At 42.2% G+C, this 269,986-nt stretch overlaps 4 protein-coding genes across 8 annotated transcripts in view; 3 read left to right on the top strand and 1 right to left on the bottom strand.

Moving 5' to 3' along the window:
* Positions 1-26,592: 26,592 nt before the first annotated feature.
* Positions 26,593-153,091, top strand: ppm1ba (protein phosphatase, Mg2+/Mn2+ dependent, 1Ba). Of its 2 annotated transcripts, none has more exons than XM_060925617.1 (6): positions 26,593-26,969; positions 126,099-126,933; positions 129,586-129,703; positions 134,858-134,969; positions 135,337-135,394; positions 149,378-153,091. In XM_060925617.1, exons 2-6 carry the CDS (start codon positions 126,106-126,108, stop codon positions 149,405-149,407), a joined length of 1,146 nt encoding a protein of 381 aa, XP_060781600.1. In that variant the 5' UTR covers positions 26,593-26,969; positions 126,099-126,105; the 3' UTR covers positions 149,408-153,091. The 2 variants fall into 2 exon arrangements, with proteins under 2 accessions (XP_060781600.1, XP_060781601.1); XM_060925618.1 differs by having other exon boundaries at positions 135,337-135,398.
* Positions 153,092-180,599: 27,508 nt separating this feature from the next.
* On the top strand, positions 180,600-209,286 carry slc3a1 (solute carrier family 3 member 1). The gene is made up of 10 exons (XM_060925616.1): positions 180,600-180,984; positions 187,666-187,845; positions 187,970-188,112; positions 197,859-197,984; positions 198,703-198,822; positions 203,946-204,070; positions 204,180-204,381; positions 204,878-205,054; positions 205,137-205,262; positions 208,830-209,286. The coding sequence occupies exons 1-10, from the start codon at positions 180,600-180,602 to the stop codon at positions 209,253-209,255; spliced, it is 2,010 nt and encodes a 669-aa protein (XP_060781599.1). The 3' UTR covers positions 209,256-209,286.
* On the bottom strand, positions 208,314-251,860 carry prepl (prolyl endopeptidase like). Of its 3 annotated transcripts, XM_060925613.1 has the most exons (14): positions 251,619-251,860; positions 251,354-251,461; positions 251,205-251,271; positions 246,691-246,903; positions 242,553-242,679; positions 238,025-238,241; positions 228,394-228,585; positions 227,782-227,988; positions 226,129-226,304; positions 225,712-225,928; positions 222,573-222,722; positions 222,369-222,495; positions 211,832-211,914; positions 208,314-209,566 (listed from the first exon to the last, which is right to left on the bottom strand). In XM_060925613.1, exons 1-14 carry the CDS (start codon positions 251,733-251,735, stop codon positions 209,468-209,470), a joined length of 2,100 nt encoding a protein of 699 aa, XP_060781596.1. In that variant the 5' UTR covers positions 251,736-251,860; the 3' UTR covers positions 208,314-209,467. The 3 variants fall into 3 exon arrangements, 2 of the variants coding, with proteins under 2 accessions (XP_060781596.1, XP_060781597.1); XR_009655048.1 differs by lacking the exons at positions 208,314-209,566; positions 211,832-211,914; positions 222,369-222,495 and adding an exon at positions 222,876-223,154 and having other exon boundaries at positions 222,657-222,722; XM_060925614.1 differs by lacking the exons at positions 208,314-209,566; positions 211,832-211,914; positions 222,369-222,495; positions 222,573-222,722 and adding an exon at positions 223,062-223,977.
* A 154-nt stretch (positions 251,861-252,014) lies between these two features.
* The window catches only part of camkmt (calmodulin-lysine N-methyltransferase), a 246,140-nt gene continuing 228,168 nt past the window's right edge, over positions 252,015-269,986 (top strand). For both annotated transcript variants that reach the window (XR_009655047.1, XM_060925612.1), the window contains exons 1-3: positions 252,015-252,315; positions 258,461-258,639; positions 258,750-258,814. Coding sequence is in view for 1 of the 2 variants with exons in the window: in XM_060925612.1 (XP_060781595.1) it covers positions 252,172-252,315; positions 258,461-258,639; positions 258,750-258,814 (388 nt within the window). In the remaining variant the exon portion in view is untranslated. The remainder of the gene's footprint in view (positions 252,316-258,460; positions 258,640-258,749; positions 258,815-269,986) is intronic.

Here is a 269,986-nt window from a genome sequence, read left to right as displayed (position 1 = left end):
TGCAACATGACGATTTCTGACAGCCAGACCACGACCTCCAATTTCGTCCGGCATTTGAAGATCCATTCTGCCCAGTAAGTTTATTAATGTGTTGTTATTTGGTCATAGCAGCTAAACTCCTCGTTTGCCAATGTTAGCCACGAGAGTGAGCGGTAGGAGGATTTTAGCCGTTGCAGATGTAGCTAGGGATTCAGTTTATTATTGTGAAATTCTTATGTGAATGCTGGTAAGCAATGTAGTTACGTCAAGTTTAATGATATTGTATATCAGTAGTAGTAAGTTGATTGTGCACTTTGCAGTCGTGATGCTGAATAACATAAGCAGCTTCCTACCCTGTTGTTCTGTTTCAGGGTTAAGCTAATGGTCAGCTTGTGAACATGTACACGTTCATGAGCAGTACAAATTCGTGTAAGTGTGTTCGTGTACATTAGCCAGACTGTCCATAGGGCATAGAGGCAGGGGAGTTTATCATAGCCGTTTGAAATAGCAGTGCAGCAACCTGCACATTTTTTTCGTCACACTACCCGATCAAAAAAGAAAAGAAAACTCCGTCCCACTGCCTATCATGCACTATTGAAAAAAGCGCCACGATTTGGATTCACCGGCATGCCACTCGCTGTTTGAATAGAGTGCTTCGAGATCAGCACGAACCCGGCGGCGGCCATATTGGAAGTCAAACGTCGCTGTGTCAGTGCATTGTTGTTGCTCAGCGAAGCAAAATGCCGAATACGTGTGTCATTGTTGGCTGTAGTAGCCGGGGGGAAAAGGGTGGCAAAAGCTTCCACAGACTCCCTAAAGTCGTAACATACCCGGGAATTGCAGCACAGGAGAAAAGCGAGCGGAGGAGACGACAGTGGCTGGCTGCCATTAACCGATCAAATTTAGGACAACTTGACTGTATCCGGATTTGTTCTGATCACTTTGTGACGGGTAGGTTAAATTGTCTTGAATTTCATTGTTACTAAAATAAATGTGATACAAACTATTATCTTTTCTATGTACTTTCAGCAATGATTAATGGATATATTTGTCACTTTAGGTAGCTTATGTCTACTGCAGTGCATTGTTGGATCAAATGGCATTTAAGATCTAGGCCTAGTAATGTTTATGTACACATGCTGTTAGTACAAGTTACATACTTGGCCTACATTTTATTCACTGACTAAAATAATTGATAATTATGCGGCAACAAGCTGGGGTCAGCTTTCCATTCCTTCTCACTAACAGTGTATGGATCTACATTCCCAACGAAACGTACCTTCTCAGCATAACGCTCCCGTGCCTGCTTATCCAAACTTTCACAGTAGTGCTCCATCACTTCAGATGTCTAAATTCTTAAAAAATCCAAGCTTCTAAGCCCTTTAACGCGGAAACGAATCGGTGAATGTTTACTCTATGATGTGTACTCTATGAGCGCTCTGGAGCGAGTGACTTCCAAGATGGCCGCGCCGACCACATGGTTACTATTTGTAGCATCATCTCGGAGCACTCTATTGTTCCCGAAACATTGCACTTGTGGTAAGGAGGACAGTGCGTTAGCCACGACCGAAACGTTGTGAGCAAAGTTCCTGTGGAAAGGAATGCGCGGGATGCATATTTCATTTAACATTTATTTTCATAACAATCTATTATAGCGGGAACCAAGACTCCCGCGCCAAAGTCGTATGTCCCCGCTCCGCACAGGCTGAGGCAGCCTCGGAGAGGGAGAGCGCGAGAGAGCGCTTTTGCACACACCTCTGTAGCTTGTCATATGGGGTAAGATGATGTCACTTTTGCACGGGCGAACAGGTCTTCTTTTTGAGACCTAAATTATGTCTGACACATTTCTCTATCCTTTGGGGGTTTTTTTTTACTGGTGCAAACATACATCGAAGTCACTTCAGGTTTCTCCACATGTATCTTATTAATAATAATCATCTCATCTGACGTGATTAGAGATTGGAGGAGCTCATGCCCCTGTTAACCCAAGGTGTCGTCCTACCCTCTTTTAACTACGCACATAACAGAATGCCAATTCTCTGCATGAGTAGGCTACCATAATGGGGTGTTTTTTTCATTAATTTTTGCATTTACTATTTATATGTATTTATTTATATATTGTTTATTTTTATTTTATTGTGAAAAATGAGACAGACAGCTCCCTGAATTTTTCATCTTCCTTTGCTGTTCTTAAACTTCAGGGTGTACAATTACATTAAACATAGTGTGTACGGCATTAGACACGGTGTTCAACTTTGGCCCCAAAATTTCATTTCGGTGCATCCCTAATAATTAATTAGATGGCCTGTTACTGGATCAAGTAAAGGTGTTAGTAGCGGCTGCTGTTATTCCCATCACTGATCAGAAATAAATAAAATATAAAAATTAATGAATGAGGCAGTAGTGTGTAGACCTGCAATTTGTGATGCAAGGCATCATGGAATCTGTTGTGCAGGCGAGAGTGAACTATGAAACATAATACTTATAACAAGTTAAAGCAGTAAAAAAAAAGAAAAAAAAAACAGGAAGGTCAATCAACTAGGCTTAAGTTGTGAATAGGAATACATGGTAGAGTGTTTACACTATGGACCTGGCATCGATACCTCTGACTTTATCATAGCAAGCCAAGAAGTTCAAAATACATTACTCCTTCAAAATGACTCCTATTGTAATATGTTTTTATAACACTTTGTCTGTTTATTTTTCTTGTTGGCTGATGACAATGTGAGAAACTTAGTTGGCTTTCAATCTTGCAATCAATTTTGCCATCAATAAATAACTTTGTGACATTATTACTGTTTTGTTTTATTCCATGATGTATTTTACAGAACATGAGTATTTAAAATGCAAATATTTAACAGGTTGGGCACATGTGCCAGGGATGTTTACTGACATTTACTTATGAATTGCCTTTTCAATGTATTAAATTCATATTCTGCTGCTAAAATTACGCCAATACGCCTAAGGTGACTTGACTTGGACTTGACTTAACTTGACTTGACTTGCCCAAGACAAAAAAGACTTGGGACTTACTTGGGACTTGAAGGTTAAGACTTGAGACTTACTTGAGACTTGCACATGTGTGACTTGGTCCCATCTCTGCCTTGGGGGACAGAAATGGACTCCTACTATACCCCTATTTCTGACCGAGCAGAATATGGGTTTAAAGGGCATTTACTTGTACAATCACAAAGTTGGACCAAGATATGAATCATCAAAAAAGTTTTGTTTGATTTCCCAGAAGTGATGAACTAGTTTTTTGTATTTTTTCCCCCATATATTATTATTTCCAGATATAGTGTGGCGGCACGGTGGTGTAGTGGTTAGCGCTGTCGCCTCACAGCAAGAAGGTCCTGGGTTCGAGCCCCGGGGCTGGCAAGGGCCTTTCTGTGTGGAGTTTGCATGTTCTCCCCGTGTCCGCGTGGGTTTCCTCCGGGTGCTCCGGTTTCCCCCACAGTCCAAAGACATGCAGGTTAGGTTAACTGGTGACTCTAAATTGAGCGTAGGTGTGAATGTGAGTGTGAATGGTTGTCTGTGTCTATGTGTCAGCCCTGTGATGACCTGGCGACTTGTCCAGGGTGTACCCCGCCTTTCGCCCGTAGTCAGCTGGGATAGGCTCCGGCTTGCCTGCGACCCTGTAGAAGGATAAAGCGGCTAGAGAGTCACATCAGTGTCTATAACACAAAGGTACAGAAAGCTCTGAAACACCTACTGTATTTTGATTCAGGGCACATTTACCTTCATGCCATGTGTTCACCTTATAGGTTTAGACTTTTATTCAAGCGCACTGTGTTAATTGTTTACTGTTGTCTTGATTATTCTGGTCAGTTCTTAACACTGCTTTCCATCTGATACACCTACAACATGCTTGTACCATGTCAGTATTGCTACTGCTCTCCAGAGAATGATCAACCACTCAGATAACATCAGGTAACGTGTGGACAACAGACAGTAATTGTGGACCAAAAAAGTCTGGGTGCTAAACTGGCCTGCCTGCAGTCCAGACCTGTCTCCCATTTAAAACATTTGGTGCAATATGAAGTGCAAAATGCGACAAAGGAGACCCCGAACTGTTGAGCAACTGAAACTGTATATCAGGCAAGAATGTGACAACATTTTCTCTTTCAGGACTATAGCAATCGGTCTCCTCAGTTCCCACATGTTTAGTGTTGTTAAAAGTAGAGGTGATGGAACACTGTGGTAAACATGCCCCTGTTCCAACATTTTTGAAACGTGTTGCTGACATCAAATTCAAAATGAGCATATATTTTTCAAAAAACAATAAAATGTCTCATTTCAACACTTGATATGTTGTCTTTGTACTATTTTCAATGACATATAGGACTTCCATGATTTGCAAATCATCATATCCTGTTTTTTATTTACGTTTTACACAGTGTCCCAAATTTATGGAATTGGAGTTGTACAAAGTGTGTACCTATGTGGTAGGAGTGCATGATAAATGAGCCAATGAATGGTGTAATAAGCTAGTCTATGTATACCTAATAAAGTATCTGATGATCTATTATCAGTTTTTTTTTCATCAAGCTGTGCATGCACTACTGCTCCTTGATGTGATGTTGTTGCCTGATCAAAATACACTTCTACTGCTGTGACTCTTCTCCCCTTCTGGATCTGCCTGATTCATCCTGATGCTCTACTTGAGTTTAGAGATTTCTACAGTTGTGACTCACATCCTGCTGCTGTGGATGGTCCCACATGGATACCCTAAAGTTCTGCACTTTCTAAAATCAGTTTATGCCCAAGAGCCACCATTGTGTTGGTGGATTCTCTCACCTGGATACAGTAGACTTGTACCTACCTGCTGCAATCATAAAGACTGTCCTGTGTTTATCCCAATACTCCTATTCACAATACGCTCATCCTTTCAACACACTGAGTAGGGTAATGATTTATAATTTCACTATCTGGTGTCAACAAAATGGGGATGGGTTACCTTTTGAATTTGTTCTCATCTCAAGGTGTCTACTTCATGTCATCTCAGGAAGTGAGTCATGCTAATCTGCCTGCTGATCTATTTAATAGTTACTGGTTTAGTGGTTGTACCATGTTTTATGACTCATTGACTCACTGTTTTAAATTAACACAAAAATCACTTCTTTATTAGAGTCCCTGTAACTTCTGTAAACAGGAGAAGTTAGCATAAAAGGGCAGAGTTTGTGTCCATTTGGGCAAAAGTTGTTGATAGTTTTGGTGAGTGTGATATGTTCTTATATCAAGGCACTGGACCACTGGGAATGGATCATATAGAAGTAAGGTGAAATAAATGATAAGCTCATCTCATCTCATTATCTCTAGCCGCTTTATCCTGTTCTACAGGGTCACAGGCAAGCTGGAGCCTATCCCAGCTGACTACGGGCGAAAGGCGGGTACACCCTGGACAAGTCGCCAGGTCATCACAGGGCTGACACATAGACACAGACAACCATTCACACTCACATTCACACCTACGGTCAATTTAGAGTCACCAGTTAACCTAACCTGCATGTCTTTGGACTGTGGGGGAAACCGGAGCACCCGGAGGAAACCCACGCGGACACGGGGAGAACATGCAAACTCCACACAGAAAGGCCCTCACTGGCCACGGGGCTCGAACCTGGACCTTCTTGCTGTGAGGCGACAGCGCTAACCACTACACCACCGTGCCGCCCCTAAATGATAAGCTATTCAAATAATTTCATTATACATACGTGAGTATTATAAGCCGTATGATGTAGCAGTAGTACACAGACATGCACTAGCTCCTGGTATTAGTGAAGTCTCATTGGTGCAGTGAACAAAAAGTAAGTGACCAATGAATATTTAAGACAGAAAAATGGCTAATATTATTCTGATTATTAACTTGCCATTTATTTATTTACATACATATAATACAACACTGCTGTGTAACAATCACCAGTCAAATGTAGACCTAGTTGCGGAGTTTAATTTCAGAGTGTCCTCAAAAAACACAAGTCAATCCAAAATCAGGTCACACAGGGACAAGCACAATGTCATTGAAGGTCCAGGATGCAAAATCCGAAAGACAGCCAAAAAAAGAGAAAATGTTCCCAGGCAAAACAAACCTCGCCTGGCAGCACTTATTTTATACCTATATGTTGATAATGGGGGCGGCACGGTGGTGTAGTGGTTAGCGCTGTCGCCTCACAGCAAGAAGGTCCTGGGTTCGAGCCCCGTGGCCGGCGAGGGCCTTTCTGTGTGGAGTTTGCATGTTCTCCCCGTGTCCGCGTGGGTTTCCTCCGGGTGCTCCGGTTTCCCCCACAGTCCAAAGACATGCAGGTTAGGTTAACTGGTGACTCTAAATTGACCGTAGGTGTGAATGTGAGTGTGAATGGTTGTCTGTGTCTATGTGTCAGCCCTGTGATGACCTGGCGACTTGTCCAGGGTGTACCCCGCCTTTCGCCCGTAGTCAGCTGGGATAGGCTCCAGCTTGCCTGCGACCCTGTAGAAGGATAAAGCGGCTAGAGATAATGAGATGAGATGAGATGAGATGAGATGTTGATAATGGTAATATTTCTCAATCATCAGCTGTCAGGTTATAGTCCTATGAAAATCCATGATCTTGAGTTCGACATTTCAAAGTCAATCAAGGTCAAAGGTCATGGTGGCAACTGAAAGCCCATATGGGACTTCTTATATGTTGATAATGCTAAACATCTGGCTATCATTAACCATTTTAAAGTTATAGCCCTTTGAAAACCCATGACCTTGAGTCTGACCTTTCAAGGTCACTCAAGGTCAAATATCATGGTGCCAAATGAAAGGCCATATGGGAGTTCCTATATGCTCATAATAGTAAACATCTGTCTATCAGCAACCGTTTTTGAATTATAATGGAAAATATGTTATTTTGACCGATGACCTTGACCCCCCTGATTTTTTAACTCTCAACTGCTACAGAGACTGTCCAAGCTACCCCATCATGCAGCATATGGTTGGAAGCAGAATTGAAAGATGCACATTTTGGTTTTGGTTTGAAGTCAAAATGATGAATTTGAAGAAAGTCATCGAAAAAACCCCATGATTTTGACCTTGCCAGTGACCTTGACCCGATTACCTCCAAATTTTTAATCAGATAATCTACGGACCATTGCCCACCTACCCTGAAAATTTGAAGTCAATCGGTGCAACCGTCTAGATGCTAGATTTGTTAACAGACAGACACAAACATATAGACAAACAAACAAACCGCACTGATTACAATACCTTGCCCCGCTGACTCTGTCAAGGGTGAGGTAACCAGAATAGTCAAGGTTTATAAGAATGTTTAGTAATGCTTCCTTAGTTGAACACAAGACTTCTCACTGGCCAGGGAGAACACAGTGGTTTAAATACACAGTGCTAACAAGATAAGAAGAAACAATTGCGCAGGGACAAACCAGGAAGTAATGAGTGGGGCATGAACAGAGATGGAGACCGAGACAGGGAAACACACATGGCTATGTAAACAAATACACAAGTAGACAGTTTTTCAAAGTCCATTAGAATTCTGGGTGGCACGGTGGTGTAGTGGTTAGCGCTGTCGCCTCACAGCAAGAAGGTCCTGGGTTCGAGCCCCATGGCCGGCGAGGGCCTTTCTGTGCGGAGTTTGCATGTTCTCCCCGTGTCCGCGTGGGTTTCCTCCGGGTGCTCCGGTTTCCCCCACAGTCCAAAGACATGCAGGTTAGGTTAACTGGTGACTCTAAATTGACCGTAGGTGTGAATGTGAGTGTGAATGGTTGTCTGTGTCTATGTGTCAGCCCTGTGATGATCTGGCGACTTGTCCAGGGTGTACCCCGCCTTTCGCCCATAGTCAGCTGGGATAGGCTCCAGCTTGCCTGCGACCCTGTAGAAGGATAAAGCAGCTAGAGATAATGAGATGAGATGAGATTAGAATTCTGGGGAAGACAAGTGTCAGGTTGTGACAGAACCCCTCCCTCCAAGGGGAGCTCCTGAAGCCAAAACCACTTGTCTAGGGTGTGGACTGTTACAGGGACAAGAGCCAGGGCATTCTGGATAGCTGTGATGAAAGTCTGTTATGGGAGAAGTGTCCAGTCTGTCAAAAGCAGGGACTCACACCCTTTCATCAGGATCATCACCCTTACAGTCTACTAGGTACTAAGAGCCCAGGGCATAGGTTCAGTCACCTTTTTATATATACAGACACCTGACCTTTAAGTAAAATCATCACATACAGTATATCCATCTACATATCTCAGCCATTGTCTAGTGACTTCTTCAGTTTTGAAGTAAATGGTCTTGAGACTTTATGTTTCACCCCAAAGTAAGAACAAGACAGTTGGGGGGGATCCAGTCTTTGTGGAACTTTCTCTTTTTCTGCTTGCTGTTAAAAACAGGTTACAGTCTAGGGCAGAACAGGGTCATAGGTCATTGCATTCACCACTACCACTGCTGGCTTACCGGTGCTTGATTTGAATAGAGAAGTTCTCATCTCATTCTCATTATCTCTAGCCGCTTTATCCTTCTACAGGGTCGCAGGCAAGCTGGAGCCTATCCCAGCTGACTACGGGCGAAAGGTGGGGTACACCCTGGACAAGTCGCCAGGTCATCACAGGGCTGACACATAGACACAGACAACCATTCACACTCACATTCACACCTTCGGTCAATTTAGAGTTACCAGTTAACCTAACCTGCATGTCTTTGGACTGTGGGGGAAACCGGAGCACCCGGAGGAAACCCACGCGGACACGGGGAGAACATGCAAACTCCACACAGAAAGGCCCTTGCCGGCCACGGGGCTCGAACCCGGACCTTCTTGCTGTGAGGCGACAGCGCTAACCACTACACCACCGTGCCGCCCCTGAATAGAGAAGTTAACAAACAAAAAATGTAATATTGAAAGACATTTCCAGAGTAAGCACATTGCATTCGGCTTGGGATGAGAGAAAGCAAGTGATTTAGAAACTGCTGTGAAAAACAGAGCAGAGCAAAGGTAGTTTTAAGAAATGGATCAAATCTCCCCACACACACTCCACTACTGCTGCTATTTCCGTGGCAGCTCAGGAGCTAATAAGGAGCGGAAAGCCGTTCACAGGTGGTGAATACATGAAAGAATCATTTATAGGCTAATTTAGACTAAAAGTCTGTGGCACCTGCATTTGAAAGGCTCCAATATTGTTTGTGGCCCCAGACATATATTATTTTTTTCTTTCTGGCCAAAAATGGCTCTTTTACACTACCGTTCAAAAGTTTGGGGTCACCCAGACAATTTTGTGTTTTCCATGAAAAGTCACACTTTTATTTACCACCATAAGTTGTAAAATGAATAGAAAATATAGTCAAGACATTTTTCTGGCCATTTTGAGCATTTAATCGACCCCACAAATGTGATGCTCCAGAAACTCAATCTGCTCAAAGGAAGGTCAGTTTTATAGCTTCTCTAAAGAGCTCAACTGTTTTCAGCTGTGCTAACATGATTGTACAAGGGTTTTCTAATCATCCATTAGCCTTCTGAGGCAATGAGCAAACACATTGTACCATTAGAACACTGGAGTGAGAGTTGCTGGAAATGGGCCTCTATACACCTATGGAGATATTGCACCAAAAACCAGACATTTGCAGCTAGAATAGTCATTTACCACATTAGCAATGTATAGAGTGTATTTCTGATTAGTTTAAAGTGATCTTCATTGAAAAGAACAGTGCTTTTCTTTCAAAAATAAGGACATTTCAAAGTGACCCCAAACTTTTGAACAGTAGTGTAGATAGTAAAGGTTGCCGACCCCTGGCTTGGGTGGCATTATGGTATACTGGTATTATGGTATACTGGGGCATTTAGAACCCCAATGGTATGATTTTCAATATTTTCAAAAAGACAGACACTCCTCTTTCTATTAAACTGCTGATGCTGTACTGAGGTGATGTAGTGCACAGCACTACAAAAGGTCAGTCTACTGGTGAGAAATGGGGTGATTACATTATTTGTTCTGTGAGAACAAGGAAGTGGAGTGGTGTTGAGCTGTCTCCATGTTTCCCTAGTGCTCAACTTCCACACTGGTGACCTCTTTTTATTACTCTCAAACAATTCTGAAGTTTACAGCAGTGGTCTCCAACCACCAGGCCATGGCACATTCACTACCAAAATCAATGGAACATCTGCATTTAAGTGAACAAATGTTTTCTTCCACACAAATATGTTCAAAGTCAGTAACAGGAACAAACTTGTCTCACAGACGTTCCTTAACATTATCCATCCATCCATTATCTGTAGCCACTTATCCTGTCCTACAGGGTCTGAGGCAAGCTGGAGCCTATCCCAGCTGACTATGGGCGAGAGGCAGGATACACCCTGGACAAGTTGCCAGGTCATCACAGGGCTGATACATAGACACAGACAACCATTCATGTTCACATTCACACCTACGGTCAATTTAGAACCACCAATTAGCCTAACCTGCATGCCTTTGGACTGTGGAGAAAACTGGAGCACCCGGAGGAAACCCACGTGGAAAGCATGCAAACTCCACACAGAAAGGCCCTTGCTGGCCGCTGGGCTCGAACCCAGGACCTTCTTGCTGTGAGGCGACAGTGCTAACCACTACACCACCATGCCGCCCTCCTTAACATTATATGCAACTATAAATGGTTAAAAAAACCAATCCCTTTTGTGCTTTATTCCTTAACTTATCACATCTGGAATCATATTAAATCCTATTAGTATTAATAGATGTAACTGGGAAGTGACCCTTCAAAATAGAGCTACAAGGGGTAGGAGTTGAAATCTTTACCTAGGAAATGGGACATCACTTGTTACATCATCAGTAGCTGATACGTGGCACATATGTAATGCACCAGTGATGAGGCATTTCCATTCCGACCACAATGCCAGTTGTGCCAGGCGTGGTGTTATCATCATAATGGGCTGTAATCATCATGAATAGTACTGCTGTATACATTTTATATTAAAGCCTGTTTTTTGCTACACATCAAATTCCTCAGTGTTGAATTAACACTTTCAGAGTTAATTTGTGTCCAATTGGACCTATATAAACACAGTAGGGTGTTATATCAACACTCTGGGTGTTAATTCAACACTGGGGATTTTGCTGTGTACCATTATCAAATCTGACCAAATTTGCAGGACAGACCAAGGCACATTACAGACTGCCCAAGTGACCCACATCTGGCAGGTCAGACCCGGAAAATGATATTCAAACCAGCTGACCCACCAAGACATGAAAAAACCCACATCAGAAAAAATCTAAAGAGTAATGTTAATGATCTGTCAGGATGTGTAGTTTTGGGGGGGGGGGGGGGGGGGGGGTTACAGTTGTTTTCACACTTGTCTCAACACCATGTGCACTTTTTCAAAACTCTTCACACAGTGTGTTTTACAAACATGCACTTAAGCACATCAGTTAACTTTTGGTGCAAAATGCACTGAAACCACCAAAACACGTCATACTTAACCCAAAAGTGACTCATGCTGCATGAACTATAGTACATGCTATCTCCTATAAGACTACTTTGTCCCTCAAAATACATCCATCCATCCATTATCTGTAGCCGCTTTATCCTGTTCTACAGGGTCGCAGGCAAGCTGGAGCCTATCCCAGCTGACTACGGGCGAGAGGCGGGGTACACCCTGGACAAGTCGCCAGGTCATCGCAGGGCTGACACAGAGACAAACAACCATTCACACTCACATTCACACCTACGGTCAATTTAGAGCCACCAGTTAACCTAACCTGCATGTCTTTGGACTTTAGGGGAAACCGGAGCACCCGGAGGAAACCCACGCAGACACGGGGAGAACATGCAAACTCCGCACAGAAAGGCCCTTGCTGGCTGCTGGGCTCGAACCCGGACCTTCTTGCTGTGAGACGACAGCACTAACCACTACACCACTGTGCCGCCCCCTCAAAATATAATGAATGAAAAAACACAAATAACTTGAACCATTGCAAAATGCATATACAGTATAATGTGTTGCTGTATCCTATATTTTTACAGTGTTGCACTGCAAAATAAAAGTAAAAAGTATGACATCTCTTACAGTAAGTATTGTCACACCAAATACAGTAAATCTGAAATTCAGCTATATGTGCAATATACAGTGGTGCTTGAAAGTTTGTGAACCCTTTAGAATTTTCTATATTTCTGCATAAATATGACCGAAAACATCATCAGATTTCCACACAAGTCCTAAAAGTAGATAAAGAGAACCCACTTAAACAAATGAGACAAAAATATTATACTTGGTCATTTACTTATTGGGGCGGCACGGTGGTGTAGTGGTTAGCGCTGTCGCCTCACAGCAAGAAGGTCCTGGGTTCGAGCCCCGGGGCCGGCGAGGGCCCTTCTGTGTGGAGTTTGCATGTTCTCCCCGTGTCCGCGTGGGTTTCCTCCGGGTGCTCCGGTTTCCCCCACAGTCCAAAGACATGCAGGTTAGGTTAACTGGTGACTCTAAATTGACCGTAGGTGTGAATGTGAGTGTGAATGGTTGTCTGTGTCTATGTGTCAGCCCTGTGATGACCTGGTGACTTGTCCAGGGTGTACCCCGCCTTTCGCCCGTAGTCAGCTGGGATAGGCTCCAGCTTGCCTGCGACCCTGTAGAAGGATAAAGCGGCTAGAGATAATGAGATGAGATGAGATTTACTTATTGAGGAAAATGATCCAATATTACATATCTGTGAGTGGCAAAAGTATGTGAACCTCTAGGATTAGCAGTTAATTTGAAGGTGAAATTAGAGTCAGGTGTTTTTCAATCAGTGGGATGACAATCAGGTGTGAGTGGGCACCCTGTTTTATTTAAAGAACAGGGATCTATCAACATCTGATCTTCACAACATATGTTTGTGGAAGTGTATCATGCCACGAACAAAGGAGATTTCTGAGGACCTCAGAAAAAGTGTTGTTGATGCTCATCAGGCTGGAAAAGGTTACAAAACCATCTCTAAAGAGTTTGGACTCCACCCATCCACAGTCAGACACATTGTGAACAAATAGAGGAAATTCAAGACCTTTGTTACCCTCCCCAGGAGTGGTCGACCAACAAAGATCACTCCAAGAGCAAGGTGTGTAATAATCAGCAAGGTCACAAAGGACCCCAGGATAACTTCTAAGCCACTGAAGGCCTCTCTCACATTGGCTAATGTTAATGTTCATGAGTCCACCATCAGGAGAACACTGAAGAACAATGGTGTGCCTGGCAGGGTTGCAAGGAGAAAGTCACTGCTCTCCAAAAAGAACATTGCTGCTCGTCTGTAGTTTGCTAAAGATCACGTGGACAAGCCAGAAGGCTATTGAAAATGTTTTGTGGACAGATGAGACCAAAATAGAACTTTTTGGTTTAAATGAGAAGCGTTATGTTTGGAGAAAGGAAAAACACTGCATTCCAGCATAAGAACCTTATCCCATCTGTGAAACATGGTGGTGGTGGTATCATGGTTTGGGCCTGTTTTGCTGCATCTGGGCCAGGACAGCTTGCCATCATTGCTGGAACAATGAATTCTGAATTGTACCAGCGAATTCTAAAGGAAAATGTCAGGACATCTGTCCATATCAAGAGAAGGTGGGTCATGCAGCAAGACAACGACCCTAAGTACACAAGTCGTTCTACCAAAGAATGGTTAAAGAAGAATAAAGTTAATGTTTTGGAATGGCCAAGTCAAAGTCCTGACCTTAATCCAATCAAAATATTGTGGAAGGACCTGAAGCGAGCAGTTCATGTGAGGAAACCCACCAACATCCCAGAGTTGAAGCTGTTCTGTATGGAGGAATGGGCTAAAATTCCTCCAAGCCGGTGTGCAGGACTGATCAACAGTTACCGCAAACGTTTAGTTGCAGTTATTGCTGCACAAGGGGGTCACACCAGATACTGAAAGCAAAGGTTCACATACTTTTGCCACTCACAGATATGTAATATTGGATCATTTTCCTCAATAAATAAATGACCAAGTATAATATTTTTGCCTCATTTGTTTGACTGGGTTCTCTTTATCTACTTTTAGGACTTGTGTGAAAATCTGATGATGTTTAGGTCATATTTATGCAGAAATATAGAAAATTCTAAAGGGTTCACAAACTTTCAAGCACCACTGTATAATGTAAAAGAAAAATACATTACCATCAATTACTGAAAATATAGTAATTTTTTTGTACAGTGTACAGTAATTTGCACATATATTGTCCATCAGTGTCTCAGAGGTATACTGTTGGCCTGGCCTAATCCATCCTGCCCTCTGCATTTGGCCATAAATTTTCCTCAAAATCACACCGAATGCTTTCTCCTGCCACACAATGAGGAAAAAAAATCTCTTAGAGTGCCTTATCCAGCCCTGGATGTTCTCCACTGTTATGTCCATAAAACCAGCAGCCATTGCACTGAAAAGGGACAACTGGTCATGTGGGCAGTGGTCATAAACCTTCCATCTCTATACAGAAAAAAAATTCTTCAGTGGTGTTAAGGAAAGGAGAGTATGGTGGCAGAAATAATGACATCATCGTGGGATGAGCTGTAAACCACTCTGTGACTTGGCAGGAGTGATGAAAGGCCACATTGTCCCATACAATCACAAATACTGGTAAATTTTGTCTTTCTGCTGAAAGTCTTTTATATAGTTCATCAACTATTGCATCCTCCTGTTGAGGCGTAAATATTTTTATCTTCCCCCTGTGGTAGGTAACCACTGTGCCCTATAGTAGTGAGCCACAGACACTGTCAAATCACAGTACTACTACTGGGCATGTATATACACATCAATCAGATGCCTTCAATCAGAATACTGTATAGTTCCTGTTGGTTTGCCTGAAAAGCCTCACTATCAATATGTCTGTGAAGGTTCTCAGTCATCCAGGTCATAGTAAACCATAGGTGCTTAAAAAAAAGGCAACTGGACTTGCTTGAAATTCTTGAAGATCTTTCACCTCTCATCCGAAAGGCTTCTTCAGTTCTGTCTGACTAGTGGGGAGTTCCAGGTACTTATCCTCTAGTATTTATCCTCTAGTGTATTTATCCTCTAGTGGATCAAAAGCAACCCTAAGGAGAGTCATTGAGGTCACCTGGGTTGTTGAGTCATCCTGTAGGTGTAGGTCACTGGGGGTCAGATATGAACAGTGTTAGGCCAAGTTTACATTAGACCATATCTGTCTCGTTTTCTTCGCGGATGCACTGTCCGTTCACATTAAAACGCCGGGAAACGCCGGGAAACGGGAATCCGCCAGAGCCCACGTATTCAACCCAGTTCGTATTTGATCCGGTGCTGTGTAAACATTGAGATACGCTGTGCTGAGCTCTAGCTGACGTCGTCATTGGACAACGTCACTGTGACATCCACCTTCCTGATTCGCTGGCGTTGGTCATGTGACGCGACTGCTGAAAAACGGCGCGGACTTCCGCCTTGTATCACCTTTCATTAAAGAGTATAAAAGTATGAAAATACTGCAAATACTGATGCAAATACTGCCCATTGTGTAGTTATGATTGTCTTTAGGCTTGCCATCCTTCCACTTGCAAGTGGTGAGTGACTTGCGCATGCCTGATATGCACTGGGATCACACACACAGCGGCTCAGTCCCGAATCACTGCTCGTGCGCTTCACTCGGGTGCTCTGTGAGCTGCGCAGGGCCGGAGTGCGCACCCTCCAGAGGGCACTCGCTGTTCAGGGCGGAGTGATTTGGAGCGCAGCCGCTGAGGAGGAAGCGATGAGCCGCACTGACACATTTCAACTTACGTGCCGAATTAGTCATGTGATTAGCGTATCCGTGTATTGGCGTTGCTGTGTGCACGCGAATCGTGTATTGGCGTTGCTGTGTGCACGCTAATCGTTTTTAAAAACATTAATCTGATGATCCGCTGATACGGTCTAATGTAAACCCCACCTTAGCAGCCTAGAGAGTCGTTAGGGTGATCTGTGGGTCGTTGGCTCTCTCTGTCATCATGTGAATCATTGAAGTCAGATGAGTTTTGGTGTGGATGTGTATTCAGTTTTCTGGGAAGTGTGCCAAGGACTGCATTGTAGGTGGCTGATAAGTGGTGTCTCAGACCACCTCCTCTGTTCAGTGGCGGTCGTGCCAGGTTGATGAAAATGGCTTCTTTTACTCCTCTTTCAAACCACCGGTCTTCTCTGAAATGAGTGTCCTTTGTTATTGAGATGAAGATAGACTGCAGAGTCTTGACCTGAGGAACTGGCTCTCCTGTGTTGAGCCATGTGCCTGTGAAGCGGTTGTTTCATTTCCCCAATGTTTCCCCTTACATCACAGGGCTCAGAACATTCCACAACAGTAGACAGGAAAGAGAAGGAGCAAAAACACATCAAGGAAGCACTTTAGAAGTGCAAGTATCCCAACTGGGCTTTCGTCAAGACCAGACAAAGAAACATAACAGACAGGGAAGAAAACAGCAATAAACTCAAGAACAATGTCATTCCCTACATTTCTGGACTATCTAAGAAACTCAGGAGGATCTTCTCCAAACACAACATTCCTGTACATTTCAGACCCAGTAACATTTTGAGGCAGAAATTGGTCCACCCTAAGGACAGAATACCCAGATACAAACAGGACAACATCTCATCTCATCTCATTATCTTTAGCTGCTTTATCCTGTTCTACAGGGTCGCAGGCAAGCTGGAGCCTATCCCAACTGACTATGGGCGAGAGACGGGGTACACCCTGGACAAGTCGCCAGGTCATCACAGGGCTGACACATAGACACAGACAACCATTCACACTCACATTCACACCTACGGTCAATTTAGAGTCACCAGTTAACCTAACCTGCATGTCTTTGGACTGTGGGGGAAACCGGAGCACCCGGAGGAAACCTACGCGGACACGGGGAGAACATGCAAACTCCACACAGAAAGGCCCTCGCCAGCCACGAGGCTCAAACCCGGACCTTCTTGCTGTGAGGCAACAGCGCTAACCATTACACCACCGTGCCGCCCCACAGGACAATATAGTGTACGCAATTCAGTGCAGTGAGGAATGCACAGACCTGTACATTTGGAGAAATGAAACAACCACCCCACAGCTGCATGGCTCAACACAGGAGGGCCAGTTCCTCAGGCCAGTACTCTGCAGTCTGTCTTAATCTAAATAACAAAGGACACTCATTTCAGGAATGCAGTGTACGCATTTTAGCCAGAGAAGACTGGTGATTTGAAAGAGGCATAAAAGAAGCCATTTTCATCAACCTGGCACGACCGCCACTGAACAAAGGAGGTGGTCTGAGACGCTACTTATCAGCCACCTGCAATGCAGTCCTTGGCACACTTCCCAGAAAACTGAATACACATCCACACCAAAACTCAGCTGACTTCAATGATTCACATGATGGCAGAGAGAGCCTTCGACCCACAGATCACCCTAACGACTCTCTAGGCTGCTAACACCGTTCACACCCAGCCTCCTGACCTACATCTACAAGACGCCTCACTATTGATGCCACTGTCGATGAAGGTAAGTTTGGTTGAACTCTCAAACCTGCATCCCTCAAGGACAGACCATGATTTCCCACATGGCTGATAATTGTGGCTCTGATTTCTTCAGGAACAACTGTTCTAGCTCTTCTGTGTTGACATCTTTTTCCTCTGCCTCTTGCTACATCCATTTTACTCACATACACAACTACATAAAGAAAGCAGATGGTAATCCAAAGATGGCTCCTTTTGTATATGTGGTAATGGGGCGCAAAGAGAAATACCTGGTCATTAGCTGAAACAGCATATCCATCCACTGACTTTTGAGTAAAAATTTTATGAATTTCACATGTGCAAATATGAAATATACTGTAAACATCACCACTTTTGTACAGATAGTAACAAGGCTGCAAATACTGTAAACTGAATTAACTTTCAGCTAACATCAGACCAATCTGACAGTAATTCATGCTTTTACAGTAGTTTCATTTGTTGAAATGCAGAATATTTCCATCTAAAGTGATTTAAATTTTGTTAGCTATTGAAATGAAAGTTAACTGTTTTGAACAGGGTATCGAAATGTCTGCAAAAATTGTTGCAATTGTACAGATTTTTGTCAGTGATGAATATTGACTGAGAGAGGTATTTATGAATTTTGGAAGAAGTTGTCACCGAATGCATTTTGTATGAAAGCAATGCAAAAGTATTCTCAGTTTAGCTCATATAGTCAACAGATATGGTGAATATAAGTGTTTTGAAACAGTGAACATGGTATTGAGACAAGTGTAAAAATGATTGTAAAAAACTGGAAGAGAATATGGTAATGCATTGACTTGATTTTTTTAAGATGTGCCTGTGGCAGTTCGTATGGGTGGAGCACAGAAAGACGGCAGGCCAGGATTAAGTTCCACAAAGAAAACTTTATTTTACTTAATTTAGCTTTTCAGCTTTTACTCACTCACTCACACTATCTCACACTATCACACACCCTACACACACATATGCGTTGTGGTTGGGAGGGAGCTTCCTTCCTCTGCTCTCTCTCTCCTTATATAGGGTGCGGTCACTGGGGAAGACACACAAACCCAGATTAACCAACATCAGGTGCAGTGATTCTGCCACTTACCTTCCCTGACTCCACCCTCCGGTCACAGACCAACGCTTGACCACGCCCCCGCTGCCACATACCCCCACCGCCCGACTCAGGCTGGGCAGCCGTCCAGCCTGCAGCTGACCCCCCCCCCTTTGACGGGAGAGGAAGTCCGCCACGACCATCTGCGCCCCCGGCCTGTGGACCACCTTGAAATTAAAGGACTGGAGTGCCAGATACCAACAGGTGAGCCGTGTGTTGGCATCCTTCATGCGGTGGAGCCACTGGAGGGGCGCGTGGTCCGAACAGAGGGTGAAAGAGCGCCCCAGGAAGTAGTAGCGGAGGGCAAGGACCACCCACTTGATCGCCAGGCACTCCTTTTCGATGGTGCTGTAGCGCCCCTCACGCACCGACAGCTTCCTGCTTATGTACAGGTCCTCCCCCTCCACCTCCTGGGACAGAACGGCCCCCAGCCCTCTGTCTGACGCGTCCGTCTGCAATGCAAAGGGGAGAGAAAAGTCAGGGGAGTGTAACAGTGGCCCCCCGCACAGTGCAGCCTTCACCTCAGAGAAAGCCTGCTGGCATTGCTCCGTCCACTGGACCAGATCTGGTGCCCCCTTTTTAGTCAGATCAGTCAGCAGGCTGGTGACGTCCGAATAATTAGGTATAAACCTACGATAGTAGCCAGCCAGCCCCAGGAACTGTCTTACCCCCTTTTTGGTCTTGGGCCTCGGGCAGGCCGCAATTGCTGCTGTCTTGTTAATTTGGGGACGCACCTGCCCGTTGCCCAAGTGGAAGCCCAATCGCACGCTTCTTCGGGTTGGCTGTGAGACCCGCCCGCCTCAGCAACCTAAGGACGGCCTTCAGGTGTTGTAGGTGCCGCGGCCAGTCATTACTATAAATAATGATATTGTCTAGGTACGCAGCCGCATAGGTGGCGTGGGGGCGGAGGACCCTATCCATCAGTCACTGGAACGTAGCGGGCGCCCCAAACAGCCCAAAAGTAAGTGTGACAAACTGGCGTAAGCCGAACGGTGTGGAAAAGGCCGTTTTTTCTTGGGATAATGGAGTCAAGGGGATCTGCCAATAACCCTTTGTCAAATCGAGTGTTGAGTAAAAGAGAGCCGTGCCTAGTCGATCGAGCAACTCATCAATACGAGGCATTGGGTACACGTCGAATTTAGACACCGCATTGACTTTTCTACAGTCTACACACAACCGGACCAACCCGTCGGTCTTGGGTACCAAGACCACCGGGCTGCTCCAGTCACTGTGGGACTCCTCAATGATGCCCATTTCGAGCATGGCCTCGAGTTCTTCCCGAACCACTTTTTTCTTGTGTTCGGGTAGCCTGTAAGGGCGGCTGCGCACTACCACCCCCGGGTGCGTCTCAATGTAGTGCTCTATGAGGTCGGTGCAGCCGGGCAGGGGCGAGAACATGTCCGAAAACTCTGTCTGCAACTGGGCGACCTCTGTGAGTTGGGTCGGGGAGAGGTGGTCTCCACAGGGGACCGGAGAGGTACGCGATGCCAATGTTCCCTTTTGAACCTCCGGCCCCAGCTCCGCCTTCTCCGGAACCACCGACACCAATGCCACGGGGACCTCCTCATTCCAGAGTTTGAGCAGATTGAGGTGGTAAACCTGGAGCGCCCCACCCATGTCCGTTCGCCTCACCTCGTAGTCGACGTCCCCGATTCGCCATGTGAACTCAAAGGGTCCTTGCCACTTGGCGATTAATTTGGACCTCGATGTGAGCAACAGTACGAGAACTTTATCTCCCGGTACGAACTCCCTAAGGCGCGTACCCCTGTCGTACAGGCGTGTTTGCGGTTCTTGGGCCTGCCGCAAATTCTCCTGGGTTAGGTGTGTGAGTGTGTGGAGTTTTGCGCGCAGGTCCATAACGTATTGAATTTGATTTTTACTTGGTGAAGGTCCCTCCTCCCAATTTTCTCGCAGCACATCTAGAATGCCACGCGGCTTACGCCCATATAACAATTTGAACGGGGAGAACCCCGTGGAGGCTTGGGGGACCTCTTGCACTGCAATTAACAAGGGTTCGAGCCATTTATCCCAATTACGTGCGTCCTCACAAATTTTTTAATTATATTTTTGAGGGTGTGATTAAACTGTTCAACTAAACCGTCCGTTTGTGGGTGATAAACGCTGGTGCAGATCGGCTTAATACCTAATAACCCATACAGTTCGTTCAGTGTACGTGACATAAACGAGGTGCCTTGGTCAGTCAGAATCTCTTTTGGGATTCCAACTCGGGAGATGGCGCAGAAGAGCGCTTCTGCAATACTGTGTGCTGAGATAGTGCGAAGAGGCACTGCTTCCGAGTATCGCGTTGCATAGTCCACCAGAACTAAAATAAAGCGTTACCCTCGTGTTGACCGATCTAATGGCCCGATGAGATCCATCCCAATTCTTTCGAACGGGGTCTCGATTAATGGGAGAGGGCGCAAAGGCGCTTTTGGAATGACCGCTGGATTTACTAACTGGCATTCGCGGCACGCCGTACACCACCTACGGACATCGCCGTGAATCCCTGGCCAATAGAACCGGGCCATTAGTTGGCCGAGTGTCTTATCCTGCCCAAAGTGTCCAGCCATGGGATTAAAGTGAGCCGCCTGGAATACCAATTCCCGGCGGCTCTTTGGAATCAAAAGCTGTGTGACTTGCTCTTTAGTCTGAGTGTCCTGTGTCACTCAGTATAACCTATCCTTCATAATAGAAAAATAGGGGAAGGACGGGGTGGCGTTTGGCTGGAGCGTTTGACCATTGATTACTCTCACTTGGTCAAACACATGCCGCAGAGTCTCGTCTCGCGATTGCTCTAACGGGAAATCCCCAAGGGATTCCCCGAGAGAGGGAGGAGGAGCCTGCTGCTCCTCATTCTGACGCGGAGATGACGTAGACGGCTCTGTGACAGCTGCTCCCACCAAAGCGACACCGGGACCTCCCCCTGCTGAACTACGGCAGGCCCCACTCTTCACTAGATGGCTCATTAACTCCCCGAATCCCGGCCAATCAGTCCCCAAAATTATCGAGTGGGTGAGGCGAGGATTAACCGCCGCCTTTACTCTAAATTTTTCCCCTCTGAAAAGAATGTGGACTGACACTAAAGGGTAGCTGTGAACATCCCCATGCACACACAACACCTTCACCCCCTGTGCTCCCCCCAATGCCTCATCTTGCATCAGGCTTTGGTGAATTGAGGTCTGATTACAGCCAGAGTCCACCAAAGCCTGATATGTATCCCCTTGGATACTCACCGGTATGCGATATGCTCCGGCCCGATCGAGGGTGGCTCCTGGCGCGTCGGGGATCCGAACCACCGCGCCCACTTCCATCGCCGAGCACTGCTGTTGGAGGTGGCCCGGCTCCCCGCTGCGCCAGCAAACCGGCCCGGGCTTCCTCTCTGCACCGGCGCTCTGGGGCTCACTCACCTGGGGGGGGAGAGACAGACACAGAAGGGGAAAATGGGAGGGCACCGCGGGTGTGACGGGCCGGCTGGGGTGGGGCCGGCCCCCACCTCCGCGGTGGGGGAACGGGGCGAGGACGAGACACAGGAGGAGAGAGGGGGAGAGAGAGAAGAGGGAAGAAGAGGATGTCCACTGTCCTGCTGTTGGAACAGCCGCCAAATGGTCCTCCGCCAACTCGAAGGCCTGATCCAGCAACGCCGGGCGGTGGCACTGGACCCACTCCGCAGTTCCCTCTGGTAGGCGGGCGATGAACTGCTCCAGTACCACCTGATCAATGATTCCCTCGGCGTCGTGGTTGTCAGCCCTCAACCACCGCCAGCAGGCGTCCCAGAGCTGCTGGCCAAACGCGAATGGCCGGCCGACTTCCTCCAGACGCAGAGCGCAGAAGCGCTGTCACTGTTGTTCAGGGGTGCGCCCCACCTGCTGGAGGACGGCCCGGCGAAGGTCTGCGTAGACCAGCCGGCGATCAACGGGGAGCTGTAGCGCGGCCAGCTGCGCCTCGCCCGTTAGTAGGGGGAGGAGGCGCGCCGCGTGCTGTTCCACTGACCAGCCCGAGGCCTCTGCTGCCTGCTCAAAGAGCGTGAGGAAGGCCTCGGGGTCGTCATGCGGGCCCATCTCAGTGAGGGTGAGGGGAGAAGGGCCCGCGGCAGTGGAGGTGGTGGACCCCGCCGACGCGAGGAGGTGCCGGAACGCCTGTCGGTCTTCCTGCTGCGCCAGCACCAGGGCCTCGAACCGGTGCTCCTGCTCCTTTTGGAGGGTGACTAGCGCCTGGTGCTGGCTCTGCTGGGCTGTGGCGAGGGTGTGGACCAGGTCCGCGAAGGGGGAGGACTCCATGGGGCTGTTCTTCCTGTGCTCGAATTCCCGGGTTTCAGCACCACTGTGGCAGTTCGTATGGGTGGAGCACAGAAAGATGGCAGGCCAGGATTAAGTTCCACAAAGAAAACTTTTTATTTTACTTAATTTAGCTTTTCAGCTTTTACTCACTCACTGACACTATCTCACTATCGGACACCCTACACACACATATGCGTTGTGGTTGGGAGGGAGCGTCCTTCCTCTGCTCTCTCTCTCCTTATATAGGGCGCGGTCACTGGGGAAGACACACAAACCCAGATTAAGCAACATCAGGTGCAGTGATTCTGCCACTTACCTTCCCTGACTCCGCCCTCCGGTCACAGACCGATGCTTGACCACGCCCCCGCTGCCACAGTGCCATTTTGGAGATGCTCAGACCCAGTCATCTAGCCAACACAACTTGGTCAAAGTCACTCAGATCCTTACGCTTACCCATCTTTCCTGCTTCCAACACATTAACTTTGAGAACTGACTGTTCTCTTGCTGCCTAATATTTCCCACCCCTTGACAGGTGCCATTGTAACAATATAATCAATGTAAATCACTTTACCTGTCAGCATTTTTAATGTTATGGTTGATTGATGTATATTCTAAGCTTAAACTTGCTGATAAGTGTTTTTGGAAAGGTATGTTTTGAACCATATTTGAGGTCCTATGTATCCTTGAATATCATGTGTGTGCGTGTTAGTGACAGGTCTTGGTAAGATGATTACTTGAAACAACATCCGCAACACAGGCCAGATGAGCTTATATGATCACGCGTCGTCCGTCCGTCGTCTGTTGTCATCTGTCGTTGTTGCCCGTCTATGATTTACAAAAATCACTACTCCTCCTACAGGATTGATTGGCTTTCGATCAAACTCACATACAATGTTCCCCAGGTGGGTGTGCATAAAAGTTGTCAAGATGACAAGAAGATGAGCTAAAAATCACGACTCCTCCCACAGGATTGATCAAATTTCAAACTCACACAGAACAACAATGGCTGGTATGAGCTATAGCCTCATTGAGGCTATTTTTATTAATTTGGTATAAGATCATCCATCCATCCATCCATTATCTGTAACTGCTTATCCTGTGCAGGGTCGCAGGTAAGCTGGAGCCTATCTCAGCTGACTACGGGTGAAAGGCAGGGTACACCCTGGACAAGTCGCCAGGTCATCACAGGGCTGACACATACAGTGGTGCTTGAAAGTTTGTGAACCCTTTAGAATTTTCTATATTTCTGCATAAATATGACATAAAACATCATCAGATTTTCACACAAGTCCTAAAAGTAGATAAAGAGAACCCAGTTAAATAAATGAGACAAAAATATTATACTTGGTCATTTATTGAGGAAAATGATCCAATATTACATATCTGTGAGTGACAAAATTATGTGAACCTTTGCTTTCAGTATCTGGTGTGACCCCTTGTGCAGTAATGATTGCAACAAAACATTTCCGGTAACTGTTGATCAGTCCTGCACACAGCTTGCAGGAATTTTAACCCATTCATCCGTACAGAACAGCTTCAATTCTGGAATGTTGGTGGGTTTCCTCACATGAACTGCTCGCTTCAGGTCCTTCCACAACATTTCGAGTGGATTTAAGGTCAAGACTTTGACTTGGCCATTCCAAAACATTAACTTGATTCTTCTTTAACCATTCTTTGGTAGAACGACTTGTGTGCTTAGGGTCGTTGTCTTGCTGCATGACCCACCTGCTCTTGAGATTCAGTTCATGGACAGATATCCTGACATTTTCCTTTAGAATTCGCTGGTATAATTCAGAATTCATTGTTCCATCAATGATGGCAAGCCGTCCTGGCCCAGATGCAGCAAAATAGCCCCAAACCATGATACTACCACCACCATGTTTCACAGTTGGGATAAGGTTCTTATGCTGGAATGCAGTGTTTTTCTTTCTCTAAACATAACACTTCTCATTTGAACCAAAAAGTTCTATTTTGGTCTCATCCGTCCACAAAACATTTTTCCAATAACCTTCTGGCTTGTCCACGTGATCTTTAGCAAACTGCAGACAAGCAGCAATGTTCTTTTTGGAGAGCAGTGGCTTTCTCCTTGCAACCCTGCCATGCACATCGTTGTTCAGTGTTCTCCTGATGGTGGACTCATGAACATTAGCATTAGCCAATGTGAGAGAGGCCTTCAGTTGCTTAGAAGTTACCCTGGGGTCCTATGTGACCTCGCCGACTATTACACTCCTTGCTCTTAGAGCGATCTTTGTTGGTCGACCACTCCTGGGGAGGGTAACAAAGGTCTTGAATTTCCTCCATTTGTACACAATCTGTCTGACTGTGGATTGGTGGAGTCCAAACTCTTTAGAGATGGTTTTGTAACCTTTTCCAGCCTCATGAGCATCAACAACGCTTTTTCTGAGGTCCTCAGAAATCTCCTTTGTTCGTGCCATGATACACTTCCACAAACATGAGTTGTGAAGATCAGACTTTGATAGATCCCTGTTCTTTAAATAAAACAGGGTGCCCACTCACACCTGACTGTCATCCCATTGCTTGAAAACACCTGACTCTAATTTCACCTTCAAATTAACTGCTAATCCTCGAGGTTCACATACTTTTGCCACTCACAGATATTGTAATATTGGATCATTTTCCTCAATAAATAAATGACCAGGTATAAGATTTTTGTCTCATTTGTTTAACTGGGTTCTCTTTATCTACTTTTAGGACTTGTGTGAAAATCTGATGACGTTTTAGGTCATATTTATGCAGAAATATAGAAAATTCTCAAGGGTTCACAAACTTTCAAGCACCACTGTAGACACAACCATTCACACTCACGGTCAATTTAGAGTCACCAGTTAACCTAACCTGCATGCCTTTGGACTGTGGGGAAAACCGGAGCACCCGGAGGAAACCCACACGGGCAACATGCAAACTCCGCACAGAAAGGCCCTCGCCGGGCACAGGGCTCGAACCCGGACCTTCTTGCTGTGAGGTGCCAGCGCTAACCACTACACCACCCAGTTAAAGTCATAAGTTTCCAAAAAAATAATAATACTCAAGTAAAGTAGAGATACTCAAAAAGTGTACTTAAGTACAGTACTCAAGTTATTACTGTCCACCTCTGGTCTTTTCTTGCTGTACCCAGGAGGCTGGCGGCACGGTGGTGTAGTGGTTAGCGCTGTCGCCTCACAGCAAGAAGGTCCTGGGTTCGAGCCCCGGGGCCGGCGAGGGCCTTTCTGTGTGGAGTTTGCATGTTGTCCGCATGGGTTTCCTCCGGGTGCTCCGGTTTCCCCCACAGTCCAAAGACATGCAGGTTAGGTTAACTGGTGACTCTAAATTGACCGTAGGTGTGAATGTGAGTGTGAATGGTTGTCTGTGTCTATGTGTCAGCCCTGTGATGACCTGGAGACTTGTCCAGGGTGTACCCCGCCTTTCGCCCGTAGTCAGCTGGGATAGGCTCCAGCTCGCCTGCGACCCTGTAGAACAGGATAAAGCGGCTAGAGATAATGAGATGAGATGAGATGAGACCCAGGAGGCTTTCATATCCAGGGGCCCCTTGGTTTCATAATGTGTCCATGACCCTGACTAACATAAAGCACTTCCTGAAGATGAATGAATGTGGTCGCTGGGCCTAATGAAGCTCTGCAGTTGCTTCATGTGTCCGGTATTTTTGTTCACACATCATCTTCATTACATAAGACAGAGCTTTCTGGATCAGCATGCAGAACAGTCAACGAGACGTCATGCAGCCGTTAGCCAATGGCGGACAAGTGATAGGCCGAAGCCACGCCCCTCGCGCAGTTCAGTGCAGCCTGCTGGCCGTCAGCGATGCAGAGGACGTCATCTGCTTAGAACATGTAGCCTGGTTAGCCGGAACGCCGCTTTAGCGTCCAACTTTTCTTCACATTTGACCGACACTGCACACAAGTGCTGGTTGGTGTCAAATATGTATGAAAAACCTTATCACAGGAGGTACAGTTTGTTCAGGAAGCAGTTAAAATTTACCGTGTGAAAATAGCCGCATTAGCTAGCCTGCTAGCTCGTCTAGCTAACCATCAGCTAGCCCTAGCGGTTAGCGAGTGTGTCCCCTGTAAGCAGCCCAGTAATTAGATGTTCAGAGGACGGCTTTGCGGTGAGATAGACTAGTCATCGTCTGCTTGGTACGTGGCGCCTTGTGAAGGGATAATTACATCCTGAGATAAGGTAAGTCACTTTCTGGTATCCTGGCAAACTGAAAAGATTAGCTAGCTGTTGCTAATGGGTTAGCCAACTACGTTTTGTCACACCTGAGACTAACTACCTCGCCACATAACTCTTCGTCTAACTAGCTGGTTAATTTTACCTCAGCCCAGTTCGGTTTGTGCTCATTTATAGTGCCGTTTGAATCGTAACGTGAACGTTTCAGCTCGGACCGAGTCCTCTGTGGTCCAGGCCAACATTAGAAACTGGACTGTTTATCATAGAAACGACGCGAACACACTGACTCCGGCGCTGCACTACTCGACCTTTCGCTCTCTACAAGCTGGTGTTATATAAATAACTCCTGAATTTCACATCACTCAGGCCAGCTAAAGTCCACAATTTTACATAATCACTCTGACAGCTAGAACACAACTCAACGAGCAACTTGTATTATACATTTTAGAACCAGGTCGCTGGGAATTTCAATCAATGAAGGTCATTAAAATGTTTTTTTTCTCATCTCATTATCTCTAGCCGCTTTATCCTGTTCTACAGGGTCGCAGGCAAGCTGGAGCCTATCCCAGCTGACTACGGGTGAAAGGCGGGGTACACCCTGGACAAGTCGCCAGGTCATCACAGGGCTGACACATAGACACAGACAACCATTCACACTCACATTCACACCTACGCTCAATTAAGGCCAAGTTTACATTAGACCGTATCTGTCTCGTTTTCTTCGCGGATGCACTGTCCGTTTACATTAAAACGCCGGGAAACGGGAATCCGCCAGGGTCCACGTATTCAATCCAGATCGTGTCTGGTCCGGTGCTGTGTAAACATTGAGAATACGCGGATACGCTGTGCTGAGCTCTAGCCGGCGTCGTCATTGGACAACGTCACTGTGACATCCACCTTCCTGATTCGCTGGCGTTGGTCATGTGACGCGACTGCTGAAAAGCGGCGCGGACTTCCGCCTTGTATCACCTTTCATTAAAGAGTATAAAAGTATGAAAATACTGCAAATACTGCCCATTGTGTAGTTATGATTGTCTTTAGGCTTGCCATCCTTCCACTTGCAAGTGGTAAGTGACTTGCGCACAGCGGCTCAGTCCCGAATCACTGCTCGTGCGCTTCACTCGCGCGCTCTGTGAGCTGCGCAGGGCTGGAGTGCGCACCCTCCAGAGGGCACTCGCTGTTCAGGGCGGAGTGATTTGGAGCGCAGCCGCTGAGGAGGAAGCGATGAGCCGCACTGACACATTTCAACTTACGTGCCGAATTAGTCATGTGATTAGCGTATCTGTGTATTGGCATTGCTGTGTGCACGCTAATCGTTTTTAAAAACGTTAATCTGATGATCCGCTGATACGGTCTAATGTAAACCCCACCTTAGACTACGTTCAGACTGCACCCTGAAACGACCCATATGCGACCTGTATCCGATTTGTTATTGACAATCTGAACGACACAGATCCGATTTTTTTCACATGCGACCCAGGCCGCTTGGATATGTGGTCCTAATTCCGATGCATATCCGTTATTTTCACATGCGACTGCAGTCTGACAGGACAGGTCGCATTCATGCGACCTACACGTCGTCAACAAGAGACAAACGTCACTATTCTGCGTTGGCTAATCCCACCTCTTTGGTGGAAACTTGAAGAGTGAGCTTTTTTTTTTTTGTTTACGTATTACGTAGATGTGCTTATTACGTGTCAATTTGCGCATGCGGGACACTTTTGGGTCGTTTTCTGTTCATATTGGAGATCGCATACAAGTCTCATATAATTGGTAATGTGAACGGCCTAACAAAAAAATCGGATTTCACAACAAATCGGATATGGGTCGTTTCAGGTTGCTGTCTGAACGTAGTCTTAGAGGCTGTCCACACGGCAACGGATTCAGGTGAATCTGATAAAATTGTTTATCGTTTCGGCCTGGCGTCCACATGGCACCGGCGTTTTGGGTGCCCCAAAACGATATTTTTTGAGAACGGGTTCCAGAGTGGAAAAATCTGGCAACGGCGCCGTTGCGAAGTCGTCTGGATGAGTAGAACAGATTTGTTTACGATGATGTCACAACCACATGACAAGAACAAGCAGCGCACTCGCTGTTTTTTATGAACCACTGCATTGCATTCACTTTTGTATACAGCTTTTCTTTTAAATAAACAAGTAACTGAACCATTTCTTGAATTTTTTTTTTTATTGGATAAGACTGCTTTTCAAAATGTTCACACACAATATAAAAAGTTATATAAATTATACAAAAATGCTTTTCAAAATGTTCACACACAATAAGAAAATTAAGTTATATAAAACTATGCACACTAATAAAACTAATTTGTACACACAGAAGGCACGATTTCCTCGCGTAGTCGCAGCCATCTTCTTGTGTGTTTGTTCCTGTGAGTGCTTCACGCCGGGTAGAAGAAGGGGTTTATGCGCATGAGTCCTACTTCTTCTATTGTTCTGGTGTCTCCGATGGGACCGTCTTACAGCGCACGTAGAGGTGTGGCATGTGTATTGCATCGTTTTCAGCAAGCGTTGCATTGCCATATGTACCTGATATTTTACTGATCCGTTGCCCATGTGGATGCAATGTTTTTTTTTTTTAATAAAATCTCGTTGCCGTTGTCGTGTGGATGTAGCCTTAGTCACCAGTTAACCTAACCTGCATGTCTTTGGACTGTGGGGGAAACCGGAGCACCCGGAGGAAACCCACACGGACACGGGGAGAACATGCAAACTCTGCACAGAAAGGCCCTCGCCGGCCACGGGGCTCGAACCCGGACCTTCTTGCTGTGAGGCGACAGCGCTAACCACTACACCACCGTGCCGCCCCAACTACTGTTGTAGAATAATCAAGAATAATCAAAAATAGGTACCCTATGGGTACATGTGGCTACTGCTTATAAATAAAATTGTTTTCTGATCACAGTGTGTAATAAATAAATAAATACATAAATATATATAAAAAAAAAAAAAAAATATATATATATATAAATATATATAAAACAAACACACACAGTGGTCATGGCTGTAGCCAGCTATGAGGCCACCGAGGTCCGGGCCTTGGTCATTTTTAAGAGCTGAAGATACGTTTGTATGCTAAATATTCAACTGGATTTTAAAAAAAAAAAGGAATAACATTAAAACGTTTCCGTAAAAAGTGCATTGTTAATTATGTTAAACGTTGATTCTGTGTCTGTTTCGTGCACCTCTGAGACCACGAACACAAAAACAAATGAGCGCGCGACTCGGGGGAGGAACGCAGTGCAGTAGACACGTTTTTTTTTCATGGTCACCATCAGCGCACTTTCAGGAAGCTGTTAAATTTACATTTTCGAAACAGCACAGTTTTGTCCTCATTGCTTGGGCCAGATCAAACCATTAAACAAGCTTAAATTATTCTTACTCTTGCCACATACATGATTTTTTGTTTTCAAACCTGATGATATTCAGTTCAAGCAACATTAAAAGTAATTTCAGGAATGGATCTCTTGTGTGACGTGTAATTCACCCCCCTCATTTAAATATGTCAAATTTGGGGCGTCGTGGATAAGGTGCCATACCATAAATCCGGGGCCCCGGGTTCGATTCTGACCCGAGGTCATTTCCTGATCCCTCCCTGTCTCTATCTCCTGCTCATTTCCTGTCTCTACACTGTCCTATCTAATAAAGGTGAAAAAAGCCCCCCCCCCCCCCCCCCCAAAAAAAAAAAAAAATTTTGGCGCCCGTTTTGCGCACGCATCACAGACCTCTGTGATTTTAAAATGCTGGCTACGGCCCTGACAGTGGTGCTTGAGTTTGTGAACCCTTTAGAATTTTCTCTATTTCTGCAGAAATATGACCTAAAAGATTATCAGATTTTCACACAAGTCTTAAAAGTAGATAAAGAGAACCCAGTTAAAGACAAAAATATCATACTTGCTCACTTATTTATTGAGGAAAATGATCCAATATTACATATGTCAAATCAAATCAAGTTTATTTGTACAGCGCTTTTAACAATAAACATTGTTGCAAAGCAGCTTTACAGAATTTGAACGACTTAAAACGTGAGCTAATTTTATCCCTAATCTATCCCCAATGAGCAAGCCTGTGGCGACGGTGGCAAGGTATGTGAAAGAAAGAAAAAGCACGACTTTATTCATCACACACTTGTGAAATTTCCTCTCTGCATTTGCATCTGAAGCAGTGAACACACACATGCGCGCACACATACCCAGAGCAGTGGACAGCCATGTTAACAGCGCCCGGGGAGCAGTTGGGAGTTAGATGCCTCGCTCAAGGGCACCTCAGCTCAAGACCGTCCCATATTAACCTAACCGCGCGTCTTTAGACTGTGGGGGAAACCAGAGCAAACCCACACAGACACAAGGAGAACATGCAAACTCCACACAGAAAGGCCCTCGTCGGCCGCTGGGTTCGAACCCAGAACCTTCTTGTTGTGAGGCGACCATGCTAACCACTTACACCACCATGCCGCTCAATTTTTAAAATCTCTCTGGTTCTGTGTATTGCTGGGTTTCTGAGCACCAGGGAACAGGTTTCGTTCAGGCTTCTTTGAACCTTGGCACCCAGCTAGGGTTTCCACTGAACCTTTGCTTTCAGTATCTGGTGTGACACCCCCCCCCCCCCCCCCCCCCCCCGACTAAACATTTCGAGTAACTGTTGATCAGTCCTGCACACCGGCTTGGAGGAATTTTAGCCCATTCCTCCGTGCAGAACAGCTTCAACTCTGGGATGTTGGTGGGTTTCCTTGCATGAACTGCTCGCTTCAGATCCTTCCACAACATTTCGATTGGATTAAGGTCAGGACTTTGACTTGGCCATTCCAAAACATTAACTTTATTCTTCTTTAACCATTCTTTGGTAGAACGACTTGTGTGCTTAGGGTCATTGTCTTGCTGCATGACCCACCTTCTCTTGAGATTCAGTTCATGGACAGATGTCCTGACATTTTCCTTTAGAATTCGCTGGTAAAATTCAGAATTCATTGCTTCATCAATGATGGCAAGCCATCCTGGCCCAGATGCAGCAAAACAGGCCCAAACCATGATACTACCACCACCATGTTTCACAGATGGGATAAGGTTCTTATGCTGGAATGCAGTGTATACCTTTCTCCAAACACAACGCTTCTCATTTAAACCAAAAAGTTCTATTTTGGTCTCATTCGTCCACAAAACATTTTCCCAATAGCCTTCTGGCTTGTCCACGTGATCTTTAGCAAACTGCAGACGAGCGGCAATGTTCTTTTTGGAGAGCAGTGGCTTTCTCCTTGCAACCCTGCCATGCACACCATTGTTGTTCAGTGTTCTCCTGATGGTGGATTCATGAACATTAGCCAATGTAAGAGACGCCTTCAGCTGCTTAGAAGTTACCCTGGGGTCCTTTGTGACCTCGCCGACTATTACACTCCTTGCTCTTGGAGTGATCTTTTGGCCCTTTTCCACTACCCTTTTTCAGCTCACTTCAGCCCGACACGGCTCGCGTTTCGACTACCTTAGAGCAGCACGACTCAGCTCGCTTCAGCCCTGCTCAGCCCCCAAAACTCGCACGGTTTTGGAGTGAGGCTGAAGCGAGCCAAAGCGAGCCGAGTGGGGCTAAGGGCGTGAGGAGACACTCCCCTGTGCACTGATTGGTGAGGAGGAGTGTCCTTACATGCCCACACACGCCCCGCGAGCATGCTGGGATCTGTAAACCCGGAAGAAGAAGAATTACGAATTACGAGAATTTCTGAAGCCTTATGTGCCTCGCCTCATCTATACGCTCTTGCCAGTATCTGTTGGCGTTGTCGGTGACAACAAGCCACAGCACCAAGACCAGCAACACTAACGACTCCATGTTTATTGTTTACTCTCCGGGTCGTGAGACTACCGCTTAAAAGGTCACTGATGTCACTGTTTGCGCCGCCTAACGACATCACGTGATGTCCACCCACTTTCGCTAACTCCACCCAATGTGTCCACCCACTTCCAGCCAGCACGGTTCAGCGCGGTTGTAGTCGAAATGCAACTTCAACAGCCCCACTCAGCTCGACTCAGCCCAATTCAGCACGGCACGGCTCAGCCCAACTCAGCCACGTTGGTAGTGGAAAAGCGGCATTTGTTGGTCGACCACTCCTGGGGAGGGTAACAATGGTCTTGAATTTCCTCCATTTGTACACAATCTGTCTGACTGTGGATTGGTGGAGTCCAAACTCTTTAGAGATGGTTTTGTAACCTTTTCCAGCCTGATGAGCATCAACAACGCTTTTTCTGAGGCCCTCAGAAATCTCCTTTGTTCGTACCATGATACACTTCCACAAACATGTGTTGTGAAGATCAGACTTTGATAGATCCCTGTTCTTTAAATAAAACAGGGTGCCCACTCACACCTGATTGTCATCCCATTGATTGAAAACACCTGACTCTAATTTCACCTTCAAATTAACTGCTAATCCTAGAGGTTCACATACTTTTGCCACTCACAGATATGTAATATTGGATCATTTTCCTCAATAAATAAATGACCAGGTATAATATTTTTGTTTCGTTTGTTTAACTGGGTTCTTTTTAGGTCATATTTATACAGAAATATAGAAAATTAAAAAGAGTTCACAAACTTTCAAGCACCACTGTAGCATATATACATGTTGTCAATTACACTCACCTCATCTCTTCCAAGCAGCATCAGGGCTCGTAGTATTTTGGTTACCAATTTTATTTACCTTTTGTTCAAAATGCAGTGCTGTGAATTATATCCATTTTCAAAATAGTCAGAAAGCACTTGTTCATGAATTGTCTTAGAAGCATTATTTAGTACGAATGAGCACTTTTTTTTTTTTGCCCTCACAAGTGTAGTGTAAAGACTCTAAAATAAATAATCCCTCGAAGGGGCTCATTTATCCCCCGAATAAGCTGATTTATTCCCACATGCGACTTTTGTAATTGCAAACCAAGTGGATTGCTTAAAAGCTTCCAACATTGTCTTCACTGCCTTCTTGAGTTTTTGTTGAATGGCTGGAGTTCTTGGAGTAAATACCTGCCAAAAAGCTAAAAAAAAAAATAAAAATCCTTTCATTCGACCTTTCAGGAGGACCAAACAAAAGCTGTGATAATCAAAAGGTAAATTTTCTTAAAATAAACACCACTGATATCGACTCGGTAGCCTTGGTGAACCATGAGGTGAATGTAGTTTATCTTTTTATTTGCCGATTATCTTCTAATACTATGAAGTTATAACGAGGTTTCTCTTATTTTGTTTCTGGTTCTGATTGGTTCCAGAGTTTATCAAGAAGTAGAACGGGTAATCAAACTTGATCAGAATAAGTGCTGATTGGTTATGAAGTTTCACTCTTGTTACATTCTTACAACATGATGACATAGTGGCTTCGTCACTTGTTCTTGTGTACCCTTGATAATGCAAGATCAACTGTTCATATCGTGAGATCACGATTTGCCGTTCTGGTGATTGTAATGCGCATGCACAATGCGCTATTGTTACTCATTCTTACAACACGATGACATAGTGACGACTGCCTCGCTTTGCATCTATGAAGCAGTAGCCACAAAAACCTGAAACTGAATTTCGTGCTTAAACATGTGGAACAGCTTTAAGGTTTGCAATTTAAAGTGAAGTATACACTTATCTGTTTCTAAAACAAATCCAGTTTCTGTCTGTCTCTCTCCCTTCATTTACATTTTTAGATTTGCTTTTGAAATAACATCAGGGTAACTTGTAGGTAAATGATACAGCTTCTCGTTTGTGTACATCTTTCCAGCAGACTTGAAACTGCCCTGGACAGTTTTATTCAGTCAGAAATGGGATAGCTATTAGAGGACACGTTTGATATTTCTTCACCAAATCAGTATATAGACTACAGCGGCGGCTACAGTTATCGACACCTTAGCGATCTTTTGGCCGTTGCAAAAGTAGAAAAGACTTTTTTTCAATATGTAAATTGTGCATGAATCATTACTCAAACTTCCACTGGAAAAAAATGAGTTGATTCCCGATTACTTAGCGTATCAGATCACGTGACACTGTTCCACAGTTATCGACAGCTTTGTCCACAGTTATCGACACCGTTCCACAATTATCGACATCCAGATGATTATTTCTAATTAAAAAAAAATCGCTATGTGGTATTGAGTTAAACACAGTTTTTATTTAAAATTTGTTTTACATCGACTTACATTTAGTACAAAATATCTCATCTCATTATCTCTAGCCGCTTTATCCTTCTACAGGGTCGCAGGCAAGCTGGAGCCTATCCCAGCTGACTACGGGCGAAAGGCGGGGTACACCCTGGACAAGTCGCCAGGTCATCACAGGGCTGACACATAGACACAGACAACCATTCACACTCACATTCACACCTACGGTCAATTTAGAGTCACCAATTAACCTAACCTGCATGTCTTTGGACTGTGGGGGAAACCGGAGCACCCGGAGGAAACCCACGCGGACACGGGGAGAACATGCAAACTCCACACAGAAAGGCCCTCGCCGGCCCCGGGGCTCGAACCCAGGACCTTCTTGCTGTGAGGCGACAGCGCTAACCACTACACCACCGTGCCGCCCCTTAGTACAAAATATATTTTATATAAAATATAAATGTCGGTGCTTACGTGAATGAGGAAGTAATTCTAATGTTTGTAAACAAATGAACTGATAATGTTTAACCTGTGTCAGAAAATATTTTTGTTCCACTTGCTACCCACTTTCTAAGTATTTTCGTAGATCACATTTTGTTAATCATTTGTTGTTGTTTGTATTAATTTCTAGTTTTGTAGTTTACCAGTAAATGTCAACAGGCCATTGACATTGTAACCGCATGGAAATCCAGGTCAGAGGTCGCATGTCATTCCTCGAACCAAAATATAAAATGTCTACTGGTATTGTAATATGTGGTAGATATTTACAACAAACTGCAAAAACATTTTCTGAATAGAATAGAAAAATCTGAATATTTCAAGCATGTCATTTTTTTTTTTTATATGCTCGGAATTTAATTCTGGTCTAATTCTATTTATTGCAATAAGATTCCAAATACTCTATAAACATTCCATTCTGTAATGGATCAGAAAAAAAAATTATAAATCACAGCACTTTTTTTTTTTTTTTTTTAAAGTACTTAATCTACTTTAACAATGTTACACAGAGATCGATCCATAACAGTTGTAAATGTCCCTTAATTCCACAGGGTGTCGATAATGGTGGACACCGGTGAAAGTGATCACTATTATCGACACCTCACGTGACTTCTCAAACGCACGTTTAGAAACAAAATGGTGACTGTCAAATGAAAGAGTAAGAAACAAAGTAGTTTTCAACAAGATCATGAAATATCGGTGAATTTGAGAAGTAAAAACATGTCCATGATCTTTCCACCATGCTTACCTGCGATGATGATAACATCCAGGTTTTTCTCAGATTGCTGATCGTGCTGAAAAAAATTCCATCTCAGGTAACAAGTTGTGTCATCAGACGACAAGATCAAAGGGCGAGGGGAGTCTTCTGGTTGATTAATTAACCAACAATAACTGTTGTAACTGAAACTCACCTTTGTAAAATGTTTTTTATTGGTAAATCTGAAAAGGTCTCTTTAATCATAGCTGTCACTGTAGTACATGACATTTAATTCAGTTCTGAATTGAAGCTAAAGATTTTCAGATATTTTAGACTATATTCAAGTTTTGTAGAATTGGGTATTGTATGAATTTTATCAGTTTTGATTCAGCTGATCGATTCTGGTTTTTGCTGATTTCCTATTTCAATTCTGAAATGGTAAAAAAAAAAAAAGGGTCAAATGTTTAGATCACAAAAAAAATACTTTTGACTGTTTACTGTGGTTCATCTTTCACACTGTTGTGATGTTAGCCATACATGCTAACTTGTGTCTAAACAAATGGAACCAAATTGCACCAAATTTGGTGCAAATGGACCAAATTGCAACTCATTAGGTCAATTGGCAATAGGTCATTAACATGACTGGGTATAAAAAGAGCATCTTGGAGTGGCAACGGCTCTCAGAAGTAAAGATGGGAAGAGGATCACCAATCCCCCTAATTCTGCACCGACAAATAGTGGAGCAATATCAGAAAGGAGTTCGACTGTAAAATTACAAAGAGTTTGAACATATCATCATCTACAGTGCATAATATCATCAAAAGATTCAGAGAATCTGGAAGAATCTCTGTGCGTAAGGGTCAAGGCCGGAAAACCACACTGGGTGCCCGTGATCTTCGGGCCCTTAGACGGCACTGCATCACATACAGGCATGCTTCTGTATTGGAAATCACAAAATGGGCTCAGGAATATTTCCAGAGAACATTGTCTGTGAACACAATTCACCGTGCCATCCGCCGTTGCCAGCTAAAACTCTATAGTTCAAAGAAGAAGCCGTATCTAAACATGATCCAGAAGCGCAGACATCTTCTCTGGGCCAAGGCTCATTTAAAATGGACTGTGGCAAAGTGGAAAACTGTTCTGTGGTCAGACGAATCAAAATTTGAAGTTCTTTATGGAAATCAGGGACGCCGTGTCATTCGGACTAAAGAGGAGAAGGACGACCCAAGTTGTTATCAGCGCTCAGTTCAGAAGCCTGCATCTCTGATGGTATGGGGTTGCATTAGTGCCTGTGGCATGGGCAGCTTACACATCTGGAAAGACACCATCAATGCTGAAAGGTATATCCAGGTTCTAGAGCAACATATGCTCCCATCCAGACGACGTCTCTTTCAGGGAAGACCTTGCATTTTCCAACATGACAATGCCAAACCACATACTGCATCAATTACAGCATCATGGCTGCGTAGAAGAAGGGTCCGGGTACTGAACTGGCCAGCCTGCAGTCCAGATCTTTCACCCATAGAAAACATTTGGCGCATCATAAAACGGAAGATACGACAAAAAAGACCTAAGACAGTTGAACAACTAGAATCCTACATTAGACAAGAATGGGTTAACATTCCTATCCCTAAACTTGAGCAACTTGTCTCCTCAGTCCCCAGACGTTTACAGCCTGTTGTAAAGAGAAAAGGGGATGTCTCACAGTGGTAAACATGGCCTTGTCCCAAGTTTTTTGAGAGGTGTTGTTGTCATGAAGTTTAAAATCACCTAATTTTTCTCTTTAAATGATCCATTTTCTCAGTTTAAACATTTGATATGTCATCTATGTTCTATTCTGAATAAAATATGGAATTTTGAAACTTCCACATCATTGCATTCCGTTTTTATTTACAATTTGTACTTTGTCCCAACTTTTTTGGAATCGGGGTTGTAATTTGGAACTGAGTTTCGGTTCCCAGCCCTCGTCTTCAGCATTTTAGACTGATTTACTCATAAACTTGGCTTTGGGACAGGTATGTGACTAATATCCACTAATACCACAACAATATACTAATATAGTGTTTATTACTGAACGACATTGTTTTTTAATAGCTTTTAGTTGGAGTTGAATACACAAGAGTCTCTCTCCCTCTCTCTCTCTGTCATTAAAAACACAACCTGTCGTTTTACCGAGAAACCCAACCCAAAAGTATAAACGTCCCTGTCGAAAGACTTCCTGAGCAGAGAAAGTTGACTGTTACAAAGCATTTATAACCAAGACTCCTTCCGAAAATGGCAAATACATGTCACCTATAAAACATCACCACATCAATTATGCTTTTTTTTTTTTTTTTAAATCCATGTATTATTCGTTTTCAATTATACAGGCATCCCTGTGTATGAGCTGTTAGTATAGAAATAACATGTTAGACCAAGTACATTAATATAAACCTGTTGATGCCACAGCTAGAGTTACTATCAGCTAGCATAATTACGAATGCCTAGCAATGCCTCTGTGGCTGTAATAGGGCCTGGTCCTGTGAACTGCCTTCAGCTAAATAATTTACATAAATGCATTGTGATAAGTCTCTGCAGAGGATCTGCTACAATATATATATATTTTTTTTCAGTTTGGTTCATTGTCAGCTTTTTGGTGACCCCTGTTCTTGATGTTTCCTCGACATTTTATAACAAAATTATCCAGAAACTGAGTGGCGTGACAAATGAGTCCATTGCCATCAATTATCCTCTTTCCACAAGCTGTCATGTAGATTCGGGCTAATGAAGGAAAATGTAGCCGTCTAATGTGACCTGTAACCTATGTTATAATTACTATTTATGAAGAAAGCCCTAAACGTCTGTCTGGACCAGACATACAGTATGATATCAAAAAGTAACTAGGTTTTACGTTTTAGCTTTTACAGCCTACCTTTTGCTTTGCTGAATCATATTTTGAATTGAGGGAATACCAGTTGAACCCTTGCGTGGTTGGTCTTCACCTTGTTTGCTGTCTGACTCCAAACTGGCATACTGCCACAGGTAGAGATGATGGTGACTCTCAGAATAACCAACGATCAATGTATTCCTCTTTAGAGCTGGGTGGGATCAACTGATGTATCCCAGGCGTGCGGACGCCACTATTTCACTCAAACTATCCCCTTCACACGGTTTTAATGTGATATCAGTGATACAGCAGTCCTCAGATTGGTGGGGATCTTTTGAGCGAAATAGCTGAGAGAGGTCCATAGGGATGTTCACACGGCACATATTTGCATCGATGCTGCACCGATGTATTTTGTTGCGATATATCTTAGACCGGTGTAAATTTTGTGGAGCGTTCACACGTCACAAACCTGCTTACTAGAGAGAAGCGTGTTAGCACCGGTGCAGCCCCACTTGCGTTCACACGGCAGTTTTTGCGACCGTGCTATACGATAGTAATAATGCGGAAATGAAATATGCGCATGCGTGAAAATGTACTTCTTTTTCCTGGTTGTCATGGCATCACCAAGCACCGGGAAAACAACGTGGATGAAGACACCAGTGTTGCCAGATACTGCTGACGTTTTCCAGCCCAAAATATGTTCAAATCCGCCAAAATGCACTGAAAACCGCCCAATCTGGCAACACTGGAAGACACGCAGTTCTGTTGTTGTTGATGGTCGCCATTTTGAAAGCACAAAATACCAGGATGCAAGTTATGCAATGCCCGTATGTAATCAACTCTCCTCACGCGTAGCGAGTCTACCCCGTAGCGTTCAGACGTCCCATTTTATATCGGTGCTGCCCCGCAAACTAGCATTTACTCCGGAGTAAATTTCTTAAACCACCTCCCGAGCAGGGTTAGATTTGCACCGGTTTAAGCACCTTTCAGGGGCTACACCGGTATAACTTTGTACCGTGTGAACGCTCTACCGGGGCAGCCCCGGTGCTACACCAGAGTAAAAGTTGCTGTGTGAACACCCCTTATGTCGTCTGTCTCACATTTCTCGTTATTTCATCTGCTGCAGGCTTAATGGTCATTCCCATGATGAAACTGGACAGTTGTAATGGTGTGCACACATGCATCGCAGGCTAAGAGGTTATATTAGTTTGAAAATCAGAGAGAAGCAGAAACCCCTGCATGCTGGCTGCAGAATTCACTTTGTGTCCTTTCTTTGTGTCATGTCGTTTCTAAGGAAAATGCACGCAAGTGCTATCAGTGCAAAACTTTCTGGGTTGCTCAGTTTGTAATTTGCCATATGTAAATATTTGTGATGCTTGATTAAACCAAACTGTGAAAGTCTTGTAGTTTCCCCCCATCCCTTCGCTTGCACAGGTGATTGATGTGCATTTCATGCTTGATACTGCATAATATGGACAGAATGTCACATTTCCGTTATCATTCACATTTGATATTAAACTACTGGTGAATGTTGTAATATGGAATTAGCCTGCGTTAATTTGAACAGATGTATCCACTCTTGGTGGATCATATGATTACCATGATTCATGAGAATAACCACATAATTCTCATATTCTATAGGCAGGGCTCGACATTAACGGTCCGACTGTCCAGATACCAAATGTTTGGTCCGGACAAGTCAAATCCGCATCTGCCTGTCCGACAAGTGTTTGGATATTTGGATATACCAGATACAAGGGTAAGTCAAAAAGTTCTAAGACAGATGTTATAATTTTAAAAGGAATTAAAAAAAAGGAATGCAAAGAAGGAATTCTCCGATGGAAACACCGTTTGCAGAAGTGTTTAGACTTAAATGGAGGATGTGTAGAGAGAGAGCTTTGTTGTTTTCATAAATCAAGATTTTTTTTTTTCCAATTTGTCTTAGAACTTTTTGATTTACCCTCGTATTTGTTGAAAATCGCCATTTTTATTAGGGCTGCGACGATTCACTCAGACGCAGATTTGATATGACTCAGACCCTTCGATTCATTTCTGCAACTAAAATATAAAGGACAAACAAACCTCAGATTTTAAACTTGAACAAAATTCCATTGAAATTTGTCTGGAAAAATGAAAACTTTCCAAATGCTGACTAGGGAACAGGATATGTAAGTGTAAAATGCTTATAACAAAACAAAATATATAAAATAAGTTAAAATAAGGATATTTTGGCAACTTGAATTGATGAATTCCTGAGCAGCGAGTATCAGTCACACTCACAAACACCTTCCTCTTCAAGGAGAATTATTTAATAATAATGTTTTCACTTTTTAAATGATTTGCGAGGTTTGTAGTCGACCCTCCCTTATACTTCACATCAGCATAATGTGTGGCACGTTGCGATGTCCTTCGTGTCTTCTCGAAACCCAAAATGTAGCCAACCTTTCAATTTAAGATGAGACGAAGGATCTTTAAGCTTGGCTTCCACCATTTTGGTGTCCAGCAACGGTGTTGCCATGTAAAGTGTTGGCTACTCTGATTGGACAAGAGCAAGGACCCAAGCCAATCAAATTGCATGTTTTATTTAGAAGCAAAGCTGTGCCGATTCTGGCCGATCGCTTTCTTGCATCGATTTAACAATGTAAGTGTAATGGTTACACGGTAAAAGTGTGTTTATAAATCAGTAATAAAATTGAAATAAAAAATGCTGCCGAATCGAAACGAAAATATAGCTACATGGATTGATAATCGGTACAGCAGGTATGAACTCGATTTTCAGTGCGCCGTGGTGAATCATTGCAGCCTTCATTTTTATCGTAATTATTCTAGAGTTACATCAGTAAAGTTCCAATAAAACCAGTTCAATCCCCTCAGTGATCCGGCCGTGTTATTGTTTACGAAATTCCAGGGAAGCCGAATATAGCAGGTGTGTGTGCGTGTGCGCAAAAATAACCACATCGTAACATCTCATTATAGATTATTAGACTTTGAATTCATCGAAATTGGAGAAATGGCAATCAAATACCTCAATAAAATGAATATCTGTGGTGAATCTTCATTTCATTCAGACATTCATTCTGTTTTTCTTTTCTATGGTTCACATCACAAATGTCGTAAACTATTTCGTGGGAATTTTACAGTTTTTCGTTCACGAAATGCGATTGTCGCCCTTCTCACGAAATGTGATTGTCATCCAACTTGTTTTCTTTGAGTTTTTTTATATCTTTAAATTAATTTATACTTCAAATTTTACTGGATTAATCAAGATTTAACTTTGTTTCCTCCAGAAGCTTTGAATTTGGGTGAGTCTAACTCTTAAAACTGAATATCAGGTAATGGGTTATAAACACATGCACTATAATGGGGCTTTGGATAGTTTTTGTTTATTGTTACAGTTACGGCTTTAGTTTTATTGAAAAGTTATAAATCCTTAAAGCATAATGATCATCATAGCTCTACGTGCTTTTGGATAAACTTTGTTAACCACTTGTCTTTCACTGAACTAGTAAATGCATAATAATAAAAAGGTTCTGGTCAGGGCAAGCGAGAAATCCTGCTGCTTATCCGATTGGACAAGTGGATTACAAAGTTAAAGCTAGATGGCCTTTCAATTTCCTAAAATCGGTGAAATTTAGTTCCCTCTGAAATTTGTTCACTGTGATGTATGTTTATTTCTGTAATATCTCACAAAAAACCAGGCCATTCTGTGGCTGGGAAGTTATTTAATTTGAGAGGATTCCCGAGCAAATAATGCACATGAAATCGCTCACTTCGTGCAGTCAAGCAGACAGAGGAAGTCCATGTGCGCATGCGCAGGTTTACCTGCTTCTTCGTTTGGGTTTTACAGCAGCTGGCATCCACAGTGTTGCATTACTGCCATCTACAGGTTTACCTTGACCGTGCACTGACAGTTCCATCATTCTGTTGCTAAACGAACAGCTGATCACACCGAGGTGCTCGCTGACCGCCGATATTTATTCGTTTGGTCCTGCGTTTCCTTTCCTTTGCAACATAACGTCTTTTCTTCTCACTTTCCGTTACTGTAGTCGGTCTTTTACGTTTCATTCGCGCGCACTCATCATCTATTTTTCTCTCCCGTTTCAAATTTGTATCCCACAATGCCTCGTGTGAACGGCGAAAGCCCATTACGTGATGCATGACATAGTATCTGGTATTGGGTCATGGTGAAGCAAGAAAAAATGGCGGAGAATTTAGGGCCACGTGGCCCTAAATTCATTCATTGTTCTTTTAAAAAAAATGAATAAAATTGGAAGTCTGTGATTCGAATTCAGTAGCTTTCAGTCCACTAAACAAAAATAATTGGGCGTTATGGAGAATTCTTTTTATGACTTGAAAAACCTGAAATGCAGTCTATCTTTAATGTCGAACCCTGACTATAGAGCCAGCTTTTTTTTTTTTCCTTTCTCCTCCCCCTTCCTGGACACCTGACCATCTCACCATATGTGATTTCTTCACCAAACTGTTTCCCCAAAGTTGGAAGTGTACAATCGTATAAGATGTCTCTGTATGGTGTAGCATTACAGTTTCCATCCACTGGAATGAAGGGGCCCCAAACATGTTCCAGCATGACAGTGTCCCTGTACCCAAAATGAGGTACATGAAGACATAGTTTGCTAAGATTAGAGTGGAAGAACTCTGCACAGAGCCCTGACCTCAACCTCACGGAACACCTTTGGGATGATTTGAAATCAGATTGTTTTCAAAAATCCGCTGTGGCGACCCCTAATCGGGAGCAGCCAAAAGAAGAAGATTGTTTTCAAAACTGAGCAAAATGATCAATATCGTTTAAGTATTTTCTTCAAGCCATAACCAAACTTAGAGCTGAACTTCATGTGTAGTGTTTAACCTCCTAAGGCCCAAGCTGTTTTTTTTTACATGCATTTTTTATTTCTCTTTGCTATTTGGGCTTATTAGAACCTGATTAGAATAAAAACTAAGCATCATCTTTTGATAAGATGTACTTTTAGAGAAAAAGAATGTCCACATATGTGGATTCTTGTTCCGAATTTCCATAAAGTGCTGTCCACGCATGTGAGCGCTAAGCCCTAGGAGGTTAAGATTTTTAACTGTTCAACTTGGTCTGAATGTTTAAACACAAGGTGCTTGTATCGTTCAGCTGTAATTATATCAGCTTTATGTTCAGTGTGAGCTTTTCGTCTGCTTTTTCCTACAGAGCACTGGGTAGTTTATAATGAAGGCATCTTATGTTTAAAACACACTGTAGGCTGTATGGGTTTGCAAGATTAAATCAGAAGGTTGATTTTTGTTATTATAACCCCTAGTGATATTTAGTTTTATAGTGTGGTGGTTTCTGTCAGATTATTATGGTCACTGTCAGATTATTATTGTCTTGAGATTCCTCGATTAGGAGAAAGCCTCTGCTCGGAGGCACACAGGGCACGGATCTCCTGTGTGGTTTACAAAATTGAGTTATTTGTTAGTATCTGGAAACCTTCTGTACCTTGGTATGGTTTTGTTTTCTCTTTTTTTCCCCTCTCTGAGTGATGATGGCTGGAAGACCTTTAAAAACTTGTGATTATTATCTGTAGTAGACATGACCTCCTATCCGTCTAAAATTCCCCCCCTTCTTCAGAGCTCACACTGCAATCCACCAATACAAGGAGAACCTGTGAAGTAGAGGAGCAGTTTGATTTCAGAAATCTTTCATGATTATGGACTCTGGATAAGGGGCATGTAGACAGTGATGCACTGAAGACGGTGAGGACCTGGGCTGACTCATCAGCTCCATTTCCATGACTTAATTAGAAAATCTCTTGGGTTAAACTCGGTCCTGCGTTTAGAAAGACGAACCTTCCCGGTTTGATGGTCAGGTTTGGAAGATGTACCAGGCTTGTTTGGGGTAATCAAACCCAGAATAAAGAGAATATGAGAGTATTATTTGCGAGTTTCTACTGCGATAGAGCATGTTCCCCTTTGCAAACTCAGTGTATTGTGTTGGTCTGATGTCTATGGAGACTTTGTCTTATGTGCTGCTTGTCCGCCCACTGACCATCTGACACTTCGCACTGATTCTATTTTCTTACCTAAGGATTTCTACGAAGCTCATCCCACACTTGTGAGACACAAATCAGCAGTCCTGTGTATTGAATCAAATTCTCCTTCTACATTTCGAGCGCATGTTAATCACTGTTAACTACCTGCTCTTTCACAGTTGTGGAGCTTTTCTCTAGTATAATAGAGATCTTGCAGTCACGTGACCGGAAAGTTAACAGCCGCCATCTTGTCGGTAAAAAACACAGCTGAATACTGCTGCACTCGTGTACAGAATGGATCAATTTCAACCGACGGACTACACGGCTCATTTTTCTGATGAACAGATAACTAGATACATGTCTAAAATAAACGATCTACAGATTAGTGACCCTTATGGCTTACCGGACGTAGTTTTCACGACCGTGTCAGTGGATTTTGAACTGCCAGAGGTGGAATACCCAGATGTGTATAATTACCTCATTAACTTTCCCTCGCTGTTCAGTGGTGAAGCACTGCGTGCTTATAAATCTCTGGACAGTTATCTTTACAGAAATTCAGGATTTGTCAGCGACTCAGATGTGGCATCTTGTAAACAAGAAAATAACAATCCTCATTGGACGGGTAAATCACTTAAGTATTACTAGAACTGCATTGACCAGCCGATTATAGAATAGAATAAGGTAATTCCAGCTGTAATTCCAAATCGTCTGTCTTGTTTACCATGGATCTGGCGTTGGAGAGGTAGCGGCTTAGCAGTGGAGATTTGAGTGGCTGTTTTCTGAGCTTAGTCAACAGGCCGGCTCTGCAGCCTCGCTTTTGCTTCCGCTCCCGCCGCCGCCTCCTTCGCTTTGCTTCCGATAACAATCCACGGAGACCCCGCTGGTCTCGCTATCTTGTCCGGAATGTTGTGCATGCGATGGAAATCGCTACAAACCGTCACTTTCTGCTGGAAACCAATGTCCAGTAAGTCCATACGGTTGTAGTGGATATTGAAGTCCGGTATAGACGAACAACACGCAAAAATGCACACAAAAAACATAAACGTGCACAGGTAGGGAGAGCTTGTAGCCGCAGCCGTTGTAGTATAATTGTATATAGTAGGGTTTTCCAGAAGAAGAAGTAGTAGTAGAAGTAGAAGGCGGAAATATGGCGTTTGACCGACAAGATGGCGTCTGTCACAATCTGGATCGGCTGTGACGTCATATGCAAGTGCTCCATTGGAGTATAAATCACACATCAGGATCAGCGTTCAAGATAGCGACCCGATTTTGAAGAATTGCTAATCAATTTCCCCAGTATATCGCACAGAAATGCGATGCAAAAAGTTGGCCAACTGTGCGAGCTTCCCCGGGCGAGTTATGAATTTTTGAAGTCCGCCTGGAGCTGTGGCTCGCATTAAAGTGCATGGCGAAGAGCAAAGCTTGCACGGTGCCGAATAATGTCCCGAGGCGCGGTGCTAGCAGGCCGTGCCTGTGCTGGTTCGTAGGGGATCGTGTAGAGGGAGGTGCATGTAAAATTTGGCTTTGCTGGGACCTCCGGTGGCGGAGTTATGAATTTTTAAAGGCCGGCTGGATCAGTGAATCATATGGAAACTTAAGGCACAGAGACGAGCTTGCGCTGGGGCGAATAACGTCCTGAGGCACGGTCCTACCGGGCCATGCCCGTGCTGGTTCGCGAGGGCGCGGGGAGAGGGAGGTGCACGCAATTATTCATGAAATTTAGAAGTACACCAAAACCTTTTTTAACATTTACTCAGAACTCTTGATCACAAAATTAGCTTTAAAATGAGGGCTCAAATAGATGACATTCCTAGCTGGATTTGAGTAATGACCAAAAATGGGTCTGAAAGCTTGCTGTAGTAGTTGTTCCATTATATTTGCATATTAGCATAATGATATAAAGGCTCACTGCAATAAAACATTGTTGTAAACTTGTCATAAGACTCATGTCTTTATTTTCTGTCACTCGCACATTTATTAATTAATATATAGCAGGGTTTTTTTCTAGAAAAATAGTATGATGATGCTCACCATGGCGGGGGGTCCCCCCCCCCGCCGTGCGAAGCCTTTGAAAAATTGAGGCTGCAATGGGACATTCTGAGGCTATCTGAGAGGGAAATTGTAACAAATTGTTTTTGTCAACATTGAAAGAAAAAACTTTGTCACAAACAACACTTAATTGAAATTCTAATACCTCATAATTCAAATTACACATAATACTAATTCCTCATGATTTAAATTGAAATTTATAATTCAAATTCAAATGAATCAAACTTAAAGCCTCGGTCACAACCAGCCGTACGTGCTCCTACGGCCGGTCTACGTGCAAAAAAACGCAAGAAATGCATGGAGGGCGTGCGTGAAACGCACGGAGGGCGCGTGTGTGATGTGCTGATTTTCGAGCCGCAGACCGGCCGCAAAGGTTCTTTGTCATGTCAAACAAACTCTACGGGCACTTACGTTTTTTTCAGGTTGCAAGACAAACTTGCGGCCAACGTGCGTCTTTCTCCATGAGCAAAAAAAAAAACCCAGAGATTTGGGAAACGCCAAAAATCGCACGGCCAAAAAATCGTACGTCCGGTTGTGACCTAGGCTTAAAGTATTAAACATTCGCCAGAGAAATCTGTTGTTTTCTTATACTTGAATAAGGTAGAGTTAGTTGTTCAAAATGGAAAAAAAAAAAAATTCCAGAGCAAAATTATTTTCTTTAAAAGGAAACTAAAAAAGTAAACATGGTAAAGTTGGAATCCAACCCAAATCACAAAGTTTGAAACCATGCAAAAAATGTAAGCGCGCTTTAAAAGAAAAAACATACTTGAACTTTTCCTGGAATTCGGCCTTTTTCTCATTTTGCTTTTCCACTGAACACTCTGTGCCTTCATCAGAGCAAGACATCTGGTCTTCGTTCGTCACGGATTCCGCGACGCCGCTGTCACAGCGCTCGGGTGGCGCGTCCTTCAATGAGGGCACAGAATGATCCCTCGATTGTCGCGATCTCGCCATCGGAAACATCTTTATCCGCTTTGTGACAGAAAAAAGAAGTCATCATCTTCTGTCCTGGACAGTCTTTGGCTTTCTTCCATTTCGTGCCGCTGAATGACATCTTTAAATGCCCAAGTGTCAGCAAAAACAACTCGCGAACTACTTCTGTCAAAAACTCCCGTGCCGGTGGGTGTAAGGTCATTCAGTCTCGAGAAATCTCGCTCTACAAGTCAGCTGACCTTGTACCGTATGTAACCTATGTCAAATCTCGCGAGAGCAGCTGCGACAAGTAAACACCATGGCGCCTCGGTCTGGAAAACGCTAGTTCAGATCGTTTTTGCACCATCTGACGGTGTATCTACTATGATTGGAATACTTTTGGAGTAATTATAACGTATTTGATGATCAGACACATTGTCACGTGGTGTTGCTGGGATGTTTTCACGGAGAAAAGATCGTTTTGAGAAAGATTGCATGTTGTGCAGTAGCATATAAGTAAGTGCATGGCCTAAGTGTGACTTGGGGTTCAATCGGCATTTCGGTAAGGGGGCGCACGCCGAGAGTAAGAGGGCGCAGCGCCCCTGTTCCCCGGTTTAGATGAAAGCATGTATATTGAAACAAAAAATGCTGCACAAAATTACTGTTGTGTAGCATTTTTTGCTGCACACAAAAAAAAATGTTATCTTGAACGCTGATCAGGATTTAACCTCGATAAATAATAAAGGCAGCTGGAGAACTCCTCATTCAGCTGTCTTTTTTTTTTTTTTTTTAAACAGAACTGACTGATTTGGGATGGGGATGAAGTTTGAGGAGCTCTAGTCTGGCTAATCAAGTAAGAGGAGCGACAAAACAAGTTACTTGGCGACACTAGTTTGTTTATTTTTAGTGAGGCATCGTGTCCTATTACAAGCTTAGCATTTGGGGTTGTCTGCTTGGCAAGACCTATGGAATTTGTCAGTGAAGTTTGGTTTTGAAGCTTCTTAGCTTGACTTGACTAGTAAAAAAAAAAAAACCATGTATGTTATACGTTTTTGTTGGCACCTTATGCTAAAAAAAAAAAAAACCTTGTAGAGTTCTCACTGGAAATCACTTTGAATGTTCAGCTCTTCCTCGTGTACCCGTTTTTATATTGAATTGTATTTTTGCATACCTGTAGATACGTGTTTCCGTGCTACTTTTATAGTATTGGTATACTGTAAATATAGTTTAATAGTTTTTGACTAAGTACTTGTATTTTTTTTGGCCGTTCAGACTGTGAAACCATCAGACTGGAAACTGATTTCTTGCTTAAAATATGTTGGTCATATCTGTGAAGCTTTGATCGTTGGTTTGATATGTAGTGCTAGAGCTGTTTCTTCCTCTGGCTTTGGTCAAGGTTTATAATTGCGTGAGGTTAGAAAATGCACAGAACATCCCATAGAATTTTGAGAATAAAGGTAAATGGATTCAGTTCTATGACCTGGGTGGTGTTAAGACAGAAAACATTAGCCCACTGTATTTAGCTGTGGGTTTGTTTGGTTTTTTTTTGGGTGTGTTGGCACGGACTAATGGCAGGTTTCTTGAGCATGCAGTGGGTGTTGTCATGCCGCCTTTCTGGTTCTGTTTGTCGGTTTTCTGTTTCCGCATGCACTTGTACAGTTCTACTATGAACACGCATGGATTAAAGTTTTCCGTCGTGTGACGGATTTCCGTCAACTGACCTCTCCCAAGGCCAAATGTGAGGTCGGTGCTGATCCGAGGAGAATTAAAATGACGGGTGGTTGGGTAGAGATTGGGTTATAACACTGATGTGTTGCAACACCAACTATCAGCAGGGTTTATTTAACTTTTTTGTTTTTGAGCCATGCTTTGTGTCGTTCATTTCCTATGTTTGATCATGTTTAAACATTCGCTGTCTACGGTGCGGCATTAAAAAAACATGCGCTGTCAAAATTGGCAAAATACATTCCCATGTGCTTGGCGTGCTTGTGTCTGACCATTTCTGTTTTGTATTAAATTAAATCTTGCCAAAATGACTTAGTTCAAACTTGGACATATAGAAATAGAGCATGTTAAAAAAAAAAAAAAAAAAGAAAAAATAAACCCCGGAAAGCCCGCTCCTCTGCTTCAGCCAGACTTGAAGACCCGACGGTGCAGTGCTTGCAGACTGTCAGAAGTAATTAGACCTAAATTTATAGCTAACAAATCCGCAGACGCGCCAACAATTATTATTTTCGTTAGGCCAGTGTGTAAGGTATGTTAGAACCGTGCCTTATAGCCTACGTTATATCACAATTTAAAGGACGTTTGAGGAGTTGGAGGCTGCGAGCGCAATGATGTTCCGACATGCGCTAAACTTTATTCCCTGAAAATCATACACCAGCGTTCAATGCCCCAAACAGTCAAAATGTCTAGAAGACTACGGTTAAATAATAATCATAGCCTACTAAGTTAAATTACGTCAAAACGTCTGTTTCTGGCCTATGAAATGATGGAGGAAAATGAGAACGAACGCAAAGTAGATAGCAGCCAACTTCACGCGATCTTTTAGGGAACTTAACACTCGTGTTGGCCACAATATTTCTCTTAATAAAATCTTGAATTGTTTTTGAAGTCGTATTCAACACCAAAGTAAGGTCAAATTATAATTTTAATTTAAGTGAAGATCCAAACTTTTTTCTATATTGACGTCGAGCACAGAGGAGCATGTCATTCTGCTTTCAGTTTCGGCAGCATGGATGCACTTTACATGAAAGAAGGCACTGATGTGTCTGCCATCGATAAAGGTGTAAAAAACAAGTGGAGGTGGCTTGGCTGTACGAAATAGGTGAAAACGGAAAGCCATTTAGTTCATGGTGCAAAAAACTAAACATTCCAGGCGCTTGCATTTGTGTGGTTTGCCACAAAAAAATAATATACGGAAGCAATGGAAAAAAAGTGCAATAAATTGAATATATTAATCCATTAATTAATTGATAATAAAGTTATCAGTTCTAAGTTAACCATTCTCAGAATTTCATTATAATCCACCCATAACAGGGGTGGGTATTGCCAAGGACCTCATGATACGATACGCATCACGATACTTGAGTCACGATACGATATTGCGATATTCTACATAGTTCACTGAAAAATGTAAACTGCATTATGCATCTTAAAATCCGAGTTGTATGTACATCAGATGATAGTGATAATTCATGGGACAAACTGAGTCAAAACAATGTAATTCAAATTATCCATGCCATTTTATTGTAACTATACAAGCGCAAGTTACAACATATTTGCAGGAACAACACACTGTCTGAAATGCACTGAAAAGTGCAGTGGGCATCTTAGTCTCCCTGAGCACAATTATGAAACAAAGTGCAGTGTGGGTCAGTGTCCACACACTGAAACTGAACTGAAACCTCAGTGAATCACGTTTCTTCTGAACTTAGAGTAAATACTCAAAATAAAATGCAGTGTCTCACACACACTAAAATTGAAAATGCAAAATAAAGTGCAGCTTCTTGCCTTTGGCCTTAAATGACAAAATTAAGTTCACAGTTACAGTAAGTCACATCACTGAAGTAGACGGGAGGACTTTGGCGCTGTCTAGTGTAGTTTGCTTCGGGTCGGGTTTCGGTGGCTCCGGCTGAGCTAATATGTCGGGGTGGTGTCGTGCTAAGTAAGTTCGCAAGTTGGTTGTGTTACCTGAATATCTAATTGGAGCGAAACAGGTTTTGCAAAGTGCGTACTCTTTGTCCAGCTCACTGTTTTTTTTTCTCCTTTCCTTTGGAATCCAAAGTGCCTCCAAACATCTACCTTAAAGTTCGGCGGCGTCTCTAGGTTTACATTAACAGCCATGCTTGCTTGTTTCTTTTTCCTCACTGCAACCACCGGGAAAAAAAGAGAAGATGAAGAGTGCCTTGCAGTGAGGGAGCGGCACAGCGACACCTCGCGGAGCGGAGGTGTGGAAGTCGTACTGGATTTACAACCCGTCTGAAACATGATTTATTATTTGAAAAAAATATCGATATTCAAATTTTGAGTATCGATATTGAATCGGAAGACAAAGTATCGCGATATATCGCCGTATCGATATTTTTGCCCACCCCTAACCCATAACCCCCCCTTTAAATTTTCAGTCAAATAAATTTTTTTTGCTTTAATCCATGAACACGGCAAAAAAAAAAAAAGCCAGTGAGGACAGGTCAGTAAATGTCTACGCATTTTTGATGTCATGGGAAAAGTGAACTTAGACGCTGATATGAAGTCTGGCAAAAAGTTTTCTCCACTCAGTTTTCACGTCACATAGGGGATCTGTTACTAAGCTGTCTATTGACAGTTTAAAGGTGCAAAAAAGTTCATTTTCACCACATGTACAGTACCAGTCAAATATCTGGACAACCCTTCTAATTCAGTGGGTTTTCTTTATTCATGAAAAGACTCTTCATGTCTTAAAGTAATGATGGATGTCATTTCTGTTTACTTAGTTGAGCAGTTCTTGACATTTTAATATGGATTACTAGAGTTGTGGAATAGGGCCATTTACTGTATTTTTATTATTTACTGCTTAATCTCAAATGCATTAAGAAGGCAAGAAATTGCACTAATTAACTTTTGACGAGGCACAACTGTTAATTGAAAAGCGTTCCAGGTGACGACCTCATGATGCTGGTTAAGATAATGCCAATAGTGTGCAAAGCGTCTTCAAGGTAAATGCTGGCTACTTTGAATAATCTACAATATGAAACATTTTTTAAACCACTTTTTGTTTACCACATAATTCCATATATGTTGTTTAATAGTTTTGAGGTCTTCAGTTTTGTTCTACAATATAGAAAAGTCATATACAGAAAAACCCATGAATGAGTAGGGGTGTCCAAACTTTTGACTGGTACTGTATGTGTTCACACAGCTGCTACATGAGTGGCATTGTTTATATACTCAATTGCGCATCATCTGTTCATTGAGAAGATTAAAATCAGCATCCATTAGATGCACGTCGGAGCCAAAACATCCCTGTCTATCTGGTTTCCAAGTCATGTTGTAATGTTATTGATTTAAGTCGTTCAAATTCTGTAAAGCTGCTTTGCGACAATGTTTATTGTTAAAAGCGCTGTACAAATAAACTTGATTGATTGATTGATTGATTGATTGATTTCCTGCACAGCAACCTTAAAGGTCATAGGCAAGGGTCGGAGGTGGAATGTAGAATATCAACTTTATTTTCTAGAAGAACGACCCAAAAAGCGAATTCAATCTTCCTGGTGTCTAATTCGCACCCTAAAATTGAATAAAACGGTTAAAATATACTGGTTTGCGCAAGTTCTGAAGGTTTGTTTACAGCTCACTTATGCACACTTTCACCGCCAGGGGACCGTCGTCGCGACGTCATTTAAGGCAAACAGACTGGGAGCAGCTCTGTGTTTACTTGCAAACCGAGCACACGTGTACGGACTTTGGTCGTGAGAGGTTGTGTAAAATGTCTGAAAGCGATAGCGATTTTGAAGTAGGAACTCTCCAAATTTTATATCGAGAGGTGAAACTATACATGTATGAACCTATGGCTGCGGTGAATGTGGCTCACTGGTTTGACCGTGCGGCCTCGGAATCGGACAGCGACTCGGCCGACTCTGATCGCTGTGACGCCGGACCTCAACAAGACTCGCGCCCAAACGATTTATCCTGGTAGTTATGATAAATTCTTACTTTCGTTGTAATATTAAATAAGACAAAAACTGCCTCCTACACAACCGGCTGCAACCAGAAGGCGGAGGCCAGAAGAGTAAAACACCATCAGCCAGTCCAACCACAGGGCGAGCATGTATGTGATGTGTGCGGCCGAGTCCTTGCCGCCTGAATTGGACTGATCAGCCATCAAAGAACTCACCGAGAGAGACGGCATGGAGTGACATCATCCTCGATATCGATGGACAGCCTTAAGCAAAAGCAAGTAAGCAAATAAGAGCCCTTTTGAAGAATAATTAAACCACCCGGGCGCACACACAATCCCTATAATATAACGTGGATTCGTTTATATTGCTAATAGTAATACAAGCATTATACTATTTATAGCCGATTCTAAGCGAGGAAATATCTCTTTTGTCTCATTTCCACAATGATTGTACAGGATCCCTCAGGATTCTTGACTTGTCAATTGCAAGCAAAGGTAAAAATGTTTACCTCCAAGCTTCTCCTTTTTGCTTGAGCGTTGCTGCTCCGTTTCTTCTTTGACTGCTTGATTTTGTGTTCGAATTTTGTCGGAACAGCGTCAGGTTTGAGCCTTCTCTGTCCGACACTGACACTTAAACTCCCCAACAGATGGGGGTTCTTCAAAAAGTGATCGGAGCACAGAGTGGCGTATTTACCTGGCTGCCAACCCTCTCGCTTGACACGCACAATCCACTCTCTCTGCCTCTTCTCCTCTCTCGGAAAAAGGTAAAAACTTCTTCCTGAACCCGTCCCATTGTTACAGTTCACTGCACAACAATAAGGCATGGGTTTTTTTCTTTGGAAATTCCTGAACGCACGTCTGCACTCAAGCCAAACGGCAATGCAAATAAACGGAAGTGGACTCAACTCAAGCGATTTGTTTGCCATGAACGATGTCACGCGCCTAGTGGTCACGAAATTCACCGAGCAGAAATTCACCATGATCCGCGCTAACTTATTTTAACTTATTTTAATTATTACTTATTAATAATACTTCTTGGGACCAGAAGAAAAATACGTTTTTTTTTAAACATATAAAGTTTCAAATGTGCATAAATTGAAAACCTTTGCCTATGACCTTTAAACAGGATGACAAGCTCCATTTCTCTTTAAAATGTTGTTTGGCTGAGGGTTGGTTGGGTTCAGTATGGCATATGGCATGGTAGAACGGTAACAGTACTAGTTCGGTACCAATGAGATGAATTCACGCAAACTGATTGAATTAATAAATATCAAGCTGTATTGTTTAAATGCGTGAAAACAGTGACTTGTTGCTTCTGTCTGTGGGTGACTGGTTTAGAAAGAAGGATTTACAAGTAGGATAATTCTGCAAACATCTGACGAAGGTTATTTCTATAGCCTTGTTCTTTCATTCATGAATTCGTTAAGGAGTAAACTGCTAAGGAGACATATGGAAGCATTAGCGTTAACACAGTGGCTGGCTGCCACTGTAATGTAATGTTAGGTCAGCTAAACTTGTGTTACAAGCAAGATGGTCTGTTTCAGGACGGGAAATATTGTGAAGAAGCAACCATAGACACAGTTCAGTACCTATCATTTAGAGAATCTTGTTTACAGTTTGAGATCATGTGAACCTTCCTTCCATTGCTGGAACTCTTTGTACAAACTGATGTATGTGGGTCAGATGTTTCCTCAGGTTAGACGTATTGCCTCCTCCTGTCTCACCTGAGGTACCATTTGCACACGGGTGTAGAAGGAGACTCCACTTCTCTACTATCACTTGCCCTAAAGGCAAAATATCACCATAGCTCGCTCAGAGAGCCTCGTTTCTTGAACTTTCAGCAATCTAATGTCACTCATTCGTTCAACATTTTCCATATCCATAATGTCTTTCCAAACTCGGCTAGATAACTCAGCTGGTCGCTGGTCAGAGGGAAAGCTCTTCCACTGCCCACGAGCTGCCAGCTTAGTCTTAACACTCTCAGGTCGCCGACCCTCTACAGGGGACTTTTAGGACTGCTAGTAAACACACATCTAAAGCTCTGTGAGTTTTTGTGCTAGAAACATTAAAGTAACACCACTAGAAACCTTGAATCTTCTAGTTTTCAAATATATATATTTTTAAAACAAACTATCTTTAGCACTTTGTAAAGAGAATAAAAACAAATCTTATGAATTTCAGTACTTCAGCCAGCAGCAGCCTCTTAACGACACACCCATCAGCTATTCACATGTTAAGCGGATGGAACATCAGTGTCGTCATTCGCTCATTGTGTAGCAAGGGGAGGTGAGAACATGCCCCATTTTACTGGTATAAGCAAGTGCACATGTTCACTTGTTTCCATACCAACTGAGAAACTTTGAGGAAGTGCCTGGTCAAGACAGTCTGTTCTATGCCCCAAACCCGTGGTAGAGTACAAGTTCATGGGTGGTGTGGACTTGTCTGACCAGTTGACCCAGTACAATACAGCACAGCACAAAACTGTGAAGTGGTACAAGAAGCTTTTTCTTCACTTCCTGTACATTGCTGCAACAAATGCTTTCATCATCCACAAAGAACTCATGCAAAACATGCAGAAGAAAAGCCTGAGCCACAGAGATTTCATGGAGGAGCTCACTGCACAGCTGTGTGGTGTGCCACTACGTTTTGAGGCCCCAAAGGCTCCTCTGAAGAAAGTTGGCAAGGCTCACAAGCCAGTTTGTGGGATTGAGCTGAACACAAATGGGAATAGGGCCGGTGATGGTCGCAGAGCCTGTGAGTACTGCAGGTTGCAGGGAAGGAAAACAAAAACCCTGTGGAAGTGCAAAACGTGTGATGTTTTCCTTTGCCTTCAACCTGACAGGAACTGTTATGATGCTTGGCATCCAGATGAGGACTGACAGAGAGCCACAATCCAGGGATGATCATTAGCTATTGAACATTTTATTGAGTATCTTACAGTTGAAGAGGGCATATTTATTATAAGATTTAGAAGAAGCCACTATATTTCATCTGTGACTGTGATAGCTTTGGCTTTTAGGGCTTCTTTTCTTTGCAGTAACTTTCCAAGCAGAGAGGTGTGAGGGCAGGGAGGTACAGGGGCCAGGGTCTTTGAGAAATGGACTATGGAGCACTTGCATGTGACATCACAGCCGATCCAGATTGTGACAGACGCCACCTTGTCGGTCAAACGCCATATTTCCCCCTTCTACTTCTGCTTCTACTTCTACCTTTTCTTCTGGAAAACCCTACTATATACAATTCTACTACAACGGCTGCGGCTACAAGCTCTCCCTACCTGTGCACGTTTTTTGTTTTTTGTGTGTATTTTTGCTTGTTGTTCGTCTGTACCGGACTTCAATATCCACTACAACCGTATGGACTTACTGGACATTGGTTTCCAGCAGAAAATGACGGTTTGTAGCGATTTCCATCGCATGCACAACATTCCGGACGAGAAAAAAAAAAACATTCCGGACGAGATAGTGAGACCAGCCGGGTCTCCGTGGATTGTTATTGGAAGCAAAGCGAAGGAGGCAGCGCCGGGAGCCGAAGCAAAAGCGAGGCTGCAGGCAGAGCCGGCCTGTTGACTAAGCTCAGAAAACAGCCACTCAAACCTCCACTGCTAAGCCTCTACCTCTCCAACGCCAGGTAAACAAGACGGACGATTTGGAATTACAGCTGGAATTACCTTATTCTATTCTATAATCGGCTGGTCAGTGCTATACTCAATACTTAAGTGACTTACCCATCCAGTGAGGATCATTTTCTTGTTTACAAGATGCCACATCTGAGTCGCTGACAAATCCTGAATTTCTGTAAAGATAACTGTCCAGAGATTTATAAGCACGCAGTGCTTCACCACTGAACAGCGAGGGAAAGTTAATGAGGTAATTATACACGTCTGGGTATTCCGCTGGCAGTTCCATATCCACTGACACGGTCGTGAAAACTCCGTCCGGTAAGCCATAAGGGTCACTAATCTGTAGATCGTTTATTTTAGACATATATCTAGTTATCTGTTCATTAGAAAAATGAGCCGTGTAGTCCGTCGGTTGAAATTGATCCATTCTGTACACGAGTGCAGCAATATTCAGCTGTGCTGTTGACCAACAAGATGGCGGCTGTGTACTTTCCGGTCACGTGACTGCAAGATCTCTATAGACAGTGAGGGGGGATTTACAGGTGAATTACACCTACCTCATCAATATTCATTTGAAAGGGCAACTGGCTTTGGAGAAAACAAAGGTAGTCTGAAGTTTCTACAATTAGTATTGAAACTACATAACATTTCTGAATGCTGTTCTTACTTTTTATGTAGCCAACACCTATGTTTACAAGGTTCAGACTTCAAAAGTCTTGTGCAGATATATTTACAGGGCTCGACATTAACGCTTGTCCCGGACAAGTGATACTTTATGTCTGACAAGTTCATCGTCTCAGTTACTTGTCCGATCGGACAAGTGCCAAAATACGCCAATATTCGGGTTACATATCAGATTTATCAGTTTATTCACATGATTTCCGAAGCATCTCACTTGACATATCGTTTTGATGAATCGTCAAATGTTTCTATTCGGAAAGAGCGATGTGCGCATGCGCAATATTCCACTTGCGAAACTGGCCAATACCGCTTCGTGTATGAGCTGACAAGTAAACGTCGTTTATGATTGGTTTTAATTGTGTCATACACGTGGATTTATTGACATTTCTGTTGGCGGGATCATTATTCAACTGTATATTTACGTTGAGTATGTGGTCATTTCCAAATCTTTGAATTGTTGTTGATGGTGTTCATTATATAGCCGAGCGTGTGTGGCGGGGTGTGCTGGGCTTGGAATGTGCGCCTGCATGCACTGTAAAAAAATGTCTGTAGAATTAACAGTGAATTTATGTAAAATCATGACATAAAAAAACTGTAAATACAAAAACAATGAAGCAGTGTGTAATTTACATCAATATACTGTAAAACTCCTAACCAAATACCACTGTTAATTTAACAGTAAGAATATGTTGAATTGATCATATTTTTTTGTGGAATTTACAAATTGTTGTAGTTTAAACACAAACTGTAAGACTAAAACAGAATGTGATAGTTAAAATTACATCATTGCCCTGTTAAAAAAATTTTTAAAAAATGTCAGTAGAGGCTCTCCGGCACATTTCGTGAAACTCTAAAGGTGATGATACACGGGGCAACTTTTTGGGCAATGTTGCCGAGCAATGTTGCTGGGCAATTGCGTTTTGACTCTTTTCTATTGAGATTGGGCAACATTGTTTCTTTCTGAATGGTTTTGATAATCTCTGGCAACTTTTTAAGATAAGCCAATCAGAACGCGAGTATCGAGTCATGTGACCTCCGGTGAGGTTCGGATCAGAAATTTCAAACAAATATGGCGGCCGCTCAGTGTCAGTGGAGTGAAGAGATGGAGAGACTCCTCATCTGTTTTTACGCCGGTAAGTTATTTTAATATTCTATATGGAGGAATTTACCTCACCAAAGCTCTAAAAAAAAAACAACAGACAGCTTGATTAAATGGTCACAGCAAAAATTAAGACATCGATTTTCTTTTTTTTTTTTTAGCTAACTGTAAACTGCCGTTGCTAACTGTTGTTGCCCATTGTTAGTTGCCCTGAAAAGTTGCCCTGTGTCTCACCTAGTTGCCCGTTGCCAGCAACATTGCTTGGCAACATTGCCCAAAAAGTTGCCCCGTGTATCATCACCATAAGGCCATGTACACACGTAGCCGGGTATTTTTAAAACCGAACATTTCCCCCCTCCGTTTATAAAAATGTTTTATCCACACCACCTCGTCTTCGAAAAAAATCTCTTCCACACATAACCGAACATCTGCGTTTTCAATCACATCATAAGCATTCCAAACCTGTAGATGGCATTATTTCCCCAAATGCTACCCCCTAATCACATCAGAATAGCCCTCTGTTGGCGTAACTTCCGCCTAAACATAAAACATGGCGCCAAGCTCGTTCGTCTGGACAGACCCGGAGACAGAATTGCTTCTAAACACAATTTTGGAGTATAAACTTCAAAAGACGCAAGAAAACGTTGATTGGGAATCTTATCAGTCGTTGGGCTTCTAAAATTAAACATGTAAATAGCACCTGCACAATAATTAACGCTTTCAAGGCACTACTCCGATCCATTACTCTTTGTCCATGCTTAATCTGGCTTCTGCAGTAAACAAAGGTCGCACGTTTAACGTCAGGGCAGATTTGGTGTCATTTTTTTGGCGCAGATTGTGACGTTCTAAAACGCAAAACTCCGGTTATCTCTGTCTACACGAAAAGGCATACACGGAGTTTTCAAAAATCTTCACTTTGCCCGGAGTTTTTTTAAATATTCATTTTTGATGTGTTTTCATGTGGATGACAGGCCAAAACGTAGAAAAATATCTTCGATTTAGCAGATACCCGGCTACATGTGGACGGGGTCTGAATCAAAATATCTGTCGAGTAGATCATTGCTTGTAACCAACATGTTGGAGCCACAAAAACCAATAATCGAGAACACTCGCAATTCATTCCTAGATGCTTTTTTATTGTACAATGAATATCCGTAAAATTAAGTTATGTATTGATTATTGTACATTGAATACCTGTAAATTTTACATTTAGTTATCATTAATTGTACATGGAATCCCAGTGAAATGTACAAGTTATTCTGTAATATTGTTTACGTTTCACTGTATTTTTAACAGGATTATTCTGGCAACCACAGCTGCCAGTATTTTTCCGTAAAAACAACGGATTTTTTTTTTTTTTTACAGTGTGTGTGTGTGGATTGACAGGGAGTGAGGTAGGCGTGGGGAAAGTTATCTATGAAATACCAGAAAATACTAGAAAATGTCCCTCCTGAAGTTGGCTTCAGGGTGGGGTCAGAACACGCAGAACTCAAGGGTTGATAGATTAAGATGAATAGAAACTTTATTTATATCCATTCATCTGTGAGTCAATAGAGGTGTGGAGGTTTTCATAAGATATATCATCGTGTCATTTGATAACTAGATTTCAGTGTATAATAATCAGTGATTTATAGTATTAATCAGTCAATTTTGTTATCAGTTGTTTTTATTTGTAGCATTGTTATTTGTTTCTCTTGTCCAAACTAGTGATATCTCATCAAGTCATAAATTTTATGGTAATGTTACTTTTTGTGATATTTGTTACTGAACTGCAGAGTACTGATCTGTGTATATATAATGGTTAGTGTTTCTGGATCTCATAGTATAGTTATTTTGTTCTTAAAATTTTATGTTCATAATTTCTACTCTATTGGAATATATTGCTTCTGATCTTCAGCATAATAATTGGTGAATTATGGTATCAGTCAGGCGGCACGGTGGTGTAGTGGTTAGCGCTGTCACCGTCGCCTCACAGCAAGAAGGTCCGGGTTCGAGCCCCGTGGCCGGCGAGGGCCTTTCTGTGCGGAGTTTGCATGTTCTCCCCGTGTCCGCGTGGGTTTCCTCCGGGTGCTCCGGTTTCCCCCACAGTCCAAAGACATGCAGGTTAGGTTAACTGGTGACTCTAAATTGACCGTAGGTGTGAGTGTGAATGGTTGTCTGTGTCTATGTGTCAGCCCTGTGATGACCTGGTGACTTGTCCAGGGTGTACCCCGCCTTTCGCCCGTAGTCAGCTGGGATAGGCTCCAGCTTGCCTGCGACCCTGTAGAGCAGGATAAAGCGGCTAGAGATAATGAGATGAGATGGTATCAATCAGTCTGTTTTACTATATATTTTTTTGAACTTTTACCTCAGTATATCAAGTATTGATAACTTTTGATTCATAGATATTATTTATATGTTGTGAATTCGGAAACAAATGCAATAAAGATTGTTGGGTTACAAATAGTTTTGTTTTGTTTTTTTCTCAAATATTTCTTCGGACAAGTCAACTTCACATTCGGACAAGTAAGTTTCCTTTCAACTTGCCCGACAGGACAAGTGGTTTCAAAAGTTAATGTAGAGCCCTGATTTATAGTGGTTTTTTTTTTTTTTTTTTTTTTTTTTTACAAGGTTTGAAGACTCGGAAAATATTTTTTTTTGTAAGGTTGTGTTTGCACTTAATTTAAATAAAAACAAATTTCATTACATTCACTTTACTCTCATTATTATTGCTGAGGGTGTCCAGAATATAACCGTGTGTCACTTTTGCATGGATGTTTTTAGTTAGATGAAATACTTAAAAACGTCAAGGTTTGTCTGACAGGCCCAGGACCTCAGAGTAGGATGGGCGAAAGAGCGAACTCTTAAAGGCACGTTTCAGAGTATGGTGAGAAAAGCGGCGAACTGCAGTAACGTCAACTCCAGAAATCTGTGAAATGATGATACCGTAGTTTCAAATGTCAAATTTACCGGGAACTGGAGCAACCTTAGTTTGGCGTGATCAACATGGCAAATCAAAAGCCCTCCCTGACATTCAAAAATATTTATTAATCTAGAAAATTCAGAAGACTGGTACTCAAACAGAGCTTTTGGTTGGTGTAAAGAGGTTTTAAAATCCACTCGCTCACTGTAATCAGAAAACCAGTGCCCTAAAGGCAAAATACTCAATCATGGTCTAGAGTAGCACAGGACTATGCAATGTCAGATCCAGTGTTAATGTGTTTATGCTTTGGGGACATGGTGTCACATGGTGCTATACCGCCTCCACTATTTATGTGGGTAATGCAGTTAGTACTTCATCTGGACGTGTCCTGCTAATTTGAGCATGTGCGCAGGCAATGCGCCAGACGACCGCAGGATATGCACAACGGCTATATTGCATGTGTTCAAGTAGTTAACAGCATGGATTATGTCTCCTCTCATCTCATCATCTCTAGCCGCTTTATCCTGTTCTACAGGGTCGCAGGCAAGCTGGAGCCTATCCCAGCTGACTACGGGCGAAAGGCGGGGTACACCCTGGACAAGTCGCCAGGTCATCACAGGGCTGACACATAGACACAGACAACCATTCACACCTACGCTCAATTTAGAGTCACCAGTTAACCTAACCTGCATGTCTTTGGACTGTGGGGGAAACCGGAGCACCCGGAGGAAACCTACGCAGACACGGGGAGAACATGCAAACTCCACACAGAAAGGCCCTCGCCGGCCACGGGGCTCAAACCCGGACCTTCTTGCTGTGAGGCGACAGCGCTAACCACTACACCACCGTGCCACCCGCATGGATTATGTGGTGTTGTAAATTGTTTTAATGGGAAAAAGGAATAACAATAGCACCATATTATGTTATTTACACCAAGAGTTTATTTTATTGTTGTATTAGCAAGAGTATGAAATGCTTCGTGGTTACGTTAAAACAAATACTCTTGCGTTAAATACAGAAATGGAGTATTATATCAAAGAAATATTGAAATGAAATTGTGCTTAATGTTGTCCCAGTCGTTCAAAGAAACGTACTGCAAGACTGTTGCTTCTTTGTAAGTATTGGCCCTTTTCCACTACCCTTTTTCAGCTCACTTCAGCCCGACACGGCTCGCGTTTCGACTACCAAAAAACAGCACGACTTGGCTCGCTTCAGCCCTGCTTAGCCCCTAAAACTCGCACCGTTTTGGAGTGGGGCTGAAGCGAGCCAAAGCGAGCCGAGTGAGGCTGGGGGCGTGAGCAGACACTCCCCTGTGCACTGATTGGTGAGGAGGAGTGTCCTCACATGCCCACACACGCCCCGCGAGCACGCTGGGATCTGTAAACACCGTAAACCCGGAAGAAGAAGAATTACGAATTACGAGAATTTCTGAAGCCTTATGCGCCTCGCCTCATCTATACGCTCTTGCCAGTATCTGTTGGCGTTGGCGGTGACAACAAGCCACAGCACCAAGACCAGCAACACTAACGACTCCATGTCCTCCATGTTTGTTTACTATCCGGGTCGTGAGACTACTGCTTAAAAGGTCACTGATGTCACTGTTTGCGCTGCCTAACGACATCACATGACGTCCACCCACTTTCGCTAACTCCACCCAATGTGTCCACCCACTTCCAGCCAGCACGGTTCAGCGCGGTTGTAGTCGAAATGCAACTTCAACAGCCCCACTCAGCTCCACTCAGCTCGACTCAGCCCAACTCAGCACGGCACGCCTCAGCCCGACTCAGCCGCGTTTGTAGTGGAAAAGCGGCATAAGTGTTTGAATTACTGACTGTACATACCGAGGAGAAAGTTGTCTGTTTTTTCTTTAAAACCAATAGTTATAAAAGCGCAGAAAACAATGTATCAAAATCCATTTTGGTTGGTAGGTAAATTTTGCAGTCACAGCATGTACTATATATTATTGGAGATAGTAATATCCAGAATATAAGTAATGTATTAATAATATAAGTAATATCCAGAGAAGTGCAAAAATGCTGATATCATCTACAGAATATCAGGCTCCCATTTTTACTAACCTCTGGCAATAGCTTCGTATAAGCTACCCAGATGGTAACTTTGGGAGATGGGTTACTAAGTAGTAGTGATGTATTACTCTGGGGCATGGGGGCAGTCATCTTGAAGGTTAGAGATGCAGCTTTGGGCCCAAGGTTCGAATCGCTGGTTCGATTCCTGGGACTGGCAGGGAAAAATGTGAATGGGTTGAGTGAATGAACAGCACTTTCCCCTCCCTCTGTATCATGGCTCAAGTGCCCTTGAGCAAGGCCCTGACTGCTCCCTGGGTGCTGTATCATCGCTGCCCACTGCTCTGGGGATGTGTATGCTCATTGCTAACTTGTGTGTTCTATCTCATAATGTGTGTTTCCTTTACGTCTGTGTTGTATTCTATACAAACCTTCATAGTCTGTGATGTCTGACTTTGGAGCAGAGAAACTAAATATCTTTCCCTGATGCGTCTTGGCTTCTCTCATCCATGCTGCCAAACAGATAAATTCGTGAACAGCTTCACACTCAACATGAATGGGGCCTAAATTAAGAAAGTGTGGCGTTTATCAGGGTGACTTGACTGTACAACAGACCTGGGCATTCTATGGCCCGCAGGCCGCATCCGGCCCTTTGGTTCATTCTGACCGGCCCGCGTAAGGTTAATTAGAAATTACAAAATAAACGTATTTTCTAATTTTACCTCATGCATGGACTGAATGTGCAGTGCTTTTATTTTGAAGTTGTGTTCAACAAAAATGCAATGCACACGACATGAACATGACATGAAATCCCGGGATAACTACTTCCATAATTTGTCCAGACCAACCACAAACTTGTACGTCATCCTTCAAACGGTCCAGCCAATCACATAGTGTGACGTCACCAGCAGGCGCCGGAGCCCGAGCCGATCTGTAGATCTGATACCTACACCGGATCGACGTTGTTGGGAGCAGATCACAAGAAGACTTTAGCCCCCAACATGTCCGCAAAAAGAAGAAAGGTAGATGGCGAATGCAGGGCTTTCAACAAAACATGGACTGCTAAGTATTTATTTACTGAAGTCAGAGATAAAGCCGTGTGTTTAGTTTGTGGAGAGCAGATCGCCGTGTTCAAAGACTACAATTTGAGTCGGCTTTACCAGACGAAGCACGCTGAGAAATACCGAAACTTGACTGATGCTGAAATAGCGCGGACATCGGAAGCTTTGCTGGCTAAGCTAGAAAAGCAGCAAGGCTTTTTTACCAAGCGTCACACATCCAGGGATGCAGCAACCAAGACCAGCTTTGTGCTTTCCCACAAAATCGCTAAAAACAGTGAGCCATTCTCGGAGGGGGAATTAGTGAAAGAGTGCTTGGTGGACTTGGTGCTTGATATTTGGAGTAGAAAGACAATATTGTGATGTCTTCATTGTGTTTTGGGATGAATGTGACTGAAAAAAAAAAGGTACAAACGTTCACATTTTGTTAACCATTGTTTTGGGAAATTTGATTGAATAAATGACATTTTTTGTAAGGCAACCTCGTTTTTTCCATCGTCTTACCAGTCTTAGCAGCTTGTAAAAACAATGTTATTTACTGCTTTATATAAAGAAATACAATTAATATTATGCAGAATTTAGTTCAGCCTTTTGGTCCGGCCCTCCACTAAATTTTCTGTTTCTCATGTGGCCCCATGGAAAAAATAATTGCCCACCCCTGCTGTACAAGAATGAACCAAGTATCTCCACTGCTGTTCACCTCAGAGCACTTGCAATTTATATAGTTTTATTCAAGTTTTAGAATGAGCCGAGTTAGAACCTAGTAGCTCGTTACGTTTATTTACAGTCCGAACTTCAGTTTTGCAACATTTCTCACCTTGTTAACTTGTAAACAGCTTAAAGTGCATATCACGGGTAAATTCAGGAGCAAGATCAATGTAATTCTCCTATTTTATATTAAACTTTGGTCAAATATCTGTCACATTTTGTGCAGTTTTTTTTACCTTGCGCAATACCAGAAAAATTCAGTTGAAATCGAGCCATTTGAGGCGAATTGGTCCGCCTCTGAAAAAACTTGGCATTTGGATTTCCCGGGAAACATTGATTTTCGTGACGTCGCGTGCGGGACGCCTCCCTCTGAATCCTACGTCAGCACTGGTTTGTTTGAGAAAACGACCTGGTGGTTTTCTGCAAATTTCTTCAACGTTATCACGTAATTATTAAAATGGTTAACAGATGTATCGTAGGAGGGTGTAGCAACACCAATCTTGATGGGATTAGTACTCATCATGTTCCAAAAGACCGGACAATGAGAGAGAAATGGGAGCGCTTGGTCTACACAGGCTGTGCACTGAAACTGCAAAGCTCTTGCAGCCTGCTGGCGCTTCCGCAGGTGACGTCACGAATCTGGCTCCAGACTCCCTTGGGATTTTTCCAGATGCGTTTTATTTTATTTTTTTCTGCTGTAGACAGATGGCCTTGTGCAAAATTACCCTTCTGGATGCATGGATGCAAACGGCACGCCTTTTGGCGAATGCCGCCTTTTTCACGGCTGTCTGGGGGACTTGTGTGAATCGCGCAGATCCGATGAGGTTTTTTTTTTATTGGGGGGGGGGGGGGGGGGCGTTGGAGTGTCTGATTTATAATTTCATCAAAGTAAATTCTGTATTAAAATTAATAAATAAGCAAATGCCGTCACAGTCCATGAAACATAGGAAGTATAAGTATGAGAAGAAAACAGTAAATCAGAAAGCTGCGCATGTAAAGCCAATTACGTAACTTGCGTTGGACTGATGGAAATCCTTGTGCGTGCAGTGAAGTGCAGCCAGCAGCAGATAATGGCGCGCAGCCAATTGGCTTTACGTGCGCAGCTTTCTGATTTTCTGTTTTCTTCTCATATTTCCTGTTTCATGGACTGTGACGGCATTTGCTTATTTATTAATTTTAATACAGAATTTACTTTTGATGAAATTATAATCAGACACTCCAACGCCCCCCCCCCCCCCCCCCCCCCAAAAAAAAAAACCTCATCAGATGATCTGCGCAATTCACACAAGTGCCCCAGACAGCCGTGAAAAAGGCGGCATCCGCCAAAAGGCGCGCCGTTTGCATCCATGTGGATGTGTGTGTAAAGGGACATTCTTTCATATAAAAAAAAAAACTAAATTGGTCCAGAATATGCACTTTAAAAAAAACAAACAAACATTTTTTTTTTTTTTAATTTGGTAAAAAAAAATTACCTAATTAAATACTAATGCTAGCAACTGTAGATGCAGTTGATTTATAACCAGCTTCTGGTATTTTTCAGTTGTAACGTGGACACACTTGTTGCATAGATCTGGCCACACCTCCTCAAAACCACAGGTGATCCTATTGTTAAAGGAGAACTGAAGGCAATTTTAAAAAAAAAATTTTTATTATCAAAATTCTATTTATCTCATTTTATTAAATATAAGAGTGCATTTCTGACAGCTAGTCTGTCACTGCTATAGCAAGTTATGAGTGTTTGAAATATGCTCTGTAATACATCAGTCCATATGTCAAAGCAATGGCCGTAAATGAGATTCGTTGAGACCTGCGCGAGACATCGTAGGACGGAAGTAAAACCTGCAGCAGAAATCAAAGTGACCGACATCTGCCAATATTGTCAAAAGACGCGCGCGCCCTCTTTCGAATGCTGATGTAATCAGGCCGGAAATTTTGTTTGTTTTGATAGCAATCAGGAAAGTTTGAAAAAAGTAGGCAGTAATCGTCATTCAAACTCATTTTTGTGCAATATTTCGTTTGGAAAACAGTTTTCAAAATGGCGGCACTGACACCTGGCTGACACTTCACATTTCGAAGTCTTGCACAAGTCTCGTGAAGATCGCACGGATAAGCGACGCCTGCCGTGGACCAAATGAACTGAATTCAACATGGCTAAAAACCGAATAGGCCGATAAGTAGAATATTTAATTGCAATTAGTTGCCAATACGAGTCACGATATAAGGTTACTAAAACTGAAAACGTAATTGAATAACACGCTAATTAAGAAATAAAGCAAGTTTAAAAATGACTGCAGTTCACCTTTAATTGGCGATAGTACGTGGTGCAATAGAGATCTTGCAGTCACGTGACCGGAAACTTAACAGCCGCCATCTTGTCGGGCAACAACACAGCTGAATACTGCTGCACTCGTGTACAGAATGGATCAGTTTCAACCGATGGACTACACGGCTCATTTTTCTAATGAACAGATAACTAGATATATGTCTAAAATAAACGATCTACAGATTAGTGACCCTTATGGCTTACCGGACGGAGTTTTCACGACCGTGTCAGTGGATGTTGAACTGCCAGAGGTGGAATACCCAGACGTGTATAATTACCTCATTAACTTTCCCTCGCTGTTCAGTGGTGAAGCACTGCGTGCTTATAAATCTCTGGACAGTTATCTTTACAGAAATTCAGGATTTGTCAGCCGTGGCATCTTGTGAACAAGAAAATAATCCTCATTGGATGGGTAAGTCACTTAAGTATTGAGTACTAATACTCGTATATCAGTAGTACATCAGTAATATCAGTATATTACAGTATATCAATAATATCAGTAGTATGGACCCTTTTCAGTCACGTGACCTTCGTAAACGCGACCGCCATTTTGGACATGTAGTGGACTTCGGCTCAAATCGGTTTGAATGCGAGGAAGGCGACAAACATAAAAGAAAAAGGAGCGAGATGCAGAAAACTGTATTTACTAGTTTACTGTAATTATGATCTGGCAGCTATTTACACCGGATCCAGTGTAAATAGCTGCCGGAGCCAACGTCCGAGGTTCCGGAGCGCGCGCGCTGGCTCCGGCCGGAGCCGCGAGCGAGAGCGCTCCGGAACCTCGGACGTTGGCTCCGGCAACTATTTACACTGGATCCGGTGTAAATAGCTGCCAGATCATAATTACAGTAAACTAGAATGGAATGTTAACAGCAATGTAATGCCTTTTCTGGCTAATTTTATTCGTCTTACCCTCCAACAAAGTGGTCACTACACAAGCGTTGGTATGCCGCTATCCATCTTCTCCGTCGGTCAGCATCTACCGGGATCCGATAAAATGATTACCGTTGCCTTGTTTGTTGATGGTTACTACATCCAGGTGCACAACAATATAGTGGCATGATGGAAGTCTTGCTGAAAATAAACACTTTCTTTGCTGCTGTTCCTCAATGTTGGCTGTGGTAAACTACTAGTAGTACATGTCCAAAATGGCGGACGCATTTGTCGTGACGTCACGTGAAAAGGGTCCATAGTATAGCACTGACCAGCCGATTATAGAATAGAATAAGGTAATTCCAGCTGTAATTCCAAATCGTCCGTCTTGTTTACCATGGATCTGGCGTTGGAGAGGTAGCGGCTTAGCAGTGGAGATTTGAGTGGCTGTTTTCTGAGCTTAGTCAACAGGCCGGCTCTACAGCCTCGCTTTTGCTCCCGCTCCCGACGCCGCCTCCTTCGCTTTGCTTCCGTTAACAATCCACGGAGACCCCGCTGGTCTCGCTATCTTGTCCGGAATGTTGTGCATGCGATGGAAATCGCTACAAACCGTCATTTTCTGCTGGAAACCAATGTCCAGTAAGTCCATACGGTTGTAGTGGATATTGAAGTCCGATACAGACAAACAACACGCAAAAATACACACGAAACACATAAAAAACGTGCACAGGTAGGGAGAGCTTGTAGCCGCAGCCGTTGTAGTAGAATTGTATATAGTAGGGTTTTCCAGAAGAAAAGGTAGAAGCAGAAGGCGGAAATATGGCGTTTGTCCGACAAGGTGGCGTCCGTCACAATCTGGATCGGCTGTGACGTCACATGCAAGATCTCTATAGGACAATGGCATTTTGTGCATGATCTCTCAAGCCTGTTGATGGGAATGCACTCACTTCCAAAATTCGCCATTTCATGCTGTTTTATGCTGAAATCACCATCGTTCCACCACCCTGCTGTGATTGATTGCAGTGAGGAGCAATATGAATCCGGCTTCCTCTAGGAACCATGAGGGAATTTAGATGTCAAGAAAAAGGTGGCTATATTTCAGCGATTGAATCATTCAGTATTTCAACAGTGATCGCCTTTTTATTTATTTATTTATTTATTTATGCTGCTGGTTTGCACATGTGAAAGAAACACGGAATATTTCACTTGTGTGCAGATATTGACATCATTCTTATCCGTGGTGCATTATTGAGTGAAAACTAACCATAAGCTTTAATTATCCCTGTTTAACGGACTTGGCAAGAGAGGACTGAAAACATAAACAACTAAAACATCTCATCTCTGCTGTCATTGGTGTTGAAATCTGGGCCAATGTAGTGGGTTGGGTGTTTTTTTTTTTTTTTTCCTCCCCCTCCCTTTTTTCTTTTCCCCCCTTCTTCTTTCCCCTTTTTTGGCACTTGATCTCTCACTCCCAATTCCAGAGAAAGCACTGGTCACAGCACTGATGCACTGAAGGGCCCTGTTGAAGTGCTTTGTTGCTATAGAAACCACTCTTAGCTGCCACTCCAGGCACGGTAGGCATGGAAACGGACCATGTGACAGTGGTCCAGTGGTTACATCATTGCAGTGGCGTACATCTCGACACTATGTAGGCCTGCTCTGCTCACATCAGTGGAATGTAGGGGCTCTTACAAGAGCAGCAGATCACCTGGATGCGTAGCGGTTGAATGCATGCCTATATAAAGGCAGGTAAGTTCATTTTTAAAGCCGTAAAATGACTCACCATATTGGAAAGCTTTTGTTGGATACAATAAAGAGGCTATTTATAGAAGGACTGGAGTTAGCATCGGTTTGTTGTCTGGTTTGTACTTGATTTTCTGCCTTTGATGATAAACAGATCTTGCGTAAGGGCTGGTAGTGTTTCATAGGCTGTGCAGTATAAAACAGCGTTTGGTGAAACGTGAAAGCCAATCTTCATGTCCATGACACTGTCTGAACTTGCACATCTTAGTTTTCTTATTGCATTTAGTACCGTGGTTAACATGTAAATGCTGGATGAGAGTTTGTGAAAGAGGGATAATGAAGTGTATACATTTTGTTTCTTTATTAGATGCCATTATTGAAAAGGCTTTCAAAGGTTTTTGATTTCCTGTCCTGGCTGAATACATTTAATTTCTGTTTGTCTTCTGCTTCAACACAAGGAGCTCTCTGAGAGTCCACCTGCATTCATAACCAATGAGTTATTATTGTCCGCCCTTTTAGGCTACTGTGATGCTAATTATGCAGCCTGATCAAAGTGTGCTGAAGCCAGAGTCAGGGCACAGGTGTTCAGTACACTCTACCCTGTTTTAATACGGAACCGTAATATGTCACTTCAGAGGATAATGTGTTTGTCCACTGGAAGCCACTTTGGACATCAAGTCCCTTTCCTCCTGTACGTTTTTGGTTTAGTTGTTCGAGCTAGGCTCCGTTGCAAGGCTCTGGATGTTGTGCAGAGGAAATGCAGTTTCCTTTCTGAAAGGTGAGAGTTTGAAAACCGAGTATATGGCTAGAGGCCTCGGAGAACAGAATGGGGATGTGTAATCCTAGATGAGGTTATTTATAGTTCAGTGTGTGTGTGAGACGCAGATGCTCAGACAAGCTGCCTTATGACATCACATGCCAGATGACTGGTCTATAGTCCGTTAGAGCTGTAGCCATGTTAAAACCTGTGTTTGGCATTTCTGATTTACTGGGATTGGCTGTGGTATAGACTGTTTTGTTTCTTAATTGAAGAGTTTCGTAAAAAATTTCTATCGTTGACTTGAAGGACAATTTGCCGTCCATGATGGTGTTCTTTGTGTGAGTGTTTTTTTTTTTTTTTTAAATGTAAAAAGCCCACATCCTTGATTACATCCTTTTAGAGGGTTAGGCTTTGTCAGCAATTTGTACAGAAGCGACTCGGTGCCCTGACTGTTATGGGTTTTGCAGCGGAAAGCATGTGGACTTCTTGGTCACATTCCTTGTGAGTGAATGGGTATTTGCCCCCATCATATTTTGGTACTAGTATATGCTAGCGTCACTGAAAATGTTCACGGCTTGGTGTTCAGATTATATAAACGTTCAGTTTGGAAACACTCCTAATACAGTACGCTTGCCTGTAGCGGGTTAATTTTAACTCGGATGAGATCAGTTTACCCTCAAAGGTTTTATACAGAAATACTCGTTTATAAAGTTTAGAGCAATGTTCAAAACAAACACAAAACCAAAACCCTGGTAATTTAGACATATTTCATATAACTCATAGCAAGATGGTAGCATTCCAGAGTATGTCAGGCCATCCTTAAAAAAAAAAAATCCGTTTCCTGTCCACCGGGTGAGCAAAAAAATTTTCAGTCGGGAGGGAGGGATACATATATTTTTTTATGGATGGATAAGAAATCGCAATGCTGTTTGCTTTTTCTTTCAGTACTTTTTTATTACAAAAGCAGACACATTTAACAGGGATCCCAGACGTCCGCTATTTATTTAGCGGAATTCCGCTATTTTCTAGCGAAAGTGTTTTTTTTTTTTTTTTTTAAATCTCTTGTATATCCATTAAAAATATGTTTAAGTAAAATGACCAGCAGAATGCGTTCTGATTTGGTTTGCTTGTTTAGCGATGTTTTCGTCGGCTTCGTTTGTTCTCGTTGACATTCGGGAACACTCGGAAGTTAAACTGATGTAAATACCGCGAGCAGTGTTGCCAGATTGCGCGGTTCTCCACCCAGTTGGGGGGTTTCAAGTGCATTTTGGCAGGTTTTGAACATATTTTGGGCTGGAAAACGTCAGGAGTATCTGACAACACTGACTACGAGACTGTACGCGATAGAACAAGAAAACAATATGGCTGCGCCCATTTGCTAGAAAACATGTTTTAACTCCGTTCGTGCTTTTTTTTTCTAATGCATTGAACTTAATTCAGAGCACTGCAGGAACATCAGAAAAGCAGAAGGAAAGAGCAGAGAAACAAAAGCAGAGAAAACTGGAGGAAAGACAGAATGCACCCCAGAAAAGAGCATTAAATTCCTTTGCAGTGAAACCTTTCAAAAAGAGAGGTTTAAATCAAATATCTCCAGTATTTGCTGTACATATGTATATATCTAATATTACTGAATCATTGATTTCTGCTCATATTCATGATTTTTGAAAAATGAATGTGACTTATATTAGACTAGTTTTGACATTAACTTGAAACAAAAAAAATAAACAAATGAGATGAACTATGGATACTGTTGTTATAACAAAATCAGTGGAATATTTAGGCAAGTATATTCTTCAAAGCTACATTTTCATCTAATTTTTAGATGAATTTTTGCCACTTATGTCATTGATTACAAAATATGGCATCAAATAGATACACATTATGGTTAAATTCTGTTGCTTTTCTATGTTAAATCTATGTAAAAAATGTGTTCTATAGCATCTTTAAATGTTAAAATCTCAACAGCTTCAGGCAGCCCCCTTGACCCCTGCTGATAGTTTCTCATCTCATTATCTCTAGCCGCTTTATCCTTCTACAGGGTCGCAGGCAAGCTGGAGCCTATCCCAGCTGACTACAGGCGAAAGGCGGGGTACACCCTGGACAAGTCGCCAGGTCATCACAGGGCTGACACATAGACACAGACAACCATTCACACTCACATTCACACCTACGGTCAATTTAGAGTCACCAGTTAACCTAACCTGCATGTCTTTGGACTGTGGGGGAAACCGGAGCACCCGGAGGAAACCCACGCGGACACAGGGAGAACATGCAAACTCCACACAGAAAGGCCCTCGCCGGCCACGGGGCTCAAACCCGGACCTTCTTGCTGTGAGGCGACAGCGCTAACCACTAGCCTACACCACTGTGCTGCCCGGTGATAGTTTCTTACATTCCTCTATTTTTTTCAATTACTGCTGGGATCCCTGATTTAATGACAGTTTAATCAACTGAAACTTGTACAAAAACTTTAAGTTAGCATTTTAAATGCTGACTGTAACATTTGCAAAACTTTTACAAAGGTACTTAATGTCCGACACACGGACTTTTTGTAGTTCTAAATCGAGCGTTAGGCCTAGTTCGGATGAAATTGCACTATTAAAATGATCACTGAATTTGTTTTTCTGAATCTTTACTATTTTGTTGTTCGCTAGAATACCATTTTGCGATTTCACACTTAAGCAAATGTTTGAAAACTCCGGATCTCCTTCCTTCATGGTGGCTGCCATTTTTTTGTGCCGCACAGCGCATGCGCAGAGCTGATTCAGTTCAGAGTGCGCGCGCACTCGGCGGAGGCAGTAGTGTGTCGGAGGGAACAGAAGCAGAGATAACGCTTATTTTGTCTCCGGTAAACCAGTCTTCTCTCATTCAATTACGTGCTGGCATCAAAAGACCCCATTGGTTGTAAATGAAACCAAACTGAGTGGTTGGAGTGTGTTTTCTACACAAATGGAGAAATGTTCGCTGAGTGTTTAATTGTGTAGCCGCCACTGCAGACCATTGTCGTTGTTAATTCATAACATGCTCAGCTGCGTGAATGTGTCATGCACTGAAAATAAGAGATTTACAAGCCAGGAACGCCTCATGATGCAATACGCAAGAAAAGAAAGAAGATTTACTGCCGTTTTACTTTGTATTTGAGTAAAGTGAATAAATAAATGGTCTGTGGAAAATACATTTAATCCTGGGAACTGCGTGCACAGGAGTTTTTGTGTTCACTCCCCCCCCCGGCTGGCTACTTATTTGTCATGGCTGGCTAGTATGAGCCTTAGTGGAAAGCCCTGGGAATGGGTAAATGTCAAGTTCGAGTTTAGATTTACGAACTCGAAAAAAAAAATGTCGAAAAACCGGCGTTAAAAAAAAAAATTTCAGCCGCGCAAACGGCACTCACCCCGCCGGTGGACCGGAAACAGAACATTTTTTAATAATGGCCTCAGGTGATATTCTGCGCCAATCTAATATACAATTTAATACACATTTATTGTACCTAGCATAAATGAGATTATTCTAGAAACATGAATAGTTGAAAGATCTTGGCCCAATAATTTATCCCGGAGTCGGCTCACCAGCGAAGTAACCAATGAACAAATCAAATAAAAAGTTGTGGACTGTAGTGAGTGGAGCTGAAATTATTGTCCTCCAAGTTTTGAGTGCAATATTTGTCGCAGACTTGAACATATTGAGTTTGTGGCTTTTCTACACATGAAACAGGATCAACAGAGGCAGGTGGAAGTGCCAGAATATAACCTGAAAGTAAAGTGTGTTCCTTGTGTTTGTGGGCTGTTTAAACTGAGACCCGTTAACAGAGGAAGCCACGTGCGTATGCATAATTTTGTCTGTTTATAATAGTGGGTTAAATGGCACTTAATTGAATCAGCATTGTTTGGCAAGTCAGCAGTTGCGAATATTATAGAAAATAATGCACAGGAAAGTGATTTATGTAATTATGATTGTGATTAAAGCCCTGAATGGATGAGTACATGTTCACTTAAGAGGAGGTTTACTCTCTGTGATATTTGGATTATTGTCCTTTAACATGATACTGATTCAACAACACAGCAGTGTTTATTCCTTGGTATGTGTACTGTTCTTATTGAGACAGGTTGGCCAAAGCTGGTTAAAGTGCATATCACGGGTAAATTCAGGAGCAAGATCAATGTAATTCTATTTTATATTAAACTTTGGTCAAATATCTGTAACATTCTGCATTCTCTGCTATTTTTTTTACCTTGTGCAATACCAGAAAAAGTCAGTTGAAATCAAGCCATTTGAGGCGAATTGGTCCACCTCTGAAAAAACTTGGCATTTGGATTTCCCGGTACACACTGATTTTCGTGACGTCGCGTGCGGGACGCCTCCCTCTGAATCCTACATCAGCGCTGGTTTGTTCATGAGAAAACGACCTGGTGGTTTTCTGCAAATTTCTTCATTATCACGTAATTATTAAAATGGTTAACAGATGTATCGTAGGAGGGTGTAGCAACACCAATCTTGATGGGATGAGTACTCATCGTTTCCCAAAAGACCGGACAATGAGAGAGAAATGGGAGCGCTTGGTCTACACAGACTGTGCACTGAAACCGTACAAAGCTCGCGCAGCCTGCTGGCGCTTCCGCAGGTAACGTCACGAATCTGGCTCCAGACTCCCTTGGGATTTTTCCAGACGCGTTTTATTTTATTTTTTTCTGCTGTAGACAGATGGCCTTGTGCAAAATTTCCCTTCTGGATGAGTGTGTAAAGGGACATACTTTCATATAAAAAAAACAAAACACGAAATTGGTCCAGAATATGCTCTTTAAAGATGCTTTGTAGTAAGTAATCTTTAGTAGTGCTAGAGCTGATGGGAGTACATTTTGTGTATCTAATTTTCCTTTAAGGGTATCTTCTGGATTTTCTGGCACATACTTTGTACAAGGCTCATGTTCATTTGTATTGTAATGGTTTCAGATACCACTTTTTCTCCTTTTAGTCTCAAGTTCTGAAGCCTTAGCCCTATTTTATTCAGTTTTTCAGTAGTGAAAATACACTATCTTGCCAAAAATATGTGAACACCTGACCCTCATACCCATGTGTGGTTCTTCTGCCACATAGTTAGAAGCACACATTAGTTATATCATGACAATTTCCCTTCACTGGATCCAAGAGGCCCAGACCTGTTCCATCATGACAATGCCCCTGTGCACAAAGTGATCTCCATGACATGCTTTGCCAAGTTTGGCGTCGAAGAACTCGTGGGCTGCACTGAGCCCTGACCTCACTGAACACCTTCAGGATGAACTGAAACACTGATTGTGCCCCAGGCCTCTTCATCCAACGTCAGTGCTCAACTTCACGAATACTATTGTAGCTGAATGGGCAAATCCCCACAGCTACGTTCCAAAATCTACTGGAACTATCTGGAATCTATGTTCACTTTCACTACGCTTAAACCGCTCGTGCAGCTACAGGATTTTTACTGTTGCCTTAGCATGTTAGCTCATGTTTGTATATCTTCCGATAACCTTCCTATAATTGCTGTTTTGAAAATTAAAATATTACTGTTAGACTAATATTGCAGTGTATACAGAAGTGGTCTGTATAAATCTACATGACCTGCTAGAGGAAAAGTCAAAATGTTGTTGTTAAACTTTTTTTTTTTTACACCCTAATGTGGTGTCATGCAGCATATTCTACATAACACACAGCAAGATTCTCCTTTGTTCCATTGTATATCAACACATTAAGCCTGATCTTGGATAGTTTGTGTATGTAGAAGTTTGACAGCTCTGATGTCTTGTGGTTTGTTGTCAGAGGTGGTGTTTTCATCTCAGACCACATGTTCTTGGTGAAGTTTAAGTTGAGGCAGAAGTTGTGATTTTTCAAAATGTTGATTCAGTTTACAAATCAGCATTTTTGTTTGATTATGGTCGGCTATGCTGGACAGGCCCTCTGTGACCAAGACAGTTCCCGTTCTTGATCTTAATGAGATCCAGAAGTGGAAAAATCTCAGTTATAAACTGCTAGCAAGCGTATATATGCATCCTAAATTTGAGCAAAATGTTAGGTGTGTAATCAGTGTTGTTTAAACAATAGTTTATATGCTAGTTCAGGAGCTAGTAGTTGAGTATATTCTATTATTTAGGAAAGTCTGTTTACTGTACAGTCTGTACTTCTCACAGTAAGAATATGCATCACATCTGCAGTCATTTATTAGGATTTATGTCCTTGCATGCCAATGTAATGTGATAAACTGGCATTAAACTCCTTAACAATCCTTGTATATTGTTTTCTGTACATTTTCCATCTTGCATAAGAGAGAAAAATTAGGGTTTTCTACTGAGACGTGTATAAAATGAAAGCAGTGTGATAACACATAGTTGAAGAGAAGCTCTATACAATAAAAACCTTCTAAAGATGTTGATGTTGAAGTGGAAAAATGAGCTTTTGTGAGTTCAAATAAATAAATAAATAAATAAATATATATATATATATATATATATATATATATATATATATATATATATAAATTAATAAAAGTAGAGCCTTGTACAACCCTGATTCCAAAAAAGTTGGGACAAAGTACAAATTGTAAATAAAAATGGAATGCAATCATGTGGAAGTTTCAAAATTCCATATTTTATTCAGAATAGAACATAGATGACATATCAAATGTTTAAATTGAGAAAATGTATCATTTAAAGAGAAAAATTAGGTGATTTTAAATTTCATGACAACACCACATCTCAAAAAAGTTGGGACAAGGCCATGTTTACCACTGTGAGACATCCCCTTTTCTCTTTACAACAGTCTGTAAACGTCTGGGGACTGAGGAGACAAGTTGCTCAATTTTAGGGATAGGAATGTTAACCCATTCTTGTCTAATGTAGGATTCTAGTTGCTCAACTGTTTTAGGTCTTTTTTGTTGTATCTTCCGTTTTATGATGCGCCAAATGTTTTCTATGGGTGAAAGATCTGGACTGCAGGCTGGCCAGTTCAGTACCCGGACCCTTCTTCTACGCAGCCATGATGCTGTAATTGATGCAGTATGTGGTTTGGCATTGTCATGTTGGAAAATGCAAGGTCTTCCCTGAAAGAGACGTCGTCTGGATGGGAGCATATGTTGCCCTAGAACAGGGGTCACCAAACTTTTTTTCTCTGGGGACCACATTGTCGTTCCTGACTGTGATGGGGGGGCCGGGGTCAGGTCAGCTATATAACATAGAATTGTATGACCCAGACAAATATGAGCACCAGCAGGCCTCTTTGTGTAGTAGAGATTACTAGCCTGGCACGGCCATCCCCACTACTATATCCACACTACTATATCAACACTTGATTCCTGGCACATATTTGTTTATCTTTACTAGTGGTTTGCAAAAGTAGTAATCGAGTCTTCACACTTTGTTTTAATTTGAAATACCACAGATATTCCATTTATTTATTTTCTAATAAAAATAACATCAAAGCTGTCAAGGTAAGAAACATCTGCCTAGTTGAGGTGATTGACACTGGCAAAGGTGAGTGGAAAATGATAAATTGTAGGTAGGCCTGTTGATATTATTAATAATAATTGTGTGCAGCACTTAATAAAGGTAAAATAAATAGGCCTATAAAATAAATACATTTAAAAAAAACAGTGAAATTATAATATGAGCAATAGATCAATAGAGATCACAGCAGTTGTGCTGTGTCCTGCACGTCATTGCTCTCATCCATGGCCAAAGCAAAAAACTCGAATTCTGACGCTTTCTCATTCAGCTGGTCATACACGTTGTCCCCCAAATCTTCGGTTCGCCTGGTCATAGTAGGTGCGGAGAGACTCACTGCGTTGAGCGCATCCTTCTTGTCGGGACACACCTCCTCGGCCACAGCAAGCATGCATACTTTAACAAAGTCCCCATCAGTAAACGGCTTTCCATGGGTAGCTAGTAGGTGAGCTACCTTATAGCTAGCTCGGACAGCAGCCTGGTTGATCTGGGTTTGGCGAAGGAATACATTCTGTTGTGCAGCCAGTCCGCATTTCATCCTCTTAATCTTGTCTTCTCTTGTTTGCCCTCGCAAACTAGCATACTCTTTGTGGCGGGTTTCGTAGTGACGACGCAGATTATATTCTTTGAAAACCAGCACACTTTCTTTACACACAAGACAAACTGCACGGTCCTTACACTGAACGAAAAAATAAATCGGTGGTCCACTGTTCTTTAAAAACTCTGCACTCTTTGTCAGCTTTTCGCTGACCGCTAGCCATTTTGCTGTCCTGAATACTGACCGTTCTCTGCACATGCGCTGCCTGTCACTGCTTGATCGCGAGCATATGACGAAAATTCGGAAAATATGAATAGTTCAATTTATAACTAAATATCAATTTTAATTGATAAAATCAACAAAATACAAGATGCAGACATGTTGCTATTTGCCAAAAAGCAATTTAAAAAAATAGGCCATGACCACTTTTGGGGATTGCCTCATAGGGCCGGTTCAAGTGGTGGGGGGCAGAGGGGCTTGGGGGCCGGTCAAAGGGGGGTGGCGGACCGGCGTCGGCCCGCGGGCCGTAGTTTGATGATCCAAATTGATAGTGGGAAAGTTGGGACAAAAGTACAAATTGTAAATAAAAATGGAATGCAATAATTTACAAATCTCAAAAACTGATATTGTATTCACAATAGAACAAAGACAACATATCAAATGTCGAAAGTGAGACATTTTGAAATTTAATGCCAAATATTGGCTCATTTGAAATTTCATGACAGCAACACATCTCAAAAAAGTTGGGACGGGGCAATAAGAGGCTGGAAAAGTTAAAGGTACAAAAAAGGAACAGCTGGAGGACCAAATTGCAACTCATTAGGTCAATTGGCAATAGGTCATTAACATGACTGGGTATAAAAAGAGCATTTTGGAGTGGCAGCGGCTCTCAGAAGTAAAGATGGGAAGAGGATCACCAATCCCCCTAATTCTGCGCCGACAAATAGTGGAGCAATATCAGAAAGGAGTTCGACAGTGTAAAATTGCAAAGAGTTTGAACATATCATCATCTACAGCATATCATAATCAAAAGATTGAGAGAATCTGGAAGAATCTCTGTGCGTAAGGGTCAAGGCTGGAAAACCATACCGGGTGCCCGTGATCTTCGGGCCCTTAGACGGCACTGCATCACATACAGGCATGCTTCTGTATTGGAAATCACAAAATGGGCTCAGGAATATTTCCAGAGAACATTATCTGTGAACACAATTCACCATGCCATCCGCTGTTGCCAGCTAAAACTCTATAGTTCAAAGAAGAAGCCGTATCTAAACATGATCCAGAAGCGCAGACGCCTTCTCTGGGCCAAGGCTCATTTAAAATGGACTGTGGCAAAGTGGAAAACTGTTCTGTGGTCAGACGAATCAAAATTTGAAGTTCTTTATGGAAATCAGGGACGCCGTGTCATTCGGACTAAAGGGGAGAAGGACGACCCAAGTTGTTATCAGCGCTCAGTTCAGAAGCCTGCATCTCTGATGGTATGGGGTTGCATTAGTGCGTGTGGCATGGGCAGCTTACACATCTGGAAAGACGGCATCAATGCTGAAAGGTATATCCAGGTTCTAGAGCAACATATGCTCCCATCCAGATGACGTCTCTTTCAGGGAAGACCTTGCATTTTCCAACATGACAATGCCAAACCACATACTGCATCAATTACAGCATCATGGCTGCGTAGAAGAAGGGTCCGGGTACTGAACTGGCCAGCCTGCAGTCCAGATCTTTCACCCATAGAAAACATTTGGCGCATCATAAAACGGAAGATACGACAAAAAAGACCTAAGACAGTTGAGCAACTAGAATCCTACATTAGACAAGAATGGGTTAACATTCCTATCCCTAAACTTGAGCAACTTGTCTCCTCAGTCCCCAGACGTTTACAGACTGTTGTAAAGAGAAAAGGGGATGTCTCACAGTGGTAAACATGGCCTTGTCCCAACTTTTTTGAGATGTGTTGTTGTCATGAAATTTAAAATCACCTAATTTTTCTCTTTAAATGATACATTTTGTCTGTCAGTTTAAACATTTGATATGTCATCTATGTTCTATTCTGAATAAAATATGGAATTTTGAAACTTCCACATCATTGCATTCCGTTTTTATTTACAATTACTTTGTCCCAACTTTTTTGGAATCGGGGTTGTAGGTAGCGGTCTGAGTGAATGACCTTGACGTCTGTAACATCACAGCAGGAAGTCTATCGGTCTCGTCGCCATTTCCGCTACACTAAAACACAGAGCTGACTGCAACTCTGATCCTCCATTTTGAGCTAATTTATCACCATGCCACGTAGATGTGTTGCTGCACCCACCAGCAACATGACAGAAGGTGGATTTACGTTGCATTCATGTCCCAAGAATGTTCAAACTGCAAAGATTTGGACGCGTTTTGCGAGTAGTTCACGGGCACATTGGGCACCTATGAAGTGGTCTCTCCTCTGCTCTGCACATTTTACTGAAGACTCGTACGAGACCTTTGACCTGTTGAGGAGCGTTGGCTATGAGCCCGTATTGAAAGAGGGTGCAGTACCAACAATTAAAGAAAACTACAAGAAAAGGAAAGTATTTTATTTTATTTTTTAAAAAGCAAAGTTCAGTTGCACCAGTCCTCCCAGAGTGAGCCAAGGGTTGTTGCTAAAACCCGGAATGGAATGGGACGGGACATATCGCTGGGGCAGTGACCTCCCCGCAGTTGCTAAAACTGGTGACGTCCCGTTCTGTCCTGGGTTTTAATAATTGCCGGAGCTGAGCAGTAATGGTGGAGTACTCCGTATGGACAAAATAGAGAATGAGTGGACCAGTCGTTTTATTTCTGCGCTGGATATTGCTGCCGTCTCACCCTTACGTGGAAGAAGTGAATGAACGGAGAACTGAACGAACAACTGAAAGTCAGATTGTTTCAAAACAATCAGTCACAAGTTTGGTCTTCAAGAAGCAAGAACATAGACGGGTAAGCTCCGACTCTCATTTGGATAAAAAAACAAAAACACATTGTTTACCTGCATTTAGATTAATACATGTAACTTTAATTGTATATTTAAGTTACCGGTATAAGATTTAATTTGCTCCATAATGTGATTATTTAATTAGCCTTTTACATTTTATCAGTGAAAATGCACGCATGTACATGTGTGTTGCATAAGTTATAACACCTCTCCTGTTTTAATGAGAGTCAACCCACGATCAATGAGTCAAATCAGTCTTAGTTGAGCAAGTCGGTAACGGTGTTTCTTACTTTCACCATAAATTTTTATTTATATGACTTTGGTCTATAGCTGTAAAAGGCCTCGGCCTTAAAACCAGTTACCACTGTGATGTCACGCACTCGGGGCTGGCTGGCTCGCTCAGTGGGGCAGCTCGAACGCCAACTTTGCGGTTGATTTTAACTCTCAAAAATATATACTTTTTTAAATTCCCATTTATGCAGCATACAAGAGTCAAGGATGGAGATACTATCCACTCAGAAATTTATTTAAAAATAAAGGCTGTGCGCATCTCCTTTAAGAGCAGTATGGCCTGTGGTGTGACTGACCTGGTAGTGTTTTTGACCTGCTTACACTATTGGCTGATGGTGAGCACCAAGTTCCACGGGTCTGCTGTTTGCGCTTATTACATTACTGATGCTGCTGCCAAAGATGGCTAGCTCACATTGGTGTAAAAGCCTTGGTCTCTTATGGTGGTGAGTCATGCTGAACTACATATGACAAAGGTAAAACTTTGAAGAAAGACACTAACTCATGTCAGCTGCAGTCCATTTTGTGTGTTCTCTGCACATGCAATTGGAGATGTTAATGGGAAGAAGTCAACCAGCAAATGCATTCTTCAATGAGGACAGTTGGTTAAAACATTTGATTACCAGTGAATATTAAGGGTGGCAAAGTGGTGCAGTGGTTAGCACTGTCACCTCATAGCAAGCGGGTTCCGGGTTTGAACCTCACGCCCGACAGGGGCCTTTCTGTGTGGAGTTTCCATGTTCCCCCCGTGTCTGTGTGGGTGTCCTCTGGGTGCTCCAGTTTCCCCCCCCACAGTTCAAAGACATGCCGATTAGGTAAAAATACCCAGCAACAGGGATTGTACAAGCCAGTGTATACTTGGTGTCAGTCCCAAGCCTGGTTAGCTTGGGGAGGGTTGCGTCAGGAAGGGCGTCCGGTGTAAAAGGAAAAAAAAAAAAAAAACACCTAAGCCGAACCAAATATGCGGATCATGATGATCCACTGTGGTGACCCCTAATGGGAGCAGGAACAAAATGATTTGAGATTTGCATTGTGAAGTTCATCATCGGGATGGACACGTCAGTATCTCAGGGCAAGCAGATTTAAAGTCCAGGATATTCGTTTTTATTTGTATTTGCCTGGCAGACAAACATTCAATCAGTGAAAGAGGGGAAAAATACCCCACTTCTTGTTGACCTTGAGGTTTTCCTTTATTGTCATTGGAAAAAGAAAAGACACCTTTCATCAGGCCTGTCTTTTAATTGTCAGGGTCTAAATAACAATTGTGTGGTCCTCACCGATTTTTATAAACCAACAGATAACCTCAGGTGACGACAACAAAAAAAAAATGTACAACAAAATTCAGAATGCACAGGCGGCACGGTGGTGTAGTGGTTAGTGCTGTCGCCTCACAGCAAGAAGGTCCTGGATTCGAGCCCCGGGGCCGGCGAGGGCCTTTCTGTGCGGAGTTTGCATGTTCTCCCCGTGTCCGCGTGGGTTTCCTCCGGGTGCTCCGGTTTCCCCCACAGTCCAAAGACATGCAGGTTAGGTTAACTGGTGACTCTAAATTGAGCGTAGGTGTGAATGTGAGTGTGAATGGTTGTCTGTGTCTATGTGTCAGCCCTGTGATGACCTGGCGACTTGTCCAGGGTGTACCCCGCCTTTCGCCCGTAGTCAGCTGGGATAGGCTCCAGCTTGCCTGAGACCCTGTAGAAGGATAAAGCGGCTACAGATAATGAGATGAGATGAAAATTCAGAATGCAGTTATCCCCCCCCCCCCCCCCCCCCCCCCAAAAAAAAAAAAGTAAACCAATATTCTGAGACCTGGTGGTAAATATAAGTACACCCTATAATTCAGTAACATGTAGAACTATGTTTAGCAAAAGTGACTTGAAGGAAATGCTATCTGTAGGAGTTTATCAGTCTCTCACATTGTTTTGAAGAAATTTTGGCCCACTCTTCTCTACAACATTGCTTCAGTTCATTGATGCTTGAGGGAGTTTGTTTATGCACAGATCTCATAAGATACCGCCACATCATCTCAGTGGGTTGAGGTCTGGACTTTGACTTGGCCATTCCAACACTTCTTTTTTTTTTTTTAGCCATTCAGATGTGAATTTGCTGGTGTGCTTGTGATTGGTGTCCTGTTGTATGACCCAATTTCAGCCCAGCTTAAGCTGCTGGACAGATGACTTCACATCTGTCTCAAGATTATTCTGGTATAAAGTGGAGTTCATTGTTGTCTCAATGGCTGCAAGCTTCCCAGGATCCATCCCTGGAAAAACAAGCCCAAGCCATCGACTTTCCACCACCATGCTTGATAGTTGGTATGAGGCGTTTGTGAATGATATCCTGTGTTTGGGTTTCATCAGCCATTGCACTGTGCATGATTACCAAACTTCTCCACCTTGGTCTCATCAGTCGAAAGGATTTGTTCCACAGCTTTTGTGGTTTGATCTGGGGATGTTAACCGATGACCGTTTGACCGGTGGTTGACCGAATCAACCTCAACCAGTTAATTTTTTTTTGGTTGTCGGTTAAAAAAAATCAGTCGTTTTGAAGCTGCCGATTTTGGAGCGGAGGACTTGGAATTCTGTGTTGTAAACGCTTGGGGCATGCCATGCGGTGTAAGGACGACAGCTGACGAATCAGAAACACCCATTCAGTTATGTCCCGCCCTCCCGCCCCAGTTAAAGACAGCTAACAAATCAGAAACACCCATTCAGTCATGTCCCGCCCCAGGTGAAGACAGCTGCCACTCGGCGAGAGAAAAGTATAAACACAGGCTTTTTAGCTTACAAATTACTCTTCTGTTTTTTTTGTTTGGTTTTTTTTAATTATTATTAGAAGGCACATGGAGTTTAGTCCTGCCTTGGCCAGTGCATTCTGAAAGTATGTTTCGGTCTGTAGCCAACAAGGCATGTTATTGCAGATCATCTCTCTCCACACAAACTAAAGGCGCAGATACCGACTTTTTCACGGCTGAATCGTGCAGATCCGATTGCTTTCCTTTGAGCATACAGAATTTCCTCTGGTGAAATTATTCAGACACTCCAACGCCCCCCATAAAAAAAAAAAAATCGGATCTTTGCACGATTCAGCCGTGAAAAAGGCGGCATCCGCTAAAAGGCGTGCCGTTTGCATCCCTGTTTAAACTCATAGGTTAACCGACTTTAACCGGCTAATGAGGGTCGGTGGTCGGTCAAGATTTTTTTTAGTTTTTGCCATCCCTAGTTTGATCAGATGCAATTTTGCAAACCTAAGTTGTGTTGTCATATTTTTTGGAAGAAGGGGCTTTTTCTTAGCCATCCTACCATGAAAGCAATGCTTGTTCAGTCTGTTTGATTTTGCTGTTGATCATAAACATTTAATGTGCTTATAGAGGCCTGAAGGTCACATGAGGCAGCCCCTCTCTTTTTTTTTTTTTTTGTAAATAAATAGACTTTCCTGAGGGCGGCACGGTGGTGTAGTGGTTAGCGCTGTCGCCTCACAGCAAGAAGGTCCGGGTTCGAGCCCCGTGGCCGGCGAAGGCCTTTCTGTGCGGAGTTTGCATGTTCTCCCCGTGTCCGTGTGGGTTTCCTCCGGGTGCTCCGGTTTCCCCCACAGTCCAAAGACATGCAGGTTAGGTTAACTGGTGACTCTAAATTGACCGTAGGTGTGAATGTGAGTGTGAATGGTTGTCTGTGTCTATGTGTCAGCCCTGTGATGACCTGGCGACTTGTCCAGGGTGTACCCCGCCTTTCGCCCGTAGTCAGCTGGGATAGGCTCCAGCTTGCCTGCGACCCTGTAGAACAGGATAAAGCGGCTAGAGATGATATGAGACTTTCCTGAACAATAAATTGTCTGACCCTGGACTGAGTTTGCTGGGGTAGGTGCTTGGCAGTCCTGGGTAGATTAGCAACTATCCAGAAGGTTCTCTATTTGTAAACAGTCATTCTCACTGTAGAGTGGTGAATTATGTTGTTTTGGAGATGGCCTTATAACCCTTTGCAGATTGATTAGCAGCAACAATTGCTTCTCTGAGGTTATGGCTGATGTCATTTCTTCTTGGCATGATTTAGACTAGGGGCGCAACAATTAGTTCACTTATGGCCCTTTTCCACTACCCTTTTTCAGCTCGCTTCAGCTCACTTCAGCCCGACACGGCTCGCGTTTCGACTATCTAAGAACAGCACGACTCAGCTCGCTTCAGCCCTGCTTAGCCCCCAAAACTCGCGCGGTTTTGGAGTGGGGTTGAAGCGAGCCAAACCGAGCTGAGTGAGGCTAAGGGCGTGAGGAGACACTCCCCTGTGCACTGATTGGTGAGGAGGAGTGTCCTCACACGCCCACACACGCCCCGCGAGCACGCTGGGATCTGTAAACACCGTAAACCTGGAAGAAGAAGAATTACGAATTACGAGAATTATGAAGCCTTATGCGCCTCGCCTCATCTATACGCTCTTGCCAGTATCTGTTGGCGTTGTCGGTGACAACAAGCCACAGCACCAAGACCAGCAACACTAACGACTCCATGTCCTCCATGTTTATTGTTTACTATCCGGGTTGTGAGACTACCGCTTAAAAGCTCACTGATGTCACTGTTTGCGCCGCCTAACAACATCACGTGACGTCCACCCACTTTCGCTAACTCCACCCAATGTGTCCACCCACTTCCAGCCAGCACGGTTCAGCGCGATTGTAGTCGAAATGCAACTCCAACAGCCCCACTCAGCTCGACTCAGCCCAACTCAGCACGGCACGACTCAGCCGCGTTGGTAGTGGAAAAGCGGCATTAGTCTACTAAAATCAACGACCAAATTAGTTGCCAACTAATTTAATAGTTGATTAGTTGGTGCGATGGCAGCTTCAAAAACAAAAACCTCCAAAGTATGAGAGAATAAGCTCACTGGACGAAGATTCATCTCTGTAATTTAGCTAGGTAGCTAATGTTAAAATCTCTTGCTTCATGTTATGAGCTGTAATATTTATTTGAAAGGCATATCCTCTTGAATTGTTAATGGAGTTGGAACAGGGAAGCAAGAAACAGCCTGTTATTCACAACGAACCTGTTCATGGTCCAAATAACGTTTGCAGTTTTAAAAGTTGCATCGTTTGTCATAATGTCATGGTGATGTTTATGGCTGGAGATAGTGTTGCTGCTGACTGCACAAGTTTGCAGATGTCCGGTGAATTTGATATTTTCTTGTTAAATCAAAGAAAATCCTCGACCTCCTGTTTATGCGTGTTGCCAAAGTGAACGATTTATGAGTTTGTTCTAATTAGAACTTGACTTCTGGAGGGAAAAGTGATGGCCTGAATAACATTTCCATTTATCATGAAACTGGACAGAGAGAGGGGAAACATTTTACTTAGATCGTATTTCAGTGTGCAAAATATGGCTCAAATGTAGATTTCTTAAATGGAGTGTGAGGGACAGATCCGCGATGCGTAGGAGCCTGCAGTAAGCTGCTTACTGGCAAAAACAACTAGGAGCTGAACTGCCGCTACTGTTTCTCCATATGCATGGTCACTGTTACTATTCATTGTCATTTATCACCATTTGCATAGATTACTAACTACTTATTAACTGAGCATAAGGTCTTTACGGGAAAAAATATGAGGCCAAGGTCTTGTTGGCTCGGTCCGTACAAAAAGACCGAGGTCTGATGTTTCCCTGTAAAGACCAAGCAAGCGAGGTTAATAAGGAGTTTATTATATGGCTGTGTTTATTTCTAAGATTAAAGTAGATGGTCATTATAATGAGGCGTGACGCTGCTTTCAGTCACGTCATATTTGTAACACAGTTGAGTCACGCACGCAGAATAAACGGCTAGCGGTTTCAAAACTGAATTTCCGTTAGCGGTTTCTGAATACTCTTTGTTGCTCATTTCTTGAATAACTCAGTGACTTGTTTGTCTTTTGTGTTTCTGCCATTTTTTTTGTTCTATTTTGATTTCCAGTCAATATTTTTTGTGTTTTTTGTTTGTTTTTTTGTAACATAGAAAGTCGGCACCTCGGAAAGAAAGTCCGTAATTGCCCATGGGCATTACGGGAAAATTCTGCCCACCAAGGAATCAGAGCGCATGAGTTTACCCAAAGCAGCTCATGCAATATAATAATCCATTTTAATAAACTGAGTTGTTTTAGAAGTGCAGGGAAAGACCTCCCGGCATTTTAAACATTTGTGTACAAACCGAAATATTCCATCCTTAAAGTGCCATTCCACCATTGGATGCATTCTTTGGCATAAAATACAATATATTTTATGACAACATGACTAGACAGAGAAATCTTTTAGCTTCAAAATGATATATCAAACATAATTTTTTGACAACGACAAGTATATTAATTTTGCGACCAAAGTCACCTACCCTTTTAATTTCCGCGCGGTAGTGAAACGTGATGTCATCGGCAGGTTCCCCTTCTTGTGTATCACGTCACAGATTATCAGCAATGGCGGATAGAACGCGATTTCCACTTGTCGATTGCTGTGCCAATATTCACCATCGACCGTCTCCTTTGGGCATCACTTGCTATTTTCCTTCGCTTCTTTTCCGAAGCTGACAATCGCGTTCTATCCGCCATTGCTGATAATCTGTGCCACGTCACACATGACGTGGTACACAAGAAGGGGAACCTGCCGATGACATCACGTTTCACTACCGCGCGGAAATTAAAAGGGTAGGTGACTCTGGTCGCAAAATTAATATACTTGTCGTTGTCAAAAAATTGTTTGATGTATCATTTTGAAGCTAAAAGATTTCTCTGTCTAGTCATGTTGTCATAAAATATATTGTATTTTATGCCAAAAAAATATATCCAATGGTGGAATGGCACTTTAAGCTTTGTCATGTTCACTGCTCATCTGTATAAGCATTATCTAGTATCAGGAAATGCAAACATTCACACTGGCTGTTAAAGATAGACTGCCTTTCAGATCTTTCAAGTGTAGGTCATAAAAAGATTTCTCCCTGACACCCAGTTATTTTTGTTTAGTGGACTGAAAGCTACTGAATTCAAATCACAGACTTAGAATTTTATTTCATTTATTTATTTTTAAAATGGACCAATGAATTTAGGGCTACATAGCCCTAAATTCTCTATTTTTTTCCTGCTTCACCATGACCCAATACCAGATACTACGTCATGCATCACGTGGTGGGCTTTCCCCGTTTGCGCAAGGCATTGTGAGATGCAAATTTGAAACGGGAGAGAAAAATGGAGGACGTGAGTGTGGAAATGAAACGTGAAAGACCAACTACAGTAACAGAAAGCAAGAAGAAAAGACATTATCGCTACGTTCACACTGCAAGGCTTAATGCTCAATTCCGATTTTTTTGTGAAATCCGATTTTTTTTGTGAGGTCGTTCACATTAACAAATATATGCGACTTGTATGTGATCCTCAGTATGAACGAAAAGCGACCTAAAAGTGTTCCGCATGCGCACTGCAGGATACGACGACGTCACACGCAGTGAGCATGGCCAGTGTTTACGGAAGTAAAACCGCCCGGTTGCGGTATGACCCATCCAATCTAGCTTGAATAGCTGCATCCCCCCAAATGGAAATCAGCTCCCTAACCTCTGCGTCCTTCCATTGAGAAGATTCAGAACCTTCACAGCCCGAAGCGTCCCTCGCATTGATGTCATGCTCAGGGGCGCAGATACGTTTTTTGAACTGGGGGGGACAAAAAACTGGGGGGGACAAAGCTGCCAGCAAACCAACCCCAACATGCCTGTCAAACTTGTTGTTAGTAACCATAGCAACCAAGCTCGAGCTCGCAACCTGTGCAGTCTGCGCAGCTCAACCAACCGAATATCAGTCTTTGTTTTGTTTTATGTGAGTTGTTGCAACTATGTATACACTGCTGTGCACCTCAATAAACCGAATGGTAATTAGTCTTTTGATTTTTCCGTGAGGTTTGCCTTATGCAAAGAAAGACAGCATAGACGTTTTTTCCTCCCTATAAGTGGGGGGACCGAACGAGGTGAATTTAAATATGACTCGTCCCACCCTCTATCTGCGCCCGTGATTATGCGCCATGTTGTTGTAACTTTTTTGAGAGACCCGCCGCCTACTTCAGCGCAGAATAGTGACGTTTGTGGCTTGTTGATGACGTGTAAGTCGGATGAATGCGACCTGGCGGTTCAGACTGAAGTCGCATATGAAAAGAGCGGATAGGAATCGGAATTAGCACCACATATCCAAACGGCCTGGGTCGGATTTGAAAAAATCGGATCTGTGTCGTTCATATTGTCAATAAAAGATCGGATACAGGTCACATATGGGCGAAAAGATCGGGTTTGAGTCACTTCAGCCTGCAGTGTGAACGTAGCCTATGTTGCGAAGGAAAGGAAACACAGGGCCCAACTAATAAATATCGGCGGTCAGCGAGCATCTCGGTGTGATCAGCTGTTCGTTTAGCAACAGAATGATGTAACTGTCAGTGCACGGTCAAGGTAAACCTGTAGATGGGAGTAATGCAACACTGGACGCCAGCTGCTGTAAAACCCAAAAGATGATGATAAGACTTCCTCTGTCTGCTTGACTGCACGAAGTGAGCGATTTCATGCACGTTATTTGCTCGGGAATCCCCTCAAATTAAACAACTCCCTAGCCATAGAACGGCCTGATATTTTGTGAGATATTACAGAAATAAACCTGCATCACAATGACCAAATTTCAGAGGGAACTAAATTTATTCATTAAAACATTGTAAAGCAACTCCGTGTTCAGATTCACTCCATGCCGTTCAGTTCCGCCGCTACTTCGTGGCTCCAGTGGGAAACTGGGCGACTTTACCACTACAGGGAAATAGGGGTGTTGGGTGGTATGGTCTGTTTGACAGGGGTGTTTTTAATTTAAGTGTTAAATATCAGTATTTTGTCTGTGCAAGGGGTCTGGGTAAACAGAAAGTGAGTGGTGTTTGTTCAGTTGAGTTATTATTTTATATAATTGAGGTATTAACTAATTAATTGATTTATTTATGCATTTGGTTTGCTTGGTGGGTGGAGCAACAGCAAGCCTCTCACGAGCATGTGGAGACGCTGACTTTTCTCCATTTCAATACAGCACTGTGATTTGTAGTCTAATTTAGTTGTAACGGGGTTCAGACAGCAGATTGCACAAAGCACAGAATGCAGGTTTCTGTCCTCTCTGTTTAGCTTTAAATGGGTGGTTTTTTGATTTACTTGATTAGAGTACTGTGATTGTAGTTTGATTGTCATTTTATCTTATTGCTGCTACTTTGCTTATCTTTGGTTTTAAATTTTGACAGGAAAAATGGATATTGGAATTATTTATCTTGATCAACAGGAAAGTTCATTAAAAGGTTGAATTTTAAAATTATTTTAATGATTTCATTGTTAGTTAGCACGTGCATAGAACACCCTCAAGCTAAATTTAAAAGCTGATGGTTACATAAGGGTTCTTTGCAGGCTTTTAGGCAGGATTTTTTTTTAGGGAGTCTAACTTTTTTGCAGGTGTCACTGTATGTGGCGAGGTGTAGCGGCGCGTTGAGCGCCGCTGGCACGAGTGTTTTAGGGGGTTCCGGGGGTACTCCCCCGGAAAATTTTGAAATTTCTAATGCTCTCAAATGCTATTTTTTGAGCTGGAGTTGCATATTAAGCATGACAAATTAGCTATAAAGCTTTCTGATCGCAGAATACTACATAAATAAAGCTTGTTGTAGCTGTGTTTGTCTCAGTCAGTAGTGCACCTATTGCAATTGCATTACATGTGACAACCAACCCCGAACACAGTGTGACAACCAACCCCGGCTGACCAGTTTTGCTTTCAAAGCCGCTAGCGTCCAAAGATTTAGTATAACAAAGAAAAAAACACACAGGAAATATGGCTAAGTCTTCAAACATTATAATGGTATTCGTTTTTTCAATAGAAACCCATTAATTACAAAGCTAGAAGGTAAAAACCAAGGTACTAAAAATTTACAGAAGAAAAAAAAAACTTACATGAGTTCTCTTCTGAAAGAAGTTGGAAATCGTTGTTTGCCTTCCTCTTTTCTTCATTTTCTTCCTGTCATGCCCAAAAAACTCAGAAAAATCTATCTTCTATCTTCCTTACCAAATATCCCACGTGTTCGTCCTTTTCACGTGCGTTCTTTGGAATCCCAGCATCCTTTAGAACGTGTCGTATTTGATTATTGTTTAGCCTACTAGAAATACTACCCGCCGGCTCGACTACCACACTCTCCACTACGTAGCCTGTAATGTTGGGAAAATCTGCATGAAAATGTGTTATTTACTGTTAAAAGGATTTATTCGGGATAAATAACATGTCAGGTAAGGCCGGTTTTCTATAGACTACATTCCACATTTAGCTGCGGCAATATAGTCTACGGCTATATTGTCTGGATATTTATGCCAGTGTCTCCTAGGCATACATCTTTTCCCCCTCTGCTCTGGGAACGCATATTACAAGTGCTTTGTACACCAAATTTATTTAATAACCCATTTATTTATAACGAGGGCTCTCACAACTTTGAAATTAGTGCAGCCATAGAAACGCGTGTTTCTGTAGCTCTGCGGCGGGTGCCTATATTTTGTACTCTGGGCTCGTGCTGTTGCTATGGTAACCCTGGGCGTCTTCGGGAAAGACAGCTGTCAAAGCGAGACTTCTGAAATTTCCAAAATGGCGGTGTCAACAAAGCTTGTAGATCCTCGGAAAGCTCAGACTCGGCGATTTTTTAACATATTCAGCTAAGTTACCGGACATAACACGGGCGGAAATATTAGGGCATCTTTAGGGCGTCGTACTAAAAAGTAGGGCGTCCAATTTCTTGTTTTTTTCAGTACAGGGCGTCGAAAAGACGCCCAGACGCCCCTCTATCTAAAAGCCTGGTTCTTTGGTAAGTGGGTGATGGTTAATCCAAATAATTAATTATTTGTTTCAACAGTCAACAGATTATTCAATGATCAAAATGGTCTTGTGTCGCAGCCCTAATGTAGACACACCTGAGTGCTCCAGAACACCAAACTGCCAGAAGTTCTGCTTTTATGGAAGTTATAACCCTGTGTCCGAAATCGCTCCCTACTCACTATATAGGGCACGATATAGTGAGGATGCCGTTTTGTAGTGCTGTCCGAAACCTTACTGAAGATTATTTACACCCTATACAGTGCACTCAAAGTATCCCACAATGCATCATGAAAAGTAGTGTACAATGATGGTCACTAACCAAAGCAATATATCCCATCGTGCATTGCGGTCGCGCTGAAAGAAATCAAATTAAAAGTCTCAAATTTGATTTAATAAAAGGCAGCAGCAAAGACGAAAGTTTTCAGCCTTGATTTAAAAAAAACTGAAAGATGCAGGTACTTCATATTTATTAATGTGGGAAATATGCTCAGTATAATATGTATTTATAACAAAAATAAATGTATCTTATTTACCAGCTGGGAGGTCCGTATTGTGAAATACCGTGACCGAGGTCTTGAAAGTACTGTGCGAGGCCCTCTGGGCCGAGGTCACGATATTTCACCATACGGACCGACCTTAAGCTGGTAAATAATCTATTTATTTTTTTCTTTACCAAATTCTAACACAAAACGAGAGCGCCCGAAAGGGAAAACGAAGCCAAGCCAAGGCGAGCCGCCATTTTGAATCCTCATTCACGGCTGTAATGCAGATTGCTTCCTCCTCGGTATACAAGTGCACTTCCATGGCAGGAAAAAAAACCCCTACATTTTGCCACCTATGTCGTCCCCTATTTTATACAAAATTGAGTCATTTAGGATTCAGCCATGTTTTTGCTCGGCGTTAGCAACAGTTACAGGTTTTCGGCTTTCTCCTGAAATGTTTTTTATTTCTTCTTCCTCAGGGTAGTAAAACTCGCTTTCGCTGTGAACACTGTCGTTATCGCTATCCATGATGTAAAATTAATGCTATTATACTGGGAAATGCAAAAATAAATGTTGACAAAAAATTGCTACTATGTTTGTTGTGAACGAGCGAGTCGCCAAAGGTCCATAACCGGGGTCCGGATCGTAGGATTCCCGACCGCTCGCGAGCCGCTAATCAGAGTGCACGATTTGATGGAAACCGGACCGCGAAAAAATAAATGCATGTATTTATTATTTTGAAAACCGACCAGCCGCCTGATCTGGCACGCTTTAATTGTGTGACAGTAATGACGTAAATACCAGCGTGACGGAGTAGTGTCCGAAAGTGTTTTGTTTTTTTGTTTTTTTTCCATTTTACCAATAAGCTCGCTATATCGTCCTCTATATAGTAATTCCCTATATAGGGAGTAGGGAGTAGTGAACGAGTGAGCGATTTCGGACACGGGGTAGTCACATTTCTTGATGATCGATTAATCTTGTGCCTTTCATTAGTAACACCTGGCTGCTAATTACTGTCAATGATGTCAATGGAAGTAGGAAGGTTGTACCTGGTTGTCCCCCCCCCCCCCCGGTTTCTAAATGTTGGTTTACTTTTTGGGGAAAAAATAACTACATTATTAAAATCTGTGTTGATCACCTGAAGTTGTTTGTTTATAGATGTCAGTAAGGACCACTCAGTTGTTGTTTAGACCCTGATAAATTAAAAACAGAGTTGAAGGAGGATGTAATTTCCTTTTCCCGTGACTGTATGTTTAAACGTTAGACACTTTGATATGACGCACCTTGATGCTACATCCGTAGTATGCGCTATTCATGCTGAAGCCCGATACCTGCTGCACCGTCTGAGGCTTATAGCTGAAACATTGGCCAGCAGTTTGCTGACTTTTTGTTGATGGTGCACACGGCTCGAAATTCACGGTGGTCCGGTCGCCCGAGGCGACTTAATTTGGCGGGTAATTCCTGTCACTAGCCAGTCTGGCTGACTAGTTGAAAATAAAAAGTATATATGAAGCGAAGATTCAGACACACTGTCAACTAAAGCCGCCACATATTAAGCGCGTGCCGTGTCTGTGTTAATCGATGTGTTTATCGGCAGGACGTAAAATACTGAAGAATTCCGAATCATATCGTGTATGAGTCAGGCTGTCGGTTTTTTCACTACTGCGCATGCATATAACACATCTCGTTGAATATCGCGGTAATCACGGTATCAAATTCAATAGATGTGGCCACATTATCGCCCATTTAAACATGTGTTTTTGTTGTTTACATCTGCCAAAGCTACGTTGCGATGTGGAATTTTCTGAAAGGTGTACAGAAACCGCCAGAGACGGGGACAAAGCGACCTCGGTCCGAAGAGGAGAAAAAGGCCGCCAATAAAGCGTATGAGAAGGAGAAACGACAAAGGACTTATAAGCAAACGTGGGAGCAGGGTAGGCCTTGGCTGCGATACGATTTTTATGGAATAATTAATTTTTTTCCAGTTGATTCCTAGTCAATATGACGCTCCTAATGCTTTCTCTCTCATAAATGGTTAAATACAGAAAGCATGTTGGACATATTTTGGGTGCTATAGTCATGATAGTAAGTATATTTGTTTTCAATACTCTACTCATACACCAAGTTGCCAAGTTTTCCAATATATTATTATTTGTTGATATTATATTATGGTGCTCTGTGTTTATGTATTTAACAACAGTATCAAAATACTCGGGTCTTGAAATAAATGCACATTACTCATGAACAGTGGTAACTACTGTTATTTTTGACAGAAGTAAAATTCATACATGAACAAATTTTGACGAGTTGATTTTCTGTTCGGCGAGTTACTTTGGAAGGGAACTCGTCCGGCTGGCTGGTGAAAAAATATATGAATTTCTAGGCCTGGTGCAAGCGTGATGTGCCAGGTTAGAAACTTTGTTAGAAAAGTTTACAATTCTGTTAGCTAAGCATAGACAGTTGGGACTGGACAGCACACTGGAACCTTTAGCTGATTAGATTTATGGTTTATCCACCCCTGATTATTCATTACTGTTTGTGTGGAATAAGCATGACTGGTTTTTGTCATCTCAAATATTGCAATACAAGATACTCATGAGATGAATTTTGCTTCTCACGTGATATTTCTGTTTAATATTCATTATGAGCTCGACCTCTTTTTGCACATTAGATGGCAGCATCATGGGTAGTAGCATACAGAGTGCAAAGTTTACAAGTAGGAACCTAACTGCCTTAAAGCAAGCTTGCTTAATAGACCAAAAATTTAAGCTAATCATAAGGAAGCGCTATGGCACATGTTGAACGCGAGGCCCACAGCCTCGTTTCATTTGGCCAGTGTGAACTTGTACAGAAAAATAATACAGAAATGACTAGGCATACACTAGTGCTGAATGTTTCCAGACGATACTATCCAGAGTTCATAGAAACACAGCGTAGACATCCGATGGGGTGTTACAAGAAACTACCATATACACTCGCATCATAGTGGTTAGCGCTGTCGCCTCACAGCAGGAAGGTCCGGGTTCGAGCCCCGTGGCCGGCGAGGGTCTTTCTGTGTGGAGTTTGCATGTTCTCCCCGTGTCCGCGTGGGTTTCCTCCGGGTGCTCCGGTTTCCCCCACAGTCCAAAGACATGCAGGTTAGGTTAACTGGTGACTCTAAATTGACCGTAGGTGTGACTGTGAGTGTGAATGGTTGTCTGTGTCTATGTGTCGGCCCTGTGATGACCTGGCAACTTGTCCAGGGTGTACCCCGCCTTTCACCCGTCGTCAGCTGGGATAGGCTCCAGCTTGCCTGCGACCCTGTAGGACAGGATAAAGCGGCTAGAGATAATGAGATGAGACTTTTTTTTGTGCACTTCATAATTTAGTTTCTGGTTACACCACTGCCAGGATAACACACAATGTGCTTCTGAATAATTTTTAGGCACAAGTGTGACAGCAGCACAGCATCCGGGGGTTGATTTTTTTAACCCGGGTTTCAACCTGTGTGGTCAAGCCAGCTGCAGCAGAAACCAGAGTGCACATACATGTACCGTCCACTTTATTAGGCACAACTGCACACTCGTGCAGTTATCTAATCAGCCAGTCATGTGGCGGCAGCGCGATACATAAAATCATGCAGATACATGCAAAGAGCTTCAGGTAATGTTCACATCAAACAGAATGAAGGAAGTGTGATTTTGTGGCATTCATGTTGGCACCAGATGGACTGGTTTGAGTATTTCAGGAACTGCTGATCTAGGGTTTTCACACCAAACAGTCTGTAGAGTTTACACGGAATGGTGCGAAAAACAACAACAACAAAAAAAAAAACAGAGTGAGCAACAATTCTGTAGGTGGCAACGCCTTATTGATAAAGGTCAGAAGAAAATGGCGAGATTAGGATAAGCAGCCAAGAAGGATATAGTGACCCACATAATCACTCTTTATCAGCATGATGAGCAAAAAAGCATCTCGGCATACATGAAAGGTTTCCACTGCGTTCAGCCAGGAACAAGAATCTGAGCCTACAGTGGGCACAGGCTCTGCCAAACTGGACTGTTGAAGGTTAGGGGAAGATATCACCATGATAGCTCTTTGTGCTTGGCTAACAGCAGTGGAACCTGATGTGTGATTTTGCTGTGGTAGCTTATCCCTCTTAAAGTGCATATTCTGGACCAATTTCGTGTTTTGTTTTTTTTAATATGAAAGTATGTCCCTTTACACACACATCCAGAAGGGTAATTTTGCACAAGGCCATCTGTCTACAGCAGAAAAAAATAAAATAACGAAACGGGTCTGGAAAAATCCCAAGGGAGTCTGGAGCCAGATTCGTGACGTCACCTGCGGAAGCGCCAGCAGGCTGCGCGAGCTTTGCACAGTTTCAGTGCACAGCCTGTGTAGACCAAGCGCTCCCATTTCTCTCTCATTGTCCACTCTTTTGGGAAACGATGAGTACTAATCCCATCATGATTGGTGTTGCTACACCCTCCTACGATTAGGGATGGCGAAAACTAAAAAAAAATCTTGACTGACCACCGAGCCTCATTAGCCGGTTAAAGTCGGTTAACCTATGAGTTTAAACAGGGATGCAAACGGCGCGCCTTTTTCACAGCTCGTGCAGATCCGATTTTTTTTTTGGGGGGGGGGCGGGCGTTGGAGTGTCTGAATAATTTCATCAGAGTAAATTCTGTATTAAAATTACTACATAAGCAAATGCCGTTACAGTCCATGAAAAAGCCGTGAAAAAGTCGGTATCTGCGCCTTTAGTTTGTGTGGAGAGAGATGATCTGCAATAACATGCCTTGTTGGCTACAGACCGAAACATACTTTCAGAATGCACTGGCCAAGGCAGGACTAAACTCCATGTGCCTTCTAATAATAATTAAAAAAAACCAAACAAAAAAAAACAGAAGAGTAATTTGTAAGCTAAAAAGCCTGTGTCTACACTTTTTTTCTTTCACCGAGTGGCAGCTGTCTTCAACTGGGGCGGGACATGACTGAATGGGTGTTTCTGATTTGTCAGCTGTCTTTAACTGGGGCGGGAGGGCGGGACATGACTGAATGGGTGTTTCTGATTTGTCAGCTGTCATCCTTACACCACATGGCATGCCCCAAGCGTTTACAACACAGAATTCCAGGTTCTCCGCTCCAAAATCAGCAGCTTCAAAACGATTGTTTTTTTTTTTTCACCGACAACCAAAAAAAAATTAACCGGTTGACGTTGATTTGGTCAACCACCGGTCAAACGATCATCGGTTAACATCCCTACCTACGATACATCTGTTAACCATTTTAATAATTACGTGATAACGTTGAAGAAATTTGCAGAAAACCACCAGGTCGTTTTCTCATAAACAAACCAGCACTGACGTAGGATTCAGAGGGAGGCGTCCCGCACGCGACGTCACGAAAATCAACGTTTGCTGGGAAATCCAAATGCCAAGTTTTTTCAGAGGCGGACCAATTCGCCTCAAATGGCTTGATTTCAACTGAATTTTTCTGGTATTGCGCAACGTTAAAAAAAAAATTGCACAAAATGCAGAATGTGACAGCTATTTGACCAAAGTTTAATATAAAATAGGAGAATTACATTGATCTTGCTCCTGATTTTACCCGTGATATGCACTTTAAGGTTTGATGCTGTGCGTTTTTAACATGTTCAACACGTGCAGTAAAACATGATAAAAGCACAGCTGAGGCAAATCCATTGGTTTTCTTAATGCCTGAGGTTCTGCCTCGTGGATGATTTGCATGTTCCAAAAGGACGCCTCAAATTTGGCAAAACATCTTGCTGACAAGAATCCTGACTTTCTGACAGGTTAGCTATTTGTCCTGTATCAGGATTTATTAGGATGAAAATGTTTCAAAGGTTAGCCCTTATGTGTTTAGCTTAAAAAAAAAAGGCTCAAGTGCCACATGATGGCATTTCTGAAAAAAATCACTGAAATGGTCAGTTAACTTCAGATTGGTGATATTTTAATGTCTTGGTTCAGTGTTTTAATTTCTAACAAATACTATGATGAGTAAATAATTATGCTCATCATTAAACCATTATCTCGTAGATAAATGACTGCTTTTCCAAGTAAAATTTAAACACACGTGCTTAAAGAAGCATGATGGTATATGTTCAGAAGTCCAGTGACTGAAGAAATAAACGAACAAACCTTGGTGTCTCCTATAACCCGGTACAGACGGTATGAACCGGAACGGGACGGTACATTACAATAACGTTACGTTTTCTAAATATTCAGGGGTTTCATACTTACCATCTTGTACTCACGCGTATCACTGTCATGTATTCTTTGGTTATCCAGTATTATTATATCCCGTCACATTGTATTAACATTATATTCACGATATTTTCAATTGAAGTTGAGCTAAAAGCCTGGAACTCCAATTACGGAATATACCTCGGTGTGACATCACAAAGAAATCCCGTGTGGCAGAACAAGCGCCATCTTGAGTAAAATGTGGTTTCACACTGGGGTGTTTACACGGCAACTTTTACTCCGGTGTAGCACCGGGGCTGCCCCGGTAGAGCGTTCACACGGTACAAAGTTATACCGGTGTAGCCCCTGAAAGCTGCTTAAACCGGTGCAAATCTAACCCTGCTCAGGAGGTGGTTTAAGAAATTTACTCCGGAGTAAATGCTAGTTTGCGGGGCAGCACCGATATAAAATGGGACGTCTGAACGCTACAGGGGTAGACTCGCTACGCGTGAGGAGAGTTGATTACATACGGGCATTGCATAATTTGCATCCTGGTATTTTGCGCTTCCAAAATGGCGAATATCAACAACAACAGAACTGCGTGTCTTCCAGTGTTGCCAGATTGGGCGGTTTTAAGTGCATTTTGGCGGATTTGAACATATTTTGGGCTGGAAAACGTCAGCAGTATCTGGCAACACTGGTGTCTTCATCCACGTTGTTTTCCCGGCGCTTGGTGATGCCATGACAACCGGGAAAAGGAAGTACATTTTCACGCATGCGCATGTTTCATTTCCGCATTATTACTATCGTATAGCACGGTCGCAAAAACTGCCGTGTGAACGCAAGTGGGGCTGCACCGGTGCTAACACGCTTCTCTCTAGTAAGCAGGTTTGTGACGTGTGAACGCTCCACAAAATTTACACCGGTGTAAGATATATCGCAACGAAATACATCGGTGCAGCATCGATGCAAATATGTGCTGCGTGAACATGTGGGTCATAAAACAGAAGCACAGATCAAAAAAGAAAGGAACATGAAATATATACAATGGCAGCTGAAGAAACGAAGAGGTAGAGGTCGGGGAAGAGGCAAGAAATAATGAATGAATGAATAGTAGTTAAGTTATATGTTTTGACAATAAAACAACTAAACAATATATTTTGCTTTTCTTCCAACTTTATTTATCATACGTGACGGGTTCATCTATAAAGGCGGGATGACTAATGTAAGTACCGATTAATAAAATGGTGGACATGACGGATGTCTCTGTGAAACTGGAACAAAAAAGGCAAGATTAGACGTTATGGAAATAAATGTCACAAAAATGGTATTGCGGGACGGAACACTTGTTATGCATGGGACGGAACAGCATATAAAAACCCGGAAGGCAAATATAAGAAAACACGTGACACCACATTAAAACCCGTGACGGTACTGTTCCGTCCCGTACCGGGTTATGGGAGATGCGCAAACCTTAATCACTAGTCATGGAGAAATCAGGCTCAGGGCTATTTTTAATCAGTGCGTCATTTTCACCATGGTATCATTATTGGTATTGGACATTGCGGTATTATAATTGGTATCAAAGTCAAGATTTTGTTGTCATGACTACTACTTTGGACCAAGGTTTGCTGTCCGTTTGATGGTGGAGATTTTAAATAAATTGACAGTATGATGCAAGACCGGGTGGCACGGTGGTGTAGTGGTTAGCGCTGTCGCCTCACAGCAAGAAGGTCCGGGTTCGAGCCCCGTGGCCGGCGAGGGCCTTTCTGTGCGGAGTTTGCATGTTCTCCCCGTGTCCGCGTGGGTTTCCTCCGGGTGCTCCGGTTTCCCCCACAGTCCAAAGACATGCAGGTTAGGTTAACTGGTGACTCTAAATTGACCGTAGGTGTGAATGTGAGTGTGAATGGTTGTCTGTGTCTATGTGTCAGCCCTGTGATGACCTGGCGACTTGTCCAGGGTGTACCCCGCCTTTCACCCGTAGTCAGCTGGGATAGGCTCCAGCTTGCCTGCGACCCTGTAGAAGGATAAAGCGGCTAGAGATAATGAGATGAGAAATGAGATGTAAGACCACTTCCTTCAAGAGAACTGTGTGGTCTGAGGTAAACTGTGATGCTGCTGCACATGGTCCTTGAGGATGGTAACTTTGGTTGTGCAGTCCTGAAATATTCTTAGCTGCTGACCTGTCTGTACGAGACTGATGTCTGGACATGGACACATTATTGAGTCAGGTGGGATTTGTACTAGGCTACGTCCTACACCATAGTAGTCATATGGATAAATCAAATGTCGAAGCCTGACTCCGGGGGGGGATTGAGAATGAGAATGAGAATATCACAGTGAAGGGGAAAAGGATTCCAAAATGATGGAATGTTTTAAGCTCACTCTCTTCCTGAACAGGTAGGCCATTTATTTGCTCTCTAATTCAGATGAGGCTAGTGAATTATAGCAGTGATTTTGACACATGAAAATTTTGCTTAGGACATTTTGTCTTTAAAGAACAAATTTTTCTTCAGACATTTTGCAGCTAATTTTGGACAATCAACCTCCTACCTCCGTTCCTCAGTAAATATCAGCAAAATTCTGCAAACTCATCTGTTTTTCAGCACAGATTGTTCTTTAAATCAGCAAAGCTTGAGGCCAGATACTACATACATTTATATACTAATAATCTCTCAGCTTTTGACTAGAGATCAGTGTAGCTTATAGACAAAACGATGTGCTTCTGGTTTTACGGGAATGGATCCGAGGAAGCACATTTGAAAAGCATGCCTCACTCAGCTCATTCTAAACGGGCATTCAAGTGCAATTAAAAATAGTAAGAGAATAGAAAATAAGCTAAAATAGAATAAAACATGATCTCGGCGGAAGGCTGGAACAAGTGGACAACTTTTGTATTTGGGTCTGTCTCAGAAACTGGGTACTGTGGGGGTACCCCACTAAATATACTCCGTCAATAAACTATACGGTTTTGAATGGTGATGTTGGTTTTAATTTTAAATAAAATGAAAGAAATAATACAGATAAAACTAAATCTTTGATGTGAATATTCAGAATTTGGCAAAAATTCTGCAAATTTGTGGAAAAATGGCGGCTTGATCTGGGACATGATAAATGGTCGACTACATCGCATTCCCTTAAAAAGGTTGTAGTCCACTGAAAAGTCTACAGTTATCACTAATTGTATTTTAAGTTGTAACTTTATACACCTAAGGATTGGTGCGCTCACAGAATAATCATAACCGTAATAAAACATCATGCAAAATATTTGATCACCGTTGTTACTCCATTTTCCGCAGACCCGAAACCAATACGATCGTGTGTTTTGATCTAAACAGAAAGCCTCAGGGTCAAGGTCACGACCTCACCAAAAGTAGTAACTTAAAATCACTACGCCATATAAACATTGTTATAAATCTGCAATTTAGTTTTTTAAAACGAAAGCTGAAAGTTAGGTATAGAATATGTTTCTTACAGGATATGTTACGATGGTAGCTGGTCTTGTATGGATTTCTGAGCTATAAAATGAGTTGTGGTCTATTTTTTACCGTAGCGTGTTATTTGTGTGCGGGGAAGGACACACATTAACGATTTGCATGTGTAGAATGGAGTTTTCCACTCCGACAGTTAGAAGTTGATCGTGCTTCCATTTGCGGTCTTTCTGTTACGCGAGTGATCTGTTCGGACGTTATCACTGAAAAGGAGAGTTTTGACAGTTTTGTTTTATTTTAGTCTTGCAGTATAAGGCAATAGAATGTTTTTCATCTTACTTTCATATTTCGTAGTGTTTGCGTATTTTTGCCCAATATTTTGCAAACATGGTCAATTTAGATTGAATTTTTGATAGACTCTACGGCCAGTCATTTTGCCCCGTCCCCGCCTCGCGCTCCATCTGGTGCGATAGTGATGTCCCGTTGCTCGCGCGCCGCAGCAGAGACCCGCGCGACCTTCAGCCAGTGAAGTCGCTGTTCTTTTACCACCGCCGTTATTCTCATCTTTCCGGTGTGTTCTTGATTTTTCCATTGTGTCCTATTTCGCCACATCAAATACCCAAAATGTATCATATTCATATTTAAGTGAATAATCAATTCAGTCATCATAACTTGGCATTTTTAACCCAAGCAATCAAAAAGAGGAAATTTATTCAATATTTTCACTCATCTGTGAAGGAGGGGCTTTAATTCTTCATGATGATGTTATTTTATATGAAAATCAATTTTACAAAAGCATTTGAATTGTAATCAAAAAAATGTTCCACAGTGGAGGCCAGATAAAGCAAGATACTATCTTTATTCTTATTAAACATGACAAAAGAAACATTGAGTGTTGGGTAAATGCAAAAAAAAAAATAGTAAAATTAGAAAACTTATTTTTTGACCACAATGTCCCAAATGGGAGACCAGTTTCTGAGACGGACCCTTATTTGGGAAGTACAGTTAAGAACAATGCAGAGTGCACAGGAGAGGTCAAATTGAGATGGGCATGGCGGTGATGGAAAAACAAAGCTGTCAGCACAAACACCAAGTTGCATTTAATGAAGGCTTTGGTCTGGCCGGTGGCAACATATTGGCTGCGAGGCCTGGACATTGAAGAAAGAGGAAGAGAGACAAATCCAGGCTTTTGAAAACAAATGCATAAGGAAGTTACTGCGGATATCATGGGTAAGGAAGATGGCCACGGAAGAGGTTTACCGCCTGGCCAGAACAGAAAGCAAGCTGCTATGTCGCATCAAATCCCGCAAGTTGAGGTATTTTGGTCACGATGAGGAAACCACATGACCTCATCGAAAGGAGCACAATGACAGGTCTTGTTGAAGGCAACAGACAACGTGGAAGACCTCGTATATGCTGGTACGACAGCATCCAGGCATTACCAGGAGTAAATTTATTAGCAGCTACAAGAGAGAGAAGGCATTGGACAGCATTAACTCATCCGTGTAGCCTACCATCACAAAGCGACGACAGCGTATTGACCGAATAAAACAGATAAAATACAAAAATTAGAGTGCAGAGCGAGGAATTAATCAAAAGCCTCCAATTTTATTTAATAAAAGGCAGCAGCAAAAAAAGAAAGTATTCAGCCTTGATTTAAAAGAACAGAAAGATGCAGCAGACACAAAGCACTTTGTATTGATTAATGTGGGAAATACGCTCAGTATAATATGGATTTATCACAGAAAAACATGCATGTATTTATTATTTTGAAAACCCACCAGCCGACTGATCTCGCACGTTTTAATTCTGCGACAGCAATGACATAAGCAATGGCGTGGCGGCGTAGTGTCCGAAAGCGTCTTTTCATTTACCGGTGAGCTCACTATATCGTCCTCTATATAGTAATTCGTTATGTAGAGAGTAGTGAACGAGTGAGCGATTTCAGACACAGGGATAAACTGCACTTCATGGAGTTGTCATAGATTATCCATGGATATGAGGGTTTCTTTTCTCCCTCTGTTGGAATGTTCTTATTTTAGGCTTAGCTGGGGCAGTTTATCGCGGAGTATCACGAGACTCGTCTTTCTCATCACAATTTTGTTCGCATCCCTTTCTGAAAAAAATCACTACCAACTGCTGTTTTGGTGTTGCTGCACATTTTTCAACCCTAGCGTTATGCAAAAAAGAAACCGGGAAAGCAAAAATCACGAGGAAATCCAAGATGGTGCCTGTATGATTTATTACGCGCATTCCTAATGGCTTTCGTTGGAGAATCGGAGCTTGGCAGAAATTCAAGATGGCGCCCGCTTTATAACATGGCCTTCTATTGGCTTTTTGTTCGATCAATCAGAGGCATCGGCAGAACTGTGAGGAGTACATCTAAGATGGCGGCCGTCGCAAATTTTTTAAATTAATTAATTTATTTTTTTAAGTGCAAAAGCTACAGCTTTCATCCACATTTTAATCAGCCTTTAGGTAAAGTTTACCCCTCAATAGCACACAAAATAACACGGCACACAATTTGTATTATTTCTTTTTATGCCTCCGCCACCGCAAGGTGCAGGAGGCATTATGTTTTCAGGCTGTCCGTCCGTGCGTCTGTCCCGAAACCTTGTGAACACGATATCTCAAAGGCTAATGAAAGGAATTTCGCCAAACTTTCACCATTGGTGCGCTTTGGGGACAAAGATAAACTGATTAGATTTTGAGATCAAAAGGTCTAAGGTCAAGGTCACTGTGAGGTCAAATGTCTGTCCGCAAACCTTGTGAACACAATATCTCCAAGGCGAATGAAAGGAATTTCACCAAACTTTCACCGTTTGTGCATTTGGGGACAAAGATGGACCTTTTGATCTCAAAATCTAATCAGTTTATCTTTGTCCCCAAATGCACAAATGGTGAAAGTTTGGTGAAATTCCTTTCATTCGCCTTGGAGATATTGTGTTCACAAGGTTTTCGGACAGACATTTGACCTCACAGTGACCTTGCCCTTAGACCTTTTGATCTCAAAATCTAATCAGTTTAAGGTCAAGGTCACTGTGAGGTCAAATGTCTGTCCGAAAACCTTGTGAACACAATATCTCCAAGGCTGATGCAAGTAATTTCACCAGGTCAAGATTACTGTGAGGTCAAATGTCCATCCCCAAATCACAACTGAGGGCCCATTTACACGAGGACGCTGTCGGGTAAAAACGACTAAATATTTTATCGGAAGTGCCTTTCGTCTACACGGGGACGGCGTTTCCGAGGCTGAAAAACGGAAAAAATTGAAAACGCCTTCCAGAGTGGATAAGTTAAAAACAGCCCCCGTTGCATATCCGTCTAAACTACCCAATACGTGAAACTCTGCTCGGATCTGCTCACGTCGGGTACGCGTTTACGTCATACATATGTCATATACTGTACATGCCAGCCCGGGAAGTAAGAAAGTAAGTAAAAGCATGTCTGTAAGAGCATGTCTGATTACATCGATCCAACGGACCTTCAAGCTGCTCTGGCAGCTTTAATAAACGTCCAGGAGTCCTTCGAACATCTATACCGAATCTGCACATATACCGTTAATGAACAGAGGCGGGTATAGTATGCTCTTACTTTTTTACTTACTTTCTTACTTACCATAGCCAGAGTAGTCAAAGTTTTCGCGGCGCAGATGTGCAGATCAGACAAGACGGAAGACGTTGCGCATGCGTGCAGACATAGCGGAGGTCTTTCACAGCACCACCTAGCCGCCTGGCATGCACATCCAATTGAATTCCACACATTTATGCGTCACCGTATAGACGCAGATTTCCTCCTTGAAAACGGTCGTGTAGACGCGGAAAAAAGTGAGAACGAAAACGGACTTTTGTGTTTTTGTTTCAGACCGTCCCCGTGTAAAGTGGGCCTTAATAAGGCGTGTAGTCTACCGGGCGGAGGCATCCCCATCGACGCCGTTGGCGTCGAGTTCTATCTAGTTTCATTTTGGACATTTGTCATAATTAAGGTGATTTTCTTCTGACAAATCTAAATTGTCTCAGACAATGTCCGAGGACTGACGTGAATCTGAATTGCTGTTCTAGTAAGCTGATTTATCCTTATTGTGGAACTTGCATTGTTAGTCTAGTTGGTGGGTAACTAGTTGCATTGGGAATGCTTCTGCACTTTTGTACTTCAAACTCAGCTGTACCGCCATTATGTGTTTCATCCGTTAATTTTGTAGCTAGAGGTACCAGGCTAGCCTTATGGAAAGCCCCATTGTTCATCTTGCAGTCTTTCATAATCCAGAGCAAGCAACTTTGAGATCACAGTGGCACAACCCTTTCTCTTTCAGCTGGAACTTGCGTTCTTGCCCACTAGCTAGCATTATGTGACTGGGTTGTTCTCTGGACTCTGTGCAGTCCACGTTTTGGGATGCAGCCATGAATTTTCACTGAATGTGTGTATTGACTCGTCACACTCAGTTGTGAGAATAAATCCTGCGGTGGCGAAGAGTGCAACACGACCCACTTTATGAAGTGTTTTTCCATGAGTATTACAAGTTTCTATCAGATGGTGAACATTCATCCAGTAGCTTTAACATTTCACTAATAGCATTAACCAATTTAGGTTCATTTACGTTTGTTAACTCAAGTTTGTTTTGCTGAGAGTTCTAGCTACTTATTCTAGGGGTGTTCATGCGGCACATATTTGCATCGATGCTGCACCGATGTATTTCGTTGCGATATATCTTACACCGGTGTAAATTTTGTGGAGCGTTCACACGTCACAAACCTGCTTACTAGAGAGAAGCGTGTTAGCACCGGTGCAGCCCCACTTGCGTTCACATGGCAGTTTTTGCGACCGTGCTATACGATAGTAATAATGCGGAAATGAAATATGAGCATGCATGAAAATGTACTTCCTTTTCCTGGTTGTCATGGCATCACCAAGCGCCGGGAAAACAACGTGGATGAAGACACGCAGTTCTGTTGTTGATATTCGCCATTTTGGAAGCGCAAAATACCAGGATGCAAATTATGCAATGCCCGTATGTAATCAACTCTCCTCACGCGTAGCGAGTCTACCCCTGTAGCGTTCAGACGTCCCATTTTATATCGGTGCTGCCCCGCAAACTAGCATTTACTCCGGAGTAAATTTCTTAAACCACCTCCCGAGCAGGGTTAGATTTGCACCGGTTTAAGCAGCTTTCAGGGGCTACACCGCTATAACTTTGTACCGTGTGAACGCTCTACCAGGGCAGCCCCGGTGCTCACCGGAGTAAAAGTTGCCGTGTGAACACCCCTTTTGTTGAGGTTGAGGGATGTTCACTGTCGTCCAGTAAAAAAAAAAAAAAATGCTTTCTGTCACAATAGCTAATTTTTTTTTCCTTAATTTTTTTAAGTACAATTTTTTTCTTCTTTAACTGTTTACCAACAAGCCCACTGGCTCTCTTACGCAATAGTAAAGATATCGGAAAACGCTTGGCCTGTCACATTGTTGCACAGACACCTGGAGAAACCTGTGCAGACCACAAAATCTGTGTTTGAAACATCTTGTCGATTCCTTTCTGGTACATGGGCTTCTCCCCGTTCAAGTAGATACAACAGAAAACAGTCTGGAAGCATTGCCAAGATGGCCGACAAGTGGGCAGGCTTTACTGATTTTACTAAGGCCAAAAAAAAAAAAAAAGATAGTGTGTTTCAGGTAACATGAAATACTAAAATAAGGTCGGTAGGTAGGAAAAAAAAATGTTTTTTCCTTCTTAATTTTTTTTTATTTTGTTCGAAAAAATTAACACAAGTAAACATCTTACGAAATAGTATTTTGGCACAGAATCCTTTATACCACACATCATAATAAAATAAGTGTTTTAAATCTTTAAACGAATAAAAAAAAATATCGCGAGAGTTCGAGTTATGATCTACGGAAGCGTATTGCTGCCACACTCAAAAAAAATTGGTTTAGAATCAAGTAATTACGTGGAAAGATATTGTTAACAAAGTTATCACGTTTTTACAATATATCATGTAATAACATATCACGTAATTTCATGATACGAAATTATCATGTTATTTCATGATATTCTCATGTAATAACATGAAAACACCGTATCAAGAAATAACGTGAAAATAACGTCCTAGGCTACTTCCATTAAAAGCAGACGGCCTGGCCTAGCCTACTGTAGAACTTGGGTCGAGCAAAAACACCGAGCAAACACATGGCTGAATCCTGAATGACTCCTATTTGTATAAATAGGGGACTACATAGGCGGCAAAACGTAGTGTTTTTCCCTGCCATGGAAGTGCACTTGTATACTGAAGAGGAAGCAATTTGCATTACAGCCTTGAATGAGGATTCAAAATGGCGCCTCGGCCCAGTTTTGCCTTCCTCCTTCAGTATACAAGTGTGCTTCCATGTTTATGCAGGAGGGCTGATAGAAGTGGCGAAACATTTTACTTTTTATCGTTTCTTTCACAACTTGAATGCGTTGAAACAAAAAATTATGACAAACTAACGCCGCTTACACTAAAATATCGAGGGAAATTTGTAATAACTTTACAGTCGGCAATTTCGCCGCCGAAATTCTTGGTCGGTCGGGTTACCGGAAACACACTTTTTATTTATTTATTTATTTATTTTTAAATGTTATTTGGCCTAATAGGGCAAAGCCGTACACATCTGTTGGCACTGTACGGTCTGTTTGTGCTAGTTGTTTTTTGCACCATCCTTGTGGTTTGCACTTTGTTGTATGTAGTTTATAGTCTGCAACATTTACAGTCTCTGCACTTCATGTTATTTGTAGACTTGTAGTCCTGTGATGTTAACTGTAGCACCGTGGTCCTGGAGAAACGTTTCGTTTTAACTGTACAATACCACCTGTTATATAGTTGAAATAACAATTAAAAAACCTTGACCTTGATCTACACCATTCTGGACTGCTTTATGAGAATGAGATGAGATTTATTAATTAACTCTGGCTGTTTATAAGCGTTCAGAAGTGAAAATTTGGGCTACATCAGTTATGTAGCATTTTGTTTGCTTGGGTCAAAACTGTTTGATGTATAACAGATTATTATTTTTTTATTTCTGATTTCTTGTAGGTTCGTTGTTTGCTGTTTATTCCCTTATTAACAGCAATCTTTAAATCACTAAAATATGCTGAAATGCAAGCCCAGCAATGATTGTGCCAACAGATAATCCGCTCCACGCTGTGGTCTGGTTTTAGAGACCGTGGATGTTTTCTCTCAAAGTTTGAGAAAACAGAGGAAATTCATTCTTTTACTAGAATGCAGAAAATCTTACACCATGTACAGTTTGTATGTGCCATCTCTTTTAGATGCTCACATGAATAGATTGAAATGGATCTTTTTTTCTTTCCTGGTATACTTTTTGTTTTCTGACTCATGTTTTGGATCCTATGCCTTTGTGTATAATACGCCATTCTGGTTAAAGTGTCAGCGATGCGCACCGTGTCCTCCAGTAACCCTTGCACTTTGTTTTTTGACCCCGAAACATCGCAATACAGCATACTCAAAACGCAGACATCTATGGTATCACCGTAGCATTTATGAATCTGAGCCCTTACTACAGGGATACGTGAGACGCCTCAAAAGTATGCTTTATTTGCTTTGTAAGCTCCAGCACCAGTCAGACCACAAGCACTTTCAGTTTGCCCTGTAGAAAAGCCAGTTCAGTGAAAGGGAAAGGACACGGGACATGGGAGCGGAATGTTCTTCTCTTTATCTGGGTGAACTTTGATCTATGAATTCATGAACCTCATGGTTATGAGCCAATTGAAAACAAGGAGGTGGGACCATGGCCTGTTTGAACAGTGAGACACAGAGGAGCTGCTTATTATGAAGTATTTCCTAATGTATTTTCTTTCCTCCCCCCAAAATGTTGCCTAGGGCACACCAAAAATAAGGAAAACCATATGGTTAATATCTGGTGTAACAGTGGATATTTTAGCACAGTCAGAACTAATATCGTGTAGATGTGTGTAACTTGATGGTATCACATGCTACCCTTTTCCACCAAATCAGTTCCAGGGCTGGTTCGGGGCTGGTGCTGGTTCACAACTCGTTCAACTTGCGAGCCAGCTGAGAACCAGTTTGCTTTTCCATAGCTCGCGGTGCTAAGGGAAGCCACATCATTGCGTCGCTGTATACGTCAGTTACGTCATAACGTTTGCATAAACCTTGGCGCGAATATTGAAGCAAAAACAACACGGAAGAAGAAGCAGCAGCTGCAACAACAACAGTAATAATGGATGACTTCGCGTTTGTACAGCTGCTGCTTCTCGTCACTTAAAAATGGCGATCTTTCGCGGTCTTGTTATTGTTGTTGGTCTTAACAACTCCGCCCCCCCTCTGACGTAAGCGGTTCTTTCCTCTGGCCCAGCAGAGAGTTGGTGCTAGCCTGGAACCGGTTTTTCTGGCCCCAGAGCCAGTTCTTTGTCAGTGGAAACAGAAAACCCGGTTCCAAACTAAGCACTGGCCCCGAACCAGCCCTGGAACTGCTTTGGTGGAAAAGGGGCAATGATCAGTTAGTCTATGTGCTACAAACACCTGTCTGAGTTTAAGTGGCGACATCAGTTAACTGCCTACAGAAATGGGGAATGTGCGGGGTTTTTTTTTTTTAAATATCTTTCAGGATGTAGACTTTACATCATTTTCAGTTCTTATTACTGTTGAGTATTTTGAGTTCGGATTTTGGCAGACAAGTTCACGGATTTGTTTCATGTCAGTAATAAGTGTAAATACGGGTTTTTTGTTTTGTTTTTTTTTAAATCAGCATCTGTATTGTTGCATAAGGTCAGATTATCATCAGGAAATATTTTCACTATAGTTGACTGACATGGACAGGGCATGCAGAATATAAAGTAAGCTTATACGCTCGACTCATTGCTTATAAATCCTAACATTTCTGCAGATTGGAGTTAACCCTTTGGGGTCTGAGGGTATTTTCTGGCACTCGAATGATTTTGGCATACTTTGATGTCAATTTGAACAAATCTAAGCAGTATTTTCGAAGTCATATGACTCTTTTTGTTTTCAGCACAAGTTCAGCTACAATCCTATCTATGTAGTATGTATCTCATGATTGCACTTTAAAAAAAATAACAGATACGCTACCGTTCAAAAGTTTGGGGTCACCCAGACAATTTTGTGTTTTCCATGAAAAGTCACACTTTTATTTACCACCATAAGTTGTAAAATGAATAGAAAATATAGTCAAGACATTTTTCTGGCCATTTTGAGCATTTAATCGACCCCACAAATGTGATGCTCCAGAAACTCAATCTGCTCAAAGGAAGGTCAGTTTTATAGCTTCTCTAAAGAGCTCAACTGTTTTCAGCTGTGCTAACATGATTGTACAAGGGTTTTCTAATCCTCCATTAGCCTTCTGAGGCAATGAGCAAACACATTGTACCATTAGAACACTGGAGTGAGAGTTGCTGGAAATGGGCCTCTATACACCTATGGAGATATTGCACCAAAAACCACACATTTGCAGCTAGAATAGTCATTTAGCACATTAGCGATGTATAGAGTGTATTTCTGATTAGTTTAAAGTGATCTTCATTGAAAAGAACAGTGCTTTTCTTTCAAAAATAAGGACATTTCAAAGTGACCCCAAACTTTTGAACGGTAGTGTAAATGAAGCTCTTGTAAAAAAAAAAAAAAAAAAGCAGTTTTAGAACTGTTGGAATGTGTGAAAAGCATTGCCCATTGTGACAAATCGTTTTGATCATGTGAGATGATTCTGTTCAGTCTTAGGAATGTATCAAGTACAAAAACTTAAATCTGCTCCATTGATTTTGACAGTTAACTGGCCATCAAAAAAATTTGTCCTATTGTTTTGGGATAAAGGGTTGGCTGTGGGAGGCGTATTCATTGAGGAATAAAAATTTCCATTTCATTCATTGAGAAGAGTGAAAACCCCTCCCACTGCCAACTCTTAATCCCATCAGGTCACAGTGGGTAAAGGCCCGGTCACACAGCACTCCGCGTCTATATCACGTACAAAAAGATACAAAAATCAGGTGGATGTGGTCGTAAGTGGTAATTTTTGGTCAATTTTGGCTTTGCCGTGCTTTGTACGGGGTATGGCCGTCGGCGGCTGTTTCACTGCCATAGCACTGCCAAATCACGGGTAACCGCGGCTCAGCGTCGTTGGAAGAGCGGCTTGCTGCGCATAAAAGCGGTAGGATATGTTGAGCCTGTATCAGTTGGTTCTGTTGGTGCTGGAGCATTAAGATGAGGAGATCACAGCGTTGAGGGTTCATGTTCACCCCTTGACATCTAGACTGCAAGTGCCGAGGTCTCAGAAAATTACGGTATTTACATGCCGCAAATCAGAAGTGATGCAGAAGTGATTAGACAGTGATCAATCGAATTTAGAACTTGTTTGAGACGTCGTTTAACGGGCTTAGACAGTGCTATGTACGCGGAAAAATCCATTTCTCAGTGATAAGCCGCTAAACACACGCTATATCCCGTGATACCAACGCGTAACACCCGTCCGATGACCGTGCTCTGCCCGTGATAGACCGCCAAACTTTCGCGTCTTACCACGTCTCCCCAAGTTTTAATAATGGCCGGGACACTGATTATCACGTGTTTTTCACCTGTGTTGCACGTCTTTACCACGTGTGCCGGCCGTGGTTGTCCGCGGTCTAAAGTTTTGAGCAGTCCAAAACTTTTTGCCGCGTCCGACGCCGTTCCGATTTTCCCCTGCGTCCTGTCACGTCTGTATATCGACTGTAACACGTCTTAACTTCGACATCAACACGAACAATATCGTCTGCTTCACGGGAGAGCACTTTTTGACGGGCTTTGGCCGTGATAAAGCCGTAAAGCGCTGTGTGACCGGGCCTTAAGGTCATGTTTTTTCACCCATTCCAACACGGGTCTAAAACTGCTTTTTACAACACCTTCATTTATCTGGTATTTGACTTTATTTTGGTGTTTGACTCAATTCAGTGTGTCTTGAAATTAACTTTTGAACTGTTTTACTCCAGTTCAGAGCCACAACCAACTCTGTTACACAATTACTCTGTAATTTTGCTCCAACTCCAAATTTTACTCTCTCAACTCAAAATAGAGAAATTCGCTATTTTTGAGTAAAATACTTTTAACTCTGGAAAAATTGCTCAGTCATTTTTTCTGTGTATGCACTGCAGTGCACGCATATCAACCGATCTGTTTATAATAAATAGAAGAAATATTTACACTTGCTTGAGTTGATCTTTAGCTGGATCAAGTCGAAGTTAAAAAAAGAAAAAAGGCATTGCTCATAATCACTGTCACAGTTCTCAAGATTGAATTGAATTGCTGTCCCGAGTCATGAATTGAATCACGAATTGATTCGCTGTCCTGAATCATCTGAAGCGTATAAAATCTGCATGCCATCTTGCAACAAGTTTTACCTCCAAATAGCCTGAACGATGTCTGACAGATTTTATCCTGTTTACGGTGGGCGCTCCCACAGTGAAAGAGAAACCAATCTAAACCGAAAGAGTGACAGTGATTATCGTGCCGTTACCATGTGAACAGTCTTTTATGAATGCGTAAATGGGTGCTTGGTGCTTTGACTCCGGTGTGACTGAGTCAGGTGACAAGGTTTATGTTTTCTTCTAGTTTAGGTAATTTAAAAACTATAATATAATATTATTTGGCAGTGGGCACATAGGAAAGTGTAAAGTATAAAAGTTTCTGTTAATATGTTTATCATGCTTGTATGATGATAAATTTGTGAAGATATTTATCTCAATACATGACCTACTCATTCTAAACCTGTCGAGCTTTTCCGGTGAAGCTCTCAACCCCGAAGGGTTAATCAAGTCATTCAGTATCTCTCTCTCTCTCCCCCCCCCCCCCCCCCCCCCAAAAAAAAAAAAAAAATTATCCAGTGAGCATTAAAGGAACAGTCCACCGTACTTCCATAATGAAATATGCTCTTATCTGAATTGAGACGAGCTGCTCCGTACCTGTCCGAGCTTTGCGCGACCTCCCAGTCAGTCAGACGCAGTCAGATGCGCTGTCACTCCTGTTAGCAATGTAGCTAGGCTCAGTATGGCCAACGGTATTTTTTGCGGCTGTAGTTAGATGCGACCAAACTCTTCCGCGTTTTTCCTGTTTACATAGGTTTATATGACCAGTGATATGAAACAAGTTCAGTTACACAAATTGAAACGTAGCGATTTTCTATGCTATGGAAAGTCCGCACTATAATGACAGGCGTACTAACACCTTCTGCGTGCTTCGACAGCGCTTTGATATCTGAGCTCCGTATCAATGCGCTGCCGAAGCGCGCAGAAGGTGTTAGTACGCCTGTCATTATAGTGCGGACTTTCCATAGCATAGAAAATCGCTACGTTTCAATTTGTGTAACTGAACTTGTTTCATATCACTGGTCATATAAACCTATGTAAACAGGAAAAACGCGGAAGAGTTTGGTCGCATCTAACTACAGCCCCAAAAAATACCATTGGCCATGCTGAGCCTAGCTACATTGCTAACAGGAGTGACAGCGCGTCTGACCGACTGGGAGGTCGCGCAAAGCTCGGATAGGTACGGAGCAGCTCGTCTCAATTCAGATAAGAGCATATTTCATTATGGATATATGGTGGACTGTTCCTTTAAGTTGTGCTTTCCCCCAACTTGCGCTAGGATTTATTGTTAGTTTCATTTATTTCTACATAAACCAAATTTTGTGATTCTGCTTGCTTGAGAGTTTTAATCCAGTGATCACAGTCAGTCCTAAACGGACAGAAGAATTGCTGGAAAGAAAAGCAGAAGCTTCAGAATTGACATCAGTATAAGGTTCCTACATGAGTGATGGACTGAAAAAGCCCAAGCCCTTACAGCTTTTAGTGAGGCTCCTTCAGAAATGACTTTTTCGGCACCGTACTAAAGGGGTTTTGCCAGGAATTCTTGTTCATAAAATGGAAAATCTTGACGTTCTTTAAAGTAAGATTAGAAACCGTGATGATGCTTTGTCCTCGGTAGCTTTGTGTCTGAGCAGCACAACACTTTATAGAAGCTCAGGCAGCTCTGCAGAGGCAGTCGGATTATCAGGCGTGCAGTGTGTTGATTTTTGGTAGGTACACCCACTCTATGGTTTCAGAGCCAAGAACCTCAACATGTTTATTTCACGCAGAGCTTTTCATTTTGGCATTAATAGAATACCGTCTGTTGGGAAGCGAGTCTAATCCTTATATATACATGTCCAATGCGGTTTCAGTTCAGCGTGGGAGGTTCTGGTTGGCCATGCGTAGAAGGCATTTCTTGTAATTCTCATTATATTCGTGAACTCTGAAGACACAAGGGATTCGTAAATGAAATTAATAATGTGCTGTCCTGGTCGTTCTGGAGTGTTTTTATAAGGTGTGAGGTTTTTAGGTGGCTGTTTGACCTACGTAAATGCCAGTGTAAATATTTAATTCTCATTACATAATAAGCACAGATGCAGTTCCTGTGATGAAAACTTGCAGTGGTAGTCAAAAATAAAGATCATATTTTTTCCTTTGTATAACCTTCCACAATTAAGCTCTTAAGCCAGTATCTCACTGGGCTGCAACAGCTTGCGACGAATTGTGAAATTATGTCATTCGCGAGAGAGTTTCAAAAGTGTCTTGAAACATTTGCGGAGCTTCTCAATTTCCTCGCATGAATCGCAAAGTGTCGCTCCTTCGTCCCTGAAATTTTGAACATGTTCAAAAAATTCGTGCGACAAAATTTCTCTCAAAATAGCCACAAATGCGTCGCTGGTGTCGCAAAGCCGTCGCGAACCCTTCTCAAGTCAGTTTCCGTGAGGCTTCCTTTACTTCCCTGCCTGCCGAGGGAAAGCCGGGCTGCGACAGCCTGCGACTAGTTGGAGACAGAACATCTCATCTCATTATCTGTAGCCGCTTTATCCTGTTCTACAGGGTCGCAGGCAAGCTGGAGCCTATCCCAGCTGACTACGGGCGAAAGGCGGGGTACACCCTGGACAAGTCGCCAGGTCATCACAGGGCTGACACATATGTAGACACAGACAACCATTCACACTCACATTCACACCTACGGTCAATTTAGAGTCACCAGTTAACCTAACCTGCATGTCTTTGGACTGTAATGGGTGCAAGTTTTCCGGCATGTGCCAGAAGCTCCGGTTTTCTAGGTTCTGAAAAAGTCATTTTTCCAAATTGTGTAAATCCGTTGAGATTTTCGGGGGGTGGCCCTCTCACTGTCTCACTCTCAGTGCATTACCGGGTTACCGCAGTACAGTCTCTGCACGAGACAAATCTTTTCATCTCGTCTTCGACACAAACCTCATTCAATTTATACGCCGCTCACAGACGAGCGGTCCTGACTAGCCCGTTGTTTCACGGTGTTATACATGTGTGATATCTTGTTTCACGCACGTAGCACGTTGTCCGACCAAATCAACACAGCTATTCCCATGAGTCGCCGTTTCTTTTGGTGCAAGTTAGAACGGTGCTTTTGATTGGCTCACTGTTAACTGCCGTCCAATGAAACTTCAGCTTTTATAATGAGCCTTATTTCGCTTCCCTCCCTTGCGACAGATCCACGCGCTTTGCCTCTGGTTGCTGATCAAAATATGTCAAAATGAAGTTTTTATTGGAAGGCTCCAATACAAAAGAATTAGATAAGACGTCTAGAAATAAACGGAGATGGGAATGGTTAAGCGAGTGTGACAAAAACGGTGACAAATGGGGAATATGGCTGAGAAAACCGGACGTCCCGGGAGTTGCGTATTGTGACTGCTGTTCAAAGACTTTCAAGTACGGCTCCAGCGGGAAGAAAGGACTTAAAAGTCACGCCGATGAGACTAATCACTTTTCTGATTTTTGTGCTATGTAGTAATAAGTGAATTCAAAACATTTATTGGTGATTTAAATTGTCATCTGATATTGTGTGATGTGCAAATGTAATGTGCTTTCTTCTAGAATTGAAATTATTCACATGTATCTGCTTTTATAAACGTTTTTTTTTTTTGACATTTGATTACCTTTCAATTATTAAATAAAAGTAAGGTAGGTCTTGAAATAAGTTTGTTAGCTTTTTTATCATCTTTTCTAATGTGGTTGTTAGGTTGAAAACTCGTTTGTAGTCAGTAATGGATTATAAAATATAGATATTTTTGTATATGGAAAAAGCTGAATCTTATTTGCTAAAATCCAGGAGTTTCTGAGGACATCAAGACATGCGGCCCCTTGTTTTAACTCAAGCTGTGTAAAAAGGTATCACAGCGAAAGCATATTAAAAATGGTTGTTTCAACATTTAAATTAGTAGTTGTTAGATGTTTTGAAATATCAAGCCTTGTACTTGAAATATTATTTCAGATGAATTGATGAAATGTATTAAACATTTGATGTGAATATGCAAATCATATAACTATTAATATTATAAATGTTTGCATGAGATTGCATGAGAGACAACCATTTTAACTTGTAATTTAAAATTTTTTTCGAGCCCTAAGGGGGGCTCACCCCCCCGTAACCCCCCCTGCATGGGTGCGCCATGCACGTCTGACTTTGTCAGACTTTTCAGGTTTTTGAAAATTTTATACTTGCACCCATGGGACTGTGGGGGAAACCGGAGCACCCGGAGGAAACCCACGCGGACACGGGGAGAACATGCAAACTCCACACAGAAAGGCCCTCGTCGGCCACGGGGCTCGAACCCAGGACCTTCTTGCTGTGAGGCGACAGCGCTAACCACTACACCACCGTGCCGCCAGAGACAGAACAATTGCGGTAAAATATGCGAATATCAATTCAGTGTGATTCCAAGTGAAAATTGTCGCTAATTCGCATATTTTCTCACAATTGTTGTGTCTCCAACTAGTCGCAGGCTGTCGCAGCCCAGTGAGCTACTACCCTTACAAAACCATGCAAAAACTTGACCTCTGTTGTATGGTCCACCACAAGGGGGAAGGGGGGAATGTGGGCCCGAGTTCAGCATAGTTTTCCCTAACGTGTTCGATTCACGATTCAACTCTCCTTATCTACCTCTGACCTAATCGTTCTGTAAGGAGAGGAGAATGAGCTTTTGTTGAATGCCTGTCAGGCCATGCTAAATGTGATGGATAATTTGGGAGACGTACAAGACCAAACTTGCATGCAGAGGCAAACTTTTGCTACAGATTACTCCTTATAGTTGTTAGAGCTGTGCTGATACTAGGTGAATGATTTTGCACTGATACTTGGAATCACTGTCTCATATTCATGTATTGTTCTGAGTTCATATCCATCACTACTACATCATGCCTATAGATCGTGGCAGCTATGTAAGGCTAGTAACTCTTCAGCCTTCGTCTGTAGCCGCGTGCCTTCATCCTGTTTTCCATCCACCAAATTTAGTTAATGCAGGGCTACTTTCCCTTATTACTAATGCCACGTAAGCACATTATTAATGGTTGGATTGTCCTGACTTGTTCATCACAGAAGCTTTTGTGGGAAGTTGTGTGGGTTGCAAGTTGCAAAAGGTTGGAAACCTTTATCTTGGAGTGAGATGGAAAACACCAAAAAATAAATATTTATATGATGGTTTCAGACCAACTATTTTCACAATAGAATCTGAAAATATGAATTTTGAATGTTTGAGCAGGTGTTTTGAGTTCTCTGCTTGAAACATACATTGATGCAGTACCTTCACATTCTGTTACAGTAAATAGTTCATTACCCTGATGTGTATGTGTATGTATATGTCTGTGTGTGTGTATGGGGTTGTTTTTGGTGTTTTTTAAGCTTAATAATGTGATACTTTTTTATATCAATTTATTTATGACTTAATGATCATTAAATCATTTATAGTTAATATCAATTAGCTATATTTGCTAGAAGGCTTGTAGTACTCGAGTCCAGGACTCGGACTCGGACTTGAGTCCAACTCATGCCCTAATTTTAAGGGCTTGTGACTTGAGCACTGATGATTCGGACTCATAAATTGGAGATGAGGACTCGGATTTTTTCTTTATTTTTTGTAACATGCCATAATCTCATCTCATTATCTGTAGCCGCTTTATCCTTCTACAGGGTCGCAGGCAAGCTGGAGCCTATCCCAGCTGACTACGGGCGAAAGGCGGGGTACACCCTGGACAAGTCGCCAGGTCATCACAGGGCTGACACATAGACACAGACAACCATTCACACTCACATTCACACCTACGGTCAATTTAGAGTCACCAGTTAACCTAACCTGCATGTCTTTGGACTGTGGGGGAAACCGGAGCACCCGGAGGAAACCCACGTGGACACGGGGAGAACATGCAAACTCCACACAGAAAGGCCCTCGCCGGCCCCGGGGCTCGAACCCAGGACCTTCTTGCTGTGAGTCGACAGCGCTAACCACTACACCACCGTGCCGCCCATCATGCCATAATAATTTGGCATAATATATTTATATCTACATTCATTTTTGTACTAATTTCGCGCAAGAGTGTCACACCTGTGCGCCTTGGCGGGTGCATCAGAGAGACTCTCAGGCACGCTCCGGACAGTGCACGCGCCAAGTGTACACTCTCGGGCATGCCGTAAACGACTCGCCCCTGCACAGGATTGAGGCGAAATCAGCACACCTATATAAAAACTATGAAAATGCACTTACTTTGCGAAGTATTGAGTTGCATTGCTGACACGTTGCTGAGCCTTGTTTCCTGATCCCTGATTTCCTGTTTCTCATCTTTGATTCAGCCGAGTCTACAATAGCCTGTTTGTGCCTCGCTTGACCTATTGTCTGTTTTACGATTTTTTTTTTCCTGCCGTTCTGGATTGTTTATCTGTCTTCACTTGTATTAATAAATGCACCTTCTGCATGTACATCCATCTCCCAACCATCTTTGACAGAATACTTCACACTCCCTGACAGCGCTCAAAACTAACGGTGTCCCGATGTCCCGGGGACCATAAAAAATGTCATCGGGACACAAAATTATCTTATCTGGGACAATCCCGGGACAATGGAAAAAAAATAGATCTAGAAAAAAAGTTCTACATTAATATTATTTACAAAGCCGTAACACATGCGTAGACATTCACCTAATTTGTCAATTTTAATTTTAAAACGTTAACAGCGAAAAATACATAGTAGCTACACTTTCGATGCACCTGCATCCGTAGGCTACAGAGCAGCGCATTCTGTTCGAGAATCTTCGGCCGGTGTCCGCATTATATGGACTTGGAATGGAATTGCTACCGCACACGCTGCGCCGACTCTTGCCAGAACAAAAATGCTGAAGTGGTTGAAGCGGACCGACCGCGGGGAAGAAACTGAAAGCCCAGACATAACGTCTCCGGGACTTTCAGGATCCAAAGTGTCATCGCCTGGTCTGCAGGCAACGCGAGCAACTGAATGAACTTAATGAACACTGTTAGACACGTTATAAAATACAACAGGAATGATGTGGATGATATTGACAGAAGATACCGTTCAACAGAATAAGTGAGTTTTCTTGGTGTCTTTCTAGTTCAGAAAGTTTAGTCAGTCAGCAGCACAGCTAGGCTCGGACCTGCCACTATGCTGATGTTGCTAACGTTTGCACCCGGCAGCGAAAGTTCATAAAATGGATAACGGAAAGTTCATAAAAATGGATAACGGTAATGGATAACGGAAAGTTCATCAAAATGGATAACGGTAATGGTGAAAATTATAAGTTGGCCTTATAAGTGCCAACAGATATTCAGGGTATAAGCAGATGAAATGAACATAAAAGGGGTCTTATTTTCAACTAAAGTGTACTGCAGATGTAGGGAGTTGAAACATTTTCTGAATGAGCTAGTTGGCCCCTTTAAATAAACGGGTATCTATTCATACAGTGAGATCGCCAAAGTTTAATAAACTGAAAATGCAATAACTGTAATTTTGAAGTAGATGATGTATAGGACACGTGTCGCTTGTGTTTTGTGACTTATTGTAAAAATGATATAAAGGGTTCAAAATCGCATAGTTACAAATATAATAGTAACTTCATATGATAATATTAACCACTGGTTATTTCAGAGAGGAAAAAAATGGGGACACTATTGCTTCCATTCGGGACAATACAACACAGAATTCGGGACCACTGGGGGACACAAAGAAAAAAAGTTAATTTCGAGCCCTGCTCCCTGACAAAGAGAACGCACATTCACCTGTTCATACGGCATGTTCAGGAACAAACCAATGTTAATGGCGCTAAAACAGACACCGTCAAATGGTGCGGTTGAAGTCTTGTTTTCGGACTCGACTCGGATCAATAATGGACTTGACTCGATTTTTTTTTTTTTTAATGACTTGGACTTGACTCGGACTCGAGACTGGAATCGGACTCGAGGTTTAGTGACTCGACCACAACACTGTTTACTCCTCACTGTTTACAGTTTAATCCTGCAGCTAATCCTGTGAATATAAACACTAGTTACACTGAACTGTAACTACTCTGAAAAGGTAAAACTCTCACAATGTTCCCCCCCCCAAAAAAGTAAAATTTTCAGAACATTTTGTACATTGTTTTCGTTTATTCTTCCTACAGTGTCATGCAGAACTCGTATTGCTTTGTTGGCTCTTTTTCTTTATGTAACAGTAAATTCTGGTTAGTTTAATGTGACAGTGCCTCCTAGAGTTGGCATTCACCTTACGTGCAAGTATAAAACTTGACCCTGTGCGAGTGTCGACGCTGTACCTATGGTGTAGCTTCTGTGCAGAGCAATAAATCTGCCTTAATGCGATAAGTGGACCAAACCAAGACAGCAAAATCTCCCCAACAACTTCATGCATGAACTGTGTAAATACATCACACTGTGCTGCATCACATCTAATACATTCCACTATGGTCTGTTACATGATATGTCATCATTGTGACCTTCCTTTGTCCCACAAGCTTCATATCTGACTGTCAACGCCTCTGCACCATTTTTGTTGGGTCACGATGTGCACTTTTATGGTAGTGTTTGATCGTTCAGCTTTGTACTGTTCTCTTGGTGTGCGCCACACTTGCGCACTCCTACTTGTCAAAAGTATATTGAAGAATGACTCATCTAAGCAAATACCCCCCCCCAATCTGTGTAGTTCTGTACCATGTGGGTTTTGCACCATGGAACTCTCATGTGAATTTGTCTTTGTTTATGGACTGCAATCCTACGATAGTATCTCTCTCGAGTTGTCAACGGATGGCTGGTCATTGAATATGTGCTTTCGAATACAATTTCTAACTCTATTTACTCCTGTCTTTTCCATGGATCTGTATGCAGACGGCACTTTATGCCGCTTTTCCACTACAAACGTGGCTGAGTCGGGCTGAGCCGTGCCGTGCTGAGTCGAGCTGAGCGGGGCTGTTGGAGTTGCATTTTGACTACAACCGCGCTGAACCGTGCTGGCTGGAAGTGGGTGGACACATTGGGTGGAGTTAGCGAAAGTGGGTGGACGTCAGGTGATGTCGTTAAGCAGCGCAAACAGTGACATCAGTGAGCTTTTAAGCAGTAGTCTCACAACCCGAATAGTAAACAATAAACATGGAGGACATGGAGTCGTTAGTGTTGCTGGTCTTGGTGCTGTGGCTTGTTGTCACCGACAACGCGGACAGATACTGGAAAGAGCGTATAGATGAGGCGAGGCGCATAAGGCTTCAGAAATTCTCGTAATTCGTAATTCTTCTCCTTCCGGGTTTGCGGTGTTAACAGATCCCAGCGTGCTCGCGGGGCGTGTGTGGGCATGTGAGGACACTCCTCCTCACCAATCAGTGCACAGGGGAGTGTCTGCTCACGCCCCCAACCTCACTCGGCTCGCTTTGGCTCACTTCAGCCCCACTCCAAAACCGTGCGAGTTTTAGGGGCTAAGCAGGGCTGAAGCGAGCTGAGTCGTGCTGGTTTTTGGTAGTCGAAACGCGAGCCGTGTCGGGCTGAAGTGAGCTGAAGCGAGCTGAAGTGAGCTGAAAAAGGGTAGTGGAAAAGGGCCTTTAGTTATTGTTCCAGTTAAATTGCAGCAAACGACAACTCCGCCCCAGTCATGATGTCTCTTTTCTTCGTGCCATTTTATCCAAAAATCATATTCAGTAGAGCTACGCAGCATTGTCCGCCTGGAGTAAACCTGTCTCAAAGCATCTCCGTTTCATTTCTCCGCTCATTTATTCACGTTCCTTTTAATGCAGTTTCCCCAACGCTGGCCCTGGAGAACCCCCGATCCTGCTCCTTTTATACCCTGTCCACACTAGGGATTTTGTACCGATACGATACTACTTTCGTACCGCAACACCTGTCCACACTAGCAACTATACCGGTACTGTAGCGGTATAACTGTATCGGTACGAAACCCACAAATGTATGGGTTTCGTACTGGTACAGTATCGGTACTGTAGTGCTTCGCTGTAGTGTGGACAGATGAAGCGGTTCTGTATCGATACAAATATTATGCGCAAAGTCACACACCTCAATCGACGTCTTCGCTGAATAAAATAGTGAAGAACGGAGATTCGTTTTCTTTGTTTCTTTCTCAACTGCCTCGCGCGTTTTATGCGATTCGACTGAATAAATGACCACCAGAAATACAGACTGTACATTGACAAAAAGCACACACACGTTGTTTCATCCGCCATATTCTCGGAAGGAAGTTACTCGGTAACCACGGAAACATTTCGCGCACGCGCATTTCAACTACCGTGAAAGAAAACCACAAACATTTCTCGCTAGTGTGGACAGATGCACTAAACTGTACCGGTATACTTTGTATCGATACAGTTATATCACTATCGTACCGGTATATATGTGGAACACAGCATTAGTGTTTTCCCTCATCTCAACTACCTAATTCAACAACCGTTCCTGACTTGAAGCAGGGGAACACTAAAACGGACAGGACAGGACAGGACAGGGGAAGTCCAAGAGCAGGCTTGGGAACCTGCGGTGAAATGCATGTTTGGCCGTTTAGAAGTCGGTTACAGGAAAAAATAATGCATTTTCGCTTGTGCACAGTTAATTTAGAATGATTTATATGGGCCTTTAATACGATATTTAAGGAAGCTTTGTTCTGCCTCCAAACTGCTATGTTGCACAGTACCTCTTGCCTGTTTATTATACACACATACAATGCCTTGTTTATATCTCCTTGTCTACACCCTCAACAATATTGTGTATTTGCTTCAGCACACTTGAGTTTACATTGTTGTGTAAGCCTCAAGTGATTAGATAAATAGATAAGCCTCATGCTGCACACTGTCTAAACTGCTTGAGGTCACATGGGTGAAACGTTAAGGGTTTTCATTGTCTTTTAGAAGAAAAATAGTTTGTCAGAACAAAGCACTGCCTGTAGCTGTTTCAGTATTGACGCTTGATGATGATAAATTAGCCTGCATGTTTCAATCACTTGCCTTTTTTTTTTTTTGTGTGTGTGTGTCCTAGCCGAGTCATGGGGGCGTTCCTAGACAAGCCCAAGACGGAGAAGCACAATGCACACGGTGAAGGCAATGGTCTGCGCTACGGCCTGAGCAGTATGCAAGGATGGCGTGTGGAAATGGAGGATGCACATACAGCCACTGTGGGTTTACCACATGGCCTTGACAACTGGTCCTTTTTTGCTGTATATGATGGGCATGCAGGCTCACGTGTGGCCAACTACTGCTCCAAGCATCTGCTAGAGCACATTGTGGCAGCAGCACCAGCTGGCGAACTCGGCCGCAGCGTGGAGGCAGTGAAGAGCGCCGTGCGTGCTGGCTTCCTGCGCATCGACGAGCACATGCGTGGCTTTGCAGACCCACGCAATGGCCTTGATCGCAGTGGCTCCACAGCTGTGGCCGTACTGCTTTCACCTGAACATATGTACTTCATCAATTGTGGTGACTCACGCGCACTGCTTTGTCGTGATGCGCGCGTTCGATTCTCCACACTCGACCATAAGCCATGTGACCCACGTGAGAAGGAGCGGATCCAGAACGCCGGTGGCTCCGTCATGATCCAGCGTGTGAATGGCTCTCTGGCCGTATCGCGCGCTCTGGGCGACTATGACTACAAGTGCGTGGAGGGCAAGGGCCCAACCGAGCAGCTGGTTTCCCCCGAGCCTGAGGTATTTGAGATTCCCCGTGTGCCAGAGGAGGACGAGTTCGTGGTGCTGGCCTGTGATGGTATATGGGACGTGATGAGTAACGAGGAGCTGTGTGCCTTTGTGCGTGCCCGGCTGGAGGTGTCTGATGACTTGGAAAAAGTATGCAATGAGGTGGTGGACACGTGCCTGCACAAGGTAGATGCGCTTCCTTCCTGTTGTTGGGAAATTGCTTAACTTATCTTAATCATTGTCTAGTTCCGGGAGTTGTTTCATGGCAATACCTTTTGGGGTTCATCTCGTCTGGCCTCACAGTAGTTGGTGTGGCAGACACTAAAACTGAGATGCATATTTTTGAAAAACGTTTTCATGAATTCGCTTGTCCAATTTTTTAAAATATTTGTTTTCTTTAATTGTTTATCTCAGACTTAAACATATTTTGAACCCTGGATAAAAATAAAAAGCTTGTTCTAGTCTAGTGTAGATTTTTGTTATAAAAACTAAGATTTTTTTAAATAAAATTTTTGTAATGATAAAAATGATTAACATTTAGTTTTTAGCAAGAAATATCTCTCTACTGTCTCTGCCAAATTGTTGCTTTGTGTCACGTGACATTTCACACAGCAGATGACGTTTAGCCTTTTCTCGCTTTCATCTCTTGTCCTTGGACAGTTTTCTTCCTGATGTGTGTTCAAAAGGTTTAATAGATAGTTTTCACTGACGTCACGGCATTCCGGGGAACGCCCCCCAGCCGCCATCTTGCAGGGCAAACAAAACGGACCATCGCCACTACCGGCTGCGTTATCTCGGACGAATTTATTAAGTGATATAGTCAGTTTTCTAAAATAAAGATCAATGTCGGCAAAATCAAGCAAACGGAAGTATATGGATACATTGGACGACATCTCATGACAACGGTATGCAGCCAAACTGGCCTTGATTGGGGGAATTGACCCCTACGAAGTGGACAAAGATGCATTTTCAAGTGACTATGCAGGGCTGCCATCCATATCGTACCCTGATATTGTGAACTATTTCGTGAATACTAAAAGCGCCTACACACTTGACGACCTCAAAGCATACAAGTCGCTGGAGTCATACAATTATTTTGTCTGTGGCTGGGTCTGCGAAGCCCACCATATAAAAACAAGTGAGAGTCGTGTCCTAATTACAGCCAAGGTATGTAAACATTGGAATTTTAGAGCTCTCAACACTGCATATAAATATATGTGTGTATAATATCGAGTTGATTTAAGACAAATTTTACATCCATTAGTGGTATTACAGTACCATGTCAGTATAAACTTAGAAACGTGACAAACGAGCGATATTAAGTGTACATTACAATGTAAACGTACACTCAGCGGTTCCAGTTAGGCATTCTCTAGAGATTGTTTACACGATGTTTTGGTTTCCAAAAACAAACTTAAACACAATTGATTGTTTATTTAAACAACTTAACACTTATAAAATGATCGGAGCAGACTTTGCTGTGTTTGGAAGGCTGATAATCCTTGCGGTTGATTCTCGCAAGCCATAGGTTTCTCCTTTGTATGCTGAGCTTCTTTGTTTGCTCGCCTTCATGCTCCCGTACAGTGGGAGTTCCATAAAAGCTCCGCTTGACGTCATCATCTGACCTATTACGACAGCCGTGAATACAACAAGTGTGCACCATTTGCTAGCTTTAAATAGTAATAATGTAACTATAAATGTAAATAATATATAAATAAATGTAACTCGCGCGTTACAGTGTGTGCTCAGTGACCCGTACGGTAAGCTTGCCCCGCAAGATGGCCGCCACCAGGGAATCCCTGACTCTGTGACATCATGTGAAAACTATCTATAGGCCATTTGCAGGAATTGGTCACGTGTCAATTTTCCCCATAGGAACAAGCCCGTGGTGGGTAAGCTAACTTGACATTCCTTGACAACCATAAGAGTTTGACTGGCGATGCGAAGCAATCCATTTCTACAATAGTAATTAGTAATAGTCATATAATAATTTCTACTGTCTTTTTTGACCCGAATTTCGTGTGTATTTGGAAAAAGTTTGTGGTTTTAACTTCTGTCATAAGTTAAAGCGAATCATTGGCCGTAAAAGAGTTTTTTTGGACTGAAGTTGGTCACCGCCGAAAGAAATTCACATGCGAAATGGCGGATTTCTCAGGTATGTTTATAATTTATCCTTTTCTACCTTTATCATTCGCTTAATGTGTGAAGATTCTTGAAAATAAATACAGATATATCTGTAGATGTGTTTTTAGCCGATAAGAAGCAGATTTATTCGCATCATGATTCGCTTTAACTTACGACAGAAGTTAAAACCACAAACTTTTTCCAAGTACACACGAAAATTCGGGTCAAAAAAGACAGTAGAAAAGGTAAAAACAGCCATTATAGAAATGGATTGCTTCGCATCGCCAGTCAAACTCTTATGGTCGTCAAGGAAGGTCAAGTTAGCTTACCCACCACGGGCTTGTTGCTATGGGGGAAATTGACACGTGACCAATTCCTGCAAATGGCCTATTGTAGACTCCTCTGACCACACCATGTAAGTTCTAGCTCTGTTGACACTCTGCGAAATTCAGAGGCCAGGGTTGTGTGGGTGTTTTTTTTTTTTTTAAAAACCAGTCAATTTTCCTCTTACTCTCTTGAAAGAAGCCTGAAGATGACTGCACACTACTGAATGTGGTAGGTTAGGCAGAAAAAATATTGAAATATTCTTTTCATGTTCCTATTTTGAAATTTTTAGAGAAAGATATTAGGATGAAAAAGGCTGGAATATTCTTCTTCTTGTTATTGTTGTTCTAGAATTTCCTGAAGCACTTTTAATTTCTCTTCTCCCTACAGGGAAGTCGAGATAATATGAGTGTTGTGTTAGTGTGTTTGCCAAATGCGCCAAAAGTATCAGAAGAGGCTGTGAAGAGAAACACCGACTTGGATAAATTTCTTGAATCTCGTGTGGAAGGTGAGGGAGGATTTGTTTTTTTTTTTTGTTTTTTTGTTTTTTTTTTAATTTTTTTTGCTCACATAATGAAACTCAAAATAAAAACAATGCTTCCATCATGTCTGTTTGTCCTGAAAATCAACTTCTGCCTTGTAATTGTAATATCTTTTTCTTTCTGTATAAAATTTCTGTATTTTCTACAGATATTACACTATACAGAGCCAGATACACAGAATGAGCCACAAAGCCAGCTGTCTTTGGCTCCACAGCCACTAGGGGGCCCCTAATCAGTAGTATATTATAGTTGTATCGTATTTAATCATATACAGTGCAGTGGTTTGGGACATGTTTTTAAAAATAAACGTCTACATCATAAAGGGCAAAGGAGATGAGAAGGAGCTGCAAGATGATATCGTCTCCCCCCACCCACACACGTGTGCGCGCACACACACTTGCTAGTTATTGCTATTATTTAGTATTCAAAACAAAACTTGGCAGCACCCCGCCTGGAGAACAACGCAGACCAAGGATTTTCTTAGTGCTTATCGTGCCCATGGTTCTCTGGACAGGCAATTTAAAAGAACAAGCAAAGCAAGCCTCAGAATTCCATCTTGCTCAGTGCCCGTATTGCTCTGCATGCGTTTCTAAGCTCACGCAGCCACTCACAGCTCATCCTGAGAGAGGACACACAAATATCTAAAATATAATTTCACAATTGAAGCTGGGCGGCACGGTGGTGTAGTGGTTAGCGCTGTCACCTCACAGCAAGAAGGTCCGGGTTCGAGCCCCGGGGCCGGCGAGGGCCTTTCTGTGTGGAGTTTGCATGTTCTCTCCGTGTCCGCGTGGGTTTCCTCCGGGTGCTCCGGTTTCCCCCACAGTCCAAAGACATGCAGGTTAGGTTAACTGGTGACCCTAAATTGACCGTAGGTGTGAATGTGAGTGTGAATGGTTGTCTGTGTCTATAGGGGTGTTCACACGGCAACTTTTACCCCAGTGTAGCACCGGGGCTGCCCCGGTAGAGTGTTCACACGGTACAAAGTTATACCGGTGTAGCCCCTGAAAGCTGCTTAAACCGGTGCAAATCTAACCCTGCTCGGGAGGCGGTTTAAGAAATTTACTCCGGAGTAAATGCTAGTTTGCGGGGCAGCACCGATTATAAAATGGGACGTCTGAACGCTACAGGGGTAGACTCGCTACGCGTGAGGAGAGTTGATTACATACGGCCATTGCATAACTTGCATCCTGGTATTTTGCGCTTCCAAAATGGCGAATATCAACAACAACAGAACTGCGTGTCTTCCAGTGTTGCCAGATTGGGCGGTTTTAAGTGCATTTTGGCGGATTTGAACATATTTTGGGCTGGAAAACGTCAGCAGTATCTGGCAACACTGGTGTTTTCATCCACGTTGTTTTCCCGGCGCTTGGTGATGCCATGACAACCAGGAAAAGGAAGTACATTTTCACGCATGCGCATATTTCATTTCCGCATTATTACTGTCATATAGCATGGTCGCAAAAACTGCCGTGTGAACGCAAGTGGGGCTGCACCGGTGCTAACACGCTTCTCTCTAGTAAGCAGGTTTGTGACGTGTGAACGCTCCACAGAATTTACACCGGTGTAAGATATATCGCAACAAAATACATCGGTGCAGCATCGATGCAAATATGTGCCGCGTGAACACCCCTTATGTGTCAGCCCTGTGATGACCTGGCGACTTGTCCAGGGTGTACCCCGCCTTTCGCCCGTAGTCAGCTGGGATAGGCTCCAGCTTGCCTGCGACCCTGTAGAACAGGATAAAGCGGCTACAGATAATGAGATGAGGTGAGACAATTGAAGCTTGATTTACACTACGTTCAGACTGCAACCTGAAACGACCCATATCCGATTTGTTGTGAAATCCGATTTTTTTTGTTAGGCCGTTCACATTACCAATTATATGAGACTTGTATGCGATCTCCAATATGAACGGAAAACGACCCAAAAGTGTCCCGCATGCGCAAATTGACACACAATAAGCACATCTTCGTAATACGTAAACAAAAAAAAAGCGCACTCTTCAAGTTTAATGATTTCTTTTTTTTTGTTTGTTTGTTTAATTATCTGGTTAGTGTTAAAGTGTGAGGTCTCGTGTGTGTTTTTGTTTCTGAACTGAAATGAAAACGTGTAGCCTGGTAACGAGGGTTGACTCCTAAATGTCTCTCTAATTTCTATATAAGTGCACTACATGTTACTAGGAAGTAATGGATTTTTAAACTCTGTATAGTGCACTCGAGCTTCAGTAGGCAGTCATTTGGGATACGGCCGCTGTATTACCAAACTCTTAATTCAGGCTTAATAATTTGCACATATTTTGTCATATTAATAAACTTTTTCTACATTTTTATAAATATTTATTTAGATTGTTTATAGCCAGCTGAATTCCGCAACTTCTCTCAGTGCTGGCTCAAGGCGCATAAACACCAGTGCAGTTTGCTATGGAGATGAGGCGAGACCTGGCGATGTGGTTTTTGTGGTGGCGGCGGAACTCACACAATAATCTGATTAATGTGGGCAGCAGATTAATGAGACCGAAGGTGTCAAATTACTGGAAATTTCCAGAACAATCTTATCTTGTAATACAGGATGGTTAAAGTTATAAATCAGTTATAGAAACTGTTTTATTTAATCAGGCTAACAGATCAACATCCAGGTCCCTACCAAATCCACCATTAGCTTGATCAATTCTATAAAAGTCTATTTAAATTCTGAAAACTGTACAAATGTTGTTGTTTTCCACCAAAGAGGCGGGATTAGCCAACGCAGAATAGTGACGTTTGTCTCTTGTTGATGACGTGTAGGTCGCATGAATGCGACCTGTCCGGTCAGACTGCAGTCGCATGTGAAAATATCGGATATGCATCGGATTTAAGACCACATATCCAAGCGGCCTGGGTCGCATGTGAAAAAATAGGATCTGTGTCGTTCAGATTGTCAATAACAAATCGGATACAGGTCGCATATGGGCAAAAAAATCGGATATGGGTCGTTTCAGGGTGCAGTCTGAACGTAGCCTTAGGCTACGTTTACACTAGACCGTATCTGTCTCGTTTTCTTCGCGGACGCACTGTCCGTTTACATTAACCCCCCTGAAAAAGCGGGGAAACGGGAATCCGCCAGCGTCCACGTATTCAATCTAGATCGTATCAGCTCCGGTGCTGTGTAAACATTGAGAATACGCGAATACGCTGTGCTGAGCTCTAGCTGGCGTCTCATTGGACAACGTCACTGTGACATCCACCTTCCTGATTCGCTGGCGTTGGTCATGTGACGCGACTGCTGAAAAACGGCGCAGACTTCCGCCTTGTATCACCTTTCATTAAAGAGTATAAAAGTATGAAAATACTGCAAATACTGATGCAAATACTGCCCATTGTGTAGTTATGATTGTCTTTAGGCTTGCCATCCTTCCACTTGCAAGTAATAAGTGATATGCGCTGGGATCTCACACACAGCGGCTCAGTCCCGAATCGTGGCTTGTTCACTTCACTCGCGCGCTGTGTGAGCTGCGCAGGGCCGGAGTGCGCACCCTCCAGAGGGCACTCGCTGTTCAGGGCGGAGTGATTTGGAGCGCAGGATGCCTGCGGAGCCGAGCGTATCCGCGTATTGGTGTTGCTGTGTGCACGGCTAACGGTTTTAGTGTCAACGCGAATCGTTTTAAGAACGTTAATCTGATGATCCGCTGATTCGACGTAATGTAAACGTAGCCTTAGTCACTTCATTCAGTGTTGCTGATTAGCATTCTGCAGAAGTGTGGTCATTGTACATGTTTTTGACCGCAGCATTTTTGCTGTAATGTGTTAATCAGTTTAGGAGCGAGTATTTTTTTATTTTTTTTTGAGCTAGGTTCAGTAGGCTGCTAAGATATTAGGGTCCACCCCCCTGGTTGCCAAGTAGGGAAAGGAAGGGAAAAAAATTGACCACCTCAAAGCATTTTACATGTCTGTGTTTTAAAAGTAACAACACACTCCTCTTTGTTTAAATATTGTATGGTGGGAACAGCACACTATTAGCATGCACAACTTGACTCTTGTCACCTGCTTAACTGCATTGCGCATTAGCCGAAGGTGCATTTTTAAGCCCAGTAAATTTTTTTTGGAAACAGTGCCTGGCAGAATACATGAAGGTGCAATGCAAAACTATCATGCAGGTCTGCTAATTTGTTGAGTGAAAGTAAACACACTAGCCAGACTTATAGAACATCAGTTGCATGTAATGTGAGAACACCACAACTCCTTGCCAGAATTTTAGCCTGCTGTGTTTTTAAGGGTCCGTGCTACATAGGAGACGGGATAGAAGAACAAACTATGCCTAGATAAAGCTGTCCGTGAGAAATTGTTCATTTCCTATAGTCCGTGTACGTAACTAGCCGAACAGCTCGTCATACACGGTGTACGGTTACACCAGCTATAGCTTTTTAGATTGATCGTTTCCAGGCAACTCAAACAGGAGACTGTACAGCACACTGAAACTTTCTCTTGAGCCATGTGCCAGCGAATAAATTTAAGACTTGTCCTCCCTGTCTTTTCTAAAATTTCAGTAGCCTGACACTGCTGCTTTTCTTTTTCCTCTCTTCGCCTACCCTTCCCTTTTTTTTTTTTTTCCTTTTGCATGCTGCACATACTTTGGCAAGCAGACGCGCGTTTAATGTAGTTTTGCGGGTTATGTAAACTCGGTGGTTTGAATGTCGGGTCATGGTTGGGGTAACGTTGTGGTAATGTTTGGCTACGTGCTCAGAGGGCCTTAGGGAGCCGTCAGCGCTGCTCCTCCAGCTAGGAATGTGCTGGCTGAACATCCATCTGGCAGCAGGCCCAGAGCAGTCCGACTGAGCTGTAGGGTATCCTCCTTCAGTCCCCCTGCCCTTTTTGACTGTGTCCCCACCTCTACACAGGGCTGCACTCCCCAAGATGCTGTCAGTTGCTGGTTGCAAAGTTTGTGTGTTATGAATGTTTTTACCTCGTGTGTTGTAAATGTACTAGTGACATGATTTATGTGAGGGGTTTCTTTATTTCTGGCTGTCCTTTCACTGTTTCTAAACTTATCTGCAGTTTGTTCTAGTGACCAGGGATGTCACATGATCTCCAATAGTTATACTTTTATTCAGCCTTTTAACCTGTCATGTGTTCACTGTATCTCAGAACTTTTTGAGAAAGCAGGGGAAGAGGGAATTCCTGATCTTGTACATATCATGAGAAACCTGGCCACAGAGAATATCCCCAACCTCCCACCAGGGGGAGGCCTCGCCAGCAAGTAAGGATGCATATGCACACAGACATTTATCTCTGCAAACATCGTCAGATACCTAGTAAATCCAGCAAACGTGAAAGTACATGGGTTTGCCAGAGATGTGCACACTGTATACATGTAATATAGCTACACTGTTTTGTGTTTTTACTTTCCCTTGTACATTCCCTGTATCTTGTTCTTATTTTTTTGTCACCGCTTTGAATTTGATCACCAGAAGTATTTATTGAAATGGTCTGGGAAGCTTCCTAAGAACATCTACTTTTAAAACTTAAATGGTTTTTATAAAATCTGCAACACAAATCGAAGCTTTGAACAGTAATGCTCGTCTGAAAATGAGTCCCTCTTTTTTTTTTTTTTTTTTCTATCGCAGGCACAGTGTTATTGAGGCTGTGTATAACCGGCTCAACCCCCAAAGAGAAGACGACGGGGTGAGTGAGTGTTTTCTCTTATATTAATCCTCCCATTGTACTCCCAGTAAAACCGTGTGCGTCCTACACAGCAGTTGTGTATCTGCTGTGCAGCTCTGTACCGCTTCATCTGCTTAGTTTTAGTATCTCATCATAAGACAGCACTACGGCTCCCTCTCCTGCTCTGTCACTCACTCTCACACACAGAGCTTGGTCAAAACAGCCCTACAGCTGCAGTGAGCTCATCTCTTTGGCAACTGCAACAAAGCACAAAGGCTGAGATCACCACACCAAAAAAAACCCCCCCCAAAAAAACACCCACCCACACACACATGAGGACCGAACAAGGAAAACCTCTTGGAAAAAGTTTTCTACAAACACAATGCAGCCAAGTGATACACTGCTAATGTATGTGCGACATGCTTCTGTTTTCAAGCTGTTAACGCGAACCCATGTCACACTGCGTTTATGGTTATAAACAGAAATGTAGTCCATAGCCGAAAGTCTAAATGAATTAATGTTCATGAGAACCAAATAATAGGCTTTTATGTTTGTTGTAAAGACTAAAGTGTACTGTTAGTGTTTTTTCCACTGTACATTCAAACACAAGCCAGTGGCATTTTCAGCAGTCAAAGAAAGGCCTGGGTTAACAGTGTTTAAAAGCTCATTAAAGATAATTGAAAGACAAAAAAAAATCCATCTAGTGACGAGATGTATATTTTAATTTCAGCCAATTGGCAGCATAGATTATATAATGAAAATAAGTGCAAGGGTGCTGTCAATACACTCGACACCGCTGTTAATTTTGGATCCTGCAATAATCAAAAAACACTGCTTTTGGTTTGTGCTGGTTGCACCTTAACCTTAATTTATGGAACAGCTGTCAATAAGCTCTCATGTTAAAGGGGTCGGCTCACCCTTCCCAGAGTCCTCTGCACCAAGTAGCGAGTTGCCATTTTCACATCCAGTCTGACGACATCCTAAGCCATAGATCGGAAATTGTAATGTGAAATTGAAGATGTTTTTCAAAGTAGTTATATTTAACAATTATTTGCCGAAGACGGTGAATATCGGTGAATAATAACTGAGACGAAATCGAGGTTATTATTCACCAATATTCACTGAGCCTGAGGCGGATAATTCTTCTTCTTCTTCTTTTGGCTGCTCCCAATTATGGGTCACCACAGCGGATCTTTCGTCTCCATTGCTCCCTGTCTTCCGCTAGTCTGGCTAACGCGACAAAGCTCTACGAGCTATTGGTCTGGCCAAGATATTAAGCCTAACCGTTTCCCAGAGCCCGTGGTTGACCCGCCTCCCTGAAATGCCTCAGTTTGCTACTGGTCGAAGCCAGAAAAGGCTGTGACGAAGCTTAAACCAATCACATCACTCTTTCCTCTGACGTACGCGACGGGGCTAACTGGTAGATTAAACTCTTACCGAAGCCGGTCGGGAGCAAGGCGAAAATGTCCTTCCTTTCAATAAATACCTCCAGGGCTGCTCTTTGCTCCGTTTTCAATGAGAACTTCCCGTTGAATGCTTTCAATACAGCATCTATGCGTAATAGATGCGGAAGCGTGAATGAAGCGCTTCCGGCATAGATTCTGTAAGCAATCTATGGCTTCCGGTCGCAGTTCTACTACGTCAGTGCCTTGAACACGCCTCTACCCAGGGCCGTTGGAGATGCTCAAAGTTGATTGGTTCCCGATTTTTCGGGAGCTTGGAAGAGCTGTAGATAGCTTGCCTGGCCAGACTAAGCTCGGAACAGGCCCTCGTGTTGCGTCACGCTTAGGATGGGCGGGCCCAGGCTAGTCTTCCGCATCCTTCTCTACCACACCTGCCACTTTCATGTCCTCTCTCACCACATCCATGTATCTCCTCTTTGGCCTTCCTCGTTTTCGTGTGCCTGACAGCTCCATCCTCAACATTCTCCTTCTCAGGATGTGCCCATACCATCTCAGTCTCATCTCTCTTAGCTTAATTCCCAAGCTCTCCACATGTGCTGTCCCTCTGATGTGCTCGTTCCTTATCCTGTCCAACCTTGTCGCTCCCATCGCAAGCCTTAACATCCTCAACTCCACCTCCTGTCTCTTCGTTAAGGGTACGGTCTCAATCCATACATCACAGCTGGTCTCACTACTGTCTTATACATCTTACCTTTCACTTTTGCTGGGACTTTCCGATCACAAATGACTCCCGAAATCCTTCAACTGCTCCACCCTGCCTGCACTCTCTCTCTCACCTCACTATCGCAGCCCCCATTTTCCTGCACGGTTGACCCCAGGTACTTGAATTCACCAACTTTCTTTACGTCTACTCCTTGCATCTTCACTACACTCTCATCCCCATTCTCATCGATGCACCTGTATTCTGTTTTGCTACTGCTCACCTTCATTCCTCTTCGTTCCACTGCATACCTCCATCTCTCTAAACCCAACTCAGCCTCCTTTCTACTTTCACCACATATCACAATATCATCCGCAAACATCATGTTCCATAGTGACTCTTGCCTCACTTCATCCGTCAAGCTATCCATCACTGTGGCAAACAAGAAAGGACTGAGGCGGATAATTGTTTGAGTATAAATACACGGGTGATTTAAAAAAAAAAAAAAATGTAAAAACCGTATTCAGGAAAAAAAAAAATCATTTCCAAACTTCAAATGTAATGCGTGCAGACTCATCACTTATCTGCGCCGACTCGCATAAAGTACTTTGTTTTGAAATGGATAAAATAAATCACAATTCCACCTTACCTTTGAATAGTTTTAGACCAAACTTCATAGCATCTTTAGTGCTTTTAGGAACAGCATTTTCTCACAATTAGTAATTCTTCCTCACTTACGGTGATGAAGTGCTTGGCAGCCATTTTGCTGAGTCGCTGAAGATGATTATCGAGAAATTTCTCCACCAATCAGTGCGCGCGATTTTCTGTAATCACCTGCGTCTTTATACTAATGTAAATTATTTTGATTGGTCCATTCCATTTTCATATGCTTATTCTGTTGTAATGGACCAGAATCGGCCTTGTCTGTCTCATGGGCGGCCATGAAGGAAAGAAAACATCAGGCATATCTTACTCAAAACTTGCACGTATGACATGTACAGTACCGGTCAAAAGTTTGGAGACACTTAATGATTCATTGTAATGAGTGTGTCCAAACTTTTGATTGGTACTGTAGATGAAAAAAAAGTTCAAACCGGATTTTGAAGGGATCACTGACGGTGAATTTGCCCAGAAAGCTAGCGGAGTAACCATCACGTGCTTTCAAAACAAAAACCGTGAACTGGGTTCTGGAATGGGTAAGCTGGCCCCTTTAATCAAAGTGTCCTTTTTTGCTGAATGCTTGCAACATGAAGGTGAGGTGCAATTGACAAATGCAGAAAGTTTTTTGCATAGTTGTTGTTACTATTCTATTGTTACTTCAGCAGAATATTACACTGTGTTATTCTGTCCCTTGTTCAGTTGGCACTAGAATTTTCTTGTCTAGAAGTTTAGCACTTCTTGGACCTGACTTGTGCACTTGTACATCGCTCTAGATAAGAGCATCTGCTAAATGCCTGTAATGTAATGCATACCACAGTTGTGCTTTCTAGCTAGAAACTTGACAAAATACAATATTCCTGCTGTCCTTTGCGGTAAAACCCATGCTTCCTGAAAGCACTAACTGCCACAGAGTATAGAAATGAGAATCTCCTATGGATTAACAAACTGTGTGATCTGTAGTGGTGATATAAATATCATTTTAGATAGATATTTGGAATTTACTTATACCAGCACAAGAAAGCATAGAACTGAATGCTCTATGCCACGATGTTCATGAAACTATGTGAAATGCAATACCTGGACCCAACGAAACTGTGAACCTAACTACAACCCCGATTCCAAAAAAGTTGGGACAAAGTACAAATTGTAAATAAAAATGGAATGCAATAATTTACAAATCTCAAAAACTGATATTGTATTCACAATAGAACATAGACAACATATCAAATGTCGAAAGTGAGACATTTTGAAATTTCATGCCAAATATTGGCTCATTTGAAATTTCATGACAGCAACACATCTCAAAAAAGTTGGGACAGGGGCAATAAGAGGCTGGAAAAGTTAAAGGTACAAAAAAGGAACAGCTGGAGGACCAAATTGCAACTCATTAGGTCAATTGGCAATAGGTCATTAACATGACTGGGTATAAAAAGAGCATCTTGGAGTGGCAACGGCTCTCAGAAGTAAAGATGGGAAGAGGATCACCAATCCCCCTAATTCTGCGCCGACAAATAGTGGAGCAATATCAGAAAGGAGTTCGACAGTGTAAAATTGCAAAGAGTTTAAACATATCATCTACAGTGCATAATATCATCAAAAGATTCAGAGAATCTGGAAGAATCTCTGTGTGTAAGGTTCAAGGCCGGAAAACCATACTGGGTGCCCGTGATCTTTGGGCCCTTAGACGGCACTGCATCACATACAGGCATGCTTCTGTATTGGAAATCACAAAATGGGCTCAGGAATATTTCCAGAGAACATTATCCGTGAACACAATTCACCATGCCATCCGCCGTTGCCAGCTAAAACTCTATAGTTCAAAGAAGAAGCCGTATCTAAACATGATCCAGAAGCGCAGACGTCTTCTCTGGGCCAAGGCTCATTTAAAATGGACTGTGGCAAAGTGGAAAACTGTTCTGTGGTCAGACGAATCAAAATTTGAAGTTCTTTATGGAAATCAGGGAAGCCGTGTCATTCGGACTAAAGAGGAGAAGGACGACCCAAGTTGTTATCAGCGCTCAGTTCAGAAGCCTGCATCTCTGATGGTATGGGGTTGCATTAGTGCCTGTGGCATGGGCAGCTTACACATCTGAAAAGACACCATCAATGCTGAACGGTATATCCAGGTTCTAGAGCAACATATGCTCCTATCCAGACGACGTCTCTTTCAGGGAAGACCTTGCATTTTCCAACATGACAATGCCAAACCACATACTGCATCAATTACAGCATCATGGCTGTGTAGAAGAAGGGTCTGGGTACTGAACTGGCCAGCCTGCAGTCCAGATCTTTCACCCATAGAAAACATTTAGCGCATCATAAAACGGAAGGTACGACAAAAAAGACCTAAGACAGTTGAGCAACTAGAATCCTACATTAGACAAGAATGGGTTAACATTCCTATCCCTAAACTTGAGCAACTTGTCTCCTCAGTCCCCAGACGTTTACAGACTGTTGTAAAGAGAAAAGGGGATGTCTCACAGTGGTAAACATGGCCTTGTCCCAAATTTTTTGAGATGTGGTGTTGTCATGAAATTTAAAATCACCTAATTTTTCTCTTTAAATGATACATTTTGTCAGTTTAAACATTTGATATGTCATCTATGTTCTATTCTGAATAAAATATGGAATTTTGAAACTTCCACATCATTGCATTCCGTTTTTATTTACAATTTGTACTTTGTCCCAACTTTTTTGGAATCGGGGTTGTATTTGCAGGCACGCAAATACTTTGGGTTTGTTTTTTGTGAAATGTGGGGTTCAGTGTCCTTGAGTTTGTCAAATCAAAGTAGTGATGTAGGTTGTGTGTAACAGCAGAGATGAGATGTGGTGTGACACAAAAGCCCAGTCCTCTCATTGGACGTGGTGATTGCAGGATACCTGCAATACTGGAGATGGCCATAACTAGCCATGAGGACTCTGAGGTCTCGACCCTAATAGATTTGGAAGGGTTTTGTTTGTTTGTTTTTAAAACCCTCATGTAGCCTAGCTTCAGTTGTGAAATTCATTTAGGAAATGGAGAGGTCCTAGTAATGTGGTTGCATAATGTACTTTAAATACTACAGCTGGAGCCTTTTTGTTCATTAGCCACTGGTCCAAAATGATAGTTCCACTTTTGTGCTAATGGTTCACTGTGTACAGTGGAAATAGGTCTTAAATTCTTGTAGTGGACATCCGAGAAGTTGCGTGCGTGCGTGTGCGCGCGCACTAGGCCAGTCGCAATATTGGATATACCGACTTATCGTACGGTAAATGAAAATGAACTCTGTAATTTTTTTATCGCGATTTTGGCATTTACACACTGTACATCTACATAGGGAAGTCGCTAGAGTATTAGCTTGACCCATTGACTGAATAAAACACCGCACTGTTTTCTGTCGTCTCACACAGTTCTCTGTCAGAGCCGGGGCCTCCCAGCATGCAACAGTTATCCAGCCAGGGTATCCACTGAATGGGGAAAATACAACAACACGTTGCTCCGTTGTACAGACCATTGGCGTAGAATTGGGTATGGACATGTCCCTACCAATATCAAACGACGGCTGATATGTCCCTACCAATATTTCTGATTTGAAGAAAAAAAAATCATGCTCTGTGCGCGGTACACAAATGGTTACTGTAGGTTTCCACTGGGTGAAACACCACGCAAAATTCGCTCATGAATATTCGCTCTGGGGGCGTGGTCGCAAAAACAGCAAACAAGTTTGGCTACCATGTCAATTAGCAAGTGCAGTTGCAGTGCAGTGATTGGCTGCTAGTTAGCAAGCTAGCAAACTGTCCTTGAGGAATGTAACGTTAGATTAGCTCATAAAATTAATCAGTTAACAACAGTTCGTATTCAGTGTGTAAAAACGACAACATACGAATATGACGACTGTTTTCTAAGTTTGTGTGGCATGTAAATAACAATCCGACTTGATACCGACAGCAACTGGTGTTCATTAAGGTCACAAAGACATTATTAAATCATATCAAATTGTGCTCATGTTGGCTAATATTGCACCGAGTCTTGCTTGTGAAGTGTCTGCAAACTTCAGCAGCCCGCTATTTGAAGCGCTTCAGTTTAAGACCTGCAGAGCCCTGACCAAGTTCCTGTAACATGACACATGTAAACAACAACCCCCCGATGGTGATGTGGATATTGTTCGTGGCCCAGACACCTTTTAATCAAATCAAACATTTTCACGTAATAAGCATAACAGCCTCCGCCTTCTTGATCAGAAATTTTTGGTTACTCCGCCCCTCTTTTGAAAACGTCACATACCGAGTACATACACACGCTGAACTGATTGGTTTTCGAGGGGCTTCATTTGAAAGCGGTAGGTTAAAAACTTTTCTCTGTAGAACCCTGTCACTACCTCCTCTCCGCTCTGGGCTCAAGAAGACAACAAAAGGGCAATGGTATAACAACCAATCAGAATTGAGATGCATTCTGTTGCCAAGTAAAGTTGTAACCTTTCAACGTGTCAAAGTTCTCGAGCCCTCGTCCTGTTTTACCGTTAGATCAATCACATCAGCTTAAACTAGCGTTCTAAAACTAGTTAAAGATCCCACAGAAGAGAGCCGACTCCCCCTGCCAGCCTCATGGAACGCAGTGTTTAAGGCTCCGTATGTGTTTTACTTCCATTTATGAGGGAAAGGAACATACACCCTCCCGACAGTCAATGCGTTATTCGCTTGTAAAACACATTTGCGAATGAGTTGATCACCACATGCAAGATTTGCAGTTAATCAAATGAATTTATTATTATTATTAGAGTATTATTAGTCATGAATTACTACAGTTCTGAACTTCAAATTTTAAAAGTCTGGACTTTGGAGAGATGATGGAGACTCTTTTGGTGGAACACGATGGAGCAAAATATTGTGACCCTCTGATGTTGACCTGAAGTTGGCGCCACTGGGGCATGGCATTGGGTTTATGTCCCCACCAGTGTTAATACCAAACCTACGCCCTTGCCTACATGTTATCTCGTTCTAATTGTTACTTTGCGCTTTTTGTTTATCTGGGTACTAATCTTTGAGAAACTGGATTGGCAGAATGTTGCCTGTGAAGAAAAGAATGTCTTTTTATTACCCTGTGCCAAGTTAATATTTACTTAAGTGTGATTTTTAAGAGCCATAGATTGTATTTTATTTATTGTTTTTGTTGTGAGTGGTTTTGTTTGATTGTTGTTTTATTTCTTTAGGTTATTTATTTATATATATTTTTACGTTCCACTGTTGAATTGAAAAAGTTGACTTAATTAAAAAGTTTACTGTTCTTTGAAAGGGTGCATTTGCATGATCATTATTTTACTAGTGGCATAAAATTGTCTTGAAAAGACGTCAACAATTAGTCTGGTTAACACCAGACCATATCACAAGTGAAATATGGTGTGGAATCCGCCTATTGAATTTCTCGTAGGGGAGGTGTGGTTTACGATTGTCAACGGCCGTTTATTGGACGTTGCGAATGTCTATCATTTGGCGTATACGTAGCCCATGGCCAATCATGGCAGTTGTACCCGGTGACGTAGTTAGAGCGACGAAGAAGACGAAGAGGCAAAGAAAGACTGAAACGCCAAACGCTGTTCATTTTTTTTTTTTTAAAACAAACTTTCGCTCTAAACTATTCAGAACAGTGTCTAAAGCTTGATCGAAAGTTTGGTTCGTATCGCTCGCCGCCGTGTTAAATGTGATCCGTAAACAGTCCCAAATAAACTACAAGCTTCCGTTTGTCGAGTAGTACGCGTCACCGTCTTTCCACCCCTCCCCACTCTCTGATTGGCTCCCTAACTCAGGCGAGCCTTTAGACCATAGTTTCCATGCTGTCTTTTCAGATCGGAACGATTGTGCAAAGCAGCATGGGATTTCCCAGGCTAGTCAACAATAATATCGTTTATCGCAATAATTTCTGAGACAATATATCGTCCAACAAAATTTATCATGACAGGCCTAGTGTGCATGCTGGTTTTTTTTTTTATTTATTTTTTTTTATTATTATTATACCCCCGCTCGGGGAGGATGGGGAATACTGGTTTACCTCTGTCCATCTGTCGGAAGCACCCTTTTTCTCACCAACCACAAATCATAGCCACTTGGTCCCAAACTCCAGCTTGGGGTTCTATACCGTATGTACCGTTTTCAGGTCTGTCACACATCAACTTCCTGTTTGCCGACCGAAGGCATTTACGAAACGCATAGGGTTGATTTTACAAAATTTTCAGAACACTTTTCTCAGCAACTACAAATCACAACTGCTTGATAGTTGGTACTGAGCTTCAGCTTGGGGTTCTATACCATATATACTGTTTTCAGGTCTGTCGCACACCAACTTCCTGTTTACTGACTGAATGTATTTACGAAACCTATAGGGATTTTGATGCTGTTTCAAGAAGCAAAATGCTATTTCGAAATGACAGTTTACCAGGATGCTATTTGAAATCCCTGGGGAGAGACGCTGCTCTTTACTTACTTGTTTCAGGGTTAATTATTTGTTGAAGTCAACATTCATAATAAGTGTCCTATTCCTTCGATTGTTTGCATTCTGATAAGCGAGGGGGGGGGGAGATACGGAAGTGAGCAGTAGCTCACAGTTGATCTTCTGTATGGCCTGGACTCTTGATCAGTCTGTGTACGCTGATTGTCTTTCTCATCTACTCCAGTTTATGATGTAACATGGCTAGTATTTTCCTGGCGGTTGTCTCTGCTTGACTGAGTGTTGGTCAGACTGCATGATGCTTGTATTCAGTTTGTGTATCTGTCTCCCCCTTTCTGTATTCTATTGTTATCGCATCAGATTAGTGATACAGGTACATAGTTTATGTTAAATAGGTTAAATTAACCTGGTAAATGTTCTCACATTTATTACTGATTAATCATTCTTCATAAGAAGGTGATCTATACGGTGACGCATAAATGTGTGGAATTCAATTGGATGTGCATGCCAGGCGGCTAGGTGGTGCTGTGAAAGACCTCTGCTATGTCTGCACGCATGCGCAACGTCTTCCGTCTTGTCTGATCTGCACCGCGAAAACTTTGACTACTCTGGCTATGGTAAGTAAGAAAGTAAGTAAAAAAGTAAGAGCATACTATACCCGCCTCTGTTCATTAACGGTATATGTGCAGATTCGGTATAGATGTTCGAAGGACTCCTGGACGTTTATTAAAGCTGCCAGAGCAGCTTGAAGGTCCGTTGGATCGATGTAATCAGACATGCTCTTACTTTTTTACTTACTTTCTTACTTCCCGGGCTGGCATGTACAGTATATGACATATGTATGATGTAAACGCGTGCCCGACGTGAGCAGATCCGAGCAGAGTTTCGCGTATTGGGTAGTTTAGACGGATATGCAACGGGGGCTGTTTTTAACTTATCCACTCTGGAAGGCGTTTTCAATTTTTTCCGTTTTTCAGCCTCGGAAACGCCGTCCCCGTGTAGACGAAAGGCACTTCCGGTAAAATATTTAGTCGTTTTTACCCGACAGCGTCCTCGTGTAAACGGGCCCTCAGTCCTAGCAGAAGAAAAAACTCAAGTCTCCTTTTGTGAAAACACGTTCACGTCCAAAAATAAATTTATTTTCCAAACCCTGTTACAGGATCTGATATGTTTTATCTGATATTCAAGCCACTACTTTTGCTGATATTGACCCGATACTGGATATTGTAACAGTGCCATCTTTAATAACCAGCTTTTTTCTTTTTTAATCAATGTACAATTCTAAGGTACACAGCCTTTGCAAATTACACGCTGGTGTAGGTTATGTAACAAGTGTTATGGCCTAAATATGCACCCATTCTCCAACAGTATAGTTGCTTTGCAGTGGATGGCTTTTCTTTTCTTTTTTTTTTAATTCTCAAACACATTTAAATGCACATAGACACCTTCTCATAAGCCTATGCATGCAAGATGCGCCTTCGGCTTTGGCAGTCCAAAACACTCCTAGTCTTTTCTAATTTTGTGTTCACTTTTTGATTAATGCAGCCCTCCTGTTTCATTTGGTAAGTTTAATGACTAACCATGCTTTCTACAGAAGAGTAAAATAGTCTTGTAGGCTTATAATTAGGATGGTTTTCAAAAATGCACTGCTAAAATGTCATTTTGATCATCTGGAGGTGCTGAAAATAAAGCACTGAGTCTGCATTAGCAGTATGACCGAGTAATCATTACCTGCTCTGCAAATCTTGGCACTGATAAATTTCAAGACACAAATCCTGCTCTGTCTGGACATGTGCCTGTAATCAGATATTTGACACCTTGTACATTATTGTTGTTAATGTTATTGTCTCATCATTTTATACAGCATTTACATGTCCTCGAGGTAATAGCTGATGAAGACCAATGCAATCCTATAATTCTGTTTACCACATCAGAATTTCTTAAGTTTAAACTTAAAAATTGCTAGCAGAAAGGAATGTGTGCAAATACTTCATCTCTTATATCAAGGTTTTGATTTGCAGTCCTGTTTGTATTGGCAGAGCACGAATATGAAGTAGCCCTTGCCATGTATAGATTACTGACCTGATATAGTGCATGTACTTTGCCCGAGAGTGCAAGTTATGTTGTTTGATGAAATGTTTTACAACCTCATTTAGTACATTGCATTGTTTGACATTCAGTAACAAACAACCAAATGCAAGTTCTTGACTATAATAATGTTTAAGGCAAGATTTGTGCCATTATTGACAGGAGTGGTCGAAAGAAACTACACACGAGTCATTTTCAAATAACAGCGACTTAAAGCTATGCCATTAGCTAGTTAATTATTTAAAAAAAAATACTACAGTGCTGTTGAAATCTATAACATCATTAGAAGGTATTGATTAATTTTCTGCAGTATCATGGCTTTAACCATAGTTCTAGCTGTAATTCAAATGAGAAGTTTATATTAATGCACTCATGATTATTTCTATAGTGACGGTTCCTTCACAGAGGCCTTGTCTGGAGGATGAGCTACATAATCAAAGTCTAGTAATAAACAGATATTTTAAAACAGGGCTTTGAACCGGTTCAAGGAACGAAAACGAAAACCGGGAACTTTTTCTATTTCACATGGAACAGAAACGAAACCAGAAACTTTATTATTTTTTATGCTCTGGAACAGAAACGCTTATTAAAAATAATGGTAACCGGTTAATACCGGTTTTTATTTCGTTCCTCAAAGTTTCCGTAGCCTACAAATAAGTCATTCTTCTCCTGCGCAAGTTTCTATGACCCGCTGGGGTTCACTTCCTGTGTGACGTTCGCTGACTGAATGGAGAGAGCGGGAGGGTGGACTACTATCACGTCTCCACATCTTAAATAAGAGGTAAATATTGCAGTCTATCGTTATTCAAAAACGTCAATTTCAAACACGATATCAATATATTTGTCCACGTTAATGAGAGGCTCGCGAACATTAAATGACGTTAACCTCTGTTAGCCTATCAATGCATAGGGCCTGACTAGCCTTTGGTAACACACTAAACGAATTATCTTTCATTTTTGGCACTTTTTCTGTTTGTGTAGATGGGAAGACATACTGAGAATCCAAATCGCCAACATTTGAAATAATTGTTTTGAATTATTTCTTGTCTTATTTAATGAAGGTTGTAATAGAATTAGCCTACATTTGGCTTAAGCTGGATGAGACAGAGACATAACTTTATAGCCATTTGTTAAACAGCTGACAGGGAACGTAATTAACCGTTCCGGGAACGAATTTTTTTTGTTCTAACTGGTTCGGGAACGTCTATTTAATGGTGGAACCCAAAACCGGAAACGTTAAAATTCTGTTTCTGTTCGGAACGAACCAATAGGAAAAAAATTCTGGTTCAAAGCCCTGTTTTAAAAAATAATGTATTCAAAGTGATAGCAGGAACTAACTTCTGCTGCTGCTGTAAATATAAATGGTTTAAAAGCATGACATGTTCATGAATAAAATTGCTGCGTATAAGAAATTAAGTGCGTGCTGTAATAGGAAAATCAATGCCAAGGTGGTAACGGTAGCTCTGTTTCACACAGGGCTGTGAGAAATCCGTGGAATTCCGCGAATTTGGCCGCCAAAAATATCATTTTAGTAAATCATCTAATTTTGCAATAAAAATGGGGGGGGTAGGTTTCTTTTGTGACAATGACGGACCGGTTTACGGCATTTGCGCCATGCTTACAAACCACGGCGCGAATCTTGTGCTCTTTAAACACGCTTTCGATATCAACGGTTTTGAAAAGGAGAATTTCACGGTATGTCCGTGTCACGGAGGGACATCGTTCAGAGGGAGGACGGTGAAACCGACAATGTCAAAAACATTTGACAAGGAAAACGGCATCAAAAATCCATGGAATTGGTGATGGCTGGAGTTTAAAGTCGGTAGTGAATGAGCACATACGGAAGATAAAAGAACCAGGGAAAGCTTACTGCATCTTGTGCCATCAGGATGTGAAGTACGGTTCTGGTGGAAGAACACATTTGGTTGACCATGTTAAAGGAAAAAAACATGCGGAATTGGTGAAATTGAACCTGTCGAACTATAGATTACCAGGTAGACCATCTTATTCACATTTATATATTCAATTTATAATAATAATAATAATAATAATAATAATAATAATAAACAGTTCAAATTAAATGGCATGGTTGAAAATATTTGCTTTCAGGAGATGCTTCAAATCTATCAATATACACAAAATCTGTTCAGCTTCTGGGGCCCCCGGCTCCTGGGGGGCTGCTCCCCCCAGACCCCCTGCTAAAATTGTTTCCTCGGATTTTGTCATTTCTATTTCACAGCCCTGTTCACAAAGGAGTGCAGCCTAAGCATAATAGTTATTCTTTACATAATTTGCTAATTATTTAACATGTTCAAAAACACTGAGACTTGCAGGGTCCCTGACAAACGTGATGGGCTGTGTAGATTTGTTGAGACATCAACCCTCTGTCCCTAGTGGGAATAAAATATAAAAATGTAAAGTGAGATTGGGCATAAATCTCACAGGGGTTGTATGACGGTAATTATTTGGGGTAAGCTAGTTTATTTCATCTTTGGCTGGTTTCAGTTGGTTTAAATTACACATCTGTTCTTGTTTTGCTGTTCATTTCATGTCTTCTTATACTGTACCTTGAACATATAAACTGTTAATAATTTTTAAAAGGCTTAATTTTCAATTTTTCAGTGCTGATTTAAGTTTAAAAAAAAAAAGTTTACTTTTTTCCCATAATAATTAACTGTCCTTCCCTTCCTGTTCTCATTCTCCGCTCTGCTATCTCTGTTTGCTCTCTCTAGAATAGTGCAGACCTGGAGGACCCCTGGTAGCTGCCCACTCTGAGGCCCTACAGCCTTAAAGGATCCCTCTGTTCAGGAGACTCCCTTCATACTTTTATTCCCCTTTTTTATGAAATTTACAGATTGTTTTGGGTCATCAGTAATAATTTGAAGTACTGTGGCAAACAGTCTGCCCAAAAGGATTACAAACTATTTTTTTTGCAAAAATATAAGGGAAAAAGAAGAACTTTAGCTTTAGAAAGTACAGATTAAACCGTAAAGACTGTTTTGTGCTTTTTCCCCCACTTTGTGGTTGTCGGTGTTCTTGTTGAAACTTGGCTATGGAGCAGTGCACGCCCATAAGCGTCGTGGTGCCTTTTTCTAACCAGCTATGGATGGGGGACTTGGGCTAGTGGCTGTTTCATAGCTTTAAACCCTACCCCCACCCCACCCCTCCACCCTGAGCACAATAGAGCAGCCAGGCAACTTGAGACCACTGCTACCCTCTTGACCTGGGGGGTATGGACCATCACTGGCTTTAATCAGGATTTCCTTGAATGACTGACTATTGCATGTGGAACATGTCTGGAGGACTTGCTACGTTACTACATAACCTGTGTGGAGAAGTTTGAAGCTTGACAGCGTTTTTTTTTGTTTGTTTGTTTGTTTGTTTGTTTGTTTGTTTGTTTTTGCAACTTTTACACCCCACTGCCCCCAACATGTGTTCTGATAGATGCTGAAGGAGAGAGACTGCATCAGTATTGCTTCATTCTGCAGTTTATTACTTATTTGGTTGTTATAAGCTTTTAATTGTGCTATTTTTCAGAGAAAAAAAAATTTACACACACAAAATCCCAAGCCCCAAAAAGTTGCCATGCTGTGTAAACTGTAAATAAAAACAATGTGATAATTTGCAAATCATGGAAACCCTATATTCAGTTGAAAATGGTACAAAGACAACTATCAAATGTTGAAACTGAGATGTTATTGTTTTTTTTTGAAAAAAATATGCTTATTTTGAATTTGATGTCAGCAACACGTTTCAGAAATGTTGGGACAGGGGCATGTTTAACACTGTTAAATCATCTCTACTTTTAACAACACTGTAAATGTTTGGGGACTGAGGAGACCAATTTCCGTAGTTTTGAAAGAGAAATGTTGTCCTATTCTTGCCTGATATACAGTTTCAGTTGCTTAACAGTTCAGGGTCTCCTTTTATCATATTTTGTGCTTCATAATGCACCAGATGTTTTAAATGGGAGACAGGTCTGGACTGCAGGCAGGCCAGTTTAGCACATGAACTCTTACTGCGGAGCCATGCAGTTTTAATATGTACAAAAAGCGGTTTGGCATTGTCTTGCTGAAAGAAGGAAGGCCTTCCCTGAAAAAGATTTTGTCTGGATGGCAGCATATTGCTCTGAAACGTGTATATATCATTCAGCATTAATGATGTACAAGCTATCCATGCTTTGTGCATTAATGCACCCTCATACCATCACAGATGCTGGCTTTTGAATTGTGCACTGCTAACAAGCTGGATGGCCCCTCTCCTCTTTAGCCTGGAGGATGTGGTATCCATGATTTCTAAAAAATTTCTACTTTTGATTTGTCAGACCTTGGGACAATTTTCCACTTTGCCTCAGTCCATCATAAAAGAGCTCAGGTCCAGAGAAGGTGGCGGTGTTTCTGGATATTGTTTATATCTGGTTTTAACTTGCATTTGTGGATGCAGTGATGAACGGTTTTCACAGACGATGGTTTTCTGAAGTGTTCCTGAGCCCATACAGTGACTTCCACTACAGACACGTGTCTGCTTTTACTGCAGTATCACCTGAAGGCCTGAAGATCACAGGCATCCAATGTCAGTGTTCAGCTTTGTCTCTTGCATACAGAGATTTCCCCAGATTCTCTGAATCTTTAAATGATATTATGTACTATAGATGATGTGATCCCCAAATTCTTTGCAGTTTTACATTGAGGAATGTTATTCTTAAATTGCTGCACTGTTTGCCCACACAGTCTTTCACAGAGCAATGAACCCCTTCCCATCTTTACTTCTGAGAGACTCCACCTCTCTGGGATGCTTCTTTTATACCCAGTCATGTTACTGACCTGTTGCCAATTAACTAACTTAGATTTTTTTTTTTTTTTTTAGCATTACACAACTTTTCTAATCTTTTGTTGCCTCTGTCCCAACTTTTTTGAAATGTGTTTAAAATATCAAATTCAAAATGAGCATGTGTTTTTCAAAAAAACAATAAAATTTCTCGCTTTCAATATTTGATATGTTGTCTTTGTATTGTTTTTCAGTGAAAAATAGGGTTTCTATGATTTTATAAATCTTCACGTTCTGTTTTTATTTATGTTTTACACAGTGTTCCAACTTTTTTTTGGAATTGGGGTTGTGTGTATATAATATGAATAATGTATGTTTCATATTTTTTTCTTCTTGAATACAGTGTCATTTATGGCTTACTGTTTAAGAAGCAATAGATGTGACAAAGGATCGTGTGTCTGAGTTATTCTGTGTGAAATCACTAGGGTTTGATATCACCCATCATAAACACCTTAGAGCCACTGTGTTTTTTATGTTGGTGTTTTTGTTTTATATATATATATATATATTTTTTTTTTTGCATGCTTGCAATGTGATGACATTGTAAAGAAACTTCCGCTGTTTTATATTCACATATATTAACTCTTCAGCTCTCGATAATTGAATTGCCGTTGGCTCATCTTACAAAATAAATGTCTTTAAACATATCGGAGGGTTAATGATGAAACACCAAATGAGTACTGGTTCACATAACGGAATTTCAGTTTTTACAAAGTTATCGAGCCTGTCAGTTGTAAATAACTGTCCTGATTTGGATCACATTGAAAGTAAAAAAAAAAAAAAATAGCCATCTCAGCTTCCTATATTTTGTGTGCGCGCGCGTGTGTTTAGTGAAGAAATGTTATGTGAAATATTTAAAGGGAAATTGACAAAGATGCTGTTTAACACCCTCTGTAATTTCAGATGTTTTATGTTCAGGATTCATATTTTTAATTTGTTACACTGTGTAAAGATAATGTTGCTGCCAGTATGAAATTATATTATTACTGAGAGTTTGAAGATGACTATCAACACAAAATGACAGTTTGCTGAATTTGTTTTTGCATTTGTAATATGTCCTTGATTTTGTTACCATTTTACAGCAGCTTCTCTAATGGGTGATTAGAAACCTTCCAAGTGATTGGACATGGAATGACCGGTGCATATGCGATGTGTGTTGGCCGGCATCTAAAGAAGGGAGTGAATAATTTTAAACGTACTAAGATTGTACAAGTTATATGCTTATGTAACATGGCTCTTCAAGAATAGTAGGCTAAAAGAGATTTTTGATGCCTAGTGAAGCCACACTACTTCTCTGCTCCAATTGGTTCTGTATCATGTATCCGCCCCGCTCCCCATGCCTCAGTTCTGATTTTTACCATGCACAATAGAAGTCTCGAATCAGTTTGCCCCTCCCCCATCCCCAAAAGTGTATTGTAATTTTTTTTTTTTTTTGTTCGTTTGGTTAGCTGAACATGAATACAAGCTTTATGATGAAACTGCGTATTATTTTCAAACTTGGCGTACAAGTGTAATACTTGTTTTGCTCAAATGCATTTTCAAGAGTCACGGATGACTACAGTCGTTGCTAATGGTGAGCTTGAGCAGAACAATAAAGATCAAGTAAAAGCTGTTTCTCATTTTGTATTCTAGTGTTAAAATTCCTTATGGAATAGTTCAGTTGGAGCTTTTGGTTGTGTTTTTGAGTGTAGTCTCTAAATACAAAGTTTATGTATTATGCTGCTTTGTAAATGACCTTGTAAATGAGACAAGAATAATCAGACATCTGAGGTTATGATTTTCACCTCATGAATTATTTCTTTGAATAATTTCATTGGAGGTATTCAGAAACACTATTGCCCCTTTTCCACCAAAGCAGTTCCAGGGCTGGTTCGGGGCCAGTGCTTAGTTTGGAACCGGGTTTTCTGTTTCCACTGACAAAGAACTGGCTCTGGGGCCAGAAAAACCGGTTCCAGGCTAGCACCAACTCTCTGCTGGGCCAGAGGAAAGAACCGCTTACATCAGCGGGGGAGGCAGAGTTGTTAAGACCAACAACAATAACAAGACCGTGAAAGATCGCCATTTTTAAGCGCCGAGAAGCAGCAGCTGTACAAACGCGAAGTCATCCATTATTATTATTGTTGTTGTTGCTGCTGCTTCTTCCGTGTTGTTTTTGCTTCGATATTTGCTCCAAGGTTTATGCAAACGTAGCGACGTAACTGATGTATACAACGACGTAACTGACATATACAATGACATAATGACGTGGCTTCCCTTAGCACCGCGAGCTATGGAAAAGCAAACTGGTTCTCAGCTGGCTCGCAAGTTGAACGAGTTGTGAACCAGCACCGGCCCCGAACCAGCCCTGGAACTGATTTGGTGGAAAAGGGGTATAAGTTTTCTGGCAGACTTTCAGAGAGTTCTTGGTTCAGGTACATCGTGAGTTGGAATTGAACTACACCATGAACTAGTTTGTGAACCTCATCAATGTGGTTGCCAACTGTGGCACTTAACTCATGTTCCTCTTTCTTAACCCATTAGAAGCATAATTCAAAAACTTTTTACAGCTGATTGTTATAACATTCTTTGTTTAGTTGGTTGTTTTGGTTGTTTTTTTTTTTTTTTAAGTAGTAGAATGCTGAACCTTCATTGCCAAAAAATTGAGCATATTAATGAAAATTTGGCAACATATGTGGGATTTTCTGCTTTATTACAAGCAAGAGTATGGGGAAAATTTTGGGGATTGTTTCATCTGTGTGCATCCAGCATGTTAAAAGTTAGTCTGTGGTCCATCACATGACCATGAATAACCTGCTTATCATAATAATGCACTTCTTTGAGTGAAACACTGGTTGTGTGTACTCGGGACAGTGTTTGAGCTCTTTTTCAACAAAATGTTCAGATAACAAATCTGGGATTAGATTCACTTTATCATCGAGCAGAGTGCAAGGAGAAGTGTACAACAAAGTTGCATTGTAAAAAATGTAAAATGGACAGTGAAGTAGGGTGGCAGTAAAGTGATGTGCAAATGGCATAGAAGGCATGAAACAGTCCAAATGTCATGATGTGTGTGTATAAGTCAGGAGACATGGATTAAAGTAATTGAAGATTGTACAATACAGTGACCAAAGTGCATGGAAATGAGTGGAAGCCAAGGCAAAACAGAACACCTGAATATAAAGTGATGCTAGGAGCATGTGCAAGAGTATGCAAATTGCTTAAGTTTAGGTATGCAGATGTGCTAAATGCTTAAGATGTGCAACAGTGCAAGGGGATCAGAGTGCAAACTGCAAAAGGGGTTGGAAAATGGAGATTAGTGGCATTGTGAGGAGTTTGGCAAGTTGATTGCTGAGGGACTTCCTTAGCCTATTGGTACGGCAGTGGATGCTCTTGTAGCGCTGCTTGGATGGGAGAAAAGTGAGCAGTCTTTGGTTGTGGTGTGTGATGTCATTGATGATGCCCTTCACCCTTCATAAACAATGTCTGTGATGGAGGGTAGCTGGGCACCAGTGATATGTGGAGGGCCTTCCAGTCGAAGACTAAGCAGCCACCAAACCACATGGAGAAGCAATTTGTCAGTATGGTACAGTGATGAAAGCTCCTCAAAAAACAAATATGCTGAAGCACTTTCTTGATGAGGGTGGATGTTCTGATGGCCCAGATGAGGTCCTCTGATATGTGGACACCCAGGAACTGGCCATATACTCTATGTAAGCCCCACTGATAATAAGTAGGGAGTGTGAGAGTCCTCTTGGTCCAACAGGTTGCTTCCCAGGTTGAGAAATTTATATTAGTTTTTCTTAGTTGTATTTGTACATGTTCAAGTTTTTCTGTGATTTTCTCCCTAATTAAGTTATGGCTTAAACAAGAATTCGGTGCACAAGTTTTACTTAGGGATTTCTGAAATCAGTAGAGGGTCAAAAGAATATGCATACACCACACCTAATATTCAGTTAAATGTCACTTAGCAAGTTTCAGCTTACCACCACCATGCTTAACAGTTGGTACAGTGTTCTTTTGTACCTCTGCTCATTGTGGCCAAACAACTCATCTTTGTATCATCTGACCATAAAACTTTCTTCCAGATTTTTGCAGCAGGAGCCTCTTTCTTGGGCAGCAGCCTCTCAATCTATGGCAATGTAAAATTTGCTTGACTGTAGACAGTGTTCCAACAGCTTTCAGTTCATGGCAGGCCTGTGACTTGATTTGTTCCTGGGTTGTTCCTGACCATCCAAACCAAGTTCCTCTCAGCTGAGGATGACAGTTTGCGTAATCATCTAGCAAAGTGGCTAAACCTCCCAATAACCTCAACAATGCTGATCCTCTCCCACTTGGACTACTGCAACTCTCTCCTTGCTGGCCTTTCAGCATCTACTATCGGACCTTTTCTGCAGCTTGTCCAGAACGCTGCAGCCCGCCTGGTCTACAACCTCCCTCGTTCTTCCCACGTTACCCCTCTGCTTGCTGCCCTTCACTGACTTCCTGATGCAGCTCGCCTCAAATTTAAGATGTTGGTGCTAGCTTATTAGGCTGTTGAGGGGTTAAGTCCTGCATACCTCAAGAGACTGATCCGACCCTACATGCCAGCCAGATCCTTACACTCAGCTGCTACTGGTCGCCTGGCCCCTTCTCCTCTCCACCTCCACTCTTGCCCAGCTTGCTTGAGACTGCTGTCTGTCCTGGCTCCCAGTTGGTGGAGTGATCTTCCCCTCAAGGTCAGAACTGCTGACTCCCTGATCACCTTCAAGCACAGACTGAAGACCCACCTCTCCCCTGCTTCCCTGCCCACTGTGTAATTTCATAGTGGTCTTAAACAACCCAGGCTGTGTACTGTCTAGCCTGGCCATGATGACTTGGGGTTTGCCATTGGGGTTTTATTTTTCTCTATTTAGTTGTACTTTCTCAGCTCATTTGTATGGCTTGGCTGTTTGCTAATTATTAATACTTCAGTAGGATAGTACACTAAGTATTGTTATTTCACTTGTACAGTTGGTACTAGAACGTTCTGGTCTAGAAGTTGTGCACTTCTTGTACCTGACTTTTGCACTTTGTATGTAGCTCTGGATAAGAGTGTCTGCTAAACACCTGTAATGTAATAACTTGCACTTGCATACAATTGTTTGAATTGGAATCTACAGTTATTTATAAATGGCTCCAAGAGACATACCCAAGTTATGTAAATCTGTATGATCCTCTGCACTGAGACTGAGCTCCTTGGACTTTCCCCATTGTATTGTGTGGTGTTCAATTTAATGAGTGCTGTCAAACAAACCCTTTATGTTGGCACAAAGAAGTTACCAACTGTAGTCAATTATGATCATGAACAGGAAGTTAAGAGGCCTTGGCCTTATTAGGTTTTAAAATAACCTCATTAACAAAATTAAATCATACTGAATGTACAGCTTGCACCTTTGATCTAAAGCTAGGACTGTTAAATATTAGCTTGCTTATATCTAAAGTGCTTATTTTTAATGAAATTATTACTGATCAGAAGTTTAATGTATTGTGTTTAACAGAAATGTGGATGAAACCAAATGAGTATGTACAACCCCGATTCCAAAAAAGTTGGGACAGAGTACAAATTGTAAATAAAAATGGAATGCAAGAATTTACAAATCTCAAAAACTGATATTGTATTCACAATAGAACATAGACAACATATCAAATGTCGAAAGTGGGACATTTTGAAATTTCATGCCAAATATTGGCTCATTTGAAATTTCATGACCGCAACACATCTCAAAAAAGTTGGGACAGGGCAATAAGAGGCTGGAAAAGTTAAAGGTACAAAAAAGTAACAGCTGGAGGACCAAATTGCAACTCATTAGGTCAATTGGCAATAGGTCATTAACATGACTGGGTATAAAAAGAGCATCTTGGAGTGGCAGCGGCTCTCAGAAGTAAAGATGGGAAGAGGATCACCAATCCCCCTAATTCTGCGCCGACAAATAGTGGAGCAATATCAGAAAGGAGTTCGACAGTGTAAAATTGCAAAGAGTTTGAACATATCATCTACAGTGCATAATATCATCAAAAGATTCAGAGAATCTGGAAGAATCTCTGTGCGTAAGGGTCAAGGCCGGAAAACCATACTCGGTGCCTGCGATCTTTGGGCCCTTAGATGGCACTGCATCACATACAGGCATGCTTCTGTATTGGAAATCACAAAATGGGCTCAGGAATATTTCCAGAGAACATTATCTGTGAACACAATTCACCGTGCCATCCGCCGTTGCCAGCTAAAACTCTATAGTTCAAAGAAGAAGCCGTACCTAAACATGATCCAGAAGCGCAGACGTCTTCTCTGGGCCAAGGCTCATTTAAAATGGACTGTGGCAAAGTGGAAAACTGTTCTGTGGTCAAACGAATCAAAATTTGAAGTTCTTTATGGAAATCAGGGACACCGGGTCATTCGGACGAAGGAGGAGAAGGACGACCCAAGTTATCAGCGCTCAGTTCAGAAGCCTGCATCTCTGATGGTATGGGGTTGCATTAGTTCATGTGGCCTGGGCAGCTTACACATCTGGAAAGACGGCATCAATGCTGAAAGGTATATCCAGGTTCTAGAGCAACATATGCTCCCATCCAGATGACGTCTCTTTCAGGGAAGACCTTGCATTTTCCAATATGACAATGCCAAACCACATACTGCATCAATTACAGCATCATGGCTGCGTAGAAGAAGGGTCCGGGTACTGAACTGGCCAGCCTGCAGTCCAGATCTTTTACCCATAGAAAACATTTGGTGCATCATAAAACGGAAGATACGACAAAAAAGACCTAAGACAGTTGAGCAACTAGAATCCTACATTAGACGAGAATGGGTTAACATTCCTATCCCTAAACTTGAGCAACTTGTCTCCTCAGTCCCCAGACATTTACAGACTGTTGTAAAGAGAAAAGGGGATGTCTCACAGTGGTAAACATGGCCTTGTCCCAACTTTTTTGAGATGTGTTGTTGTCATGAAATTTAAAATCACCTAATTTTTCTCTTTAAATGGTACATTTTCTCAGTTTAAACATTTGATATGCCATCTATGTTCTATTCTGAATAAAATATGGAATTTTGAAACTTCCACATCACTGCATTCCGTTTTTATTTACAATTTGTACTTTGTCCCAACTTTTTTGGAATCGGGGTTGTAGCATTTAAATTAAGTCAGTCCCCGAGGGTACAGCTATATACACCAGAGAAGGTGGTGTCTCAAAAATCAGGACATAAATACTATGAGTTTGATGTTCTTTATACTAACACAAAATGTCTCCTCAAAAAATGAGTCTACCCAGTTGATTCTGCTAATTATTTACAGACCCCTGGGGCCATATTCTGAAATCCTTTGTGAATTTGCGGAATTCATCTGGATCCTGGTTGTTTCTTTAGGCTACGGACACACTACTGCTTTGCGATGGGTTATCGATGAAAATGGTGTTTTGGTGGCGATGCTTCCCTGAGCTTCGGAAAGTATTTGCCGCATAGTTTGCCGACAAAAACATTGGCACCAAATTTCAATACATGCATTGAATTTTTTTGTGACCTTTTTGGCTACTCCTGAGGTGGTGAGACACCAAAAAACAACTCCCGAAGCTCTGAGAACGTTTGTCATGCATCTCACGATTGGTGGCAATGCTACCAATTTTTCATCAAGTATTCGCAAACCTATCGTGAGCTGTAGTGTGACCAGGGCCTTAGCCACAGCATTGTTAGAGACTTAATATTCATTTTGGTAACCCAGAAGACCTTTTGAAAACAGTATTCATGTCCATTCTAGATTCATGGAGGTTAATCAGAATGTCATAGGACCCACTCATAATGATGAGTTTGTATAAAACCTTGAGTTTATACAAACTTTCAGATTAAATATAGAAAATATAGTCACACCTCTACAGTCTGAAGCTCTCGCATCTCGAATGAGGTAAGGTCTTAACAATAATATATGCACCTTGTCAACCCGTCATGTCAAACATATATTCACATTAACGACTGCACAGTTTTGTCAATATTCTCCTAGAGTTATCAACTTTGCCTGGATGACCGTCAAATCCAATAGAGTTTGGTCAGGCAGTTGAATGCATTACTCTAGGTAATGTAACTCCACTTAAAAGAAAAAAAGAGAGGGTAAAACTAACACCCTGTTATATGGATCACACCTTTAAAGAGACCATTCGAAAATTAGAGATACATAAATCTGTTGCTCATGTCTCAGAGCATGTCATTAACCAAGGCTTGGAATACTGCTGGGGCATTGGTCAGCCCAAATGGGACAACAAGGTATTCGTTGGGTTATTGAAAGCATTCTTCCACTCGTTCCCTTCACGGATCTGGACCAGCTGGTATGCATTACGCAAATCCAGCTTTGTGAATACTTGAGCTCCCTGTAGCAATTCAAAAGCAGTGGTCAGAAGAGGAAGGGATAACAATTATTTATGGTAATGTCATTTTAAACCCCTGTAATCAATGCAAGGTCATACAAATTTGTCTTTCTTCTCAACAAAAAAAAAGAACTTCACACTTGCAGGTGATGAGGGATGAATAATTCCTGCTGCCAAAGGCTGATGTATTTCTCTATGGCCTCTCTCTTAAAAGATGACCAAGATTAAATGTGCCCCTTAGGAGGAGCAATTCCAGGTAAGAGCTCTATGGAGCAGTCATAGGGTATGGGAGGGATGTTGTTCTGGACTTACTGAACACTGGCTTGAAGTTGAGATATTCAGGAGGAACATTGGGCAGACCTGGAAAGGTGTCCATGAGTAGAGAGAGAGGGAGGACTTGGGAACTGGCAGCAATGGGCATGACACACTAGTATCAAATACTCCATCCTAGAATAGAATTATTATTCTAGCAAATATGGGGATTATGCTCTAATGGCCAAGGCAGTCCGAACACGAGAGTTAGCCAGTGCATAAAGAGAGGATTTCAGATTGCTTACCTGAAACCCGTAGGAGCACCAGTTCAGTAACCTGGTGGAGAACACTAGGGGTGTTTTCACACTTGGTCCCTTTCAGCCATCTAACCGAACTCAGATCGATGACTCAGCATTTTTGCGCATATGTGAACACTCCAACCGTACCCAGACCCCTTTAAAGCCAACCGAACTGAGACCACCTCAGGAGGTGGTCTCAGTACGGTTCACTAAAAATCAACAGTACGGTTCGCCTAATCTGCGCATTGTGAACAAAAAGCGCACCAGGTTCACGTCGCCTTTTTCACTGTAGTTTAACCTTCTTCGTTTGCCGTAGTTGGTCACGTGACTGTAGCAGGGAAACTCAACTTCCTTTTGGAACTTACCACAGCAGCTGGAATAAATTTATTTTCCTTAATCCGCACTATTTTGATCAAAGAATACAGCAGGGCAAGCATGGCAGCAGACATTTTGATTCAAGAGAAAATTACCCAGAATTCCATGCACTGGGGGTCTGAGGGCTCTAGAGGACCTGGTGTGAACAGAGGACTGAGGCCCCATCAAAGCTTAACTGGACCAGAAAGAGAACCCAGTCCTCTTTGTAATAAATTCACAGTGTGAACACAAAAAGAACTGAGTTCTTTTTCTGTTGGTCCACTTTTTGGTCCACTTAAAGAGGACCAGGTGTGAAAACACCCTAGGACACTGACCGTTTAAGGCCCTCGCTGTGAGAGGCTGGGGTGTGTAGCAATACTTAGGTCTTGAACTAAGGAGACACTGATTAGGTTCTGATCTGCACTGTAATCAATTAATGCTTGGAGAGGGTAGACTAGACCTGAAGAGGTCAGACAGACAGATAATAGTGAGCACTCAACAGGGAACTTTCTATTTACTTCAGCGATCAGTAACTCTATACTTCCTGGGGAGGATTTGTTCTTCAGCAGGCATGTCTGGAAAATTCTGTTCACTGTAGAAACAGGCCTGCATTTCCCGATGTCGCTCATGTTCCTCTGGAGAGAGCTGGGTTTGATTAACTTGCATAGGCTCAGGGGGTGAAGATGGTTCCTGTGGAAAAGGCAATGAGAACCATGCTTGGAAAAGTTGGGGACCTCTCTTTACCCTGACCTTAGATAGGCATCAATGTGACCTGTCAGACCCATGAGAGTATTTGGGTCAGAAGTAATTCTTGGGAGGCCAACTCATCTTTAACATTCTCAGAAAGCCCATTATAAAAGGCATCAAGCAGTGCATGATTATCCCAAACACATGAAGCAGACAGCATTCAAAACTTTATGGTGTAGTCCTACATAGAGTTGGTTACCTTGCTTGAGGCACAGTACCTCCCTCACTGCTTCTCTGCTGCTCAGAGTGTGGTCAAAGGCCCTCTTCGTCACCTCAAATTTTTTTTAAAACTTACAAACTGGAGAATTAGCAACCCACACAGCAGTGCTCCACTCATGAGCCTTTCCAGTGAGTAGGCTATTCTGGACCATTCTCTCGGAAAGATTGAGGCTTGGAGTTCCATAATCAGCGAACACCGTGATAAGAATGTCAGAATCCTGGTTGGCCGTCATAGGGTGGTGGAGCCGGTAGCCTAGGTTCACCATGGAGGGTTGCTGGAGGATGAACAGGCTCAGCAGGATTAGGCAAGACTAGAGCAGACATTGAATGGTCTTCCTGAAGCCCCTGGAGCTGGATTGTGAGAGCATTAAGAGTTTCAGCAACAGTCACAATATTCCTATTAACATTCTGAATTTTGTGCTGGTAGGTCCCAATAAAAAGCTCCCTGCTTCTCCAGGGCAGCTCTGAGGTCAAAGAGGTCTGCTGGGTCTATTTTGTGGCCAGATTATTCTGTCACAGGCCGTAAGGCCTGAGCTGGATTGAGCCGAACCTAGAAGCAGACATGGGAGGCAGAAGTGCAATGAAAGTCGTCGTCTTCTTTCGGCTGCTCCCATTAGGGGTTGCCACAGTGGAGCCGTTCCACATATTTGATTTGGCCTATGTTTTTACATAGGATGCTCTTCCTGATGCAACTGTCCCCAATCTATCTGGGCTTGGGTCCAGCACTAAGCATGCACTGGTTTGTGCAACCCCAGTGACTGGGTATTTTACCTAATCTGCATGTCTTTAAACTGTGGGGGAAACTAGTGCCGCTTTTCCACTACAAACGCGGCTGAGTCGGGCTGAGCCGTGCCGTGCTGAGTCAAGCTGAGTGAGGCTATTGGAGTTGCATTTCGACTACAACCGCGCTGAACCGTGCTGGCTGAAAGTGGGTGGACACATTGGGTGGAGTTAGCAAAAGTGGGTGGACGTCAGGTGATGTCGTTAAGCAGCACAAACAGTGACATCAGTGAGCTTTTAAGCGGTAGTCTCACGACCCGAATAGTAAACAATAAACATGGAGGACATGGAGTCGTTAGTGTTGCTGGTCTTGGTGCTGTGGCTTGTTGTCACCGACAACGCGGACAGATACTGGCAAGAGCGTATAGATAAGGCGAGGCGCATAAGGCTTCAGAAATTCTCGTAATTCGTAATTATTCTTCTTCCGGGTTTGCGGTGTTTACAGATCCCAGCGCGCTCGCGGGGCGTGTGTGGGCATGTGAGGACACTCCTCCTCTCCAATCAGTGCACAGGGGAGTGTCTGCTCACGCCCCCAGCCTCACTTGGCTCAGTTTGGCTCGCTTCAGCCCCACTCCAAAACGGTGCGAGTTTTAGGGGCTAAGCAGGGCTGAAGCGAGCTGAGTCGTGCTGGTTTTTGGTAGTCGAAACGCGAGCCGTGTCGGGCTGAAGCGAGCTGAAGTGAGCTGAAAAAGGGTAGTGGAAAAGGGCCATAGAGCACCTGGAGGAAACCCACACAAACATGGGAAGAACATGCAAACTTCACACAGGAAGGTCCCTGTCGGCCATGAGATTTGAACCTGGAAGCTTCTTGCTGTGCCCTCCCACAGGAGTGCAATGAAAGTGTGTGTGTCTCAAATATATAAAATATGAAAATAGTCCAGATAGTTGCAAAAACAGAGGGGCTAGAAAAAGGCAGAAATCCACTAAACAGGCAATAGACAAAGAAAAAAAAGTTATAAACATGAAAAAGGGACAAAAAAAAATCTTCCAAAGAGACAAGATCTGGCAGGGACTGGGAGGTTACACATGGCTTTTAAACGGTCTATAACAAGGTGAGCAGTGACAGATGAGTGGATTGGGGAAACAAGCTGTCAATCTTGCAGTCTGTGAGGCACAGAGAAAACCTCGAGTGGAAGACAGAGGAGCCAAGCGCACATACACACAAACTGGGAACACATGGTTAGGAAGTAGAGGAGTTGGGCTGGATAGTGACATCAGACCTCTAGTGCCTATCACCTTGAGTCACAAGGTGCCCTTGAGTGTTTCCATCAGACACTTAATAACAAGCTGCACTTGTATTGCATGGAAACCAGGAAGGACTGGGATGAGTGTGTTTCCCTTTTGTTGTTCGTGTTCCATGATGCTGTGCAGGAGTCTCTTGGAGTTAGTATGTCTGACCTTGTGTTTGGTCACACCATACAAGGACCACTGAAGGTTCTACATACAGTTGTGTATAGTTTGTCCATTGCCCATGTATACTGCTTTTCCTGGCACTAGTGTGGCAGCAGATATAGTTGTGTGGCAGCTGATGTTTTATTTTATATTTTTAAAGAAAGCTGATGTTTTATTTTACATTTGTAAAGAAAGCTGATGTTTTATTTTACATTTTTAAAGAAAGTGATAATTCTGTGCACTGTCTCCCTCCCTCCCTGTGTGTGTGTGTGTGTGTGTGTGTGTGTGTGTGTGTGTGTGTGTGTGTGTGTGGAGGATGGTTGTTAGTTGTCCATACTTTGTAATACACAGCCCTTCTGGACACTTAATATTTGTTTTTTTTTTCATATTGCAAAATGTTTGCTACTGCGAGTAGGCCTAATAAAAATTACTATTTTTTTTAGTACCACCTTCTGTGTCTTGCATGGCCATGTGGGGTGGGTGGGTTTGGGGTGGGGGGGTGGCTGCGGCCCTTGGCCTCACTTACTGTTCATAATTTGGCCCTCCATGAAAACTAATTGGAGACCACTGTTCTACAGGAACAATAGTTGTCACCCAGCACCAGCCCACCAAAATAAGTCCATTTTGAAGCATGTTTGTGTCCTTCATGAATGTCTATGGTTAGCATGTGGTACTGCTTCTGAGGTTTGAAGTTCCTCTCAGAATGACATGAAGGAGTGGCATGAACATAAGGCAGTTCCCTGTTCATTTTGTGCTGGAGATCAGGTTTTAGCTTTGTTGTCCGTGTCAGGATCTTCACTCCAGACCAGATTTATTGGGCCTAATGAAGTTAAGCAGAAACTTGGCCCGATTGACTATGTAATCAGTACTCCTGATTGCAAACATAAGACTCAAATCTGCCATATAAACTTGCTGAAGAAGTATCATGCTTGTACCTCATCCTGAGAGTCAAAGTCTGTTTTCTGTGGTTTCTGTTGTCACTTGGTCTGCAGAGGATAATATGACATCTTCTGAATACACTCCAGAGGTACTGTAGATGGTCTACATCTTGGTCTACATCTTGTGTGCCCTATGTTCACCTGTTTAACTCCTGAGGTGTTAGTGTTTACCTGAGAAATTGCCAAATTTGCCTACATCTTTTCAGGGGGGCATCACAGCATTAATTAAAGCAGATATGCAGAACCTTTATTTTTAAATAAATTTCTGAGTGGATAGTATCTCCATCCTTGACTCTTGTATGCTGCATAAATGGGAAGAAAAAAAAATATTTTTGAGAGTTAAAATTGACCACAAAGTTGGCATTTGAGCTGCCCTGCTGAGCCAGCCATGCTTCAGTGCGTGACGTCACTGCAGTAACTGGTTTTAAGGCTGAGGCCTTTTACAGCTATAGACCAAAGTCATATAAATAAAAATTTACGGTGAAAGTAAGAAATACCGTTACCGACTTGCTCAACTAAGACGGATTTGACTTCATTGATTGTGGGTTGACTCTCATTAAAACAGGATAGGTGTTATAACTTATGCAACACACATGTACATGCATGCATTTTCACTGATAAAACGTAAAAGGCTAATTAAATAATCAGATGAACTGAGACAATCACATTCTGAAGCAAATTAAATCTTGTACCAGTAACTTAACTATACAATACAAGTTACACGTATTAATCTAAATGCATGTAAACGTGTTATTTTTGTTGTTTTTCATCCAAATGAGTGTCGGAGCTTACCCGTCTGTGTTCTCACTTCTTGAAGGCCGATCTTGTGGCCGATTTGTTTTGAAACAATCTGACTTTCAGTTGTTCGTTCAGTTCTCCGTTCATTCACTTCTTCCACGTAAGGGCGAGATGGCAGCAATATCCAGTTTAGAAGTAAAACAGCTGGTCCACTCATTCTCTATTTTGTCCATATGGAGTACTCTGCCATTACTGCTCAGCTCCGGCAATTACTAAAACCTGGGACAGAACGGGATGTCACCGGTTTTAGCAACAACTGCAGGGAGGTCATTGCCCGAGCGATCCATCCCGGGTTTCAGCAACAACCCTTGGCTCACTCGGGGAGGACTGGTGCAACTGAACTTTGCTTTTTTTAAAATAAAATAAATACTTTCCTTTTCTTGTAGTTTTCTTTTTCTTTAATTGTTGGTACTGCACCCTCTTTCAATACGGGCTTATAGCCAACGCTCCTCAACAGATCAGAGGTCTCGTATGAGTCTTCAGTAAAATGTGCAGAGGAGAGACCACTTCATAGGCACCCAATGTGCCCGTGAACTTCTTGCAAAACGCGTCCAAATCTTTGCAGTTTGAACGTTCTTGGGCCATGAATGCACCGTAAATCCACCTTCTGTTGTGTTGCTGCACCGGCCAGCAACACATCTACGTGGCATGTCGATAAATTAGCTCAAAATGGAGGATCGGAGTTGCAGTCAGCTCTGTGTTTTAGTATAGTGGAAATGGCGATGAGACCGATAGGCTTCCTGCTGTGACGTTACGGACGTCAAGGTAATTCACTCAGAACACTACCTATATAAATCACTTTAATCGTAAAAATTACTATATTAGATTTATTGTTAACGCTTAAAACTATTCCTGTGCCATTCTTGAGGTCTCAAGGCATTTATAAACGAAAGGTGAGGCCATGGCTCTGCGTATCTGCTTTAAGAAGTTCCAGCGTCTGTTTTCTGATGTCCCATCTCACACAACATTAATAGAGCATGACAATGATATAGGTGATCATGCCCCAATTAGGCAGCATCCTTACAGAGAAAGCCCAGTTAAACGAGCAGTCATAATGGAGATGGAGTACTTGCTTAAACATGGACTAGCTGTCCCTAGTGTGAGTCCTTGGTGTTCACCCTGTAATTTAGTGACCAAGGCAGATTTTTCATCAGCTTATTAATTGATAAGTGTAACTGTCAGATCTGCTGATAATAGTTACACTGTTAACAGCTGATAACAGTGTAACTATATCAGATCAGCAATTAGAATGTTTTACTCCCCTTCAAAAAACCAAACTAATTTCCTCATCAAAATCAACTTACCTATATATTTCTTCAAGCAAATATTACCAGAATCAAACCTTTTCTAAAAATAACCAGTTCATCCCGTAGCACTGGCTATGTACCTAAATCCTTTAAACTAGCAGTTATCAAACCCTTGATTAAAAACTTGACTTCTTTTTACTCATATATGATACCTCTGGGTAATACTATTTGTAAGCATGATATTAGCTTCCACTGTTATGCTGATGAGACACAGTTGTATGTTTCAGGAAAGCCAGATGAGAGACACCAGCTTAACAAAATTGAGGAATGTTTAGACACTGGATTCTTAACTTCTTTCTACTTAATTTTGACAAGTACTTGCACGAAGACCATATGCAGCTAAAAGTAAGCTTTCTGATTACATAGTAACTCTGGATGGCCTTTGTTTCATCATGTGCAGGAGTAAAATACTTTGGTGTGATTATTGACTCATCTTTCATTTGAAGTTCATGTAGATAAGATTTATAGGATAACCTTCTTTAATTTCATAAATATCACTCAGATAAGAATGATTTGCATCACAACATGATGCAAAAAAAGCAAATAAAACAATGATAAGGTATTAGAATAATTCAACCTAAAGGTAACAAAGGCATTAACTAATTAAAAAAAAAAAACAGTGGGCCTAAGACAGAACCTTGTGGAACACCAAACTTTACCTTAGTATGCATAGAAAAATCACAATTTACATCAACAAACTGATAATGATCAGTTAAATAAGACCTGAGCCAGGAGAGGGCTGTTCCCTTGACTCCCACAACATTTTCTAGTCTATCAAGGAGAATGGTATGATCAGTGATGTCAAAGGCTACTCTAAGGTCAAGCAATACAAGCAAGGAGACACAGCCCTGGTCAGAAGCCAATAGTAGGTCATTTAGTACTTTAACCAGTGTTGTCTCAGCGTTATGATGAGGTCTAAATCCTGATTGATACATTTCATGGATGTTATTCCTATGTAGATATGAGTATAATCGCTGTGCCACAGTTTTTTCCCGGATCCTGGAGATAAAGGGGAGGTTTGATATTGGCCTATAACTGGCCAGCTAACAGGGCTTGAGGTCAGGGTTTTTTTTTTTTAACCAGGGGTTTGATAACTGTTAGTTTAAAGGATTTGGGTACATAGCCATATATTGGGGGGACAATGGGACCCAGCACTCCCACTAAAAGTAGCCCCCTACACATGTTTTAAGGGCCGAAAGAAAACCAACCCAGGAGTGCCGGCACTAGGACCACGTGGAAAGAGCACCTGCTCAAAAACAGGAGAAGGTGCAGGCACTAGGACCATGCAGAACCATCCCCCCGCTCAAGCTGCACTGTCATCTCGTGTGCTCAAAAACGATTCAAACGATTCAATTCAAACAATTGCTGGGTTTCACGTGACATCACATCCACCTCTTTAGTTATTCAAAACTTTAGCTGGTGGTCTACCAAAGCTCAGTTGACAAAGCATTTGTATGAAGAAGGTGCATTGCTCGCATGAAAAATGCCTTACACTTGTGTTGTTTTAGGTTGTTCGAATCGATCAAACAGTGAAACTGATAAAAGTTTCTTCAGGATTCCCCGTGAACTAATAAAGGGTGAACGAACACAGGAGTTCACAAAAAAACGTTGAGAAAGGTGGCCTTTGAACCTCTCACTGAAACTGAAGGGAGCGGAGTCAAAGCATGCTAGAGTTTGCAGTGATCACTTTGTGAAAGGTTTGTATATCCCTTTCAGCTATGTCCTTAGTGTTTTCCAAGTACTTTTCTTGCTGTCTCATTATTTTATGGTACTTTTTTTCAGTCACGAAGCACGAAAGTCCCCAGCTGTTTCTTTGTTCATTCCTCACAAAGTCCATATACATGAAGGTCACAACAAAATTCTTACCCAGCCATACAGTTAGAGTGCACCGTGATCACTTCTCCGTCTTGTTTAACTAAGATCCACGTCTTTAAAGGGCTGTCTGATGATCTTTGATTTACTTGATAGATAAGAGCAAGCACAAGGGAGAATCAAGCAAACAGTTTGTTTACACTTCAACTTGCAGTGCTTCATTGTAAAGACGCAAAAGAAAAGCTTAAAAAACATACTTACACGAGCAAAAACAATACAGGATTCATTCAGCAGCAACTTGATACCGAGGTCCTTTACACGGCCACATACAAAAAAGTTGCCAGTCTCCATACTCTTGCACGCATTCATCTGTTTTGCGGTGTAGAAGGACGTCTGCAACACCAGATAGTTTGAGATGTCGGGGAACTCAACTGAAGGGTAGTTTTCGAGATCGTATGACAAATCCTTATTTCCCAGACTGTAGGGGTCGATTCCATTGTACACAGCAATCTTCTGAATATATCTTTGAGGTTACGAGCATACTCTGATAAGTTATCGCTAGTTGTTTGCACTACGGCAGCTGTTTTAGACCACCAGCTATTTCACTTCTGGTAAAATCACTAAGAAAAGTCACATGACTGAAACCCAGCAATAGTTAGCATTGTCACAACCCCCCAAGTGGCAAAAGATGGAGGAAATATGACTTTTTTTTTTAAAAAGAGTGAGAGTGATGTCTTCAGACGCACTCTACATTATGTTACGAATATTCATAGTTGGAATATGTCATTGTAATATGTCCCTGATGTGGGTGGAGTACAGAAGCTGTTCTCTCACAAACTTTATTTTCCTTATTTTTCTGCTTTTCAGCTTTACTCACTCGCTGCTCACACACGCAACACACACACGTGTTCTGGTCGGTAGAGCTCTCTGCTCTCTCCCTCCTTTTCTATCCTCTGTCACTGCAACAACAAAGACACACAACATTAATTAACCACAGGTGCATTGATGTTGCCACTCACCTTCCCTGGCCCTGCCCTCCATTCACAAACTGATGCTAGGCCACGTTCCCACTGCCACATATCCCCACTGCCCGACTCAGGCTACCATCTGCACCCCCGGCCTGTGGACCACCTTGAATTTAAATGGCTGCAGGGCTAGATACCAACGTGTGATCCATGCATTGGCATTTTTCATGCGGTGAAACCACTGGAGGGGTGCATGGTCCAATCAGAGGGTGAAAGGGCACCCCAGCAGGTAGTAATTGAGGGTGAGGACCATCCACTTGATGGCCAAGCACTCTTTCTCGATGGTGCTGTACCTACTCTCATGCATCGAAAGCTTGCAGCTGATGTACAGCATGGGGCGTTCCTTGCCCTCCACCTTCTGGGACAAAATGGCCCCCAGCCCTCTGTTCGATGCGTCTGTCTGCAAAATAAAGGGAAGAGAGAAGTCAGGGGAGTGTAAGAGTGGCCCCCCACACAGTGCAGCTTTTACCCTGGTGAAAGCCTGTTGGCACTGCTCCGTCCACTGGACCTGCTTCCTTTTTAGTGAGATCAGTCAGCAGGCTGGTGACCTCCAAATAATTAGGTATGAATCTACAATAGTAGCCAGCCAGCCCCAGGAACTGTCTCTCCCCCTTTATGGGCTTAGGCCTCGGGCAGGCTGCAATCACTGCTGTCTTGTCAATTTGGGGACGCAACTGCCCATGATCCAAGTGGAACTCCAGATACCATACTTACACACACACACACAATTGCACACTTTTTCGGGTTAGCTGTGAGACCTGCCTGCCTCAGTGACTCTAGGACAGCCCTAAGGTGTTCGATGTGCCGCGGCCAGTCACTGCTGTATATGATGTCATCTAAGTAGGCTGCTGCATAGGTGGCGTGGGGGTGGAAGATCTTGTCCATGAGCCGCTGGAACGTAGCGGGAGCCCGAAACAACCCAAAAGGAAGCGTGACAAACTGGTGTAATCCAAATGGTGTGGAAAAAGCTGTTTTCTCTCAGGATTGTTTGTGTAATAGGCTTATCAAATCAGTCTCATGTAAAAAAGGATCAGTCTCATAAATTAATTAATCATTAATTCAAGTGTCTAATAGTTTATAGCTAAACTATTAAAATCAATGGAATAACTTCGTGGTGATGTCGCTATAGTTTATTGAGTATTGTACCTCTAATGTAATACGTTTACTCTAGATCTATAACATTTCATATAACAACCAAATGGGCGAAGGCAATTAGAGTACTTGTTTGGCAGAGGTTGGCATTCAGTGAATGTTGTAGCAATAGACAGGACACAGTTTATTCCAAAGATACCATTTATTGAAATAGCTGACATGAATTAGCAAACTAATACTGATCAGATATAGCAACAATAACAGCCAAGGAATAATTCAATATAAATGGTGATACAATGTATACAGGTGATAATCAGTAGTGTATATGATGATAACTAAGGCACTAATGGTGATCAGAAGTAATAAGCTATTTGCAAGTGTTAGTGTAGGGGCGAGTGGATGTTAAAATGTGATTGGGAAATCACGTGTTTGTGTGCCTGTGTGAGAGTGTCTGTATGAGTAGGGGTGTGTGTGTGTGTATGGAATGTGCGAGCCTTGTGCTAGGCCTTGCCTAGAGGGGGATGGTCAATAAGGAGACCGTGCAAAGGAGAGAGACAAAGGATCTGTAGTTTAAAAACTAGTCTCAGCTAGGCCTTAAACCCAACTTCTACTCAACCCTTAGTTACTCCTGAAATTCTAATGTTGAGGAATGTAGTATGATGGAGGGAGTTAAAAAGAGAGTGAGAGAGAGAATGCATGCACGATCTAACTAAATACAGATAGTAAACAAAATAAATCAAACAACACGTGGTCTAAGACCGACTTTCATGTGAATCAAAATGCGTACATTTAAACCATAAATGAATTCAAATAAACAACACTCTTCACATTAACTAGCCACAACTAAGACTAACAATTGCCCAGATGCCAGCCTTACTTGAGATCGCTCTTGTGCGCTGTCTGTTATCCGAAGACAGCGTGGAGCACAGGTCCAGGGAGAAAACAGTTCTGTTCCTTTCACTTTTACAGCTCGTCAGCTGAAGATCGGTGTTTCGTCGGTCATCCGATGATCTGGAAGGAATCTTGTTTGTAGTTCATCGACGTTCAGAAAGGGAAAAGGGATCCGGTTGCCTTTTCTCTTTGAAATACTGTGTGGGCTGCAGTAACTAACCAGTTCAGTTGTTATTACAACTATGCGAAGATCAAATACATTGAACTTTGGCTAAAGGTCCGATATCAATGGCTCATTCTTTTTTCTTTGTTCTTCTGTAGCACTGATGCAACAGCATCTCTTTCATGCGTGGAAATCCACCACCAGAGAGAGAATTTCGATTTCGCTGCAGGTTTTAAGCACAGTCGTGACATCACTGTATTTGGTATCCGGTATCCTCTCTGTATCCAATACCATTACAGGGAGTCAGAAGAATGGGCAGAGATGGAACATGGCATCGAGTACAGGGATTGATGTGTTCAATGCTGTACAGTGAAAGGGGGAAGATGGTTACTATGGTTATGGCATGGCAGCCCCCCTACAGGATAGAGGAGTCAAGAGGATCTGCCAATATCCCTTTGTCAAATCCAGTGTCGAATAAAAGTGAGCCACACCTAACCGATCGAGCAACTCATCAATGTGAGGCATTGGGTACGTGTCGAATTTAGACACTGCGTTGACTTTTTTTTTTCTATAGTCCACAAAGAACCAGACTGACCCATTGGTCTTGGGTACCAGGACCACCGGGCTGCTCCAGTCACTGTGTGACTCCTCGATTATGCCCATTCCGAGCATGGCATTGAGTTTGTCCCGAACCACCTTTTTTTGTGTTCAGGTAAGTGGTAAGGGCAGCTATGCACCACCACCCCCAGGGGCATTTCAATGTGGTGTTCTATGAGGTGGGTGTGGCCGGGAAGGGGCGAGAACACGTCAGAAAATTCCTCCTGCAACTTGGCCACCTCTGTGATTTGAGCCGGTGAGAGGTGGTCTCCACAAGAGACCAGAGTGGTTCAGGTTGTGGTTTTGGTTGTTTTTACCTCCGGCCCCAGCTCCGCCTTCTCCGGAACTGCAAACGCCACAGGGACCCCCTCATTCCAATGTTTTAATAGGTTGAATGTGGCATATTTGTAGAGCCCCGCCCCTATCCACTTGTCTCACCTCATAGTCAACATCCCTGACTCACTGTGTGACCTTGAAGGGCCCTTGCCACTTGGTGACTAATTTGGAACTCGACGTGGGCCATAACACAAGTACTTTGTCTCCCAGAGTGAACTCTCTAAGGTGCATGCCCCGTTGAACAGCTGGGCTTGATGTTCTTGTGCCTGCATGAGGGTGTGGAGCTTCGCGTGCAGGTCGAGAACATATTGAATTTAGTTTTTACTAGGTGAAGGTCCCTCCTCCCAATTTTCCCACAGCACATCCAAGATGCCATGCAGCTTTCGCCCAAATAATAATTCAACTGGGGAAAATCCCGTGGAGGCTTGCGGGACCTCTCGTACTGCAAATAACGGGCTCGAGCCATTTGTCTCAATTACGTGCATCTTCACTTACAAACTTTCAAATGTAATTTTTAAGTGTTCGATTAAACCTCTCTACCAAATCATCTGTTTGTGGGTGATAAATGCTGGTGCAGATAGATTTAATTCCCAACAACTCATACAGTTTGCGCAGTGTGCATAACATATAAACGAAGGGTCTTGGTCTGTCAGGATTTCTTTCGGAATCCCAACCTGGGAGATAATACGGAAGAGTGCTTCCGCAATACTGTGTGCTGAGATATTGCGGAGAGGCACCGCTTCCGGATATCGTGTTGCATAGTCCACCAGAACTAAAATAAAGCGATATCCTTGTGCTGACTGATCTAATGGCCCAAAGAGATCCAAACCAATTCTCTCAAAGGGGGTCTCAATTAGAGGGAGAGGGCACAAACGCACTTTTGGAGTGGCTGCGGGATTTACTAATTGGCATTCATGGTATGCTGCACACCACCGATGAACATCCCCGCAAATCCCTGGTCAATAAAACCGGTCCATTATTCGGGCTAGTGCTTTATCCTGCCCTAAGTGTCCGGCCATGGGATTAAAGTGAGCTGCACGGAACACGAGTTCCCTACGGCTCTTAGGGATTAACAACTGGGTTATTTATTCACCAGTTTGAGTGTTCTACATCACTCGATACAGTCTATCTTTAATAATCGCTAAGTACAGGAAGGCGGGTGTCACATGTGGCTGGAGAGTTTGACCATCGGTTACTCTTACTTGGTCAAATGCATGCTGCATAGTCTCATCTTGTGACTGCTCTAAAGGGAAATCCTCGAGGGAATCCCTGAGAGTGGGAGGAGGGGCGAGCTGCTCCTCACTCATTGTATCGCCCTGACACGGTGATGTGGATGGCTCTGTGACAGCTTCTCCAGTCAATGCCACACCAGGATCCCCCTGTGACGTTTACTGCAGGACCAACTCCCTACTATGTGTTCCATTAAGGTTCGAAACCCTGGCCAATTAGTTCCCAAAATCAGCAAGTGGGTGAGATGAGGATTAACCGCTACCTTTATTCTATGCTTTTGACCCTGGAATAGAACATGGGCAAACACTAAAGGATAATTGTGAATATCCCCATGCACACACAACACCTTCACCGCTTGTGCTCTCCCCAGTGCCTCATCTTGCACCAGGCCTTGGTGAATTGAGGTCTGATTACAACTGGGATCCACAAACGCGTGATATGTATCCCCTTGAACACTTACCGGTATGCGATACATTCTGGCCCGATCGGGGGTGGTCTCTGGTGCATCAGCTTCCATCTCTATCACAGAGCCCTGACTCTGGAGATGCTCTAGCTCCCCACCATGCCAGCACACCGGCCCAGGCTTTCCCTCTGCACTGGCATTATGGGCGTCACTCACCTGACAGGGAGAGGGACACAGACACAGAAGAGGGAGATGGGAGGACACCATGGGTGCAATGGGCTGGCTGGGGAGGGGCCAGCTCCCACCTCTGCAGTGGGGGAATGGGGTGGGGAAGGGAAAGAGAGAGGGGGAAAGGAGAGAGAGAGAGAAAAGAAAGGAGGAGAGGAACCTTGTCCACCTGCCATCGGAACCACCGCCAGATGGTCCTCCACCAACTCGATGGCTTGTTCTAGCAATGCCGGGCGATGACACTGGACCCATTCTGCCATTCCTTCCAGAAGTCGAGACATGAACTGTTCCAGTGCCACCAGATTGATTGATCCCATCCATGTCTCGGTCTTCCGCTCTCAGCCACCACCAGCAGGCGTCCCGGAGCTGCTGGCTGAATGCGAGTGAATGGCTGGCCGACCTCCTCCAATGTCAGCATCCGGAAGCGCTGGCGATGTTGTTCTGAGGAATGGCTGACATGTTGCAGGATGGCTCTCTTTAGGTCGGTGTACATGAGCTGGCTGTCGGCAGGGAGCTGCTGTGCTGCGACCTGCACCTCACCAGTCAGGAGCGGGAGGAGGCGCGCTGCATACTGCTAGAGCGGCCACCCCCACGTTTCGGCCGCTTGCTCAAAGAGAGTGAGGAAAGCTTCTGGATTGTCATGCGGGCCCATCTTCATGAAGGTGACATGAGGAGGGTCTCCTGTGGTGGTGGTCGAAGCCCCTGCTGACGTGAGCAGATGCTGGAATGCCTGGCAATCTTCCTGCTGGGCCAGCATCAAGGTTTCAAAGCATTGCTCTTGCTCCTTACAGAAGGCGGTTAGCTCTTGATGCTGGGTCCGCTGGGCGGTAGCGAGGGCATGGATGAGCTCCTTGAATAGGGAAGACTCCATGTGGGGGTTCCCTTCCGTACTCCCAGGTTTCGGCACCACTGTAATATGTTCCTGATGTAGGTGGAGTACAGAAGCACGGCAGGCGGGAGCTGATGTTCTCACACACTTTATTTTCCTTATTTTTCTGCTTTTCAGCTTTACTCACTCGCTGCTCACACACGCAACACACACATGTGTTCTGGTCAGGAGAGCTCCCTTCTCTCTGCTCTCTCCCTCCTTTTCTATCCTCTGTCATTGCAACAACACAGACACAACATTAATTAACCACGGGTTCATTGACTTTGCCACTCACCTTCCCTGGCCCTGCCCTCCATTCACAAACTGATGCTAGACCACGCCCTCACTGCCACAATCATTTTGTAAACATTAAGTTAGCTAGCCATAGAAAATGACTTTTTTTTTTTTTAACGTTATTTCAAACGAGCATAGTCAGTCTACTACTGTACTTCTTCATTCAACACATAAATCAGAGTAGTGATAGGCAGTGGAGAGTGGACTGAAAAATTACAGAAAGAAGAAATAAGCTCTCTGGCTTTCTAATTAGAACTATAAATGGTTCATATGCCATTTTAATCTCTTAATACTTGTTTTAAAAAAGATTTGTCAAAGAAATGTTCAAATGTAAAACAAATTATAAAATTGTTGTTAAAAAATAGTTCTATTGTTGAAAAAAAAAATCTAATTATTTTTCAGAAAATAAATGTGAAGATTTAAATATGGCCCAGATGCTCTGTTGGAACAGGTGACCATCCTCATCCAAACACCCCCCCCCCCCCCCCCCCCCCATAAATACTGCCTTCAGGGATCATCTACAGTGAATATAACTCTTAGATCAGCTATCATTTGATCACGAATGTGTCACATTTAGCTAATAAAAGTAATGCATAAATTTTGGGATGATCGGATTAATTACACATTTTGAATTAAACTGCACACGTTAAGTATTAAAAAATTGCCTGTGTTAAATGTAATTAAATATTATAGGGAAATCTGATCTTGATAGTTTTTCATGCTAGTGCCAAAGCTTTGAAGTACAACTTTTGATATGTGTAGTTTTCACTGTAGATATCACAGATTTCCAGAGGTGGACAGTAACGAAGTACATTTACTTGAGTACTGTACTTAAGTACACTTTTTTTGAGTATCTGTACTTTACTGGAGATTTTTTTTTTTTGGAAATTTATGACTTTAACTTCACTCCATTTGAAAGGCAAATATTGTACTTTTCACTCCACTACATTTCTAACAAGGTCCTCATTACTATGAAGCAGGTTTGAAAGTGGATTTTTTTTTCCTTTTCCTTAATAAAACATGACTATTTTTTTTTACTGCAGGTGACACTGAGACAGCCTGTCTAATCACTAGGGTCACATGACAACCATAGACTGTATCGTATCAAGTTCATTGATTTCTCAGCAGCGTTATTTGAACACAGTCAATGGCAAAATGGAAGGAGGTGGTTCTTCTAGGGAATGCATGCACTCCCATGGCCATACCTAGAATCCATATTTCAGTTTTCTGAAAGGATTAAAGATTAATTTCGTTTTAAATGTTTGCTTTGTTTGCCTAAAATGAACCACATCACAGCCTTCAAAAACTCGCCATCCGACCTGCGGAAGCATATTGAGTTATATAAATGTTTTATTCCAAGAGAAATCTTGCAGTGAAGTTGTCTGTGCTTTTAGAGCTAGCAATAACGTTACAATAGCTATGCAGTCTGGTTAGTCAAAGGACTTTCTATGGATTTGCCCACCAATAGCCTTGTCCACGGCTAACGTTAACACATAGCTAGTTAACGTGGACACCGTTAGTTAGCATGTAAATACGAAGTTACGCTAACATGAATAACGTTAACTTCTCCGAAGTCCTTTCAGAAATGTTTTAGCATAATATTGCCAAATAAACAGAATGTAATCTTTCTTTTCTAATAGCATTAGCTACCCAATATGATTTTGAGTTTGAAAAGAGTTTGCTAGCATGCCAGGTGGAGTTTCACTGACTAGCTAGCTTAACATTAAACCACCATGAATGCACAGCACTGTAAAAAAAGAATAGTCGAGAATACTTGAAATTTCAAGGCAACAGTCTGCATTAAGAATTTTATGTTTTGCCAACGATGTATGCCCATGATAATCCAAACTATGATAACACTGTTATCTTTATTAAGAATTCTTAATTAAGTCAATTTTCAATTCCTCATTCTGCCAACATAGATTTCTCTTTTTGCTGAACAGTGGCATTCACAGTAGTACAAAAAGGCAATTGAGGTTATCACAATTTTTTGGGGGGCTTTTTTTACCTTTATTTTGATAGGACAGTGTAGAGACAGGAAATGAGCAGGAGAGAGAGACGGGGAGGGATCGGGAAATGACCTCAGGTCGGAATCGAACCTGGGTCCCCAGATTTATGGTATGGCGCCTTATCCACCTGAGCCACGACAACATGAACTTCAACCGCAGAGAGAACCACATTGCCCAGCCCTTGCATTTGGGAGAGGAAACCACGTGTCTTGGTCATTAAGAGCATGCGCTGAATAAACACCTGTGGCAATTATGTATTTTCAATTCAGATTATTCACTATTGCATATTTACACATCATTGAGGTGCACCCTATCAGTTTGATGTGGATTTTTCTGTTCGTTAATAATTATTCATATTTTCTTGTCCATTCAATTGTGAATATGGAATTACTTGAACAAAGCGTAATTCTATTTTTTAGAATTATCCACATCAAGAAAAATCCACATCAAACTGATAGGGTGCACCTCAATGATGTGTAAATATACAGTAGTGAATAATCTGAATTGAAAATACATAATTGTCACAGGTGTTTATTCAGCGCATGCTCTGAATGACCAAGACACGTGGTTTCCTCTCCCAAATGCAAGGGCTGGGCAATGTGGTTCTCTCTCCGGTTGAAGTTCATGTTGTCGTGGCTCAGGTGGATAAGGCGCCATACCATAAATCCGGGGGCCTGGGTTTGATTCTGACCTGAGGTCATTTCCTGATCTCTCTCTCTCCTGCTCATTTCCTGTCTCTACACTGTCCTATCCAAATAAAGGTAAAAAAAAATTTGTGATAACCTCAATTGCCTTTTTTGTACTACTGTGAATGCCACTGTTCAGCAAAAAGAGAAATCTATGTTGGCAGAATGAGGAATTGAAAATTGACTTAATTAAGAATTCTTAATAAAGATAAGTGTTATCATAGTTTGGATTATCATGGGCACATCGTTGGCAAAACATAAAATTATTAATGCAGACTGTTGCCTTGAAATTTCAAGTATTCTCAACTATTCTTTTTTACAGTGAGTTCATTTTGTAAATCCAGGTGGTTTCTTCAGAGGCATTAGGTTTTGTAAGCGTTGTGGCAATAATACAGCAATGCATTGACAAAAAATGTACTTTTAATACTTAAGTATTTTTTAAAAGCAAGTACTTCAGTACTTAAGTAAAAATTTGACTGGACAACTTTCACTTGTATCCGAGTAACATTTGACCAGTGGGATCTGTACTTTGACTTATGTAATGAAGTTGGGTACTTTGTCCACCTCTGCAGATTTCCTGTGTACGCAGGAAGACCTCAGTATCAGAAAGAAAGCACAACTTTATTCATCACACACTTGTGAAATTCCTCTCTGCATTTAACCCATCTGAAGCAGTGAACACACACATGCGTACACACATACCCAGAGCAGTAGGGAGCCATGCTAACAGCACCCGGGGAGCAGTTGGAGGTTAGGTGCCTCACTCAAGGGCACCTCAGACCAAGTCTATCCCATATTAACCTAACCGCATGTCTTTGGACTGTAGGGGAAACCGGAGCACCCGGAGGAAACCCATGCAGATACGGAGAGAACATGCAAACTCCACACAGAAAGGCCCTCACTGGCTACTGGGCTCAAACCCAGAACCTTCTTGCTGTGAGGCGACCGTGCTAACCACTACACCACCGTGCCGCCCAGGAGACTAGCCTTAGTGTTACTTGGTATCAGATCTAAAAGAAAATCAGTGGTATCGCCTATCTGTAATAGTATTAAAAACAAGAGTCATCAGGAGATGACGGGCCCCGGGCCCCACATGAAACCCCACTCCAAATTCTCCTAAAGCCTAGGTCACAACTGGACATATGATTTTTTTGGCCGTGCGATTTTTGGCGTTTCCCAAATTGCTGCATTTTTTTTGTTCGTGGAGAAAGACGCACGTTGGCCGTAAGTTTGTCTTGCAACCTGAAAAAAACGTAAGCGCCCGTAGAGTTTGATTGACATGACAAAGAACCTCTGTGGCCAGTCTACGGCTTGAAAATCAGCACGTCACATGCGCGCCTCCGTGCGTTTCTTGTGTTTTTTGCACGTAGACCGGCCGTAGGAGCACGTACGGCCGGTTGTGACTGAGGCTTAAGTTGAATTGCCATGGAAATACGGAAAAAAAAAATCACAGAAATCCCAAAATGTCAAAAGGGCGGCACAGTGGTGTAGTGGTTAGCACGGTCGCTTCACAGCAAGAAGATTCCGGGTTCGAACCCAGTGGCCGGCGAGGGCCTTTCTGTGTGGAGTTTGCATGTTCTCCCCGTGTCTGCGTGGGTTTCCTCCGGGTGCTCCGGTTTCCCCCACAGTCCAAAGACATGCAGGTTAGGTTAATGTGGGGCAGCCTTGGGCTGAAGTGCCCTTGAGCGAGGTACCTGACCCCTGATTGCTCCCCGGGCGCTCTGGTGTGGCTGCCCACTGCTCTGAGTGTGTGTGTTCACTGCTTCAGATGGGTTAAATGCAGAGGGTGAATTTCACTTTGTTTGAAGTGTGCATGTGACAAATAAAGGCTTCTTCTTCTTAAAGGCACAACTCTTCTAGTCACTTAACATAACTGTCAGGTTTTTGAGTTGTGCTCTAGAAACTAAAATGTTTGCAGACAGAGCGGAAGAAGAAGAGGTAAAGCAACTGTGTGTAGGTGTGACAGAGAGAGAGAGAGAGACTGCACTGTGTGAGAGTATAAAAGAGCTCGTCTTAATGCGCACTCTCATTTGATGGCTCTGAGGCTCCTGCGCAAAAATGAGCTTAACCCGCCAGAACAAAACCTGCTCTGTGGAGTTAAAGGAATGCGCCGAGAACTCTGCTTTTCAGGGTGGTGATGAAGAAGAAACCCCCCCGAGTGGCGGTCAGGAGCCGCGGGTGTCGGTGAGCGCAGAGATCGAACCGTACGCCGGGATGCCCAAAGAGGTGCTGCTCTTATACTCCAGCCAGGCTCGGTACCGGGTACCCAGAGAGATCCTCTTCTGGCTGACGGTGCTGTGCGTACTGGCGCTCACAGCGCTTCCCATCACACTCACAGCCCTCTCTCCAGCCTGCCTCAGCTGGTGGCAGACCAGCCCGGTGTATCAGATCTATCCCCGCTCCTTCCGAGACTCCGACGGAGATGGGGTCGGAGACCTCAGAGGTAAAGATCTGCTCTTCAAAATACTGCTTTTTAAATATGAGATTTTATTCATGCTGTCAACAAAAGCCCTGACATTATCACAGGTTTAGCTTTTCAGCTGTTGGTCAAAAGTCGAGCCCAGGGACTAAATCAAGTTTTCCTGTGACTTGTATTGGCATAGGGGAGGTTATATCATCTAACTTTACAAGAAATATAATCACCCACACACTAGGTTATGACATCTTTATTACTGATTTTTGCACTGCTCTTTTTCAATTTGTCATTCATTTCAGTTTCTGTCTTTATTATTATTATTATTATTATCTCAATCTCATCTCATTCTCATTATCTCTAGCCGCTTTATCCTGTTCTACAGGGTCGCAGACAAGCTGGAGCCTATCCCAGCTGACTACGGGCGAAAGGTGGGGTACACCCTGGACAAGTCGCCAGGTCATCACAGGGCTGACACATAGACACAGACAACCATTCACACCTACGGTCAATTTAGAGTCACCAGTTAACCTAACCTGCATGTCTTTGGACTGTGGGGGAAACCGGAGCACCCGGAGGAAACCCACGCGGACACGGGGAGAACATGCAAACTCCGCACAGAAAGGCCCTCGCCGGCCTCGGGGCTCGAACCCGGACCTTCTTGCTGTGAGGCGACAGCGCTAACCACCACACCACCGTGCCGCCCCTTAAATATGTATGAAAAAGATAATAAAAACATACTTGACAAATTAACAACTATTTGGTAACAAAAAGAAAAAGAGGAGACAATATTTGTTATTTGATATAAAGGTACAGTAATATATCATTCAATAACATACGGTATATATATATGAGAGAGAGAAAGAGAGAGAGGTATACTTGTCATAATGATTATAATAATAATTCATGCATGGTATTAAATAATATTTAAAGTTAAAACTTAGATTAGATGAGATTTTGCTTTTTCATTGCACATGCCACAGGTACAAGGCAACGAAATGCAGATTGCAGATCTAACCAGAAGTGCATAGCAGGAAATAACATAAGTGTAATATACATTAGATAGATTAGATTAGATAAAACTTTACTGATCCCTTTGGGAGGGTTCCCTCAGGGAAATTAAGATTCCAGCAGCATCATTACAGACAAACAGAGAAAAGAAATAGAGAAGAACTTCTAGATAAATTAAAATAAATTAAGTATTTACATATACAAATATAAAAAGAATAAGATATGGGGAAGAGAGGAAGGGGGGAGAGAGGAGGGGAAAAAAAGGGAAAATATTTAATTTATATTTACATAAATATAAATAGGGGCGAGGGCGGCACAGTGGTGTAGTGGTTAGCGCTGTCGCCTCACAGCAAGAAGGTCCTGGGTTCGAGCCCCATGGCCGGCGAGGGCCTTTCTGTGTGGAGTTTGCATGTTCTCCCCGTGTCCGCGTGGGTTTCCTCCGGGTGCTCCGGTTTCCCCCACAGTCCAAAGACATGCAGGTTAGGTTAACTGGTGACTCTAAATTGACCGTAGGTGTGAATGTGAGTATGAGTGGTTGTCTGTGTCTATGTGTCAGCCCTGTGATGACCTGGAATGGTATAATGATATAGATACAGTATGTTCAAAATGTGCAATATGAATGAACTGTAGTGCAATGGTATGATACATAGATATTTGCAGTATATACAAAACACGATATGAATAAACAGTAGTGCAAATAGTGATAGTGCAATGAAGTCAATTCAGTTTGGTGGGGGAGGGAGTTCAGCAGAGAGACAGCTGAAGGAAAAAATCTGTTCCTGAACCTGGTGGTTTTGGTCCAAAGGCTCCTGTAGCGCCTTCCAGAGGGCAGGAGAGTGAACAGTTTGTGTGCTGGATGGCAGGAGTCTTTGATGTTTATGGCTCTCCTGGATCATCGCTTCCTGTAGACATCCTTAATAGGAGGAAGCGAGGCTCCCGTGACACACTGGGCGATCTTCACCACCCTCTGCAGTGCCTTCCGGTCCGAGACAGAGCAGTTCCCATACCACACTGTAATACAGTTGGTTACGATGCTCTCGATGGTAGAAGTTCACCAGGATGTCTGAAGACATCATCTCATCTCATATCTCATCTCTCATCTCATCTCATCTCATCTCATTATCTCTAGCCACTTTATCCTGTTCTACAGGGTCGCAGGCAAGCTGGAGCCTATCCCAGCTGACTACGGGCGAAAGGCGGGGTACACCCTGGACAAGTCGCCAGGTCATCACAGGGCTGACACATAGACACAGACAACCATTCACACTCACATTCACACCTACGGTCAATTTAGAGTCACCAGTTAACCTAACCTGCATGTCTTTGGACTGTGGGGGAAACCGGAGCACCCGGAGGAAACCCACACGGACACGGGGAGAACATGCAAACTCCGCACAGAAAGGCCCTCGCCGGCCACGGGGCTCAAACCCGGACCTTCTTGCTGTGAGGCGACAGCGCTAACCACTACACCACCCCCTTCCTCGTGTTCCCCCCTCCATCTTCAGACACCGCAAGTCAAGTTCCGATCTGTTAAAATCAGTTGTTTTCTATTAACCTCTTACTTTTTTGAGGGTGAAAATACCTGGGGCTATACTCAAAATACCCAGGGCAATAGCCCCAAGTGATGGAGCCTAACGACACCACTGGTTGAGGCTTTACCTCAGTGCCTGAACTGGTCCCAGTACCCTAATTTAGCAGTTGCATGACATGAGCATCACATGTGTCTTGGATATATTTATATAAATACCTTGGTAATATTTCCCCACTTTAAATGTATTTCTGAATGCATTTCATTACATTCATATCCATAGTTTGTACATAAATTAATATTTGGTTAATGTATATAGAAAATATTACAGGGTTGCATGAAGAAATGAAGTTTATCTTCGAGTGGTGAATGTATATATTTACAAGTGATCGAAATGAAAGAGTGAAATATTTTTCAACACGAGAAGACAAACTTCATATCTTCGCACCATTCATTATTCATAGCCACTTATCCTGTGCAGGGTTGCGGACAAGCTGGAGCCTATCCCAGCTGACTATGGGCGAGAGGTGGGGTCCACCCTGGACAATTCACCAGATCTAGAGACAAGCAACTATTCACACCTATGGTCAATTTAGAGCCACCAATTAGCCTAACCTGCATGTCTTTGGACTGTGGGGGGGAAACCGGAGCACCCAAAGGAAACCCACGCAGAGAACATGCAAACTCCACACAGAAAGGCCCTCGCCGACAGCTGGGTTCGAACCCAGAACCGTTTTGCTGTGAGGCGACAGTGCTAACCATTACACCACTGTGCCACACAGTGTAGCAAATCAACATAAATTGAGTATAATTGAAAATATTTAAATGTCTTCCTTTGTCTTCTGGTAAATCAACATTTTCCCATTGGAATAATGGTATATACAGTGCTGAGCGTAAATGAGTACACCCCCTTTGAAAAGTAACGTTTTAAACAATAGCTCAATGAACACAAACAATTTCCAAAAGGTTGACAAAAGTTTAATATAACATCTGTTTAACTTATAACGTGAAAGTAAGGTTAATAATATAACTTGGATTACACATTTTTTCAGTTTTACTCAAATTAGGGTGGTGCAAAAATGAGTACACCCCACAACAAAAACTACTACATCTAGTACTTTGTATGGCCTCCATGATTTTTAATGACCGCACCAAGTCTTCTAGGCATGGAATGAACAAGTTGGTGACATTTTGCAACATCAATCTTTTTCCATTCTTCAACAATGACCTCTTTTAGGGACTGGATGCTGGATGGAGAGTGATACAGTCACATACAGAGAGTGCATTGGGGGGGAAAACCCAATCAGCATCTTGTTTAATACAAGGAAACATTGTTATTATGAGAAGAACATCTCATTAATGCAACAAAGAATCTGGTTAGTGCAAGAAAAGTGTTGTTACCATAAGAAAATATAGTTATTAAAAAACAAAATAGAAAAAGTATCCTTTTTTTCATTTTTCAACAGTCATGTGAAGTGAATACACTTTGTGAAACGTTCCTATATTCTGTATGCTAAGTGGTGAAATACAAATAATAAAATAAAAATGTCTGACTTTGCTTTAGAGAATCTATAACCTCAAATCAGAAAAAGTTGGGATCGTATGGAAAATGCGAAATAAAAAAAGAAATAATTGATTTCTAAACTTACTTTGACTTGTATTCATGGCAGACAGTACGAACCCAAGATATTTCATGTTTTGTCTGGTCAACTTCATTTCCTTTGTTAATATACATCCATTCCTGTGTTTCAGGCCTGCAGCACATTCCAAAAAAAGTTGGAACGGGGGCAATTTAGTGCTAGTAATGAGGAAAAACAAATAATAATGTGATTTGAAGCAGGTGATGTCAACAGGTGATTGTAATCATGATTTGGTACAAAATCAGTATTCAGGAAAGGAGTAAAGGTGGGCCGAGAAAAGTATTGAAATGTTTAACATCAATGTTCCTCAGAGAAAGCTACAAAGGTGCATAATATCATTAAACAATTTAAGGAATGTGGAGGAATTTCAGTGCATAAAGGGCAAGGGCACAAGCCTAAGCTGAACACTCATGATCGTGAACACACTGATCCCTCAGATGGTGCTGCATCAAGAACCGTCATTCATCTCTAGCTGATAAAACCACATGGTCACATTACTTTGGCAACCTGTCAAGCACCACAATACAGAGTTACATCCACAAAAGCCAGTTAAAACTTTACTGTACAAAAACAAAGCATTATGTTAACTGTGTCCAGAAGTGCTGTCGACTTCTCTGGACTTGGAGGCATCTGGGACTATGACACACTGGAAACATGTATTGTGGTCAAACAAATCAGTATTCTCGTTCTTTTTTTTTTTTAAATAAGAAATGGAGACTGTGCTCTGGACCAAAGACAAAAAGGACCATCCAGATTGTTACCAGCAGCCAGTCCAAAAGCCAGGGTCTTTCATGTTATAGGGTTGTGTCAGTCAGTGCGTTTAAATGCACATCCAAATCGAGCTACTGTCAGTAATCGAGCCAAGGGTCCCAGCAGGGGTGCCAGACAAATCCAATCCTACATGCACACAAGGAAATCGAGCAATTGTGTGAGGTACATTGTGCACCCGAGCCACAGGTGGCGCTACACGCCCCATCGTGTTGGTACACTTCCGGTTGTCGTGACGTTTTCCAGCCCAAAACATGTTCAAATCCGCTAAAATGCACTTAAAACCGCCCAATCTGGCAACACTGGCAGTTCCGTGTTCACAAGTTCCGTGCTCAAGCTGTTAGGCTTGCTCTAACAGACTGTATGGCTACAAACTGTCCTGCGCAGACCACTGTTTTGTAAGACAACTTATTTTGCACAATTGTATATTTTTCTAAAGTCCATTTTTTGCTTACAAAAAATTTTTTTTTTTTTTGCTTACAATTTAACTTGTCTTAATAAACACACAAAAAGTTCAACTGTTTTGTTTTTATTGACATTCTTCAGATGTTGGAGATATATATATATATATATATATATATACACACACACACACAATGACTTGTTTATGTACACAATTCACAGCTATGCAACAGCTGTACAGATGTATTTGGTGATACAGTAAGTGAGCTAAATTTTAACAGTGCAAACAATGCCACAAAAAGAAAAGATTCATGCCGTTGTCATGATTCGTTGTCATGCCGACCGAGGCTGTTGTGTTTCCCGCTTGTGGTCTCGTCACTCGTCACTTCCGGAAGGGGCAGTGCTGAAGTAAGTAGCTCGACTCCGTAGCTCGATAGGGTTTACATGCACTAAGTAGCTCGGCTACAATCGCATAATCTAGGTCGTGTAGCTCGATTACGAGAAATCAAGTTCGGTTCGATTTCAGCTAAGCTAAGGTGTTTCCATGGCATTTAGAACTTCGATTTCAGTCGAGCAACGGCAGAAATTCGATTTTCTCTATGTGCATGTAAACGCACTGAGTGCCTTTATTTTACTCTGGAGGAACACAGTTTCAGCAGAGGTGGTGTTGGGGGAAAGGGGAAGACTTGTCTGTTTTTACTGCTATTGCAATTCTCCATGCATGTGACAGAGGAATCAAACTTACAAACTGCTCCTTGAATGATACCAAGGGTGACTGTAATATACAGACCTATATCTTCACCAAGCAGACGAAACTTGCAAGTAACTTTGAGCGCACACTCTCATTAAAGGCAGGGCTATTTCTGTTTAAAAAAGCTCTGCAAACTAATTTGTAAATATACATTACATGGTCTTCCCAGTTTCTCCCTGATTTAAACTACTAGTTGAAGTCAACCTTTCCTAATGTGGTCTACATCACAGCACTGAACTTGTATGTTTTCAGACTTAATGCATGACTTTTTGGACAGCTTAAACTGTTCTTGTGTGTTCCATAACAAGTGCATGTGATGATTTATATTTGAAGGCCATTTCTTTTACCACCTCTTATCAGTTGTTTTTCCACTAGCTAGAAGCTTCACTACTATGATTATTGTTATGTAATGGCCAAAAATGACACAGACCTATCACATAAATTGCACTAAATGGACTCCATTGTCTTTATGAACAAGGAGACAATAAAGATAAGCTTGGACAAATATAATCATGCCACTTCAATATGTAAAAAAAAAAATAAAATAAACCCTCACTGTGTACATGCTAAACAGTTATCTGTAACCTTTTCTAACATATGATTGTATGCAGGCATCAAAGAAAAACTGAGCCATTTCCAGTACCTAAACGTCAAAGCAATCTGGATCAGCCCGTTCTATAAGTCTCCCATGAAGGATTTTGGCTATGATGTGGAAGACTTCAGGGATATCGATCCTCTGTTTGGAACCATGGCAGACTTTGATGAACTGCTGTCCAGTATGCATAGCATGGGTGAGCATAAATGTAACCAAAACCCTTTGCATCAACTAAAACAGGCTTCATTGCAAATATTGTGGTAGTAATTTGACAGTGTGGTGGCCTGTTGGAATGTAATGAAACTGTGTGACTGCCACAGGTCTGAAATTGATAATGGACTACATTCCCAACCACACTAGTGATAAGCACATCTGGTTCCAGCTGAGCCGTAACCGCACTGAATATTATTCCGACTTCTATGTCTGGGTGAACTGCACTGAGGACAAACCACCGAACAACTGGGTATGATGATAATCAACACTGCAAATAAGCACATAGATTGGTTTCACTATTATTATTTTCATTCATCCATCTTTAGTGGATGCTTTATACTGATCCCAGAACACTGAGCACAGTTGGGACCCTAGTCTATCTCAGTGCTCATAATAAATAAATAAATAAATAATATATATCAGGGCTTTACATTAGCACCCGCCCACCCGCCAAATGCAGGTAAAATTCAGTTTTGGCGGGCAATTACTTTAGTCTCACTAGCCACTTTGGCGGGTAATAATTTTAGTCCCACTAGCCACTTTGGCGGGTAATGACTTTAGTCTCACTAGCCACTTTGGCGGGTAAGAGTAACTGTAGTCTCACTCGCCACTTTGGCGGGTAATGACTTTAGTCCCACTAGCCACTTTGGCGGGTAATAGTAACTGTAGTCTCACTTGCCACTTTGGCGGGTAATGACTTTAGTCTCACTAGCCACTTTGGCGGGTAATGACTTTAGTCTCACTAGCCACTTTGGCGGGTAATGACTTTAGTCCCACTAGCCACTTTGGCGGGTAATGACTTTAGTCTCACTAGCCACTTTGGCGGGTAATGACTTTAGTCTCACTAGCCACTTTGGCGGGTAATGACTTTAGTCCCACTAGCCACTTTGGCGGGTAATGACTTTAGTCCCACTAGCCACTTTGGCGGGTAATGACTTTAGTCTCACTAGCCACTTTGGCGGGTAATGACTTTAGTCTCACTAGCCACTTTGGGGGGCAATGACTTTAGTCTCACTAGCCACTTTGGCGGGTGGTTTATTCTGTGGTATGACAATATATTTTAATTGTAGTTTTCTCTGAAGGCATCTGACATATTAAATGCATTGCAATGTAATATTATGTGCCTGCAACTCCCATGAGCACCTGCATAAACATTCTGCCAACATGTTAGAATTGTTTAGAATGTTTGTTAACGGCTCAGATAAAATCACTGATACGGTAACCTGTGGTTAATGAACGAAGCAACAAAGTTGCTGACGACTGACAAGCACACTATGTGGCGGCATATAGCTGGAGTTTCAAACCCTGCTGCTCAGGGGAAAAGGGGCAGAGAGGCGCAGGGCCGGAGCAGCATTTTAAAATCACCGAGGTCCGTGATGTGCAAAGTGCGCGCCAAAACATTTCCGCCATATTTAAATGAGAGGGGTGAATTACACGTCACACAAGAGATCTATTCCTGAAATTACTTTTAATGGTGTTTGAACTGAATATCATCAGTTTTGAAAAATAAATCATGTGTGTGGCAAGAGTAAGAATAATTTAAGCTTGTTTAATGGTTTGATCTGGCCCAAGCAATGAGGACAAAAGATACCCTAACCATGAAGCCTGTGGAACTGAGATACATTAACAATCTGGCATCCGTTACACCTACACACAAAAAAAGATTCTGGGAAAAAAATCAGTATACATCACCATGTTTTAGGCAAAGTTATTCAAGGCAAACATAAGTTGAAACTTTCCACTCTATTGCTTTGGCTTACCGAATTATTTATTTTTAAAATCACAAACAAGGCAGGCTACAACTGTGCTGCTGCACATGTAGTACGGAGTAAACCTGAAGAGTAAACCCGATCTGCTCAGAGAGTCATATGAGCTCCTCTTTAGCCTCTTTCAAGATATTGACTATAGGGTTTTGATGGCGCATCCTATATGTAAAGCCATTAGAGGCAAAACATGGCCACGTTCACATTACACCACAGGTTCCTGAATGTGGTCCTGGAATGCACCATTTCCCCCTGGTTCAGCTATAATCAGCTAATTAACTAATTATACAACAGTTCAGTAATATACAGACTTACAAATTTGATTGGCTGAGCAGCGTTCCATTAGTGCCTATGTTTAGTATAACCGAACCCCTTTTCGACCCACAGAGAACAGATTCTGTTCTTGTTCAAAGAACAGAATCTGAATGGAATTGGTTCAAGAACCTGTTCCCTGTTGGTCGAAAAGGCGTACCTACTCATTCGTAAGGTTTTTTTTTTGTAGGCTGTAGCCACGATGTCATCATGTTGTCAGAATCAGTGTAACGCATCTCTCATAACCCGGGACGGAACAGTACCATCGTGTGTGTGTGTGTGTGTGTGTATTATTTAACAGCTGGGGGGGTCCATATCGTGAAATACCGTGACCAAGGTCTTGAAAATACTGACTGAGGCCTCTGGGCCGAGGTCACGGTATTTCACGATACGGACCGACCTTAAGCTGGGAAATAATATATTTTTTTCATCTCATCTCATTATCTCTAGCCACTTTATCCTGTTCTACAGGGTCGCAGGCAAGCTGGAGCCTATCCCAGCTGACTATGAAGTTCGAAAATGTAAATTTAACAGCTTCATGAAAGTGCGCTGATGGTTACCATGGAAACCCCATGTCTCCGGCACTGCGTTCCTCCCCCGAGTCGCGCATGCGATTGTTCTCTTTTGTGTTCTTGGTCTCAGCCACACGCACCCACCAAACAGAGACAGAATCAATGTTTAACATCATTAACAATGCACTTTTTACGGAGACGTTTTAATGTTATTCTTTATTTTTTTATCCAGTTGAATATTTAGCATACAAATGTATTTTCAGCTCTTAAAAATGACCGAGGTCTGGACCGCGGGGGCCTCAGAGCTGGCTGTGGCCATGGAGATGAACAAGACGCTAATAGGAAGATAAGACAGTTCAATGACAAATGGAAGTTCGGGTGAGATTGGCTAGTTCATAGCAAAACTGAAAATACCATGTACTGCGAAGACTGTAGAAAGTCTGGCAAAGACAGGCACCAGTAATTTTAAACTCGAAACTATAAAGGACCACAAAAAGTCAAATGCACACATCGGTACTATAACATCAAAACAGGCGAAGACGGCTGGTCACTACAGGACAGCATTGCTTTCAGTCCCTGGCTGTCATGAAGTCGGCTGAGCTGGAGAGGATGGAGCTGCTGGTTAGAAACGTTCATGCGATTGGAAAGAAGTTGATCCCGCCCCAGCTATCAACTTATGGCCTGCTGGAAGCCTCAGGACACGAAGACCATTTTTCATGGACCATTCAGACTCATCTGATGATGAATGTAATGAGGACATTTAATGTCTCTCTCTACACATGTTCACACACACACACACACACACACACACACACACACACACTATTAATAGATAATGCATAATAATACTTGATAATACACACAATACTTGCATATCAAAACATCAAATGTTTTTCAGTGATAAATGTTTTGAATTGGACTTTTAATATTAGAATCAGTTAAGTTGTACTGAATGTTATTTTTCATATTATACGATATTTCATATTGTAAGGGAATTGAATTTGAGTTCAATAAACAGAATACTCTGTTTATATTTTTGTCTGAGTTGGTTGCATGTTTTCATACAGGGAGCTCCCTTAACAGCACTGAATACTTGAGTGCTACTGTAGAGATACATTATATGCTGCCATTCATAATTAAATCTAGATCTTCCGAACTTTAACGTAACATGGTGAAGAAAAAACTGCGATTTCCTGGCAACAAAATTGTGGCTAGTGAAAAGGTGAAAAGGCTGAATGGCTAGTGACTCGAGAAAACCACTAGCCACAGTGGCCGGTGAGCAAAAAAGTTAATGTAAAGCCCTGAGATATATATATATATATACACACACACACACACACACACACACACACTTATGTGCAAAATAATAGCAGTGTGTTGAAAACAACTAAGAAAAAGCTCAATCCTCATAATAGCATTTATTTCCATATACGCAAAGGCACTGGGAGCACTTCATATTCAATTCCAAATGAAAACATTAACAAAATATCAATTTTAAACTGAAAATGAAGAAAAAAGAATAATAGGCTGTTAAAAAAATAGCAGTGTCTGCATTTTCATTTACAAACTCGAATATTTACAGTATAAACTGAAATTTGTTTACAGATTTAGCTTTTCTGTTAATCACTGAACTAATATTTAGTTGTATAACCTTTATTTCTGATAACTGCTTTTCATCTGTGTGGCATGGAGTCAACTAACATCTGACACCTGTGAAGAGATATCCGAGCCCAAGCTGACTGGACCACATTCCACAGTTCTTCTGCATTCTTGGATTTTGCATCAAAAACAGCATTTTTGATGTCACTCCACAAATTCTCAATCGGATTGAGGTCTGGAGATCGGGCTGGCCACTTCATAACATCAGTCTTGGTCTGGAACCAGGATGTTGCCCGCTTGCTGGTGTGTTTGGGGTCGTTGTTCTGCTGAAACACCCATTTCAAGGGCATTTCTTAATCAGCATAAATGACCACTTCTAGTATTCTGATATATTCAAACTGGTCCATGGTGCCTGGTATGCGATAAATGGGCCCGACTCCAAAGCATGAGAAACATCCCCAAACCATTATGCTTGCACCTCCATGTTTTACAGTCTTCACAGTGTACTGTGGCTTGAATTCAGTGTTTATGGGTCGTCTCACAAACTGTCTGTGGCCTTTAGACCCACTAAGAACAATCTTGCTCTCATCTGTCCATAGAATGTTGCGCCACTTCACTTGAGGCCAGTCAGTGTGTTCTTTGGCAAACTAACCTTTTCAACACGTCTTTTTTCAGCAATGGTACTTTGAGGGTTTCTTGCAAATAGTTTGGCTTCACATAGTCATCTTCTGATTGTTGCAGTACTCACAGGTAACTGAAGATCTTCTTTGATTTCCCTGGAGCTGATCATTGGATGCTTCTTTGCCATTCTTGTTATTCTATGATCTATGCGGATGGTAGTATTTCTTTTCCTGCCACGTGTTTTGGGTTTTGTTTGCCATTTTAAAGCATTTGAGATCATTTTAGCTGAGCAGCCAATTATTTTCTGCACTTCTTTATACAGTTAGGTCCATATATATTTGGACACTGACACAATTTTAGTTTTTTTACCTGTTTACTGAAACATATTCAAGTTATAGTTATATAATGGGCATGGACATAAAGTCCAGACTTTCAGCTTTCATTTGAGGGTATCCACATTAAAATTGGATGAAGGGTTTAGGAGTTTCAGCTCCTTAACATGTGCCACCCTGTTTTTCAAGGGACCAAAAGTAATTGGACAATTGACTCAAAGGCTATTTCATGGGCAGGTGTGGGCAATTCCTTCGTTATGTCATTCTCAATTAAGCAGATAAAAGGCCTGGAGTTGATTTGAGGTGTGGTGCTTGCATTTGGAAGATTTTGCTGTGAAGAAAACATGCAGTCAAAGGAGCTCTCCATGCAGGTGAAACAAGCCATCCTTAAGCTGCGAAAACAAAAAAAAACATCCGAGAAATTGCTACAATATTAGGAGTGGCAAAATCTACAGTTTGGTACATCCTGAGAAAGAAAGCAAGCACTGGTGAACTCATCAATGCAAAAAGACCTGGATGCCCACAGAAGACAACAGTAGTGGATGATCGCAGAATAATTTCCATGGTGAAGAGAAACCCCTTCACAACAGCCAACCAAGTGAACAACACTCTCCAGGAGGTAGGCCTATCAATATCCAAATCTACCATAAAGAGAAGACTGCATGAAAGTAAATACAGAGGGTTCACTGCACAGTGCAAGCCACTCATAAGCCTCAAGAATAAAAAGGCTAGATTGGACTTTGCTAAAAAAAAAAGCATCTAAAAAAGCCAGCACAGTTCTGGAAGAACATTCTTTGGACAGATGAAACCAAGATCAACCTCGACCAGAATGATGGAAAGAAAAAAGTATAGCGAAGGTGTGGTACAGCTCATGATCCAAAGCATACCACATCATCTGTAAAACACGGTGGAGACAGTGTGATGGCTTGGGCATGCATGGCTGCCAGTGGCACTGGGTCACTAGTGTTTATTGATGATGTGACACAGGGCAGAAGCAGCTGGATGAATTCTGAGGTATCCAGAGACATACTGTGTGCTCAAATCCAGCCAAACTGATTGGTCAGCGTTTCATAATACAGATGGACAATGACCCAAAACATAAAGCCAAAGCAACCCAGGAGTTTATAAAAGCAAAGAAGTGGAATATTCTTGAATGGCCAAGTCAGTCACCTGATCTCAACCCAATTGAGCATGCATTTCACTTGTTAAAGACTAAACTTCAGACAGAAAGGCCCACAAACAAACAGCAACTGAAAACCGCTGCAGTAAAGGCCTGGCGGAGCATTAAAAAGGAGGAAACACAGTGTCTGGTGATGTCCATGAGTTCAAGACTTCAGGCAGTCATTGCCAACAAAGGGTTTTCAACCAAGTATTAGAAATGAACATTTTATTTACAATTATTTAATTTGTCCAATTACTGTTGAGCCCCTGAAATGAAGGGATTGTGTTTAAAAAATGCTTTAGTTCCTCACATTTTTATGCAATCATTTTGTTCAACCCACTGAATTAAAGCTGAAAGTCTGAACTTCAACTGCATCTGAATTGTTTTGTTCAAAATTCATTGTGGTAATGTACAGAACCAAAATTAGAAAAATGTTGTCTCTGTTCAAATATTTATGGACCTAACTGTATGTTTTCCTCTCTCCAATCAACTTCTTGATCAAAGTTCTTTCTCCTTCGGTACAATGTCTGGAACGACCCATTTTACTCACTGAGCAAGGGCTAAAACCAGCAGGTACAACATTTGCTGCCTTCCTTCTTTAAATAAGGGCCATAATTGACACCTGTTTCTTCACAGAATGAATGACCTCACTAATTGAACTCCACGCTGCTATTAATTTGAACACGCCCCTTTCATTAAATGAGTCAATTACACCCAATTAGCAGAGTGCATGTCATGACTGTTGATTCTGTTGGTTGCCCATGACTCGACTACACCTATTTTTTCCCATGTTGTATTATCTTTTCTGCTAAAATCAGTAATTAAACACATTAGTGATGGGGGGGATGCAAAAGTAGGGAATGAAAAACAAAACGTTCACACAAAACGTTATTTTATTGATATTACAAACATATTAATAATTAACGTATTAATCCCTCAAATGTCCAAACTGTTTGCCCCCAGCATTCACACACTCCACTAGTCGAGTGTGGACACCCATGCACACTCTGGCACAAAGGTCTTTATCAGCATCAATTTCCTGGCAAGCCTTCCGTATGAACTGAATCATGGCATCAACAGAATGTAGCTTGCGTGTGAAAACCCTATCTTTTACACATCCCCAGAAAAAGAAGTCCATAGGGGTGAGATCTGGTGAACGTGGTGTCCAGTCAACGGCTCCCCGACATCCAATCCACCTGTTGGGAAATTCTTTGTCAAGTAGCGCATGCACATTGAGTGCGAAGTGTGGTGGCACCCCATCAATTTCATGACAGCAACGCATCTCAAAACAGTTGGGACAGGGGCAATAAGAGGCTGGAAAAGTTAAAGGTACAAAAAAGAAACAGCTGGAGGACCAAATTGCAACTCATTAGGTCAATTGGCAATAGGTCATTAACATGACTGGGTATAAAAAGAGCATCTTGGAGTGGCAGCGGCTCTCAGAAGTAAAGATGGGAAGAGGATCACCAATCCTCCTAATTCTGCGCCGACAAATAGTGGAGCAATATCAGAAAGGAGTTCGACAGTGTAAAATTGCAAAGAGTTTGAACATATCATCATCTACAGTGCATAATATCATCAAAAGATTCAGAGAGTCTGGAAGAATCTCTGTGTGTAAGGGTCAAGGCCGGAAAACCATACTGGGTGCCCGTGATCTTCGGGCCCTTAGACGGCACTGCATCACATACAGGCATGCTTTTGTATTGGAAATCACAAAATGGGCTCAGGAATATTTCCAGAGAACATTATCTGTGAACACAATTCACCGTGCCATCCGCCGTTGCCAGCTAAAACTCTATAGTTCAAAGAAGAAGCCGTATCTAAACATGATCCAGAAGCGCAGACGTCTTCTCTGGGCCAAGGCTCATTTAAAATGGACTGTGGCAAAGTGGAAAACTGTTCTGTGGTCAGACGAATCAAAATTTGAAGTTCTTTATGGAAATCGGGGACGCTGTGTCATTCAGACTAAAGAGGAGAAGGACGACCCAAGTTGTTATCAGCGCTCAGTTCAGAAGCCTGCGTCTCTGATGGTATGGGGTTGCATTAGTGCATGTGGCATGGGCAGCTTAAACATCTGGAAAGACACCATCAATGCTGAAAGGTATATCCAGGTTCTAGAGATGCTCCCATCCAGACGACGTCTCTTTCAGGGAAGACCTTGCATTTTCCAAAATGACAATGCCAAACCACATACTGCATCAATTACAGCATCATGGCTGCGTAGAAGAAGGGTCCGGGTACCGAACTGGCCAGCCTGCAGTCCAGATCTTTCACCCATAGAAAACATTTGGCGCATCATAAAACGGAAGATACGACAAAAAAGACCTAAGACAGTTGAGCAACTAGAATCCTACATTAGACAAGAATGGGTTAACATTCCTATCCCTAAACTTGAGCAACTTGTCTCCTCAGTCCCCAGACGTTTACAGACTGTTGTAAAGAGAAAAGGGGATGTCTCACAGTGGTAAACATGGCCTTGTCCCAACTTTTTTGAGATGTGTTGTTGTCATGAAATTTAAAATCACCTAATTTTTCTCTTTAAATGATACATTTTCTCAGTTTACACATTTGATATGTCATCTATGTTCTATTCTGAATAAAATATGGAATTTTGAAACTTCCACATCATTGCATTCCGTTTTTATTTACAATTTGTACTTTGTCCCAACTTTTTTGGAATTGGGGTTGTGTATGTGTATATATATATATATATATATATATGTGTGTGTGTGTGTGTGTATATATGTGTGTGTATATATATATATATTAGGGCTGGGAATATTAACGCGTTAATCGCGATTAGATTAATGTAAATTGTGATCGCGAATATTTTTTTTAATCGCGATCAGAGTTTACCAGCATTTTCCGCACTTCTACCATCCACATGCAGCTCCTCTGGTTGTATTAATTAAACTCATTTTCGGTTAAACGTGCTATTTCGAGTTTGCTAGTCTTTTGTTCCTTCTACGCATCCGTAGGCAGCTCGAGCGGAAGCGTGTGGTTTCCATTGAGTCGTTGGCATTGGCATGGAAGGACACGCTGTTGTCTTCAGTTTAGTCCTCTTTTGTGATGGATAAGCAACGGTTTTCTGGACCTCTGAATGGTTTGTTTGAATTTAAAAAAACATCCAGACGGACAAGTCGACAAGACGAGAGTAAAATGCACCCTGTGTCAAGCAGTAGCCAGTCATTCATTCTTAATACTTGTTTTCCTTTCTCTACACTCTTTTTGAAATAAAAAAGGCCAAAAGATAAATTCTGCTTTTGTCTCTGTCTTCATTTTATTCCAATTTAAGACACAATGGTCAGAAATACTTTGCATTGTGGGTTTAACTTTAGATTCGAACGGTCTTACTGCAAAATATCAATTTTACACATGCAAAGTAAATCAAGATTAATCGCGATTAACTATGAAATTTCTGAGATTAGTTGCGATCAAGAAAATTAATCTTTTGACAGCCCTAATATATATATATATATATATATATATACACACATTCATACACACACACGTGTGTGTGTGTGTGTGTGTGTGTATGTATATATATATATATATATATATATATATATATATATATATATATATATATATATATACACACACACACATACACATATATATGTGTGTGTGTATATATATATATATATATATATATATATATATATATATATATATATATATATATATATCCTCAGGTGAGTGTGTTTGGGAACTCCAGCTGGACGTATGACCCAGTTCGTGGGCAGTGCTACCTTCATCAGTTCCTCAAAGAGCAGCCTGATCTCAACTTTCGTAACCCTGATGTCATAAAGGAGATGACGGTAATCATACACACAGCACAACCTACACTAACATTGTAGTGTTAACATGTCACTAATATTAGCGTACTCTGTGCATGTTGGTGTACTGTGATGCTGAGATCAGTAGTGGATGCTGTATACGTATATGTGAAGTCATTACTGAAGATAGCATCATGATGTTCTGATGCTGAGAAAGACAAGGTGAAAGAGAGCTTAGCAGTGGGATGCAGTGCCTGAATGAATGAGTAGGTGTGTTGTGTAATACCCTTCAGGCTTCCATCATCTCTGGTGGTTTTCAAATCACAGTAGCTTCTTTATCTTTTGGCTCACAGGCACACAGTGCCTCACCTGGGCGTCAGGCCCAGCACATGAGCTTAACATCACCACATGCCTCTCAACTCTCAAAACTAACAAACACAAGGATGGTCAAGTATACAAGCAGCTGTGTGTTTGACCCTATCTGTGTTTCAAACTGATAGCTCCGTGTGTTCCACGGTGGTGATGCGGATTATGCTTCTCTTTCTCATGCAAGCGAACATGCTTTTCTTCTGTCAAAATCTTTGAGGAAGTATGTGTTTTTAGCACATTTTCATTATTTATGATTGAATGATTTAACAAACTTTTGTGAAATAGTGTCTTGTATGGATCCTTACCAATATAAGTTGAACATATTACCAACTTACTTGCATTTTCCTCAAAACTACTGTGTACTTTATTTGTCCCTGTTTCTCCTTAACAGGACATAATCCATTTCTGGTTAAATAAGGGGGTGGATGGGTTCCGCATGGATGCTGTCAAGCACATACTCGAAGCTACGCATTTGAGGAATGAACCCCAAGTTGATCCAAATCAACCTCCTGTGAGTCATTGTACAATTTTAACTACAACCCAGTTATTATCGTCATCCAGTTTAATACCAGGTGGCCACTTCTCTGGAAAATGCTATTCATAGTTACAGCCTATAGCTATAGACAAACATTGTATCTCTCATTTTAGCTCTCTAATGCGAGAGCTCACTTGTGCCCGACTCCCCAATCTTTCCTTATTAAAATAATTTCTGGATTGACAAGTTAATGAGAGAGAAATATTCTTGGTGTGTGTTAAAGAAAAATAGTATTGTATGCAACTTTGTTCTCAGTACAGCCAGGAGCTTACTGGTGCATACTTCCCTGGATTTTACCAGGCAGTCATTCCAATTATCCTAATAGTACACAGTAACAAAGAAGCTGGAAATCTGAGCAGTGCACACAGGCAGCTCTTTAATGGCAACCACGACGTCAGAGAGAGTTATTTCTCTAAGCACTCAAGAGGAGTATATAAAGGAACCGTGTGTTCTTATACTTTTATCTACATTTCCATTTATGGCATTTGGCAGATGGTTTTATCCAGAGTGACGTACAGGGATGCTTGACTGATATTTGAAAAACCTGTCTTTATGGTAGTGCTGATGAGCCTGAGTGTAAAGATACTAACACACAAATGTCGCTTTTCCACCACCAACGCGGCTGAGTTGGGCTGAGCCGTGCCGTGCTGAGTTGGGCTGAGTCGAGCTGAGCGGGGCTGTTGGAGTTGCATTTCGACTACAACCGCGCTGAACCGTGCTGGCTAGAAGTGGGTGGACACATTGGGTGGAGTTAGCGAAAGTGGGTGGACGTCAGGTGATGTCGTTAGGCGGCGCAAACAGTGACATCAGTGACCTTTTAAGCGGTAGTCTCACGACCCGGAGAGTAAACAATAAACATGGAGGACATGGTGTCGTTAGTGTTGCTGGTCTTGGTGCTGTGGCTTGTTGTCACCGACAACGCCAACAGATACTGGCAAGAGCGTATAGATGAGGCGAGGCGCATAAGGCTTCATAATTCTCGTAATTCGTAATTCTCCTTCTTCCGGGTTTACGGTGTTTACAGATCCCAGCGTGCTCGCAGGGCGTGTGTGGGCGTGTGAGGACACTCCTCCTCACCAATCAGTGCACAGGGGAGTGTCTGCTCACGCCCCCAGCCCCACTCAGCTCGGTTTGGCTCGCTTCAGCCCCACTCCAAAACCGTGCGAGTTTTGGGGGCTGAGCAGGGCTGAAGCGAGCTGAGTCGTGCTGTTCTTAGATAGTCGAAACGCGAGCCGTGTCGGGCTGAAGTGAGCTGAAGTGAGCTGAAAAAGGGTAGTGGAAAAGGGCCATAAATTACTGCCAGATTCTGTGCTGATAGATAAGTCAAGAAGTAATCTGTTGTTTTATGTTAAGGCAAAACTCTACAGGTGAATTTGATCTTTTTTTTTTAAAGCAATAGATATCAAAATTAATGCTCACCACTTGATTGCTAATCAAGTTTCATAAGTGTTTCTTGTATTGTATTTTGTATTAATTTTCAAAAACTTTAACATACATTTATTTATGCAAATGAGGCTCTGTTTTATTACATGTGGGTAGATTTACATACTTAATAAAACCAAAAACCTTTGGCTCATGTTAGAATTGGCATGTTTAATTCACTATCAAGAGAAAGACTTTACAGAAGAGTTTGTTGAATTTAATTCAGAAACCATGTGTTAGTATAAAAATACTTTGTTTTTCAGTATTGAATTAAATTGTATGAATAGGTTTAGGAATAAACATGTGAATTTTCATGACTGCAGATCACCCAGAAATTGAGAAGTGTGGTTCTGAATATGCCCTGCGATGATCTGGTGACTTGTCCAGGGTGTACCCCGCCTCTCGCCCATAGTCAGCTGGGATAGGCTCCAGCTTGCTCGCGACCCTGTACAAGATAAGCGGTTATGGACTCTGTCTGTCCCTCTGAGTTACATGTCAATCCTGAGATTGAGATGCTGCTCCTCGGACCTGCCTGATCCATCCTGGTGCCCTGTGTCTGGTTGGAGTCTCATCACATCGCTCCTGTGGAGGACGGCCCCATACGGACAGTTGAAAGTCACACTTGGAAGATGCTCTGGACACTTACAGTAATGCTTTTATGGCTGAGGAATACAGCTGACTTGCTAACTTTAGGACTGCAGTTGTCGTGAAATGTTTTGCTCTCAAGTTTCCATCAATGAAAAGTTATAACATCAACGAAACAGACTTCATGTTCAAACTGTTTAAAATGTTATAGTCACGTTGTCTGTTATCACCCAAATGAGGATGGGTTCCCTTTTGAGTCTGGTTCCTCTCGAGGTTTCTTCCTCATGTCGTCTGAGGGAGTTTTTCCTTGCCAGTGTCGCCACAGGCTTGCTCATTGGGGATAGATTAGGGATAAAATTAGCTCATGTGTAAAGTCATTCAAATTCTGTAAAGCTGCTTTGCGACAATGTCTATTGTTAAAAGCACTATAAAAATAAACTTGACTAAAACATCATCAGATTTTCACACAAGTCCTAAAATTATATAAAGATAAACCAATTAAACAAACGAGACATAAATTATGGGTGGCACAGTGGTGTAGTGGTTAGCGCTGTCGCCTCACAGCAGGAAGGTTCTGGATTCGAGCCCAGCGGTCAACGGGAGCCTTTCTGTGTGGAGTTTGCATGTTCTCCCCATGTTTATGTGGGTTTCCTCCGGGTGCTCCGGTTTCCCCCACAGTCCAAAGACATGCAGGTTAGGTTAATTGGTGGCTCTAAATTGACCGTAGGTGTGAATGTGAGTGTGAATGGTTGTTTGTCTCTGTGTCAGCCATGTGATGACCTGGTGACTTGTCCAGGGTGTACCCTGCCTCTCGCCCATAGTCAGCTGGGATAGGCTTCAGCTTGCCCGTGACCCTGCACAGGATAAGCAGTTACGGATATTGGATGGATGGACATAAATGATACTTTTATTGATCCGATATGATGCATCAGTGAATGCCAAAAGTATGTAAATCTTTGCTTTCAGTATCTGGTGTGAGACTCTTGTGCAGCAATAACTGAACTAAATTTTAGCCCATTACTCTGTATAAAACAGCTTCAACTGTGGGATGTTGAAGTTGTCCTCACGTAAAACTGCTCTCTTCAGGTCCTTCTACAACATTTCTATTGGCTTAAGGTCAGGACTTTGACTTGGCCATTCTAAAATATTAACTTTATTCTTCTTTAATCATTCTTCGGTAAAATGACTTGTGTGCTCAGGGTCATTGCCTTGCCACATGGCCATCTTTCTCTTAAGATTCAGTTCACTGATGGATGTCCTGATATTTTCCTTTATAATTCGCTGGAATAATTCAGAATTCATTGTTCCATCAATGATGCCAAGTCATCCCGGCCAAGATGCAGCAAAACGAGCCCAAACCATGATATTACCACCCCCATGTTTCAAAGATGGTATAAGGTTATTATGCTGGAATGCAGTGTTTTTCTTTCTCCAAACATAATGTTTTTCATTTAAAACAAAAAGTTCTAGGGCGGTGTAGTGGTTAGCGCTGTCACCTCACAGCAAGAAGGTCCGGGTTCGAGCCCTGTGGCCGGCGAGGGCCTTTCTGTGCGGAGTTTGCATGTTCTCCCCGTGTCCACGTGGGTTTCCTCCGGGTGCTCCGGTTTCCCCCACAGTCCAAAGACATGCAGGTTAGGTTAACTGGTGACTCTAAATTGAGCGTAGGTGTGAATGTGAGTGTGAATGGTTGTCTGTGTCTATGTGTCAGCCCTGCGATGACCTGGCGACTTGTCCAGGGTGTACCCCGCCTTTCGCCCGTAGTCAGCTGGGATAGGCTCCAGCTTGCCTGCGATCCTGTAGAACAGGATAAAGCGGCTTCAGATAATGAGATGAGATGAGACAAAAAGTTCTATTTTGGTCTTATGTGGCACAGAATACTTTTCCAATAGCCTTCTGGCTTGTGCACATGATCTTTAGCAAACTGTATTTGGGCAGCAGTGTTCTTTTTGGAGAGCAGTAGCTTTCTTCTTGCAAGCCTGCCATGCACACCATTGTTGTTCAGTGTTCTCCTGATGGTGGACTCATGAACATTAACATTAGCCAATGTGGGAGAAGCCTTTAGTTGCTTTGAAGTTACCCTGGGGTCCTTTGTAACCTCATGGATTATTACTTGCCTTGCTCTTGGATTGTTGATTATCCACTCATGGGGAGGGTAACAGTGATCTTGAATTTCCTCCATCTCTCTGACTGTGGATTGGTGGAGTCCAAACTCTATAGAGTTTTTGTGACCTTTTCCAGCCTGATAAGCATCAACTCTTTTTTTTTTTCTGAGGTTCTCAGAAATCTCCTTTGTTTGTGCCATGATACACTTCCACAATTCCACAAACATGTGTTGTGAAAATCAGACTTTAATAGATCCCTGTTCTTTAAAGAAAACATGACACCCACTCACACCTGATTGTCATCACATTGATTGACAAACACCTGACTCTAATGTCACCTTCAAATAAACTGCTAGAGCCCTAGAGGTTCCCATACTTTTGCCACTCACTAATATGTAATAGTGGATCATTTTCTTCAATAAATAAATGACCACGTATAAGATTTTTGTCTCATTTGTTTAACTGGGTTCTCTTTATCTACTTTTAGGACTTGTGTGAAAATCTGATGTTTTAGGTCATATTTATGCAGAAATATAGAAAATTCTAAAGGGTTCACAAACTTTCAAGCACCTGCATGAATGTGCAGCCGTACAGATGTTCAAATTACAAGGATGGTGAGTGTATGTTACTTAAAGCCTTATTAAAAGTTTGCTAAGTCTCAGAAAATGTGAAGGTCACAAGTAGACAAAAACAGTGAAATAAAATTTTTCTTGTTCTAGATGCAATTTTCCAGAAATCTGAAAAATGATTGACTTCACAATTTTCATTTCTATCTGAAGTGTGTGACTATTTTTCTTTCCAAATGTTTCTAGGTGTTTAAGAGATTAGTCTTCAGTGCATTCATTCCCCTGTCTTTCTGCCAGTACAGAATGATGGTCTTTAAAATACAGACCCTAACATGAGGGTGGATGTATGCAGTGGTCATCATTCTGAGATGCTCTGCCCTCCATTCAACAATTGATGTTATTTTCTTCATGTTTCACATTACAGGAGACTGTGGATACAGAATTTGAGCTGTATCATGACTATACATACACGCAGGTAGGCCTGCATGACATCCTCCGAAACTGGAGAGTAGTTCTGGATAAATACAGCAGAGAACCAGGACGCTACCGGTACTCCTTGCTTTCTCATGAACACTTTCCTGTGTGAACCTGAAGAATGACCCTTTTATTTGTTTTGTTTCTTCAAGATAAATGATGATTTTGTCTTTAACCCAAACAGTTTTATGGTGGCAGAGTCCTATGACTATGAAGAAATTGAAAAAACCATGATGTACTATGGAACCCATTTTGCTAAAGAGGCCGATTTCCCCTTTAACTTTTATCTGCTGGACCTCCCGGATGGCCTTTCTGGATTGAGAGCCAAGGAATTGGTTGAACTCTGGATGTCAAATATGCCCAAAGGAAAATGGCCAAACTGGGTTGTGAGTTACCTGCTCTGATTTTCAAACCACAGGCTTCATTAAAAAAATAAATAAAATAATGTTGAACAACGGCACGGTGGTGTAGTGGTTAGCGCTGTCGCCTCACAGCAAGAAGGTCCTGGGTTCGAGCCCTGTGGCCGGCGAGGGCCTTTCTGTGCGGAGTTTGCATGTTCTCCCCGTGTCCGCGTGGGTTTCCTCCGGGTGCTCCGGTTTCCCCCACAGTCCAAAGACATGCAGGTTAGGTTAACTGGTGACTCTAAATTGACCGTAGGTGTGAATATGAGTGTGAATGGTTGTCTGTGTCTATGTGTCAGCCCTGTGATGACCTGGCGACTTGTCCAGGGTGTACCCCGTCTTTCACCCGTAGTCAGCTGGGATAGGCTCCAGCTTGCCTGCGACCCTGTAGAAGGATAAAGCGGCTACAGATAATGAGATGAGATGAGATGTTGAACAATATTGTCTGATGCATTAATATAGTTGTAAAATTTCTGTGTAGGTGGGAAATCATGACAAGCCACGCATGAGCTCCAGGGCTGGTCAGGAATATGTTCATGTTGTGAACATGCTGCTTTTAACACTACCTGGAACCCCCGCCACTTACTATGGAGAGGAGATTGGCATGGAGAATGTCCATGTTTCTGTTATCCAAGATCCCTTTGGAAAGTTCAACCCAGTAAGTGAGAAGTTACTTTATATGGTGCCTTTTCCCCCCTCATATCAAAACAGCTTTAACACAAACTATTATCCTTGTCTAGAATAACAGTCGGGACCCTCAGCGGACACCCATGCAGTGGAACAGTGGACTCAATGCTGGCTTCAGTGATGGCAAGAATGGTACCTGGTTGGACGTAGGTCCAAACTTCCCCACTATCAACGTAGAGGTATCTCACAATAATTAACTGTATCATCTTTGTTTTAGTGCAGGCCGAGGTGCATATGGCATCTTGGCACCTTTTCCAGATATAAGCTAGCATGACAGTAGACTACACAGCATGGAAAAAAAAAGAATATCTTTATATTCTTTGAAGTGCCACCATTCACTCAGTAATCATTCATGTAATGCAGTGCTACAGAAAGAAAAATATCAAAAAGTATTTTTATTGATTGAGAAAGGCAATCGTTACGTTATATTTTAATAAACCTGTCATTATTCCAGAGGTGGACAGTAACAAAGTACATTTACTTGAGTACACTTTTTGAGTATCTGTACTTTACTTGAGTATTATTTTTTTTGGAAACTTATGACTTTAACTTCACTACATTTGAAAGACAAATCTCGTACTTTTCACTCCACTACATTACTATCAAGGTCCTCATTACTCAATACTATGAAGCAGCTTTGAAAGTGGTTGCTTTTTCTTTTCTAAAACGTGATAGGCTTTCTCAATGTCACCTGCGAAAAAGCCAATCAGTAATCACTAGGGTCATGTCACGTCCATAGACTGTATAAAATCATGTTCAGTGATTTCTCAGCAGCGTTATTTGAACACGATCAGTTGATGGCAGAATGGAAGGAGGCGGTTCTTCTGGGGAATGCACGCACTCATGGCTATAGCTAGAACCCATGTTTCAGTTTTCAGAAAGGATTAAAGATTCATTTTGTTTTAATTGTTTGCCAAAAAGAAACCACATCACAACCTATAAAACTCGCCATCCAACCTGCAGAAGCACATTAAGGTATGTAGACATTTTATTCCAAGAGAAAGCTTGCAATGAAGTGGTCTGTGCTTTTGCAATAATGTTGCAATAGCTATGCAGCCTGGTTAGTCAAATAACTTTCTGTGGATTTGCCCGCCAAGTTGCCGTAGCCTTGTCCATGGCTAACATTAACGCATAACTAGTTTACTTGGACACTGTTAGCAGGTAAAAACGGAGTTATGCTAACATGAATAATATTAACTTATCTGAAGTCCTTTCAGAAATATGTTTCAGTATAATCTTGCCAAATAAACAGAATGTAGAAATCTGTGTTTAAAGGTGTTTGTTCTACAAGCTCATCAGTAAATCCAGTAGGTTGCTTCAGAGGCATTAGGTTTTGTAAGCGTTGTGGCAATAATACAACAATGCGTTGACAGAAAATGTACTTTTAATACTTAAGTATTTTTAAAAGCAAGTACTCCAGTACTTTAACTTAAGTAAAAGTTTGACTATAACATGTATCCAAGTAGGTGGCACGGTGGTGTAGTGGTTAGCACTGTCGCCTCACAGCAAGAAGGTCCGGGTTCGAGCCCCGTGGCCGGCGAGGGCCTTTCTGTGCGGAGTTTGCATGTTCTCCCCGTGTCCGCGTGGGTTTCCTCCGGGTGCTCCGGTTTCCCCCACAGTCCAAAGACATGCAGGTTAGGTTAACTGGTGACTCTAAATTGACCGTAGGTGTGAATGTGAGTGTGAATGGTTGTCTGTGTCTATGTGTCAGCCCTGTGATGACCTGGCGACTTGTCCAGGGTGTACCCCGCCGTCAGCTGGGATAGGCTCAAGCTTGCCTGCGACCCTGTAGGACAGGATAAAGCGACTAGAGATGATGAGATGAGATGAGATGAGATGTATCCGAGTAACATTTGACCAGCGGGATCTGTACTTCGACTTAGGTAATGAAGTTGGGTACACTGCCCACCTCTACATTATTCACAATGAGGTTGGTAAATTTGCATTGAAAAAGGCCCCAAAGCATCAGCCATTATGGGATTCCTAATCAAAAATGGAAATGGTCGTGGTGTAAAGGAGTCTTTGTTGTAAAGTGAACATATTTTGGCCATGTTTTCCAACAAGAAGCTATTTAACCATACATTTTTTTATTTCATATATAAACAATAAACATGCAGCACAGATTGGCACAGTGTAGCATCATCACCTCACAGCTCCAGGGTCTTCGGTTTATTCTTGAGCTTGGTTTTAATGTCTGTGTTGAGTTTCTGTGCATGTTCTCCCTGTGTCTGTGTGGGTTTCCTCTGGGTTCAGTTAGCCTTGTCCATGGCTAACATTAACGCATAACTAGTTTACTTGGACACTGTTAGCAGGTAAAAACGGAGTTATGCTAACATGAATAATATTAACTTATCTGAAGTCCTTTCAGAAATATGTTTCAGTATAATCTTGCCAAATAAACAGAATGTAGAAATCTGTGTTTAAAGGTGTTTGTTCTACAAGCTCATCAGTAAATCCAGTAGGTTGCTTCAGAGGCATTAGGTTTTGTAAGCGTTGTGGCAATAATACAACAATGCGTTGACAGAAAATGTACTTTTAATACTTAAGTATTTTTAAAAGCAAGTACTCCAGTACTTTAACTTAAGTAAAAGTTTGACTATAACATGTATCCAAGTAGGTGGCACGGTGGTGTAGTGGTTAGCACTGTCGCCTCACAGCAAGAAGGTCCGGGTTCGAGCCCCGTGGCCGGCGAGGGCCTTTCTGTGCGGAGTTTGCATGTTCTCCCCGTGTCCGCGTGGGTTTCCTCCGGGTGCTCCGGTTTCCCCCACAGTCCAAAGACATGCAGGTTAGGTTAACTGGTGACTCTAAATTGACCGTAGGTGTGAATGTGAGTGTGAATGGTTGTCTGTGTCTATGTGTCAGCCCTGTGATGACCTGGCGACTTGTCCAGGGTGTACCCCGCCTTTCGCCCGTAGTCAGCTGGGATAGGCTCAAGCTTGCCTGCGACCCTGTAGGACAGGATAAAGCGACTAGAGATAATGAGATGAGATGAGATGAGATGTATCCGAGTAACATTTGACCAGCGGGATCTGTACTTCGACTTAGGTAATGAAGTTGGGTACACTGCCCACCTCTACATTATTCACAATGAGGTTGGTAAATTTGCATTGAAAAAGGCCCCAAAGCATCAGCCATTATGGGATTCCTAATCAAAAATGGAAATGGTCGTGGTGTAAAGGAGTCTTTGTTGTAAAGTGAACATATTTTGGCCATGTTTTCCAACAAGAAGCTATTTAACCATACATTTTTTTATTTCATATATAAACAATAAACATGCAGCACAGATTGGCACAGTGTAGCATCATCACCTCACAGCTCCAGGGTCTTCGGTTTATTCTTGAGCTTGGTTTTAATGTCTGTGTTGAGTTTCTGTGCATGTTCTCCCTGTGTCTGTGTGGGTTTCCTCTGGGTTCAGAAGTTTTCTCCCACCTTCCAAAAATACCAGTAGGTATACTGGTTACAATAAGTTGCCTCAAGGTGTGAATGTTCGTGCATTGTGCCCTGTGTTGGACTGGCATCCCTTCTAGCATATATTTCCCTTTTGCAGCCAGTATTCTAGCTATAGGCTCCGTCAACCTGACCAGGATAAAGCAGTTTATAAAGACCAACGAACAAATAATGTAGCACTGACTTTCTCTTTCAGTACCTTAATACTGTTCATGTTACTATTCTCTTGATGAATTTAAACATTTGGAGGGCAGTAAGAGACTCTCTCTCTCTCTCTCTCTCCATGTGTGTGTGTGTAGGTTCAGCAGGGTGACCCTGCCTCAGTGTTGGAGCAGTACCGCACTCTGGCTCTACTCAGAGAAAAGGAGATAGCATTGACTCGAGGCTGGCTCTGCTACATCTGGGCAGATGATAACGTGTTTGCCTTTGTGCGTGAGTTAGATGGACTGAACCAGGCTTTTCTAATACTGCTGAACTTTGGTGAAGATACAGAAACAAACCTCTCAGCTCTTAGTGAGCTACCAGATTATCTCACCGTTCACTTCAGTACACAACCTGGGACTGCAAGCAGCTTCTCCAAATCCAAAATCAGAACCTCAAAGGGCCAGGGACTGCTGCTGAAGTACTCCACCAGTAAGCGCTTTCATCCTAACCATAAGTCTGAGTGTTACATCTCTGAGAAGGCATGCTACCTAAATGTCTTTAATATATTGTACCGGTGCTGAGAATGTGACATGAATTAAAAGCATGGGGCTGCAGTGCCAAACACTCCTGTGAAGCTCAAGTGCTGTCTGTCTCATTTGTATTTTCCTAAAGAAATGTTTTACATGTTAAATAAAAATGCACATATGTTCACTATAAATATATTTGTTACAATAATTCACATACTTTATTCACAATTATATTAGCTCACAGTTCAGGAAAATATCAAATTTCATTAAATCTTCCTCATGATTAACTTCCTCTTTTTTTTATGTCTGGACCCATGGAGATCCAGTCCCAGGGTTGTGTAGAGAAAAGCTAACTGTCGAGCAATCTGCAAGACAAATGAAGAGCACACACACAAAACAAATCAGGATCTCATTTTCTGAAATCGATGAGCTACATTTGGAAAAAAAAAAAAAAAGGGAGAGTTGACTTCTGGCAGGATTCTATAACCCAATATACCTGTACCTAGGTTTCTTAATTCAGTAAAAGCCTTGTACCGATTAACTAACAAAGCCTTTGAGTTGTTTATGTCTAACACATGGCCTTGACAGACAAAATTTTCACTGAGCCAAGTGATAATGAGTTAAAGAGTTAGAGAAACTTTAACTGTGCAGCTTTAATGGAACGTTGCACTCCAGCATCTGATGAGGGAAACGGCAACAGAAGTGTACAGTGTCTGGCACAAGTCTTCACCCCCCACACTTCACACTGTTACAAGCTGGAACTACGGATTTAACTGATTATATGGTACGTTATGAATCTATACACAGTTGCCCATAATACTGAAACAGGGCGATCAATATAGTTTGCAAAATTATTTATAGATAAAAATATATGAAATCTTGCATAGGAATTCACCCCATTGCTGTGGTTAGTTGTGATGCAACCAGTTGCCATCTGAAGTCACTAACAATGTCTGGGTTCTTCCCAGACAATGTTAGAGAACATACCCGAACAAACAGTTCAACAAAAGAAAAGTTCTGATGGTTATAGTTGGGTTACGAAAAACATCTCAAACTTTGAGAATTCCACAGAGCACCGTTAAATCTATGCTTAAATCTACTGTACGCTTTATGAAAGTCTGGTGAAAAGAAACTGTAGATGGAAAAAAAGTGATATGAAATCCTGTGTTGGAGACCAAAATTGAACATCTTAACCTTGGCATAAGGTATGGTATGTCTGGTGGAAACTACTAATCACCCTGAGATCACCACTCCCACAGTGAAACATGGTGGTGGTAGTAGTATGTTGTGGCAGTGATTTTCATCAGCAGGAACTGCAGAAATTAGGTCAGGGTTGAAGGCATGATAGATGGAGCATAAACTTCATAATTCCTCTAATTTAGTATTTATCTTATATATTAAAAAGAAAAAATATACCTATATATATATATATATATATATATATATATATATATATATATATATATATATATATATTTTTTTTTTTAAATATATTTTTTTACTTGTGTGGCTTGATATATCCTCTTCTGCTGCTATCCACTGTGCTGCTGCAAACAGGAAATTTACCCACTGTGGGATAATAAAGGTCTTCTTATCTTATCTTATCTTATTATTAAGAAGTAGAGGTGATCCAGTAAAAGTCAGTAACTGGGTAAATTAACTGAGAATCGAAAGGTAACTCTGAAGGTGTTTGAGAAGTCCACATCTCAGATGGGAGAAGTTGTTCATAGGCGACCACCATTGCCTAGACACACCACAAAGCTACGCTTTATGAAAGACTGGTGAAAAGAAACTGGAGATAGAAAAAAAAAAGCCATTTGAAATCCTGTGTTGGAGACCAAAATTGAATATCTTGACCTTGGTATAAGGTCTGGTGGAAACTACTCATCACTCTGAGATCACCACTCCCACAGTGAAGCGTGGTGGTAGTAGTAGTAGTATGTTGTGGTAGTGATTTTCATCAGCAGAGACTGCAGAAATTAGGTCAGGGTTGAAGGCATGATGGATGGAGCAAAAAAAAAAAAAAAGAAGCCTATCTTAGTAGAAAACCTGTTCCTGTCTGCAAGAGACTTGAGACAGGTACAAAGGTTCATGTTCCAACAGGACAACAGAAAGAATATTGAGAAAGATACACTGGAGTGGTTCAAAATGAAAGAAGCTGAAGGTGTTAGAATGGCCCAGCCAAAGCCCAGAGCCCATTCTGAGTGAAAATCTGTGGCAAGACTTCAAAATTATTCAATAATGGGCTCCATCCAATCTGACAAAGCTTCAGTTGTTTCGTTCCCCAAAAAGAAGTGGCATGAAATATCAAGGTCCAGGTGTGAAAAGCTGATAGACATATCATAGAAGATGTGTCGCTCTAACTGGAGCCAAACTTGGTTTTACCGGTTGTGAACACATTTGCAACTAACAAGTCTTGGGTTTTGAAGTCAATTTCAAATCCATGGTGTAACTTTACAAATTGTAGTTTAAGAGAGGTCACTGTATGCAGCCTAAAGTGGTTCAAATACACAATTTGGGGGACGGGGGAAGAAAAACACATGCTTGAATTCCAAGAGCTACAAAAGTTTTGTAGATTCAAGAATAACTGGTCTGGCACTGAAAAGAGAAGAACTTAATGAATACTGTACCTCACAAATGGACTGGTCATAATCCTCTGGGCCAAAGTGATCTCCACCTGGCTGAAGATCCAGAATGACAGCTGGAACATGTCCTGTTTGAAGAACAATTTGATTATGGATTATGCAGTCACGTGTAGCTCCTGTATACTATGATATGACTATACCAACTGATGGGTAACAGTGTATGTTCACATTAAATATATTTAACGGAAAGCCTGGCTTTGTGATCAAACAGCCAAGCTTTCATTTCTTCAGAGAGCAGCCACACAGTTTTAAAGGATAAGGACAGCAACCAAATGCACAAGCATGAGCAGGCTGTGAACCTCTCAGGTGTTTTTAAGTGGGGGGGAGTCACAGTAGCCTCTTTATCTCTGGCTCACAGGCACACAGTGTCTCACCTGGGCATCAGGCCCACTGCATGAGCTTAACATCAGCACATGCCAAACTCTTCAAAGGTAACACAAGGAGGGTCAAGTATGCAAGTCTATTCATGCCAAAATTAAAAATATAACTAAATATCTAACATGATGAAATAAATGAGCATATAAACACACACTGAAATCATGGCATAAAACTTAATCATTCATATTAGTGAATACGAATAGTCAGAAGGTACTGATAAATTGTCTAACAGTAGATCTGATGGGGCGGCACGGTGGTGTAGTGGTTAGCGCTGTCGCCTCACAGCAAGAAGGTCCGGGTTCGAGCCCCGTGGCCGGCGAGGGCCTTTCTGTGTGGAGTTTGCATGTTCTCCCCGTGTCCGCGTGGGTTTCCTCCGGGTGCTCCAGTTTCCCCCACAGTCCAAAGACATGTAGGTTAGGTTAACTGGTGACTCTAAATTGACCGTAGGTGTGAATGTGAATGGTTGTCTGTGTCTATGTGTCAGCCCTGTGATGACCTGGCGACTTGTCCAGGGTGTACCCCGCCTTTCGCCCGTAGTCAGCTGGGATAGGCTCCAGCTTGCCTGCGACCCTGTAGAACAGGATAAAGCAGCTACAGATAATGAGATGAGATGAGTAGATCTGACAGGTTTATATTAACGTGCTTCTAAACCTAATATCTTTTCTAGAGTAACAACTCATTCACAGGGGTTTGGATGGTGGACGCACATAATGTGTTTTTATTTCAGAACAAAAACTGCATGACTGTTGATATGTTGAAGCTTTCTGTAAGGAGTTGTTACAGTTCTGGGTAACAAGCTTATTCACATCAAGAAAGTAAACAGGAGAGGCTAGTGAGGAAACAACTATTTATATCTGCCATAATATAAGTGAGAACAGGAACCAACTTGTCTCACGAAGTTCCACAACATTAAACGCAACTATAAATAGTTAAAAAAAAATTTGTCGTTTATTAATCAATTAAAAAATTTAATCACTGACAAATTACTGTAGTGTAAGAGGAATAACACATTGTTGGGATATGCTGTTATAGGAAAATAATCCACTTCAGGCCATATCACACCATCTGGACATTTATTTACTTTCCGAAAACAGCACACCTGATAGTGTTTTCCTTCTTACAGTCAGCTCCAGAATTTTTGTCACGCTTGGTAATGATTGGTTAAAAAAGGCTTGCAAAAATGTCTGTTATTAATTAGCTTAAAGTTGGACTGCCTTTCAGATTTTTCAAGTTTAGGTCATGAAAAGAATTTTCCCTGACATCCAGTTATTTTTGTTTAGTGGACCGAAAGCTACTGAATTCAAATCACAGACTTCCCTTTTATAAAAATAGAACAATTAATGAATTTTGGGCCTTGTAACCCTAAATTCTCTGCTATTTTTTCCTGCTTCACCATGAACCAATTCAAGATACTATGTCATGTATCACGTGGTGGGCTTTCCCTGTTCGTGCAAGGCATTGTGGGATACAAATTTGAAACGGGAGAGAAAAATGGAGGATGCGAATGAAATGTGAAAGACCGACTACAGTAATGGAAAGCAAGAAGAAAAGATGTTATGTTGCGAAGGAAAGGAAATGCAGGACCAAACTAATAAATATCGGCGGTCAGCGAGCACCTCGGTGTAATCCGCTGTTCGTTTAGCGACAGAATGATGGAACTGTCAGTGCATAGTCAAGGTAACCCTGTGGATGGCAGTAATGCAACACTATGGAAGCCAGCTGCTGTAAAACCCAAAAGAAGAAGAAACAGGTAAACCTGCGCATGCGCACATGGACTTCCTCTGTCTGCTTGACTGTGCGAAGTGAGCGATTTCATGCACATTATTTGCTAGGGAGTCCTCTCAAATTAAATAACTTCCCAGCCACAGAATGGCCTGTTTTTTTGAGACATTGCAGAAATAAACATGTATCACAATGACCAAATTTCAGAGGGAACTCAATTTCACCGATTTTATGAAATCGAAAGGCCGTCTAGCTTTAATCTCATACTGAAAATATGGGATAACTTTATAATACTCATAAATGAGTACAGTGGTGCTTGAAAGTTTGTGAACCCTTTAGAATTTTCTATATTTCTGCATAAATATGACCTAAAACATCATCAGATTTTCACACAAGTCCTAAAAGTAGATAAAGAGAACCCAGTTAAACAAATGAAACAAAAATATTATACTTGGTCATTTATTTATTGAGGAAAATGATCCAGTATTACATATCTGTGAGTGGCAAAAGTATGTAAACCCCTAGCATTAGCAGTTAATTTGAAGGTGAAATTAAAGTCAGGTGTTTTCAGTCAATGGGATGACAATCAGGTGTGAGTGGGCACCCTGTTTTATTTAAAGAACAGGGATCTATCAAAGTCTGATCTTCACAACACACGTTTGTGGAAGTGTATCATGGCACGAACAAAGGAGATTTCTGAAGAGCTCAGAAAAAGCGTTGTTGATGCTCATCAGGCTGGAAAAGGTTACAAAACCATCTCTAAAGAGTTTGGACTCCACCAATCCACAGTCAGGCAGATTGTGTACGAATGGAGGAAATTCAAGACCACTGTTACCCTCCCCAGGAATGGTCAACCAACAAAGATCACTCCAAGAGCAAGGCATATAATAGTCAGCGAGGTCACAAAGGACCCCAGGGTAACTTCTAAGCAAGTGAAGGCCTTGCTCACATTGGCTAATGTTCATAAGTCATCATGACCATCAGGAGAACACTGAACAACAATGGTGTGCATGGCAGGGTTGCAAGGAGAAAGCCACTGCTCTCCAAAAAGAACATTGCTGCTCACCTGCAGTTTGCTAAAGATCATGTGGACAAGCCAGAAGGCTATTGGAAAACTGTTTTGTGGATGGATGAGACCAAAATAGAACTTTTTGGTTTAAATGAGAAGGGTTATGGTTGGAGAAAGGAAAACACTGCATTCCAGCATAAGACCCTTATCCCATCTGTGAAACATGGTGGTGGTAGTATCATGGTTTGGGCCCGTTTTGCTGCATCTGGGCCAGGACGGCTTGCCATCTTTGATGGAACAATGAATTCTGAATTATACCAGCGAATTCGAAAGGAAAATGTCAGGACATCTGTCCATGAACTGAATCTCAAGAGAAGGTGCGTCATGCAACAAGACAACGACCCGAAGCACACAAGTCGTTCTACCAAAGAATGGTTAAAGAAGAATAAAGTTAATGTTTTGGAATGGCCAAGTCAAAGTCCTGACCTTAATCCAATCGAAATGTTGTGGAAGGACCTGAAGCGAGCAGTTCATGTGAGGAAACCCACCAACATCCCAGAGTTGAAGCTGTTCTGTATGGAGGAATGGGCTAAAATTCCTCCAAGCCGGTGTGCAGGACTGATCAACAGTTACCGCAAACATTTAGTTGCAGTTATTGCTGCACAAGGGGGTCACACCAGATACTGAAAGCAAAGGTTCACATACTTTTGCCACTCACAGATATGTAACATTGGATCATTTTCCTCAATAAATAAATGACCAAGTATAATATTTTTGTCTCATTTGTTTAACTGGGTTCTCTTTATCTACTTTTAGGACTTGTGTGAAAATCTGATGATGTTTTAGGTCATATTTATGCAGAAATATAGAAAATTCTAAAGGGTTCACAAACTTTCAAGCACCACTGTAAATAGATCTGTGTAATAAACAAGTGCACATTTGTTATGCTAGCACATTTCAGAATGAAGTAAGCTACAGTGCTGAGCGTAAATGAGTACACCCCCTTTGAAAAGTAACATTTTAAACAATATCTCAATGAACACAAACAATTTTCAAAATGTTGACAAGACAAAGTTTAATATAACATCTGTTTAACTTAACGTGAAAGTAAGGTTAATAATATAACTTAGATTACACATTTTTCAGTTTTTCTCAAATTAGGGTGGTACAAAAATGAGTACACCCCACAACAAAAACTACTACATCTAGTACTTTGTATGGCCTCCATGATTTTTAATGACAGCACTAAGTCTTCTAGGCATGGAATGAACAAGTTGGCGACATTTTGCAACATCAATCTTTTTCCATTCTTCAACATTAACCTCTTTTAGTGACTGGATACTTGTCTCTTCAGAATTCCCCAAAGAAAATAATTTCTTTACACCACAAAGGTGAAGGCTACAAGATGATCAGCAAAGCTTTACTTATCAGTCAGAATACTGTAGCAAAAGTGGTACAAAAATTTAAGAAAGATGGAACTGCAACCATCTCACAGAGACGTCCAGGTCGTCCACGGAAGTTAACACCTCGACAGGAGCGTCTTCTGATGAGAAGGGTTGAAGAAAATCGGTATGCACGTTCACTGCAGTTATCTAAAGAAGTAGAAAGCCAAACTGGGGTGACTATTTCCCGTGACACAATATGGCATACGCTGCAGAGGAATGGCATGCATGGATGCCGTCCACGAAAGAAGCCTCTCCTAAAGCTCAGGCACAAAAAAGCCCGCCTAGAGTTTGCCAGGGCCCATGCTGACAAAGATGAAGACTACTGGGACTCTATACTCTGGAGTGATGAGACCAAGATAAATGTTTTTGGAACTGATGGCTTCAAAACTGTATGGTGTCGCAAAGGTGAGGAATACAAAGAAAACTGCATGGTGCCTACAGTGAAACATGGTGGTGGCAGTGTCCTTATGTGGGGCTGCATGAGTGCTGCTGGTGTCGGGGAGCTGCATTTCATTGATGGCATCATGAATTCACAGACGTATTGCTCTATACTGAAAGAGAAGATGCTACCATCACTCCGTCCCCTTGGTCGTTGTGCACTTTTCCAACATGACTAAACACACATCTAAGGCCACTGTTGGATTTCTGAAGAAGAACAGGGTGAAAGTGATTCAGTGGCCAAGTATGTCTCCTGATCTGAACCCAATTGAACACCTCTGGGGAATTCTGAAGAGACAAGCTGAGCATCACTCTCCATCCAGCATCCAGTCACTAAAAGGTCATTGTTGAAGAATGTCACCAACTTGTTCATTCCATGCCTAGAAGACTTGGTGCTGTCATTAAAAATCATGGAGGCCGTACAAAGTACTAGATGTAGTAGTTTTTGTTGTGGGGTGTACTCGTTTTTGCACCACCCTAATTTGAGTAAAACTGAAAAACGTGTAATCTAAGTTATATTATTAACCTTACTTTCACGTTAAAAGTTAAACAGATGTTATATGAAACTTTGTCTTGTCAACATTTTGGAAATTGTTTGTGTTCATTGAGATATTGTTTAAAATGTTACTTTTCAAAGGGGGTGTACTCATTTACGCTGAGCACTGTATTTAGTGGAGTAAGTAAAGCCTTACAGTCCATTTATACAGTGGTGCTTGAAAGTTTGTGAACCTTTTAGAATTTTCTATATTTCTGTGTAAATATGACCTAAAACATCATCAGATTTTCACACAAGTCCTAAAAGTAGATAAAGAGAACCCAGTTAAACAAATGAGACAAAAATATTGAACTTAATAATTTATTTATTGAGGAAAATGATCCAATATTACATATCTGTGAGTGGCAAAAGTATGTGAACCTCTAGGATTAGCAGTTAATTTGAAGCTGAAATTAGAGTCAGGCGTTTTCAATCAATGGGATGACAATCAGGTGTGAGTGGGCACCGTTTTATTTAAAGAACAGGGATCTATCAAAGTCTGATCTTCATAACACATGTTTGTGGAAGTGTATCATGGCACAAACAAAGGAGATTTCTGAGGACCTCAGAAAAAGCGTTGTTGATGCTCATCAGGCTGGAAAAGGTTACAAAACCATCTCTAAAGAGTTTGGACTCCACCAATCCACAGTCAGACAGATTGTATACAAATGGAGGAAATTCAAGACCATTGTTACCCTCCCCAAGAGTGGTCGACCAACAAAGATCACTCCAAGAGCAAGGCGTGTAATAGTCGGCGAGGTCACAAAGGACCCCAGGGTAACTTCTAAGCAACTGAAGGCCTCTCTCACATTGGCTAATGTTAATGTTCATGAGTCCACCATCAGGAGAACACTGAACAACAATGGTGTGCATGGCAGGATTGCAAGGAGAAAGCCACTGCTCTCCAAAAAGAACATTGCTGCTCATCTGCAGTTTGCTAAAGATCACGTGGACAAGCCAGAAGGCTATTGGAAAAACGTTTTGTGGATGGATGAGACCAAAATAGAACTTTTTGGTTAAAATGAGAAGCGTTATGTTTGGAGAAAGGAAAACACTGCATTCCAGCATAAGAACCTTATCCCATCTGTGAAACATGGTCGTGGTAGTATCATGGTTTGGTCCCGTTTTGCTGCATCTGGGCCAGGACGGCTTGCCATCATTGATGGAGCAATGAATTCTGAATTATACCAGCAAATTCTAAAGGAAAATGTCAGGACATCTATCCATGAACTAAATCTCAAGAGAAGGTGGGTCATGCAGCAAGACAACGACCCTAAGCACACAAGTCGTTCTACCAAAGAATGGTTAAAGAAGAATAAAATTCATGTTTTGGAATGGCCAAGTCAAAGTTCTGACTTTAATCCAATGGAAATGTTGTGGAAGGACCTGAAGCGAGCAGTTCATGTGAAGAAACCCACCAACATCCCAGAGTTGAAGCTGTTCTGCATGGAGGAATGGGCTAAAATTCCTCCAGGCTGGTGTGCAGGACTGATCAACAGTTACCGCAAACGTTTAGTTGCAGTTATTGCTGCACAAGGGGGTCACACCAGATACTGAAAACAAAGGTTCACATACTTTTGCCACTCACAGATATGTAATATTGGATTATTTCCCTCAATAAATAAATGACCAAGTATAATATTTTTGTCTCATTTGTTTAACTGGGTTCTCTTTATCTACTTTTAGGGCTTGTGTGAAAATCTGATGACGTTTTAGGTCATATTTAATGCAGAAATATAGAAAATCCTAAAGGGTTCACAAACTTTCAAGCACCACCGTATATAATACATTTTAACTCGTTCTCTTGTTACTAAAAAGTTAACATTTGCATTTATTAACAGGAATGCTTTGTGAATGAACAGCCAAGTGTTACCCCGGTTATTCACCGTGGTTAATCATGATGACAGGGACAGAGTTAGTCTCTTTGAACATTATTATAAAGCACGGCTTTGTGACGAACTCAGGGTTACATGACTGCAATGCCTTGTCCACAGGACAGGTGGAGCCATGCAGACAGCCTAATCTAAAACAGCGAGACTCTGTCTCATACTTCCTAACATATCCAGAACTTTCAGCATGCTGCTCATAATGCTGAGAGGCCATAGAGAAACTTGCATGTTGTCACTTTATATACGACTCTGAAGCGCAGTGATGTTTGAACATCACACAGCTAATCCTGAAAACTCCTCCGTCTGCTGTCTGTTATCAGCAATGTCGCTGTGGGTGTCTTTGCCTATCAGCCTGCCTCTCTCTGGACTGCTTTTCACAATCCTCATCCTGACCTTGGCCCAGGCCCGTGTATTGTTCCTGATCTGATATGCTATCTTTCAAACATGCTAATCGCTCCAGCTGCTGGCGTGTGTGATCAGCATTTTATCTCCCAAAGAAGGGTAGCAAGAGATTAGAGGGAGACTTTCTTTTAGCATTCATCTGTGTGTGCGCGTGTGCATGTTAATTAACCAGACACAGAGAAGGAAAGGGATTTGCACTTGAAGGGATTGGGATGTGCTGACACCGTATCTCAGACAGAATGCTCACACACAGGGTGACCTCTGCGTGATAGAACAGGCTTCTATCAAATCACCTGTTTTCAGACGGAGGACGACTTACTCTCCTGTGAGAGCAGTGGAGTTTGTGCTAATCCAACTGGCTGATTTGAGACCTGACCTTTTAGAAAACGACCTCTACGTTTAGTTACATCATACGCCACTCATTCTATTCTTCTTGCCATCCTTTCAACAATATACAGTAGGTGCGGTTTTTGTTTTGCTCGACAGTTCTTGACACAGCTCATGCTGTGAGATAATCTACTAGCATGCTTGTCCCAGCATGTCAAATGGTCTATGCAGGACATTAAGGTCATGTCAAGCAGTTACTAGTGAAGGGAAATGGACTTGAGTTGTAACGTTGGAAATTTGCCATTTATCTGACAGGCTTTATCTGTACTCAAGTGGTTAAAGGTATAGTCGTCAATTTTAGCTAAATCTAGTTGTTTCGAAACTCAAATACAAATTCAGTCTCTCCTTTCAGTACTCTCTGCAAAACCGCAAAACACACACTGCCAGAACACCTAATGCTTGTGCAAGAGGTGAGCAGTAACAGCCGCAGAGACTGAGAAGATATTTTCTTGACAGCTGTTAAAATGTAATGCTGCATTCGACTAGAGGTCGTAACACAAAATTCCCAACCTCCGACCAGGAAAACCCAAAGAAAATGCCCCTTCAACTCAGAATTCCTACTCATGGAACTTGGAATGGTCTTCCCATCTCTGTAGGGTTCCTAAGTCGAATGCGATATCTGAAAACCTTCATTAAACATCACAGTAGGCTTGACAGCGCGCCACTGCACTGATGAACCTCCCATACGTTTGCATGGAAGAACAGCATGTTTTCGTTTGGTCTTTAAAGACGTTTAAAAGTGGTCAATCTACATAAAACTAGTGTCAATTCAAGAATAAATGACATATTTATGGAATATATTGTTAATTTTGTGTGGTGTTGTAATGAGCTTTTACTTTAAGCATTTTTTTTTTAACGTTGTGTAATGCGATACACCAAATTCAATAGCGTTGCCATCTTGGATTTTTTAGTGATATTCGTCACTGGTGTGTGTTTGTTGTTGCTGCTTCCAGATTGCTCACTGTTGGTTCAATCAGCTTGAAACTCATGATTCCTATCTCGTGGTCGAATCTCTCGTTTTGACTTGTTTTTCCAATCAAATCGGCTGAACGCTTTGCTATTTAATGCCCGCAAAAGATCGGATCACTGAGGAAAATTTTGTCTCATCTCATTGTCTCTAGCCGCTTTATCCTGTCCTACAGGGTCGCAGGCAAGCTGGAGCCTATCCCAGCTGACTACGGGCGAAAGGCGGGGTACACCCTGGACAAGTCGCCAGGTCATCACAGGGCTGACACATAGACACAGACAACCATTCACACTCACATTCACACCTACGCTCAATTTAGAGTCACCAGTTAACCTAACCTGCATGTCTTTGGACTGTGGGGGAAACCGGAGCACCCGGAGGAAACCCACGCGGACACGGGGAGAACATGCAAACTCCGCACAGAAAGGCCCTCGCCGGCCATGGGGCTTGAACCTGGACCTTCTTGCTGTGAGGTGACAGTGCTAACCACTACACCACCGTGCCGCCCCCAGGAAAATTTTGTATCCTTCTTAAAAATCAATGATTTTCCTAATAATTTTTTTTCATGGAGAAGAAATGAGAACGTGTATAAATATCAGTAATACTGTTTTGAAGAGAATTAACAAAAGTTTGACTCTCACACAGCTTATACACAGCTCATTCGAGCACCATCGTCGTTAGTGTCCACAGTGTAACGTGAACATACTCGCTAAATTCTGGGTTTTATGTTTAAACACACAGCATGTGCCAATTTCAATGATTTATTACTTTTAAGCCTTCAAGGTGCATAATTGTGATCTACGAAGAAGCCTTTATCTGTAATTCTTACCCTGATACTCAAAATTCGACATCTCTTTATTTTTGGCTTTTTGGTCTGTTCATTTCTAATTGAGGCTTTTTTTCTCATGAATAGAAAATTAAACCAATGGAAAATGATAGCTGGTTTGTGACCAAGGCAATGGACTGAAATGGAAATTTTATAAAACACTGGATTTTCAAATGTTCATAATTTCATTTTTTTAGACACATTTACAAAATTAAACAAGTTTTCAATTCAGATCTTCACGCTCTTTAATTTGGTACATTACACAACACTATGACAACTACTGTAAAAAAAAAAAAAAAGGCCTGTCATTGCTAATGACAGTGCAAAATCACTGACCTGGCCTTTAATAAAGCCATTCAATTCATATTAACTCATTTCAGTGACTATTTCTATTAGCACCTCTCAATAAATCCCTTGTCAAATCCCAAATAATTAATTTCAATTATGATTTCTAGCTCTAGTGAAGTGAATAATAGTGTGAATCAGAAATAGCATCACCATTTCCAGAGAAGGTGTAGACTAACCCTTCATATTGAGGTTGCTGGTATGGGTCTGGATGGCCGCCTTGAGTTTTTCTACATACTTTAACACACCTGCCAAAGGCACTCTGCTGTCCTCAGAGTATGCAGTGATCAGCATGGATGGATAAAGCTGGAACACAAAAGATATAATTGTAAGTCGTCACAAAACATTCAGATTGGCACTGGTAAAATTATAGCCTCAATTACCTGAGGAGTAATATTATGACAGGGACAGTAAGAGGCAATGTTGTTCCAGTCCTGAGTATATGCAAGCGGGTCACCCCACTCCCCTCTCTCCTCCACTGTTAATGGCAGGGACGAGTCCTGCATGGTGCTAAGAACATCCAAAAAAGGTGCCTTGATAGAAAAAACAATGCAAGTGATTCTTATATATCGATGTCTTGTATATTGATGAAACATTTACCTGAATTCATCATAATATAGGGTTCAATATCAATATTATTAGCAAATATACATTCACAAGCCACTTTATCAGGTACACCCACACACCTGGTGTTTTATGCAGTTCTCTAAATCAGCCAATCCCTTAACAGCAGCACAAATCAAGAGCTTCAGTTAATGTTCACTTCAAACATCAGAACGGGAAAAATTGTGATCTCAAAGTGTGACTTTCACTGTGGCACGGGTGTTGGTTTGAGCCAGATGGACTGGTTTGAGTATTTCAGAAACTGCTGATCTCCTGGGGTTTTCACACACAACAGTCTCTTTTGAGTTTATACAGAATGGTGCGGGGATACGGGGTGGTGGGACACTGAGTGAGTGACAGTCCTGTGGGTGGAAACAAACGCCTTGATGATACGAGAGGTCAGAGGAAAATGGCCAGATTGGTTGGAGCTGCCAAAAAGGATATAGTAACTCATATAATCACTTTCTACAACTGTGGTGAGCAGAAAAGCATCTCAGCATGCAACAGCAGAAAACCACATTGGGTTCCACTCCTGCCAGCCAAGAACAAGAATCTTAGAACCAACAACAAGTTCCTATTAAAGTGGCTGGTGAGTGCACTTTCACACAAATCACATTCCTTGCATTCCAGTCAGGAAATAGCTTATCTGGGAATTACTGCATGCTTCCAAGATTAAGGCAAAAGATTAATTGCTGTCTTCTAAAGTTCTTTATTTTGCCTAAATTTAAAGATATCATTGTTTGTGGGAAATCTCATCATTCTGTATTCTGTTTGAGTTTGAAATTATGATGAGAGAGTGTCAGTGACATAGAATTCGTAAACTGCACTCTAATGTTACTGGTGTTATTGAATGACTTTCAGGCGGCACGGTGGTGTAGTGGTTAGCACTGTCGCCTCATGGCAAGAAGGTTCTGGGTTCGAGCCCTGTGGCCGGCGAGGGCCTTTCTGTGCGGAGTTTGCATGTTCTCCCCGTGTCCGTGTGGGTTTCCTCCGGGTGCTCCGGTTTCCCCCACAGTCCAAAGACATGCAGGTTAGGTTAACTGGTGACTCTAAATTGACCGTAGGTGTGAATGTGAGTGTGAATGGTTGCCTGTGTCTATGTGTCAGCCCTGTGATGACCCGGTGACTTGTCCAGGGTGTACCCCGCCTTTCGCCCGTAGTCAGCTGGGATAGGCTCCTGCGATGCTGCACAGGATACACGGTTATGGAAAATGGATGGATGGATGAATGAAAGACTGTCTAAAACTTAAATTCTACATGGAAAAAATACATTTGAGCACACATTCCTGTGACTTTTTATTAAAAAAAAGATTTAATTGGTACATATTCCCTTTCTGGCGGCACGGTGGTGTAGTGGTTAGCGCTGTCGCCTCACAGCAAGAAGGTCCTGGGTTCGAGCCCTGGGGCCGGCGAGGGCCTTTCTGTGTGGAGTTTGCATGTTCTCCCCGTGTCCGCGTGGGTTTCCTCCGGGTGCTCCGGTTTCCCCCACAGTCCAAAGACATGCAGGTTAGGTTAACTGGTGACTCTAAATTGAGCGAAGGTGTGAATGTGGGTGTGAATGGTTGTCTGTGTCTATGTGTCAGCCCTGTGATGACCTGGCGACTTGTCCAGGGTGTACCCCGCCTTTCGCCCGTAGTCAGCTGGGATAGGCTCCAGCTTGCCTGCGACCCTGTAGAAGGATAAAGCGGCTAGAGATAATGAATGAATGAATGAATGAATGAATATTCCCTTTCTGGCGGCATGGTGGTGTAGTGGTTAGCACTGTCGCCTCACAGCAAGAAGGTCCTGGCTTCGAGCCCAGCGGCTGGCGAGGGCCTTTTTGTGCGGAGTTTGCATGTTCTCCCCGTGTCCGCGTGGGTTTCCTCTGGGTGCTTTGGTTTCCCCCACAATCCAAAGACATGCAGGTTAGGCTAACTGGTGGCCCTAAATTGACCGTAAGTGTGAATGTGAGTGTGAATGGTTGTTTGTCTCTGTGTCAGCCCTGCGATAACCTGGTGACTTGCCCAGAGTGTATCCTGCCTGTCGCCCGTAGTCAGCTGGGATAGGCTCCAGCTTGTCTGCGACCCTGTAGGACAGGATAAGCAGCTATGGATGGATATTCCCTTTCTGAGCATATACGGTGGCTTGGAATATTGAAGGCTATTCCAAGGCATTTTAATCTCTCATCTCATCTCATTATCTCTAGCCGCTTTATCCTTCTACAGGGTCGCAGGCAAGCTGGAGCCTATCCCAGCTGATTACGGGTGAAAGGCGGGGTACACCCTGGACAAGTCGCCAGGTCATCACAGGGCTGACACATAGACACAGACACATTCACACTCACACCTACGGTCAATTTAGAGTCACCAGTTAACCTAACCTGCATGTCTTTGGACTGTGGGGGAAACCGGAGCACCCGGAGGAAACCCACACGGACACGGAGAGAACATGCAAACTCCGCACAGAAAGGCCCTCGCCGGCCATGGGGTTCGAACCCAGGACCTTCTTGCTGTGAGGCGACAGCGCTAACCACTACACCACCGTGCCGCCCCAGGCATTTTAATTTGTAGGAAAACTGGAGAAAAAAAAAAAGGTCTTTTTAAAGGATTGATCTTGATGAATTGTAAATAACACAACCACTTATTTTAAGAAAAAAAAAAGTCCATTTAAATATTAGGCTGTCTTTAAATAGTCCTAACCTGCTGTTTGGTAAAACAGCTAAGCCTATTTTTAAAATTCTGCTCAGTGAGAAGTATACCGTAGATCATCAGTTTGGTCTACAAAAGACCTTTAAACCAGAAATCCATAGCTAAACTCAGAGAATAAATGTTGCAAGGATACTACTTTACTGTGTTATTTTTACCCCACCTGTCTTCTGACAAATCCTGCATTCTGTGCTAGAAATGGCCTGTAGTAGAGCTTCATGATATTGCAACTCACCTGCAGGAGGACAGCTCTGAGGAGGTGAGGATGCTGGTTGCACAGTGCACCCACTAGGACAGCTCCTGCACTGCGTGCAGTGAGTGCAGTTAGTGCAGGCTGGGACACTCCTGACTGGAAGAGAGTCTGAATACAGGCAGTGAGATCCTCCACTCCGTTCTGCTTATGCTGTAAACACCCTGCTCGATGCCAGGCCAGACCACACTCACCACCACCCCTGCTCAATTACACCCACACACGCACACAAACATACATACGTGCATGCAGTAAGACACAGAGATTTGCTATTATTGCTGATATTTGGATGAATATTTCTTTCAGAATACTAATCTGGCCCTATTGCAGAGCCTACAAGCTTTCCTTAACACTCTACATTCTGCACAGACCTGAAACATGAGTGGAGTGATCGTTTGGTACCTGACATGGCAGTAGGCCAAAGCCCAGTTATCCTCTAGCAGCAGTCTCTTCTCAGGACTGAAGGTCATATTGAGGTCCAGGCCGTAAGCACCATATACATGGAGCAGGAGTGGAACATCACGCAGATCAGCCAATGATTTTGTGTGAAAAAGTGTCAAAGGCACTGCAGTCCCATCCTAAAACACAGATTCACAATGAAGGTGTACATATTAAAAACACACTATATTGGCAAAAGTATGTGGACGCCTGACCAATCACACTCATAATTCCTTTTTGAACCTCCCACTCCTGATTTAGTTAACCCCTTCGGACATAATGTGTACAATTGTACACGTGAAGTTCCATAGCATTTTTCCTTGTGTCCGAAGGGGATAATAACCTCTACTCTTCTGGGAAGGCTTTCCACTAGATTTTGGAGCATGCTTGTGGGGATTTGTGGTTGTAAAGCCACAAGAGCATCAGTGAAGTTGGGCACTGATGTCAGGCGGGATTCCAATTCGTCCCCAAAGGTGCTCACTGGGGTTGAGGTCAGGGCTCTGTGCAGGACACATGAACTCTTCACCTCTAACCTTGGCAAACCATGCCATGCTTTGTGCACTGTCATGTTGGAACATTTTCAGCTCCAGTGAAGGGAAACCTTGATGCTACAGTGTACAAAGACATCCCAGACAATTGTGCGCTTAAAGGAACAGTCCACCGTACTTCCATAATGAAATATGCTCTTATCTGAATTGAGACGAGCTGCTCCGTACCCGTCCGAGCTTTGCGCGACCTCCCAGTCAGTCAGACGCAGTCAGACGCGCTGTCACTCCTGTTAGCAATGTAGCTAGGCTCAGTATGACCAATGGTATTTTTTGGGGCTGTAGTTAGATGCGACCAAACTCTTCCGCGTTTTTCCTGTTTACATAGGTTTATATGACCAGTGATATGAAACAAGTTCAGTTACACAAATTGAAACGTAGCGATTTTCTATGCTATGGAAAGTCCGCACTATAATGACAGGTGTACTAACACCTTCTGCGCGCTTCGACAGCGCATTGATACAGATATCAATGCGCTGTCGAAGCGCGCAGAAGGTGTTAGTACGCCTGTCATTATAGTGCGGACTTTCCATAGCATAGAAAATCGCTACGTTTCAATTTGTGTAACTGAACTTGTTTCATGTCACTGGTCATATAAACCTATGTAAACAGGAAAAATGCGGAAGAGTTTGGTCGCATCTAACTACAGCCCCAAAAAATACCATTGGCCATACTGAGCCTAGCTACATTGCTAACAGGAGTGACAGCGCGTCTGACTGCGTCTGACTGACTGGGAGGTCGCGCAAAGCTCGGACAGGTACGGAGCAGCTCGTCTCAATTCAGATAAGAGCATATTTCATTATGGAAGTACGGTGGACTGTTCCTTTAATAAACTAAAGGTGTCCACATACATCTGGCCATATAGTGTATATTAGGTTTGGGTATTAAATATTATGTTTCCTTATTGATCCTCGTGAAGTGAGAAATGTGTGCGTGTGAGACATAGAAAGTACTATATATGTCCTAAACTAGTGTTTAACGTCAGTCTTGAGCAATAAACTGAGCTGATTGTGGATCTCTAGGACTGAACTTTGTCACACTGTAGTATGATATTATATACTTGAATAAAGACCTGGCTGATGGCCTGCAGGTGGGTGGTGTGACACTCAGAGAGGGTGGTGTGTTGAAACACTCCTTCACAGGAGAGGGGTCGCTCATCCGTAGGAGATAAGCGGTAGCGGACAGGGGGATGAACCGGGGAGGACAGGAGGAAGTGGAATACCTTTCTTTTCAATGTGTCAGAGCGTTCTGTCTCTACAGCACAGGCCCAGGATGGCAGCTATTTTAATCACAAGAATTATTATTACACAAAAAAAGCTCTCCCATCACATTCTAAGCCATAGCAAGAACATTCAAAACATCAAGTTCTACTTTTTGTTAAAATTGGCTGACGATGCAGTTAAAATGTTAACTGCTCTAGCCAGGAAATGTTACGACTGTGCAATTTCTACTAACTTGAATGAATGAAGAATATATAGCACTACATTAACTCTAACTAATGCAAATTTATTTGAAGGTTAAGAATTGGGCTATTTAATTCAGTCATGTATGAAGATAAGGAGTTGTTCAAATGTCTGGCATTGCAGTGGTAAGATACATACGACAATTCTATAAAACAAAGTGCATTTAATGTTTATACACAGTAGCAGTATTGTAATGAGTACAGGTGTAAATGACTTCTCACATAGTGAATGGCCACATGGTTAGGAGTTTTTAATGGAAAGGTCTGCAGTTGGAGTCGACCCTGAGGCCCCCGTAATGTGAACAGACAATGGTCTGGAAACATCTCCATGTCTTTAATGACTGCTCCAGGTCCAGGCCTGAACATAGGCTCCCAGTAGCACATGGCTGGAGAGGAGAGAGGGGTCCTCAGCAGCTTCAGAAATAAACCAAATGAGCAGGTCAAAAGAACTGTAATCATACAAATTATACACACATGCAGAGCGCAAGTCTAAGAGAAAATTCAGAAAGATGTCTCTCTCAAATTGCATGCTGCCTCTCGGTAACAAAACACTAACCCCGTTTCCAGAAAAGTTGGGATATTTTCCAAAATACAATAAAACCAAAAATCTGTGATTTGTTAATTCATGCGAGTCTTTATTTAACAGACAAAAGTACAAAGAAAAGACTTTCAATAGTTTTACTGACCAACTTAATTGTATTTTGTAAACATAAATGAAGTTAGAATGCGATGCCTGCAACACACTCAAAAATGTTGGGACAGAGGCATTATTACCATTGTATTACATCACCTTTCCTTTTAATAACACTTTTTCAATCATATGGGATCTGAGGATACTAATTGTTGGAGTTTTGCAATTGGAATTTTTGTCCATTCTTGCTTGACACGAAACTTCAGCTGCTCAAGTTTGTGATCGCCGTTTGTCTGATTCTCCTCTTCATGATGCGCCATACATTCTCAGTAGGAGACAGATCTGGACTGGCAGCAGGCCAGTCAAGCACACGCACTCTGTATATGAAGCCACGCTGTTGTAGCCAGTGCAGAATGAGGTCTGGCACTGTCCTGCTGAAATAAGCACTGACTCCCCGGGAAGAGACGTCTCCTTGATGAACATGTCTCTCTAAAATCCCAATATATATGTCCCAATATATCAATGGTATCTTCAGACACATACAACTCACCCATGCCGTGGACACTGATGCCCCCCATACCATCACAGATGCCAACTTTTGCACCTTTCTCTGATAACAAACTGAAAGGTGGTGTTCACCTTTGGCATGGAGAACTCGAGTCTGGTTTTCCCAAAAACAAGCTGAAATGTGGACTCATCTGACCACAGCACATGTTTTCACTGTCTTTCGGTCCATCTGAGATGAGTTCAGGCCCAGAGAAATCGGCATCGTTTCTGCATAGAATTGATGAATGGCTTCCTCGGTGCATAATACACTTTCAGGTTGCATTTCTGGATGCAGCAGTGGACTGTGTTTAGTGACAACGGTTTTCTGAAGTACTCCTAGGCCCATGTGGCTATATTTGTCACATTAGCATAACGGTTTCTTAGGCAGTGCCACCTGAGGGCTTGAAGGTCACGCACATTCAACAGTGGTTTCCGACCTTGCCCTTTATGCACTGAGATGTCCTTGAATTCCCTGAATCTTTTCACAATACTATGTATTATAGGTCTTGATAGACCTAAAATCTTTCGTTGACTCACAATTCTCACAAATTTTGGCACAAAGGAGTGAACCACGACCCATCCTTGCTTGCAGAGACTGAGCCTCTGGTGCTGCTCCTTTTATACCCAATCATGATACCAATTAACCTGTTTATTGTGGAGTCTTCCAAAATGGTGTTACTTGAATAACCTATAAACTTTATAGTCTTATTTTGCCTCTGTCCCAACTTTTTTGAGTGTGTTCCAGGCATCAAATTCTAACTTCGTTAATATGAGCAAAATACATTTAAGTTGGTCAGTAAAACTATTGAAACTCTTTTATTTGTACTTTTGTCAGTTAAATAAAGGCTCACATGAATTAACAAATCAGATTTTTGTTTTTATTGCATTTTGGAAAATATCCCAACTTTTCTGGAAATAGGGTTTGCACTTTCTGCATACTACTTTTACAACCACTGCATTAAATATGTATTATTTATTTACTTATAAATCAACATTGACTGTTTCTGGCAGCACCTTAAATTGTTTGTGTCGCTTTAGACTATGGCCAACTGGTTTTAACACAAGGATTTTTCTTAGATAGTGAGGCAGTTCTGTGGAATCCATTAATCATTATTGCAATACTGTCATCACTCCAATGTGTCATTACATATTAATCAGCAGAATGCATCATCCAATATCAATTCATTCATTCACTTATTCATTCATCCATTTTAAATAATCATTTTATCATGGCCAGAGTTGCAGTGAATCCAGAGCCTACTCCAAAGAATGCTGAGCATAGGCCAGGAATTGAAAACTGGGAGAAAACCAGTGAACCCTGAGGAAACTCTGAGAGAACATGTAAAAGTAATCAAACTAGGGACCCTGCAGCAGGCTACCCACCGTTTCCCATAATTTCCTTCACTAAACCAGTGAATTGTATTTTTTTTTCACATCCAAATAAAAGTTTCCTAAACAACATACTATCAGTTCACAACTTTATATGACATTATAAAAATGATTCATTTCAAATTTCAACAGCTGTGATTTGTATAACAACACAGTTTTCTAAAAAAAAAAAAAAAAAAAAGGTATGAATTTACGAGAGAAACTAGATACTGTCGATTAATCAGCTTTGTAGATCAGAAATTTGATTTGTTGACGATCAACTTTTTGTGCAGGAGCAACCATGGCCTCCCAAATGCTATTCAGAGTGGTGTATTGTCTTCCCTCGCTGTAAATCTCATGCTTAAGAAGGGGCCACAAGTACTCAATAGGGTTTAAGTCAGGTGAGGAAGGGGGCCATGTCATTACTTTGTCATCTTTAAGGCCTTTGTGGGCTCGCCAAGCAGTGGAGTACTTGGGTGCATGTGATGGTGCATTGTTCTGCATAACAATCATGGCCTTCTTGAATGATGCAGACTTCTTCCCATACCACTGCTTGAAGAATGTATCTTTTAGAAACTGGCAGTAGGTTTGGAAGTTGATGTTAAGTCCATCTTCAACCTGAAATGGTCAAACTAGCTCATCCTTAATAATAGCAGCCCATGCCATTACCCCTCCACCACCTTGCTGGTGTCTGAGGCCACATCCACACGACAACGGCAACGTGATGTTATTTAAAAAAAATATCGCCTCCAAATGGGCAACGATCAGTAGAAATCAGGTCCATATGGCAACGCAACGCTTGCTAAAAACGATGCAATACACATGCCACACCTCTAGGGGCGCTGTAAGACGGTCCCTTCGGACACACCAGAACAACCCATACGAAAAAGAACAGTAAAGAACTTATAAGAGTTTACCACTGTCTTAGTAGTAAATCCTTATAAATATAAATAAATATATATGCCATGTATGATTTACTCCTGAAAGTGGCCCATTTTGCATTTTCCTCATACAAATTTTTTATGAAAATCTAGTATGTATGAAGTGAACATTGTGCATGGTTTTTACAGATAATGTGTATGATGAATTACACCGTCTTTGTATGCTTCACGTAATGTTTGTAGTTTTAAATTATATTTTACAGTTTAAAATGTATATGCCTTTTATATGTAAATCCAACACAAACATATGTGGATTTACATATAAAAGGCATATACATTTTAAACTGTAAAATATAATTTAAAACTACAAACATTACGTGAAGCATACAAAGACAGTGTAATTCATCATACACATTATCTGTAAAAACCATGCACAATGTTCACTTCATACATACTAGATTTTCATAAAAAATTTGTATGAGGAAAATGCAAAATGGGCCACTTTCAGGAGTAAATCATACATGGCATATATATTTATTTATAAATCCTTATAAGGATTTATCCTTATATTTATAAGGATTTACTACTAAGACAGTGGTAAACTCTTATAAGTTCTTTACTGTTCTTTTTCGTATGGGAATAGAAGAAGTAAGGACGCATGCGCATAAACTATTATGCGCGAGACTTCATATTAGCCACAAAGTCAGGAAAATCTGTTCGGAAAATTACATTATAATGACCAAATACAATGAAAAGTATTTTTCCAGTCTCACCTGTAAGGTAATCCCATGTGATCTCGTTTGGACGGTAAACCTGTTGGTACAGTTAAACGCAGCTAATCTTTATTCTCCGCTTTGACCTTTCCAATATGGCGGCGAGGATGACGTACGCGGAAGGCGGTGTCTTTAATGGTCCGGAATAAATTGAATACTACACGTTGATGGATTAATTTGTTGTTTCTCACCTGTGAAAGGTAATCCCATGTGATCTCGTTTGGACGGTAAACCTGTTGGTACAGTTAAACGCAGCTAATCTTTATTCTCCACTTTGACCTTTCCAATATGGCGGCGAGGATGACGTACGCGGAAGGCGGCGTCTTTAATGGTCCGGAATAAATTGAATGATATACACGTTGATGGATTAATTTGCTTTTTTGAGGAATGTATTCTAGGACTTAAACCATCATCTGAAGAGGTGAGATCGCTCTTTTTCCCCCCTAGTTTTGCTGGTGGGATTGACTCTGCCCTAAGGGCTATTCTCTCTCTCTCTCTCTCGCTCTCTCTCACTTTGCACCATTACACAATAAATATTCACAGTGAAAATATTTTGTAAGCGCGTTTCATGAACCAAGTTATAGGATTTGTTGACAACTCGCATCGCAATGAGATCATTGGCACTACTGGTGTTAAGAATCAGACCATTTCATAAATGAATATTTTGCTGTAGAGCTGCAGTGTTTGTACAATTGCATGTTTTTCCTTCACTATTACTGTCACTATTCTGCTTCTTGCATTACTACTGTGAACTAACACTGAACATAATAATAATAATAATAATAATATCCAAGCTCATGTTTCACTCTCACTAGTGCTCTGTAAGGCTTTTTCCTGGTGATATTCGTTACACTTCTACCCGGCGTGAAGCACTCACAGTCATGTGGTTGTGACGTCATCGTAAACAAATCCGTTCTACTCATCCAGACGACTTCACAACGGCAACGTTGCCAGATCTTTCCACTCTGGAACCCGTTCTCAAAAAGATTGCGTTTTGGGCACCCAAAACGCCGGTGCCGTGTGGACGCCAGGCCTAAACGATAAGCAATTGTATCGGAGTCACCTGAATCCGTTGCCGTGTGGACAGGGCCTGAGTCAAAGTGCCCTGTGTCCATTAGTTATCCAGCTATGGGCCCATCCATCTGGTCTATCCAGAGTCACTCATTTCATCTGTCCATAAAACCTTTGGAAAATCTGTCCAGATATTTCTTGGCCCAATCTTGACATTTCAACTTGTGAGTCTTGTTTAGTGGTGGTCGTGTTTCAGCCTTCCTTACCTTGGCCATGTCTCTGAGCACCGAACACCTTGTCCTTCTGGACACTCCAGGTCGGTTGCAGTTCTAGAATATTGTGGCACTGGAGGATAATGGGTTCCTGGTAGCTTCATGTTTAATCCTTCTCAAGTCTTTTGCGGTTAATTTGTGTCTTTTCTTCTCCACACATTTTTTGCGACCCTGTTGACTATTTGCAACAAAACGTTTGATTGTTCTGTGCTCACATTTCTATAGCTTAGCTATTTCAAGTGTGCTGCATCCCTCCGATAGGCATTTTATAATTTTTGTCTTTTCAGTGTCTGTTAAATCTCTTTTTTGGCCCATTTTGCCTGAGATAAAGAAGCTGCCTAATAATTATGCACACCTTAATATAGGGTATTAATTACTTTAGGTCACACCCTCCCTCATTACACAAATAAATACCACCTGAGAATGCTTAAATCCAATTAGCATTCAAGTGTATCTACCTTGCGGTTGGAAAACATGCATAGAAATAATGGTAGGGTCAGAGTACTCACTTGCCTAATAATTGTGCACACAGTGTATTATTCTTGACCAAGAAGGCAGTAATATATTTGTGACAAAATTAAGGATTAATTTCTGTCAGTTAAAGGCCCGGTCCCACTGGCCGATGGACACAAAACGTATGCAAAAAGGACACAGCGGACGAGCAAAATTTCGGGGGTGGCTCTATCCGTTTTCATCCGCTCCAGAAATGGACAAAATTTGCGAAAACAGAACAGAAAAGAACGGACGTGGGTAGTATATAGCGGGGATGTTAAACGCATGTTCATAGGAAGCCTAGTGGATGAAAGCGGATGGAAGTGGATGACAGCTCCGAAGGGGTTACCGGTGATAACTGAGAAGCGGACGCATAGCAGAAAGAGCGGATGCATAGCGGATGAAGGGGATGCATCACGTACGCCTAACGGAAACAAAGGGGATGTTGCGCGGATGTATATCGGATGCAGACCGTTCACTGCGCATGCGGGGGGTATGAATTGCGTCTGCTCCGCGGATATAAAGGGATGCAGCACGCACGCTGTCAGCATAAAGCGGAAAGACGTGCTGGCGGCTACATCGAGAGATCCAGATGATTTTCTCCCCCTTTTTATACAAAACATCGATTGTCCGCTAGGTGTCCTTCTACATACTCTAGACATACTCCAGACATCCTAAATATATGAGATACATCCCAGATATAAACGCTTTGTCCGTTTTGAATACTTTATATACGAGATGCATACGCTTACATCCTTTCTATTTCCGTGCTACTAACGATGAATAGACGTTTCATGTACCTTATCTTTCCTCCCTCTTTCCGTTTTCAGCTGCAGCGGATGTGAGTTGCGAGGATGCCCAGAGGATGCAGAGAGGATACAGCAGACGTTTAACGGATGATAACGGACATAGAACGTTTGTTGCTCGTATATGTCGCGGATTTACATCGTACACGGCGGAAAGTTCATCCGTTCTAAAAGTTTTGTGCAGCTCAAAACTTTTTGCACGGATGAAATCACAGTGGACGGATGCTCGATGGATAGAGCGTATGAAGCACGTATGCAATGAGTACACAACGGATGCATAGCGTTTTCCAACGGATGGCAAAGATTTTTTTACGTTTTACATCCTCTTTGCATCCATAAGTGCAGTGGGACCGGGCCTTAAAATGACCTTATGTCTCGGCTGGACATTGTTTGGGAACATTTTGTTTATTTTGATATGAAATGTGTATTTTTGATATGAGATGTGTCTGAATGGCGACAGGGTCTGCGATGATATCACACACACTCACAATGGCCTTTGATATCACACACAACCATAGCCAACGTGTATTGGGAATTAAAAGTTAGATCTAAGATGCATTCAATGATTTAAGTTACTTTTATAGTTTTAAGTTAGTTTTATAATTACAGAATATAATTTAGGGTTGTTAAGACCTTATGATTCTAATGTTAAGACTTCATGAGTTTAATCCTGAATCCTGTTTGACCTTTCTCTGGTGAAGTCGCATTTCTTTGTTTTGCCAGACATATTCTTTGTTTATGTTTCGTGCTTGTCTTTGTTTAGGTTTGTTCTTATTTTCTGTTTGTACCTTGCTATCATGTCATATGATCAGATATGTTATTATGTTATGATTATTTGACCTGCCCCAAGATCAAGCTGCACACTTGCTCAACCACACACACGTACATCTGAACATTCCATCAGAACAGTGATGTAATTAAAATGTGACCTGCTCTCACACACACACACACACACACACACACACAGACACATATCAAAATGATGTCACTTACTCACACCCTCCCTTAGAGACACACGCACACACCCCTCTCTGAGGTCACACACACACACACACACACACACACACACACACACACACACACACACATTCGACAGACACAATAGCCATTTAGAGAGATTATAATTTGTTATAAAAGGTGTTTGTAATCTTTCATCTTTGGCGAGAATACTGCGATTAAACAGCAGTGAAACCGATCTCTGGTTCTCTGTTTTTTTGCGGTGTTCCGTCCCAGACGTCTGGGTGGTACGAGGGCGGGGGTCCCGAGAAGTAAGTTGACCGATTGACCGTTTCCGACTAGGTGAACCCCAACACTCCATGATTTTTAATGACAGCACCAAGTCTTCTAGGCATGGAATGAACAAGTTGGAGACATTTTGCAACATCAATCTTTTTCCATTCTTCAACAATGACCTCTTTTAGTGACTGGATGCTGGATGGAGAGTGATGCTCAACTTGTCTCTTCAGAATTCCCCAGAGGTGTTTGACTGGGTTCAGATCAGGAGACATACTTGGCCACTGAATCACTTTCACCCTGTTCTTCTTCAGAAATCCAACAGTGGCCTTAGATGTGTGTTTAGTCATGCTGGAAAAGTGCACGACGACCAAGGGCACGGAGTGATGGTAGCATCTTCTCTTTCAGTATAGAGCAATACATCTGTGAATTCATGATGCCATCAATGAAATGCAGCTCCCCGACACCAGCAGCACTCATGCAGCCCCACATAAGGACACTGCCACCACCATGTTTCACTGTAGGCACCATGCAGTTTTCTTTGTATTCCTCACCTTTGCGACGCCATACAGTTTTGAAGCCATCAGTTCCAAAAACATTTATCTTGGTCTCATCACTCCAGAGTATAGAGTCCCAGTAGTCTTCATCTTTGTCAGCACGGGCCCTGGCAAACTCTAGGCGGGCTTTTTTTGTGCCTGGGCTTTAGGAGAGGCTTCTTTCGTGGACGGCATCCATGCATGCCATTCCTCTGCAGCGTACGCCATATTGTGTCACGGGAAATAGTCACCCCAGTTTGGTTTTCTACTTCTTTAGATAACTGCAGTGAACTTGCATGCCGATTTTCTTCAACCCTTCTCATCAGAAGACGCTCCTGTCGAGGTGTTAACTTCCGTGGACGACCTGGACGTCTCTGTGAGATGGTTGCAGTTCCATCTTTCTTAAATTTTTGTACCACTTTTGCGACAGTATTCTGACTAATAAGTAAAGCTTTGTTGATCATCTTGTAGCCTTCACCTTTGTGGTGTAAAGAAATTATTTTCTTTGGGGAATTCTGAAGAGACAAGTTGAGCATCACTCTCCATCCAGCATCCAGTCACTAAAAGAGGTCATTGTTGAAGAATGGAAAAAGATTGACGTTGCAAAATGTCGTCAACTTGTTCCAACATGCCTAGAAGACTTGGTGCTGTCATTAAAAATCATGGAGGCCATACAAAGTACTAGATGTAGTAGTTTTTGTTGTGGGGTGTACTCAATTTTGCATCACCCTAATTTGAGTAAAACTGAAAACATGTAATCTAAGTTATATTATTAACCTTACTTTCACGTTAAAAGTTAAACAGATGTTATATGAAACTTTGTCTTGTCAACATTTTGGAAATTGTTTGTGTTCATTGAGATATTGTTTAAAATGTTACTTTTCAAAGGGGGTGTACTCATTTATGCTCAGCACTGTATACGGTATAGAACCTCAAGCTGAAGCTCAGTACCAAATATCAAGCAATTGTAATTTGTAGTTGCTGAGCAAAGTGTAACAAACATTTTGTAAATCCACCCTATACTTTTCGTAAATACATTCAGTCAGTAAACGGGAAGTTGATGTGTGACAGACCTGAAAACGGTACAGACGGTATAGAACCCCAAGCTGAAGTTTGGTACCAAGTACCAAGTGGCTATGATTTGTGATTGCTGAGAAAAAGGGTGTTTTGGACGGACAGAGACATGGACAGACGGATGGACAGAGGTAAACCAGTATTCCCCCCCCCCCCCCCCCCCCGGAGCGGGGGTATAATAATAATAATTAAGAGAAACAGCACGTGTATGGGACAGAGGAGATGCTCACCTCGTACTCGTGGCCTGGGCCAGTGTTGGCAAGGACATACAGCTGGTTGTCAGAATGCTCTACATGGTACAGCAAACCAGGCTGCCGAGGCTGTATTAGTTTAGGTGGTGAGAAAGGAGACCTGCTGTCAATCATCCAGACCTCGGAACTGCTCTTACTACTGCAGTTTATAGTCAGAAGCTTCTGGTCTCTTGACCGAATGACCTCCACAAAGAACCTGCACAGCACAGAAACGTTCCTAATTCATTTGACATTGATATGCATTTTATATATGAAAGTACACCTTGTTATTGCATCTTTATTAATATTAGAAACATCACTGTTCATCACTGTTTCACTTGTGTAATTGCTGTAATGAGGATCCTTAGTGGCTTGTTTCAGAGCACAAGTGGCGATTCAGTCAGATGCAGTTTGAACAATCTGGGCATGTTTATTTTAATGGACAATGCTTCATCGGTGTGGTGTAGTGAAGTTGAAAGAATTGGTTTTAAAATATTTACTAGAGTTGTATCCTTGCAAAAGGAAATGATTTTTCACTGGTCTCACTGTGCATCATATAGTAAATAAATGGTCAGGTAGAGGAATAGAATAGATTGCTTTACTGCTAAACTTAAAAATTTTAAATATTTTTCTTGTTCTAATGGTTGAAAAAAAAATGTCAGTTATATTGCGAGAAAATATCGGTTTCAGCCTGAATGGAGAGAAAGCTAGCTCAGGTGGGAGAAACTGTGTATGGGACAACCATAGCCACCCCACACAATAAGATACTCCACAAAGTGTGAAGAAACATAAATGAAAGCCATTAGGAGTCTACCAAAAGGCACGGTGAAGAATTTTTTTGGCCTTGACCTAAAGTGCTATGTTTGGCAGAAATGCAACACTGCTTACTACCCTGACAACACCATCTCCAGATTGAAACATGGTGGTGGTGGTATAATTTTGTGGGGCGGGCGGGCGGGCAGGCAGGCAGGCTGTCTGTCTGTCTGTCTGTCTCTGACAGGACTGTGAAGCTGACCCCAGTGGAGATAGGGATATACAGACATATAAATACAGACTCTGGATTTCTCTGCACAACACCCATACACCCATCATTCCTATCACTACACATGGCATATTCCATATTTATTCTCTTCACATTCACTGGATATAAGCAATTGTGTGCTCTGATTGGCTACTCTCCTACTAGGATATCAGCTCATATACTGTGAGTAGGCCTGTAACGATAACAGATTTTGCTGGACGATTAATTGACCAAGAAATTATTGCAATAAACGATAATATTGACATTTTAAGACCATTTTCAACTAATATAATGATAATGGCATAATAATGCAAATACACCCTTTCAAAGATCAATAAACTTTACTTTCTAAAGAACATTTAACACAGGAACTGCAAGACAACCAAAAACAACAGGCCTAAATAAAATGGACTTGTTAACATAAGAATAACCTAATGTAGTCTGGCTTACGGCAAGGACTTAACAAAAAACTGCACTTGAATAAAAATCAAACACAACCAAAACAATAAATAAAATGGATTATTAAGTCTCTGTAACAAAATTGCCCTTAAAAGATATTAAACATTAGGCTCAGACAGGGAAAACAAACTGCCAGTTCGGACCTTTGTAAACAAAAAGTGCAAACTAACAACAAAAACACTCCACATTAATAAAAAGCAGATGCCTCATCAGGTCATATGTAAATCCGTAGCTAGATTCTGAGCAAGAAATACCAACATGTTGACTTTGTGTGGCTTAAGGCAGGATCTCTCAGGTATAGCAATGTTGCCAGCTGTGCTAAACATTCTCTCTGAGCTGGAGCTTGTTGCACAAATGCACATGTATTTTTGAGCCAAGTTGGCCAACAAAGGTCGTCACTCCGGATTTATTGCGCACTGCAAAGCGGACCCGGACTTTCCAAAGTTTTTTGTTGGGTCAAGTTTTTGATTCTTGGTTTGTAGAAATTGTAAGTGATCCATGATAACATTTCATTTTTAGATGTCTTGGTGCATGTAAATAGTTTTGTGAAGTGTGATACAGGGACATGGACATGTACAACAATGATAAGTGAATAAGTAACAATATCTGTATTTGTAGTAATAATAATAACGATAATATTTTTGTAATGTTTTAATACAGAATGTGAGATGTGGACAGTAACATTGTAAATGTTCAGGAAAAGATAGCTTACTGAGTTTGTTTGTTCGAAATGAGCGATGAGAATAAATGTTACAAAACATGAGTAGCTCTCGGCCATTTTTATTTTGTAAAAGTAGCTCTCAGAGGAAAAAAGGTTGGAGACCTGGAAACGAGGGGAGTCAGTAGAGACCGATAGAAGCCTTTTGACATTCAGTCTCTTTGAGAGAGAGAGAGAGAGAGATAGACGAGAAAAACAAAAAAGCATGCAAATAGAAATTATCGCGGCCGGAAAAGTTATCGAGCTCATTAAAAGTTATCGTGCGATTAATTGATTTATTGATTATCATTACAGGCCTAACTGTGAGTAAAGAAAAACAAAAATGGCGGATCATGTTGCTGAACCAACCGAGGATGAAATAAAAACTCTACTTGAAAACAACCCCCCCCCGAAGATTATCAAGTATTTAAAAGAAACAGAAATAGCTAAATAAAAGAATATAGTTGTTCCCCTCCCAATATTTCCTGTTCCATATTCCAGCCCAGTCAGTGGCGCTAATGCACCCTTAAGTTGGTTTGCCAACCGGCAAAAAACCCCAAAAAATACAACAAAAAAAAAGGCAACAAAATATGGAATAAAAATATTTGATGGCAAGAACATATCTTTTTTAAAAAATTTCAGCAATTATTATTATAGCATTTTTCACAAATTGCTACGGTCATTTCACTGGTTTGTTTACATTGTAAGTGGAAATGATTTTGTTGGACATTTTGTATGAAGTCTTTATTTATCAAATTTGCAAAAAATACAAATAAAAATGCTCCGTTTCTCAAAATCCAGTGAATGTGGATATAATAAACAGTTATTCCACTCACTCATTGTACATGGCTTATAGCCGACTTGGCACTATGTGCCTCGTCTGCTATGAGCACATGTACAACTCGATTTTGTGGAATAACTGGTAATTATAAATATTTATTATATTGTTAGCTTTTTGACTACAACTACATCAGCTCCATGTTGCACAGCAATGTATTGCACATACTACTGTACAGTTCATATTTTGTTTTGCAGTCTATGTTTTTATTTCAGTGCATGCATTTCACCGCACATCGTACTGTGAAAGGTTGTGTGTGACCAATAAAAATGGATTTGATTTGGATAAGCTAGAAGAAAACCAGTCTACAAAAGACTTCCAATAGGATACCGGCCCTAAGCATGCTGCCAAAACTGCACTAGAATGGTTCAAAACCAAGAACCTGAATGAGTTAGAATGGTCCACTCAAAGTCCAAACCTTTTTACACCTTTACGTCTTAGATTTTTTTGTAAGAGAAAATCCCAGTTCAATCAAGTTACATTTCCAGAGTGTAACATGACAAAATATGGTGAATAATTATGCAATGCACATCATTCAAATTTATTTGTCACATACACAATCATACGAAGTATGACATGCAGTAAAATGCTTATTGCAATGCTCCGTAGATGTGAAGATAGAAGTTGTGAAGATGGGGACGTGGGTGGCTAGTAAAAAAAGAAAGTCTCATCTCATTATCTCTAGCCGCTTTATCCTGTTCTACAGGGTCGCAGGCAAGCTGGAGCCTATCCCAGCTGACTACGGGCGAAAGGCGGGGTACACCCTGGACAAGTCGCCAGGTCATCACAGGGCTGACACATAGACACAGACAACCATTCACACTCACATTCACACCTACGGTCAATTTAGAGTCACCAGTTAACCTAACCTGCATGTCTTTGGACTGTGGGGGAAACTGGAGCACCCGGAGGAAACCCATGCGGACACGGGGAGAACATGCAAACTCCGCACAGAAAGGCCCTCGCCGGCCACGGGGCTTGAACCCGGACCTTAAAAAAAAAAAGTAATAAATAGAATACAAAAATCAAAAAATAAAAATGTGATGATGGATTGCTCTGCAGAATATACACAATATACAGAGTATGTATAAATATAGCTCTACAATATACACATTATTTTTAAAAATATATTACTTATGTACCGTATCAGCATCTTGCTGTAAATAGTTTGTGCTTCAGAAGCATCACATTTGGTGAGGTTTTTAAAATAAGCAGGAGTGAATGGGGTAATATTGATTTCTGAGAGGAGTAGTAAAGCGAACTATAGTGCTGGAGCTGCTGATGTAGCTTCTATTTACAAAGATGCAATAAGAAGGGGCGAGTACCATAAAAACCATACATGTTATACTAAAGTGAAATATCGCTCTTCTACAACTAGCACAGGGAACAAAAAACCCATGAGAGAAGCAATAACCAAATAACAAAAGTGACTAAAAACTTTCTATGCTCAGGTTTTTATAAAGCAGCACAGGACATGAACAGAGCAACCAGCTAGTCTCAGAAACACTCTTACTCAGGATCTTTTTCTTCATAAACCAGGATACTGTGGGCCCCAGTGTTTGTAAGGTGAAGTCGATAAACATGTCTGCACCGGAGCCCTTCTCGAGTGGTGTAGTACAGTACGTCATCAGTGACCCACTCTGTACCGAGAGCAGACAATCATAAATACACACACGTACAAAAACAAAGGGAAGAATATCAACCATTTTAATGAAGATGAAAAACAATTACTAAAACTATTATCAATAATATCCATGTACGTGAAATTTCTTCAGGATTATGTTGTACACTGCACAAGCCCGTCTGCTAATGCTTCTCGTTCAACTAATCAAGACCTTTGGTAGAATCTGAATATTAGCGTTAGATGTGTTAGAGCTTTGCTAATGTAGTTGGATCACCCTGTTTTATCTCATCTCATTATCTCTAGCCGCTTTATCCTGTTCTACAGGGTCGCAGGCAAGCTGGAGCCTATCCCAGCTGACTACAGGTGAAAGGCGGGGTACACCCTGGACAAGTCGCCAGGTCATCGCAGGGCTGACACATAGACACAGACAACCATTCATACTCACATTCACACCTACGGTCAATTTAGAGTCACCAGTTAACCTAACCTGCATGTCTTTGGACTGTGGGGGAAACCGGAGCACCTGGAGGAAACCCACGCAGACACGGGGAGAACATGCAAACTCCACACAGAAAGGCCCTCGCCGGCCACGGGGCTCGAACCCGGACCTTCTTGCTGTGGGGCGACAGCACTAACCACTACACCACCGTGCCGCCCTTTGAATCAGTTTTAATACAATGAAAAATTCAGTTTTAAGACAATGTTATAGTCCTGTTGTCTGTTGTTGCCCAAATGAGGCTGGGTTCCCTTTTGAGTCTGGTTCCTCTCGAGGTTTCTTCCTCATGTCATCTGAGGGAGTTTTTCCTTGCCACCGTCTCCACAGGCTTGCTCATTGGGGATAGATTAGGGATAAAATTAGCTCATGTTTAGAGTCATTCAAATTCTGTAAAGCTGCTTTGCGACATTGTCTATTGTTAAAAGCGCTATAGAAATAAACTTGACTTAATACACAACTGTCCAAAGGCAAACAATTTTGCTCCATTTGTAATGCCCCATCACTGTTTTTCCCGATTGTGAACTGAAGTGGAGATGTCAAAGAAATGCACTCGCATAACATACACCCTTCTATACAGTCCCCTTCGAAAGTATTGGAATGGCAAGGTCAATTCTTTTGTTTTACACTGAAGACATCTGAAATCAAAAGATGACTATGAAACGATATATCAGAATTTCAGCTTTCATTCCCTGATATTTATATCTAGATGTGTTAAACAACTCAGAACATGGTAAATTTTGTTTGAACCCACCAGAAATAAACCACAAAGCTTCTGGAACCAAGACTAACCTTTACCAAAGTGAAATGCCAAAGTGTGGAAAAAGAAAAGATCTGTTCATGATCCAAAACATATGAGCTCATCGGTCAAGCACGGTGGAGGCTTGCCTTTCATAGCTGCTTCTGGAATGAGCTCACTAATCTTTTTTGTTGAAGTAACTCATGATGATAGCAGCAGAATGAATTCAGAAATCGACAGAAACATTCTGTCTGCCAATTTACAGAAAAATGCATTCAATCTAATTGGAAGAACTTAATTATGCAGCAAGACAGACAATGATCCAAAACACACTACCAAGACAATAAAGGACTTCATCTGGGGGAAAAGTGCAAGACTGGCCAAGTCAATCACTACCCGTTAACCCAACTGAGCATGCAGTTCACCTCCTGAAAAGGAGATTGAAGGAAGAAACCCCCAAGAACTGAAAGAATCTGCGGTACAAGCCTAGAAAAGCATTACAAAAGAAGAATGCAACCGTTTGGTGAGGTCAGTGGGTTATCAGTTTGATGCTATTGCAAGCAATAATTATACTGCTTGCAAACAAATATTAAATTGTTACTATAAATACGCAAGTGATGACAGGAAATTGCACACACTGACTGGTCAAAAGATTTGGACTATTTCTCAATAATCACCTTGAGCGACTCGGCAAAATGGCGGCCAATCACTTTGTTACCGTAAGTGAGGAAGAATTACAAATTATGAAAGAAAATACTGTTCCTAAAAGCACTAAAGATGATACGAAGTTTGGTTTAAAACTATTCAAAGGTAAGGTGGAATTGTGATTTATTTTATCTCTTTCAAAACAAAGTATTTTATGTGAGTCGGCATCAATAAGTGACAAGTCTGCGTGCATTACAATTGCATGCTGCTTTTAAAGTTTGAAATAATTTTTTTTAAATACGATTTTTAAAAAATAATCACCTGTGTATTCATAGTAAAACAATTATCCGCCTCAGGCTCAGTGAATAATAACCTCGAATTTGTCTCAGTGATTATTGGACTGCCTGTTCCAATACTTTTGGTGGCTCACCTGAGGTGCCATGTTCTGAGTTGTTTAACACGTCTAGATGTAAATTGAGGTATTTCATCTGACGTCACAGGGTCACGTGACGCCCCGGTGTCTGCCATTTTGAAGGTCAAGCTAGCTAATGTCAACAACATAGTAGCTAGTATGTTACTGTAGCAATGTTTACGTTCAGTCATTTGGATGACTGTTAAAACCTTTCAGTCTCAAGTTTTTCCTTTACTGTATTTACTAGTTTACTGTAATTATGATCCGGCAGCTATTTACACCGGATCCAGTGTAAATAGCTGCCGGAGCGCGCTCCGGCTTGCTCCCCCTCAAATTAAGCAGCGTGCTCCAGCTTGCTCCCGGAGTGCTCCGGCCGAGGTTCCAGAGCGCGCTGCTTAATTTGAGGGGGAGCAAGCCGGAGCGCGCTGTTTAATTTGAGGGGGAGCAAGCCGGAGCGCGCTGCTTAATTTGAGGGGGAGCAAGCCGGAGTGCGCTGCTTAATTTGAGGGGGAGCAAGCCGGAGCGTGCTCCGGAACCTCGGACGTTGGCTCCGGCAGCTATTTACACTGGATCCGGTGTAAATAGCTGCCGGATCATAATTACAGTAAACTAATAAATACAGTAAAGGAAAAACTTGAGACTGAAAGGTTTTAACAGTCATCCAAATGACTGAACATAAACATTGCTACAGTAACATACTAGCTACTATGTTGTTGACATTAGCTAGTGCTAACAGCTAGCTGCTAGTACACTGCTACAACACAGACACCGACCCTAATAATACAGTTCTTGGTCATTGCCTGGTAACAGCAAATTTATAACGGGCCATGTCTCAACAGACTAAGAAGTTATTTCAATGACATTTAATAACATTTTGTTTATCCTGAGGACCGAAAGTAAATGAAAATGTGAACAAACCTTAGCTGTAATAAGATGGGGACCACCGGCTCCAGGGACGACCCGCTGATGTAGGCATGTTACCCAGCCTGACACAAAATATTTTTAGGCATCCAAACTCTTATACGCTTTCAGATCAATCCCTGTGTATGGCGATGGGTTTTTAACGACATAGGTATACAGATCATGTGGGCCGAAGTCAGGTAAAGACGAGGGCTTCATGTACTTCCGTACGTCAGTGAACAATCCTGGTGGAACAGGTAAACGTCGTTCTCTAAGCCTGCTAACCTCAATTTTTGCAAATACCTCTCCCTCTGCTCGCCCTGTAAATGCCCTACGTCGCTGGATAGTGAAGGTGTTTTCTGCATCTCGCTCCTTTTTCTTTTATGTTTTTCGTTTGTCGCCTTCCTCGCATTCAAACTGATTCGAGCCGTGACGTCCAAAATGGCAGCCTAATGATGCATCACATGACTTGGTCACGTGGGTGAAAAACCTCAATATCAGGAAATGAAAGCTTCTGATCTCAAACCCAAATATTTTCAGTGTATATCAAAAACAAAAGAATTGGTCTTGTTCTTCCAATCCTTCTGGAGGGGACTGTATGTTGTGAACTGTATTTAAAATCATCATTTAGAAAAATGCTATGATTGTGTAATCTGTAGTCACAAAGCAACGTGTTCCACATTCACAAACCACAGCTGATACAAATGCCTACTCTTAACTGTGCTTCCTGAAGTATTCCTGCTGTACTGGGAGTACAGAAAACACAATACGTGTACAGCGCAAATGATTAGGATTGAGATATATGTCTAAGAAAGCTGCATATGCCTCTCAGTCTTACCAAAGCTGAACACATTGTCAAGGATGAGCGTGGACTCCTGGGGAATAGCATCGGTTTCTAATCGAACGAGCAAGCATCTAGCCACCTCACTGTGGTTGCTCTTCAGTGTAGCTGCCAGCATGGACTCAGAAGGAGAGAGTCTGACCCTCTGAACAGTCCCGTCCATATCACCTGCCCAATCAGCACTGAGAACTGGCACAATGTGCTGCTCATCTGAGGAAACACACACAATTCTACCTTCAAGTGTGTCCTTCTTTTCTGGAGACTGAAGTTTGACACAACTTCCTTTGTATTGTAGATTTGTGTAAAACACATGTTCCCAAGCCTAGTCTTGGATTTTTAGTGGAAAAACATTTCCGTTGCTCTTACCCCCCCCAACCCAGGAAGGGCTATTAATGAGCTGAGGGAAAACACTACATTGTGCAGGACAGGGGTTGGGAACCTGTGATGTAAAAGGTTTAAAAAAGCTTTCTGAAAGTTGTAATTCCCTGAAGTATATGAAGGAAGAAGAATTAGATTATTGAGGTTTAAGAATCCAAAGAGAATTTGGATGCATCAGTTTAAAAGGCAATGATTGAAATGAATCAAGGCAACAATCATACATAGATTATGATGGATTCTAATTAATAATAAACCGACTGTTATTGAAAAATGACAGACCACTGGTGTGTAAAAAAATGTATTTTGAACTGATGTGTAAACAGGCTAGCATCATCATTCATTCATTAATGGAGGCTTAACCCATATTCTGAATAACATTGGTCACATATAGATCTATCTACTGTATCTATCACTGTAGTGATGTGGCCGCTCTGACGGCTCCAGCCATCAGTTTCTAGGGAAGGATTACAGCAATGGTTTCCTGTTGCCTTCTACTGGCTTAGGTGGGGTTTACATTAGACCGTATCAGCGGATCATCAGATTAACGTTTTTAAAACGATTAGCGTGCACACAGCAACGCCAATACACGGATACGCTCGGCTCCGCAGGCATCCTGCGCTCCAAATCACTCCGCCCTGAACAGCGAGTGCCCTCCGGAGGGTGCGCACTCCGGCCCTGCGCAGCTCACAGAGCGCGCGAGTGAAGCGCACGAGCAGTGATTCGGGACTGAGCCGCTGTGTGTGTGATCCTAGTGCATGTCGGGCATGCGCGTCACTTACCACTTGCAAGTGGAAGGATGGCAAGCCTAAAGACAATCATAACTACACAATGGGCAGTATTTGCATCAGTATTTGCAGTATTTTCATACTTTTATACTCTTTAATGAAAGGTGATACAAGGTGTAAGTCCGCGCTGTTTTTCAGCAGTCGTGTCACATGACCAACGCCAGCGAATCAGGAAGGTGGATGTCACAGTGACGTTGTCCAATGACAACGCCAGCTAGAGCTCAGCACAGCGTATCCGCGTATTCTCAATGTTTACACAGCACCGGACCAGACACGAACTGGATTGAATACGTAGACCCTGGCTGATTCCCATTTCCCGGCGTTTCCAGGCGTTTTAATGTAAATGGACAGTGCATCCGCGAGGAAAACGAGACAGATACGGTCTAATGTAAACTTGGCCTTATTATAGAGGTTTTCTCCTCTCAACCATTCACATCTATGGGCAATTTAGAGTAGCCAGTTAACCTAACTGCATGTCTCTGGACTGTGAGGGAAACCGAAGCACCCAGAGAAAACCCACGCTGACATGGCTGAAGTAGCCTGGGCCCGCCCATCCTAAGTGTGACGCAACATGAGGGCCTGTTGCGAGCTTAGTCTGGCAAGGCAAGCTATCTCCAGCTCTTCCAAGCTCCTGAAAAATCAGGAGCCAATCAACTTTGAGCATCTCCAACGGCCCTGGGTAGAGGCGTGTTCAAGGCAGTGACGTAGTAGAACTGCGACCGGAAGCCATAGATTGTTTACAGAATCTATGCCGGAAGCGCTTCATTCACTAGAAACATTACGAACATGGAGCAGCGGCAAGCCAAATGCATTCCCAAATGCATACACAGCGGTAGATGCTGTATTGAAAGCATTCAACGGGAAGTTCTCATTGAAAACGGAGCAAAGAGCAGCCCTGGAGGTATTCATCTTCTTCCTGTTACTCAAGCAGTTTCCGTCGCGTCACATACGTCAGAGGAAAGAGTGATGTGATTGGTTTAAGCTTCGTCACAGCCTTTTCTGGCTTCGACCAGTAGCAAACTGAGGCATTTCAGGGAGGCGGGTCAACCACGCCTTTGGGAAACGGTTGGGCTTAATATCTTTGCCAGACCAATGCTCGCAGAGCTTTGAAGTCGTGTTAGCCAGACTGGCTGAAGTGCCCTTGAGCAAGGTACCTGACCCCCAACTGCTCCCTGGACGCTGTAGCATAGCTGCCCACTGCTCTGGGTATGTGTGTGTGCTCATTGCTCACTTGTGTGTGCATGTGGGGGTTCACTGTTTCAGACGGGTGTAGAGGAGGAATTTTGCTGTGCTTGAGTGTACGTGTGACAAATAAAGGCTTCTTCTTCTTCAAAGTTTGTATGAAAAAATAGGGTAAAACTTTTGCACAGTACTGTAGATGTGGTCAAATACCGAATCATTGCCTTATGAATTGAAATAATATCATAGCAGATTTTGTAGCATCTTCAGATACCAAATCCTTTCTTAAAGCATATACGCAGAGCCATGGCCTCACTTTCGTTGAAAATTGCCTTGAGACCTCAAGAATGGCACAGGAATAGTTTTAAGTGTTAACAATAAATCTAATATAGTCATTTTTACGAGTAAAGTAATTTATATAGGTAGCGGTCTGAGTGAATGACCTTGACGTCCGTAACGTCACAGCAGGAAGTCTATCGGTCTCATCGCCATTTCCGCTATACTAAAACACAGAGCTGACTGCAACTCCGATCCTCCATTTTGAGCCAATTTATCACCATGCCACGTAGATGTGTTGCTGGCGGGTGCAGCAACACGACAGAAGGTAGATTTACGTTGCATTCATGGCCCAAGAATGTTCAAACTGCCAAGATTTGGACGCGTTTTGCGAGAAGTTCACGGGCACATTGGGCGCCTACGAAGTGGTCTCTCCTCTGCTCTGCACATTTTACTGAAGACTCGTACGAGACCTCTGATCTGTTGAGGAGCGTTGGCTATAAGCCCGTATTGAAAGAGGGTGCAGTCCCAACAATTAAAGGAAAAGAAAACAAGAAAAGGAAAGTCTTAATTTTATTTATTTAAAAAGGAAAGTTCAGTTGCACCAGTCCTCCTGGAGTGAGCCGAGGGTTGTTGCTAAAACCCGGGACAGAACAGGACATGACATATCACTCGGGCAGTGACCTCCCCATGGTTGTTGCTAAAACCGGTGACGTCCCGTTCCGTCCCGGGTTTTAGTAATTGCCTGAGCCGAGCAGTAATGGCGGAATACACAGTATGGATAAAATAGAGGATGAGCGGAGCAGCTGTCTTATTTCTGCGCTGAATATTGCTGCCATCTCGCCCTTACATGGAAGAAGTGAATGAATGGAGAACTGAATGAACAACTGAAAGTCAGATTGTTTCAAAACAATCGGCCACAAGGTCGGCCTTCAAGAAGCGAGAACACAGACGAGTAAGCTCCAACTCTCATTTGGATATAAAACAACAAAAACACGTTGTTTACCTGCATTTAGATTAATACATGTAAACTTGTATTGTGTGTTTAAGTTACCGGTATAAGATTATTTAATTTGCTTCAGAATGTGATTGTCTCAGTTCATCTGATTATTTAATTAGCCTTTTACGTTTTATCAGTGAAAATGCATGCATGTACATGTATGTTGCATAAGTTATAACACCTCTCCTGTTTTAATGAGAGTCAACCCACAATCAATGAAGTCAGATCAGTCTTAAGCCAAGGTCACAACCGGACGTACGATTTTTTGGCCGTGCGATTTTTGGCGTTTCCCAAATCGCTGCGTTTTTTTTTTGTTCGTGGAGAAAGACGCACGTTGGCCGTAAGTTTGTCTTGCAACCTGAAAAAAACGTAAGCGCCCGTAGAGTTTGTTTGACATGACAAAGAACCTCTGCGGCCGGTCTGTGGCCAGTCTACGGCTCGAAAATCAGCACGTCACACGCGCGCCCTCCGTGCGTTTCTTGAGTTTTTTGCACGTAGACTGGCCGTAGGAGCACGTACGGTCGGTTGTGACCAAGGCTTTAGTTGAGTAAGTAGGTAACGGTGTTTCTTACTTTCACCGTAAATTTTTATTTATATGACTTTGGTCTATAGCTGTAAAAGGCCTCGGCCTTAAAACCGGTTACTGCTGTGACGTCACGCACTCAGGGCTGGCTGGCTCAGCGGGGCAGCTCGAATGCCAACTTTGCGGTCGATTTTAACTCTCAAAAAATATATATATTTTTATTCCCATTTATGCAGCATACAAGAGTCAAGGATGGAGATGCCATCCACTCAGAAATTTATTTAAAAATAAAAGCTCTGCGTATCTCCTTTAAGAATCAAAACCATATCGTATCATGAGGAAGCGTGGGGTTTACACCACGAATGATTACCTTCTCCACGTGCTGTTCTGTATACTCCATGCTGTTCCACAGTATACACATGATGGAGTCCCTGGAACTTGAGGATCAGAGTAAGATTAAGTCCCAGTGCATCAGATGATTTGGGTCCATTTTATCCACAAAAGAAAGAAGTCACTCACCACAGTGCTGTCAGGTACATCAGCAAACTGCTCATAAACTGAACCCAGCTTTCTCTCAAAGCGCTTCTCAAGGCTTTTCAGTTTCCTCAGATCAGCCTGTACAGCTTCCTAGATAGGAAAAAAAACATCTTATGAAATAATTCATGTTTAGAAAGACTTCTTTCAGTTTGACTATTTGATTACTACATAACTGCAAAATGAATGAGATTATTAATAATAAACAGCTGAGATTAATAAACTAAACGACCGGCACATTGTTCCTTACCACACTGTACAGACGTGCTGTCTTCCCGAGACATTGTCTCTTACAACATGACAGATTTAAACTCTGTGACACTGAACGCAAAAACAAATAACCAACCCTGATAGTAAACGAAATCATTTAACAAAGCAGTTTTACAGCTTCCACACAGCCTGTATAAACTACTGTGAGTGTATGGTGTGTTTATGTTTCGAAGATCTGTATTTACTACCACATGTGCGTCTTGAAAACAACTACAGCATCCGGTGACATGTTGAACAGGCTAAAGTAATCAATCCCCAACCTGTAGGATTAACTATGACTATGGACAAACTGCGCACGATGAGTTCGGTAATGGATTGGATTCCCTCGACAACAAGAACGACAGAAAATATGCGGAAGTAGCGCGGTTCATAGGCTAGCTACAGGGCGCCTTGGTTACCGGCAAATTGTGACAATTTATTTATAACTCATTGTGTCTGTTTTTGTACAAAGTAAGCAGTTGTAAACGATAATATTTGCATAGGTAGGTTGTTAAGTCTACAGACACTATATTTATTAGTTATTTAAGTCAGAAATGGAGTTAAACCCAACAGGTAGCCCGGGAATAAAAAAATTCAAAGACGCTCCAACGCCGGAAACGCATGTAAACAAGCAGCAGGCTCCGGATGCGCACTGTGGGACAGATGCAGCTCGTGCCAGGTGGACAATCCTCCGACAGGTGACATCTTCTTTATCATCTAGAGAATGCACATAGGGTCATATTTTAACTGTAATGCACTGTGTAACTAGCATTTTATTGAATAATTATACTGTATAGTGCATTCAGTCAAGTCAACTTTATTGTCAAATATGCTATACATGCTCGACATACAGCACAGATGAAATATCAGTCCTCTCTGACCCACGGTGCAAACAGGCAATGCAATAAATAAAAATAGAATAATTGAAAACAAACAAACAAACAATATAACCAGTATAAACACTCTAGATAGGAACTAGACATAGACTAAACACTCAAACAATATAAACAGTATAAATAAACAGTATAAACACTAGATAAAACAAGACATAGACTAAACACTCAGACAATATAAACAGTGTAAACACTAGATATGAACTAGACATAGACTAAACACTCAAACAATATAAACAGTATAAACACTAGATAAGAACTACACACAGACTAAACACTCAGACAATATAAACGGTGTAAACACTAGATAAGAACTACACACAGACTAAACACTCAGACAATATAAACAGTATAAACACTCTAGATATGAACTAGACATAGACTAAACACTCAAACAATATCTGATCTCATCATCTCAAGCCACTTTATCCTTCTACAGGGTCGCAGGCAAGCTGGAGCCTATCCCAGCTGACTATGGGCGAAAGGCGGGGTACACCCTGGACAAGTCGCCAGGTCATCACAGGGCTGACACATAGACACAGACAACCATTCACACTCACATTCACACCTACGGTCAATTTAGAGTCACCAGTTAACCTAACCTGCATGTCTTTGGACTGTGGGGGAAACCGGAGCACCCGGAGGAAACCCACACGGACACGGGGAGAACATGCAAACTCCGCACAGAAAGGCCCTCGCCGGCCACGGGGCTCGAACCCGGACCTTCTTGCTGTGAGGAGACAGCGCTAACCACTACACCACCGTGCCGCCCTCAAACAATATAAACAGTATAAATAAACAGTATAAACAGTAGATAAAACAAGACAGACTAAACACTGACAATATAAACAGTATAAACACTAGATAAAACAAGACATAAACACTCAGACAATATAAACAGTATAAACACTAGATAAAACAAGACATAAACACTCAGACAATATAAACTGTAAACACTAGATAAGAGCTATTCACAGACTAAACACTCAGACAGTATAAACACTCTAGATATGAACTAGATGTAGACTAAACACTCATATATATATATATATATATATATATATATATATATATATATATATATATATATATATATATATATATACACACACACACACACACACACACACACACAAATTGGTTCAAATAACCAAACAGTCAAGGGCACTTGAGGTATAGCAGGTAAACATGAAATAAGCAGTATAAACAAACTAGCAGCTGTTAAGATGAGGTAGTGTGGAATAGTGCAAATGAGCGAGGTAAAGTGAGATGTGCGGTCCCTGAGTTCAGTGTGTTAATGAACGATGAGATGTATGTGTGTGTGTGTGTGTGTGTGTTGGGGGGGAAACTGTGAGGATGACATGGCAGATGCTGAAGGGGGGGCAGGGGTGTGTGCGAGCAGAATCTGTGGCAGAGGGGGGAGGAGGGGCAGAACAGGGAGGGAGTTGAGCCTCCTGACCGCCTGGTGAAAGAAACTGTTCTTGAGCCTGCTGGTTTTGGCCTGGAGACTCCTCAGGCCCTGTCCACACGGCAACGGATTCAAGTGAATCTGATAAAATTGTTTATCGTTTCGGCCTGGCGTCCACACGGCACCGGCGTTTTGGGTGCCCCAAAACGATATTTTTTGAGAACGGGTTCCAGAGTGGAAAAATCTGGCAACGGCGCCGTTGCGAAGTCGTCTGGATGAGTAGAACGGATTTGTTTACGATAACCGCAACCACATGACTAGAACAAGCAGCACTCTCGCTGTTTTGTATGAACCACTGCATCGCATTCCCTTTTGTATACAGCTTTTCTTTTAAATAAACAACAACCATTTCTTGAATTTTTTTTTTCTTGGATAAGACTGCTTTTCAAAATGTTCACACACAATATAAAAAGTTATATAAATTATATAAAAATGCTTTTCAAAATGTTCACACACAATAAGAAAATTAAGTTATATAAAATTATGCACACTAATAAAACTAATTTGTACACACAGAAGGCACGATTTCCTCACGGAGTCGCAGCCATCTTCTTCTTGTTGTGTGTTTGTTCCTGACAGTGCTTCACACCGGGTAGAAGAAGGGGTTTATGTGCATGCGTCTACTTCTTCTATTGTTCTGGTGTCTCCGATGGGACCGTCTTACAGCGCACGTAGAGGTGTGGCATGTGTATTGCATCGTTTTCAGCAAGCGTTGCGTTGCCATATGTACCTGATATTTTACTGATCCGTTGCCCATGTGGACGCGATATTTTTTTAAATAAAATCTCGTTGCCGTTGTCGTGTGGATGTAGCCTCAGTCTCCTCCCTGACGGCAGCAGGCTGAAGAGGCTGTGAGATGGGTGGGTGGGGTCACCTGCAATCCTGATGGCTTTGCGGGTGAGGCGGGAGTTATAAATATCCATTAGAGAAGGGAGAGAGACACTTGTCGCAAAGCAGCTTTACAGAATGTGAATGACCCAAGACATGAGCTAATTTTATCCCTAATCTATCCCCAATGAGAAGTCTGTGGCGACATGAGGAAGAAACCTCGAGAGGAACCAGACTCAAAAGGGAACCCATCCTCATTTGGGCAACAACAGACAACATGACTATAACATTAACAGCTTTAACTGTAGTGGTTAGCACTGTCGCCTCACAGCAAGAAGGTTCTGGGTTTAAGCCCAGGTGCCGGCGAAGGCCTTTCTGTGTGGAGTTTGCATGTTCTCCCTGTGTCTGCGTAGGTTTCCTCCGGGTGCTCCGGTTTCCCCTAAAGTCCAAAGACATGCAGTTAGGTTAATGTGGGGTGGCCTTGGGCTGAAGTGCCCTTCAGCAAGGTACTTAACCCTTGACTGCTCCCCGGGCGCTCTATTGTGGCTGCCCACTGCTCTGTGTGTGTGTGTGTTCACTGCTTCAGAGGATGAATTTCACTGTGCTTGATAAAACAAATAAAGGTTTCTTCTTTCTTAACACACAGTCAGTTTCGTTGCTGTTATAAACTCTTCATTGATGGAAACTTGAGTGCAAAACTGTGGGCGGTAAAAGAGAGCAACTGGACTTGCTTGAAGATTCTTGAAGACGTTACACCTCTCATCTGAAAGGCTTCTTCAGTTCTGTCTGACTAAGGCCCTGTCCACACGGCAACGGATTCAGGTGAATCCGATACAATTGTTTATCGTTTAGGCCTGATGTCCACACGGCACCGGCGTTTTGGGTGCCCCAAAACGAAATCTTTTGAGAACGGGTTCCAGAGTGGAAAAATCTGGCAACGGCACCGTTGCGAAGTCGTCTGGATGAGTAGAACGGATTTGTTTACGATGATGTCACAACCACATGACTGTCAGTGCTTCACACCGGGTAGAAGTGTAACGAACTCGATGCGAGTTGTCAACAAATCCTATAACTTGGTTCATGAAACGCGCTTACAAAATATTTTCACTGTGAATATTTATTGTGTAATGGTGCAAAGTGAGAGAGAGAGAGAGAGAATAGCCCTTAGGGCAGAGTCAATCCTGCCAGCAAAAATAGGGAAAAAAAGGAGCGATCTCACCTCTTCAGATGTTGGTTTAAGTCCTACAATACATTCCTCAAAAAGGGCGTAGAAGAACAAATTAATCCATCAACGTGTAGCATTCAATTTATTCCGGACCATTAAAGACGCTGCCTTCCGCGTAGAATCATACGTCATCCTCGCCGCCATATTGGATGGGGCAAAGCGGAGAATAAAGATGCCTCATTCATGTGCTGCGTTTAACTGTACCAACAGGTTTACCGTCCAAACGAGATCACATGGGATTACCTTTCACAGGTGAGACTGGAAAAATACTTTTCATTGTATTTGGTCATTATAATGTAATTTTACGAACAGATTTTCCTGACTTTGTGGCTAATATGAAGTCTCGCGCATAATAGTTTATGCGCATGCGTCCTTACTTCTTCTATTGTCCTGGTGTCTCCGATGGGACTGTCTTACAGCGCACCTAGAGGTGTGGCATGTGTATTGCATCATTTTCAGCAAGCGTTGCGTTGCCATATGTACCTGATATTTTACTGATCCGTTGCCCATGTGGACGCGATATTTTTTTTATAACATCTTGTTGCCGTTGTCGTGTGGATGTAGCCTGAAAGACTTCTTCAGTTCTGTCTGACTAATAGGGAGTATCAGGTATTTATCCTCTCATGGATGAAAAGCAAGCCTAAGGTGTCGTTGAGCCATCCTGTTGGTGTGGGTCACTGGGGGCTGGGTGTGAAGGGCCTAGAGTGTCGTTGGGGTGATCAATGGTTGTTGGTTCCCACACCAACAGGATGACTCAACGACACCTTAGGGTTGCTTTTCATCCATGAGAGGATAAATATCTGATACTCCCTATTAGTCAGAACTGAAGGAGCCTTTCGGATGAGAGGTGAAACATCTTCAAGCAAGTCCAGTTGCTCTCTTTTACCACCCACAGTTTACTATGACCTGGATGACTGAGAATCTTCACAGACTTGAGTGCAAAACTGTTCATGACAACTACAGTCCTAAAGTTAGCAAGTCAGCTGTAGTCCTCAGCCATAAAAGCATTACTGTAAGTGTCCAGAGCGTCTTCCAAGTCTGACTTTCAACTGTCCACATGGAGTCGTCCTCGACAGGAGCGATGTGATGAGACTCCAGCTAGACACAGGGCACCAGGATGGATCAGGCAGGTCTGAGGAGCAGAAGAGGTCAGCATCTCGATCTCAGGACCGACATGTAACTCAGAGGCACAGATTGGGTGGGGAGAGAAAACACAGGTTGTTAGGTATGCCCAATGTCGCCTGAATAAGTAGGAACAGTATACATGTTGCACTGAGTACAAGCAGGGACTCCGGCAACTAACTATGACAGCATAACTAAAAGGGAAGAGCCAGAAGGAAACACAGGCATGAGGGAGCCCCGGGACATAAAGCAGCAGCCACTACACCGTCAACAAACTCAAGTGAGCAAGTGAGTGGGGGACTGACAGCATCCATACATCCCAATTTACCAAAACACTATGTCTGAGGACCCTCCAGATCTATACCTTTACCTCATAAACACCATTAACAAAAGGCTTGACTAAACAGATATGTTTTCAGCCTAGACTTAAACGCTGAGACGGTGTCTGATTCCCGAACATTACTTGGAAGGCTGTTCCATAACTGTGGGTCTTTGTAAGAAAAGGCTCTGCCCCCTCATGTAGCCTTCACTATATTGGCCCTTTTCCACTACCCTTTTTCAGCTCACTTCAGCTCGCTTCAGCCCGACACGGCTCGCGTTTCGACTACCTCAGAGCAGCACGACTCGGCTCGCTTCAGCCCTGCTTAGCACCCAAAACTCGCACGGTTTTGGAGTGGGGCTGAAGCGAGCCGAGCCGAGTGGGGCTAGGGGCGTCAGCAGACATTCCCCTGTGCACTGATTGGTGAGGAGGAGTGTCCTCACATGCCCACACACGCCCCGCGAGCACACTGGGATCTGTAAACACTGTAAACCCGGAAGAAGAAGAATTACGAATTACGAGAATTTCTGAAGCCTTATGCGCCTCGCCTCATCTATACGCTCTTGCCAGTATCTGTTGGCGTTGTCGGTGACAACAAGCCACAGCACCAAGACCAGCAACACTAACGACTCCATGTCCTCCATGTTTATTGTTTACTATCCGGGTCGTGAGACTACCGCTTAAAAGCTCACTGATGCCACTGTTTGCGCCGCCTAACGACATCACGTGACGTCCACCCACTTTCGCTAACTCCACCCAATGTGTCCACCCACTTCCAGCCAGCACGGTTCAGCGCAGTTGTAGTCGAAATGCAATTCCAACAGCCCCACTCAGCTCAATTCAGCCCAACTCAGCCGCGTTTGTAGTGGAAAAGCGGCATACGAGGTACCAGCAGATAGCCTGCACCATTCAGTGTCTCTTAGTTGTGGCTGGATAAATTCACGATCTACTTATCTATCTAGACACTATCAATTCTTCTTTTTTCCAGGTATTGAGACAGAAGCAGCTCGACAGTGTCAAGGTTCAGCCAGTATCGGTTCGCAGGTTCTCCTCCTTCAACCTGTTCTCCAGGACTGAGGTTTCTTCACTGGAGAGCGATGGTTCATCTGATGGCCTGTGGATTGAGTACAGAAGTGCCTGCTTTCCCCAATACAGTGCCTTAATCAGGTTGGTATGACATGGACGGTCATTACAACACAGACCACTTCTATGGATTGTGTTCCATGCTCATGTTTACAGTATGCATCATTTACATTTGTCGACTTTACATTATTTAGAGATAGCCATGGGCCGATCAAAATGGATGAAGTGCTCAACAGCTTTGACAACACCGGAAATGTCTGTGAGTAAACATTTCAGTGTGTATATAAGATTTGGGAATTTCGAATACTTCTTTTCTCACACATGCAAAAAATTTGTCTTGGTGGTGAAGAAGAAGAAGGCTTTATTTGTCATATGTTATATTTGTTGCAAATCCCAGCTTGTTAGGAAGTTGCGATAGGAAGTGCATAGCCAGAAATGATGCAGCACCATTGGAACAGAGAGGGTTAAGGGTCTTGCTCAAGGCCCCAACAGTGGCAGCTTGGCAGTGCTGGGGCTTGAACCCCTGACCTTGTGAACAGTCTTAAGTGTTGAGCCACCACTGAATGTATGACATGTGACACACTAAACAGACCAGACAAGTGCACTGACTGCTGTATTAACAAATTTACGAAAGCAGACATTTAACTCGGGGAAGTTTAAAACAAAAATAGGATAAAGATTAAATTATAAAGAAGCAGTTGTGAAATCAAAAGATGAAGAAGTGAAAATATATACAGTACATATACACTACCGTTCAAAAGTTTGGGGTCACCCAGACAATTTTGTGTTTTCCATGAAAAGTCACACTTTTATTTACCACCATAAGTTGTAAAATGAATAGAAAATATAGTCAAGACATTTTTCTGGCCATTTTGAGCATTTAATCGACCCCACAAATGTGATGCTCCAGAAACTCAATCTGCTCAAAGGAAGGTCAGTTTTATAGCTTCTCTAAAGAGCTCAACTGTTTTCAGCTGTGCTAACATGATTGTACAAGGGTTTTCTAATCATCCATTAGCCTTCTGAGGCAATGAGCAAACACATTGTACCATTAGAACACTGGAGTGAGAGTTGCTGGAAATGGGCCTCTATACACCTATGGAGATATTGCACCAAAAACCAGACATTTGCAGCTAGAATAGTCATTTACCACATTAGCGATGTATAGAGTGGATTTCTGATTAGTTTAAAGTGATCTTCATTGAAAAGAACAGTGCTTTTCTTTCAAAAATAAGGACATTTCAAAGTGACCCCAAACTTTTGAACGGTAGTGTAGGAAACAGAAATAGAATAATTATTGTTTACAGTATGCTACAGAATATGAGCATTGCACTGAGCTGCACTGAACATATATATATATTTTTTTTGTATTGGCACTAAATAGTTTATGGCACTGTGGAATAATTTGTGTCCTGTATATCGGAGTGTTGAGTTTTTATTAGCTGAGAAACAGATGGTGGTTTTGGGTTCTGCTTCAAGCTGCAGATCTCTAAGGAGCCACTGGCAGGCACAATTGAGCAATTAGAGACATCTAATTTACTCTGTCAGTGAGGGGGAATAAGAGCAGAATGTGACGCTGGATTTCGTGAAACTGTCAATTAGACAATTAGTCAAGCAGGATTCTTGAGCCATCTGTGGCACCCATACTATTAAGGCAATGTACTGAATTTCTGTACAGCATTACTAAAAGCATTATGATGCTTCACCCATTGTAATTGAATACTTTGCGTGTCTCTGTTGGAGCATTTTACCAAAACAAAATTTCCCTGTCTGAATTTCACTCAATAGCGTAGTCAAATGGTGTTTTATAAAATCCTTTATGTGTAACAGCCTGTCATATCTGATTAAAGATAATGAAAATGTAATGAATCTACAATGCTCCTTTAATTAGCAGGATTTAAAATATCAGCATGGACAATTGAAGTGATAATGGTGTCATGTTTTTATGTATATTGCCTAAGTGTTTTTTTTTTGTTTTTTTTAAATTCAAAATTAGATCTCTGTCAGGGAAATTCGAAGTGGTGATGAGTCAGGCTTAATCCTCTCTTTGTCTCTCTGACAAATATATGGCTGAACATACTTTTCTGTGTTTCGTTAAAAGAAAGACGCTATCAGTTCGTTGGTTCATCGACTCCCTTTCTGTCTCTATAACAATCTTGTTCTCTTGTTGGATTAATAAGCGCTGGCAGCGTCACCCCTCCTTTTGGCGCTCTGCCCCACTTTGAGGCAGGGTCATCCCTCTTTCTTTCAAACGGTCCTCTCAGCCACCCCTAATTGATCTCACGCCTTGGTAGGTCCAAACATCTCCCCCGTGATCTCCTCGGCTCAGCTGGCCTGGTGTATTGTCAGTAAAGAAAGGGGATGCCCGCTATTACCTAACGTCCATCCCAAATCCCTGCCTAAAGAACTGACTAACCCCGACGTCTCTGTCTTGTGAGGGACTGGATGTTGGATTAGCTGTACAAATGTATGGTTTTGTGTGATCTGCCTCATCAGGACTGTGAGGAGCTGACCATGCTGTTGCTTTAAGTGCTCTTGTTTCCTGCAGGGCTCAAGAGGGACACAATAGAAGTTATCAGAACATGCTGGAAGGACCTGAAGAGCTATGGAGAGGCATTTTGCTCAGCAGCGTGGACATAGGTGGCAGTTCTGGCACCCCTGTCGTGTTTTGCGTCTGACTAGATAAGGCCAATAAGCAATCAGTGCATATTTTGAAGAAAGATGTTGTTGTATCCTGCGCTTTGGTTATAAATCAATATACTTTCAAGCTTTTCTAATTACTCTCCCCCCACTGGTATACCCCACTGTGTATCTGGGTCATGTCAGGGGTCGTGACTTGCTGTGTTTGAGTGAGGTGTTAAGGAGACACTCCACTGAAGTGTTCTGAAGCAGATTACATGCCGAGAGGCTGCACTGGATGTTGCACTGACTCTTACAACTTGTTTGCTACTTCAGAAGCGTTTCTGAAAACGACCCGAAACAAACTTCTGACTTCCTGGAATTGTAATGGTTTTTCAGAACAGTAGGAGGGTCTTGATTTGTAAGCTGTCTATCGAACAAGGAGTTGGCGAGGTAGTATACTGCAAGTAGTAATAAGTGAACGTGATGAGTAGCATGCTATAGGTGCACAATGGTGTAACATAGGGGAAAAAATTAAAAATTCAGGTTTTGATTTCTCATCTCTCATCTCATTATCTCTAGCCGCTTCATCCTTCTACAGGGTCGCAGGCAAGCTGGAGCCTATCCCAGCTGACTACGGGCGAAAGGCGAGGTACAACCTGGACAAGTCGCCAGGTCATCACAGGGCTGACACATAGACACAGACAACCATTCACACTCACATTCACACCTACGGTCAATTTAGAGTCACCAGTTAACCTAACCTGCATGTCTTTGGACTGTGGGGGAAACCGGAGCACCCGGAGGAAACCCACGCGGACACGGGGAGAACATGCAAACTCCGCACAGAAAGGCCCTCGCCGGACCCGGGGCTCGAATCCAGGACCTTCTTGCTGTGAGGCGACAGCGCTAACCACTACACCACCGTGCCGCCCGGTTTTGATTTCATGTACTGAAATAACTATTAGGCACAATTTTTACAATATCTATATAAATTAGTTGTTTTTACCCATTTTAACCTTGAACTCAGCATTTTAATGATTACCCATAATGCATTGTTTATCGCGCTAAAACAAGCAAAAACATCATAAGACAGTGGAAATACTACCTTTACTACCTTCACGTGGCGTCTTTCTCGATCGCACATGTTCTAGAAGGTACACTTCTAGGCATTCCTGGGTGGTCACGGACTGTAACGTAGCCTAGTTCGATTGTGAAACTCGCTAGGATGGAGTATTTTCGCGAGTTTAGTGGCAAACTTTTGTGCCGCAATTTCTCTATTCTCGAAATTTGTAACCTGAAACCCTACAAGAAATGTTTCATAATGTTTTGGATTTTGAAAAATGCTTCTAGCAAGTTTATTTCGCTGTATTTTTCCGTGAAACTTGGCATAAATCATCCTTAAGTGATGAGCATGACATTGTTATTTTGGTATGGGTCAAGGAGTTAGTTGGAAGCGGGAGAAATTAGAGTTTCTCAACTACAGCAGCACTTCTCACCATAGATGGCTGGCGTGTTTCACAGCGTTTGGGATTTACTAAATCGACTAAATCTCTAGATCTACTGAAGCTACGAGGATATAAATCACCAGGATTCTAATTTACTGGGTGAGAAGTATTATATATTTTTTTGAAAGGTTTATTCGCGCTACAAGTCCATGAAAGTTGGAATTGTTCGTGAAGGGGTTAGTTAGATTTTGGTAGCGTGACGCACACAACAAACAAAAGAAAAAACAAATTTTCTTCCGAATCTCCTTGCTTTATCAAAATTATTTTTTGATACATTAAAAGACTGTGTTTATAATAGTTTAGCATTTTTAAAAAAAATTATTATAGAGAATATTTGATCAAAACAGCATTCAAAGTGATTTTTCACGGGTGTAAATGTTACCCGTGACGTCCATAATAACATTAAATTTTAAGAACTAAAATTCTGTTAAAAATTCTAGATTTGTGCTATCATTCTGGGGTTTTGCTGAATAATACTTTAGGGAGTTCTCTTACAATGCTGAAAATTCAATGAGTTTTTGGTGAAATTCTAGAAAAGTTATTTACATTTTAACGCACCTGATAGTGATTGTGCTCACACAGCGTGCTACTCATAATGTACATATTTTGTTGCGGAAAACGTTAGTGCTTCTCATTTCTTGAATTGTGCCTCTTCATTTTCATTCCTTGCCTCTTAGCTCTAACCTTTGAAGATGCAACGAAAGGAAACAAACACAGGAGGAATCAAGAGCAAACGAATTTGCCTAATGAGTCGCCCCTGTTCACTGAATCATTACTCTTAATGCATCGTCATTTATTAATGACACTGTGGTACAGGGGATAATGAATGTGTGCGATTACACACTGAACAAACAAAAATGAAAATGCTATTGCGTGTCTACATCATGCTGAGCCTATATTCTTTACGAAAGTCTACTATAATTTACTGTATTTGCATTTTGCAAACGATCTCATTTTATTTAATTAATATGATTTTTTTTATTTATTAGTGGTCCTTATTATCGTATTATTTACTGGGAAGGATGGGGAATTTATGCCAAACGCTAATGTCAGACACTACATCTGTGTGTTTTTGATCTAAGAGCTTCCTGTTTCCTCTCTTCTCAATTACTCTCGGTGCATTTCGAGAAGTGATGCGTCTTTAAATGTGGTTCATGTTGATCGATTTCCGGGTCACGGGCTGAAGGACATATGATTGAGGAGACAAGGAGACATCAATTAGTGCAACTCATCTCCTCAAACGCAGTGAAGGTCTGCCTCCCCCTTCATAAGCCACTCCTGTCCCATCCCTGCAGATACAGATATGGATCTGTTCATGCTTTGCAGTTTGTATCACCTTCATTTCAGCTTCAGTTCACACAAATGTCAGACGTCAAACATGCTCATCTTTATTCCAGGAACCAGAATAACAACACCACACAGAGATGGAAACAAACATGCTTTCACACGTTTGTTCAGTTTGCATCGAGGCGCAACTGAGCCACTGAAATAAGCTGTAGCCTCATACAAAAGCATCCCTTTCAGAGTACAAAACCCTATCGGTGGGGATATGTCTTTTATTTCTTGAACTAAATGATCTCGACATGACCTGTCTTCCTGGAAAGCTCATTTGAGGAAGATAATCGGTCCTTAAAGACCACTGAGAATGCGTTTACATTGTTCATACATTTGGGAACAATAGCGCACCTGTACGCTATCTTTTTATCCTGACAGTCTGCTTAGGCTTTTGTGGAGATAAATTTGCATACTATTTTGCACATTATTATTAGTTTCTTATCAGTTCTGTTATTCTTCTTGTATCACCACACTGTTAAATATCACAATTATCAGTGTCTTATTTTTGGACCGAGACAACATCCGACCAGCTCAGTCTGGCTGTAACATCTCATCTCGTTATCTGTAGCCGCTTTATCCTTCTACAGGGTCGCAGGCAAGCTGGAGCCTATCCCAGCTGACTATGGGCGAGAGGCGGGGTACACCCTGGACAAGTCGCCAGGTCATCACAGGGCTGACACATAGACACAGACAACCATTCACACTCACATTCACACCTACGGTCAATTTAGAGTCACCAGTTAACCTAACCTGCATGTCTTTGGACTGTGGGGGAAACTGGAGCACCCGGAGGAAACCCACGCGGACACGGGGAGAACATGCAAACTCCACACAGAAAGGCCCTCGCCGGCCACGGGGCTCGAACCCAGGACCTTCTTGCTGTGAGGTGACAGCGCTAACCACTACACCACCGTGCCGCCCTGGCTGTAACATTACTTTAAAAAAAAGGGGGGGGGGACTATAATTAGCTATCCGAATACCATTCTTGTAATCTAATGGTAACCATTTGTTCGACCTGTTGTGCTCTTGAGATGCTTTTCAGCTCAGCATGGTTGTAAAGAGTGGTTCTTTGACTTACTGTAGCCTTCCTGTCCACTCCAACTCATCTAACCACTCTCTTCTCACTTTTCTGTTCAACATCCTGAGATTTGTATTAATTTGCGAACTTTGAAACAAATATTTAATCAGACTCGTTTTCTCAGTAAAGACCAAAAAAGAAAAGAAAACTGATATGTACTTAACATGAAGTATTCATGAAGTTATTACTTATTACCAATACTTAGGACCTTTAGAAAGGTATAGTACAGGTACTCAAGTGTAAGTCTTAGGGTTCCACTTACCAAATTTCCATTCAGTCGAAGGTCCAGCGAAATGAAAGTCAATCAAACAAAGCCGCACCAAGAACAGAACTAAGAGTCCCATAAGTCTGAAAAATTATTTATTTTTCAGTTCACTCAGTCTTAAATGCCCGGTTTTCACAATCAGCTTTTCTCTTCTTGCTGTTACGTAATTGTGAGCATGCCGTTTTTGCTCTTTCTGTATGAACAAATGCAGCTGAAAGCTAAAATAAAAAAATGGTACAAACGTTTACGTCTGCGCACCAAGCTTATTTGGCAAATGACTGGATGATAACTTGAGTAGCTATGTGACTTGAGTGAAACGTTGTCATGGAGATGCTGTTACAGCTGCTGTGATTGGACCTGACAGACAGCAGAAGAAAAGTGAGGTGCACAGAATATGAATATATACGTATATGTATCTATAGATTTTATTTATTTATTTATTTATTTATTCGGTGTGTGCTATTAAAACCCACTTGGATATCAATGAAATTATCATGCAGATTTAGTTCATGGTCTGGATTAAATTGTGTTTGGGTTCGGACGTGGACCGAAGTCTGCCTATTGAGTACCCCTGGTGTAAGAACAGGACAGTTATTACAGCCAGTAGTCTTTTTGGATAGTGTGCTGGAATTTATTATTTATTATTATTTTTAAATACTTCACCTTCTTTGAATTCTTCAAGGCTTAAAATCAGCGCTCTGACTGGGCCACATATGTATGCCAGCCTTTATTTGAAACCACTTCTTTCCCAATTTAAGCTTTCTCGCAGAAGGGAGTTGATTTTTATGCAAGATTTCTCTGTAATGGTCACCTGTCATTTCCCATCAGTTCGACATATATGTTGCTACTGAAATGCATCCTTATAACATGATGCTACCACCACCATGTTTTACAATGAGGATGGTGTTACCTGGCTGATGTGCGTAGATTCACATTACACATGTTGCTTATATTTCAGTTCAAAACATTCCAGTTTTCTCTATTCAGACTACATGACCTTCTGTCGCTTCATTGTAGAGTCTTTCAACAGGCCTTTTTCCTTCATTGTCCACACATCTTTGCTTTTGGTCTGAGGTCTTAGTATTATTGATCCATGAACCTTGCCTTCAGTCTCCGTTAATAACATCTGTAAATCAGTTGGAGGGACACTTAGTGAAACAGTAGCCATTCAAACACATCCGCTTCTAGTTAGTTATCTCGGTTTATACCTGATCTAGGCAGTGTGACCTGTAGTTTCATATTTTCTCCACTGTTTTATGATTAACTGATTTGAGCTTCTCAAAGCGCCTTCAGTGTCCAGTGCATTTGAGATGGCCTTGCATCATTCTACAGATGTGCTTCTTTGTGATTAGATCCCCGACATCTTTTCAGTGCTCCTTTGACATTGTGATTTGTTCTCTAGACAGTCCCCACCATACTGATAGACCTCAGAAAGAGAAGGCTATCTATCCTTGTGAACTATCAACAAATAGTGCGAGCTGACAAGGTAATGTGTGGAATGAGATCGAAGCCAGTGTTACAATTGCAAGGGGTATGAATACTTTTTAAATCTCACTACTATATATTTTTTCATGTTAGTAAATTATTGAAAGGCTTTGGAGGTTTATATTAATGTACTTATCCTAAAACGTTATTATTTCTGTCGTACAGCACACAGACTTGTATGTTGGAGGCTCCATGGGGGAAAATACATTTGTCACAGAGAGTAATGTATAATTGTTGCTACAGTGAAGGTTAAAGGAGATTTAACACTAATTTAACACTTGTGTAAAGAATCTGGGTGCTTTATAATAATCTGTAATTTAATTTTTTTGATATGGGAATGTTTTGAAGATAGAGAAGAGTGTGTGCACTGTGCACTTTGTCGGTTCTCAGTAACAAGCTGCATCATTTATTGTCTTATTCATTTCAAGGGAATGGCTCTTTATAGCTGCTATAACATAAGTGATGAGAGGAATTAACTTTCACAGCATCACATGTAACTACAAACGGGTAAAAAGTGCCATTCTTTTAATCAATAAAATGTGTTCATTGGCAAATTGCTGTGGTATACACTAAATGGTGGAATAAAACACTTCAGAATGTGCTGTTATAGGAGCCTAATCGACGTCGGGGTCTGCTTTGTGTCATGTGACATACCACACCATCCCGTCTTTGATCCTGTAACAGCACACCATGTCATATTTTATTTCTCTGTTAGATTATTTTGGGCTCTGTGTGTGTGTGTGTGTCTCACAGTGCATGCACAGGAGTGTAGCGTTTTCTCTTTAGGTTGATAGCACCCTTTACTCCAAACAGGTTCCAGGACGCAACAAATCACTTCTATGGTCTGAGGCCCGAAGAGCAGTGGCACAGTTGGTAAATTTTCTCATTTGGGAGGTGTATACAGGCATACCGTATGTGTACCTTCTGTGGTCATTGCTTGTCTCATACTTGTCTCTTCTTTCCTTGATTTGCACAATTATGCAGATTTAGACCCCTAATGCGATTTGATTTTTTTTTAAATTATTTATTTATTTAAAATTATGGAACGATATCTGTCTGGGGGCGGCACAGTGGTGTAGTGGTTAGCGCTGTCGCCTCACAGCAAGAAGGTCCTGGGTTTGAGCCCCGGGGCCGGCGAGGGCCTTTCTGTGCGGAGTTTGCATGTTCTCCCCGTTGAAATTGATCCATTCTGTACACGAGTGCAGCAGTATTCAGCGGTGTTTTTGACCGACAAGATAGGGGTTGTGTACTTTCCGGTCATGTGACTGCAAGATCTCTATAGACCTCATTGTGTTCAGAGGGTTTATAGTCCAAATGCAATGAACCTTGTTTCGTCGTAAGCAATGAGAGTGGCTCAAAGGAGTCAGCCATTCTAGAGTGCAAAGGTGCAGGGTCATTGCTATTTACATTGTTATTTATAAATCCAGCCCAAGCATACAGTCAAGAATTTGAGGGTTAAGGGCTTTGCTCTGAGGCAGTACTAAGATTTGAACTTGCAGCCTTCCAGTGTCTGGCACAGAGCCTTAATCACTGAGCACACCATTTATATTACAGTGAATTTTGCAAGTTAATATGAACATATTATATGAAGGATTTTTCCACTGGCTTTATAAAGTGAACAAAAGGTGAACCACAATTACCAGCTATGGCACCGCTGCAACGGTGTTGAGAGTTTTTTTTTTTTTATGAAAATGAAATAACAAAATGAGACTTTACAGAGGCTTTGTGTGTGGCTCTAATGCCCTGGTAATTACAGATATACTTCAGCAACCAGGTCACACTCTTTCCTCTCTCACAAAGATCCCTTCTAGTCAAGAATTAGAGAGGGGCCGGGCAAGGGCTGGAGAAGGTGAGGAAGAAATATTGGTCTATAATTGGGTGATTATTGAATTTTACTGCTCTTCCTTGCACTTTCTCCAAATTTTGTAGATTTCAACCAACCTTTTTTTTTTTTTTTTTTGCACAAGGTTTTGTCACTGTATCAAATGTTGCCAATTTAAGGAATGGACCTTCTAAAGGTTACAAAAATTGAATATGCATGTATGTATGATGTTCTGAGATGTGTGAAGCTGCGAACTGCTGCTCATGCTGCATCATGGGTCGGAATAACACATTTGAAGAAAAGTTCTTTCTCCTCTCTTCCACGTCACGAGCTCACAGATAACCCATGATTGGCTAGTGTTGCTGTGATTGATAGGGAGAGAGATTATGTCATCCCTCCCACCTAGACAGCACAAACAATTTTGCTCTTTTGGACTCCTCGCCACATATGACTGTGCCGGGATTCAAACTTACAATCTCTGGACAATAGAGTGAATGTGTTTTAATTTATTTATTTTCCTTTTTTTTTTTTCTTACTTAACAAAAGTGTAGCTGTTATTTATTTTTTATTTAACCAAGAAAGACTCCTTGAGATTAAAAATCTCTTTTACAAGAGTGTCCTGGCCAAGACAGGCAGCAGCACAGTTAACAAAAGATAGAGCCAATACATACATCCATACACACAACATTTAAATAATTTACATAAATTGCACAATGAAGAGAATTTAAAAGTAAGTTATTGTAGAAGAAGCCTTTGTCACATATAGAGTTTGTCAGAGGTTTATATACAGTGGTATGCAAAAGTTTGGGCACCCCTGGTCAAAATTGCTGTTACTGTGAGCAGTTAAGCAAGTTGAAGATGAAATGATCTCCAAAAGGCATAAAGTTAAAGATGACTCATTCACTTTATATTTTAAGCAAAAACAATTTTTTATTTTCATCTTTTACATTTTTAAAATGACAAAAAAGGAAAAGGGCATCCTGCATGGTTAGTACCTGGTAACACCCGCTTTGGCAAGTATCACAGCTTGTAAACACTTTTTGTAGCCGGCTAATAATCTTTCAGTTCTTACCTGGGGGATTTTCACACACTCGTCCTTGCAAAAGGTTTCCAGTTCTACATGTTTCTTGGGCTGTCTTGCATGCATTGCTCTTTTGAGATCTATCCATAGATTTTCAATGATGTTTAGGTCAGGGGACTGTGAGGGCCAGGGCAAAACCTTCAGCTTGTGCCTCTTGAGGTATTCCATTGTAGATTTTGAGGTGTGTTTTGGATCATCGTCTTATTGTAGGACCCATCCTCTTTTTAACTTCAACTTT

Source organism: Neoarius graeffei, chromosome 7 (assembly GCF_027579695.1).
Source record: "Neoarius graeffei isolate fNeoGra1 chromosome 7, fNeoGra1.pri, whole genome shotgun sequence".
NCBI lineage: Eukaryota > Metazoa > Chordata > Actinopteri > Siluriformes > Ariidae > Neoarius > Neoarius graeffei.
The sequence above is the reverse complement of the archived record's forward strand: the minus strand, read 5'-3'. Positions and strand labels throughout refer to the sequence as shown.

What these genes read in the sequence shown, in the direction of transcription:
- ppm1ba (XM_060925617.1), top strand. Translation starts at nt 126,106, where the DNA reads ATGGGGGCGTTCCTAGACAAGCCCAAGACGGAGAAGCACAATGCACAC. An exon ending in TGGACACGTGCCTGCACAAG is followed by an intron (nt 126,934 to 129,585) that starts GTAGATGCGCTT and finishes TTCTCCCTACAG; the next exon opens with GGAAGTCGAGATAATATGAG. An exon ending in GGGGGAGGCCTCGCCAGCAA is followed by an intron (nt 134,970 to 135,336) that starts GTAAGGATGCAT and finishes TTTCTATCGCAG; the next exon opens with GCACAGTGTTATTGAGGCTG.
- slc3a1 (XM_060925616.1), top strand. Translation starts at nt 180,600, where the DNA reads ATGAGCTTAACCCGCCAGAACAAAACCTGCTCTGTGGAGTTAAAGGAA. An exon ending in ATGTCATAAAGGAGATGACG is followed by an intron (nt 197,985 to 198,702) that starts GTAATCATACAC and finishes TCTCCTTAACAG; the next exon opens with GACATAATCCATTTCTGGTT. An exon ending in TCCCCACTATCAACGTAGAG is followed by an intron (nt 205,263 to 208,829) that starts GTATCTCACAAT and finishes GTGTGTGTGTAG; the next exon opens with GTTCAGCAGGGTGACCCTGC.
- prepl (XM_060925613.1), bottom strand. Translation starts at nt 251,735, where the DNA reads ATGATTTCGTTTACTATCAGGGTTGGTTATTTGTTTTTGCGTTCAGTG. An exon ending in CAGCACGTCTGTACAGTGTG is followed by an intron (nt 251,462 to 251,618) that starts GTAAGGAACAAT and finishes TTTCCTATCTAG; the next exon opens with GAAGCTGTACAGGCTGATCT. An exon ending in TCAGAGCTGTCCTCCTGCAG is followed by an intron (nt 222,723 to 225,711) that starts GTGAGTTGCAAT and finishes TTTTCTATCAAG; the next exon opens with GCACCTTTTTTGGATGTTCT.